We start from the raw sequence: 288358 nt of genomic DNA on the forward strand, positions 1-288358 counted from the left end.
GTGCAAGGGAGTTACACGCTGTAGATAACCTCTGCTCACCCGCTTGGTAGCTTGGCACAAGCAGACAGGCTTATCTCAGAGGCAGTGTGTTAAGCATTTGTGAACACATACAGTAATATAGATGAACCACAACTAACAGAAACCATACCAGGATGTATCAAAAATAAGTATGCTTTCTATAATTAACACAAGACCTTAATGGCACAAATCCACAGTACGAATATGCTTTACGGTTTACTCAAAAAAAAGGTTCTTAGTGTCAAGTGTCTCTGGCAACAGATAATCGCAACAGGAGTTATCGCTTCAACGCACAAAAGAGTTCTCAGGGTACAGTCTGCCTGCGAGGAGCACAGCGTCGGGCCCGGAGTCACAACTAGACTCTCACGGGACAGTACCTTCAAGAAAACAAACAAAAGCCGTTCTCTTCGTCAGGGAGCTGTGAGATCATGTGGCACGTTGGTTGCGTCGGTTCCTTGCTTGGGGGAAAGCGATATGGCGGGACCGTAGCTGGGGATGCAGGCAGGAGGTGGCTTCCGTCCTTATGGGAGAGGAGGTGGCAATATGGCAGCGCTGGCACAACAGGTCATTGCTGATGTCATTGAGCCAGTGAGTGCTTGGTCACTCTTGTCGATGATCGGCTCTGCCCAGATGGCGATCTCGGAGCCGGTTGCAGCTCAGCGGCAGGCGTTGGTCTACGGTGCGAGTCAGAGCAGCACTCACGGTCTCGTGGCAGATGGTGGAGAAGTTAGCTGGTTTGAGTTGCAGAGTTCCTCTGCAGCGGCTGAAACAGCAGTTCCAGCTTTGCTCAAACAGAAGAGATGAAGCTGTTTGTAGCCATGCGTCTTCAAACAGGAGACTAGCACAACTCTAGCCCTCGGGGAATATTCGGTAAGATGATGAAAGTTTCTTCCTTGGTCCTTTCTACCTCTCCTTGGCACGAGAGACACCACCACAGGCCAACCCACTACAGCGCTCTGGCAGAGGGGCAGTACAACTCCTGCAGTCTCCAGGTGCTCTTCCTCGGCATAGGCTCGTCTTGTTCGTTCCAGAGTGATTCCAAAGATCTGGGGTCTGGGCCCCAGTATTTATACCCATAAATCCGTTGTTCTCTGAAGGCAGAGGGTCCTTTGCCTGGTCAAACCCAGTTTTAGGTGCATTCTACCAGTGTGTGTCTTCTTCCTTTGTCAGGGTAGGCCAGTGTCTTCAGACTCACCACAGGGAGTGGAGCCGATGTTGTGGGAGATGGCCCAGCTCTATGCAGACCCAGGTGCCTACTCCTCCCATCACTCTCAGGACTATCAGCCTAGTGCTGTTGCACCCTACCTCCTGGAGTCCCCCCAGCTCTGTTACTCACAAACCCAGACACACAATACACACGCTAGCAGAAGCAGGCTGGATGGTCAGGCAAGAAAATACTGTCTTTCTAAAAGTGGTATTTTCAACATGCATCTTATCATTCTGAGTTCAGGCATACTAAATTCGACTCTCTACCTGGTTCCCTGAGTCAGGTAGGATTATAGGATGCTATAGCCAAACTGCTCATTCTGGCCTAGCGGGGAACAGGTTGCCTTACAATAGTGAAAAATGAGCTCTGGATTGATTCACTACCAGGTCATGACACATATTCCAAGGCATGATCAGCCTTCTACATACAACACACTCTGCCCGCATGCCTTCTGTAGGGGTGACCAACAGGCAGTAAAGGGAAGGTTCACAGACCGGCGGGTGGTTGCACTCGTCGAGTCACACAGCAGCCCCAGGCTGCGTACGACGCTCTGCGGTGGCAGGCCCGAGTCATACTTTACGAGCTGCTCCAGCGAGTGGCACAATTGGTGCTGCAAGCCCACCTGCGATTCAGAAAGGGGGTGGTGATGGACAGAGCATCTGAGTTAAACAGAACACTCATACCCAGTCAAAAGATCAGGGCTTGATCCATCACCGTTTTTTAGCTCACTGCACCATCCCAGCTCAGAACTTGGCTACATGCAAATTAGTCTGTCCCTGGCCCAGTGCATCATGGGAACAGGGCAGACCAAACTACCAAGCCAATTCTTTACTGGAAAGGAAACAAGCTTCCGGGGACCGGTTTCTGGCATTGCAGCCGTCTTCGGCCCGGCTTGCTTGAATCCTGATGGTGCAGTGAGCAAGGGACTCATGTCTGAGCATACCCTACCACTCCTATAGTGGCCAAAACGATTCACCTGCAGCATTTGATTTACAAGCCCTGGGCACCCCTGTGAACGATACTAAGGCCTGACAGTAAATCAAATACGCCAATCATGGAATCTCAAATTAAACATCATTTTAATCCAATGAGTACTTGCACTGTGGCACTAATTGGCAGTGGCGCGGTGCCCAAAGCGTCTAAACCAGCAAACATCAAAAACAAAATAAGCAATCCATCAAAAAGAGGAAGGGAGACGCACGCCAATGGTACTAGGTCCAACAAATGCAATAACTCAGGCCGTGTAATAGAAGAATCTGATGCAAACAATGCAATAACACAGGCCAAGCACTGGGAGAATTTCATGCGAACAATGCAAAAACAGAGACCAGTTACTAGGAGAATCTGACACAAACACTGCAATAACACAGGCCAGGCAGTAGGAGAATCTGATGCAAACAATGCAATAACACAGGCCAGGCAGTAGGAGAATCTGATGCAAACAATGCAATAACACAGGCCAGGCACTAGAAGATTCTGATGCAAACAATGCAATAACACAGGCGAGGAACTAGGAGAATCTGATGCAAACAATGCAATAACACAGGCCAGGCACTAGAAGATTCTGATGCAAACAATGCAATAACACAGGCCAGGCACTAGGAGAATCTGACACAAACACTGCAATAACACAGGCCAGGCAGTAGGAGAATCTGATGCAAACAATGCAATAACACAGGCCAGGCAGTAGGAGAATCTGATGCAAACAATGCAATAACACAGGCCAGGCACTAGAAGATTCTGATGCAAACAATGCAATAACACAGGCGAGGAACTAGGAGAATCTGATGCAAACAATACAATAACACAGGCCAGGCACTAGAAGATTCTGATGCAAACAATGCAATAACACAGGCCAGGCACTAGGAGAATCTGACACAAACACTGCAATAACACAGGCCAGGCAGTAGGAGAATCTGATGCAAACAATGCAATAACACAGGCCAGGCACTAGAAGATTCTGATGCAAACAATGCAATAACACAGGCGAGGAACTAGGAGAATCTGATGCAAACAATGCAATAACACAGGCCAGGCAGTAATAGAATGTGACGCAAACAATGCAATAACACAGACAAGGCACACGGAGAATCTGATGCAAACAATGCCATAACACAGACAAGGCACGAGGAGAATCTGACACAAACACTGCAATAACACAGGCCAGGCAGTAGGAGAATCTGATGCAAACAATGCAATAACACAGGCCAGGCACTAGAAGATTCTGATGCAAACAATGCAATAACACAGGCGAGGAACTAGGAGAATCTGATGCAAACAATGCAATAACACAGGCCAGGCGGTAATAGAATGTGACGCAAACAATGCAATAACACAGACAAGGCACACGGAGAATCTGATGCAAACAACGCAATAACACGGACCAGGCACTAGAGAATCTCACACAAACAATGCAATAACACAGACAAGGCACGAGGAGAATCTGATGCAAACAATGCAATAACACAGGCAGGCACCAGAAGAATCTGATGCAAACAATGCAATAACACATGCCAGGCACTAGGAGAATATGACTCAAACAATGCAATAACACAGGACAGGCACTAGGAGAAACTGTTACAAACAATGCAATACCGCAGGACAGGTACTAGGTCAAAAAGATGCAAACTCTGCAATACACAGGCCAGGCACTAGGAGAATCTGATGCAAAAAGTGCAATAACACAGGCCAGGCACCAAGAGAAACTGTTACAAACAATACAATAAAACAGGCCAGGCACCAGAAGAATCTGGTGCAAACAATGCAATAACACAGACAAGGCACGAGGAGATTCTGATGCAAACATGCAATAACACAGGCCAGGCACTAGGAGAATCTGACGCAAACAATGTAATTTCAGGTGCAGAGGCTAGTTCTGTATACTATAGGTACGGATTCACACCAAGTCATGGTATCTTTGCATAGTTTAAGCCAACATGTTTTCTGCTCCACTAGATTGGAGGTCTTACAGTCTCTATTGTGATGGGCATTAGGTGAGACATGGCTCTAGTTCCCTGGGTCACAAAGGATGTCTCTACTCAGGGCCCTAATGGGCATCTTTGGATACCAAGCACTGGAATTGCCGATCTGAGCTCTTCTGTGAAATTATGTCCATCACGCCCTCTTCCATCATCACAAGAGGTGCAACAGGCAGGATTTTACAATAAGCCAAACCAGAGGACCTTTCTTGAATTTGCCTTTCAACCACCAGTCTCCAATCAGCATGGGAGCTTTTTTGTAATTTGGAGCATTCGCCAACAAGAAAAGAGGATCTTTTGGTTTCACCCCTGCCGGCTTCCTGCTCTGACGTGGAGGCAAATGGGTTGGAACAGGCTCCAGGAGGCCAAGATGTGTATTCCACCCTATGCCAGACATCCAGTGAACAACAAGGGGGTTCCTCAGGGAAGCTACTAGGGGCTGCTTTCTGAAGCAGGCCACGTAAACAGAGACTGACCCTCACATAGGGACTAATCCAAGTCCCTCCCCCTCTTAGACACTCACAAGATAAACAAGGTTCTGGGTCACACAGATTGAAGCATGCAGCACTGGTGAGTTTGGAAACCTTTGGTGGAATTATAGTGAATCAGCCTAGTTTATAGAAGGGAATATGCAAAGTGAATCTCCAGAAACTATCAGTTGGTAATAGTCCGAGTAACAGAAAGACTGGATATCAGAATGAATCTAGATCTAACCGAGATTATTCATGTCCTTATGTCCCTTCCACTGTCAGTAAAAAGCAGCGCCAGTTGGAAATATTACTTCTGCAAACGCCTCCTCACAGTGAAGTAAAGTGAAAAGTAGTGCAGAGTAGCAATGTTGACCTCTGCAATCCTTACAATGACATTAAAATGCAGTGCAATGTGCACAGATTCCCTTGTTTAATTAAAACCCATGGGTGTCAGTAAAAGTGGTGCAGTTTATAAATGTTCCCACATTAAATGCCCCTCGAAGTGTGAGTAAAAAGCAGCACAGATATATTCTGTACTTTAAACACTTCTCGAAGTGTACGTAAACATCCATGCACTTTACAGATCGATAGGTACCCTTTATAATATAGTGAAAAGCAGTGCTTTGTACACAGATTTCCTCTTGTGTAAACACCCCTCATTGTGTTTTCATCTGTAAATGTCCCTGGTAGTGTAATACACAGCAGTGCACTGTACACAGCTTTCCTCCTGTTACTGCCCCTCTTAGTATAGGTAAAAGCAATGCAGTATTTACAGATTCTCTCTGTAAAGGCCCCTCAAAGTGTCAGTAAACAGCAGTACAGAGTGTGCAGATCTACTCTTTTGTAACCATCCCTCATTCTGCTGTAAAATAGATTTCCTCCTGTGGTCCTAACACTGCTTCTAGTGCAGTGCCCAGACTTCCTCTTCTGTAAATGCCCCTCGTGATGTAGTAAAGAACAAAGCAACGTGCACAGGTCATCTCTTCTGAAAATACCACACTTAGGGGCATATCAAAGAGTTGCGTCGGCCTTGAGCCACACAATGAAGCGCAAGAGCGACGCAACTCTTAAGTTAGATTTATCAGGACACGCAAGCCCGCCTAGCATGGCCATATGTGGCGTCCTATGCACTTAGGGGCATATCAAAGAGTTGCGTCGACCTTGAGCCACACAATGAAGCGCAAGAGAGACGCAACTCTTAAGTTAGATTTATCAAGACACGCAAGCCCGGCGTGCATGTCCATATGTGGCCTGATAAATCTAGAGTAACGCACCGCAGCACAAATCTCTGCTTTGTGTTACTCTGCCCCAGTGACGGGTTCCCTGGGCGGAGCGTGGCGTCATATGCAGCGCAAACCGCTGCTTTGCGTTACTCTGTCCCAGTGGCGGATTCCATCGGCGGTGCGTTGGCGTTCCCACGCATCGCCCCACAGATTTTGTCGCGTTCCCACATTTACCAACATTGGTAGACCTGGGAGTGCGTCAAAATGGTACGCATCCCCATGAACGGTGTAACGAGGAGAAGTATCTTTATTTTATTATTTTATTTTATTTTATTTTATTTCTTTTTATTTTTTTATTTTATTTTTATCTTTTATTTTTTGTATTTCTCCTTGTTCCTTCCTTTCTATGTGCACTGGATTCTGCAGCACACATGGAAAGAGGAAAAGGATTCAGGGGATTGTTTTTGTGCAAGAAGGTGCCCCTTCTTGCAGAAAAACAATCCGGTTTACAAGGCACGCGCGCTTGCACCATGGTGCAGGGGTGCCTGCTTTGGCACTGGGTAGAACATTGTGCACCAGCGCAGGGAAAAACAGGAATGTGATGCATGATTTTTGGAATAAATATGCCCCTAAGTGTAGTAAAAGAAAGTGCAGTATGGACAGTTTTTTCCCAGTGAAGAGTAAAGAGCGGTGCAGCGTGCCCAGATTTTCTCTTTTTAAACGCCCCTCGGACTGTTGTAAAAAGTGATTCTGTTTGCAGACCACAGATGGGCTCTAAACACCCTGCACAGAATAGTCAAAGGCAGAGGAGTCTGGACAGATTTCCTCTTTTATTTCAAACCCCCTCACAGTGTTATAAAAAGCAGTGCAGTGTGTGCACATCAGCTTTCCTGTCTACAGCCCTCATAGAGCAAGGAAAAGCAATGCAATATACAGATTTTATCGGTTCACAGAGATTAGTAATATAGCAGAGCACACAAGGTAACAAAAAGCCACTTTCACAGACATCCTCTTCTGTCAATCATCCACAAAGTGTAGTGAGTGGATGATCAATGTGTGCAGATTCCTCATCGTGAGGTACGATGCTTGGCAGCGTTCACAGATTACTCATTATGCAGTACGATGCAGGGGAGCGTGAACAGATTCTTCATAGTGCAGTAAAATGCAGTGCAGTGTGCACACATTCCACAGAGAGCAGTAAGATAAAGTGCAGTGTGCAGATTTTTTACAGTCTTAAACACAAATGATGACCACAAAGACCACCAGGGCCAGAACGAAAGCTCCCCCTCTCCCAGAGGTCCCAAGATAGAAGAGCCCAGCTCAGCCCCAGGGGCCATGGATAAAAGAGCCCAGCTGAGCCCCAGGGCCCTCGTATAGAAGAGCCCAGCTCAGCCCCAGGGGCCCCCGGATAGAAGAGCCCAGCTCAGCCCCAGGGCCCCCAGGATAGAAGAGCCCAGCTGAGCCCCAGGGGCCACCGGATAGAAGAGCCCAGCTCAGCCCCAGGGCCCCAGGATAGAAGAGCCCAGCTCAGCCTCAGGGGCCCCAACATTGAAGAGCCCAGCTCAGCCCCAGGGGCCATGGATAAAAGAGCCCAGCTGAGCCCCAGGGCCCTCGTATAGAAGAGCCCAGCTCAGCCCCAGGGGCCCCCGGATAGAAGAGCCCAGCTCAGCCCCAGGGGCCCCGGATAGAAGAGCCCAGCTCACCCCCAGGGTCCCTGGATAGTAGAGCCCAGCTCAGCCCCAGGGCCCCTGGATAGAAGGGCCCAGCTCAGCCCCAGGGGCCTGGATAGAAGAGCCCAGCTCAGCCCGGCTCCTGCAGAGATTCCCTCCAGGATTATTCAGTCTATTTCTACAAACACAGCAGAAGGTGCTGACAATCTCCTACCTGAGCAGAGACCTGTACAGACGTGTCCAGGCTCTCTCCTCCCCCTGGGGGGGTTTGGAGGGGCAGATCTGGGGTTTGAGGGGGTCTGAAGATGGAGGTAGCTGCCCCCAGACAGGGCTCCTTCCTCCTCTGCAGCACACGAGGAGAGACAGGAAATGATGTCACCGCCGCTGCTGGTGCTGTCTCTGCTGCCACTAACCCGGAAGAGGAAACTCTTCTCCCTTTCATCCAATGTGCCGCTCAGTGGGTTCATCAGCAGGTGAGGAGCGCCCTCTGGTGGCCTCTGACGGAACCGCCGCCTCCAGTCTGCAGGATTGAATTAGAAATGACAGCCTGAATTTCATTAAATAGATGAAAATGTGTATGCAACTCTAGAATAAATCTAGACAGCGTTTTTCTAATGTCCCTGTTTCTGTGGGTAATTCTTTATATTTGTTAGGGCTGTGTATACACAAACAGCATTTCAACGGTTTGCCCCATATTAAGTATTGCATTTGTTTGCATTGTTTACCACCTCACTCCCTTCAAAGTTTCGCTTATAAAATAAAGAAAGATTAAGTAGATTACAGTCTCAATGACTTCATAAGACAGAACCATCAGGTCTTACTCTCACAGATTTCTCCCTCAGTGGATGGTCCCATGGCAATGAGTGACCAGTGCAGGGTCTGAGGATGAGAGGGTATTCCATCACTAACTAATGTCAGACTCCTTCATACAGGCTCTTATTAGAGTTACCACCTCTTGGTCATGTGTTAAGATTTTGCAGAGGCCCGGATATTATTCTTCAATAGGACTTTGTGTAAAATTGTTTGTATTATTTATTAACATGGCTTTGCTGTCTTTCTTTACTTTAACTATCAGTCATGACTCATTAAGGCAGCTCTAGAACACATTGAACAAGTGATTTTTACTTATATTTGATATTTTAAGTTTGCACTGATTGAAAAAAACAATACCAGCGTTAGGTTATTTTCCTACTTTTTGTACTGGCCGGAACATTAAAATACTGGCCATGCCTATAATATACCAGCCAGGTGGTAACCCTCTCTGCTACCATAAGTCACTCCTCGACCATGCACCCTCAATGTTTGGTTGCAGGAGGGCTTCGTAGCATTGTCAGGCAAGTTGCATTTGTTGCCTCCGCAGTGACATCAGATCCGACAGGCACACATCACAGCATTCAAGTCTCACTCATCATGAGTGACACTCACACATTTAGAGGTCGTGCTGAAGTCTCACTCACACCTTGCTGAATCTTATCACTGGGAGACGGGAGAGGGTCCTAGTACTCCATATGTGACTTTGCTCGTACTTCCACTGTGTGCGGAGTAGACGCTTACAACTAAAGAGGGAGACACTATTCACTTCATAAAGTTCAGCAAACCCACTGTCCTACATTTTGACATCACTACATTTTCAACATATCACCGTGACGGCTGCACAGATTATACATTCCGTGTAATGTTAATTTAGATGTCTGTATTAATGATTTGGATTTTACCTGTGTACCCATCATTCCTATAATTTCACTAATATCTCTTCCTCTGACAGTATCATAGTCAAATGTTATGTGACATCACTTCATGTGAGGTCATCAGTAGGATAGTTTATTTTGGCTCCTAAGAATCTAAAAGATTCGAGCTCTGTGAAGCGCATACATTAGCGCTCATTTGGAGTAAGGACAGGCACACAACGCCCATAGGGCTCAAAGGGCTTCAGCCTCCTCCTCTCCCCCCCCCCCGTCTTGGGTGTCAGCCCAGGCTTGGACAGCTTCCCGTGCACACACACAGACAGTTTTTAAGCTGCTGTAGCCCCGCTGGTCTAGCGTCCGTCTCATTGCCGCTGCACATGAGTACTTCAGAGGTCTTTAAAAGGCCATTTACTTGTTAGCGAGGCTTTGTTGCTTTTTCACCCCTTCTTATAGCTCCTGCAACTCTGCTCCGCCTATTGCTGGAAGAATTAGCCCCCCCCCCCGGAAACGTTTTGTAGCCCCCCCTCGAAATTTGCCTCTAGTTGCGCCTCTGAGTAAGGGGGAGGAGCATGGTCTTTGCTGACAGATGAAAACATCTGGAAGCAGTATAGGCGCTCCCATGGCACGTTCCTGCCAAGCTATGCTACCGGCATTCAGACCAGAGGAGTGCTGCTCTCTGCAAAAAGATATGACATGTGTGTTTCAGTTTAATTACACTTCATGTCAGAGTTGTTGAACTTAACAATGGCCACAAAGTGGTTCCTCACTTGCGTTCCTACGAGTACCTTCAGTCTCTTAACTTTTACGTTGTGCTGTTTCTCCAACTAAATTGCCCTCGATAGAGCATACCGTCTTTTCTGAGAGAGAAGTCAAACTTATGTTTCCTGGAGAAAGTGGTTAAAGGCGCTGTCTATGTTTCTGCTGATTCTTGGATTTGACTAAAGTGAGTCAAATTCTGAGCCGAAGTGGGTTCACTAAGAGAAGCCCTTCAAAATGTACATTGACGCTGTATGAATCTGGCTTTGTATACGGTGTGCCCGTGGTCATTCCATGCACAGAGATCAGAGGTTCCCCAAAAGTGTACAGGGCTCAATGTAAAACCCAAGGTGCTCTATTAGTGGGAGTGCGGGCGAGCAGCCTCAGGCCTCACACAGAGGAGTGGAAGACATTTATTGCACAACATTGACCAATAATGGACACACAGCTCAATAAGGAGATCCACACCACTTTTGGAAAAATATACTTTGTTTGTATTTTATTTTAAGACCAAGATCTTCGCAAAAAGGTAAGTTCGTTTTTAAATAAAAATTCTTCTTGCTTTTAAAAGTTGGCATTTAGAATATGTTTGAAGCAGTTCAATGTTCCCATTGGTGAAAACAATAATGCAGTTTAACAGGTAAGTTCCACACTTACAAATCCAGTACCTGCAGCAGTTACAGTTTGGGAAGCATTCAAGGAAGTGACTAGAGGAAATAGCATGGCTCAGATTAGGCGTAACCCGAAAAGTGTCAGACCTGGGAGCCTTGGCATGGGTTTCCGCTGCATTTTTTGCCTTTGCCTCCTGTGTTTTACTGTGTGTTGGATTTTGTTTTTGCTGGTCTAGATGCTTTGGGTAACTGCTGTTCAGTGCCCAAGTGCAAGTATTCCCTCTGTAAATTGTTATCATGGATTAGTGTTTCCATATTTGGTTTACTGTTAAGTCTCTAGTACAGTGCACTGTGTGTGCCCAGGGCCTGTACACCAAATGCTGCTAGTGGGCTTGCAAACATAAACAAAAGGGGTATACCGATACCTCCGGGTCTAGCCAGCGCTATATAAAACTCTTTAAATAAATAAATAAAAATAAAAAAATACCCAAATTACCCTCATATACCCGGGTATGGGACATACTTTAATACAAGAAGAAATGGTATGAGGGAAAAGATTCAAAAAAGTTTATGAGTATGGCACATTTAATTACCCTCTCCGAAATGTTGTTATTCTTAATGTACGTATCACAATGTATTTACAACACACATAAACAATGGCACCTAATCAATGAAGAAAACAGAAAATAACATATACCACAACATTATATCATCAACATAAACACAGTTATACATTACACGGAAACCGTAGAATATTATTCTTACTAGTGTCCACCCATAAATTCTTGGTGAACCACTCAGAGGTAGTCCGGGTGAAACACTTAAGGTCTAGCGCTAGTGTGTCACTACACAACTCCAAGGAAAACTGTAGTTCCAAGGACTCCTCCTTAGAAGTGTCGACGTGACCACGTTTCAGTCTTTTGTTCTTTGGCCTCCTCGGGACAAGGGTAATAAGACATTAATAATTTTTAAGGGACCGGAACACTTGCCACAAATCATTTACACTGCCTTGAGTACACCGGTGAGACAGAGTTAGTACCATCTTTTATTGGCGGGGCTGTTCTTTGAATATAGACTTTATTATTGTATCTGCTCCCCTGCTACTTGACATATTATTAAAAGTAAACCCTATGTGGAGCTGCTATAGTGATCAAAATCCGCGGACTTTACAAATGATGGGAGAACTGGACTTCCATGTAGTGGAGAGAAAGAGTTTAAGATATTGGGACTTTAAACCAACAAATCAGGTCCACAAAATGAGGTGGGGGAGGCCTTTTTAGATAAGTTATATACGAAGGGTGCTGAAGATATTAAATTGTGTCTTGATTCCCAGGCTGAGGCTGGTGTGACAATAGGGGCTTTTGGAAATCTTGTCTAGCGGATTGCAGAAAGTTTAACGGGGAGAGGAAGGATAGAGACATTAAAGGAGGAAAAGTGGTTCAACGCAGACTGTTCTAAATCCCACAAAGCTCTTATGAGTGCTTTAAAATATAAACCCAAGGATAAGGAACAGATAAATGCATGTAGGAAAGCCTGTAAATTGGCCATAAATCAAAGGAAAGACAATACGGGAACAAGCATGGCACAATCTGAATCAGGTTATTGTTTTGTCGAATAGTTCAAAATTCTGAAAAATTATAAACAGTCGTTTTTTTTATAGAACAGCACTCTATGAGAACAGACCGTGTCATCCCTGCTGATGTATGGGTTAGTTATTTTGAGCAGATTTATAGAGGAATGGATTTGGACAGAAACGTCACCCCCCGTGTACCTTGCATAGAGATGCACTCGCTATGCTTTGGGGTAGCTGATGTCCAGAAAGCAATCATGGACACATCAGGACGAAAAGCCCCTGGGCCTGATGGGGTCCCTGCAGATCTGTATAAAGCTGACCCAGGGATGTGGGCGTAGATCCTAGCTAGGGTCTTTAATGCAGCAACGGAAGGCGGTTCACCCCACTCTTGGTCTACAGCGGTTATTTTACCCATTTTTCAAAAGGGAGCTCGGGATGACCCTGCTTGTTATCGCCCGATCTCAATATTAGTCTGTGCTGCAAAAATTATGAAGAAGGCGATTTTACAACGCGTAACAATATGCATAGATGCAAGTAATATAATATCTGACCTGCAATACGGTTTCAGGAAGGGAATGGAGACAGTGGATCAATGCATAAATCTACTTATGATTATCGGCAAATACTCACTCACTATAAAGGGACATATGCATATGGCATTCATGGACTTAATGTCCGCTTTTGACCGAGTAAATAGGTCAAAATGATGGCCTTTATTATTAGAGATTGGAGTGGATGCCAATCTAGTGGCTTTTCTGCATTGGTCCCACCTACATTTGAAAGCCTCTGTCAAATACAATGAAAATGGTTCCCTTACAGAATCCTGGCACGTTAAGCGAGGGGTGAGACAGGGATGTATTTTGGCCCCTGTTTTGTTTACCTTATATATTAACAATCTGGGTGCAGCCCTATCATCGGCTAGCAAAGACACTCCTAGAGCAGGTGCTAAACCCATCCCTGCTCTTTTATACGCAGATATTGCAGTTCTACTTGCAAGGACACCAATGGCGCTGCAAAAACTTGTAAATACGTCTATAGATTTTATGGTCCCACTCAACCTCTCTATCAATTTCTCGAAGTCCAACATAATGTCATCTGGTAAAATAAAGCGAGACAAGCGTACGCGTTTATGCACAGATGGAGAACTGACAAATGTTGCTTCATTTCCCTGTTTGGGTATCCTGGGGCAGATTTGCAAGCCCCCTGTGTCATTTTTGCACCGCTGTTGCTTGACTTTTTGTGACGCAACAGTCGCGTAAAAATGCGGCCATTTACAACGTGACGCATCTAGGGAGACGCGTCACATTGTAAAGCCCTGCATCACATTATACCTGCGTCAGGTATAATGTATGCAGGGTGGGCGTTCCAACGCAAAAAAGCCTCATAGAAGTGACGCAGTGAAATCTACAAGATTTCACTGCGCCACTTCTAGGACGCCACTCTGTCAAATTCTTATGCCTGCTTGAAGCAGGCGTAATAAGGGACACAGCACAAGGAGAATAGGCCTCCCCTGCATTGTTGGAGTTGCGTTGTGCTTGCGACACAACTCCAGCAATGCGCGACTTTTGCGTCAACAGCTGCGTCTGATTTTCTGACGCATCTGTCAATCCTTGCACCATGGTGCGCCTTATTGGAAATATGATGCATCCATAGTGGCGCAAGGGTTTCAAAGGTTGGCGCAGGGAAAGTGACGCATCTTGCGTCACTTTCTTGTAAATCTGCTGTCCTGTTTGACAAAGAAGGGTCTTGGGTAGCTCAGCGAACACAAAAAAAAACACCGTCTAGATCAGCCGGAGCGACATTGAGTTTGCTAGGAGACTGGAGAGCAAATCACTACGAGCATTACTGAAGGTCTGTAATGAGAAATGTATACCAATGGCCACAATGGCACCTGACTTCTTCATCCTCAATATAATGAACATGCCTGACCGGACGCGCAGTGGACGCGCGCACACGGCGCGTCGGCGGCGTGCCGAAGGGTCGCCAAAGGGAAGCCCGTCTGCGCCCGTCCGCACCAGGTCGGGCCCAGGGACCAGCACCCTTGCTCCTGTCACGTTAGCCCCTCTTAGATACTCGCGCACCGCCCTCCTGCAATTAAGAGATACGACCAACTCTCTATGTAGGCACTCGCTAAACCCAGCGAAAAACCAACACGGATGCCAACACTGTCCCTTCCAAATGATTGGGATAAAGGAGAATAGACGGAAACCTGAGTGTAAGCTTAAGATGGCACTATTGAATTGTCGATCCCTGCCTAAACACGACATAGATATTTCAATCCTTCTGCACGACATGGCACTTGATGTATTGTTTCTTACGGAAACATGGTTGGGATCAAGCTCGGGCCCAGACATTGTCCAGGCTTTGCCCCTGGGGTATCTGATTCAGCATATTGACAGATCAGGGAAGGTAGGAGGAGGGATTGCTATCATTTTCAAGGAACATCTAGTTTGTCATCTGCTAGGTAACCCACTCCCTGACTGTGAAAACGCCCACTTCTCTATCGCCCTGTCACCATTAGCTTCTTTCTCAGGGCTTCTGGTATACCACCCACCAGGATCTCTAGGACAATTCCATAAAGCACTACTGGAAACGATAGTGAACCTGGCCAGATCAGCCTCTAACTTTACCGTATTAGGGGACATGAATCTTCACTTTGATGATAAACAAGACACAATTGCTATGGATCTGACCCAAGACCTGGCGACATGTGAAATGCTTTTAAAAATCCAACAAGCCACTCATACATAGGGACACCTTCTTGACCCTATTTTCTCCAATATTACAGACTTATTTACCAAGGATCCAAGCCCGGTCCCATGGTCAGACCACTCCGTAATTCCATTTACTTGGAGTGCTCCCCACCCGATCCTGATAAAACCCTTCTGCAGAACGCAGGCAAGACATTGGCCCAAACTTCAGATGAATGAATGGTCGGAAGCATTAAGGGCTACCCAACCCCCCGCTAACCATGATATCATTACAGCAAGTTCAGAGTTTAATCATTGGATAGAACTTTCACTGGACACAGTGCTCCCCAGGAAATCTATAATTCAAAAGATGGGAGCAACCAATTATCCATGGATTAGTCCGGAGCTCTGGAAACTTAAACAATGCTGTAAACGAGAGGAGCGACAATGGAGGAAAGACTTTAATCTAGAGAAAAAAATTAAATATAGAACCTCCATCAAGGCCTACAAATCTGCTTTAAAGGCAGCCAAAACCGCTTTTTATGCAGAGAAAATTATTGCATCCTCTAACGCACCGAAAGAGATCTTCCGAATTGTTAAATCTCTTCTGAAAGCTCCCGACCCCCCTCCAATCTCTGATGCAACAGGATCCCGCTGTGAAGAACTCGCAACCTTCTTTCACACCAAAATCCAAAAGATTCTTCTGGGCCTTCCACCCATTCCCACTTCCGAACTACAATTGCAGGTTGAAATACTCTCTCGAGGGAATCTCCCCAAACTCTTTTCCTTTACCCCGCTCACTGAGGAACTGTTGCCTCCTTTCCTCAATGCAATAAAAAGTGGCTCGCCGCTCGATACTGCACCAATTAACATCTTGAAATCAATTCTACCCATTATCACTGCACCAATCAGTAATTTGGTCAATTCTTCGATTGAAGCTGGTATAGTCCCAGGGGACAGGAAACTGGCCATGGTCAAACCACTGATAAAAAAAAACAACTTTGACCCGGGAGACTTGTCTAATTATCGCCCCATTTTCCTTCTCCCAGGTATCAGTAAATTGGCGGAAAGGTTCATAAACCGCCAATTGTCCTCATTGTTGGAAACTTTCAATCTACTCCATTCATCTCAAACAGGCTTCCGCCCCGGGCGAGGGACGGAGACGGCTCTCGTAAAGGTGGTTGAGGAGTCTAGGAGGATTCTGGACGCAGGTGGTAATGTGGCCATTATCCTCCTGGACCTCAGCGCCGCCTTTGATACTGTGAATCACCGCATCCTTTTAGCCCGCCTAAACAAACTGGGAGTCTCAGGAAAGGCCCTCGCATGGTTGGAATCATTCCTTCAGGAGAGGTATTTCAAGGTATTTGAAGGGGATTGCCATTCCTCCCCTATACCTTTGCAGTGTGGGGTCCCGCAGGGCTCCTCCCTAAGCCCCACACTTTTTAATGTATATATGTCTCCCTTAGCTGAGAAAGTGGCTCCCTATGGGATCGAATTGGTCAGCTATGCCGACGACACGCAGCTCGTGGTCTCTCTGAACCAAGCAGAGCTGTCCCCACGAGTCTGAGTGTCTGTCTGGAGGAAGTAGCTAAGTGGATGGGTCAATCCCATCTCAAACTCAACGGTGAGAAGACCGAACTTATGTTATTAAGCAGGCAGGCATCATTCAATGCCCCCACATTATGGCCACCTTGTATGGGCCCTGGTCCTACCCCAAAAAGTGAGATCAAGAGCTTGGGACTGTGGTTAGACGAAGATCTCTCGTTTAAAGTACAAGCTAGGAAAACAGCAGCCACTTGTTTTGGCCTGCTAAAATCTATACGCAAAATCCTTCCCCAGTTACCTGACAAAGCTAAAAGAATTCTAGTTCAGGCCCTGATCTTATCCAGGCTTGACTATGGAAATGCGATCTACCTGGGAGCCCCGACCTCGGTGATCTGCAAGCTCCAGGTGGTCCAGAACTCAGTGGCGAGACTGCTGACGAGCACGAACCACCGCTCTTCAGCCAAACCAGCGCTAAGATCTCTCCACTGGCTACCGATAAAAGAACGGATACATTTCAAGGCCCTCTGTATCATCCATAAAAATCTTCAAGGTAAAGGTCCTCCAATTTTAGCCAACCTTATCAGACCCTATAAAACGCCCAGAAACCTGCGGTCCAATGACCTCAATCTGGCAGAAGTTCCCAGAATAAGTAAGTCTCGCACCGGAGGCCGCCTCTTTTCTTACAATGCTTCAAAACTGTGGAACTCTCTACCTCTCTTCCTTCGTCAGGAACCCAACCTCCTTACTTTCCGCAAGAAACTAAAAACTTGGCTTTTCCCAGAAGCTATATAACTAAGATCACTCAAGAGCAATCTCAGACTTTCTGCCTTTCTGCGATTCCAAGTGCCGGGATGCCCCCGGGTAGCCATGCGCTATAGAAGAACAATTTTTATTTCATTCCATTCATTTCACATATGACAGCGAGGTATGGGGCTATAAGGAGGTTGGTGATCAGCAGGTGGCAGAAGATAAATTCCTGCGGAAACTATTATTTGTACCCCCAAGCACCCATCTTTTATGGTGCATGAAGAATTAGGACGGGGTTATATCTCTGACCGCATAACAGTGGCCCCTTAAATATGGTGGCTTACAATATGGTCTAGCCCCACACCTACCCTGAACCAAACTGTTTTAGAAGATTGTATGAGCCTCGACAGGTGGCTGACATTCCTTGGCTGGGTTACATCTCACAGCAGCTGGCGTATTTAGGTCGCTCTGAGCTTTTTATACATCCTAGACAAATGCACCCTGGTGAGTTGAAGGTAATTAAAAGACAAGTTTTAGCTAAGCGGATGGTGGAAAGGGAAAATAATGAACTTACAAAACCTACGATAGGACAGTACTTAATCTTGAGTCCTGGGAATTTAGAACAACCCTTCTGGTCTTATATTAAAAATTCTACACCACCGGTTTAGGTTCAATCATATCCTCTGGTCCCTCACAGTTCCTAAGGGCTTTTCGAAGCCTGGGGCTGTAAAGCTCTGCCCTCGTGATGATTTCTTGGACCAAGATCTCATAAATGTTATGTTCTTCAGTGGATTTTATAATGATCTTCGGTCAAGATACATTTTACCACTTTTAAAACACTGTAATTTTGCACAAGTGAGGCCAGCACTGATATATCTGCAAATGTTGTCCTCACCTTTGATATGCTTTGGGGTTGGAAGTTTCTTAAAAGGAGCCCTACGCAGAAAGAAAAAATGTGATTGTGCATTGACTTGTCCCTAGAATTGATATATTTTAATGGGCATTGTTTTAAATAATTTCTTAGTACTGTACAGAATGCTCTTTATCCAGGTCAAAAAAGGGGTGGTAGTTTTGAAATGTAGTAGTTTTTATATTTTATTAAAATTAATATACACTAGGGCTTTATGACTCATACATGGAAATTTGTGCATGATTTATCGGTTTCGCCCTTTTATTAAGTATTGCACAAGTTTTGAAAATGTTACTCCAGGGCTGCGCTATTGGGGAGACATCCATTAAAACACGGTCTTTACACCGCGATATGTTTACAACGTGGCCATTACAACTCAAGTCGTTACAACAACTTGCGCTGAATCGCGCTATACACTAAGGAATAGTATGATTTTCTATTCCAACACCTTCCCTACTGTTACGTAGGCTGGAGTTGGAATAGTAAATCACACTATTCCCAAGTCCAGCGCCATCCAGCGCAAGTCATTGGAATGACTTGCGTTGTAATGGCTGTGTTGTAAACGTATCGCAGTTTGAAGACCGCGATGTAACGTCATACATTCGTGCAATTGTGCTTTTATGGTCATTATTGGCCAAATACATTTTTTTTTGATTTGCATTAGATTTTGTGAGTGGTCTTTTTGAAAAAAGTGAAAGAGAGTGATAAAGGAACCCCAAGTGAAGTAACCATAGCCAGACTTATAGACATAGGTGAAAATGAAGTGACTTGTAGTTAAAACAGGGTTATTGGTACATACAAGGATGTCTGAATGTTCATTTCTAAATGCAAAATAGATCAACCAGATTGTTCAGCACAACGCCATGGACAGACAGGGACCCTCACGACAGCGGGTCGGGAGTGGCTGAGGTATATTAGCTTAGTGGACTGTTGGACTTGGCCCTTTTCCCCCGAAATGTTTCGCCTTTCGCCCCTCTATTTTAGGATGTCTCCCCCATGGCAACGACATATATAGGCCATGTTGGACTTTGGCCCTTAGGGCAGGTTCACCCCTAGACTTTTTGCTTGAAATGGTGACCTGGAGATGGTGATTTTGGGATTCTGCGCACTTTCACTGTGTCCCAGTGGAAAGTGCGTGCGCACTCTGAGTGCATGTGCTGAGCTAGGCCTGCCCGCCCATAGGAATGCATGGGGAATGTATGTGTCCCTGGTAGTTCCTGATGCGTGGGGTGTACAGGCTTGAGTCTGGTATGTGTGAACTCGTGTGAGTGAATGCTGCGCAACGGTGTATGCAGCATGTATGTGTCTAGTAGCGAAGCGCCATTTCTAGACATGGCTGTACGTGTGCTGTGAGGGTGCTGGCGTGTGATTGGCTGGAGCTGGCTGGCATGCCAGGCTCCAGGAAGTCTGGATGGGTCTGCCCGGTGGTGAGTGGGAGATCTGCATGAGTAATGTGTGGGAGGAGTGTACCTGTGTCCTAGTTGGGCCTGTGTTTTTTTTAAGGATTTGTGTTTGCCTTGTACCTTAGTAGCGACTGGCTGCACCACAAAACTCTGCATTTTAGATGACCACATTTTAGGGGATTGTTTTTTTTGGAAGTTTCATATTTTCTTCTCCTGAAGGTATCATTGTGCAATTGTGTCCAGTGCATTTGTTCCCCTGCCCCGCGCCCAGAGTCTGGTACCTGTGTCACGTGTGGTCAGGTTGAGAAGTCAGGGGTGGTAGAAACTGCCTTACTAGTCCGAGGGGGGGGTTGTGTGTGGATGAATGGTGTGTGGCACTAGGCAAGTGAGTGTGAGTTCTCTGGGGTAGAGAGCTTGCTGAATACCTTGTGAATTGTGTACTCCTGTGTTAGCTCAGACCCCTAGGTTCCCTGTGTGATCTCTTCACTAGAACGTCCGCCAGAATGGTGCCTGCTTTTGATGTCTGTGATCTGTTTAGATACAGTATGGGAGAGTTGGTAAGGTTCTGTGAAGAGAGAGACATAGGGGTGGATGAGTCAGACACTCAGTCCGAACTTAGGAGCAGCCTGATCCTATGGCAAAAGGGTCAGTGGGATTTTAAGCGCAGTGAGGAAAGGGCCCGGGCTTCACACCAGGAGGGTGGTGGGTCTGTGGGGAGCCCTGAAGATTCAGAAGAGGAGGAAGAAGATGATAGCCCCTGGACGCCAGTAGAGAGTAGAGACCCCATAGATAGGGAGTCCCTTGCTGGGTCCAGCGTAGGAGGCAGCGCCTCATCCCTTTACCTGTCCCCAGAGGAGCTGGAAGATAGGAGGAGAGAAAGGGAGCACCAGCTGGCTTTAGAGAGGCTCAGGTTGGAGCATGCCCAGGCTATGGCACAGCTGGGCATTAGAAAGCAACAGCTGGAGGTTAAGAAGCAACAGCTGGAGGCCGAGAGGGTCTTAGCGCAGGACAGGATAGAGGAGGCTGAGAGGGCCGCCACCAGAGGCAAAGTAGCTCTGGAGGGTAGACTATCCCCTGCGCGCAGTGTTGAGTGTCTGGATCCCCCAGGGAGGGTTGGGTCCAGTGGTGGCAGCTATTTAAATCACAGTGTAGAAAGTCCCAGTTCCCAGAGTATGGTTCCTGTTTCCCCAGAGGAGGAGAATAGGTTGAGGTTTAGGAACCTTAGGAAACCGTCTCATCAGTCTTGGGAAGATTTTGTGGATGACTGTTGTGTAGCCCTGTGTGATTGGGTACGGGAGCCCACGAAATGTGATTGGGACATATTGTTCGACATGGTTCTCAGAGAGCAGTTCCTTGGTGTTTGTTGTCTAGAGTTGCGCCAGCACCTGTTGAGTTTGGAATGCACTGATCCTGATGAGCTGGCGGAGGAAGCAGACCGCTGGGAAAGGGCCAGAGGTTCTGCAGACTCATTGGTGAGGGATTCCAAAAGTAGTGGTTCAGGGATCTTCCAGCCCAGCGTGGTGGAAGAGGCTCAGTGTAGCCCAGTTAGGTCCCAGGATAGCGAGGAGGGTTTAGGGGCTCACTGCCTGGCTCAGTGGAGCAGGAGTGAGGGGGAGACCAAGGTGTGGAAAATTAGTGCGTTTTGGTGAACATTATCTGCGCCATCTTGCCTCTTCCCCTGATGCCACACTTTTGTCGTGCGCGCCCGCCATTTTAAGATACCCCGATCAGAACAAACCCTTTTGCATGCCGCTGGCCCCTGACATAGCCCTTTGCCTTCACTACGCCTGCACGCTGACCACCCCCTGCTTGCACCTGCCTTGAGTCATAAACCCCTCTTCGGCGCTGCTCTGCCCCCGGCCCTCATCCTGTTCCCAGCGCGACACCTCCCCGCCTTCCTTTCATGATCTCCGGCCCTTAGATGCAAACCCCCTTTTCCCCCGTGTGCCCGCTTTGTCCTCCCCGTTCCCAAGCCGACACCCAGCTCTGCCGATACCATCATTGCCCCTCCCCGTACAATAGAAAGCTTCCCCCATCAAAGAATCCCCGGGTTGATCAAAGCCCCCCCCCCACCCCATGAGATCCGATCAGACTCCCCACATTCCGTGAATCGGCGGATTATCCAGCTGCGCGATGCTCATCACCTGTTGTGACTAGGGTGGGGACTTTAACTGTAAATGTGTGTGGGAACGGGCCCAAAGGGGATTCTGAGGATGTCTTTCCGTACATCAAAGTATCGACGAGAATGTGTTACATGTAATAAAGAGATAAACTCGTGTATAAGAGGCCAGGCCTCCGGGATGCAGTTAGAGCACCTCAGAACGATACCTTCTGTCCGTTTCGTTGTGTTCTCCTCCGGAGAGAATAAAAAACCTTGTTTCCTGCTTTCCAGTCTCCAGCGCCTGCCTCTTCATTGATTTAAATAACTAGAGGGTCACAGAGGCAATACCGCCGGGCAAATATCGATTGTCCCCGACCCGATTGAAACTGTTTTTACAATTGGCGTCCCAAGCGTGGGGCCCATCAGCGACTCGTGGATCCAGTGGGAGAGGTCCCGACGACAGAGTGAACGACTGCAACGATCGGGAGAGCTCTTGCCCAATAGACCCTCGTCTGGCAACCGATCATCCGAACTTCACTAGTTCCGAACAGACCTCTCTCGAGTGATCTACGGTCCTGACTGGGAACCATCAGGAGTGCCGTGAGAAATACGAGAAAAAGAGGACGATCGGGCGCTGGATTCGGAAGACAAGAAACTGTCCACATGGTCCGGGTAAGGTCGTGTTGCCACGACAAATTGCGAAAGAATTTGTTTTGATTGCTTGATTGTCAAAAATACTAGTATTGCCTTGTTTATTTTTATTTAGAGATTCACTGTCTACAAACGGAGAAGCAACAGGCTCTCTCTCCCTTTGCAAGCAGTGGAGGATAAGTAGGGTAGCAGCCGTGCTTGTTCTTTTTCTCCCCCACTCAATAATTGCTTGAAACTGAACTGTTGTTCACAAACTATTGTTTCCTGGAGATTCTCTGTCTGCAAGCAGGGAAGAGACCATCCTTTTTGCAGATAGTGAAAAGGGTAGGTAACGCAGATCTTTGCGGTCCTACCCATTCTCCCCATTGTTATTTTGTTGGTCTTTTGGTTTTTTTTGGTTCCATGAGGTATTCACTGCCTGCAAACAACGTAGAATAGAAATATTCTGTCTAGTCTTTGCACCTAGTGATAAGATAGGCAGTGCTGACTTTTTAGTCCCTCGTTACGAGCCGTCATGTCTGTCTTCTCCCCATTGATAAATAGCCTGTTTAGCCCGGACCGGGTGTTAGAGGTGGACCATATGGCTCCACTAGAAGGCACCCCTAATAAGGACATGTTCATAAACTATGGGTTAGTCACCATAGCTTATAATAAATTATGGCACAGGTATAGCGAAGATAGCCAAGACAAACAGTGGCCACTGGCAGGATCCTTTGACCTTGATAAAATAGAAACGTTAGAAATAGCCCTTCGAAATAATAAGACGACGCCAATTATGCTCGACAGTCTCGGTATGTGGCGCAGAGAGGCTACGAAACGACAGAGAAAAGACGAGGATAAACCAAGTAGGGAAATATACCGACAGGACAACCCCAGGACACCGCTACCCACAACCTATCCCCCGACACTATACAAAGGACGACCAGACTTAGGGTCAGACCAATGCGCTTTTTGTAGGTATGTCGGACACTGGAAAGCCCAATGCCCGACTCTACTGAGCGTGAGTAAAGGCAAAGGGCCGACAAGAACGACAGACCGACAGTACGAGAAAAGGCGCGAGACAGAGGAGAACTCGACTTACATAGACAGACCAGACAGAACCACCACGTTTGATTATGCCCGATGGCACAGATTTCGCCAGGAAAATCTCAGCGGCATGATCAAGTTCTCCTAGGTCGGGCAATGTCAAGACGGGAACCCAGCCTCGTTTAAAATTCACAGACGGAAAGAGATAATTATGACCAACAACTGTTTTTATATTTGTCTTGGGTCTTTGTATGTCGTACTTGTACTGTCCCCCGTCTGAGTTCGTGTGTATGTAATGTACAAATCTGCGTCATCCCTCTACACGTGTTTCCGTGTTACTCGACCCCTGTTAGCAGAAACTTAGCATAAAAGCAACCTGGAAAGAAAGAAATGATAAAACAAAATCCGTAGACCATTAATAAACTTGAACTTTTAATTTAACACAACAAACAAGGAATAATAACGATAAACTGTAGAAAATGAAAGTCAAACAGAACATTCGCCCCCCCCCATTCTGGAACCTTCCAAAGTAGGGCAGGGTTACGGCTACGCCCAACCAACGACAACCCATATAAGGCGAGCCCCGCCGCCAACTCTTGGTCAGGAAATCTTAACGTATGGGGGAGCCGGAGGAGAGGCAGGAGCCCGCAGCCTGGGCATTTGCAGGTAGTCCCGCCACATGTCTCCTTGGCCGGCCGCAACGGGCCTGGAAAGACTAAGGTAGTCCCGCCACATGTCAAGAGGAGAGCGAGGCACCTCTTCCTTTTCTCTTCCGTCACAGCCGCAGCAGTCCTGGACGGCGGGATGTCCTGCACGTACCTCCACAACAATTTGTCCAAGTTGGGCTGGGAGGGAGAGGCGACGCGGACGAGCCTCCCCCACCTCCACCGGTAGGAGGTTTCCCGGCCCCCAGCCGGCGCCGAACACCCCCAGTCAGGCGATGGTGCCCATACTTCCACAGCACCGGACACACCATGGTGGCACCCCAGTACTTGCGCAGCACCGAACACACAATGGTGGCACCCCAGTATTTGCGCAGCACCGAACGTACAATGGTGGCACTCGGGGAACACCGGATGTGGAGAGGCCTTCATGCGGGGCGATGAAAAGGAGCGGCATGGAGTGCACCGGGAGAAGGAGACGATGTGAACGAGTCTCCCTCGCCCCCCCAGGTGGGGGCATCACAGCTGCACCCCAGCTGAACGTCCCGCTCTCACAAAACAGGGACCTCTTCCTTTCACTCCGAAGGGTCTCTTCCATTCTTGCAAACTCGACGAGAGTGGCCCCTGTAGGGCCTCAAAATGGCGTCTGGATCCGCTGGAAGGCGGGCCCCGGCCACTAGAGTAACTCTGGCCAGCCATACAACTCGAACATTTGTCCCATGGAGCACGAGCCCCCATCTCCGACAGCATCTTCGCAGCCTTGAAGATCATACAAAGGTCCCCGGCGGAGCCTTCGGCCTTTGCAGGTTTCCGGTAAGGGACGGCTGCTTCGATCGCCAACGAAACAAACATGACATTGCCACACCTTCTGTTAGCGTGAATTCTAGAACTGCCGAAAAGGACTCTGGTCCAAACTGCCAGTAATGGAAACATTTCCCCCTGATGCTGCTTCCGGACTGTGCCGGCCCCGCCCAAAATGGCGCTGGTATCAATCGGAACTTACGAACACCTCGTGGTGTTCCTTCGCACTAATATAAACTTGATGTTCTGAGATTTTTGTGATCCTTTGTACACTTGGCTAGAAAAGACAAGGAGAGCTCACTCGACGAACAGTATGAAAAGATCCCCGTTACAAATGTTGATTGCGAATATACAATGTATTATATTTTTATAACTGATGTAAACCTCATTTACGATGCACACGTACGGTATGCATATAGGAAATCTGATTACAACTGTTATGATTATGTTTCTGAATTACGAAAATATATGCCCCCGAACCCCCAGCCAATTAATAGACGTTTTAGTCTCTTACAAATGAATGAGTAAAACTCTCCGATGTTTTTACTGTTGCAAACGACACCCCCCCACTGTACGCACTTTAGCCATTGCCACGACCGACCAAATACGACCACACCCTCCTAATCCATATGCTGAAATGAATTTGCAAAATAAAGTCTTTGAAACTATGAACGGGTATTGCATGCTTTATTTTAAAACAATATGGGATGGGTAGGAAAGTTCTTTTTCTGTGCACCCTACTCTGCTCTCTCTTTAAGGTTAAAGGAAGATGGTTGCCCAGCCCTGGAGGACGGATCGGATCGACAACACGACACTCCGTCTTAAAAGTACGCGACTGACTCATGAACTCTCGCGTAGAGGAAGACCGTGACTTCCAAGGATGGGTAAAACGAATGGTGTAAATGAGGGAATGTAAAAGGAGGGTGAAATGAAATAATGTAAATATTGTAAAGTACAACGTTCCGAAGTAGCAGGGACCCAAGAACCGAAGAACTTTAGAACGCCACGGCGTTGAAAGAGGTTTAAGGATCCCGATAGTGAGATATATCCTTTGACTAGATACCTCGCACTAGGCACCTCTGGTTTCCTTCTTATGTTTCCCCGCACACGCCCTACATGAACACACTACCGCCCCCCGACTCCGAAAACTATATCCCCGGGGACCCTGCCCCAAGGAGGAAAGACGAGTAAGAGGTAAGTAAAAGACTTATGAATCCATGTATTTGAATGCGCGCGAATGCTGTCTCCCCCACCCCCCCCCTTTTTTCCCCCCTCTGCAGGTTACATCAGAGATTACGGCCAAGGTGTGGCGAAGATCTGAGACCTAGCCATGTCTAAATACACGAAACGGACTAGCGCCGCAGGGTGGTGCCCAAGCACGCCTGCAAACTACTCACGTATCGAACAAGCCCGAAAAATTAGCACAACCTGATAAAAAGTGACCACCCTTAAACCAGACCGGAAGAATGAACCCATGTCACGTATGATGCGAAACTGTGAGGGAATGTGTGTGTGTGTGTGACTGAGGCGTTGACCCAACTGATCAAAGGACCGAGAATGCGAGAAAGTGCGACAAAATGGTACCTCCTTTTTTCTCCTTTCCTTTTCTCAAAGCACGTCCCCTCTACCCTGCCTAATGCTCAAACTGCATGATTACAAGATTCTACCGTGGACTCGTGAATACCCTTTATTGTGTAATGCACTAAATAGCCTTTCTTGAATGCACTGCCGCCCTCTCCGTTGCACGTGCACTATTTAGCCTGCCGTTGCACTCTCTCTCTCTCCCTCTCTCTCTCTCTCTCTCTCCCCCTCTCTCTCTCTCTCTCTCTCTCTCCCTCCCTCTCTCTCTCTCTCTCTCTCTCTCTCTCTCTCTCTCTCTCTCTCTCTCTCTCTATTTTTGCACTACCACTCTCCCGAGTGGTTAGCCCCGAAATTGGCAGATTGCCACCCCTAGCACACCACCTAATTGGCTTCAAATACCGTCAGTATTTGCACAAACGCTTGTCTTTAATACAATCACCCTGAGGCCGCGTCATTACCTCTCCTTTTCCGATAGAAGTCAATGAACCCAGGTTGGGCCGTAAGGGAAAGGACAGGTAAGACGACAGAGGTTCCCTAATCTGGCCCGAAATGAGGGAACTACATGTCAACGGCTCCTATAGTATAAAACAAGGACCTCAGAATACGCGACCCCCCCCCTCCCCGAAACGCCGCAATACCCAAACCAGAAAAACGATCACCCCCGTTACCTCCCCTGTCTATGTCCCTGGTTGTTTCCCATAAAACCCCTGTCCTTCCTAGTTAAGTAACCGGGCTGTAAAAGGTTACGTAGGACCCAGAATGATGTTTTACAAGGTTAACAGACTAGACCAAGGTAAAGAAATCATCAAAATGAACCCCGCAGTAGTTGAAAAACAGGATGCACCGATAGAAAGGAAATGTTTAGCCATGTTCGTCTCTCAGCAAAATACCTGTGTAGTACCATGTTGACGACTCACTGTACCCTTTTGTAAATGTGAAACTCTAGAGAACGGCATATCTTTGCCAGATTTGTCTCCCGAAGGTGGGATACCATCAGATGAACTGTCATGCCTGTAATAAATGATTATGAAGGAAAGTCATAGTAAATCCAGCAGGTCCGCCACCGGTCATTCATATGCCAGTTGTGAACGTTAAAAATAACGGACATTTTCATTCTTTGCCTGGAGCTGGGAGAGAAATAGACTTTTTTGATTGTCTTCATCCGCAAATTTTTCTAAAAGACTGTCTTTTCAAACTTGTTTAAGGGTACTGCTGTTGGAGGAGAGAAGGACCGGATGTGGGAGCACGAGGCCCGACTGCAGACTAAGGGACACCTGCGACATTAGTCAAGGCGAGACCACGACTGAAAAGAGCTGCAGGACGAGGCACTGTTTTCGACAGCGTGAAAAGAAAGGGTCGACCTGATGCCCCTGCTCGACGTCCAGTGCCTGTCGACAAGTCCCTGCTCTCTGAATTCCGTCACACGCCCGCCTATTTGAAGTCTCTCGTTCCCCTAGTTTGTTCCTAATTTGGCCTTGCTCCATCCCCCTTTTTCCTCTGACCTACCCTATGGACTGTTTTGAACGCTCTTCTTCCATCGGAACTTTCTGACAATCACTTCAAAGGACACAGGGCGAAAAGGACCTTTCCGACCAGAAACGCGAGGAAAGGGTCGTGCCCTGCAACGCAGAACTTAGAACAGAGCTGGACTTGTAGCTCCACCGCCGGTGCTCAACAGCGCCAACGAAAGACCACAAAGAACAATGAGAACCCGTAAACTTCGAACATTTGACATCCTCAATCACCGTTTTTTGCCTCATTTCTCTCCCAGCCGCCATTGTATTGATCCTGCTCCAAACCGAATCTGAAATATGTATTAACCTGCCAGTTCACGTTATGATATGTACTTGTTGCTCGCCGTTTTTTTGTATTTCATTCCTATGACTTTCCTGCTGAACAAATTTATCAAAGTTTATCAAATAGGTGCACCTCCTAAAACTAGAAACCTCAAAATGTATTGTTTACAACTCTTTTTCTAGAGTTCCTACCAGTTTCTTTCTCATGCCCACCACAATAGACCCGAGTAGAAAATGAACCAGCAAGATGTCTTGAATATGTTAAAGGAGGGACTGTGGAAAATTAGTGCGTTTTGGTGAACATTATCTGCGCCATCTTGCCTCTTCCCCTGATGCCACACTTTTGTCGTGCGCGCCCGCCATTTTAAGATACCCCGATCAGAACAAACCCTTTTGCATGCCGCTGGCCCCTGACATAGCCCTTTGCCTTCACTACGCCTGCACGCTGACCACCCCCTGCTTGCACCTGCCTTGAGTCATAAACCCCTCTTCGGCGCTGCTCTGCCCCCGGCCCTCATCCTGTTCCCAGCGCGACACCTCCCCGCCTTCCTTTCATGATCTCCGGCCCTTAGATGCAAACCCCCTTTTCCCCCGTGTGCCCGCTTTGTCCTCCCCGTTCCCAAGCCGACACCCAGCTCTGCCGATACCATCATTGCCCCTCCCCGTACAATAGAAAGCTTCCCCCATCAAAGAATCCCCGGGTTGATCAAAGCCCCCCCCCCACCCCATGAGATCCGATCAGACTCCCCACATTCCGTGAATCGGCGGATTATCCAGCTGCGCGATGCTCATCACCTGTTGTGACTAGGGTGGGGACTTTAACTGTAAATGTGTGTGGGAACGGGCCCAAAGGGGATTCTGAGGATGTCTTTCCGTACATCAAAGTATCGACGAGAATGTGTTACATGTAATAAAGAGATAAACTCGTGTATAAGAGGCCAGGCCTCCGGGATGCAGTTAGAGCACCTCAGAACGATACCTTCTGTCCGTTTCGTTGTGTTCTCCTCCGGAGAGAATAAAAAACCTTGTTTCCTGCTTTCCAGTCTCCAGCGCCTGCCTCTTCATTGATTTAAATAACTAGAGGGTCACAGAGGCAATACCGCCGGGCAAATATCGATTGTCCCCGACCCGATTGAAACTGTTTTTACAAAGGTTCCCCAGACGCCCGAAGCCCTGCCTCAGGACTTGGATGGTTTCTGTAGGGAACACCAGGTTGGGGACCTAGGCTGTCCTGTTAGTCCACTTGAGGAAGATCTCCTAGTGAGTAGAGGACCTGGAGCGTCTGTAACCAGAGCTCCTATGGTTCTAGAGTCTGGCAGTACCGCTCCGGTAGGGAGGGTACAGGAGTCCAGAGTGAGGAGTGATTGGGGGAGTTCCCCAGTGGAAGGACCAGTGGGTCAGGGACTACCCAGTTGGGCTAGGTTCCCGTGTAGTGACCATGGTAACACCACTTCTGGTCTGGGGGATCGTCACGCACTGTCAGGTGGACAGAGGGCGGGAGATCTGCGCCAGACAGACAGTCACGCAACAGATGTGACATTTGTTAGCCTCAGGGGGATTGCGAGTGAATCCCCAGAAGTCCTGGAGTGCCAGGCAATTGTTCCACCGAAGGTTCTAGACCAGAGGTTGGGAGGCCAGGTTCAGGATCAGCCTGACCTGAAGGGTAGGACGACTGTAACCAGTGTCCTGACCGGTTCTTCTTCCAGAGGAACTTCTCCAGGTGGGAGAGGGCAGACCTCTGGAAGGGGGTGCAGAGGGTGGGAGAGCCCACCTCTGACCCCGGTGCAACCTGAATGGATAAGTCCTGGGTTGGAATGGCGTTCTAGGGGTACCCCTCGCAGAGGGAGGAGGAACCCTAGGAGAAGAGGTAGGGGGAGGAGAGCCTTCCCCGAGACTCCTGGTCCGCCTGAGGTTGTAGGCCCTAGGCTGGAGTACCAGTGGCAGTCTAGGCCTGTCTTGCGGACAGGAAGAGTGGAAAATGGCTCCTATTTGCCAGGGGTTACTACCCCCCGCTCTGCGAATTGGCATGGACCAGGGGCACCTGGGTGGCCCAGGGCCTGGTCCTGGCCGCGGACAACTTGGGAGTACCAGTGGGGTAGCCCAGTTGGTCCAGACAGTGTGTTTAGAAGGAATCCCCTGGGTTCACCATGGCGTAGAACAGGAGGGTGTCCCTGCAGTTGTGGGCCCGCGTCCGTGTTCTATCGCCCCAAGCAGGGAAGTCCATCACGGTGGTGATTGTTCTCCCCTGCGTTTTGGCTGGAAGGGGGTTATGTTGGACTTTGGCCCTTAGGGCAGGTTCACCCCTAGACTTTTTGCTTGAAATGGTGACCTGGAGATGGTGATTTTGGGATTCTGCGCACTTTCACTGTGTCCCAGTGGAAAGTGCGTGCGCACTCTGAGTGCATGTGCTGAGCTAGGCCTGCCCGCCCATAGGAATGCATGGGGAATGTATGTGTCCCTGGTAGTTCCTGATGCGTGGGGTGTACAGGCTTGAGTCTGGTATGTGTGAACTCGTGTGAGTGAATGCTGCGCAACGGTGTATGCAGCATGTATGTGTCTAGTAGCGAAGCGCCATTTCTAGACATGGCTGTACGTGTGCTGTGAGGGTGCTGGCGTGTGATTGGCTGGAGCTGGCTGGCATGCCAGGCTCCAGGAAGTCTGGATGGGTCTGCCCGGTGGTGAGTGGGAGATCTGCATGAGTAATGTGTGGGAGGAGTGTACCTGTGTCCTGGATGGGCTGGGTTTTCCCCACACAATGCTGGCTCCGCCCCCCTGTGGTGTGTCTAATGACCCAAGCCCTGCCAGTGAATAGAGAGGGTGGTTGAGGTAAACAGAGTACTCAAGAACCAGCTGCGACTGGTTCCGCCCCCACTCTACACCCTCAGACAAAGGAATGCACTGTATAAAAATGGGGCTGTGTCCCCACTGAGGTTGTTCTTTTCCAGGATCCAGAGGGGGCTGCTGCTGCTGCTGCTGGGCCAGAGGACCGCCACTTGGGGTGTCTCCCTGCCTGGAGACCCAGTGAGCTGGCTCTGGGCCCAGTCTTGCCCCCCTGCCTACCAAGGAGGACTTCTGCTGGGCTTATTAGCCCCTAGCGCCTGGGAGCGCATTTTATTGACTTTTGGCGCTTGAGGGCGCTTTGCTGTGACCCAGCGCTTAATAGCGCTTGAAATTGCCATTTTAGCGCAGGGAGCGCTTTAAATTTCATTTGGCGCTTGAGAGCGCTCTGGGTGCTTTTGCCTGCTCTATTTGCCAATTTGGAAGCCCCTGGCGAGTGCCCACCTCGCCGGGGACTGTACCGCTATTGTCGTGGCCATAGCGAGAGCCCACCTCGCCTGCTATCTAAATTTGAGGGCCCGCCTCCCGACCGAGGGCCGCGCTGCCATTGGCGGCCCCCAGTCACCGGAAGTCAGGCAGGCTGTAGCGGGACAACAGGAAGTCCCGTCCTGCCCCGGCCCCCAGGAGGAGAGAGACCCAGCGAGGAGCAGCGCGAGAAGAAGAAGCCGGCACCTGTCCCCCCCGAGGCTCCAGGAAAGTGAGGAGAGCCCCGGGGAGAGGGGAAGCGCCGGCGGAGCAGAGACGCCGCCGAGACCCAGCGCGACGGCGGGAACCCGGTGAGTGCATCCAAAGGAGAGGGGGGTGTCGGGGCACATTGCCGGTGCCCGCCCCGCCCCTCCCGTGCAGGCCTTAGTGCTGAGAGGCCCGTGGGGCCTCCCTTGATCCCGAGTCCCCCGGGAGCGACTCCAACGAGTGGGAGCCTTTTCTTGGAGCCACGAGGTGCCCCGGGGGCACCAGTTGCTTTGCAGAGCCCAGAGAGGCTCGTGAGCCCCACCATTGTGTTTCAGAGCCAGAGAGGCTCTTAGGGGGCATTTCTGGGCAATTCGAGTCCCCAAGAGGGGGACTCCAACTAGAGCCAGAGAGGCTCGAGGCGCTATTTGTTTACCGAGCCCAGAGAGGCTCTAGGGGGCCTGCTGGTTTTGTGAGAGCCCTGAGAAAGGCTCATTGCCCATTTTCGTTTTGAGAGCCCCGAGAGGCTCTGGGGCCCAGTGGTCCTGGAAAGAAGGGCTCAGCAGCCTCCTTACTTGTCCAGGAGCCCAGCGAGGCTCCGCAGTGCCACAGTGGTGGTTCTTGAGCCCAGAGAGGCTCCAACGTTGCCCTAACTTTCCCTGCACCAGTTGCCCAGCACTTTGTGGGCAACTGCGACGTTTAGGCCCTGACATTGGGACACAGGGACAGTCACAGGTGGTGACTGATCTAAGTTTTGCGCAATGTTATTGCTGCACCTCTGAATGTATTGTTTATGCGTCATGTGCCTTTACACCTCTGAATGAATGTTATGCATTGCATCATGTGTTTTCCTCTTACACCCCTACAGGTATTGTAATACATAGGTGGTTGTTTTCTCCCTAGTACAGGTGGTGCTAGTGAGGCCCTGGTTACCAGTGATTACTGGTTGTGCTATTTTGTGCTATATTCTATGTACTAAGTGCTATTTCTGAAAGTGCTACTTCTGATTCCTGACAGTGGTCCAGGTGGCCCTGTCTTGTAAATATCCCCTTGTAAATTCTGCCCGTGCCTAGGGCACATTGTAAAGTGTGTGTTTTATCTAATGTGTTTTGGTGTAATACAAAGGCTATTTTTATATAACCTTGTGTGGAGTTTCCTTTGTGGTGGGCCTTTGGTTGTTGTTGCTGGGGTGCGTGCGCAAATACTTAGCCTACATCGCCTCCAAGTTTAGCCTTGCTGCTCGCGCCACGTTACCTAGAGGGTGAGTAGGGGTTATCTTGGCGTGTAACTCTCTTGCCCTGACTTGGGGGTGGTGGTCTCTGACTGACTTTGGCGAAAGCCCTGGCCAGCCGGGGATCCCATTTCCAACAGGCCACGTGTGGTATGAGATGCCCTGTTCAATATGAAAATGTAATGCAATGGTGTGCGCGCCTGTGATAACCCCATGATAGAAATGTACCCTGGTGAACTGCTAATCTTTAAAATGGATGCCATGGCTGTGCGTTGTGCCACCTGACTGCAGTAGGTTAGCGGTCTAGATGTTAGGTACCCAGCCACCCCTGCTTTTGGAGGGAAAGCCTTGCACCCAGGGTGCTCTACTCCTCCCCCTGAGCCAGTTAGAACTAGTTCGCCTGAGAATTCTAGAAGGCTCTGGCACTGCCTGGAAGGTGGGGTGAGGGGGAATATAAATAAGAGGGATGTGCCACCATGTGCTGAGACAGAGCTGGGACAGGAACGTGAGGGGACCTGCTGCCAGAGGATACCGCCACTTGGACCTGTGTGCTGGACCCTGCACCTATCTAGAACCCCTCTGCTGTCCCCAGGGCTAGTGGAAGCCCCACTTCAGGCGTTCAGGCTGCTGTGTAGGAGGAGGGCCACGCTACAGTGGAGGTTGATGAAAGCCTACCGCCCTGATTTGATGAGTCCCCACTAGCTGCTGACCTGGCCCAGTAGTGCCTGCTGCTCTGTTCCCTGGCCCCTGGAGAAGGAGTGCCATCCTAGGTCCCTGAAGCTGCTGGACCTGGCGCCACACAAGCGCTGCGCCTAAAAGCGCCTGGAAAGGAAGGAGCACCTTGTACCGGACCCCCCCAGGAAGAGAGGAGCGTTACCCTGTGGCCCCTGGGGCTTGATGCTGGGGATGTCTGCCCCCTAAGTGCCACAATCCTAAAGCACTGTGCTAGAAGAAGCACTGTGTGCCTGGAAGCGCTATCCAGCCTAGAACTGTGCTCTTGAAAGCGCTGGCCTGCAGGAGACTGCCTTGTGTCTGCAGAGCGCCGTGACCAAGACTGGCCTGCTGTGTATGTTGAAGTGCTGTTGCCCCCTTCATAGCACTGTGTCTGCTGAGCGCTGTGGGGCCAGGAAGAACTGTGGGCTTAAAAGCGCCGCGAGTGCCTACCCCGCGTTTTGGCGCCCCCTCTTGCTCATTTAAATATAAGCGGTGCCTACCCCGCGTGTGTGCTGCCCAGGATAACCGCCGCCACCTGGGGGTCGCCAGAGGGGAAAGAGAAGGAGCTAGTGCCTACCTGGCATAGCGAAATCCCGATCGGAGGGAGCCTACCCCTCATTGTTGCCGCCGCCCGGGCACCCAGCCGAGAAGTTGCTGCCATCACCGCCGCGCCCCGGCGCCCGCCTGTAGAGGTCCCCGCTGGGAGGAGTATCGTTGCGGCAGCCCCCGGAGCCAGGAGAGGGCTGCTGGAAAGAAGTGCCCGGCCGCGCTAGGCCGCAGAAGCCGGGAAGGGCGGCATCACAAGGCTGGGGCGCCGGTGACATCACCGGCCGGGCCTCCCAGCCGCCGCACACAGATTGGTGGCTGACGCCGTACCCCCGCAGGCCACACTGTTATTGCCGGCTGCGGGCGCGCCCCAAGGTAGCCATGCACCGATTGGTGAGGGACCCGGGTGAAGCTGCCGAGGAGGAGAGTACGGAGGGCGGGAGCCGTTGAGGAAGTGCCAGGAAGAGCCTGCGGGCCCCCGTGAGGAGGGGAGAGCCCCACAGAACCAGATGCCATCCGGGAGGGAGACCGGAGCTCCTGAGGAGAGTCGAGGCCCCGCGGGACAGCCGGTGAGTGGGGCCCATTAAGGAGTTGGGGGTGTGTCGGGGCACAGGGTTGGTGCCCGCCCCGGGGACCAGTGTGTTGCTGCCACGTTCGGCCTGCCATTCCGGCATGGGTGCTCTAGAGAGCGTGCGGGCCCCCGCCTGCCCCCGTATCACCCTGCACCACGCCGCCCCTCCCCGGGGGAGGAACTGTACTTGGGCCCCGTTGGCCCCAGTTGAGTTAAGGAAGCCGAACGTGGCGTAAGGATGGGACTGAGGACCCCCCTGAATTGGCCAGCAGCCCTTTGGTGACTAGGTGGTAATGAAAGGTTACCCATAGGAGTGGTGTGGCTCACTGGATAGAGGCGGCAGACCCGGGAGCAGAGGACGGCCTGGGACCAGCGTTCAATTCCCGACACGGCAGGGTCTTGGACCAGGGTCAGCGGACTCGATAATTCTCGCCTCGGTGCCTACTCTAACTAGGGATCACACTCGGCAACTCTGGGCATTAGCTTGCCTCATCTCCACAACGGCCCCCCACAAACGCCGGGGATGCCTGGTTTCACCTTGGAGATACCCAGTAGGGACCATCTCACAGGGAAAGCCAGGATGGGTTCCCCAGTGGTCTAAAGCGCAGAGATACTCCTTCGGGAGTCGATTCTAGCGCGTTAGAAACCCGCAATTAATTAATAGCTGGGGAATTGTTCTTTACAGGCTGCCTTTCAACAGGAAACCAGGTTAGTGTTCATAGGGTGCCCTGCAGATGGTGGCTGAAACGTTAAATAAGTCTGGAATGCTGTTTTATTGAGCCTGCTTACGCCAGTGCTGATTCTAGGCCCCTCTAATGAAACATGGAATGATCTCTAGCAGAATAGGTTTGCATATGGTTGCCTAATTAAATGTTACCTGTTTCTGCTGCAATAGTGGTTCTACTTCTGCCCAAGGAAATGTTAATTGAATTCCCCCTGAATGACGATGCTTTTATGAGGAAATGTTGCCTGGGTTTGTAAGGGAATGTTGTTGTCTATACAAATGCCTTGTCCACAGCATGAAATGTTGATGGTTTGCTGAGTACCATTGCATATGTCTCTCTGGAGAAGTATTACCTGAGGGTTCTGCTAAGGAAGAGACCTTTGCGCCCTGTGTTCCCTGCCCCTATGATTTCGGTCCATGCCAGCAGAAGTTTTTATATCTAATGATCCAGAACCACTGTTTTATTGATCCTGTTGAGGCCCCACGTTGAAATGGATGTGCCCATAGTGAATGTCACGCCTTATGTTAATGCTTTGTTCCTACTTCAGCATTGCAAATAATGGACTCACCTTGCTTTCCCCATTTTACCTGTAAATAATCCCCCCTGGTATCCATTGCCCTGGCGCCAGTTGGCGCCCCATTGTGATTACTGTGCTTTACTGCTGCATCCTTAGCACAATACAAGAGTTATCCTTTTTCAACCAAAACTGGTGTTTTGTCTCTTTTTGTGGTGTGCCTGGTGTGTTGTCTGTGGGTACTGCGTGGATGCTTCACATGTCCTCAGGAGTTTGGCCTGCCCGCTGTGCTCCATTCTACCCCCCGTAGAATTGGTAACCCCATTTCTAACATAGACCTTTGGAGAACCTCACACCTCAAAACTCCCGATTACACATTTTACTCTCATGCCTATAAAACATATACCAGACTCAATAACCTACTCGGTACCCCAGAGGTATCCACAGCAGTCCAAGCAACAGAGATCGAGCCTTTCTCCCTTTCTGACCACGCCCCAGTGTCGGTGACCCTCTCAGTGCCGCACTCTAGAGCTTCCCCCTGAACGTGGAGACTCTGGGACTCCCTGCTCCACTGGCCGGAGGTCAAAGACCAGAAAACCAAGCCAATACAGGACTACCTGATGACTAACTGCACCCCTGAGATCTCGATCTCTATACTGCGGGATGCCCTGAAGGCGGTTGTGAGAGGGGAGTTTATAGCTATAGCTTCAGCTGACAAAAGAGAGAGCCTGTCTCGCCAAGTGACAGAATTAGAGCACATACCCAAAAGGACAGGGGCCCTTCAGGATTTGGAAGCAGCTTGAAGTGGTCAGAGCTCACAAGCAGGGCTAGACATTGATAGGGCTGAATACACTGCGCTCAGACTCTGGCATAGGTTCTACACAGGTGGCGACCGCTCAGGCCGCCTTTTGGCAAGTCAGCTATGGGGCCAGCACCAGGAGCCAGGAGTCCAGCAAGGGAGGGAAATGAGCGGACAGACGAAACACACATTGTAGATTCCTTCTGAAAATACTATCAGATCCTCTACACCGCACAAGATGTGTCGCTGGACGTGATCTCATCCTATCTAAAGGGCGCTTCCACTACTTCACTGACTCCCACGTAGGCTGTGGATCTAGAAGAACCGATCAGGATAGAAGATGTTATCTCTAGTATGTCCCACCTAAAGCCTTCCACATCCTCAGGGCCAGACGGTTTTCCAGCCTCCTTTTATAAAACTTTCTGTCAAAGCCTCGCACCAAAACTCATGAGGCTCTTTAACGTGATCAGGGGCACAACACCACTCCCCCTGTCGATCCTCCGAGCAGATATAGTAGTAATCCCCAAACCCGGGAAAGACAGGACTCATTGTGCTTCCTTTCGTCTCATCTTCCTCCTGAACATAGATCTCAAAATCTTTACTGGGATTCTTGCCGCTCGGCTTGGCCCTCTCCTTCCTGGCATCATAGACCCTGACATATGCAGACGAAAGAATGCTCTTAGGAATAGACACTGAGGAAGCATTTGATAGGGTCCACTAGCCCTATCTGGCAGCCACTCTGACCCACTGTGGCACAGGGGACCACTTTCAGAGATGGATCCTCAGCAGTTACTCCCACCCAACAGCCACTGTCAATGGACACCCATCCTCTCCCTTCCCTGTTGCCAGGGGGGCCAGACAGGGGTGTCCACTGTCACCCGTGCTGTTGGCCCTGTACATAGAACCCATTTCCCAGAAAGTGCGCACCAACCCACAGATAAAAGTAGTCTAATTTGTTGGAGAGCCCCATACTATAGGGGTATACATGGATGATGTCATAGCTTCTCTGGAGGAACCTTCTACTTCACTGCCCGCCTTCCGAGCTGAGTTGAAGGCTGTTGGCTTAGCATCAGACTTCAAGATAAATATCCAGAAATCACAAGCTCTCAACCTTACTCTCCGGCCACAGACTTTAAATGATTTAATATATGCTTTGCCTTTACAGTGGGTCCCTGTATCCATTCCTTATCTAGGTCTCCAGCTAACACCTACAATGGTTGGTTATTTATGGATTGGGCTCTGGTGGGACAAGCACAATGGAGCATCCCGTTCCTCCCAAAGCACACACGGCCCAAATCTATATATCTCTCTCCAAGCACCAAGGCACCACTGGCAGTTTGGAACAGTCTAGCGACACAAAGGAACCTCACGACTTTCTCCTCACCGCTCACTCCCATAACTAATAACCCGGATTTTCACCTGGACTCTCGGAACCCTTCATTCGAAGTCTGGGTGCAGACAGGCTGGAGATCAGTAGGCCACCTATTTGACCTGGAGTGCCCACTCCCCTTCGAAGCACTCCGTGCAGACTTTACACCTCCTGAAAGAGAGCACTGGAACTACACCCAAATTCGACAGTGGGTGCTGCAACCCTCTATGTGTCCCATGCAGAACAACAACTCACCCCCTTCGAAAACTGGCTCTTGTCGAGGTCTTCCAACAAGTGCCTGGTTTCAGACCTATACCGCTGGATTAACTCCTCAATGGAGACTCCATAATCCAAGGACCAACTCCGCTGGGTAGCAAAAATCGGCAGGGAACTCACAACTAAAGAATAGGGGGACGTCGATTACAGGGCATGATACACCACGCACAGCATGGCCAGTATCGAGATGGCCACAAAGATTGCAACCTACTGGTATCACCAGTCCAAATCTCGTGTGTGTTGGCGACAGTGTGGTACCCCTGGTACACTACTACACATATTATGGGATTGCACAAAGATTAGGCCCTAATGGGAGTAGGCGCTCACAGACATTCAATCAATCAGTCAATCAGAGTACTTGTAAAGTCCGCTACTTACCCCTAAGGGTCCCAAGGCACTGGAGGGAGGGGGGGAAAGGTGCTACTGCTCGAAGAGCCAGGTCTTGAGGGGCCTTCTGAAGGTGAGAAGGTGTTGGGTCTGTTGTATGTGGGTAGGGAGGGTGTTCCAGGTCTTGGCAGCAAGGTAGGAGAAGGATCTGCTGCCGGAGGTTGTTTGTTAGATGCGGGGGACAGCTGCGAGGGAAAGGCTGGTGGAGCGGAGCTGGTGGATGGGGGTGTGGAATCTGAGTCTGCTGTTCATGTAGGCTGGTCTGGCGTTGTGGAGTGCTTTGTGTGCATGGGTGAGGAGCTTGAAGGAGATCCGCTTGGTGACGGGGAGGCAGTGTAGGTCTCTCAGGTGGGGGTGATGTGGCTGCGGCAGGGGACGTTGACGATCAGTCAGGCGGAGGAGTTTTGGATGCGTTGTAGTCGTCTTAGGTGTTTGGCTGGGATTCCAGCGTAGAGTGCGTTGCCGTAGTCCAGTCTGTTGCTGACGAGGGCCTGTGTCACCGATCTTCTTTTTTCAGTGGGGATCCACTTGTAGATCCTGCAAAGCATGCGGAGGGTGTTGTAGCAGGAGGAGGAAACGGGGTTGACCTGCTTCGACATGGAGAGGGAGGAGTCGAGGATGAATCCTAGATTGCGTACATGGTCGGTGGGTTTTGGTGCTGTTCCCAGTGTGGTCGGCCACCAGGAGTTGTCCCAGGCTAAGGGGGTGGGTCCAAGGATGAGGATCTCCGTCTTGTCCGAGTTCAATTTCAGACGGCTGCTCCTCATCCAGTCAGAGACGGCCTTCATTCCCTTGAGGAGGTTGGTTTTGTGCGTGGGTCCTTGTTGAGGGAGAGGATGAGATGGGTGTTGTTGGCGTAGGAGATTATGTTGAGGTCGTGATGGCGGGCCACTTGTGTGAGGGGGACCATGTAGATGTTGAACAGTGTCGGGCTGAGCCCTGGGGGACGCCGCAGATGATGTCGGTGGCTTCGGATCGGAAGGGTGGGAGGTGGACGCTCTGGGTTCTACCGGAGGAAGGATGCGGTCCAGTCAAGTGCCTTCTCTCTGATTCAGGCTTCCAGGAGGCGTGTCTTTAGATTGCGATGGCAGACCATGTCGAAGGCGGCTGACTGGTCCAGGAGGATGAGGGCTTATGTTTCGCCATTGTCTAGTTGGCACCTGATGTCATCTGTGGCGGCGATGAGGGCTGTCTCGGTGCTGTGGTTTTGTCTGAATCTGGACTGGAATGGGTCCAAGATGTTGTTGACTTTCAGGAGGCGGGTCAGTTTTATGTTGAAGATTTTCTCGATGACCTTTGCCGGGAGCAGGGAGATGGGCCGGACGTTCTTGAGGTCCTTGGGGTCCGCTTTGGGCTTCTTGAGGAGTGCGTTGATTTCGGCATGCTTCCAGCTTTCCGGGAATGACGCTGTTTCGAAGGAGATGTTGATGACCTTCCGTAGTTGGGGTGCAATGGCAGCGTCTGCTTTGTTGAATACGTGGTGTGGGCACGGGTCAGACAGAGTTCCTGAGTGGATGGAGTTCATGACCTTGCGTGTCTCGTTGTCATTGACGTTGGACCAGGAGGTCAGGCGGTTGGAGCTGGTGGTGTTCACAGGGGGGCGGGAGTATGGCGTTGTTGGGCGGTCGTGGTGTTGAAGCTGTCGTGGATGTCAGTGATCTTGTGGTGGAAGAAAAAGGCTAGTGAGTCGCACAGTTCTTGTGAGTGCGGGATGTCGTTGGCGATGGCGCTGGGGTTGGAGAGTTCCTTTATGATGCTGAAGAGCTCTTTGCTGTCGTGTGCGTTGTTATCCAAGCGGTCTTTGAAGGAGGATCATTTGGCTAATCTGATGAGGTGGTGGTGTCTGAGGGTTGCGTCCATGTGGGCTGCGTGGTTGTCCGGTGTGCGTTCATGGAGCCATGTCTTCTCCAGTTTCCGGCATGCGCGTTTGGAGGCCTGGAGCTCGTTGGTGAACCAGCTGGCTCTTGGTGAGCGTGGCTGTTGGAGGGTTTCTTGAGCGGGGCGAGGGTGTTGGCGCAGTCGTCGATCCACTGTCTGAGGTTGCGGGCTGCGGCGTCTAGGTTGGTGGGGTCGGTGGGTGGGTTCTTGGCAAGGGAGGTGATCAGCAGGTCTTCGGTGACTGTGTTCCAGCAGCGGCGAGGCAACTGTTGGGTGCAATGGTGCGTGGTTGGTTTCTTGAAGGTGAAATGGATGCAGCGGTGGTCGGTCCAGTGGAGTTCGGTGGTGTGGTCGAAGGTGACGTGGGAGCCTGTGGAGAAGATGGGGTCAAGCGTGTTGCCGGCGGCGTGGGTGGGGTGACAAGTTGTCTGAGGCCGAGTTTGGTGAGGTTGTCGATCAGGGTGGTGGAGTTGGCATCGTTGATGTTCTCGAGGTGGAAGTTCAGGTCCCCGAGGAGGATGTAGTCAGTGGAGGCGAGTGCGTGGGTGCTGGCGAGGTCAGCGATGGAGTCGCTGAACTGAGCCCAGGGTCCGGGGGGTCTGTAGATAAGTATTACTCTGAGGGTGATGGTGGGGTCGGTGTGGATCCAGAAGTGCAGGTGCTCAGCGGTGTTGAGGATGTCATCAGCGTGGGTGGACTTATGGATGATGGCTATTCCTCTTCCGAATCCGTTGGCGCGGTCCCTGCAGGTGATCTTGTAGCTGTCCGGGATGGCTATGGCGCTGTCGGACGCCGAGGTGTCGTTCCACCAGTTCTCGGTCAGGAAACCCTCATCTGGGGTGGATGTGTCGAGCAGATCCCAGAGCTAGAAGGCGTGTTTGCGTGTGGAGCGGGTGTTGAGGAGTATGCAGCAGAGGTGGTTGGGTCCAGTCTTTGGAGGTTTGGTGGTTCTGTCACAGGTGAAGCTGCAGGTGTGGCAGGAGAAGGGTCCGTGGGTCCATTTCGGGGTAGCCTGGAAGCAGGTGTGGTTTCGGCCGGTGTTGAGTGCGTGGAGGGTACTGGTGTCGTAGTGGATTCTGGTTTTGTGGCGTTCGCGGGGTTCAGTGGTTCTGGCACTTGGCGCGGTCCAGGCACGGACAGGCGCAGACAGGCTTGCCTTTGCCTTCAATCATCTGGACACAGAACTCCGTAGATTCCCAGCATACCTTATCTAAAGCCTTCCAAATCCTCTCACTTTCCCCTTAAGTCCCGATTGGGTAAAAGATTGGCGTGGTATTATGCACGGTCCTGCAAAACATCCTCTCTCACTAGGGCACCACACATATACCGACACACCTGGGATGGTTACGCCATATGTGGTCGATATTAGGGATAGAACGCATCAACGTCTCATTATCCAACCAGGGATCAGCGTTTCCCATGCTTTGGGCACCATTCCTATCATTGTTAAAATCAGAATTTCAAGAGCTTACCAGCCCCCAAAATCTCCAGTTGTTGCACTTTCCTGAGGTCGAACGGCCAACACTAATGACACACTCTAAAAGAATTATCTTATGTTTTATCCTCGCTACTGGCCTGTCCTTTTAGTCATCAGGTCTGGGGGGGTGGGAGCTCAGGGGGAATAGGGGTTTCTGGGTTCTTTCAATTCAGAGTATGACCCCCTGTGTCGCTGGGTCCCGCAATGCTATCATGAATACGCCTTGTTTTTTTCTTCTGGTATGTTTGAAAACTAATAAAGAAATTTAAACCAAGTCAATCCGCATTTTGGTGGAAATCTTCAATTTACATCTCCACCTTGTTCAGGTCCAAGGTTTAGATACATCTATAATGTAGTAGACAATATTTTGTCATGAGCATTACATAGTGTTCTAATGGTACTTCTGCGTCAAAAGGCTGACATCAGTATGAGGCTGCTTACAACATGCATCCCTTGGGAAAGCCTTCCAGAGATGCCCAGGACTTTAGACCAAAGGGTGTCCTTAAACAGGAAGTAAGCAAGCTTGCTATGTAGGTAAAAATACCTTCAGACTGGCCAATGCGGAATTCAGCAACTCATCAGCATGTGTTTTTTTGGGTGCTGTTTCAGACCAGGCTCTGCACCCATATTTCAGGGGAAATATGAGTCTATGCACCCAGTGTGAAGGAAGGAGACACAGAGGTGTCATGCTCTGCACCTACTGCTAGAGAGGATAGTCCCCAGGCAGTGAGCCCAGTGTGGCGTAGAAGAGACACGCTCCGCACCCAAGGAAACAATCAGGCTCTACGCTGAGGGTGATGGTGGACAAGGCAGGCTCTGCTTCCAGTATCACCAACGCGAGGCCTCTTCTCCCAGAGTGATGTGATGTGCCAGGCTCTGTGCCAGTATGATGGAGGCGAGACCTAGAGGGGTCAGGCTAAGCTCCCAGTGTGACTGGGGGTGAGTGGTTGAAACGTTTCAGCACTCTGTCCATCATCTTGTTGTATTTGCTATGTTTGCCTTAAGTGGACATGGATCCCTTGCTCGCCGTGCCACTAGATTCAAGCTAGCCTGGCTGATATGGGGTTATACCCCGAAACTGGTCCCAAGATGCTTGTTTCCGGTCCAGTGAGGACCTGGCCTGACCATTTGGTCTGGACTGTGGCCATGAGGAGCAGGGTCAAGACTGATTTGCATATGGCTGTGTCCATACTAGGGTGATATAATGAGCACAATAACAATGGATTAAACCCAGATCTCTTGACTGGGGTTAAGTGGTTGAAAGGTTTCACCACTCCGTCCATCATCTTGTGTTTCCCAGTGTGATGGATCAGAGGCCTGGAGAGGTCAGGCTCTGCACCCAGTGTGATGGAGGAGAGGCCTGGAGAGGTCAGGCTCTACAGCCAGTGTGATGGAGGAGAGACCTGGAGAGGTCAGGCTCTGCAGCCAGTGTGATGGTGGAGAGACCTGGACAGGTCAGGCTCTACAGCCAGTGTGATGGAGGAGAGACCTGGAGAGGTCAGGCTCTACAGCCAGTGTGATGGGGGAGAGACCTGGAGAGGTCAGGCTCTGCACCCAATGTGATGGAGGAGAGATCTGGAGAGGTCAGGGACTCCTCTCAGTGTGAGGGAGGAGAGACCTGGAGAGGTCAGGGTTTGCTCTCAGTGTGAGGGAGGAGAGACCTGTAGAGGTCAGGCGTTGCTCCTAGTGGGATGGGAGATGACTTTGTTCCCAGTGTGACGAAAGAGAGACTGAAGAGGTCGGGCTCTACAGCCAGTGTGATGGTGGAGAGACCTGGAGAGGTCAGGCTCTACAGCCAGTGTGATGGAGGAGAGACCTGGAGAGGCCAGGCTCTTCACCCAGTGTGATGGAGGACAGACCTGGAGAGGTCAGGCTCTGCATCCAGTGTGATGGAGGAGAGACCTGGAGAGGTCAGGCTCTTCAGCCAGTGTGATGGTGGAGAGACCTGGAGAGGTCAGGCTCTTCAGCCAGTGTGATGGATGAGAGACCTGGAGAGACAGAATTTGGTACAACGTGCAATAGTAAAGTGACTCCAAAAGTGTGAACAATGTGCAGTGCTGCAAGCAAGGTGCACCCCAACAACAACTAATGGTTCCACCTGGTGTTCTAACCATCGAGAAATGTACACAAGAATCAGACTTCATATTAAGAGACGAGCACTAGTAAGATCTAAAGTCTCTGTATTAGGAGATCATCACAGACACATAGGTTGTGCATGGGGTAAAAAGTCTCTGTACCAATGTCCATGTGACAGCTTGTAATTTATCTCATCATTCTGGCAGACCTAGAAAGTTTTCTTCTGCATGTGATCAGAGTCACACATATCCTGACATGTGCCCAATATGATAATAGTGTGCTGTTCACCTGTAGCACCTTTAGACTCTGGAAGGTAGTTTGGGTCCACCCAAAGCAGAACTTTTGTTAAACATTAGTGACTAATAAACAACAGTGACTACTGTACCCATGACCAGGCCACAACACAGCTGATGTACTGTGACAGTCATTTATAGCTGTGGGTACAGACCTTTGTACTTGAGACTGACAGATGACTTGTAAATCTGTGTAGGATGTCATAAATAGTTGCTTGCTAAGGTAACACGAGACGGTTGGGTCTCCCACTTAGATGTGTGTAGCCCCTAAAGTTGTAGAGTGTTTTGAAGAGTTGGTGGTGATCAGAGTTGGTTGTCTCAGCTCTCCCTGAATGTCGTTCAGCACAGCTCGATACTGCTCCTTAGAATCCCTACTCCCTCTGTACTGCTCGAAGCTGCTCCGTGGATTCCCTACTCCTTCTGTACAGCTCGACGCAGCTCCTTGCATTCCCTAATCCTTCAACACTGCTCAATACTGCTCCTTGGATTCCCTACTCCAGCTGCTCTATTCAATGCCACTCCTTTAATTTCCTACTCCCTCTGTACTGCTCGATACTGCTCCTTAGATTCCCTACTCCCTCTGTACTGCTCGATACTGCTCCTTAGATTCCCTACTCCCTCTGTACTGCTCGATACTGCTCCTTAGATTTCCTACTCCCTCTGTACTGCTTGAAGCTGCTCCGTGGATTCCCTACTCCTTCTGTACTGCTCTGCGCAGCTCCTTGCATTCTCTAATCCCTCAACACTGCTCAATGCTGCTTCTTGGATTCCCTACTCCAGCTTCTCTATTCAATGCCACTCCTTTTATTTCCTTCTCCCTCTGCACTGCTCAATACCGCTCCTTGGATTCCCTAAACCCTCTGCACTGCTGGTTGCTGCTCCTCTGATGTTCTACTTGAGCAGCTCTTTGGATTCCCTACTCCCTCTGCATTACTCCATGCCCCTCCTTGGATACCCAACCCCTTGTTAGAATAGAAATGTTTTTGTTTATGTATTGTTATATGTAAGTTAGCATTTGGTGCACCATTTTCTATTTGGGCGCCATTTTGAATCATGACCGAAACTAATCCTTTGCTTTTTCCGTGAAATGGCCTTTTCTGAGTTGCGTTTCTCCAGGGTTGAGTTTTGCTTCACTGATGAATACGCTGTTCTTATTAACGCATACCTTTCCCACCAGATAGAGGCCTTCTCCCACTTGTCTAGTGGCAGGGACGGGCAGAACGACCTTGATTAGCAGATAATGTGTGCCCGCTCTCAGAATGGAAACGAACTCCTTGTATTTCACTGTTTAGCTACTTCTGCTAGGAAAATTCCATGATGGGCGGGCCTTCATTGGATCTGAAATGTACATAATGTATCTTTATGCTTGCTGATGTCAGTCCCTCTGCAACACTCCTAGCGACTGGGCAGACTGGGCTCCGCTCTGAGTGTACTTTGCATAAACAGTTATTGGTTTGTATTCTCTAATGTCTGAGCGACTCTTCATTTAGTGTGGTAGGCTGAGAGGTGGTCATTAGTGACCCGGGTGACCCTAAACGGGTTACTTCCTTCACCCCTCTACGCTGCCTGAGAACACTCCTTGGATTCCCCACTCCCTCTGCGCTGCTCAATGCTGCTCCTAGGATTCCATGCTCCCTCTGCGCTGCTCGATGCCTTTCTTGACATTCGCTGGTGGTTCATGGGAAATGTAGTTAAGGCTGTTTTTTATTAAGATGTTCTTTGAATGCTGCTGGATTAATAAAGTGATGAACGATATGCATAATCATCGCTTCTTTGTCCTTAATAGAATCTAAACTTTCCTTTTTCGTTAGCTAGGAAATGTTTACCTTACTGCAGTATCCTCAGTAGAAAGTGCTTTCAGTTTTCCACTTCAATTCCATCAAGATGAATTTCAGCTGTACCACATTATTGGAATCATTTCACAAAGTTAGTACTCTAGTTGCTCATTAGAACACTGAGGTACAGCTGCTGATCACCAGGGAGTTAACTGGCAGTCTGCTGCTGGCGTTGAATGTGCATGTTTCGGTCTGTGTGCCAAAACGTTTTCATGAAATAGAAGAAGATATTTGAGCACTCATTTAAAAGGTTTTCTAATTTTGCTTTCTACAGCACTAACCATAATATCTGTGACATAAATGAACTGCCTCTTTTTGTTACTTTTTAAATGAAATGTTTTTAGATTTATCAGTTTGATTCAATCAAGATGGCTTCAGGTTTGCCATAGTTTTATCATAAGTAACACTGTTAGCGCTCTAGTTGTTCTTTAGAACACTCTGGGAGGCTGCAGTAGAACACTGTATATCAGCTGACATTCACTGCTCCTGCTGGAAGTACACGATTTACTGAAAATGTCAGACTTTATTCTCACATGGCTAAGAAAGACAGTGTGGATTTACAGGAAACATGCTCTCATTTTAGCTTTTGGAGCACCTTCTATAACCCCAGCGAGAAAATCATGAAAAAACTGTTTTCTCTTAAACATGATTTATGAAATCTCATAAGAGGGTCAGCATTTTTCACAGGGTAAAATCAGCTTAGAACAGACAACAAATGATTTATATTGTAACAGTTAGCATCCTTTAATTTCACGGGGTAAAATCACCTTAAAACAGACCATTCCTAAAATGAGTGTGGTACCATCCACAAATAATTCATATTGTAACTGTTACCATCTTTTCATTTCAATTGGCTCCATGTCCAAGAGTCCTGTAACGGCTGCCACGGCATGTTGTCCATGTTGTGGCCAGCCTGTATAGGGGGGTTCCTTTCCGGTGTGCCCACTCTGCCCCGTTACATATTTTTTAGGTTGAGCATCAACGCATGCGCTGTCTGCAAGACCTGCTGTAATCATTACAAGGAGTCTGATCCCACCTGGCTGCTTGCCATTGGTTTACTCCTCCATCACTCTTCTTTCTTGGCTTCTGATTGGTTGCCACTCCTGTAACATCTCTTCCGGTTTTCTATCAAGAGCACCGGCCAACTACAGTTTTGTTACGCTGTAGTTGTGTATATGCTCAAAAGCTAAAGAAGGTAACCTATTTTTATGTTTTGCAGATTTGAGTTCTGCTTTTGATTTAGTTGAACATTCTTTTTTATGGCCAGTTTTATTAGATATGGGGGCACCAGCCGAGATCATCCACTTCTTGGCGAGACTCTACGAAAATTTGTCTAGTAAAGTCAGATTTGGTCCAGCCGGTGAATGTACCCCACTTTTTAAGATTAATAGAGGCATTCGGCAAGGATGTGTTTTGGCACCTCTTTTATTTTCTCTATTTATAAATCAAATTGACCAAACCCTCAGATTAATTCCAGCCGATGCCCCTACTATTAATGGCAACCCCATCCCAATATTGTTGTACGCGGATGATGCGGTCCTACTGTCCCGTACCCAAAATGGCCTGCATAAATAGCAGGAAATTGATAATAAATAAAAGGTAAAACATTCGTAATGTCATGCGGGAAGAAGACTAGGAAAAACAGGACTTTTTATTTAGATGGGGATAAGTTAGAAACTGTTAATACGTTCTGTTACCTCTGCATTACATTTTCCGGGGATGGAAGGTGGGCCAGCGAACAAGAAAGCATACGTTTTAAAATGGTTAGGAATACCAGTAGTGTTTTTAGATTTGCTGCTAAATTAGGGAGTCGGAGAATAAAGGAGATGGTGTCGATCTACAACTCAAGGTGTCTGTCATCAGCCTTATATGGGGCAGGAGTCTGGGGCTACAATGCTCAAAGTGGCAAGCTAATCCAGAATGAGGAGAACTCATTTCTGAAACGCTTGCTATGTGCCCCGGCCTCGGCTTCTACCATGATAATCCATAGGGAAGTGGGCTTAAGACATGCCAAGGATCTAACAGCTTTGCACCCATTGGCCCTATGGCGATCAATTTGGTCAAAGACCGAAACCAAATTTACCCAGGACGTGATAACTGACTGTTTAAGGCTCGATCATTGCTCACGTATACCATGGCTTGGCCATATTAAACACTGGTATAAAACACTCTATGAAATCTATGCCTTTCATGAACCTGAGTCGGTGGCCTGTGTATCCAAAAAAGAGCTTGCAGTATCCTTTTTAACCACTACAGCGCTAGCGGGTTTTCCCGCTGTGCGCTGAATACTCATAAATCACACTTTACATGACAAAGCCAGCTCGTCATGCGCGCAGCGTAGGTAACGCCCATGACAAGCTGGCTTTGTCATTAGCGTGGAAGGGGTTAAAACATATGGAAAATATTAGATCTATTGAATGCGTGAAACAAAAAAACTTTATCTTTTATCAGGAGTATAGCGTTAGCGAAGGCTTTCAACCATACCTAACATCAGTTACAAAAAGCTCACACCATTTTGTATTAGCTCGCTTCCGCCTGGGTATTGTACATCATCTAGTGGCATTCCCCCTGATTAACCAGCACAGCACCTCTCCCTGCCCTTGTGCGGGGTATCAAAACAGAGTAGCTGTCATTTTATGTTGTTCTGTAAATTTTATACTCCCATGAGGAAATATTATCTAAAACCCATCTTTTTATTCAATAAATTACGATGCACTAAGACAACTATGCAGGTACTGTTTAATCTGCAGAGCCCAGATATATGTTTTTGCATAGAAACATATATTTTAAAATGTATATCTGTACGGAAATTAATGGTTTTATGAATAAACTGAACTGAATGTCATATATTATTATAACAGGGAAAGATAATAACCCTCCCTGCTATATTATGTGTCTAGTGCACTAGCGACACTATGAATTTTAGAATTCTAGAGCTGTTTTTTAAGTTTACTTATTCTGGGCGCATTACTGTAACAGTGATTTTGTATTTTAATCTTTTAACCTGTGTTTTAATCCTTATGCATTTTTATCATTGCTAGTTTTGCACATAAACTATAAGATGGCTATTGCACCTTTTGAATGTTAATTTTGCACATATTTTTATTAACTGTTAGCATGTGACACTTTATTGCAAATTTTGCACATACTTTATAAAGATAAAAATTGCACTTTATTATGTACTTGCACTAGTGACACTATGAATCTTAGGTCTGTGCATTAAGTTTATTTCATTCTGGGCGCATTATTGCAACAGTGATTTTGCATTTTAATCTTTTTTTAACCTGTGTTTCAATTCCTATGCATTTTATCATTGCTAGTTTTAGCATATAAACTAAAAGATGACTATTGCACTTTCCGAATGCTAATTTTGCACATATTTCTATTAATTGTTAGCATGTGTCACTTTATTGCAAATTTTGCACATGCTTTATAAAGATAAAATTGCACTTTATCATGTACTTGCATTTGAAGATTTAGGAATCGCTGTTGATATTCATATTCATGGGCTGAATATATTTCGTATATGTACTATTTTATGTTTTGATGTTTTGTTGCTATATGGTCATATACTTATATATACCGAATAAAGCATTTTGAATCTGAATCTGAATCTATATATGCTCCTTTGGGGCCTACTTCTTTTATTTCAACACATGCATAATTTTTCTCCGCACTGGCGCCGCGCTTCATGTTTCGCAGGGCGCCCGTTTCTACTTATTTAGTTTATTGTTACGGTCCAGAAGTTGCCTCCGTGCAAGGCAGTCATTCCCGTTCCTAATCTCATCAAATGGTAACTTGATGTTTCCGCAATAAATAACAGTGTTATATAAGCCAAACAAAGCCATTTCCCACAAGAAAACAGTTTGTTTGGGTGCTGCCTGGCAACATGAAATTTGATTTTAGCGATAATAAAGCATTTATGAAAATGTGCTTATTTGTTTTGTACTATTCCTAGTCACCACCTCTTCACAGGTCATAGAGGCTGGTGGTGCCAGTGTAGGATGGGAGAGGTGAACAGGAGCCTGCTGCCGGTACTGAAGCATTCACGGCACAGGGCTGTACGAAGCAGACCGAGACAAAGGCCGCACAAAGCCAGCATTCTGTAATTTTCAGCTCCCTCTCTGCCTCCTTCCTTGCATGTGTGCAGAACATCAAAATCCAACGGCCCTTGCACTTCAGGCACAGTAACACACAGGCAATGTACCGTGCAAACGCTAGTAATCTGTACATGCGCTTTCTTGCACACAGTTGCCTATTGAGTGCCACACACAACCACGCAAAGTCATTCATGCCCAGGCCTCTCTCATACAAATCATCACGTGTATCCTTTTACACTCCCATCACCATAGCAGCTAAAATTGTAGCCACAAAACAACCCAAAAGAAACAGCGGAGGTGGTTGCGACTGCAATCGCATCCTGAATAACAACTGACCTCTCATCACCACCGTAGTGGCAGTGATGCTTTAATTATTTATTTATGTATTTATTTTATGCATTTTTATAGCACGGACTTTACCCGAAGGTGTCAAAGCGCTTCACAATAGGAACAGTAATGATACAAGAGGAGAAAAATACAAGTGAACAAATTACAAAAGCAAACGTTAAGTTACATGATGCAAAAGTGACAATTGTGAGCAAACAAGATACAAGAGGTAGCAAACGGTGCATTAGGAGGAAAAAGTGACATGTGTGCAAGTTATAACAGCATACAATTACAAGTAGAGGTATAATACTGCAATAAATGGCAGACACTCCAACACAAGAACAAACATTTCGTAAGCAATGGTGGCACTTGTGCAAGTATCTAAAGCAAACAAAATGTAAGAGGTAGCAAACAGTGTGTTACAAGAGAAAAGTGACGTGTGCATGTTACAAAAGAGTACCAAACACAGGTAGAAGTTTAATAACGCAATAAATGGCAGACACTCAAACCACAAGAACACACTGGGAAGGCACTTCCATAGTCATGGAGAGTGGAGTTTTCTATAATGGAAGGTCTTCCTTCAGATAATATAGAGGATGAGAATTAAATGTGGAAGTGTCTTTGAAGGAGGAGAACTTTAAGGTCAGTTTTGAAGGCCTGGGGGGAGGTGGTGGTCCGGAGTTGAGGCGGAAGTGAGTTCCAGATTCTCACCTCGTTGCCTGAAAAGGATTATGCCATCGATCTTTCCTTCTTGAAAGTGGGACGTTCAAGCTTTAAATTTTCCGCATTACATGATGGTCTAGAGCCTCCAGAGAGTTTCCTCCATCCCTCATTTCTCCACACAAATCCCATCAACATCCATGGTGACTAACCATCCCTACTTTTTATGGACTCTCCAAAAGAATGCCTTTATACGAAGCCACGTCTATAATTTTCATTATTTTGGGTGACAGCCAATAAGGCGGTGTGTTTCACCCTCTAATGGTTGCCCCAGACTTTTTGTAGCGAGCTACTATGATTGGCTTCAAAGCCAATCCCAGTGCTCGCTGCTCCACTGCAGGACTTATATGGGCCAAAGAAAACAGCTTTGGTTACCCAGCCTTGGGTTGCTTTAGCTCCCGCAAATCACACTTTCAGTGTTATTCTAAATTGTTTACAGTGTACTGCACTTTTGAAACTGCAACTCCGTTTGCAACCGGCCACCAAGTCAGCCCTGGGCTTCATTACCTCCTTCAATCAACTTCTCCAAGTTAAGTGGAATAATTATGCTTTTCATGTTTTGAAGTTTTACATTTGCGTTTAGTTTCAGTAGAATGAAATGTATCTATGGTCACAGTGTTTTCACTCTTCCTCTCTGTATCCACATGTGTAGTTGTTCCTTCGCTCTTTCCATCTTTCTCTTTCCCTATATCTCTCTGCTGGTTCCCATTCCCAGTGCACTAGGTCTCGCATTTACGAGAGTTTGTGTTATTGGCATTGTACATGATAATCCCTTTTATTTGAGTTTTGTTTCTTAAAACATAAATAAAAGGCATTGTCATTTACAATGCTTATAACTTAAACTTGTTTAATTAATTTATTATGTCACTGAGTCTGGTAAAGGATGCCAAAACATATTGTTCAGGTTGAAACCAACCAATCAGGATTGACTACTGCCTCCTAATTTGGTCAATCAGAGCACATCTGGACACCAACTGTCTAAATATAAAATTATTTTTGACACTTAATTTCTCAAAAACTACTGATTGGATTTACACCAAATAACAAAAAGCTAAATCTGAGGGCCAAGATCTAGCTTCATGCCAAATTTAGTGTAATGCTGTTCAGCAGATTTTGCTACAGCACTGTTTAAAGAAGTCTATGGAAAATACAAGGAGGAGACCCCTGTTTTTCTCGGCCCCCGCCTGATGGTTCACCTCAAAACTTTCCAGGAAGGAGCTGAAATGAGAGGCCTACTTGTTTTTTATAATGCCCCCGGGTGGGCCTGATCCTGGGGGATAATAAGCTTCAGATTTAGGAGAGAGGGGGCGCACTTGGCCCCACTTCCCCAGGCCAGGTATGACTCTGGAGACCACCACTCCCCAGCCATCCAAACTTAAGAGGAGGGGGCACGTGGCCCCTCCCTGGGCTGATTTCAGCCATGGGGACCACAACACCCCCGTGGCCTAGCTATCCAAACCAGACAGGAGGGGGCAGATGCCCCCATCCTGGGCCAATTTCGGACCTGGGAACCCCATTACCTGGGGCCCAGCCATAATTGCAATGAGGGGAGCCATGCAGTCCACCTCCCTGGGCCGATTTTGTATCAAAAGGGGGGCATCCCAGGCACGAAGCAAAAAACGCACCCCTCCCAGGGCCATTAATAAGCCTGGGGAACCCATACTCCATTGCCGGGTTTGCTATGCCCTGGGGTGCCCACACCCAGAGCATAACAGTTTCCCTGCCCGCACTGGTCCGAACACAGAAACCTGTGTTTGCTCTCGCTTCGTGGGAGCAATTTTAAAGCTCCTGCAAAGCGAAAACAAACACTACTTCTGCAGCCAGCAGGCAGGAGCATTGAAAAATGCACCTGGCTGCTGAGAGCAGACTTTATAATTGCTTCCCTACCCGCTGTGAAGTGGGCAGAGAAACAGATGAAAAGGATTATGCCATCGATCTTTCCTTCTTGAAAGTGGGAGGTTCAAGCATTAAATTTTCCGCATTACATGATGGTCTAGAGCCTCCAGAGAGTTTCCTCCATCCCTCATTTCTCCACACAAATCCCATCAACATCCATGGTGACTAACCATCCCTACTTTTTACAGACTCTCCAAAAGAATGCCTTTATACGAAGCCACGTCTATAATTTTCATTATTTTGGGTGACAGCCAATAAGGCGGTGTGTTTCACCCTCTAATGGTTGCCCCAGACTTTTTGTAGCGAGCTACTATGATTGGCTTCAAAGCCAATCCCAGTGCTCGCTGCTCCACTGCAGGATTTATATGGGCCAAAGAAAACAGCTTTGGTTACCCAGCCTTGGGTTGCTTTAGCTCCCGCAAATCACACTTTCAGTGTTATTCTAAATTGTTTACAGTGTACTGCACTTTTGAAACTGCAACTCCGTTTGCAACCGGCCACCAAGTCAGCCCTGGGCTTCATTACCTCCTTCAATCAACTTCTCCAAGGTAAGTGGAATAATTATGCTTTTCATGTTTTGAAGTTTTACATTTGCGTTTAGTTTCAGTAGAATGAAATGTATCTATGGTCACAGTGTTTTCACTCTTCCTCTCTGTATCCACATGTGTAGTTGTTCCTTCGCTCTTTCCATCTTTCTCTTTCCCTATATCTCTCTGCTGGTTCCCATTCCCAGTGCACTAGGTCTCGCATTTACGAGAGTTTGTGTTATTGGCATTGTACATGATAATCCCTTTTATTTGAGTTTTGTTTCTTAAAACATAAATAAAAGGCATTGTCATTTACAATGCTTATAACTTAAACTTGTTTAATTAATTTATTATGTCACTGAGTCTGGTAAAGGCTGCCAAAACATATTGTTCAGGTTGAAATCAACCAATCAGGATTGACTACTGCCTCCTAATTTGGTCAATCAGAGCACATCTGGACACCAACTGTCTAAATATAAAATTATTTTTGACACTTAATTTCTCAAAAACTACTGATTGGATTTACACCAAATAACAAAAAGCTAAATCTGTGGGCCAAGATCTAGCTTCATGCCAAAGTTAGTGTAATGCTGTTCAGCAGTTTTTGTTACAGCACTGTTTAAAGAAGTCTATGGAAAATACAAGGAGGAGACCCCTGTTTTTCTCGGCCCCCGCCTGATGGATCACCTCAAAACTTTCCAGGAAGGAGCTGAAATGAGAGGCCTACTTGTTTTTTATAATGCCCCCGGGTGGGCCAGATCCTGGGGGATAATAAGCTTCAGATTTAGGAGAGAGGGGGTGCACTTGGCCCCACTTCCCCAGGCCAGGTATGACTCTGGAGACCACCACTCCCCAGCCATCGAAACTTAAGAGGAGGGGGCACGTGGCCCCTCCCTGGGCTGATTTCAGCCCTGGGGACCACAACGCCCCCAGAGCCTAGCTATCCAACCCACAGAGGAGGGGGCAGATGCCCCCATCCTTGGCCAATTTCGGACCTGGCAACCCCATTACCCGGGGCCCAGCCGTAATTGTAATGAGGGAAGCCATGCAGTCCACCTCCCTGGGCCGATTTCGTATCAAAAGGGGGGCATCCCAGGCACGAAGCAAAAAACGCACCCCTCCCAGGGCCATTAATAAGCCTGGGGAACCCATACTCCATTGCCGGGTTTGCTATGCCCTGGGGTGCCCACACCCAGAGCATAACAGTTTCCCTGCCCGCACTGGTCCGAACACAGAAACCTGTGTTTGCTCTCGCTTCGTGGGAGCAATTTTAAAGCTCCTGCAAAGCGAAAACAAACACTACTTCTGCAGCCAGCAGGCAGGAGCATTGAAAAATGCACCTGGCTGCTGAGAGCAGACTTTATAATTGCTTCCTTACACGCTGTGAAGTGGGCAGAGAAACAGATGAACAAAATTGCTCTCGCATGCAGGGAGCAGCATTTTTAGCTTGTCCCTGCGAGCAGGAGCAATGCTGGTTCATGCCATAGGCTTGGAGCATCTGGGGCCATGCCCTAAGGTAACTATAACTCGCACCCTGGCCATGCAATGCTAATTACCCCACATATTACATCATTCATGATAACTTCTATGCCATCATTGATGATATAATTTGCAGCATCAGGGCTTGGGTGGTAAATGTTGTGTACTGCAAGCAATATACCCGAGAGTGACAGTTCACATTCTTCTCCTTTCACTTTGCTTTTGGACACTGTTCTCTGGCCGCTGTCACTGAATCATCACTGTTGTAGAAAACAACCAAACACCACAATCAGCTGTGAATATTCACCAGTGTGTGCTTGTTAAATTAGTTCTTTTTGCAGGGACTCAGTCCAAGTGTGTTGAGTTTATAGGTTTTATCACTAATCCCTAAAGTTAGCTGAAAATACCCTTCTTAGTCCAAGCCTTATTCCTAGAGCTGATTTTGTTGCGGGGATTCTGCTCATGCACACAACTATGCATAGGAAATGCCCATTCCAATTGGCAATCCAGGTAATGGAACACGGGCTGAGCGCAAGTAAAGTATGAAAAGCGAAATGATAATCCATATGCCAAACCCAATGTGCCCAAAGGCAGTACTCCATAGTGTTCAAGCTTTCGATCATGAAGCTTGGTGAGCCTGGGTCGGCTGTCTCTTGACACAGACAGTGCAGCCATTTTGGAGCAAGCAAATCAACAGCAGCACACCGGCAGCCAAGGCGAGAATTAGAGGGAAGCCGCCAAAGTTGCTGGAACAAAATAGAATGAAAAAATGCCGGTATTACACCAAATATAGTTTGGAATGAGGTCAAAAGGCCGGAGCTAACAGTTTTAAAAAAGTGGGCCAGGCCTGTAGTGGTCGAGGCATTAAATATAGTGTGGATTAAAGTGCCAAAATGAAGTGGGAGATCCGTATTTAAAAGTGTGTGTACTTCTGTACGCGTGTTAGTTACATGAAGGACAAATGTTTCATGAGAAGAAGTGAGAGCGACTTCTTTTTGAGACAATAAAGCTCTTATTCTGTTCAAATTGTTGAACTCTGCTTTCAGGGTCGGAATGGAAGGCTAAATAGAGATATCAAGCCTCCCATGCCAGGGCGGGAAAAGCACATTTTTACAGCAAACTACTCGCTGTGAAACAGTGACAATGTATGAAATTCAAGCCAACATCCCGCAGCAAACTTCATGATTGAAAAGCAAAAAGCTACCGTTAGCTAATAGTGTGAATGTTGGTATGATAGGTAGCACAGGAATTCCCTTCAAAATGCAAGCTAAATTCGTAGCCTCCACATAACACGTGCCGTGCAATTGAACATTCTTGCATACGAGTGAATGATCAGGTGTGGAAGTGCACTCCTCCCCTTTTAAGTAAACCTCTTAGCCATCCCTCAGACATCTGTATGAGAAGGGCAGAGACCAAACTTCATGGAGAAAAGCGGTACCAAGTGGTTCATATCTACCCAGGGCATAGTGTTTCATACATGAACTAAACTTAAACAGAGGAAAAGGCAATGTTATAAAACCATGGATGAGCCACACAGCTGAATTAGATTCGACGACAGAAAATGGTAATGGTTCTAATTTTTTTATATGCAATAGAGAATGTGACGCATCCTTCATTGACATGAACTGTTATTTTTCTGTTCAATTAAACTGTAAAAACACTGACGAAATATTAATGTAGTCCCAAGGCACTTTCCCAGATTTTAAAGTTTGTAAGGTCCATGCAAACTGCGTGATGGACCGCAATTGATTTTGACCATGGAACAAAACAGAAACATCATCTTACACAATATTCACAACAGATGAAACAATATTATCCAAGGTGTAAAGCCTGAAAGCGAGTGTGTTAATGCTATTATCAATGACAGCAAGCACTTTTTCCAAATTAGCTTGGTCTATTGCTCTTAAACGGGAAGCAGCCTCAACCTGCGACAGTTTCCAAACTTCACTGTAAATTGCACATATATATATATCTTTTAGATCTTCCACTCACAGGACCCTTAACAAAATCAGTTAAATCAACATTGTCAGTGAACAAAGATAAATAATGTTTAACAGACGAAAGAGTGGAATGTTTCAGCCAATTTTGACATCATTTCCCCACTGACTAGGTGGTAACTGAATGGGAAGTTTCAAAAATGGATCAGTTCTGTCCTGTGTAAGGCCAGGGGCTAAACCCAGAAAGCCATGTTGACAAGAATCAGAACTTGGTGGCCACAACAGCCAACCCTCAGGATCCAGGGACGAAATGTTAAAGGAGGAATTTGAAATGAAAGATTGTAATTCATCAAGGGACCTATCGGTATGATTGTTCCAATTAGGGTAAGCATGCAGATTAGGAATTTTAGGGGTATTCATGTGTTTTGAAGTGGCCAAACTAAGACAAGTTGTTTGTGAGATCGTACTATTTAAAAACAACATGTGGCCGAGAATAAGACATGCTTGGTGTAAAGCTTCAGTGCCCTGCACTTGCCAGGGTCCAGAACCCCAAACAGATTTAAGATCTATGGTATATTTCCATAGCTTGTAGCCATCCACTTCTAACTGATCCATAAAGGATTTGGAATACAACAATTTTGAGTGAGTAAGTCTCACTTTTGAATTAGATTTGTAATTTAATTTAAAATAAAATGAGCTCAGGTTAGACCAATCAAAGTCAGTAAAATATGTGAATTTATTCAAAAGGGTATTTGAGCTGCCTTCTATGGGAGTAGGACAATGTTCCCATTGGGTGTAATTAACCACCTTTCTAAATGTATTAGCCTTATGTTGAAAGTGATGGCCATAGTGTTGGTAACAGAACAAGTCGGCGTAGTTTGTGGAGTCTAAATATAAATCCTCAGCATCAAAGGCAGCATAATATTTCAAATCAGAAAAGACAGCTTCAATGGCTTGGACATCCCAATCATCAGAACGTATGTTTTGTTTCACAACATCCCCCATTGAAACATGAAGTACATTAGGAACACTAACCACCTCTGTGGGTCCATGAATTCGAAATTTTACAGTATCTCAAAATTTTACAACATCTAGCACGGGCTAGGCTGTGATGTTGACAAAAGTCTGGTCTCTTTTCATAATGTGTGATGAGGAGTGTGGGGCCAAAGTTCCATCAATTAATCAGATTTTTGATCGTTCAGTTATATAGTGTCCATTTACCAGACGGAAAAATACCATCACAAATCCAATCGACATGAACAAAAAAATGGAGATGAGAACCAACCAGATGTAATTCCAAGGTGGAACTAAAAAATTTCTTTTAAACCAAGTAACAAAAATAGAAAACCTCAATGGTACACTCGATGTTATAGAGTCAGAGTCAAAGGAAAAATGTGACTGGTCAGCTAGACTTGTTTACACACCAGGCAATGACAAATCCGTGGGATATGTATACTCAGTATCTTCATGTGGATCGCCAGCTGGCGAATTTAATAATGGATTAGTGACTGTGAACATATCTATAGCAAGGTCAGGGATGTTGGTGTCAGCAGAGGCCAAAACAGAATTTCTCATCAGTGCTGGACAAGAGACAGCAGGAGTCATACTAAGAAGAATCAGCCACTCGTTGTAGTTTGACATTGTCAATGGAGTCGTACCTGTTTCCCTTGCGACCAGGAAGTGGTGGTAAAATGACTGTTCTTGTGCCCTGTATGCCAAGCACTGGAACGGGTGCATGATACGAGGGGCTGAACTCCTTCTTGTTCTCCACCTTCTCACAGACCAGGTCACCGACTCGGGGTAGCCAGCTAACTACCGGAATCTACCGGAATCTGTAGAGCAGCTGCAGCTCCATATGTGGAGGGCAAGTGTTCCTTTGCAAGACTGCCTCGAGTCTCTTGTAGGTTCTGTAACACAGCAGAATGATTATCTACGTCAAAGGGTACGGCTGTCGCCGCCATGTCTAGACCAACAAGGTCCGTGACAAACATTTTTATGCCAAAGAGCATTTTGTACGGGGTCTGCCCACCCAGAGATCTTCTAGGAAGATTATTTAGTGCACGTAGTACCTAAAACCCTAGCTGTCAAAGATTGCTTTTAATCACGGTTCATTCGCTCCACAACAGAATTGCCCTCAGGCCGGTATGGAGACAAAAATTTCACCTGCACCCACAAAGACCCCATGGCTTCCTTGTACACCGCAGAGAAAACGTGTGCATGAATCCACTGCAACTAAGATATACTTATACGAAGTATCAGCAGAAAAAGGTCAGCAGTGATCTAAATAAACACAACCAAGTGGTCTGTTAGATATCTACAGCTGAGTTTGTGGCTGCCGTGCAGAAGTTGAAGGTTTAATCTGCTGACATACAAAACAAGAAAGGACATATTCACAAGTTTATTTATACAATCCACGCCACCAGTAACGCTGCTGTAAGATAGAGACATACACTGAAACATCGGCATGAACCGAGGCTATGCCTTCGTGAGCGGCTGTTATCAAGGTTAGCCTGTGGTCCGCGTCGGGAATCAGCCTGTCACCAACGTTGTTAATTCTCACATAGGGAACTTTATCAGGACTTAAATGATAAGAGTATTTAGAAGGAAAACCCTTAGGGTAATTATCACCGATCTCTGTAGCAGCTATAGCTGCCAAGATGTCATCATAATTCTTACTGTTGGACCTTGTAACTGCTGCTACTACATATGTTGCTACTGCGGTCTTTGCTGCTTCACCAGCAAGACTGTTACCAACAGCGTGTACTCCTACACGCTGGTGACCAAGAGTATGAATTACATTTACGAGAGGCAGACGTTCTTTATTTCTGCGACTCAAACCCATAGCATCTTGTGCTTAATTGAGCCACCTTTGGAATCACGATAGTCATTCTGAGTCCAAAATAATACATTTTTATTGAAGGACTGAACACAGTAATAAGAGTCACTCACAATTAAAGTAGTCACACGAGGGTCAGCAAACTTCAATGCAAACACTAGAGAACAGTTTGAGAAAGGTGTGTCAGGGCAAGCTTTGTTTTTTATAGTCTATTATGGAAAAATTCCAATCACCCAATGGTTCATTTTTTTGTTTAATAAAGGTGTTACCATAGTCGTGATAGTACGTAGGAGAACAGCCAACACTGGTTTCACCCCTTACATGGCCATCCGGCCTGGGGCTTCCTCAGGGCGTTACGAATCAGGTTGAAGAAGTATATCTGGTCGTTCTTTTCTGTGGATAAATGGGGATTCCCTGATTTTGGTGTAATGCCGGTACGAGTCGTCTCGTGCGATTGGAATTTTTCCATAATAGACTATAAAAAACAAAGCTTGCCCTGACACACCTTTCTCAATCTTTGCTATAATAGGGGGTTAGGGGTTTCCCCATGCCGAGGGCAAGCTTGACAAAAAAGAGGGACCATTGCTCAATAAACGGCTAGTAAGGGATTGGGACCTTTTACCCCTCATTCTCACTAACCCAAGCACTAGAGCATGTAGCTCTGCCAACTGGGCGGTACAGTCACCTAATGTCTGCGTGTGCACGACATCGGACTTGAATTCTCCATTCACCATGGTCCCAGCCACGATTGCGCAGGCCACTGAATAAGAATGCTTAGATCCTATCACCGGTTGCGCCGAACCGTTAGTGTTAATGATACAATGGTAATCCTCAAGCGTGCGCATGAACAGAGGAGCGGGATGAACAAACTCATACTGTAAGAACTCCTGAAGTTTGCAATGAGGGGTCAAAGATAAATGTGACATCTGGAGATGTCAACGAAGTTGCCCATTGTATCCAATTAGGATATAAAACTTTAGAATCTGGTACACTGGCTTTCATCACTGCTTCAAATGCAGTATAAGGTGTAACAACCAACATGTGTTTTCCTTGTGACTGAGCTCTCTCTTTTAGAATCGCCATCTGTACAGCTGTCAAGACTTTCTCGACAGAAGAAAATCGTTTTTCAGCCGAAGTGTACAAGTGTGACTTGTAAGCGATAGGCACTGTGTCTCCTTCATTAAACGTCAAGTACGTGAAACCCACGGCACCAGGCACAATTCTTATTACCAGGTTAGTGTGGTTATCTTGAGTCAATAAGTACTTAGATTCAAGAAGATCAGACTGCAAAAATTGAAGAATAGCTGAATGTTCAGGCAGCCAGCATGACTTGGTAAAAGTTGGTTGTATCAAACCATATAGAGGTTTGATACGCTGGGCATAATCGGGAATATAAGTATGCCCGAAATTCAAAAATCCTGGCAAGGATTGTAGTTTTTTCAGAGTTGTAGGAGACCATAAACTTGCGCATTTCTGTAGGAAGTGAGGTGCAAGACCTCTACCTTCATTGTTGAGCCCAGGAACAACACTGTGAACTCCGCAATGTCTGACTTTGCAAAGATAAATTTATAACCGAAGTCCGCAAACATAACTATGATGCGGTCAATGCGACACAGATGCGGCCATAATTCGTCGTCCATTAGATAAATATCATCAATGTACGAGTACGCATTAGGATCAATGCCATCTAAGAAAGAGACGACACGTGCGGCAAAGACACCTGGGCTGTTTTTATAGCCCATGGCCAATCTTTTAAATTGTTTTTATTTGCCGCCACAAGTGAACGCTGTCCATTGACTACTAACGGAGGACAGGTTATGACTAAAAAAGCCATTTGAAATGTCTCGTGTGATCTTAAATCTTTTTCGCATTAGACTGTTAACGAGAGCTGAACTGTGGGTGTTCTGTACCGCACATGTACGACAATGTGAATTTAAATGTCGATAATCCAAAACCAGAAAACACAAGAATATGTCTACACCCAATTAATTTCCAAAAACTTATTTCAGATCATAGGAGAAACACAAACTTATTGAGTTTGACCCGATATATTTATTTATACCTGTTTATTTCGGGAAAAAAATGTCATTCTTCTTTTGAAAGATTCACAAAAAAGAAAAAACTGTACATTCAATACATTTAAATTCCAACATCTGACTATTTAGAAACAAAATATTTACAATTCATATACACAATTATCATACATTCCACAAAAAATTCACTATACAAACACAAACAATTGAAATTTTTTTCAATAAAGTTAATCTGAATTCATAAAGAATGTAGAGGCAAAGTCAAAAGGAAGGAGCACGTCCTAAAATAAGGATGACTTTTACAACCAGCCAGAGCTAGTTCAAACGCTTAGTGATATTGATTGCTCCCTCAGATGTGCCGACCCGTTTCTCGTCCGAGGAAACCAGTTCCCAGACAGTCATCAGGGCTTTGTCACTTTTCTGTGTAAAATGCAGAAAAACAATAAAGTTTTAATTATCTAGCTTGAAGCCTCTATTCTTTCTGGTATTGCACTAAACGATCTAAAATAGTTTATTACGATCCAGTCTACCCCATACCCTACATGGACCTAACTCCTTTGATTCACAAAGATAATCCAAAACCAGGCAGTACGACCCATCAGGTTTGGTAACAGTGAGATGAGGATTATTCATAGGTGACACACATGTCTCAATCCCACCTTGGTATTCTAATTGTTCAAGGATTTCTGCAACAGGGGCTTTAAGCCAATCGCCGCATGGGATAGCAGGGTGGTGGCTGTGGCATAAACCGCAATGGAATCTCATGTCTGGGAGAAAATTTATCCTACCCGACTTGAGTATGGTACAATGCAGGTGCAAACACCAGAGCACACTCTTCTGCAAAGTTCTGCGGACTCCTCCTTGGGCACGGTGTGTGGAAAGCTGGGGAGGGTGACCTCCTCCCCTCTTGGAGCGTCCAAAATGAAAAGCGGGGGCCAGTGTGACTCAGCTAACAGAATGTCATATGTAGAGGTCAGATGTTCCCAAAAAATCCCTTTTATTACACGTTGGATATCACCTTCTATTAAAAGAACTATATCATATAGTCTGTCAGGGGGAGCCACCCTACTGTCAGCAGTTTCCATTGTGATAAAAGTGTCAGTTGCTGTCGCCTTCAGGTATGGACGCAGTGCTTGCCGCACTATTGTAACCTCCGCTGCGCTGTCGAGCAGCGTTAATGCCCATGTCAGGATCTGAAGCTGTGTTCTCACTATCTGTGGCATACCTTACGGTTAACGCAGCAACTTTCTTTTTCTGAAAATGAGGGCGTTAACGTGGCAAGTCTTCCTGCTTGCCTTTACCATCAGACGGGCGGGGCTGCTCACGTCCTTGTGGGCCACCCCGACCCCTGCCGTGTTCTCCTCCACCAGCTTGCGCGCGATGTTTCCTGTGAAGAACCTGAAATCTATTAGGAGACCTAATTCTTGCGTGGTCGCACAAATCATAAGTGCGATCAGCAGACGCTGGTATCGGCGACGCCGGACGCGAACCTGTTTCTATTGCTACTTCCCCTGATTTTTATTCTTCCAATTCTGTTTTGGAAAATTAGGATGGTCGTCTTTAGTAGACTTTGCCGTTTTAGCAAAAGGCTTAACACCCAAACCATTGCGGCCAATGGTCTTATAAGCCTCCGCAATAATTCATGGTAACGCTCGGGGTTTGGTGACGTCTTGGACAAGGCGCAAAGCATTCGACATCTGAAAGTTAACCGCACCTCCCTTTACATTACAAAAGAAGAGATCAGCAACTACGTCAAACACTCCAACGAGCCTCATTCTCAACTCGACAGCCGCCTCCGCACTGTGCTCATCCGGAACATGCTTGATCACTGAGGGCAAGACATTCGTAGACGGCGTGCAGAAACACTTCGCATATTCTGCTGCAAATACTTTACCCTAAATCTCACAATCTGTTACCTCTGGCAATAAGTCTTTCTGCAAACTAATTGTGAGAATCCTGTGTTTTTCCACAGGAGTGGTATTAGGAAACACTGCTTCCAGTTGGTCAAATTTCTCAGCAAGCCAATAAGGCATATCGTACTTAGTTTGAGGGTGCTTGCCCATTACCGAATTAACCGAATTAACCATGACTGGACTAATCTACATCCCGGCCGGTACAACTTGTTCCGCTGCAAGAAACATATTGAACTAAAGCCCTATTTACCCCAACAAAAGAGGTATAAAGTTGACACAAGTCGTCAATCGGGGCATTGAGATAACGTGGATATGGTGTGAACCCGACTAAGACTGGTCAAGTGGCCCCAGGAATTGACAAGGGACCTAACCGAACCGGAGTTACGGTGTGGGGGAGGGTGCCATACAACCAAACACAATGCTGCCATGCCTAAATTGGAATCTCTTGTGTCCTATATGGAGTATAGTTCACAGGAATCGCAGTGTGAGTGTATGTATGAAACGTATCTTCATCCGCATTTATTGCAGGAAACGTGACCCAAGAGTAGAAAAGCTCAAAGGGGAACGCCGAATCAGCACTCACCACAAAGATAACAGACATACCATCGTCTGGTACTCCAAACTGCGTCAGATGACGCCAGAGCGCTGCCCAACTATGCTGAGCTATGTCAATAACATCCATGAGGACATAGAGAAGAAAAACAATTTATATAAATTGCAGTACAAGAAAGGGTAGTAATTCAAAATGTGAACCTTTTCATAAATCTCATGCTTGAATTAACCTATAACACATTTATATAGGTAGGTTAATCCGTCACGCCTGTTAACCGTAAAAGGTGTTGAGGGTATTGTGGACAGATACGAGCACTAATCAAGACTTTGGGCGCCATGTTGCAGGAATTCTGCTCATGTACAGAACTATGCGCAGGAAACCAGGACATCAGTGTTTTGTGGTGTACCAAAAATCCACCTCAGTGCCCAAAACCCCTATCCGAGTAGCAACAGTGTCTCATTCATTCTCCGTACTACAGCGAAGCTACCAATGAACAAGCGACTTTGGGACCTCTCAGGAATAGTGGGAATCAAGAACACTCTTTTGTTTTTATTCTCATAAATGTCCACATCGTGAGCAATCAGAGACACTGTAGATGCAGTATGTTTATTAACATAAGTATAAAGATGCATAAAATCAATACAATCAACATTGTTAAAATTCCATAAAATACAAAGGGAGAAATCATATTATAATGATAGTGGAACCAGGTCTATAGCACCGTGTGTACCACCCTCCCCTTGCTAGGAGCTAGGTATTATGATAATAGAAGATCTCTAGGTTAAAACCGGGAACCCCATACCTCCAAAGTCAGGTGAAGTGAATCACATCCTAGATCAGCACAGCTCTTTGTCGATTGAAAGGTTTTTCCCAAGTGCTACACTCATGCATGCAGTGCAATATTTAAAGCACATGAGTTTCAGAAATGAGCAGCTGTGTTTGTGTTGTGTCTAGAGCGTGGGCCGATCAACCTGCATCAACAGCATACATTGTTATTTTAACCTTGAACACTTTTTGCAGACTTGAGGTCGCAGTGTGAGTCTAGAGATATGAAAAACAGACCGTTCTCATGTGAAGGAAAAGCAAGCAGTTTGTCTTTATAAAAACAGAGATGTTGTGTCATGTGCAAAAGCAGCAAAATGGCGTTTTCACAACTAACTCACTTATGCTAATATAGCAATATGTGCAGGCAGAATCATATTCATCCCTACACTTTTATAGGTGGCAAAACCCGGAACACTTGGATGTTTTTCTTTGTAACTCTTTCTTGCCAAATAAAAACTACCAGTGTTTCTTTTCTTTTATTCCACATTGAGCTAGTCTCCCAGTGGATTTCCTGTTATATCACGTTGTTTTTTCTAAGTGTACCGAAGTGAACAATCACTGGGAACAGACACTTTCAATATTCTACAAATCTTTGGTTTTCTTCATTTCTTCTAGTCGAGTCTTCATTCATCTGGTATTTGAATAACTAACATAATTATATACTTGTTCCTGTAATTCCTTCATCTCACAATAACTGCACTGTTCTGCCCCTGTCTATGTCCTCAGATGAGTCAATATTATTGTTAATGTTCTTAAGTTCTTTTTGAATTCACTGCATCTTATTTCTAAGTGAGTTAAATGAAGGTGTGTGTTCGCTGAGGCTATGTAAGATCAGAAATTGACAAAAGCTTGTCACACTTTTAGAGCAATTGTAAGGTTTACCCCAGGTGTGTTTGCAATTGACAAAATCACTTCTGACATTCATTGCAATGCTCTTTTTTACTCTGTGTACGTTAGTTGATGTATCCGTAGGTTTAATAACTGACAGAAGATATTCACACATTCACTGCACCTGAAAGGTTTTTTCTCTGTGTGCATTAACTGATGAATCCTTAATGCGGAAGATTTCCTTAAGGTACTTCTACACTCACTACAGTTGTACGGTATTTACAGAGTGAGTGCAAGCTGATGTCTACATAGGCTTGATAATTGAATAAATTTCTTCACACATTCATTGCACTTGAAGGCTTTTCTTCTGTGTGTGTTCGCTGATGCCTGTTTAGGATTGATAATAAACTACAGCTTTTCAAGCATTCATGGCATTTAAAAGATTTGTTTCCCCTTTGTGAGCTCGCTGATGATTTCTTAATGCTGAAAAGTAAGTAAAACTACTGCCATATTCATTGCAATGGTAGGGTTTTTCCCCTGTGTGTGTTCTCTGATGTGCGTGGAGCTGTGAAATTTGACTGAAGCTCTTCACACATTCACTGCACTGGTATGGTTTTTCCCCTGTGTGTGTTCTCTGATGTGCGTGGAGCTGTGAAATTTGACTGAAGCTCTTTACACATTCCTTGCAATGGTATGGTTTTTCCCCTGTGTGTATTCTCTGATGTTTGTGGAGGTTTGAAATGTGACTGAAACTCTTCACACATTCACTGCAATGGTATGGTTTTTCCCCTGTGTGTGTTCGCTGATGTGTTTGGAGGTGTGATAACCGACTGAAGCTCTGCACACATTCCTTGCAATGGTATTGTTTTTCCCCTGTGTGTATTCTCTGATGCCTTTGGAGGTCTGATAACTGACTGAAGCTCTTCACACATTCACTGCAATGGTATTGTTTTTCACCTGTGTGTGTTCGCTGATGTCTTTGGAGGTTTGTTAACATACTGAAGCTCTTCACACATTCAGTGCAATGGTATGGTTTTTCCCCTGTGTGTGTTCGCTGATGTGTTTGGAGATGTGATAACCGACTGAAGCTCTTCACACATTCACTGCACTGGTATGGTTTTTCCCCTGTGTGGGTTCGCTGATGTGTTTGGAGTTCTTGTAACAGGCAGAAGCTCTTTACACATTCCTTGCAATGGTATGGTTTTTCCCCTGTGTGTATTTTCTGATGTCTGTGGAGGTTTGAAATTCGACTGAAACTCTTCACACATTCACTGCAATGGTATGGTTTTTCCCCTGTGTGTGTTCCCTGATGTGTTTGGAGGTGTGATAACCGACTGAAGCTCTGCACACATTCCTTGCAATGGTATGGTTTTTCCCCTGTGTGTATTCTCTGATGTGTGTGGAGGTTTGATAACTGACTGAAGCTCTTCACACATTCACTGCACTGGTATGGTTTTTCCCCTGTGTGTATTCTCTGATGTGTTTGGAGGTGTGATAACTGACTGAAGCTCTTCACACATTCATTGCAATGGTATGGTTTTTCCCCCATGTGTGTTTGCTGATGTCTTCGGAGGTCTGTTAACCGACTGAAGCTCTTCACACATTCAGTGCAATGGTATGGTTTTTCCCCTGTGTGTGTTCGCTGATGTGTTTGGAGATGTGATAATCGACTGAAGCTCTTCACACATTCAGTGCAATGGTATGGTTTTTCCCCTGCTTGTATTCGCTGATTCTCTTTTATGGTTTCTAACTGGCTAAAGTTCTTGACATATTCAGTGCAATTGCCAGATTTTTCTCCTAACCGTGTTTCCTGAAGGGTCAGGATAGTTAATAAACCACTTGCGTTATTTTTACATTCCCTGTATGTGTGTGATATTTTGGACGCTTGATTTCCGATTTAACAATAAAATACAAGATTCACTAAATACCTGCCACATTCATAATATCAGTCAGGCTTCCTTGAGGGTGATTGCATCTTTAGATTGGATAATGGCTTCGCCTGCTTGCGGGTAAAGCTTAATCTTCCTTCCAGTAGGTGCAAATGGGACAATACTCTGTACTTCAGAGAGCAGATCTCCGCTTTCCTTTAGCCTTCAGTTGTTTGGCTCCACTTCGTTGTGCTTTTCCCTGGTGCCTGTGGTTTGGCTAGAAAGAGTTAACAATACACTGAGAGCACTGAATGGTGGTCTGTTGCCAGTTTAGATAGCGAAGCACTGCTCTAGCCATATCATGATGGTGAATCGACTCGTAATATGTACAGCTACTCCAAAGAGTGTCCCGGGGCAAAGCACAGGTCAGAAAAGAAAGTAAATCAGTTTGTTTCAAACATGGACAAAAAGCCAAGTTTTCAACCTTTTTTAAACATTATCATGTTGCTAACAGCTCAAAGCTGAAGAGGGAGTTTGCTCCAAGCTATGGATCCCAAATAGACACGAGACCTTCCTCCAACTCTCATACCGGCCTCATGATCAAAGCTGGTGTTGGACGCTTGTTTATACAGCAGGTGGTTTGTCAGTTTTGTTGTCTTGGTTTTGTAGAGGTAATTTCTTCGTCTTGGGGTGTCGAGGTGCAGATCTCAGACTCGTACACTCACTGAATTGCCTTTGACTGCTTCTTACTGGATCTGTCCTCTGCCTCTGATTGCACTGATGTTTTTGGAGCTCCTTATTTTTGATAATTTTTGCTGGTTTGATGTGGTATCTTCATTATTCATAATCAATCCGTGCATTTAAGGCTTATTTTCTGTTGGATGTAAAGAAATGTAATATTACTAAATGCAAATGTAATACAATGTGAATACACAATATTTAACCAGCTGTAGAAGACATCTCTTCGCTACCATATTTGAAATTTAGTAAGGAACATTTTACCATACATGGATATTTCATTAAAACTGCGGTTGAACATGTCACATCTTATTTACTTCTGAAAAGGGAGGATTTACCATTGTTCAGAGTAAATTACTAAGGAAAGGGCAGCCACAGAGCACACATGTGCTACAGGTACAGTTTTGGGTAGATACACATGGACAAGATTTCATTTAAACAGAACAGATTGTGGAAAAAGAGAGGAATCAGGAAGCGCTGCCGTTAATTCAGTTTCAGGAAGTATCTACCAAAGGTAGCTCTTCAGAAAGTGTATAACAAAGGTATCTCTTCAGGAAGTGTATAGCAAAGGTAACTCTTTATGAACTGTATAACAAAGGTAACTCTTCAGGAAGTATATATGACAAAGGTAACTCCGGACATCTTTTTCCACAATGCTTTCCTGTTCACACTGGATCAGCTCAAATGACAACTGCCGCCTTTACCTTGCTTGTTACTAAAGACAGGGGTCCCTGTTTACACAGGGTGGTCACTCCTTGACCACAAGGGAGATGTCTTCAGTCTTCTAGTCGGTATAGAATGTCGAAGGTCCAAGAGTTTCATTTCAGAGTTTCGTTCCAGGATAATCTAAAGTCCTGGGGACACAGCACCTATCTTTATACTAAGAAAATGGGCTGGATTACCCACTAGGTCCCTCCTATGGGTACACCTGGGAAGGGGGTGGTTACACCCCTTACCCTTTGTCCAGTATCGCGCCAGAGTGGGGCTGGAGTGCCCCAGCAACTGGTTTGAACCGGGCTATGCATGGAGCATCTTGTGTGCCCCAGGCAGTGTCTGGAAAAGCATTGTTCCATTCAACCCACCCTGCCCCAATACACTACAGGCTGTATGGGGAGGTCCTAGCACCTCCCTCAACAGGAATCCCATTGTCCAGGCCTCCCTTGCTTGAGTTTCTTCCAGCAGCAGGAGGTCAGACTTGTGTCTGTGGCAGCAGCATCCATTTTGTGATGCTGAAGCTCTGCTTAACCCTAACCGGGTAAAGCAGTACCATACATGTCTTTTCCCTCTTGAAGGGTGGAATGCTACCCCCGCCGCCGGAATTGGCGGGAGGGGGTAGTATTCCAAAGTGTTTAACACCTTACACCACATGTTTTGATAAAGCCACACCAAAGTTAGCATTTAACCGCGAGGATTATAATGCACTTAAGAGTATATGGTATGGCTATATCATAGAACAGCTATAAGGACATGGTTCTGAAAGCTGCAGAGGGGCTCAGCTCATGCTAGGGCACCCTCTCACATAAAACCAAGCACTCTGCCTCGAGGATTGTCGAGGCCTACCATGGGAGTTACTTATCGGTGAATATGTGTCTATATATAAAGGTAGATATAGGTATACTATATCTAAGTAAGGGGTGATTACACCACCTTACTCAAGCTGAGTGATAAACCTGTGGTGTCAGTTTGGATGGCCAGCCAGGGGTGGCATAATACATGCTTCAGCCCATGATAGGTTGACTTTACGATCTCTGTTGTTGCCGAAGGTGTGTTTGCGCATGCGTGCCCTGTGAACCCAACGGACGCCGAACGCTGGAGGTGGAAAACCGGAGCAGGAGCAGAACTCCGTAAAAAGTGAAAAGCGGGAAGCGGAAAGCAAACGGGCTAACTAAGGAAGCGGAGTGCGGAACGTTAACACTAAGGATAATTGAGGCGCTTGGCTGGGCGCGAGTAAATGAGCGAGACGAGCACCGAGGTAAAAAGGAGCTCGGAGCCCGGGTACTTGCTGAAGTGTGACGATCTATAGAATCGGCGCCAGACACTCTCCACCAGTCACGCAGCTGTTTCACTAATGATTTGCTGAGGCTTGCTAGTGTCTCGGGAATTCACAGACACGTGCAGGCAGAATCTTGTTTAAAAATTAAGAATCAAGCAAGAACTCCCACGCCTCTGCCTGAGCCCATTTGAACTACGGGAAGGTAGAGGGGGGGCAAGGAAGCAAGGAACTAGGGGCAAGGGAGCAGGAGCTTGCTTGGGTGTCCCTTTTGAGGGACTTTTTAGCCTCAAACATAACCTTAAATAAGTAAAGCCTTGATTGGAGAGAAAAGTGAGAACCCTACAAAAGAAAAACGGTAAAGGGCACGGGCAAGAGCGCAAGCACAAGAAGTAGGCACAACAGAGGTAAGTGAAGTGAAATATTAGTTATTTTAATTTAATAATTTAAGAAATTCGACTCTGTTTGAAGTGCTGAGAGAAAAAACAGAGGGAATAAAATGACGCCACGGAAAAATAAAAGCACATTAGGGAATACAAAGAAGGCAGAACTGAATGGGGATAATCAACAGGTTACCCAGGAGAGTCCTTCTCCCCGGAGGGTAAATGAAAAATCAAAACGCTCCCAAAAATTAAAAGGAAAAACTCCCAAGGCTCCCAAGGAAGTACTACACGGAGGAAGTAAGGGGAGCATAGCATCTAGTACAATTAAGGAGTTTGTGGGAAAGCATTTTAAACTGGTTTTTTCTCCTGCAAAAACTATAGAAACGGAAGAAATGGAAGAAACATGGAAAGAAGGATCCTCCCTAATATTCGATGGGCATTTGGTAGACTCCATAGATTTGGTGAACCGATCAGTCCTATCCTTGACAGGGCAGAAGGGGATAATAATGTCACCGAGACTTTCTTCCTCCCCAAGATTAACCAACCTGGTGGCAGAAGAGAAAGAGGAAGATAGTCAGGCCCTTAACCATAGTGATGATTCTGCCCATAACACAGACGGTTGTCCAGTTGGATTTGTAAAGAATGTCTTGGGGGAAGTCAATGACCAGGAAGATCTGGACAAAAGCAGTGTCACAAATGGGGAAAACCGGTCACTGGATATAAACTTGGAAGTATCAGAATCCCCGGCAGTTTCAATGTTAGAAATGATGTTAATGGTGCAAAAATCGCTACAAGGATTGTTAGAAATAACAATGCTAAACCACAATGTCCTGAAAAGTCAAAAAACTTACCTCTCTAAAATTGAGGGAGAATTACAGGGCATTAGAGGTCAAATGCCTTCAATGTTGAGACCTGTCATAGACCCGGTGGCTACGGGTCAAGGGAGGGAGGGGGATGGTAGATTAGCCGATATCCCACTTGTAAGCCAAGTTGATGAAGCTCACGTTGATGGCCATGAAGTTTATGTGTCAAAATGGCCAATGTTGGTAAAAAGGAGAGGTGAATATAGGCATTATGGTCACTCTAAACGAATAAGAGATTCAGGTAGGGAGGCACAAAGAAAGTTCAATTTAAGAGCGACGAAAAAAGGAAAGGGGAGGAAGGAGTCATTAGAAGAGGTAACACATAAGCTTAAGTCTCAATCAAAGAAAACAATGAGGGTTCAGAAAGGTATTGATTTTGAGAAAGAGGCTATCTTATCAGTAAAAAAAGAGAAGTATAATAGGAAGCAAACCCAACAGGATAAGGAGATTCATGTAACCTCAAAATTAGCAAAGACACAGGCTCGGTTGCCCCCCATCAAAAATAAAAGTAATGCAAACCGGGAAAGTAGCCCTAAAGTGATACCTAGATTAAATACACTATATTATCAAGGTGTTACAAAGCCAGAAGAAGTGGTTGACAGAGGGAATAAGTGGCTTTATTTTGAACATGTAAAATTGGAAAGGGGTGGCAAAAAATCTAAAAAGAGTGGGTATTTAAATAGAGCACACCTACTCAAGGTTTTTGCCCATTGCCCAAATTTAAGTGGCATAAATACTCGAGATCTAAGAATAGTGGGATTCGAAACAATTGGGGATGGCAAGGAAGTCACTAAATTACAGCTTTATTCGGGCTTGGTGACGTCCGCAATAGAAAACGCAGAGCAAGAAATCCGTAAAGAGGGGATTCGTCTAGTGCCCAAAGAAGAGTTAGTGCCAGTGTTTAAGGTGCCCCAGCAGAAACCCTTCTTAAGATATCATGCGGGGCTAAGCAAGAGGCAGGTGAGGCTCCCCGAGGAGGAAATAGAGGAAGGGAGAGAAAACTTTAATATAGTAATAAACAATACAGATATGTTGGAGGCATGGAAGAATTGGAGTAACACCTCCAGCTTAGCAGGACCTTCATATAGTTACAGGGAAGATTCAGTAGTGAATGGGCCTTTAAGTGATGTAGAATAGGCAATGGGGCAGCCACAGAGAATACAATTGGTCTCTTGGAACATAAATGGATTGGGAACACTTTTAAAACGGGAAATTGTGAAAGAACTTGCAAAAAAGAACGGAATTATTTGTATACAAGAGACCTGGCTCTGTGGTGTCCCCCAAATAGTTGAAGGGTTTCGACAAGTCCACCGTGCAGCTGTAAAATCGAACTTTGGACACCCAGCAGGTGGCTTGTTGACAATGATATCAACAACTCTAACAACTAAAACCATTTTGATATCTGTAAAGTGTAAGTGGCTTCTTGCCTGCAGAATCCAAACCACATTTGCGGATAAGAAATATAAATTTATACTGATCCTAAATGTGTATATGCAATGGAACTCGACGAGAGAATATGGGGTCGAATTGTTAAATTTTAAGAATGATATGGATGCACTTTGTGATAAGTATGGAAATGACCTGATTGTGTTAACGGGAGATTTTAACCATAAACTAAATCCAAAATTGTCAGACCAATGGCACTCAGAAATTCGAGAGGCATATGATATAAAAAATGCAGAGTTTATGGAAACAAACACCTCTACAGATGCGGTGGAATTGGGCAACTATTTATCAAATAAAAGTTTCTTTTGTTTAAACGGAAGGATAGTCCAGGACCGCCCGGCAAAGAAAACTTTTAAATATGGGGCACATAATTGCCCAATAGACTATGTGTTTTTGCCGGCATGGAATTTCGAGTTAGTGAAAGATTTTAGCATCAACCCCATGGAATGTAGTGATCACAATCTAATAAAGTTAGAATTGGAAATAGCACAATACATGGTTTGCGACAGAGTTATCTGGCAAGAGACAGAGTACCCTAAGCGGATGACCACTAGGTTATCTGAAAAATCAATAGAGAAGTTAGTAAGCCTGCAACATAAGATTCAGCTAGGTTGCCGGAAGGGCCAAGACCTATCTTGGTTTGTGGAAAAAATAAAACAAGTAGTAGAAAGTATAAGTATAGAACTAAGGCCCCCTGCAAAAGAACAGAACAAGAAAGGAAATACTCAAAGTAAGAAAGGAACATGGTTTAATCAGGATTGTTTAATGAAAAAAAGAGAAATTAGGAGAGAAGAGCGTAGCCTACGTAAAAAAATTACACGGAAAACTTATTAAAAATAAAGAGAGAATATAATATGTTAATCCGCAATGTAAAAAGGATTCATAAAGAATCTTGCTGGGGCAAATTATTGGAAACCATTGAAAATAAGAACCTACGGCAATTCTGGAAGCTAATACAGTCAGCCAGGGAACCCTTGATTACACCAATGACCTGTGTAGTAGAGGAAGATGCTTGGGCTGAGCATATTCAGAAATTGTATGCCCCGGGAAGGTTGTCGGATAATTTGGTACCTAAGCAGTGGAGAGATCTAGTAGAGGATCTCAAACATGATTGCTCAGTAATAAACGTCCTCAGGATAATTAGGACTTTAAATTTAACTAGAGCGGCAGGCCCGGATGATATGCCGGCCCTGATCTTAAACTCAAACCAGCCCTGGCGGGCGGAATTTTTCTCAAAAATGTTTACTTTAATACTTGAGCAAGGGGTAGTACCTGCAAACTGGAAGGGTGCAATAATAAGGCCTCTGCATAAGAAAGGAGATGTACATGCCCCTAAAAACTACAGACTAATTAACCTATTAGATATAGGAGAAAATATTTTTGCTAAGATGATACTCGGTAAGCTAAAAGAGTGGGCGGATCTTCGGTCAATCGTACCAGTGGAACAGGGTGGGTTTAAAAAAGGCCACTCCACGATTGATCATTGTTTTGCCCTGTGGGCCTTAGCTAGGAAATCGATTGAACAAAACGGCAAACTATGCTGCTGTTTCGTCGATTTCCGAGCGGCCTTTGATTCAGTAGATAGAAGCAGCCTTTGGGAAGTGCTAAAAGATTATGCATTGCCGGAGGGCATATTAAATATTCTAAAAGAATTTCATAGTGGCAACTGGGCCCAGGTCATTAGAGATTCAACGGGCTCATTAACGCAGAAAATCCCTGTAAAGAATGGCTTGAGAAAATGGGGCGTTTTGGCACCCTTGCTCTTTTCAATCTTCCTAGCAGATCTTCCCGTGGTTTTGGAAGTTGAAAAGAGTGCGAGCCCACGCATGAATAATAATAAAGTTGCATGCCTTTTATATGCTGATGATTTAGTGATCGTGGACCAAACTGAAATGGGCCTCCAAAGGAAATTAAATGCCTTTAAAATATATTGTGAGAAAAAGTTTCTATCGGTGAATATGGAGAAAACAAAGATCCTATGTTTCGGGAAGAGGGTAAATTTTTTTAAATGGTTTCTAGGTTTAGACAAATTAGAGGTAGTAAATGAATATAAATATCTAGGCCTTTGGTTTGACAGTGCATTAAAGTGGAATACCCACGTGGTGGCACAAACTTCAAAGGCGTCCTCATCGGTCTGTGGATTGAAAAAATTCAATAAGGACTATGGTGACATGTCTCACAGACCGCTAATAAAGGCATTTGAAGCTATGATACCCCCACAAGTTCTCTACGGTGCTGAAGTGCTCTATCTGAGTGGTAAAAGGGCGTGGGACCGGGAGGAAGGAAAGATAATTAAAATGCTGTTATCTCTACCTAACGGTTCCATGTTGCAAGCTATTAGATTGGAGGTAGGCTTAACGGCATGGGAGGTAAAGGCACAAATGTCATTGCTAAGATTTTGGAACCGTCAGACGCCCGGTGGTGAACAGAAGGTGTCAATTTGGTGCAGAAAGGAAATACAAGCAAGCAGTTTACATTGGGCACGGGAAAACCCTTCAGCAAGTAACTGCGCAATTAAAGTTGACCCTCGAGCAACCCTTATTGGACTTAGTTTTTACTAAGAAAATGCTCAGGGACCGAGGGCATGAATATTCTAGATCACAAGATCTAGAGCACCTGAAGTTGAAAAAATCAGTGAACTGGGGAAAGGAATGAATGGGAAAAGGAGGTCCGGTTTCCTTATTTGGATGTGTTACCCAGTAAATGGTTAAGGTACGAAATCATGAAGGTTCGGGTAGGCTTAAATCCATGGAAGATCGATAGTAAATTAAAAGTAGCCCTGATCCAACCTGATGGTATTTGTAAATGTGGCCTAGGTGTGAAGAATGATATTTTACATATACTACTGGACTGTACATGGATTTTAACAGTGCGTAAAATGTTTCTACGTCCAATATTTTTAAAGTATAAGGTGAATACACGATCAGAGGCTGTTGTTCTCCTTACTGAAATGTCGTTTTTAGATATCACAATTGCGCTGGGGAATTTTTTGAAAGCGATAAGGGAAGCTGTAATGGAGACAGCCAAGGAAGTTGGGAAATTTTAAGATTTTAAGATTTAAAAAAAATGGAAAATGTCAGTTTAGTGCTTTTATGGTTTTAAATGTGTATTGAGTGTTAAAATGAAATATGATGTAAAATGTCTATTGCTAAGTGGATCCATGGTCTTGTGTATGGTTTATAGACTATTGTCTAAATAAACTTTGATTTTACTACTACTACTACTACCATGATAGGCCTTGGATGCACCTATGCCCTGGGTACCTATGGTACACTACACAGGGGCTCACAGAGGTGACCCAATACCCAATCTGGTATGTACCTAAAGTACATGGAGTCCATTTTATAGGGAGATCAGATAGCCCGTGGCCCTGAAAAGCAGGATCCCAGGCCAACTAAGTCGAAAACCAGCAAAACACACGGCAAAAAGTTGGGGTAACCATATAGTCAGATATCCACCTTCCTACACCCAGTGTCTTCTCAGTGTTGGAAATGATCAATTTTATTAAACGCACAATATTAACTTACCACTGCTGTGGCTTGCAGTCATAAGGCCATTATGAATGGACTAAGTTGTGTGCCAGAATGCCTGTGAATAGCTTAGCAAGAATGTTTGGGAGGGAGATTGGTCTCATGATGAGCAGGCCTAGGGGGTTTGCCAGGGCCTGTGAATAACTGTTATTACTGTTTCTCTCTTGGTGTCAGTGGGCTTGTCTGTGTCCTCAGCTCTTTCAACAATGTTTGAAAACAAAACTAGTCAGATGATAGCTGCCAGGTGTACATGTTTTGCATGTGCAGAATCACACACTAGTAGCTGTAGTGCATGCATGATTCACCTTGCCAGTTTGTGAGCAAGTGAGCATTCACAGACCCCAATCTGACTATTTCTGACACTGGTAACAGTTAGAGTTTCACTTCAACAAAATGCCGGATGTATCTATTTTTCCAGGGTAGGAGGAGAAATGGATCACCCTCTAAACGTGGTGGCGAGTAGTGCTATACGGGTCATAGCACTATTTATCTGGGGAAAACTGGGGAAATGGTACAATGCACTGGGGAATTGTCATGTGATGACAATGTGACATGACATTCCCACTAAACCTGCTTTTACACTTTTTTTGAGCTGTCTGTGTTCAGTTTATCAAGGCCCAGGGTTTAGTTTCAAGTCAAGAGATAGTGCAGGATTAGACTAATTATAATGTCATAGATACCAACAAATGCCTTTAACACGTATGCCTTTACCACGTATGCCTTTACCACGTAACCCCTTTACCATTCATATGCCTTGACCAATGCATAATGAAAGATTTACAAAAATGGCCCTGCCAGTAAAGGGTGGGTGCCCTTGAGCCCATCCAGGGCACCCATATGATGAATGTTGAGGGCCCCCAGAGACCCCGTGATGCCAGCGGGAGCCAGTATTGTTCCTACCCGTAGAGAGCAGCTTAAAATCCTGTGCTCTACGGGCAGGAACATTGTGGGGAGTGTAAGTTATAGTTAGCCCAGGTAACTATAACTGCTCAGTTTCTACGGTTTTGAGTATGTAAAATCTGAACCTAAGTAAACGTCTCTGTAACCTTTGTTTTTGTCTGTGTATTTCTAAGGTTTTTGATGCTATTTCCAACCTATAACGACTATGTAAACTATGTTTTTTTTCAGTGAAAATATCTCTCTCTTTCTCTCTGTCTCTCTGTCTCTCTCTCTCTCTCTATATATATATATACATTTTCCACCAAGAAAGCGGCACTCAGGGTTTATAAAGTTAAACAATTTTACTTTATTTCTCCAGCTCGGACCAACGCGTTTCAGCCATCACAGGCTTTGTTCACGGTAAGTGAGCTTTTTTCTATGTCCACTATTTATCCCTAACAAATCCAATAAATACAATGACGCTGCAACTAAATGGATTATTAGAGAACTGGCAAAGAGAAGGTCTGCTGGATGAAGAAGAAAGGAAATTCTTAATGAACGATCACCCAGTAACCCCCACAATATATTTTCTGCCGAAAATCCATAAGACACTCGTGGACCCACCTGGCAGGCCAATTGTGTCATCATGTCAAAGCCTATATGAGAACATCTCCCAGTACGTAGATCTATTTATGGCACCCATCGCAAAGAGCATGAGCTCCTACATCAAAGACACAGGAGACTTCTTACGAATACTTAATGATATCGCATGGAGTGAGAACTACCTACTGGTTACAATTGATGCAGTTTCACTGTACATGTCCATCAAACATGAAATTGGCTTAGAGGCATGTAAATACTTTCTAAGACAGCGAAACATCGGAGAACGTAAACATACTGAAATGTTAATGAATATGATCGAGCAATGCTTAACCAATAATGTATTCCTCTTTGACAACCAACTATACAAGCAAGAATGTGGAACGGCCATGGGAATTTCATTCTCACCCAACTATGCCAATATCACCATGGGGTGGTGGGAGAAGTTGATTGCATGGGATCCCATAAACCAATCAGATCTGGATAAAATAATACTGTGGGTTCGTTACATCGACGATCTGTTTTTAATCTAGAGTGGTACAGAAAGTGACTTTAACACATACTTTACTAAACTTTGTGATAATGACCTTGGACTACAATTCACCCATACCACCAGTAAACAAGAAATTGATTTCCTGGACATTAAAGTGTACGTTGAAAATGGACAACTACAAACAACACTGTTCAGGAAATTAACGGCCACAAACAGTATTCTCCATGGGACCAGTTTTCACCCGCAGCCCCTACTGGCAAGTATCCCATATGGCGAATTTATTCGCATGAAAAGAAACTGCTCCAAAGAACAAGATGCAGAAAACAAAATGATGGAAACCACAGAAAGACTGAGATCAAGAGGATACAGTGAAAGAATATTGGAAAAAAGTAAGAAAAAAGCTGAACTCAGAACAAGATCTGTGATATTAACTACGAAAACAGTGAAGGATAAATTAGATGGACCACCAACATTTGTGACAACCTTCAGTAAGGAAAGTGGCATCATCAAAAGTAAAATCAAGAAATACTGGCATTTGATATCGAGGGATCCTGATTTGAGAAAAATAGTTGGCGATGGCCCAATGATAAGCTACAAAAAACCATCATCACTAAAAGACCATCTTGTAAATAGCCATTTCAAATCCAAGAAGTTAAGAAATGAAAACAACTGGTTGACTGAACAACGAAATGGATTTCGAAAATGCAATGCATGCAAAGCATGCAAAATTGGCCTGAATAAAAACACCTATGATGAACCAGATGGAAAGAAAACGCCCATTGAAGGAAAAATTACCTGTTCCTCCTCACATGTAGTGTATGTGATACAATGCAAATGTGGGTCATGCTACATTGGAAGCACAACCTGTGCTCTAAAAAAACGGATATTAGAACACATCCGGGCTGCGAAGAATAAGGACATGTCGTATGCAACAGCCAAACACATGCTATCATGTCAGAAAGGTGATTGGAGAGCCATGTCTTATTTTGGGATACACATGGTCAATTTGGACGAACGAGGTGGCAATAGACTACGCAAACTGTGACAAATCGAATCCAAACTCATAATCAGACTCAAAACAAAGATGCCCCTTGGGATGAACTTTGATGAGGAACTTTACGTACATTTAGATTAAAAACGCGAAGACTGCAATATGTGTAAAATGAGCAGAGACAATATGGTTGGGTACTATACCCATACAAGACACATATGTGGAAATACATGAGTAAATTGAATTGGGTACTAGACCACTGACACTAATTCATTTTCTATATGATGTAAATATAAGAGATGACTTGCTCAATGCGCGTAAAGCAGCGCGATCAGAAATACAGCCATGCTCTACTTTTCATATGAAAAATACGTTAAGTAAATAGAAAATGATGAGGTACTTTACCCACAAAGCAAACAACACAAAAAAGCTTTTTTTGTTAAGTAAATGGGTACTATACAATTAAAATATGTATATAAATGGAAAACACACTCTGCATATGACATAAATATGAGATGTAAATGACTGTGCGCACAGAGCAGCGCGAACACCAAAGAATGTACTTATATGTAAATATTGTGGACACGAATTGCATTGATTCTTTATCAAGTAATTGTAACAAACTACTAGTCCCATAATGCCCCCTTACAGCCAATTGGGATAAATAGTGGACATAGAAAAAAGCTCACTTACCGTGAACAAAGCCTGTGATGGCTGAAACGCGTTGGTCCGAGCTGGAGAAATAAAGTAAAAATTTTAACTTTATAAACCCTGAGTGCCGCTTTCTTGGTGGAAAAATTAATTGGGCCACGATCCGGCCCCGTAGCTGAGCACCCACAGTAGAGCGCGCAGAGTCTGATGATCGCTTTGGTGGAGGATATATATATACACATATATATATATATATTCACTGAAAAAACCATAGGTTATAGACCATATATAGTTAGGAATTAGCATTTACAAAACCTTGAAAATTCACTGAAAAAACCATAGGTTATAGACCATATATAGTTAGGAATTAGCATTTAAAAAACCTTATTTTACTCACACAAAACCATTGAAATTCCATATATAGTTAGTTGCACTAACTATATATCGCGCACCCGCAATCCACTGCTGATGATGTCACATATTACATCATTCATGACATGGTCAGTGACATTACTGATGACATCACTGATGACAACATCCAGTGATTATGTGTTTCTGTAAAGTTTAAATATGTTTTACATATTGAAGAATGAGTGGATGTATAAGTGTCTGAATGAAGGTTTTAGTAGGTGCGTGATTGACTGTATGAGTGAGTGATTAAATGCGTCTTACTGAATGCACGGGTTAGTGACTAAACTGTCTAAAAGTGTGCATCAGTATGTCTGTTGTTGTGCAAGCTGCTGCATGTGTTGATCAGTAGCTATATAAGTAGCTATATGGGTTATTGATTGGTTGCACAAGTATTTGTATGGGAGACTGAGTGTGTGTATGGCTGGCTGGGAGGTGTGTGACTCTGTGCAGATCAATGTGTACTTGTATCAGTGATTCTATAAGAGAGTAACTATGTGTTAGTATATGTTTCAAAAATGTAAGGTGTTCTGTGTTTAACTGTATAGATGAGAAAATGGAAGTGTGATTGATTCTTTTCAGGACTGACTAGGTGTGTGAGTAACTCCATGGATGAGTGGCAGAGTGTGAGTGTCTGTATAGGTGTATGAGTGCATATGATAGTGTTGTAAAGATGAGTGATTGTATGTATGAATGATTGTATGAGTGAATGTGTGTGTAGACATAGGAATCAGTGAGTGCGTATGTAGTAACTAGTATTGGTGTGTCAATGGTTTCAAAAATGATACTCTCTATTTAACACTGGGTGTAACGGAGGTTATATTAGAGTGTGAGGAGATGCATTGTATTATCACATGAATGATATCATCAGTGATGTGATCATTGATGTCAAGTAAGATGTCATCAGTGATGTCATTTGAGATGTCATCAGTGATGTCATCAGTGATGTCACTGACCATGACATGAATGATGTAATATGTGACATCATCAGCAGTGGATTGCGGGTGCGCGATATATAGTTAGTGCAACTAACTATATATGGAATTTCAATGGTTTTGTGTGAGTAAAATAAGGTTTTTTAAATGCTAATTCCTAACTATATATGGTCTATAACCTATGGTTTTTTCAGTGAATTTTCAAGGTTTTGTAAATGCTAATTCCTAACTATATATGGTCTATAACCTATGGTTTTTTCAGTGAATTTCATTGGTTTTTTAACAGCTAATATCTGTAGCTGTAAAATTTATTCTTCTTTAAATCCAAAAATATATTTTATATGTTTATTAATAACTTTTTTTTAAATATTTTTTTTTCTTCGTTCCCGCTTCGCGAATCGGGAAGCTTCCCGTTAGCTGACCTTGATGCCGCGAAATAGACCGCGAGCCGGTAAACGTTTCTTTACCGCAACTGCCGCGTTAGAAAACAACATCGTGACGCGTCCCGTCCGCATGACGTTTCGCGTTGTCGCGTGATACATCATATGACGTGCTACGTTAGCGAACTCGTACGCTTACCGAGTCGCAAAGCACAGGTTTCTGGAAGCAAACCGGGAGGCCCTGCAAAGCGCGTAACGTAAACACAGCAGGTCATGTGACTTGGTAATAACACTTTTCATTGGTTCATTTCACTTTCGGTTTCCTAATGATGTAAGACTAGGTCATATGATCTAAAATGAACACTTTTCATTGGTTGAGAACTATTTTTTTTCCCAAATGGTGAAAATCCCTCCTTCTTTCCTCACTCTGACTTTCATCATTGTGAGAGAAAGACCCTTTGTTACCAGTGAGCAATGGCTTCTTTACTAGCTTCAGCTGGTGCTTCCCCACCACCTCCACCACATCCAAGGAAGAGTGGACCACCTGCTAAAGTTATAATTCAGCAAGAAGAGGAAGAAGAGGAACAGGACGACCTAGATAATCTCCCTATTATGGCCAGAAGATCTGTTGTACCGGAAGTAACGGGACCAGAGGGCAGGGAGATGGTGCCAAATATACAAACGAGATTTCGTGAAGTAAAACAAGTCTGCGTACATTGCAGTGGATTCATTTGCTACGGAGAAAGTAGCATCACTCTGATCAACAGAGCTATTGACAATCATGCTCATGTTTGTCCGAAACTCCCCAAACAATAAATTCTTTTTTTTTGTTTTCTTGCTCCTGTTGAGCCCTTTACAATGAATCGTTTTCGTTGCCCCCTCCGAAAAAAAAACAAAAAAAATATAAAACTGTTCAGAAAAATTCAAAAAAAGTAACAAAATGTTCAGAAAAATAATAAAAAAAATATAAAACAACAAAAACAATTTAAAAAAAAGTTCTTTTCAGAACTACCTCCCCGTTATTAAAAAATTGGTACAATATTTGCAACTGTGCCAACCTCTATTTCTCTTAGTTCGCTTCCCAGTTCGCTCCCCGGTACGCGAACCGGAAGCGAACCAAAATTTTTTTTTTTAAAAAAAGAACAGTAAGTATAAGGGAAGGAAACAGACAGTTATGTTAAAAGAAAGACAGCTATAGGGGAGTAAACTAGAGATACTATTACCCGTAATCCACTGCTGATGATGTCACATATTACATCATTCATGACATGCTCAGTGACATCATCAGCAGAGGATTGCGGGTAACAGTATCCCTAGTTTATTCCCTATAGCTGTGTTTCTTTTAACATAACTGTCTGTTTCCTTCCCTTATACTTACTGTTCTTTTAAAAAAAAATTTTTTAGATCAGTCAGAAACAGTGAAAGTAATGAAATATAAAAGACTACGTAGAATATGAGCACTGTATGCAACAACTTTGACACTTACAGAAGCCTCACCTTCTCCATGCCTCCTACACAGTTCTACATGTACATCATAAATGCAAACAGAACAGAATTAATTATACATGTTAAATGGTTTATTTTTGCTGTTCTCAGAATGTATCAAATTTCACTAAAACAGTGACTTGAAGGTATTCATCATATAACAGCGGGGAAAAAAAACACAATCAAAATGATTGTGTTTAAAAAACCCATACAACATTACAAATCAGAATTCAGAACTCCTTAAAGTTAACTTACTTTCCATGACGGCCAAGGATGTCCTATGAACAGCTTACACTCTGTTGTGCTGTTATTACTTTCAACCCGCCACTTTCTGAAAGAAAACCTCCATCGTTTTCAAAAACATGTTACATACAATAAATGACTTCTTGCTCTCTACCACAAGATTCCACAAGGCCAAATCTTGTCAGAGCCATGTATAACTCTTGGAATTCTTGTTAGCCAATCCCGTCTTTTCGCATTTCCGCAACTTTCAGAATTAAAATGTTGAAGATCATTTACACAATCCTGGAGTAGTAATATCTTCCCCTTCTTGCTCAATCATGTTCTACATTTCCTATCACACTGATACTGCTTACTATGAAGCAGACTTACACTACCTTTATGACTAGTACAATTATTTAATTCTCTACATCACTTTTAATCACAAAGCAATGTAAAACAGTAGACAGCATTGCAGACTTACATTCCCTCTACTCCATGTTTTGATTCGCTGCTTCAATTAGCTTATAAAAAGAAATAGTTTTTCTGAACTCATTCAAAGTGCACGTATTTCTCAATAACGTCCAGTGTTATGGTAAAAAGTTATGTCTCTGTACTACACTTATCTTCAAGGCCAAATAGTGTAGGAGCCATGAGAACTTCTTGAAATTCCTCAGAGCACATCCCGAGATTCTTTCCCTAAAATTTTGGTTTTAAAAACACCAGGTAACAGTTTTTAAGGTCATATGGCAATTTTTTTTTGAAAATTAAAACAGAATCATTGCAGAATGACCAGCCATTTCTACACTTTAAATAAGCTGTATAATGTCCTGATGTTATTGAAGAACCATCATGATATATAATTGCTACAGTTACAAAAGTCCTTCCTGATATTGACAACTGTGAAGCCACAAAATTTTTAATTAAAGTTGTCAATTTTGTTCCATCAGGCCTACATCGTTGGAACATTAAAATGACATACTGGCCATATGTTCGTATAAATAATGTGGACATCATTTCAGATTTACATTGCCTACACTCCATATTGTGATCAGCTGCTTTTACTAGCTTATTAAAAGAGACTGATTTACTGTCTGGCAAAGTTAAATATATAAATCTTTCTGAGTCTACACTAGTACTACTTGATACCCTACAGTTCTCGCAGTCATGCTGCCATTGATAAGAAAGCCCAAACAGATGATCTACATCTACACCTTCAGCATACAATACATCAAGCATATACATTAAAAACTCCTGACAATCTTGCTGACTATTTTGAAAGAATTGTGTTTGGCCTGAACATCTGTCTAACAGATTTCGAATTTCAGACACACTTTCTATGTTTGTTCTATCAGTGCTACATTTCTCTAACACAGAATTTAACAAACTGCAAAATCTTTGATCAGAATTGACCACAATCTCTTCTTTTACATTTTGTAGAGAAAACAAAACATTAACCACTACATTAGCATAGCAGTTGACACCAGAACTGTTTTCAAATTGAAAACCAACAACATCTTCAACAGAATCCTTTTTGTTTCTGCTTATAATTTCAGGTTCATCGACTTTTCGTCTTTTTGCTACAACCTCCCCAGTATTGGTCACATTTCTTCGTTTCCGGCCTACCACACGTTTCTCAAACAAAGGATACTGAGGCAAATGTGGCGCATACTCTCTTCTCAACCTATTGTATTCCTTAACACAATCTAGATCCGCACAAATGTTTGTGACATCACACTCAATCAAGTACAATCCCGATAAAGTCCTAACTCGTGACAATGCCACATATGCCATACCCTCCTTGAACACAGAACTGCCAATATTCACCAATGCACAGTCTACACTTAAACCTTGCGATTTATGGATTGTCACCGCATATGCCAAGCAAACAGGAAACTGCTTACGACGAACATATAAGTCTTTTACAAGCAAAAATCTAGCAGAACAACGAGCAATTAGCTGTACTTCCTCAATGCCATCAAATTTAATTTTTAAAAATTCAATTCCATCTCTATTTCTGTATTTCACAAAATCAACAACATTACCCATTAATCCATTTACCAGACCTCTTTCAACATGTAAATTCCTTCTTAAAATTATACGGCAGTTCAAGCACACATTCAGAGTCTTTTCAAAACCCGCAGTTTTAGATATACTCTTCTCTAATGAATCCAATTTTGTTTTCAGATTCTCAGACAAAATAATTGTTGATCCCATATGCTCTACTCTGTCAATAGCTTCCAATTTCACAATCTCTTGCTATTCTAAATGCAACATTTTGTTGTTGAATTTGGCACATTCTGCAAGAGTTGGCATCAAACATATTCCAGATTTTTTCTCAGTAACTTTCTGAAAAATATTCTCAGGCACAACATCTTCGTCTGGATATAAATTTGTCAGTAATCGTGCATGTAAAGCTTCTTTCCCATGCTCGGTCACTTTTCCAATTCTAACATCTTGTAGAATAGTCTTGTAAACTTCATCCTTTGCCTGACGCATATTTTCATGCAGTTCAGCATAATTGAAGTTTAACCATATATTGACGTTGCCAATACTCCCTAAGCACTTCCTGGTATCTTCATGCGTGAGCATTTTGAACACAGGTTGCCCTTTCACTGGTGTCAGCTGCAGAAGATCTCCGAAAACAATGATGTGTTTGCCACCAAATAACACATCATACTCTGTTTTGAGAACTTCTTGCATTCTCAAATGCACAAAGGCAAGCATGACATTGGAAACCATGCTTACTTCGTCAATGATAAGAAGTTTCATTTTCCTCAAGACTCTTGAAACTTCAAAACAAGCATCTCCAGATAGCTTGTGATATTCTAATTTGTTGTCATGCTCCACTGGCAGCATCAGTAAACGATGTAAAGTAATCCCTTTAATGTTATGTGCTGCCAGTCCAGTTGGAGCGGTGACAACACAAGACAGCGATGACTCTGTCCTTTCCTGCAAATAACATGAAATTGCTTTAATAAGGAAACTTTTTCCAGTTCCCGCTTCTCCACTCACGTACAGTCGGACAGGCTTCAACGACGTACATGAGCACTCTTTCTTGTCATGACTTAATCCATGATCAATTTGCATGGTAAGTTCGTCATATATTTTCCTCTGCTCAACGTTGAGTTGTCTTTCCAACTCTTCTAAGTTAACCACATCCTCCTGAGCATGTGCCATGGCTCTTTCCACTTCATTCATAGCAGTGGCAGCTTCATTTTCGATAAGAGGTCCTCCTAGTGGATCCTGACTCAATGAAGCAGAACTCTGACTGTCCTGAGAACTGTCTCTGGCAATCTCGGCTGCAATCGTTGCTTCCTGCTCAATTTCCACATTCAACATTTCTACATATTTGGGAAAAGCAGGACATTCTATGGTCTCCTTGGCAGCATTGAATGAGTCTTCGTAACAAAGGAAATCTCCAAGCAGTTCCTCTTCTGCACGCCAAGGCTTAAAAAGTTGCAAAAGTGCTAAATAGAAAAACTCCTTTTTTTCAGGAGATTCGCCACTCAATTTTCGATGGTTTATCAAGTGGCATTTTCTTTGCTTGACCAGACATCCCTCACTTCCTATTACAGCATACACTCCTTTCTCAGTATCTTCTTTGATGTTCCTCTTGAATATGTAATTTTGCAGAACCTCATACAGACAAACATTCTCGAGGTGACTGCTTCGATTTGGATAATATGTATCCAACATGTTGCTCTTCAAAATGTCGGTACTGTTTGGCTCCTTTTCCGCCAAATACTCAATTTCCCGCACAGGTTTCAGAACTCGATTACGCGTTGCAGCAAGACCAACACTCGCCCAAACGATACTCCTGGACTTGGCATAGAGACTTGCTGAAGACAACCGGTCAGAACATTCGTAAGCTCCGATTTCTCGATGCGACAACATCTTCAGACTGAAACTGTACAACTTCTTGCTGAGGCTCTTTTCATGGGAAATGTCCTCCCACATATCCTTCAATTCTGTCTTCTCTTTTTTGGTGATGTAAGATGTCACATACCGAGCCACAGCCATACAGTTATCAGCCACAAACTGTATATCCATGTTAGCATTCCACATGGACAAAATCACCGGGTTGTAGTCGTTGATGTACTTAGACTCTTCGTTCCTCTTCAAATTGTATGTGTTTTTAGGTGATTTCTTCATCACATTATGTCGCAGCGAAGACATCAAACTGTTCACTCTTCCTTTAGAAATCACCGATCGTGGAAAGCCGAAACGACATTTGGTGTAGAACTTGTCTTTGTTCCGGAATTTACGACGACAGTACTTTCCACATCGATGGCTTTGGAAACGTAGAACTTTTTCTCTTAGGCTTTTTTTCTCCTTTGCGTTTGGAACAGCACACGTACAATACTGTTCTATGAAACTCATCACTGAGTCGTCTGCATCCGTTCCAAATTTAGGTGCATCCTTGATCCACAGCAACATATGTATATGAGGAGCACCTCTTGCTTGGTACTCCTTCCTCCAGAAGAAATCCAACACCTCTCCAAGAGGTGGATTCTTCTTATTCATGATGAAAGACATCATACCTTCAAATCTATGATTGAAGTACCTACATACATTGACTGGATCCAAAGAGCACAGTTCTCCGGGTGTCTTGAATTCGATGTTTTCTACGTTAGCATTTGCCTCTCGTAGAAATTCAAGTAAGTCTTCCCAGCCATACTCAGCACAGCTCAAAGTGAGGAACCATGTGGGAGTTCCTAAGTTCCTCAGCATACATTTTAAATCACCATGACGACGGTACCAGTACTCATTAGTACCACGCTGACACGCCATGAGATTAATCAGGTGAGAATCCAAAATACTGTCTTGGACATTGACTTTATGCATAAAGTCACTTGCCGAGATGTTTTGCATGTGTATACCACTTTTCAAGATGTGGTTCACTGCATATGACAGTCCAGACAGATCGCTTTCAAACAGGAGATGAAACAAATAAGGAATGCATTGTCGAAACCTAGGATCTCCTGCATACAATCGCAAAGTCCGGTATTCAGAAGCAGGAATTTGATGAGGTCGCTCATCATATCTTCCTCCCTGACCTGTTGGAAAAAGCTGTGGGAAACACCGAGCTTCCAAACTTTCCTCCCAAACACTAATGGGACTCCCTTTCGCTTGTTTCATTTGAAACAACTCAATAGCATTCCCCATGACTTCCTTGGAATGCAAAGGATGAACACTATAATGTTCATATATTTCTTCACTAGTACAGGGTTCTACTTTCTCAATTTGACCAGCACACAAATCGCTATCCTCTTCCTCACTTACTTCCTCTTCTGCAACATATACATTTTTATAGTATTTATTATATTTTTTCAAATACAATGTTGCCCTTTTGACTTTCCTAACATCTACTAAATCTTGCCATATTTTCTTATTCTTTGTCGGAACCCCATTAACTAAGATAACAAGAGGTTCCTCTTCCACTTTTTCTACTCCAATTGTGTTAATGTTTTTCTTCAAATCTAGAGGCAAATAAACAACTCTTCCCTTTAATCCTCTCTGTAAATCTGATGGAGGCAATTTCCCTGTCTTTGGCTCCATTCTTACAATAGCCTGAAAGGGATGGATACTTTGAATCAAAATAGATTCATAAGTATTTAAATCCTTCAATTCAGAAGGAATCTCAACCAATTCCAGATTATTATGAACTGCTCTAGCAGGCATCTGGTTTTGATTTAATTTGTTACAACAATAAGTACACACACGTTGATCCAATCCCAAATCAAAACAATTTTCTACCATCAAGTATGTTGTAAAATCCTTCCATTCACTATTATTTTCCCTTTCACTTTTTCCATATAAATCCACTAACTTAGTCTGATTCTTATAATAAGTGCGTCGACAACACACACAAGTGAAATTTGGCCTCTCACTTGATTTCACCTCAAACGTCGCAATTTCCCTCTGGAAATTATCTGTACTGGAAACCTGTACACTATCTTCCACATTACTCTCTTCTTCTTGGTCAATTTCAACATTCTCCTCTTTACTTCCAAAGTAACAAAACTCAATTTCTTCACATATATTCTTCACATCTATTTCAGAACCATGCAAAAGAGCAGCGCATAATTGTTTAAGCATAATTGCTGGACTCTTAGCATAATACAACATTCTAACTAATTTCCTCACTTTATTATGATGCACTGCTAGCATCCTGAAATGATGAAAAACACTCTGGCATACTCTCCTGGAAAGACAAGCCAGTGAATGACCATGCAAACCTATCACTTCTCTCACTCTGCAAGGATCTAATTCTTGCAACAACTTCATTTTCTGCTTCAAACTTTTCTTACTAAATGACCGTATAAAATCACAAAGCAAATTGATGGAATCCTGTCGTACACTGCAAATACTACTACACTTCCAGGTGTACACAGGACCCTTAGGACGTCTCCCTAAAACCTCATTACCTAACACCTCTTCTATCTCTGTTCTCACAAGTTTTTCTTTTTCAACTGGACAACCATCTTTCACTTCATAAGCTCGACCACTGGTGTCAACTGCATGCACCAAATCATTATCCTGGAAATAACTCTCCTCATTAAAAAATGCCTCAGAGCTTGAACTATGCATCCATTCTCCAGAAAAAACTTCACAAAAATTACTACGATTAACTATTCTCTTCCATCTACTATTTCTTTTGAAATCATAAATTACCTTGTTTAGCTTCCTAATTCTATTGATTGTCAAAATAAATAACTTACGTTTAATTTCAAATGCCTGATCAATAACTTTCTCAACTATTTTTTTTCTCTTATAAAAAACCACTTTCTGCTGACCTTTCTTAATATTTTTTAACAAATTCCCAATTATCCTGTTGCGGAACATTCGTTTACGAATATCCCTAAACTGTTGTTTCCTTCTACTTTCATGCATAGAGTTATCTCTTACTCTAGCAGTAACATTTCTCATTGGCCTTTCCTTACCATTTGAATTCTTTCTCCTTTTCTGGACTGAAACATTTTCTGTAGTAATATTTTTTTTACTACACATATTTCTTATGACTGTTTTTCGACTCTTACCAGTGCTTTCTTGGTGACTTGACAAATCTTTTTGTTAGAGGACTGCTGCATTATTCCATGGTCCTGCTGTCTTTGACGTTTTGCAGCCTTTCTTACTCTTTCTTTGCTAGGCATCCTAAAATCTTGAAATAATCTGCAGTTGAATCTGTGGTAAAATATAATAAAAAATGTTATTAACCACTATTACCCAACAGTAAATAATAACAGTCATCAAAAACTTAACACACTACTTAAGTATATAATATACTGAAGCCTATCTCCAATTTTTCACTGAACAGGACTCATCTCTTCTTAACCTTGGATAAATCTCACCTACTCTGTGTCCCCTGCACATAATTAAATGTAAAGGGGCAGATTTATATTAACTAGCACATCCCCAGGGATGCACCAGTTAACGTGCACCGCTGCTCTGCCACCCACGGTGTGCCGCATTTACAATCAGATAGGACAAAGCTACATCAAAACCCTGCGCCTGCTTGAAGCAGGCATAGATCTTGACGCAGTTAGGCTGAAAGCTAAAGCAACAACTAAGTGTCGTGTGCAGAAGTTACAAAAAAGGAAAAATGGCGTTTAAACCAGTAATGAGACCATGCTAACGTAATACAGAGTAAAAATATCCAGGATCTACATCAGTTTGGGGTTCACGAACCTGGCAGGTACAAGGCACTGAGGCTTTCCACCGTGCATGTCTCATCCCAAAACATATGTGGTTTGTGAATGAAACAATTTCCCAGACCAAATGCTTTGGATTGGCTACTTCTAAAAAATTAAATACCCCTACTATCCCGGAGTTAGAGGAATATGATGGTTGGAGTAATTTTACTCGTTGTCTATTAAAGATTTACAGGCCCTACTCCGTAATTCTTCCTTTAACATTTCCAGTATAAATCCAAAAGGTTGACTGCTTTGGCAACGTGCCTTATCCACGGTTTAATAACGCTGCCTTTTGCTTTATATAAGTTTTCAAATTGTATGAAATATATACCAATAGGTCGTTATTAACCTTTAGGTAGTGGTTTTCTTCATGAAGTCTGGTCGCTTCCATACACATACAGATTTTCAAAGATGATCAAGAACTTTATCTGAATGGAGAGGAATGCACTGAGACGCCAGATCATTCACTAATGTGTAGGCACATACAGTTACACGGTTCATGCAACAAACACCGACCAAATATGGCTTGCGTGTTGCAAGGCACACCAGTTCCTGCTATCATCCCCACGTTCAAGTTCTTGGAAAATGGTAGTTATTTGATGCTCAATAATGAAGATTGTTCTGGGTTAATTAAAAGTATTCATTTTATCGTAACAGTAAATGAACGGGTTATTTGCTGCAGAAATGTTCTATTTCCTCCCACACATGAACATAGGGAGTTTTCAATCTGGCCACAAATACCAACCTTGGCAGCACATTTCAACGGCATGGCAAGAATAAGAGCTATTTTGTCTCAGAGAGAGGTGGCCTTGAGTTCGGCCCGTGAAACTTTCGTGCTTCACACAGCGAACACCCGTACAGAGGTGCAGACCCTTTTAAATACAGATTCGCCTTTCCATTTCAGCAAGATGGTTCGGACTATCTCTAACGCGTCCTCCACAAAGGGCCTGGCGCACTTTTTTAAAATTGTTACCAGTGGTCTCGTGACCTCATTTGAGAAAATCTTTGGAGTCATCCCTGCTTTCTTACATTCTATTTTTTTCCACTCTGCTTCGTGGATTCCCATTTTTACTTGCATTACCAGCGGACGCTCTTGTGCTTTTTTACATTTTTAAATATGGATGTCCCTCCTGTGCAAGCTCCCGCCCTGCAGCTGCTGACACTGTTCCGCAATCGCATGCTAGAATATTATGGCACAATGCCGTTGGCGATATTAAGCACGGCATATGGATTATCTTTTCTATGCTGATGTGATTCCTTCAAATCTAAGACACTAAAGTATCGGCACGCCCTAAACCAACACAAAGAGACCTTCTTAGCAAATAATATATTATGTGTATTAGGGAGGGTGAGATATAAGCAGCCGCGGGCCGTGGAGGGAGTTACGGTGGGGCAGGGATGCGGGGAGGGGGAGGGGCAGGGTGGAGCCCTCTCCACCCTGCCCCTCCCCCTCCCCGCCTCCCTGCCCACCATAACTCCCTCCACGGCCCGCGGCTGCTTATAAGTGTTGCTAACTCTTATTCATTTACAGCATGTTAACATACTGTCACCATTCGCTTTTTATGTACTATTGACTATGCTGGTAATTTTGCTACTGATAATATGTGTACTTGTATAATCTAAGATACTACGCCTGAGAAGACGGCATTAGTAAATAAACATTTCAAATACACATGTGTTCTTCTTAACTCCATGTTCTGGTTTCTAAGAAATATATAACGACCGACTGTTCATGAGTTCCACGTATCCTGAGGTACTATAAGTTCATATTCTGGATTGTCTAAACATTGAGAGTTTGTTATATCCAATGTGACACTGTACCTAGCTTGCTAAGGAGTTTTTGATTACTAACGTGAGTTTTGGGACACCCTAATTCGCCGAGGTTCCAATCCTCTGTCCACAGTTCTGTGTCAGAACAGAAACCCTGCGACAGGGGCACTCCTCAACCTTACTGGAGCTTCATCACACTTGCGATACAACTCCAGCAATGCGCCAACTTTACGGCACAAATACGTCACGCATCTGTGCTGTTTTTGCCCCATGATGCGCCGCATTGTAAATGCAGCACACCATAGGTGACGGAACAGCGGCACAGAATGACTAACACATCCCTGGTGATGCGCCAGTCATCATAAATCTATCCCTATGCTTCTTATCTTGTTAGAGATAAACCGCCATATGTATCATCAAAGTTTTTTGCATTTCCTAAATAGCGAACTTTAAGGAATAAATAGCGATTCTTTACCATTCCTAGTTTGCGATGACCTATTTGCTAATTACAAATTACCCATTCATTTCCATGCAGCAGGAGGCCCATAGGAATGAAGGTGCAATTTGCGATTAGCAATTACCTCATCGCAAATTACGAATTTTTCTGACGGTGCAGGGGTGTCTCAAGAACACCCTGCCTCACCCCTGAAAAAGAAATTTGGGGTCATATGGCGCACATAAATTTTGAAAACATTCCTTTACCTCAAAAACGATTTTCAACTCATAATTTGAAAACACTGCACATGGGGAAATGACTTAAAATGTCCTTAAGACACATAAAAGCATTTTTTTTGATTGCCTTTGCAGCATGTTTCAGTCACCTTTAACATGCCTATGTAACGGAAACATTCAAAATCTAAATTTGCCATGCACAGGTGGGAGCATATTTACAAGCAATTTGCTCCACAGACAAACTTCTTACATTGAAATGGGAAAAATAACATCAGAGACTCTCAATTACCTTATAAAGAAGCAGACACCATTATGTCCTTCTCATCAATATTAAAACCATTGCTTTTTCTCAAAAACGATTTACAAGTCATAATTTGAAAACACTCCACAGCTCCTATGCACATAAAAGCCCTGTCAGTACTAATACTTCACATTTTCTCCAATTACAATTTCTCAAAGAAACAAAATCTATTTGTGAAACACTTGAGACAAAGCAACTTTGAAAAACACAACTTTCTTCATAATTTTCTCCTTAAAGCACACTATTTTCTATCTAAATTAAAGAAATCTTTTCTCACCTTAGCAAATACTTTGAGTTTCAAAACATTCTCAGAAACACACCAATTTGTCTTCAGCAGAGCAAAAGGTATGCACTCCAGAGTCTGCAGCTATCAAAAGCACAGAAATGCTGTAATTCCTCACACATATCTCTCATGTCACCCAATCAAAACTCTTCCCTCACTTTTTTTCAAAGCAAAACCCTTCCCCCCTCTGCCCCCTCTCTGCTTTTTCTGCATAGCAACCACCTCTTGCAAGACCTCTCACACAACAATGTTGCAATTGAACTCTGAACTCTCAGTGCACCTGCATATCCAGAGCATTCTTTCATTTAATGATTTTTTCTTCGCCACTCAAAATACATCTTTCAACGAACTCATCCATGCACACTAACTTTCTGTTTTCAGCAATCAAAATCCACCAATCACTCTTACTGCTTCATTAACACAGAAACTCCTCAGTTTTTTTCATTTTACACTCTCATTTTTTCAACTGCCATTTCATTGCCACACTTCATCTGACTGCAGCAGAACCTTCTCTCACCATGTTTTCTGTCTGGATTGTTGGACATAGTTACATCTATTGGGCTCAAACGTACGCTGAAAACAGGAATTTACCTAACCTCAATTTACAAGATGTGGAAATTAAGTGGTTTGGCCACAGAGGATTAAAATGTCACCAATTGATACCATTGGTGAAAACCTTTATGCATTTGCCAAAACCTGACCTGTTAATTGTGCACTGTGGAGGTAATGATTTGGGCACTTTGACTGGGGTAGGTCTGGAAATGCTTTTAAAGGACACCTTTGAGCAATTGATGGCACTTTTTCCTCAGACTGCCTTGGTATATTCAAATATATGCCAAAGACAGAAATGGAGGTGGTCGAACCAATTTTGTCCACAAATTGAAAAGTCGAGGAAGCATGTAAACAAATCTGTTTCAGCTTACATGAGAGACCATGGAATGGGCTTCCTGTACAACAATAACTTGCGTTACTACATGCAAGATATCTACAGAGGAGATGAAGTTCACTTCTCAGATGAGGGCAACAGAGTTTTCACTCTGAATTTAAGAATGTGCATTGGTACCTACTTATAAGTACCTAAATGTACCATAAACCCAAAAGCTCTTCTCAGAGCTACCCTACATCTGATCACTCACAATTATTATTTTACTCTAACTTTTTTCACAAATTTTCAAGAAAGTACGCTCCCCAGAACGCTCCCGGTTCGCGAACCGGGCGCACTCCACGCAAAAAAACTAAAAAAACTGTATATTTTTTTTTGCCCTGCGAGACCCCTTCAAAGCCTCCACATCAAACCTAGGGGGTCAGGGACGATCTACTATGCCCCCTTATGGTCATTTGCCCCTTCGCTTTGGCCTCCTCTTGTCTCTCGATCCTACCGAGAGACAAGATGGCGGCCGCTACGGACTGTTTGGAATGTTTACAGACGCCGAAAAACCAATCAGCTTCGCAAACCTCCGTAACGCGAAAAGTACGCGAAGCGGAGCGCTGTTACAGATATATATCTTTTTTTGAACGTTAATTTCTCAAAATCCACTGGAGCACATATATTGAGACCTAGCAAAGGCACATCGGGCTACCAGTCCCTACAATTTTGCCAAGTTTCGTGCAAATTCATTCAGCCGTTCGATTATTATTATTTTATTTTTTTTTGCCCCGCGGGGCCCTTTTAAAACCTCCACATCAAACCTAGGGGGTCAGCAAGGATCTACTATTCCCCCTTATGGTCATTTGCCCCTTCGCTTTCGCCTCCTCTTGTCTCTCGATCCTACCGAGAGACAAGATGGCGGCCGCTACGGACTGTTTGGAATGTTGACAGACGCCGGAGAACCAATCAGCTTCGCTTCACAAAGCTCCGTTGCGCGAAAAGTACGCGTCCTGGGACGCTGCCAGGTCCGCTGTTACAGATATATATCTGTTTTTAAACGTTAATTTCTCAAAATCCACTGGAGCACATATATTGAGACCTACAAAAGGCACATCGGGCTACCAGTCCCTACAATTTTGCCAAGTTTCGTGCAAATCCATTCAGCCGTTCGGGCTAAAAGTGAGGCCAACCGCCCTATGGAAATTAACATGGGAAAAACGCGTTTTGGGACCCCCCTTTTTTCTCGGCCCCCCCTTGACGAACCCCCCCAAAATTTTCAGGGGCTGCTCAGAAACAAAATGTGCCATTTTCCTGAAATTTCAGCCAATTCCGTCCACAAACGCCAAAGTTATTAGACATAGAATTTTCAAAAATCCCATAGAGAAAAAATCCTAACTATATTCACTGAAAAAACCATAGGTTATAGACCATATATAGTTAGGAATTAGCATTTAAAAAACCTTATTTTACTCACACAAAACCAATGAAATTCCATATATAGTTAGTTGTACTAACTATATATCACGCACCCGCAATCCACTGCTGATGATGTCACATATTACATCATTCATGACATGGTCAGTGACATCACTGATGACATCACTGATGACATCTCAAATGACATCACTGATGACATCACTGATGACATCTCAAATGACATCACTGATGACATCACTGATGACATCTCAAATGACATCACTGATGACATCACTGATGACATCTCAAATGACATCACTGATGACATCACTGATGACATCTCATTTGACATTACTGATCACATCACTGATGACATCACTCATGTGATAATACGATGAACCTCTTCAGACTCTAATATAACCTTAGATACACTCAGTGTAAACAGACACTCACAGACTGTCACTCATCCATGGAGTTACTTACACACCTAGTCAGTCATGCAAAGAATCAATCACACCTCCATTTTCACAACTATACAGTTATACACATCTTACTTATTCAAACATATACTAAAACATATTTACTCACTTATACAATCCTGGATACAAGAGCACAATGATCCATACAGCCACTCACACATTCACTGGCTCTTATGCACAGTTATTTATATATGTCAACTCTCACATGTACTGTATTTTACATATGTACTTACTTTGACATGTAGCACTGAGATATCCATTCACTCACCAATACAGTCATGCACACAGTCAACCGCCCATACAGCTGTTTCCACATGCACTTTTGAACCCATACATCTATGCACAGAGTCATACACCTCCCAGCCACCCACACACACACTCAGTCTCCCATACAAATGCTTGGGCAACCAATCAATAACCCATATAGTTACTCATATAGCTACTGATCAACACATGCAGCAGTTTACAGAACAACAGACATAATGATGCACAAATTAAGACAGTTTAGTCACTAACCCATGCACTCAGTGAGACACATTTAACCACTCACTCATACAGTCAGTCATGCACCTACTAAATCCTTCATCCAGACACTTATACATCCACTCATTCTTAAATATGTAAGACATATTTTAACTTTACAGAAAAATACAGTCACTGTATGATGTCATCAATGATGTCATCAGTGATGTCATTTGAGATGTCATCAGTGATGTCATCAGTGATGTCATTTGAGATGTCATCAGTGATGTCATCAGTGATGTCACTGACCATGTCATGAATGATGTATTATGTGACATCATCAGCAGTGGATTGCGGGTGCGTGATATATAGTTAGTACAACTAACTATATATGGAATTTCATTGGTTTTGTGTGAGTAAAATAAGGTTTTTTAAATGCTAATTCCTAACTATATATGGTCTATAACCTATGGTTTTTTCAGTGAATTTTCAAGGTTTTTTAAATGCTAATTCCTAACTATATATGGTTTATAACCTATGGTTTTTTCAGTGAATTTCAATGGTTTTTTAATAGCAAATATCTATAGCTATAAAATGTATTCTTATTTAAATCCAAAAATATATTTTATATGTTTATTAATAATTTTTTTTAAATATTTTTTTTGTTTCGCTCCCGGTCCGCGAACCGGGAAGCTTCCCGTTAGCTCAATTTGATGCCGCGACCCGGTCCGCGAACCGGTAAAAAATCAACCTAGTGACGGTATCGCGTTGCCGCGTAATGCGTCTTATGACGTACTGCGTTAGCGCACCCGGAAGTGCCCCGGGGCGCGGACCGAGGCGGGAAGCTCAGCGACCCGGAAGCTAACCGGGGCGTGTCGCGAAAGCGCGACGTATCGCGTTGCCGCGTAATGCGTCTTGTGACGTACCGCGTTAGCGCACCCGGAAGTGTCCCGGGGCGCGGACCGGGGCGCGAAGCTTAGCGACCCGGAAGCTAACCGGGGCGCGTTCCGCAGCGCGTAACATGAGCGTGAGAGGTCATGTGACTTGTTAATAAAACTTTTCATTGGTTCATTTCACTTTTGGTTTCATAATGATGGAAGGCTAGGTCAGGTGACTTAAAAATAACACTTTTCATTGGTTGAGAAGTATTGTTTTTTCCCAAATGATGAAAACCCCTCCTTCTTTCCTCACTCTGACTTTCATCATTGTGAGAGGAAGACCTATTTTGCTTGTTGGAAAATGGCTTCATTGGTAGCTTCAGCTGGTGGACCCCCACCACCACCACCACCTCCTCATGGGAAGAGAGGACCACCTCCCCAGGTCCTTACCAACACTGAGGAGGAAGAGGAAGAAATGGATGAGGAGGGAGAAGAACCACAATTTTTAGAAGAGTTGCCCCGGGTTTCCAGAAAGAAAGCCAGTTTCATCTGGCAGTTTTTTTCAATACCTCGTGGCCAAAAAAAAGTCAACGCGAGGTATGTCACCTGCCTGATATGCAAGGAACAATTGTCCAGAGGGACGGACAAAAAATATAGCTTTGGAAATCACACAATGCACAGGCACATGACAAGGAAACATCCCCTAAATTACAGCCGGGCGGAATTAAGGGATATGCACGACAATCCAAGACCAACTCCTGTGGCCAGACCAACAATACCGGTTTCTCTAACACCAGAAGAGGCACGGGAAACTGTGCCAAATATTCAAGAAAATTTTGGGCACATGATTCACTTATGCATGCACTGTCGTGCATTATTAGCTTGTGGCAACATGAGCATCAATGCACTCAACCTGGCGTATGAACACCATGATTGCCCTAACCGCCCCCAGTAATTTTTTTTTGCTCCTGTTGAGCCCTTTTCAACACCTGTTTTTTGTTGTTTCCCCCCCCCCAAAAAAAACAAAAAAAATATAAAATCGTTCAAAAAATACAAAAAAAACAAAAAATGTTCAAAAAATAAAAAAAAATATAAAACAACAAAAATATAAAAAAAAAGTTCTTTTCAGAACTACCTTCCCTTTCCCAAAAAATTGCTAGAATGTTTAGCACTCTGGCAAGCTCTATTTCTTTTGGTTCGCTTCCGGGTTAGCTTCCCGGTACGCGGACCGGGAGCTAACCAAAAAAATTTAAAAAAAAAAAAAGTGTAAGTATAAGGAAAGGAAACAGAGAGTGATGTTAAAAGAAAGACAGCTATAGGGAGTAAAGAAGAGATACTGTTTAATAGATCTATTTACCGAAGAAAAGACAGAAGAGGGTATAATTGTGAAAAACAAAATAGATAACGAAGTGAAAGAAAAAAAAAGAGAGTATAACATTAACAAAGAAGAGTTTCTTGGAGAATGTGAGTGAATGTTCAAAATAAGATTAAAACATGAGGAATAACAGAGAGAAAAAATAGAAAACAGAAAACAAAAAATAACAGAAAAAGATTAATTGAAACAGCAAAGAAATGTAATTAACATAGAGCCATATCATCAACATAGGCAATAAAAGTTTTGCAGCTTTTATTGGCAGAAATGTGTCGCTAAAGCTGCTTTTGTGGCAGAAAACTGCCACTAAAACCACTTTTGCACCAGTTTTCTGCCAATAAAAAGAGCAATAATTTTATTGGCTGTGTTCATAATATTCCCCTTAGTGTGCTTCAACTACACAGAGAAAGCATTATGAACAAGTAGTGATAGAGTGATCAGTCAAAGACACTAAGAGTAATAGAGACGCAGTGAGTGAACAAGAGTGAGGAACTATGAGAAGAGAGGGACTGAGAAAAAGAGTGGAAGGAGTTGAGTAAGTAGGTAATAGAGAAAGGAATGAGGGAAGTAGCAAAGGCAGGAAACTGAGGGTTAAAGAAATGAAGCAGTGGAACTAATAGTAGTTAAATGTGAAAGAAATGTAACGAAAACAGTACAAAATATTTACCTTATAATTGTCGTTAAATTACTCACTTTTTGTTTTTATACTTTCAATCTGTGAAAGAGAGAACAAACATTTGAAAAATATTAAAAAATGTATTTAAAAATTAGAAAAGACAAGGGAAAAGATTGAAGGACAAACAGTTTTTCAACAACTTTGACACTTACAGAAGCTTCTGCTTCTCCAGGCCCCCTACACAGTCCTAAAGATATACATTTTAAACTAACAGTATCTTGATGCAGATGAAGTGAGGCCTATCTTAAAACATGGTGCATCTTTTGCATTGCTGTTGTTTCAGAAAAGTGTCGCAAGACACTAAAATTTTAAGTAATTGCTTCAGGATGCCAATAAGATGTCTACTATCCAGAGGTTTGTTTCAGGTGAGGCCTACTCAGGGTTGCAGATGAGATTTACACTTGTTGAAGAGTACAGAGGAGATAATACATGTGAAGGTCTACCAATGAAGTGAGTCATGTCCACTGCACTCTTCAACAAAGTCCAAATCTCCTATGTTTCCCTGGACAGACCTAAACTTGATCTGCACAATGTGATTCGTAATGATAGGAAACACAGGTGATGTAATTGAAATACGTGCAATTTATTTTGCTCATTTCACAATCACATCACTTGTGTTTCCTTTGCTTAGGTATCTCATTGTGCAGATGTAGTCTAGCATATGAAAGAATACGCAGAAGTGCAGCACTGCATGCAACAACTTTGACACTTACAGAAGCCTCACCTTCTCCATGCCTCCTACACAGTTGTACATATACATCATAAATGCAAACAGTACAGAATTAATTATACATGTTAAATGGTTTATTTTTGCTGTTCTCAGAATGTATCAAATTTCACTAAAAACAGTGACTTGAAGGTATTCATCATGTAACAGCGGGGAAAAAAAACACAATCAAAATGATTGTGTTTAAAAAACCCATACAACATCAGAAATCAAAATTCAGAACTCCTTAAAGTTAACTTACTTTCCATGACGTCCAAGGATGTCCTATGAACAGCTTACACTCTTTTGTGCTGTTATTACTTTCAGCCCGCCACTTTCTGAAAGAAAATCTCCATCGTTTTTAAAAACACGTTACATGCAATAAATGACTTCTTGCTCTCTACCACAATTTTCCACAAGGCCAAATCTGGTCAGAGCCATTTATAACTCTTGGATTTCTTGTAAGCCAATCCCGTCATTTGGCATTTCCGCAACTTTCAGAATTAAAATGTTGAAGATCATTTTCACAATCCTGGAATAGTAATATCTTCTCCTTCTTGCTCAGTCATGTTCTACATCTCCTATGACACTGATACTGCTTACTATGAAGCAGACTTACACTACCTCTATGACTACTACAATTATTTAATTCTCTACATCACTTTTAATCACAAAGCAATGTAAAACAGTAGACAGCATTGCAGACTTACATTCCCTCTACTCTATGTTTTGATTGGCTGCTTCAATTAGCTTATAAAAAGAAACAGTTTTTCTGAACTCATTGAAAGTGCACGTATTTCTCCATGACGTCCAGTCCTATGGTTAGAAGTTATGTCTCTGAACTACACTTATCCTCAAGGCCAAATTGTGTAGGAGCCATTAGAACTTCTTGAAATTCCACAGAGCACATCCCGAGATTATTTCCCTAAAATTTTGGTTTTAAAAACACCAGGTAAGAGTTTTTAAGGTCATACGGCAATTTTTTTTTGAAAATTAAAACAGAATCATTGCAGAATGACCAGCCATTTCTAAATAAGCTGTGTAATGTCCTGATGTTATTGAAGGGCCGTCATGATATATAATTGCTGCAGTTACAAAAGTCCTTCCTGATATTGACAACTGCGAAGCTACAAAATTTTTAATTAAAGTTGTCAATTTTGTTCCATCAGGCCTACATCGTTGGAACATTAAAATGACATACTGGCCATATGTTCGTATAAATAATGTGGACATCATTTCAGATTTACATTGGCTACACTCCATGTTGTGATCAGCTGCTTTTACTAGCTTATTAAAGGAGACTGATTTACTGTCTGGCAAAGTTAAATATATAAATCTTTCTGAGTCTACACTAGTAGTACTTGATACCATACAGTTCTCGCAGTCATGCTGCCATTGATAAGAAAGCCCAAACAGCTGATCTACATCTACACCTTCAGCATGTAATACATCAAGCATATACATTAAAAACTCCTGACAATCTTGCTGAATATTTTGAGAGAATTGTGTTTGGCCTGAACATCTGTCTAACAGATTTCGAATTTCAGACACACTTTCTATGTTTCTTCTATCAGTGCTACATTTCTCTAACACAGAATTTAACAAACTGCAAAATCTTTGATCAGAATTGACCACAATCTCTTCTTTTACATTTTTTAGAGAAAACAAAACATTAACCACTACATTAGCATAGCAGTTGACACCAGAACTGTTTTCAAACTGAAAACCAACAACATCTTCAACAGAATCCTTTTTGTTTCTGCTTGTAATTTTAGGTTCATTGACTTTTTGTCTTTTTGCTACAACCTCCCCAGTATTGTTCTCATTTCTTCGTTTCCGGCCTACCACACGTTTCTCAAACAAAGGATACTGAGGCAAATGTGGCGCATACTCTCTTCTTAACCTATTGTATTCCTTAACACAATCTAGATCCGCACAAATGTTTGTGACATCACACTCAATCAAGTACAATCCCGATAAAGTTCTAACTCGTGACAATGCCACATATGCCATACCCTCCTTGAACACAGAACTGCCAATATTCACCAATGCACTGTCTACACTTAAACCTTGCGATTTATGAATTGTCACCGCATATGCCAAGCAAACAGGAAACTGCTTACGGCGAACATATAAGTCTTTTACAAGCAAAAATCTAGCAGAACAACGAGCAATTAGCTGTACTTCCTCAATGCCATCAAATTTAATTTTTAAAAATTCAATTCCATCTCTATTTCTGTATTTCTCAAAATCAACAACATTACCCATTGATCCATTTACCAGACCTCTTTCAACATGTAAATTCCTTCTTAAAATTATACGGCAGTTCAAGCACACATTCAGAGTCTTTTCAAAACCTGCAGTTTTAGATATACTCTTCTCTAATGAATCCAATTTTGTTTTCAGATTCTCAGACAAAATAATTGTTGATCCCATATGCTCTACTCTATCAATAGCTTCCAGTTTCACAATCTCTTGCTTTTCTAAATGCAACATTTTGTTGTTAAATTTGGCACATTCTGCAAGAGTTGGCATCAAACATATTCCAGATTTCTTCTCAGTAATTTTCTGAAAAATATTCTCAGGCACAACATCTTGTTCTGGATATAAATTTGACAGTAATCGTGCATGTAAAGCTTCTTTCCCATGCTCGGTCACTTTTCCAATTCTAACATCTTGTAGAATAGTCTTGTAAACTTCATCCTTCGCCTGACGCATATTTTCATGCAGTTCAGCATAATTGAAGTTTAACCATATATTGACGTTGCCAATGCTGCCTAGGCACTTCCTGGTATCTTCATGCGTGAGCATTTTGAACACAGGTTGCCCTTTCACTGGTGTCAGCTGCAGAAGATCTCCGAAAACAATGACGTGTTTGCCACCAAATAACACATCATACTCTGTTTTGAGAACTTCTTGCATCCTCAAATGCACAAAGGCAAGCATGACATTGGAAACCATGCTTACTTCGTCAATGATAAGAAGTTTCATTTTCCTCAAGATTCTTGAAACTTCAAAACAAGCATCTCCAGATAGCTTGTGATATTGTAATTTGTTGTCATGCTCCACTGGCAGCATCAGTAAACGATGTAAAGTAATCCCTTTAATATTATGTGCTGCCAGTCCAGTTGGAGCAGTGACAACACAAGACAGCGATGACTCTGTCCTTTCCTGCAAATAGCATGAAATTGCTTTAATGAGGAAACTTTTTCCAGTTCCCGCTTCTCCACTCACGTACAGTCGGACAGGCTTCAACGACGTACATGAGCACTCTTTCTTATCATGACTTAATCCATGATCAATTTGCATGGTAACTTCGTCATATATTTTCCTCTGCTCAACGTTGAGTTGTCTTTCCAACTCTTCTAAGTTAACCGCATCCTCTTGAGCATGTGCCATGGCTCTTTCCACTTCATTCATAGCAGTGGCAGCTTCATTTTCAATAACAGGTCCTCCTAGTGGATCCTGACTCAATGAAGCAGAACTCTGACTGTCCTGAGAACTGTCTCTGGCAATCTCGGCTGCAATCGTTGCTTCCTGCTCAATTTCCGCATTCAACATTTCTACATATTTGGGAAAAGCAGGACATTCTATGGTCTCCTTGGCGGCATTGAAAGAGTCTTCGTAACAGAGGAAATCTCCAAGCAGTTCCTCTTCTGCACGCCAAGGCTTGAAAAGTTGCAAAAGTGCTAAATAGAAAAACTCCTTTTTTTCAGGAGATTCGCCACTCAATTTTCGATGGTTTACCAAGTGGCATTTTCTTTGCTTGACCAGACATCCCTCACTTCCTATTACAGCATACACTCCTTTCTCAGTATCTTCTTTGATGTTCCTCTTGAATATGTAATTTTGCAGAACCTCATACAGACAAACATTCTCGAGGTGACTGCTTCGATTTGGATAATATGTATCCAACATGTTTGTCTTCAAAATGTCGGTACTGTTTGGCTCCTTTTCCGCCAAATACTCAATTTCCCGCACAGGTTTGAGAACTCGATTACGCGTTGCTGCAAGACCAAGACTCGCCCAAACGATACTCCTGGACTTGGCATAGAGACTTGCTGAAGACAACCGGTCAGAACATTCGTACGCTCCGATTTCTCGATGCGACAACATCTTCAGACTGAAACTGTACAACTTCTTGCTGAGGCTCTTTTCATGGGAAATGTCCTCCCACATATCCTTCAATTCTGTCTTCTCTTTTTTGGTGATGTAAGACGTCACATACCGAGCCACAGCCATACAGTTATCAGCCACAAACTGTATATCCATGTTAGCATTCCACATGGACAAAATCACCGGGTTGTAGTCGTTGATGTACTTGGACTCTTCGTTCCTCTTCAAATTGTAAGTGTTTTTAGGTGATTTCTTCATGACATTGTGTCGCAGCGAAGACATCAAACTGTTTACTCTTCCTTTAGAAATCACCGGTCGTGGAAAGCCGAAACGACATTTAGTGTAGAACTTGTCCTTGTTTCGGAATTTACGACGGCAGTACTTTCCACATCGATGGCTTTGGAAACGCAGAACTTTTTCTCTTAGGCTTTTCTTCTCCTTTGCGTTTGGAACAGCACACGTAGAATACTGTTGGATGAAACTCATCACTGAGTCTTCTGGATCCGTTCCAAATTTAGGTGCATCCTTGATCCACAGCAACATATGTATATGAGGAGCACCTCTTGCTTGGTACTCCTTTCTCCAGAAGAAATCCAACACCTCTCCAAGAGGTGGATTCTTCTTATTCATGATGAAAGACATCATAGCTTCAAATCTATGATTGAAGTACCTACATACATTGACTGGATCCAAAGAGCACAGTTCTCCGGGTGTCTTGAATTCGATGTTATCTACGTTAGCATTTGCCTCTCGTAGAAATTCAAGTAAGTCTTCCCAGCCATACTCGGCACAGTTCAGAGTGAGGAACCATGTGGGAGTACCTAAGTTCCTCAACATACATTTTAAATCACCATGACGACGGTACCAGTACTCATTAGTACCACGCTGACACGCCATGAGATTAATCAGGTGAGAATCCAAAATACTGTCTTGGACATTGACTTTATCCATAAAGTCACTTGCCGAGATGTTTTGCATGTGTATACCACTTTTCAAGATGTGGTTCACTGCATATGACAGTCCAGACAGATCGCTTTCAAACAGGAGATGAAACAAATAAGGAATGCATTGTCGAAACCTAGCATCTCCTGCATACAATCGCAAAGTCCGGTATTCAGAAGCAGGAATTTGATGAGGTCGCTCATCATATCTTCCTCCCTGACCTGTTGGAAAAAGCTGTGGGAAACACCGAGCTTCCAAACTTTCCTCCCAAACACTAATGGGACTCCCTTTGGCTTGTTTCATTTGAAACAACTCAATAGCATTCCCCATGACTTCCTTGGAATGCAAAGGATGAACACTATAATGTTCATATATTTCTTCACTAGTAGAGGGTTCTACTTTCTCAATTTGACCAGCACACAAATCGCTATCCTCTTCCTCACTTACTTCCTCTTCTGCAACATATACATTCTTATAGTATTTATTATTTTTTTTCAAATACAATGTTGCCTTTTTAACTTTCCTAACATCTACTAAATCTTGCCATATTTTCTTATTCTTTGTCGGAACCCCATTAACTAAGATAACCAGAGGTTCCTCTTCCACTTTTTCTACTCCAATTGTGTTAATGTTTTTCTTCAAATCTAGAGGCAAATAAACAACTCTTCCCTTTAATCCTCTCTGTAAATCTGATGGAGGCAATTTCCCTGTCTTTGGCTCCATTCTTACAATAGCCTGAAAGGGATGGGTACTTTGAATCAAAATAGATTCATAAGTATTTAAATCCTTCAATTCAGAAGGAATCTCAACCAATTCCAGATTATTATGAACTGCTCTAGCAGGCATCTGGTTTTGATTTAATTTGCAACAACAATAACTACACACACGTTGATCCAATCCCAAATCAAAACAATTTTCTACCATCAAGTATGTTGCGAAATCCTTCCATTCACTATTATTTTCCCTTTCACTTTTTGCATATAAATCCACTAACTTAGTCTGATTCTTATAATAAGTGCGTCGACAACACACACAAGTGAAATTAGGCCTCTCACTTGATTTCACCTCAAACGTCGCAATTTCCCTCTGGAAATTATCTGTACTGGAAACCTGTACACTATCTTCCACATGACCCTCTTCTTCTTGCTCAATTTCAACATTCTCCTCTTTACTTCCAAAGTAACAAAACTCAATTTCTTCACATATATTCTTCACATCTATTTCAGAACCATGCAAAAGAGCAGCGCATAATTGTTTAAGCATAATTGCTGGACTCTTAGCATAATACAACATTCTAACTAATTTCCTCACTTTATTATGATGCACTGCTAGCATCCTGAAATGATGAAAAACACTCTGGCATACTCTCCTGGAAAGACAAGCCAGTGAATGACCATGCAAACCTGTCACTTCTCTTACTCTGCAAGGATCTAATTCTTGCAACAACCTTATTTTCTGCTTCAAACTTTTCTTATTAAATGACCGTACAAAATCACAAAGCAAATTGATGGAATCCTGTCGCACACTGCAAATACTACTACACTTCCAGGTGTACACAGGACCCTTAGCACGTATTCCTAAAACCTCATTACCTAACACCTCTTCTGCCTCTGTTGTCACAAGTTTTTCTTTTTCAACTGGACAACCATCTTTCACTTCATAAGCACGACCACTGGTGTCAACTGCATGCACCAAATCATTATCCTGGAAATAACTCTCCTCATTAAAAAATGCCTCACAGCTTGAACTATGCATCCATTCTCCAGAAAAAACTTCACAAAAATTACTACGATTAACTATTCTCTTCCATCTACTATTTCTTTTGAAATCATAAATTGCCTTGTTTAGCTTCCTAATTCTATTGATTATCAAAATAAATAACTTACGTTTAATTTCAAATGCCTGATCAATAACTTTCTCAACTTTTTTTTTTCTCTTATAAAAAACCAGTTTCTGTTGACCTTTCTTAATATTTTTTAACAAATTGCCAATTATCCTGTTGCGGAACATTCGTTTACGAATCTCCCTAAACTGTTGTTTCCTTCTACTATCATGCACAGAGTTATCTCTTGCTCTAGCAGTAACATTTTTCATTGGCCTTTCCTTTCCATTTGAATTCCTTCTCGTTTTATGGACTGAAACATTTTCTGTAGTAATATTTTTTTTACTACACATATTTCTTATGAAATATTTTGTGCTCTTACCCGGTGCTTTCTTCGTGACTTGACAAATCTTTTTGTTAGAGGACTGCTGCTTATTTTCTTTCACCTGCTGTCTTTGACGTTTTGCAGCCTTTCTCTGTCTTTCTATTGTTGGCATGGTGAAATCTTGAAATGATCTGCAGTTGAATCTGTGGTAAAATATAATAAAAAATGTTATTAACCATTATTACCAAACAGTAAAACAATAACAGTGATCAAAAACTTAACACACTACTTGACATTTTAAATAGAAGATTTTTTAGTCCTTGCAAATTTACAATACAGAAATAGCAGAAAAGAAATGACATTTATATTTATGTTACCTGTGCTATTTTATATGTGAATCTGATCTAATTTTATGAGCATATTTTAATATTTTATTGAAGACACTACACATAACCTGCTTTTGAAGGTGTCTTTATTTTTAAATTAAACGGTTTACCTTTTTACTTTTTATGAATTATAAATTTTAAAAATAAATGTTTATATTTCCATAGGCTCAAGCAGGTCAGCTTCCCATCCTATGTCATATAATTCGGACAAATCTGCATCCTCATCACGCTCTTCTTCATCCTCAGGATTTAAATCATCCAAGGGATCAACATCCACTGATGTTTCAATTACAAGTTCAATGATGAGGTCAAAATCAACTGATTGCAGATTGTCGCTCATGTTGAGGTTGTCTTTATCTTTAAAGAAAGATAACAACAATGAGATGTTGCAGAGTAAGAGACAAATCTCAGAGATTATAATAGTAAAATTGTTTAACAAGAGTAATATTTTGCAGCTATTATTTAGCCATGTCCATCAATGCTGAGCAGGTGAAGACTATGTCTAAATTTTCAGTGAACAGGACTCATCTCTTCTTAACCTTGGATAAGCCTCACCGACTCTGTGTGTCCTGCACATACTTAAATGTAAAGGGGCAGATTTATGTTAAATGGCACATCCCCAGGCATGCACCAGTTAACGTGCACCACTACTCTGCCACCCATGGTGTGCCGTATTTACAATCAGATAGGAGAAAGCTTCGTCAAAACCCTGCGCCTGCTTTAAGCAGGCATAGGTCTTGACGCAACATTGTGGAGATGGGGCACCCCTGAGCCTTGCTTGAGCTGCATCTGAGGTTCCGTGACGATTTGACTCGTGTTTTTTAACATTGTCGTAAATACATAATTTTGGTATCAGTGAACCGCAAATGATCCATTTAGTATATCCTGGTGTTTTCGCTATGCTACAAGCAAGAGCACTCCTGTTACCAACACATTTGTGATTTACCCATGGCATCCATCTTAGAACACGGAAGCCATTTTGTATTCCTTGCCCTCACATAGTCAATGGACACGCAATGACTTCTTTTTATTTAAGGACACGTAGGCCTTAACCGGCGATTCACCTTGCGAGTGACACGTGCACCTTAGGCCAGCAACGCTGTGGCAGCATGACTCGGCAAGAACTGCCTCCCCAGCCTGAGGCCAGTCCTGCTATACTGGTTCTTGTGTTCGTTGGCCTGATCATGATTAGGCGGCCGAAGCCGGTAACCGTGCCCATTTACGACCCACAAACATTTCTTATCCTGTCTTTCTATCTTCTGCACCTGGCTCTGCTCCTTTCCTTCTGGGCCTTTATTAGGGGGAGGCAACTAAATTTACGATGAGGCGGTCCGGGTCTTGAATGAAGAATCGACATGGGATTATGATGGACTAGTGGGAACCCCTCATTTGTAATGTTTTGACATCAGATACTGTTGACGATTCCTGTACAACGCCAAATATTTATTGTTCAAGACACGATTGTTTAGAACTGTGGTAACATGTAAAGAATTTGCCTGAAGCCCAATATTTAGTATATAAGGAGCAACCCTCTTTGTACAAATCGAACAGGCTCCTAGATACTGCCCATGTGTAGTTTCTGTGACTTCTGTGTCCCTGCAGTAATAAACCTTTGGTCTTTGACGCCGCCATCGAGAAGCCCGTGTTTCTGTTTGTTTGTGCACCAAGACAGGTGGAACTCCGGGGTCTTCGGGTGTTATCCCTGACACCTCTGGACGGAACCAAAAAGTCCAGAACTCCAATTGGCGCCCAACGTGGGGCGACGTCATTCGGTACCGGTCCAAAAGCCTGAAGAGTTCGAGGAGCTTCGTGTGAAGATTTCAGAGGGAGGCGCCCCACTTCATCGATCCCGGCATATCGCAAAAGTGGCCCCGACGTTCTCTTCCACGAGGGTTCCCGTTCAGACGGCTGCAGTGGTCCGTTGCCTTGACCGTCGCCCTGTCTTGGACCCGAGGTGCAGTCCTCAGTACGGCGAAACGTGACGGGTTTCTCCTTGGTGACGTCTTCAGTGCCTCAGTTAAGTATTCAGTGGTTGCTAGTTGGTTATTTTGTAAGGGTTGCTCCTATTTGGATAATCCTTTTAGTTCTCAGTTCAGTTCAGTTCTGTAAGATTATCACTGGTTATTCTGGTTACGATAATCATTCTGTTCAGTTCAGGTATCGATACATTTGTCAGTTCTGGTAGGCCTAAGTTCTTGATTCGAGTGCGCATCTTTTCTGTTTGTGTCTTGTTTGTTTTGTGTTCCGGATTATAAAATGGTAAGTCGGAAAAATTGTATGTTGTCTTGTTTTAGTTGCAACAGTGATTCCCAGTTGGAGGACTCGTGTTTGGTTCCTCCGATTGGAACTCCCCTTTATGATCTTTATTGCAAGTTTGGTGTGGGCCCTATCTCTTATAACGAGATATGGATCCACTACACAGAGAAAGATGGTGTCCTTAGTTGGCCACTACATGGTAGTTTTGAACCTGAAGTTCTCGATAATCTAGAAAGAAGGTTGTTTAAGAAGAAAGCCCGGCCGGCAATGTTTGATTCTTTCCGTTATTGGCAAAAAGAATCTAAACAGAGAGAAATTAAAAAGTTGAAGAAAGAACAGAAAGAGCAAGAGTTGACTTTAGAACAGTCTGCTAGGCAGCTGCAACTCAACGAGTCTGAGAAAGCGATGGAGGTGGCCGATAGAGAGCGTAATTTAGCGATAGACAAGTGCTATCCTGTTTTGCCATCGAGTACAGCTAAGATAGTAGAGGACCCTGAAAAGGATCCCATGTTGTCTTACTTGTTACGATCACCCCCACCGTATGCACAGGGTGCTACGGCTCCACCTATACCAAATGTTCAATTACCGGTTGCTGGACAACCTGGTGTCCCTGTTCCCGCTCCCCTGAATCAATTTCCTGTACCTCCTGTGGTCAATATTAATGTTCCTTCGACAACCCCTCTTCTAGGGTTGCCGGCTTCTTTACCTATGCCTGTGTCGCTCACACCTGCTACTTCACGAGCTATTTTTCCTGCTACTCCTACTGTTCCTGATCTATCTGTTCCAACTGCTACTCTATTCACTGCCTCTGCCAATATTATGACTCCGCTTTCTGTTCGTCGAAGAATCACTGATTCTGTCTCTAATATTCTATCTCCCTTCTATAAAACTCTGATTAAGACTCCTACCTCTGACTCTGTGCAGAGACGTAGTCAGCTTCCCAGTACTGAAGAAAGAGGAATACTAGATTCCACTGCTCTTAGATGGGTTTCGAAAGTTGGAAGATATAACGTACAAAATGTATTAGATACATTTATGCAATGGAACGAACCGACACAACGATATGTGTTCGATGAAATGTGTTTCCTTCTACGTGAGGAATTGGAAGAGGATGGCCCTGAATCAAATCTAGGAGAATTAATTAATGTTCAGAAAGAGTTTGCTGCAGGTATGATAGTTGGACAAAATATAAAAGAAGCGATGGAACTGATTTTAAGTTATAGGAATGACCCATCCCTTCGTTCACCGAGGGAATTAGAGAAACGTAGTACGAAACGAAATCGTCAATATCCAATGAGAGAGGTTCCACCAATTTGGCGTGAAGCTGTGCAAGCTAATGCAAACCTTGGTATTGCAGCCGCTCCGGCCCAATTCCAGAGAGTCTGGATACATATTCCATGGAAGCGAGCTGAAGTATTAGCAGTGAAACAGGCCTTGCCAGATCCGCGTAAAAATCCTGCAGGATACTACAAAGAGTTGGCTCAAACAGTTGACGCTTGTGTATTGAATCTTGCTGACATAGATCTGCTATTTGGTAATGTAGTACCGCAACCAATTTGGGCTAAAATTCGTAAAGAGAATCATCCAGTTGCCCTAGGTGGTGACTGGGCAGCTATAATTGCAGCGGATGGTCAACAAATAGGTGGTTCCAAACCTGAACCTTTAATTGCTAATTTGCCTGGTAGAATAATCGATTTAATGAAAACCTTGATGCCAGCATTGCGCGTTAACTGGGACAAATTGTCCGCGTGCAAACAAAAGAAAGACGAAAGCGTCTCCGACTTTTTCACAAGATTCGAAGAGACTTTCGTGGATCATAGTGGTCAGGATATGAGCACAGAAGGAGGCCAGAGATTATTTGTTGATAAATTTGTGCACAATCTGTTGCCAGAACTTAGTGGTAAATTAAAGAATTCTGAAAGTGCGTGGGCTGTCTCTACGACTGCGCAAATACTTGCGACTGCTCAGTACTATGAAAATAGGGATACAGAAGAGAAGGACAAATCAGATAAAAAGACGAAAGATTTAAAAACTAAAGTACTTTTACAGCAAGCTTACCCGCCTCGCATGAATCAAACTAATATGCAGCAAGGGTCATATCAAAGAACGGACTATAATTTTCAAAGGCCACAATACCAATGGAATCAATGTGCTTACTGCAAAAAGGAAGGTCATTACAAAAGTGAATGTCCAGTTCGAATACAGAATAATGCTGCGGCAGCTCAGAGAGGTCGTGGTAGTTCTATGCAAAACTCTAGAGGTCGAGGACGAGGTGCTATGCCTCCACAGACAAGTGATCGCCCCTCTAATTATTTCGACCAGCGACATGGACAACCTGCCCAACAGAATAGGTCTCCACAGTATCATGTCGAAGACTATTATGAAGCTAGTGAGGAAGTTCAGCAAAGTGAATACTAGGACAGCCATGGACAAAGAGAGGGAGTAGTATCAGTACCAGTAGATCAGAGTGGGCCTTATGTCGCAGTAGCAACATCAGGTATAGTCGAACCGTTTCTGTTGGATACTGGTGCAGCAAAAAGTTCTATCATACATGCGAAACTCCCTGGCGCACCTTTGTCTGGCTCAACAAACGTTTCAGTAGGTTTTTCGGGCGCCCCTGTTCACAACCCTGTATCTGGTCCTTTGTTTATTTCAGTTGGACCACGTCAATTGAAAGCACCCCTAATTTTGACGACAGGTTGTAACGAAAATCTGCTTGGTTTAGACTTGTTAAAACGCCTGTACGCGACATTGTACTGTTCTCCAGCAGGAGTACAGCTTACGTTGGGTAAAAGAATAATCTCTCCGATGTACTTGTCGATGGATGCGCTCCCACCAGAGCTGCGTTCACTCCCTGATACTCTTTGGGCGACTGGTCCTAATGATGTAGGTCTATTGGAAATTCCACCCTATGTAGTAACTTTGAAAGCAAATGTTAAACTTCCACGAATTCCACAATACAGAATCTCTAGTGAAGGTGAGCGTGCGCTCCTACTGATAGTACAAGACCTGATCAAGAAAGATGTTGTAGAAGAGACTAGAGGTAATGTCTGTAATAGTCCTGTACTGCCTATTTTGAAACGAACTGACCCTACAAAGCCTCCAGTATATAGGTTTGTAATTGATCTTAGAGAGGTTAATAAAATTGTGATCCCACAGTTTCCTGTGGTTCCAGACATTACTGCATTGTTAACGTTGATTCCTGCTACAGCAGCATGGTTTTCAGTTGTCGACTTGAAAAATGCCTTTTTCAGCATTCCGATAGCCAAGGAAAGCAGAGATATCTTCGGTTTCTCTCTAGGAGGACGAAGTTTTAGATTTAAACGCGCTCCACAAGGTTATTGTGAAAGCCCATCCATTTACAGTCAAGCATTAAAAAGCCAGTTAGATTCCTTCGTACTTCCTAGTGGTTCTGCTTTAGTACAGTATGTCGATGATCTTCTAGTGGCTGCCGATGACAAGGAAACTTGCAAAACAGCTACGATTTCTTTATTGCATCACTTGTCAGATTTGAATCACAAGGTGTCACCTTCAAAAATGCAATACTGCTGCCAAGAAGTGACCTACCTAGGTCATCTCTTGTCAAAGGAGGGAAGGAAGTTGACCCCAGAGAGAATAAAAGCAATTACACAGATGAACGTTCCTAGCACGCAGAGAGAAGTACGTGCCTTTTTGGGTATTACCTCATATTGTAGGCAATGGATCCCAAATTTTTCTCTTCTAGCAAAACCATTGGTAGCCTTGACTGGGAAAGGTGTTCCGAGTCCGGTACCATGGTCTGCTGAATGTCAGCAGAGTTTTTCTGAGTTACGGAATGCACTGTGTTCAGCACCTGTATTGGGTACACCCGACTACAGTAAGCCATTCACGCTCTATGTCCACGAGAGAGAAGGTTGTGCATTGAGTGTGTTGACGCAGAAATTTGGTGATAAACAACGCCCTTGTGCGTATTTTTCATCAACATTAGATCCAGTAGCTAGAGCGTTGCCTAGTTGCTTGAGAGCTACAGCCGCAGCTGCAGCTTCCATTCGACAATCTGCTGGTTTAGTAATGAACAACATGCTAGTAGTTATGGTTCCTCATGCTGTGGATACACTCATGAACCGAACCAAGACGCAACACCTTACCAGTGCTAGATTATCAGGTTATGAACTGACACTGTTAGCTAGTCATATTCAGATCAAAAGATGCAATGTATTGAATCCAGCAACATTGTTGCCGACTAGCCAAGAGTCGAGTGATTCCGAACCACACGACTGTTGTTTCAAAACCGAGGAAGAAACAAAAGGACGAATCGATCTAAAAGATACTCCGTTGTCAGATCCAGATGGCACGTTGTATGTTGATGGGTCTTGCTTCAAATTGGAGAATGGTGATGTGACTGCTGCTTATGCAGTAACGACTTTGAGTACGATTGTGGAGACTGCAAGAGTGAGTCAGAATTCTGCCCAGGCTGCAGAATTGATCGCGCTAACAAGAGCGTGCGTTTTAGCTAAGGGAAAGAGAGTGAATGTGTTCACAGATAGTCAGTACGCGTTCGGCGTGGCCCATAGTTTTGGCCGTTTATGGAAAGAAAGAGGTTTCATTACGTCCCATGGGACTAAGATTCAACATGGTCAGCTAGTTAATGACTTGTTGGAATCTCTAACCTTGCCGACTGAAGTTGCGATTGTGAAATGCAGTGCTCATAAAGCAATCACGGATGATGTTGGTCGTGGGAATGCTTTTGCTGATGAGATTGCAAAACAGACAGCTAGAAATATGATGAGTAGAATGTATGTTGCAACGTCTGCAAGATGGATTTCTGAGTCTGGAATGTGTGAGAACACAGTGGAAAGCATGAAGGAAATTCAGAAAGAGGCGACTGAGGAGGAAAAACTTGCATGGAGAGAGAGCACGGGTAAATTGGACTCGAGTGGGTGTTGGATTGACTTGTCGGAACAACAGCGTTGGATGTTGCCTGATGCGTATGTGCTTGCAGTAGTAACGATGGCACATGGAACAGCGCACATCAGTTCAAAAGGGATTTGTAAGATGTTGGCTCCGGTCTGGAAGAATGACGGGATTAGTAAGTGTGCAGAGAGAGTGGTGAGAAATTGTATGGTATGCTTGATGCATAATCCTGGCAAGGGAATCCCCACACCTGCAGGTCACTTCGCTCCTCCTTCCTGCCCCTTTGAGGTGATCCAACTAGACTTCATTCACATGGATCGTTGCAATAATCTGAAATACGTCCTAGTGGTAGTCTGTGCTTTCTCCAGATGGATCGAAGCATACCCACTGAAGGACAATACTGCCTTATCCACTGCCAAAATTCTTCTTAAAGAATACTTCCCCAGATACGGAATGCCACGGATTGTATGGTCAGACAACGGAAGTGAGTTCGTAGGGAAAGTTATGCAGAGTGTGTGTGCCGGCCTAGGGATTAGACAGAAATTTCATAGTGCGAATCATCCCCAGTCCGCGGGTTTAGTCGAGGGTTACAATGGCACCCTTAAACTGAAACTCGCTAAGATACAAGCATCCACGGGTTTGTCCTGGCCAGACGCATTGCCTTTGGCTTTGCTATCAACAAGAACAACTGTACATTCTAGAGTAGGACTTAGTCCTTACGAAATAGTTTTTGGCCGTCCTGCAAATGTTTGGGAAGTACCTAGACCGAAAGAATTTAAGCAGCTGGAATACCCAATGTTAATTGATTACCTTTTCGACTTGACTGCTAAATTGAGTCTTATTCACCAACAGGTTTTCGATGCATTGCCAAAGCCACCGGAGAGTCCAGGCCATCAGCTGAAACCAGGTGATCAGGTGGTCATCAGAAATTTTGCAAGAACGAAAAATCTTCAGCCCAGATTTATTGGCCCTTTCCAAGTCCTGTTAGCAACGAGAACCGCTATTCGTGTGGCCGGAAGGAAACATTGGATCCATACGACACATGCTAAACGTGTGCCTCTGCCACTTCCTTACGACAACTGGGTAAAGAAAGGAATCGGTGCCTCTGAAACGGAACAAGTCCCCAGGTTCATACCTTTCAGCGATGCAGAACTGATCACGGATTCACCAAATTCTGACTCTCCTCCTGAAACTGCTCTTTTGAACCCTGAACATTTGTCATCCACACCCAAAGAACATTTGCCATCTGCGAACGTGAACATTGCAACGTCAGCTGAAAATACATTGTTTCCAGATCAGACAGCTCCTGCAAAACTGAGATACAACTTACGTTCTCGCAATATGGACAAATAAAGCAGGAAACTGCCTATTTTCAGATTTGAATTTGCTATACATTGCCTCCAGCCAGGAAGTTTGCTAATACTTTGTATTGTTTTTTTGTTTTAAAAATTGCCTTGCCGTCTGGGTAGCCGTAGGGTCGTGGCTGTGTGCCTAGTTGAATCTGCGGGGGTCAGACACAAGGTCGATCTTTCTGTTAGTTCTGGGAACTCCCAGGGCTGATAGAGGCATTTTCATCTACGTACACATCATCAGTGGTCGCGAACGGTCGTAGAAGATGGAGCTTCCTGAGCTACAACGAGAAAATGTAATTTATGTTCGCAGAAATAGACTGTACAGAATACTACACAGCAAATGCTTTCTAATGCAATGTGCAGTTACATTTTTAATTGTTTTGATAACGTTGGTGGGTGGAATCGTCTTTGGTGTACATTTGATTTTTATGCCAGTAACTACAGTACCTCCCCTTGATCCTACTACTTCTACGGTTTCTTCTATGCATTCTTTTCACTCATTTCCTGAACACGAGCAAGCTCGACGCTCAGAATTTATTAACAATACATTTGTACAGCTCTTGCATCAACACCAACTGATAGTTAATACTACAGACTGCTGGGTGTGTGGCTTGATACCTCACACTATGGATAAAGGCATTCCCTATCTAGTCTTGCCTTTCAGCTATAATGGATCGTTTCATGCCTTTCAGACAATTTTTTCATATGCCCTTGAGACCTATCCTCCGCGTCCACCACGGTCCACTAAATACAACTCAGCCAACAAAGCTTTAGTCCAGGGAATTATTCATATGATTAAAGACGTCAATAATACTCCATCTTATCCTAGAGATGAATTACTGGTGTATTTGAGTTGGAACTCTACAGAGTATCGCCTTAGTTTGGGAGAAAGCAAGCGTAAAAGCTCCACTTCAGTTTGGGTCGTGCCTCACCGAGGTCAGGTCTGTTTGCAAGGAAATGGGAGAAATCCGAGAGCTCAGCTAGGGAGGAGTGAGTGCGTTGAGACTTACGTATTTCCATCTAACTCCTCCCCTGCCTTTCTGACTGCTAGGGGTACCTACTTCATTTGTCAGGACAGAGCATATACATGGCTGCCTGCTGACTTTTCAGGTTCATGTTATATTGCTCGATTGTTACCCCCGACATACACTGCTTCTTCAGATTATCACAAAACCAGAGTAGCAAGAGGTGTCTTCAGCAAGGAAGATACCGCTGGTCAAGAAGCTGGAGACTTTTTCAAAGGTTTCCTTCCGTTTTGGGGGCCTATGGCCAATAGTAGAAATCTTCGTCAACTAACACGGGTAGTTGAATCTACTATTACAGAAACTGCTGGTGCCCTTAGTAACTTAACAGCTGAGCTTCAGGCGGATCGTCTCATGACGTTGCAGAACCGTATGGTTCTAGACGTAATACTTGCAGATCGAGGTGGGGTATGCAGAATGATCCAATCGAGCTGCTGTGTCTTTATTCCAAATAATGCTCCAACAGTCTATGAAGCAATCTCTAAGCTACATAAGATCTCCGACTCTATACACGTAGATAAGGGAAACTGGTCCTTCATGGAGTGGTTTTGGACTCTGGTATCAGCGTGGGGATGGAAGGTTCTGATGGTCATTGGTGTCATCCTAGTATCTCTGTTCTCGTGCTGCCTTATTATCCAATGCGGTCCCGCTCTGTGTAGCCTCTGTGCTGCAACCTGCTTCAGAAAACCACCTGCATTAGGAGAAAAGGCACGAGACAGGATGATGACGCAACAACATGTTGCTGACCTAATGACCATAGAATTAGACTCTGACTCTGATATAGACTGAGTAATTGCCTATGTAAGGGCAAAAGGAGGGTCTGAGGTTCCGTGACGATTTGACTCGTGTTTTTTAACATTGTCGTAAATACATAATTTTGGTATCAGTGAACCGCAAATGATCCATTTAGTATATCCTGGTGTTTTCGCTATGCTACAAGCAAGAGCACTCCTGTTACCAACACATTTGTGATTTACCCATGGCATCCATCTTAGAACACGGAAGCCATTTTGTATTCCTTGCCCTCACATAGTCAATGGACACGCAATGACTTCTTTTTATTTAAGGACACGTAGGCCTTAACCGGCGATTCACCTTGCGAGTGACACGTGCACCTTAGGCCAGCAACGCTGTGGCAGCATGACTCGGCAAGAACTGCCTCCCCAGCCTGAGGCCAGTCCTGCTATACTGGTTCTTGTGTTCGTTGGCCTGATCATGATTAGGCGGCCGAAGCCGGTAACCGTGCCCATTTACGACCCACAAACATTTCTTATCCTGTCTTTCTATCTTCTGCACCTGGCTCTGCTCCTTTCCTTCTGGGCCTTTATTAGGGGGAGGCAACGAAATTTACGATGAGGCGGTCCGGGTCTTGAATGAAGAATCGACATGGGATTATGATGGACTAGTGGGAACCCCTCATTTGTAATGTTTTGACATCAGATACTGTTGACGATTCCTGTACAACGCCAAATATTTATTGTTCAAGACACGATTGTTTAGAACTGTGGTAACATGTAAAGAATTGGCCTGAAGCCCAATATTTAGTATATAAGGAGCAACCCTCTTTGTACAAATCGAACAGGCTCCTAGATACTGCCCATGTGTAGTTTCTGTGACTTCTGTGTCCCTGCAGTAATAAACCTTTGGTCTTTGACGCCGCCATCGAGAAGCCCGTGTTTCTGTTTGTTTGTGCACCAAGACAGGTGGAACTCCGGGGTCTTCGGGTGTTATCCCTGACACCTCTGGACGGAACCAAAAAGTCCAGAACTCCACATCGCACTTGCGATACAACTCCAGCAATCACTACCTTTACAGCACAGATACGTCACGCATCTGTGCCATTTTTGCCCCATGATGCCCCGCATTCTAAATGCAGCACACCATGGGTGGCGGAACAGCGGCGCAGGATGACTGACACATCCCTGGTGATGCACCAGTCATCATAAATCTATCCCTAAGCTTCTTATCTTGTTACAGATGAACCGCCATATGTAGCATGAAACTATTTTGCATTTCCTAAATAGCGAATTTTAAGGAATACATAGCAATTCTTTACCATTCCTAATTTGCAATGAGCAAATTGCTAATTGCAAGTTACCCATTCATTTCCATGGGCTAGGAGGCTCATAGGAATGAAGGTTTAATTTGCGATTAGCAATTTGCTCATCACAAATTAGGAATTTTTCCAAGGGTGCAGGGGTGTCTCAAGAACACCCTGCTGCACCCCTGAAAAAGAAATTTGGGGGCATATGGCACACATACATGCCCTAAGGGCATGTGTTGGCGTCATATGGCACCTTTTGTTTTTTTGAAAAAAAGCTTTTTGAAAAGAATTCACAAATTACCACCAATTTACCACAATAGTTTCCAAATCCTTAATGTCATTTTTTACATATTTTTTGTTTGATACATTGCATTTAAGTAGTCACAAAATTTGCAAATCCTTCAGTGCAATTGCAAAATAAGGAATAGCAAATTTTGCTACTCCTTATTTTGCATCAAACTTGTTTGATACATACCATTTGTCTAATTAACATTCGCAAAGGCCGAAATTCGTAGAATTTTGATCTTTGCGAATGCTAATTAGCTTGATACATATGGCCCCAAGTGAGGCCTGTCTTGCGACATGGTGCATCTTTTGCATCACTGCTGCATCGGTTTCATGTGGTACGTTTTTTTTACACCATGACATATCTGCCTAAATGCATCAATTTGTAATGTTGTCGCCTCATAGCAAATCTTTTGCACCGCCTCTGCATCATAAAAGTGACGCACAGTGGCGCAAAAGAGGCATACACCTATCATAAATCTGTCTCTACCATTTTAAATGATTAATTCAGGATGACGATAAGGTGTGGCCTATCCAGAGGTTTGTTTAAGGTGAGGCCTACTCAGGATTGCAGATTAAAGTTACGCTTGATGAAGAATACAGAGGACATAATACATGTAAAGCTCTACCAATGAAGTAAGTGATGTCCACTTCATTGCGCCAGTCATCATAAATGTATCCCTAAGCTTCTTATCTTGTTACAGATGAACCACCATATGTACCATCAAACTATTTTGCATTTCCTAAATAGCAAATTTTAAGGAATAAATAGCAATTCTTTACCATTCCTAATTTGCAATGAGCAAATTGCTAATTGCAAATTAGCACCGCCGCTGCATCATAAAAGTGACGCACAGTGGCACAAAAGAGGCATACACCTATCATAAATCTGTCCCTAGCATTTTAAATGATTAATCCAGGATGACGATAAGGTGTGGCCTATCCAGAGGTTTGTTTAAGGTGAGGCCTACTCAGGATTGCAGATTAAAGTTACGCTTGATGAAGAATACAGAGGAGATAATACATGTAAAGGCCTACCAATGAAGTAACTGATGTCCACTTCATTGCGCCAGTCATCATAAATGTATCCCTAAGCTTCTTATCTTGTTAGACATTAACCGCCATATGTATCATATAACTATTTTGCATTTCCAAAATAGCGAATTTTAAGGAATAAATAGCGATTCTTTACCATTCCTAATTTGCGATGAGCAAATTGCTAATTGCAAATTACCCATTCATTTCCATGGAGCAGGAGGCCCATAGGAATGAAGGTGCAATTTGCGATTAGCAATTAGCTCATCGCAAATTAGGAATTTTTCCAAAGGTGCAGGGGTGTCTCAAGAACACCCTGCTGCACCCCTGAAAACGAAATTTGTGGGCATATGGCGCACATAAATTTTAACAACATTCCTTTACCTCAAAAACGATTTTCAATTCATAATTTGAAAACACTGCCCACAGGGAAATTACTTAAAATGTCCTTAAGACACATGAAAGTGTTTTTTTATTGCCTTTCCAGCATGGTTGGGTCACTTTTAACATGGCTATGTAACACAAACATTTAAAATCTAAATTTCCCATGCACAGGTCGGAGCATATTTACAAGCAACTTGCGCCACAGAGAAAGGTCTTACATTAAAATGGGAAAAATAACATCAGGGACAGTCAATTGCCGTATAAAGAAGCATACACCATTATGTCCTTGTCATAAGTTTAAAAACAATTCCTTTTCCCCAAAAACGATTTTCAAATCATAATTTCAAAACACTGCACATGGGAAAATTACTTAAAATGTCCTTAAGACACATAAAAGCGTTTTTTGATTGCCTTTGCAGCATGTTTGTATCACTTTTAACATGGCTATGTAACACAAACATTCAAAATCTAAATTTTCCATGCACATGTGGGATCATATTTACAAGCAATTTGCGCCACATAATTCATAATTTTCTCCTTAAAGCACACTATTCTCTATCTAAATTAAAGAAATATTTTCTCACCTTAGCAAATACTTTGAGTTTGAAAACAGTCTCAGAAACACACCAATTTGTCTTCAGCAGAGCAAAAGGTATGCACTCCAGAGTCTGCAGCTATCAAAAGCACAGAAATGCTGTAAATCTTCACACATATCTCTCATGTCACCCAATCAAAACTCTTCCCTCACTTTTTTTCAAATGAAAACCCTTCCCCCCTCTGCCATTTCATGCCTTTTCTGCATGGCAACCACCTCATTGGAAGACTTCTGGTGTTTGCAAGTTCACACAACTTTGTTGCAATTGAACTCTGAACTCTCAGTGCACCTGCATATCCAGTGCATTCTTTCATTTAATGATTTTTTATTGACCATTCAAAATACATCTTTCAAAGAACACATCCGTGCACCCTAACTTTCTGTTTTCAGCAATCAAAATCCACCAATCACTGTTACTGCTTCATGAACACAGAAACTCCACAGTTTTTTTCATTTTAAACTCTCATTTTTTCAACTGCCATTTCATTGCCACACTTCATCTGACTGCAGGAGAACCTTCTCTCACCATGTTTTCTGTCTGGATTGTTGGACATAGTTATATTCACTGGGCTCAAAGGTACGTTGAAAACAGGAATTTACCTAACCTCAATATACAAGATGTGGAAATTAAGTGGTTTGGCCACAGAGGATTAAAATGTCACCAATTGATACCATTGGTGAAAACCTTTATGCATTTGCCCAAACCTGACCTGTTAATTGTGCACTGTGGAGGTAATGACTTGGGCACTTTGACTGGGGTAGGTCTGGAAATGCTTTTCAAGGACACCTTTGAGTAATTGATGGCACTTTTTCCTCAGACTGCCTTGGTATATTCAAATATATGCCAAAGACAGAAATGGAGGTGGTCAAACCAATTTTGTCCACAAATTGAGAAGTCGAGGAAGCATGTAAACAAATCTGTTTCAGCTTACATGAGAGACCATGGAATGGGCTCCCTGTACAACAATAACTTGCGTTACTACATGCAAGATATCTACAGAGGAGATGGAGTTCACTTCTCAGATGAGGGCAACAGAGTTTTCACTCTGAATTTAAGAATGTGCATTGGTACCTACTTATAAGTACCTAAATGTACCATAAACCCAAAAGCTCTTCTCAGAGCTACCCTACATCTAATCACTCACAATTATTATTTTACTCTAACATTTTTCACTAATTTTCAACAAAGTACGCTCCCCGGGGCGCTACCCGGTACGCGAACCGGGAGCTAACCTCGCGAAATTTTTAAAAAAAATGTTTTTTTTCCGCACATATAAGCCTCCTCAGCCACCCTCACAAAACCTAGGGTGTCAAGATAAGTCTACCGTGCCCCCTTCTACCCATTCTGAACATTATTTGCCCTCCATTTTGTATCTTAATTCGACCGAAACACAAAATGGTGGACTCCCGTAACGCTTAAGGTTCGCGTACCGGGGCGCTCACCGGTTCGCGTACTTGGTCGCTCCCTGGGAAGCGCACCATCAAAAAAGGTGGGAAAGTAGTTCACAGAAATGCCACTGGAGACAATTTCACCAAATATAGATTAGCTCATACTACATACCAATCCCTACCATTTTCACAAATTTGATTGGAATTCCATTTAGTCATTTAGCCTGTAGACCTCTCTAAATACCCTGAGGTAAATTACTTCACAAAACACATCTGAAGTGTTGGAATTGACAACCAATGAAAATGTTACTTTCATTTTCTACTTTTTTTACCTGACATTTCATTGGTTATATACCTGAATATATATAAAGGAAGAGAAGAAAACACAGCCATTTTGACTACTACTTCTTGCTGTACATTTCAATAGTATTTTCACTAATTCCTTCAACTTCTTTCTAAAGGTAAGTTTTTATTTTTAAAACTGAAGTATATTGTGCACTATAAGTTAATATGGTAAACTTTTTCTGATAGATATATACTATCCCTCTGTAGTAGTTATAGATTTAGAGAGACTTCTCTGTTATAGTTATGGATGGAGTTAGGCTTCTCTTGTATAATTATGAATTTACTTACGTTAAATCACATACACTTTTTTAAATTCCTACTTCCACTCTGATACTATACACTGCCCAAAGATAAATTCACTGATAAAAAATGCCTATCTAAAATTATTCCCAACATTGCCCTATCTCTACTAATATATATTTTTTTAATCCAAATTTCAGGCAAAATGGAAGGCGAAAACCAAGTTTCTTTTGAAATGGACCTGCAAGAGAGCAGCCAAGAATTGATTGATACAATTGATCAAATTGACATTGAATTTTTCGATGAAACTTGGGACAATGAACTACTGCAATGTGTACAAGCAGTAGATAACCTCCTTGCAAATGAGGACATTTTACACCCTCAGAGACTACAATGTATATTCCATGATAATTATGAAATTTCTGACAATGAAATGTTAGAAAGTTTAATAAATTATGAAACACAATCACAATAAAAAAATGCTTAAAAAATAAAGAAAATAAAAAATAATCAACAAAACCAACAATCAATTAACATACTGCATTTGAAAAGTCTCTCATTCTTTTTTCATTGTAGTACGCTGCCCAGAACGCTTCCCGGTTCGCGTACCGGGCGCTACCCACGCAAAAAAAACAAAAAAAAAATTATTTTTTTTTGCCCCGCGGGGCCCTTTTAAAGCCTCCACATTAAACCTAGGGGGTCAGGGAGGATCTACTATGCCCCCTTATGGTCATTTCCCCCTTTGTTTTGGCCTCCTCTTGTCTCTCAATCCTACCGAGAGACAAGATGGCGGCCGCTACGGACTGTTTAGAATGTTGACAGACATCGGAGAGCCAATCAGCTTCACTACCCGAAGTTCCGGTACGCGCCCCGGTCCGCGAACCGGGGCGCGGACCGGAGCGCGCTTACAGATATATATCTTTTTTTAAACGTTAATTTCTCAAAATCCACTGGAGCACATATATTGAGACCTACAAAAGGCACATCGGGCTACCAGTCCCTACAATTTTGCCAAGTTTCGTGCAAATCCATTCAGCCGTTCGGGCTAAAAGTGAGGCCAACCGCCCTATGGAAAACTCAATGTTAAAAAACACGTTTTGGGACCCCCCTTTTTTCTCGGCCCCCCCTTGACGAACCCCCCCCAAATTTTCAAGGGCTGCTCAGAAACAAAATGTTCCATTTTCCAGAAAATTTCAGCCAATTCCGTCCACAAACACCAAAGTTATTAGACATAGAATTTTCAAAAATCCCATAGGGAAAAAATCCTAACTATATATACCTACTGGCGACCGCCAGTAGGTAATATACCTACTGGCGACCGCCAGTAGGTAATATATAGAGAGAGAGAGAGAGAGAGAGAGAGAGACATATATATATATATATATATATATATATATATATATATAATATATATTACCTACTGGCGGTCGCCAGTAGGTATATATAGTTAGGATTTTTTCTCTATGGGATTTCTGAAAATTCTATGTCTAATAACTTTGGCGTTTGTGGACGGAATTGGCTGAAATTTTCAGGAAAATGGCACATTTTGTTTCTGAGCAGCCCCTGAAAATTTGGGGGGGGTCGTCAAGGGGGGGCCGAGAAAAAAAGGGGGTCCCAAAACGCGTTTTTCCAATGTTAATTTCCATAGGGCGGTTGGCCTCACTTTTAGCCCGAACGGCTGAATGGATTTGCACGAAACTTGGCAAAATTGTAGGGACTGGTAGCCCGATGTGCCTTTGCTAGGTCTCAATATATGAGTTCCAGTGGATTTTGAGAAATTAACGTTCAAAAAAAGATATATATCTGTAACAGCGGACCGGGCAGCGCTCCAGTTCGTGTACTTTTCGCGTTACGGAGCTTTGTGAAGCGAAGCTGATTGGTTCTCCGGCGTCTGTAAACATTCCAAACAGTCCGTAGCGGCCGCCATCTTGTCACTCGGTAGGATCGAGAGACAAGAGGAGGCCAAAGCGAAGGGGCAAATGACCATAAGGGGGCATAGTAGATCCTCCCTGACCCCCTAGGTTTGATGTGGAAGTTTTAAAAGGGCCCCGCGGGGCAAAAAAAATAAATAATAATAATCGAACGGCTGAATGGATTTGCACGAAACTTGGCAAAATTGTAGGGACTGGTAGCCCGATGTGCCTTTGCTAGGTCTCAATATATGTGCTCCAGTGGATTTTGAGAAATTAACGTTCAAAAAAAGAGATATATCTGTAACAGCGCTCCGGGCAGCGCTCCACTTCGCGTACTTTTTGCGTTACGGAGCTTTGTGAAGCGAAGCTGATTGGTTCTCCGGCGTCTGTAAACATTCCAAACAGTCCGTAGCGGCCGCCATCTTGTCTCTCGGTAGGATCGAGAGACAAGAGGAGGCCAAAGCGAAGGGGCAAATGACCATAAGGGGGCATAGTAGATCCTCCCTGACCCCTTAGGTTTGATGTACCATTTTGCCAAGTTTGGTGTAATTCCGTTCAGCCATTCAGGCTGTAGACGTATCTAAATGTCCTATGGAAAATTGCATGGGGAAAACACATTTGAAAGTGTTGAAATTTAGAACCAATTCAAATGTTGCTTTGGTTTTGTATTTGTGTGTGATGAAAGTTAATTGGTTATGTATATATCTAAAATGAGAGGAAACCACAGCCATTTTGTGATACTACTGTCTGAGGTACATTTGTGAGGAATTTTTGGTGCTCAATTTCTGGTGTTTGATTTACACAGTACTAACGCTTCTCCTACTTTCAAAAAGGTGAGTTGTTAATTTGTAATGGGAACTATGTTGTACACTTTAATATAATTTGAAAAATGTTTTCTGTTATTTATTTACAGTCCTTCTGTTATACTAAATACTTGATAAAGTTAGTTTTATATTATGTATTACTAAAAACGATAAATGAAAGTGATTATTTTTTTCTGCAATTTACAGCAAGAAATTTCAAAATAAAATGGATCACAATGAAGAGACCGTGGCAATTTCTTTTGAATTATCCACTACATTTATTGAAATTGACAGCACCAATAATGAAATATTCTCACAAGGAGGAGATGACTTGAATGATTTTTTTGATCAATCTCTTGACGGCGAATTTATCGAATGTTTGGAGACCATAGAGTTACAAGAATCATCATTGCAGACTTTTCATGAGGAGATTCCTGATGAGATGATTGAAGAGGAAATTCCTGATGAGGACATGTTACTAGTTCTTTCAAATTATGAAAATTCAGAAGAATAAATTTATATTTAGAAATCAAAAATTGTTTGAGACATTATTCATTTTTATTTTTAATTTATGAGGTTGTAGCGAAGTGATTGTAGTATAAAATTAGACTTATAGTATAGAGTGCAAAATTTTTATGTTACATAGTAAGTTTACTCATATTTACTTCCCTTCTCCCACTATATTATCTCCAATGTGTATTTGACATCTCTTCTTCATCTCCGGCCTCCTTTCTCTCACTGTCTGTCTCTGATGCATCCTATCGCTGCCATTTTGTGTAATTACAGAAGAGAGTAAAATAAAATAGTTCAGATCGTGAAAAGGGGGCAAAGTAGAGTACCCCTCACCCCCTAGGCCTTCTCATGCGGTCCCAAAAGGATCAGTTCCTGCTTTCCTGAGAGATTATGGTATGAGTTCCATATACCACAATAACTTGCATTACAACATGCAAGATATCTATCTCCTATTACCAACCTTTGGAGATATTCGCGCTAAGCGCGAATATCTCCAAAAACTAACACCTGCCCTGAGCAGTTCTTAGCCATGTTATCCAATGGGAGGTGGATAACATGGCTAAGAGCATTAGCTCGGTAATGCATGAATATCGCTGACTTTTCAGCGATATTCATGGATTGCGGCCGTTTTTTATCGCATTTGCGATAAACCTTGATAATAGCAAGGTTTATCTGCGATAATTTCTGACGATGCTTAGCGGTAAAAAATTCGTTGCTAAGCATCGTTCGCTTAACTTTGGTAATATGCCCCAACGTCTGTTAACGTTCGATTCGAAGGAAATCAGGAAGTGTTGAAGAACATTGTCTGCGCCATCTTGCCTTGCCACACTTTTGTCGTGCACGGCAGCCATTTTAGATGCCTTGACCAGACCCACTCTCTGCACGCTGTCGATCCTTAGCATGGCTCCCCACCCTCGCAAGCATCTCCCCCAGGCACTGGTCACCCCCGCTCTCTGTCTTATACATGGGCAATAAACCTCCCCCCATCTGCGCTGCTCTTCCCTGAGAATCACACCCTGTGCCCGCCCGACACCTCCCTTTCGCCCTATTCACTACCGCACCCTCTGACACTCCTCTTCCTCTGTGTCCGATTGTCCAGGCCGGTCCCAGGCTATCAGCTAGCCCTGCAGATGTAGTTTATGGCCCCAGCTGTAAAGAATCACCCCTCTTCAAAGGAGTTATAGTAGATCAAGGCCCACACCCGATGAGATCCGTCACACCACACGCGTTCCTACTATCTGAAAACCATCCTGTATTGTGATTGGGGAGGGGACCGAGCCTGAAGCGGAAGATTGCAGGGATGACTCTTTGTACATCAAAGTTTTTACAATTATGTGTCACATTAAAAATATATAGCACTCCAACAAAGTAGTAGGAATATAAAACTTTAATAACTTATAAATATATACAACAAAACAAAAACAGTAAAAACATTTAAACATTTTTAGGGAAAAAGAAGGAACAATGGTCAGTAGCGGTCGGTTGTGCGAATAGTCCCAAGGCAGCACAACGTCCAGATTTCTGGACGGCACCCAGGTGATGTTGCCTGGGTGCCGCACTGATTTGGGTATCCGGCGTGGGGCGTCCCGGGGGGTGGGTCGTCAGTAGCGGTCTGTTGTGCGAATAGTTCCAAGGCAGCAGAACGATGGCACCAAGGTGATGTCCAGTAAGTTGCCGCCCTCCGAATAACGGCGTGGGGCGCCCCGGGGGGGGGGGGGGAGGCAGTCCAAAGTTCCGTTAAAAGGGCAAAGGAAAGGATCGGTGGTTTGAACCATCAGTCAAAAAGGGGAGGGGGTGCAACAATTTTTCCTACCGGGCCACACTGTGCTTTCACCGGAACTGATCCGAACTGTGGTCTGCAGGATTCTAGTCATTCAAACTGAGGCTGGCGCCAGCATGGGAGCGCCGACGTCCCGCGGCTACAGTTTCGTCACTCCACGGGCGATCATGGCAGTCATTCCCAATCGGGGGTGTCTGCGGGGGTCGGGGACTCCCGCGGCTCCTCTAGAATCTTCAAGGTCGTGCAGGACTATGGTGGTGGAGTCAACCAGTGACCGGGCCATTTCTTTATGTTGGGCCCGCTCTTGCCAGGTCGACCGCCATTTTGAGAGTTCGGTAGCTACCGGCGATCGCGGGGTCAAATGAGCGGACGGGCTCCACCCTGCCGGGCGAGACGTTGCAGCATCGCCACAGTGGAAGAACCTTTTTCCGGGCGCCTGGAGCGCTGAGGGTGCATCTGGGAAGCTTCCACCTGGGGAGGCGGGAGAGGCCTGTTCGCACCGTCTCTCCCATCCAGTGCACCCCACGGCGTCTCGCTTGACATTTGTTATGGCCGGACCAGGCGATGAGGACGAGGGGGGGGGGTCGGAGGCATGTGCAAGACATCCCCCCCAGTGTTGTCGCAGCCATTATAAAAGAAAGAAGAAATGTCCCGTCCGTCTTTGGGCCGGACCTCCGGTGGATGGCGGCCGGACGCCCTTTGCTCTGGCCCCATGAACGGGTTCCTTGGCTCATCCGGTGGGGCAGGCCTTGGCGTGTGGTGCCTCTCCTGGGCCTTTCGTGCAGTGGCCTCTCCACTCCCAGGCCCTCCATGGATGCTGGCCCAGACTGGGAGAGAGAGGGTCTAACCTGCAATTCTCCAGGGTTACCGCCACCGCGGCCGGATCCCGTCGGCCTCGGCCTCTGGTTGATGGTGGCCGGACTGGGAGAGAGAGGGGAGGGTCGAGGACACAGACATTCCCCCCTTGCAACTCTCCAGGGTTGTCGTAGCAATCCCCTTGGCCGGGTCCCATTGGCCTCGGCCTTTCCTCCGGCTACACCCTACGTGATGATCTTCTGCCGACGGTTGGCAGCAGGACCCGCCTTATATGTGTTGCTTCCGGCTGGGCGTAGCCGCAAACCTGTTGCACTTTGGAAGTTTCCAGAATGGGGCGGATGTCTGCTGACTTGTATCTTTCCCAGTTTGCCGTTATTTGGCCGTGGCCGGCGGTGGGACAGACACGTTTTGGGGCAGTGAGGGGCGATGAAGCCTCGTTGCCTTGTGGCCGTTGTAATGTCACACTTGGTTTCTCTTACTGTTTTCAGGTTTCTTATTACGGGCTTACTTCTAACGTTTCTTGTTTCTAGGACAATAATAGGTTTTATCATTACGTATTGTTATCGTTTCTTTGTTTGTTATTTAATAAAAAGTTCATCAGTGGCCTACTGATTTTCGTTTTCCTATTCCTTTCTTTCCAGGTTGTTTCATGCTAAAGTTTCTGTTAACAGGATACAGTGATCACTTCGTTATTATTGCATATGTCCTTTTCACTAGGGGTGCTCTCTGGTCGGGCCAGATGACCTATCTCTAGTAAATGGTCCGGGTGAAACAGGTGCATCAATCAGTGGGGAGTAGATAGGCATGACAGATTACAACGGGGGAGAAAGGTCCGCATTACCTACCCTTTCACTACTTGCAAAGATTTTCCTACGTTTATTTGCAAACAGGGAATACCTCCAAAAAGAACCAATTCCCAAACAGTCAATGTTCGGGCAAACAATCAATCAATGAGGAACGAAATAGGCACGACGTGTTAAAGGTTTGCGTTACCTACCCTTCACTATCTGCAAAGGGAGAGAGAATATTCCTATTCTTCCCCGTTTGCAGGCAGAGAAGATCCTTAAGAGAACCAACTTCGAACAATTCAATGCTCGATTCAAACAATCAACAAGGGGTACTGTGAACACAAATGAACGCCGCTTATGTACATACACATTGCTATTTTCAACAGGTTGTTCCTAATGTTTCTATTTTAGCGAGGTCAAAAAGAGATCCCATTAGTGGCCTACTGATTTTGCTCGATTCCTTTTGTTTTTTTACACGATTTTTCGCTATCTGCAAAGACTAAACAGAGTATTGCGACTCTGTGGTTGTTTGTAAATAGAGAATGAACCAAAGAGAACCAATTCTAAAACAGTAAATGCTTGGATAACAATCAATCAAATGGAGAGAGAAGCAGGCACGACGGATTACAACGGGGGCAAAGGCCTGCGTTAACTACCCTTCACTATCTGCAAAGAGAGAGTACTCCTAATAGAAATGAGGGGGGGGGGCAGCATTGAAAGCAGATCAGTGTGCATAAACACGAAAATGTTTTTTCTTACCACGTACTTGACAATCGACAGCTTATGATATTTGCTATTAAAAAACCATTGAAATTCACTGAAAAAAACATAGGTTATAGACCATATATAGTTAGGAATTAGCATTTACAAAACCTTGAAAATTCACTGAAAAAACCATAGGTTATAGACCATATATAGTTAGGAATTAGCATTTAAAAAACCTTATTTTACTCACACAAAACCATTGAAATTCCATATATAGTTAGTTGTACTAACTATATATCGCGCACCCGCAATCCACTGCTGATGATGTCACATATTACATCATTCATGACATGGTCAGTGACATCACTGATGACATCACTGATGACATCTCAAATGACATCACTGATGACATCACTGATGACATCTCATTTGACATCATTCTTGTGCTAATACGATAAACCTCTTCAGACTCTAATATAACCTTAGATACACTCAGTGTATACAGACACTCACACACTGACATCTCAAATGACATCACTGATGACATCACTGATGACATCTCAAATGACATCACTGATAACATCTCAAATGACATCACTGATGACATCACTGATGACATCTCAAATGACATCACTGATGACATCACGGATGACATCATCCAGTGACTGTGTGTTTCTGTAAAGTTTAAATATGTTTGATTTATTGAAGAATGAGTGGATGTATAAGTGTCTGGATGAAGGATTTAGTAGGTGCGTGACTGACTGTATGAGTGAGTGAATAAATGTGTCGTACTAAATGCATGGGTTAGTGACTAAACTGTCTGAATATGTGCATCAGTATGTCTGTTGTGATGTAAACTGCTGCATGTGTTGATCATTAGCTATACGAGAGGTTATATGTGTTATTGATTGGTTGCCCAAGTATTTGTATGGGAGATTGAGTTTGTGTGGGGGTGGCTGGGAGGTGTGTGACTCTGTGCATAGATGTGTGAGCAGTTGATTCACTAGGTGTATGAGTTCAAGAGTGCATGTGGAAACAGCTACATGGGCGGTTGACTGTGTGCATGAGTGTATTGATGAGTGAATGGATATCTCAATGCTACATGTCATAGTAAGTACATATGTAATACACAGTACATGTGAGAGTTGGCATATATAAATAACTGTGCATGAGAGCCACTGAATGTGTGAGTGGCTGTATGGATCATTGTGAACTTGTATCAGGGATTGTATAAGAGAGTAAATATGTGTTAGTATATGTTTGAATAAGTAAGGTGTGTATAACTGTATAGTTGAGGAAATGGGGGTGAGATTGTTTCTTTGCATGACTGACTAGGTGTGTGAGTAACTCCATGGATGAGTGACAGTGTGTGAGTGTCTGTATACACTGAGTGTATCTAAGGTTATATTAGAGTCTGAAGAGGTTTATCGTATTAGCACAAGAATGATGTCAAATGAGATGTCATCAGTGATGTCATCAGTGATGTCATTTGAGATGTCATCAGTGATGTCATCAGTGATGTCACTGACCATGTCATGAATGATGTAATATGTGACATCATCAGCAGTGGATTGCGGGTGCGCGATAAATAGTTAGTACAACTAACTATATATGGAATTTCAATGGTTTTGTGTGAGTAAAATAAGGTTTTTTAAATGCTAATTCCTAACTATATATGGTCTATAACCTATGGTATTTTCAGTGAATATATATATATATATATATTCACTGAAAAAACCATAGGTTTTACACACGTTATAGTTAGGAAGTAGCATTTACAAAACCTATGAAATTCAATGAAAAAACCATAGGTTTGACACCAGTTATAGTTAGCTGGAAATTTTACTGATATAAAACCAATGAAATTCCACGTTATAGTTAGTTGGACTCACTATAACTTGCGCGTGTAATGCACTGCTGATGACATCACATATTACATCACTCATGACATGGTCAGTGACATCACTCATGACACCATCTTTTGTGAACCTTTACAGTAAAAATTTGTAACATGTTTTATACCATCAAACATTAACTAAATTTGTACCTGATTGTTATCACTATGCCAAACACAAATTTCATTTATAGATTTGTAGACCCTCAGTCACATGATATTTGTAAACAAGAAAGTTTCATATCTTTACAGTATTAATCTTCCTACAGCAAGTGATTCTACTGAAATTTGGGTTCCAAAAATAGCAGATAGGAGTTAGTTAAGGCAAAAGGCAAACGTTTCTTAAAAGTCAATTGGCTATCATTGCAAAGCGTCCAGCCACTTGCACACTTCAAATAAGCTGTATAATGTCCTGATGATGTGGAAGGCCCTTCATGAAAAATAATGGCTACAGTTACAAATGTTTTTCTAGAAATAGATACTTGAGTAGCCACAACATTTTAAATTAAAGTTGACAATTTACTCCCATCAGCTCTGCATCGTTGAAACATTAATATTACATATTGTCCATATCTATGGATAAATAAAGTTGATAACATTTCAGACTTACATTGAGAACAGACCATGTTCTGATGCGCATCTTTAACTAGTTTATTAAAAGACACTTCTTTACAGTCTGGTATTGTTAAATATATAAATCTTTCACTGTGTATATCAGTACTACTTGAAAATGAGCAATTATCACACTTATGTTCCCATTTATAAGAAAGGCCAAAAAGATTATCAATATCTACACCTTCATCTTCCAAAACTGTAAACATATACATAATAAATTCCTGACAATCTTGCTGAATATTCTGTGAAAATTGATTTACTCCTGCACATATGTCTAAAACATTCCTTAGTTCTGAAACACTTCCTACTTCACTATCACCACTACTACATTTTTGAAATATAGAATTTAAGGAATAGCAAAATGTTTGCTCCTGATTTTCTACAATCTGTTCCTTAACATTTTTTAGAAAAAAAACAACATTAACTACTACATTTGCATAACAGTTGACACCAGACCTGTTTTCAAACTTAAATCCAACAATCTCTTCAATACTAACCGTTTTCTTATGCCTACCAACAACAGCTACATCTTTTTTTCGTCGTTTCTCGACTACTTCAGCACATTTCTCCTCATTTTTCCTTTTCTGACCAACCATACGCCTTTCAATTAAAGGATATTGAGGTAAACTTGGAGCATATTCTCTTCTTAACCTATTATACTCCTTCACACAATTTAAATCTGCACTAATCTTTGTCTCATCATAATCAATTAAATAAAGTCCACATAAAGTTCTAACTCGCGATAAAGCAACATATGCCATACCCTCTTTGAATACAGTGCTTCCAATATTTACCAAAGCACAATCTACACTTAAACCTTGAGATTTGTGAATAGTCACTGCATATGCCAAACAAATTGGAAATTGCTTCCGACGGACATATAAGTCTTTCACAAGCAAAAAACGATTTGAACAGCGACTAATTTGCTGAACTTCCTCAATTCCATCAAATTTTATTCTTAAAAATTCAATCTCATCTCTATTTGTATAATTGACAAAACCAACAACAATCCTCTTTCTACATGTAAATTTCTCCTTAAAATTATCCGACAATTTAAACATACATACAGATTTTTCTCTACACCAGCAGTTTTAGATATACTTTTTTGAAGAGAATCCAATTTTAACTTCAACTTTTCAGACAAAACAATAGTACTACCTTCATGCTCTATTGTATCTTTAGCTTCCAGTTTCTTAATTTCTTGATTTTCTAAATTCAACATTTTCTCATTAAAAACTGAACATTCTTTCAGAGTTGGCATCAAGCATATCACTGATTTATCTGCTACCTCTTTACTATATATTTTCTCAGGTACATTATCTTCATTAGGAAACAGCTTGGAAAGTAATCGTGTTCGTAGAGTGTGTTTCGCATCTTCAGTTAGTTTTCCAATCCTTATATCTTGAAGAATATTTCCATATTTAGTATCCTTTGCCTGTCGCATATTTTGAATCAGTTCAGTATATTTGAAATGTGACCATATATTAACATTTCCAATACTGCCTAGGCACTTTCTGGTCTCCTCATGCGTAACAGTTTCAAATACAGGTTGTCCTTTCACAGGAGTTAGTTGCAGTAGATCTCCAAAAACTATGACATGTTTACCTCCAAATAACACATCATACTCTGTCTTAAGTATCTGTTGCATTCTTAAATGCACAAAAGCAAGCATTAAATTGGATACCATGCTTACTTCATCAATAATAAGAAGTTTCATTTTTTTAAGCACTCTAGAAACTTCAAAACAAGTTTCTCCAGATAGCTTGTGATGTTGTAATTTATTTTCATGTTCAACTGGCAGCATCAGTAAACGATGTAAAGTAATACCTTTAATATTATGTGCTGCCAATCCAGTTGGAGCAGTAACAACACACGACAGTGTTGACTGAGTTCTTTGCTGTAAATATGTAGTAATTCCTTTAATTAGGAAACTTTTACCAGTTCCAGCATCTCCACTTACATATAGTCGAATAGGTTCAAATGACATACATGAGCAATCTTTTCTCTCATAACGAAAGCCATGCTCAATGTGCTCTGTCACTTCATCATATATCTGTCTTTGCTCAACATTAAATTGCTTCTTTAATTCTTCTAAGTTGATTACTTCCTCTTGACCTTGCTGCATTGCTCTTTCCACCTCATCCATGGCGGTGGCTGCTTCATTTTGGATAATTGGTTGTCCCAGTGGATCTTGACTTAATGAAGCCGAACTTTGACTATCTTGTGAACTATCTCTAGAAATCTCCGCTGCAATTGTCGCTTCTTGCTCTATTTCATCATTCAACATTTGGAGATAATTACTAAAAACAGGACATTCAATACTACTTTTAGATGCGTTGAATGAATCTTCATAACTATCAAAGTCCCCAAGAAGTTCCTCTTCTCTACGCCATGGTTTAAAGAGTTGGAAAAGAGCAAAATAGTAAAATTCTCTTTTGTCAGGTGTTTCGCAACTCAGTTTCTGATGATTAATCAAGTGTCCTTTTCTTTGTTTCACCAGACATCCTTCTTGTCCAATTACAGCGTGTACACCTTTATCAATGTTCTCTGTAACATTCCTTTTAAAAGTGTAGTTTTGAAGTATTTCATACAGACAAATGTTTTCTAGAAGAGTACTTCTATTTGGATAGTATGCATCCAACATATTTGTTTTCAGAATGTCTGTACTGTTTGGTTCTTTCTGGGCTAAATATTCAATTTCTTGCACAGGTTTTAGAACACGGTTTCGTGTTTCTGCAAGACCCAAACTCACCCAGAGAATAGTCCTTGATTTAGCATAAAGACTTACTGATGATAATCGGTCACAATATTCATATGCTCCAATTTCTCGATGAGACAACATCTTCAAACTGTACGTATACAATTTCGTGCTTAGGCTCTTTTCATGAGAAATGTCTTCCCACATCTCCTTCAGTTCTGTCTTTTCAGATTTTGTGATGTAAGACGTTACATATCGAGCCACAGCAATAGAGTTGTCTGCAACATATTGTATGTCCATGTTAGCATTCCACATGGACAAAATGACTGGGTTATATTCATTTATATATTTGGATTCTTCACCTCTTCTTAAATTGTACGTATTTTTAGGTGACCTTCTTCTGATGTTATGGCGCAAAGATGACATCAAATTGTTGACTCTTCCTTTTGAAAGTACCGGTCGTGCAAATCCAAAACGACATTTGGTGTAGAATTTACTCTTTGATTTGAATTTTCGCCGACAATATTTTCCACAACGATGACTTTGAAAGCGTAACACTTTTCCTCTTAAGTCCTTATCAGTTGTACTATTAGGTATGTCACAAGTGGCATACTGTTCAATAAAAGACAGTACAGTCTCATCCGAGTCTCTTCCAAATTTAGGAGCATCCTTGATCCATAACAGCATATGAATATGAGGAGCACCTCTTGCTTGATATTCTTTTCTCCAAAAGAAATCCAGTACTTCACCAAGAGGCGGATTTTTCTTGTTTGTAATAAAAGACATCATAGCTTCAAATCTATGATTAAAATATCTGCAAACATTAACCGTATCTAAAGAACACAGTTCTCCAGGTGTCTTGTAGTTTATATTTTCTATGTTTGCATTCGCCTCCTGAAGAAATTCAAGTAAATCTTCCCAAGCATACTCTGCACAGCTTAGAGTTAAAAACCATGTTGGTGCTCCTAAGTTTCTAAGCATGCACTTCAAATCTCCATGACGACGGTACCAATACTCATTAGTACCACGCTGACAAGCCATCAAATTAATTAGGTGTGAATCCAAAACACTATCTTTCTGTTGCACTTTATCCATAAATTCCTTTGCTGAAATATTATGCAGATGAACTCCACTTTTTAAGATATGGTTTACTGCATAAGACAGACCAGATAAGTCACTCTCAAACAGAAGATGAAACAAATATGGAATGCATTGGCGAAACCTCGGATCTTCTGCATATAATCTTGTTGTCCGGTATTCAGATGCAGGAATCTGCATAGGTCGATCATCATATCGTGTACCTTCACCTGTAGGGAATAACTGTGGGAAACAACGACCTTCCAAACTTTCTTCCCACACACTAATAGGATTTCCTTTCGCCTTTTTCATCTGAAATAATTCAATAGCATTCCCTATTGCTTCTTTGGAATGCAGTGGATGAACACTGTAATGTTCATAAATTTCTTCACTTCTGGATAGGTCAACTTTTTCAATTTGTCCAATAGACAAATCACTCTCCTCTTCTTCACTTACATCTTCTTCTTCTACGTATACATCTTTATAGTACTTATTGTTTTGAACTAAATACAACGTTGCCTTTTTGACTTTTCTAACATCCACTAAATCTTGCCAGATTTTCTTACTCTTTGTAGGTACACCATTAACTAAAATAACTAGAGGTTCCTCTTCTACATTTTCAACACCAATTGTTTCCAATTTTTTTTTAAATCAAGTGGCAAATATACAACTCTACCCTTTAATCCTCTTTGTAAACCTGAAGGATTTAATTTACCAGTCTTAGGCTCCATACGAACAATAGCCTGAAAAGGATGTACACATTGAATCAGAATAGTCTCATAAGTATTTAAATCCATCAATTCTGATGGAATATTTATCAACTCTAGATTATTATGAACAGCTCTAGCAGGCATTTTATTTTCATTTAATTTATTATAACAATATTTTCAAATACGTTGCTCAAAATCAAAATCAAAATAGTTTTCCACCAACAAATAAGTTGCAAAATCTTTCCATTGACCATTACTTTCATCTTCACTTTTTAAATATAAATCAACTAACCTAGTTTGACTTTTGTAATGAATGCGTTGACAACAGACACAAGAAAAATTTGGTTTCTCACCTGCAATTACCTTAAACTTTATTATTTCCTGTTCAAAATTTTCAATATTAACATGTCCAACATTTTCTAACACATTTCCTTCTATAATTATATCAGTTTCTGCATTATCTTCCTCTGGACCAAAATAACTTACCTCAATTACTGCACAAATCTTCTTAACATCTAATTCACATCCATGCAAAAGAGCACTATTTAACTGTTTAAGTTTAAGTGCTGGACTTTTTGCATAATATAACTTTCTCACTAATTTTCTCATTTTAGTATGATGCACTGCTAACATCCTGAAGTGATGAAACACACTCTGGCATATTTTTTTAGAAAGACAAGCCAGAGAATGACCTTGCAGACCTATTTTTTCTCGCACTCTGCGATGATCTAATTCTTGCAACATAACAATTTTTTTCTAAGACTTTCTTTAGTGTACTTACGTAAGAAATTGCGAAAGAAATCAATTGAATCCTGTCGTACACTACAAATGCTACTACAATTCCAACTGTAAACAGGAACATTAGGACGTCCCCCTGAAGCTTCTCCAGCCATCACCTCTTCTGCATTTCTAACCACAATTTTCTCTTTCTCAATTACACAACCCTCCTTCACCTCATACCCTCGACCACTGGTGTCAACTGCATGCAACAAATCGTTACTTTGAAAGTAACTCTCTTCATTAAAAAATGGTTCAGAAGTTGAAGTATGCATCCACTTCCCAGAAAACACTTTACAAAAATTACTCCTATTTATGTGTCTCTTCCATTTACTTTTAGCTTTTAAACTCGTATTGCCTTATTTAGCGTATTTATTCTATTAAGTACTAAAATAAATAATTTTCTTTTTGTCTCAAACGCGCGCTCAACAATACCCTCTATATATTGTTTCTTCTTAAGAAAAGCAGATCTTCTTTTAGAAACTTTCTCCTTTTGTAATAAATTCGAAACTATTCTGTTGTAAAACATACACTTCCTGATTTGGCTAAATTGATTCATCTGAGTTTTACTGTACAGATTTTCCTGTCTGCTGATTCCAGAAACATTTTTATCTTTGGTTCCATGTCTCCTTCTCGATACTGGTATACTTTTTTCCTTGTGGACTTCAATACTAAAATTTTTCCTTCCACATATTGCTCTCAAAAACTTTTTGGTTTGCTTACCAGAGGCACTCTTCTTTTTATCCGTCCTATGTTCTTTTGATACTTCTTCAATTCCTTTCTTCTTCAAATTGTAAGTCCGTTTATAGAGCTTTCTTTTTTCAGTTCTGGTCGGCATCTTAATTTAAGATTTTGATGAAATTCTCAATCTGTAAAACACAAACATAACAAATATTATAGTTGACTACTAGCATATAACGTACAAATTCAAACCACAGATTCCTTTTCTAAGTAGAATAAAGAAAATAAAAGAAAGTCTCTGAACAGAGTAGGAAATCCTGTAGTAAATCTTGGTTCTTAATTTTATCACACTCCATATCTGTTTTAACATTATAGACAGTTTTTAATTCTAATTTTTAAAGCATACAAACAGTACACTTTTCTCAAGAACTATGGGTCATCGTAGATGTTTTAATCTTTTTTACTACAATCTCTTTTACACTTCATGAGAACATGTCTTATCACTCTCATAAAGCACATCATCGACGAATAGGACAAGAAAACTGTCTTCAAGAATGCTTTACTATCCAAAATTTTTTTATTTATTGAAAAGTTCATAATCTAGTAGAACTTCCAGCATTATATCATCAGGAACTTCTTCAAGTCCAAAGTCCTCATCTCCTTCTACCATCTCTAAGTAAGCTGAGTCTAAAGACATGTCCATAAAATCATTATTTTCATCTATTTCCTCTTGAAAGACTGCGTCTAAAATTTCCTCCATCACTTCGTTAATGATTTCAAAATGAATTTGTTTCTCTTCTGAGGAATTCTCCATAACTAGACTCAGTTTATTCTTCTGTATCCTTTTAAAAAAATATAGAGACTAAATTATATCTTTTTTCATAAATGTATAACTTAAAAGTACCTTTACTAATTTTTAAACTACATATATTTTTATAATTTCTAACTTATTAACTCTATATATTTTAAGATACCACGTTCCTCTTGTTTTGAAAAGAAATTGGCAATATAACCCTAAACATTAACACTGATCTTTTTTTTCCATTAAATAATTACTGTTGTTAAAAGACATTTTACGGTAACATTTCTTTTTAGATTTTCTAGATATCACAAATATTGATTAACTGTAGAATTAATTTTTAGAGACCCATTTTTTCAGTTCACCAGTACAAAGAGCTATGTAAACTATATGCACTCTGAAGAGAAGGCTCACACTATACAAACCATAGCATTCACTTAACAGATTACTACTTTCCACAGAGACAGTTCCTTTTATGTTTCAACAGCATACTCACCATGTAAATGTCATAGCATATACAAAATGTCATACTAAGCATGAAGAACAACCTCATAATAAACCTCTGCATGAATATGTAAAACAATGCCTATACATAGTATAATCACAGATATGCAGGAAAGATACCCATCACACCTAGAACCATATCATAATACCTCTCTGTAAATAAAGGAGAAAGACTGCCAAACATAATGCAACAAGATTTCAAAAATCATGAGCACTTCACAAGATTTAAGTAATGGAAACATGAAAGAATTATACTCCAATGATCCGTAAATCTGAACTCCATCATAAAGAACACATGCACCAAGCCCATTAAAAGATAATTTCAACTGTCAGTGGAGAATATCTCAAAATACATATCTAGTATAAGCAGATACAACCCATGTGAATAATTCAAGATAAAATCATATTCCAAAATGAAATTTTACAAACATTAAAAAAAATCTTCTTCATTATTTTCATGTGCACCCAAAAAAATGGCCTATGCAAAAATACCAACTCACCTGAAAAAAAGAATATAATTCCTCAAATTGTGTAATTCAGAAGGCAGGTTGTTGCTTTTCAGCACCAAACACTATAAAAAAGAAAATAATAAAATTTAATTAACTTATTACAGACTTATTTCTTACACAACATAGAGCCATTATAGCAAAGAACACGCATAACAGATAAATTCCCCAAGATTCTCTATCATTACAATAAGATACAAAATGTCTCATTTATGAAAGGGTTGCGCAACAGATATGTCACTTTTTCCCATGTTAAAACTGATGCACCAGCGACACAAGGCCTTCACAACTAAAAGCCCATGTGACGGAGAACAAGTGCATAGACAGAAAATACAGGGCCAACCTTGGGCATATGCAAGCAGTACACCTGCACAGGACCACCAAACCCCAGGAGCCACCATATTAATATATATCCTTAATATAATAATCCTCTAAGGATGCATACATATTTGCGTAGCGGCCCATGGCAGGAATTTGGCGTGCTCTGACTCTGTTCCACTTCCAAACACCTTGATCCACCCCCCCTCTTCAGTGGGCTGCACGCTCCGCCCCGCCCGAACCCCCTGTTACAGAGCCCCCTAACTACGCTCCCTGCCCAGGGCTGCCATGAGCCTATAGCCGCCCCTGGAAAATGTATAAGACACAGCAACAGTAAAAATCAAAGAATAGGCAACATGCAGAAAAACTGCACAGTAGATAAATAAACATATTTTTAAGATAACCCCATTGAAAAACATGTAGTAATTTTTTTAATCTGCCATGCATCTGGCCCTCCAGGACCGCTTTGGAAACTCCTGCTTTAAACCTTTACATTTCATTTTTAAACCATACACACGTTTTTTTTCAAAGCTGCATATTAAACGCCTTAACATGTATTTAGTCGTCCACATGCAGGCACTTTCAATTACATGACTTACTTAAGTAGAATCCCTGTAATGTTGCATATCTTTCCAAAAATACACCAGTGCCTATTATTATAACGATTTTTTTTCATTCTTCATCAGTGATATTATTTTTTACATATAATGAAAATCACTATGACTTTTTAAACGACAAAGCTTACGCGGTAAAAATCACTCTGCATTTGCTTCCCTTTAAGAATGTAGTTTATCTACCCCACGCATGTGAACCTTGATGTTTCCATCTGGCAGCGAATTCCGGCCTTGAATCACAAGACATGAACAACAGCCTTATTGTCACAAAAAGAAGTTAGCGTAGCATCTGTTCGCGAACATATCTTTCACTTAGCTAATATTCACAGACAACAGTATTCGTTATAAAAGAGTGACCTTCCTTTACAATTTGCTGAAGTGACTCCCTTAATTTTAAACGCATCCTCCACTTCAAGACAGGCTATTTTTTTAATAACTACTAAGCAATGGTTTAGTGACCGGACTGCCAAAAATTATATCAAGTCATTCTGCTACTCTTCACTCCATGCTCTGCGACCTATTTCTGTGGACTTCCTGTTGAACTGCCAGTGCTGCGACGTTTGTGTTCCCATCTCGTTTATTTCAAAATGGATGTCCCTCCTGTCTTCGCAAACAAGCCGGAACACTTAGAACTATTTCGCCAGAGGATGCTTGACTACTACGGCATCTTAGCACTCTCGACTTTGAATACTTCATATCGATTATCATTTCGATATTCCTATTTCACCTGTGTACAGCCTGTATTTCATTGCCTGAGCTGTGATTTCATGTGGGCCCTGGACTTATGTCTCTGCAACTTGGTACCTCCTGAAGTGAATTACAATCATCTCATGAATCCGTTAATTGATCATGAACAGCTTTGTTGCAACGGAGGGATTATGGCCTTTGCAGCGATACAAGGAGTTCTGGGTCATTGGAATATATTCGCAGCGGCGCAAGATTTCCTGACAGACAGCTACATTGAAAACCCACCGAGCTGTCCTCTGATGGTACTAGAGGCTCCGATAATAACAGATCATGAATGCTGCTTTCCTCTTTTCAATTGGATGGCTGACATGTTTTCGGATCATAACAGTGACTTCCTGTTTGAAGCAGTTGCTGCCTACTTTGCCTATACAATGCTAGGATGACTGTTATGCAAGCCATTGACGTCCACATTTCGTTTTGCCTCCCTATCTTTTTCACGTTTTCTTGGATATTTTCTTAACATGAACAGACCTATTGGCTTTACTAACAGTGGACATTATGATTTCCTGCTGGTTAAATTTTGATCTTTTATGTGGACAAAATTTTTTTTCTTCAGCTACTCGATTTTGAACTTTATTTTTTATTAAAGTCTAATCTCAACAATTCTATTGTATGTCTCATCTTATGTTATTTCAAACGTACTCGAAGCAAAAGTCACTTATAAATGCTACATGTGCCCTAATTAATGTGTAAATATAGAATACGTTTTTTATAACTGTAAACGCCATTTCGCATTTGAACTGCTTATTTCCGCCTCACACACCTCTGCTCCTTTAATTTTCCATAAACTAAAATATTTTTTAATACATAAGAGAAAAATATGTTCTTTCAATAATATTTCCATTGTTTTTCGTACTGTACGTCAAATGCAATACTGCAACCTTCAAAATATATCTCAATACAGTAGTTCTTCTCAACACTGATTTGCGAACGATCCAACACATTACATACATGCACCTCTCGCCATTTTGTCGGTTTTGGCGCGTTTTTTTTTCCCTTACACAATAGCATAACAGAAACGTGATAGTGCTTCACATGCAGAGAGCTGATTGATAAAGACATATTGTCTAACCACTAGCATTTTCATGTATCGTTCCTAAACTGAAAGGCCAGAGACCTTCTTCCATTTATTAAAATATAATGGGCCTTATTTATGAAGGCCTTGCGCCGCCGTTGCGTCACTTTTTCCCATGTTAAAAGTGACGCACCAGCGGCGCAAGGCCTTCATAAATCTGCCCCAATATACTTCCTCATAAGAGTGTATAATTAATGTTGCTAAACCATATTCATTTTTCATCAACTATACCGTTTGTATTTTATGTACTAGTGACTATACCGATTACTTTGTTTTTTGCAATGCCTGTACTCGTATTAGATAAGAAACTTGCCTTGAAAACAGTGCATTTCTGAATAAACATTTCAAATATACACGTTCTCTCTTTTAATCCATAATCTCAACTAAAATGATTGTATACTGAAACAGTATTCATGTGTTCCACGTAACTTCAGCTGTACTAACTTAATATTTTCTTTTGTCGACCTGATTTACTCATACTAGAACCCGCAGGCCTATAACAGCCCGTGAACCCTGTCTTAGTAGGTCGCGCACCATGCAGACAGTTGTACCTCTGTAAAAAAATAATTTATTACTCTTACCAAGCACCGTCGCAGTTCCGCTTCACTCAGTGTTAATCACTGCTCCCACGCTTCTACAGACCAGACGCTATGTCGTATTTCACTCCTTATCACGCTTTAATCTCCACAATAACAAACACTTCTCCGCCAGCCACCAGAGAACAGAGTGCAGATGCAGAGGCACTAAGTAGTGAAATACAACATACCCTCTGCTCTATGGAAGCAACCGAGCGGTAATTGTGAAAGAAAACATTCACTAGCGCTTCAAAAAAGCATTTCAATTATATAAATAGTTTTTTGAAAACGTTCCAACTACTTTGATGAGACTATCTGTGTGTGCCTCCACAGCAAAGTTCCTCAGCCCGGACTGAAGGCAGACACAGACAGACACACACACAATAAGATAACACAGGGGAACGAAGACGGAAAACAGAAGGGAGATGAAGATGCAGTCAAACAGCAGGAGTGAGAGAGATATTTTTATACTCCGTTTGGTACCTCAATTTACAAACACATTTACTGCACAAATCTGTGTACAACCTCATGGTCAGAACTTTTCATTTTATTTTACTCGACCACCTCCCCCTCTCACCCCACCAGTGCAAGCCGCGGCCACAAACTACAATGTAATTTTGTCATCTGTCAGAAAGTTTAAGAATTCATTAAGCATTACCACTTTTTCAAGACGGTATCACATGTAATGTACCAACTTTTCATTTTATTTTACTCGACCACCTGCCCTTCTCACCCTACGCCCACCATCGCAGGCCGCGGCCACAAACCGCACTATAATTTTGTCGTCTGACAGAAAGTTTAAGAATTCATTAAACATTACCACTTTTTCAAGACGGTATCACATGTAATATACCAACTTTTCATTTTATTTCACTCAACCACCTGCCCCTCTCACCCTACACCCACCAATACAGGCCGCGTCCAGAAACCGCACTCTAATTTTGTCGTGTGACAGAAAGTTTACGAATTCATTAACCATTAGCATTTTTTAACGACGGTATCACATGTAATTTACCAGTTCTCTCTCTATCTGCATTATCAGTCTCTCTGCTAATATCATTTTTTCACTTCATAAACAACTTCTCTCATTATATATAAAGGCTTCAAAATCACACAAATAATTACTCTTTAAATTAAACATATTTTATACTTCATATTTCACATTTAAATCAAAAATAGTTTTAGAAATACAACTCATTATGACAGCCAAAAATGAGTTTAGTTTCAGACTATGAGGAAAATCAAACAATGTTTGTGAGTAAACCATATTTTACGGTACATGACAAAACAAACAGTTACAGACTTACCTTTACCAATGCTTTGTACGATGTACAACAGTGACAGTCACAAAATAGATATTCGTTTGACGGAAGTCTCAATTATGCTGCTATCACTGCAACCAAAATTCAATGGCACAGATATCCAGTCAATACAGACTCATATATGTCTCTTCAGCCAATCATATTTCCTCCCGCCAAATTTTGTATTCAAATTTACATTTCAGTTGGTTGTCCCTCACAATATTTTCAATGTCACATAAAAGTCACCCATCACCCACTGCCTTCTCTGGCTGTTTCCATGGTAACACCTCATTCTGCACCTGGCTGAAGGCACAGGTCAAAAGTTCATATCTCAACGTTCTACAGCAAACTAACAACACTGTTTTCCCTCCAGAAACACCTGCCTATCCACAGCTCTGTTACATGTCATTTTTTTCACGACCAATACTACTTTTACTTTTACATAACATTAACATGCAACGTAGTCTTCAATCTTCACGTATTAGAATCAACCAATAATTTTTTGTTTTTCAACCACACCAAGCCTCATCCATTTTTTTATCCTGACTTTCAGCTTCTAACTGCCATTCCACATCCAGAACCCATCGGAGTACGAGTGCATCTGCCTTGAAAATGAAGGTTTGGCTTTTAGGACACAGCTATATTCACTGGAGTGGAAAATATGCAGCAAGCAGACGAATTTCCAACCTTGATTTACCAAATGTGCAGATAACGTGGATTGGGCAAAGAGGATTAAGATGTCACCAATTAATACTATTGGTGAAAACTTTTATGCATCTCCCAGAACCAGACCTTATAAGTGTGCACTGTGGTGGGAACGATCTAGGCACATTGACTGGGGTTGGTCTGGAAATGCTTCTAAAAGACACCTTTCGACAATTGATGACACTTTTTCCTCTAACTGCCTTGGTATATTCCAATATATGCCAAAGACAGAAATGGAATTGGTCCAATCAACATTGTGCACAAATTGAGAAAGCAAGGAGACATGTAAATAAATCTGTTTCTGCTTTCCTCAGAGATTATAGCATGGGTTCTATTTACCACAACAACTTGCGTTACCACATGCAAGACATCTATAGGACAGATGGTGTTCATTTCACGGATGAGGGAAACAGAATCTTCCTCTGCAACATCAGACTCTGCATCGGTACTTACTTATAAATGCAGAAAAAACTCAATTAACACAAGGGCTCTTTTCAGAGCCACCTTATATCAAAGCACTCAAACTTCTGATTTATCTCCATTTTCACACTCTTGTAAATAGGTGTGCGCGCCCGAGTGCGCGCACCCCGCAACTTTAGAAAAAAAAAATATATATATATATATTTTCGCGTTTAAGGGCCTTACTGCACACCCTGAGAAAACCTACGCAGCAAAACAATCTCTACCTTCTCCCCTTTCCATGTTCCAACGCTTTGAAATGAACAATATATTTACTCGCAGTGACAAAATGGCGGTCAACGCTTCCTGATTTCCTTCGAATCGAACGTTAACAGACGTCACGCAGCAAAAAAATTATATATATTACCAGTAGGTAATATAATAATATATATATTACCTACTGGCGGTCGCCAGTAGGTAGTTATAGTTAGGACCTAGTTTCCATAGGAAATCGTCAACATTCTATTTGGATTAACTTTGGCCCTGGTGGATGAATCTTTGCGAATTTCTCAAAGAAGATGGCTCGGTCCGCTGCGCTCCTTCCCTGAAAATTTGGGGGGGATTGGTGAAGTGGGGGCTGAGATAAAAGGGGGGTCCCAAAACGTGTTTTCTCCATGTTATTTTCCAGGACGTTTAGACACGGCTACAGGTCGAACGGCTGAATAGATTTATAAGAAATTTGGCAAAACTGTAGAGTCCGGCTCGCAGATTACGCTTTTTGTGGAATGGTGTAAATCCGTTCAGTAGTTGTTGAGAAAATTAAAGTTAAAGTCAATTATATATCTATAAGCGCGGACGGGTGCCCGCACTCAAGCGGCTGCGCGCGAGCGGAATTTTTTTTTGCTGCGTGACGTCTGTTAACGTTCGATTTGAAGGAAATCAGGAAGTGTTGACCGCCATTTTGTCACTGCGAGTAAATATATTGTCATTTCAAAGCGTTGGAACATGGAAAGGGGAGAAGGTAGAGATTGTTTTGCTGTGTAGGTTTTCTCAGGGTGTGCAGTAAGGTCCTTAAAGGCGAAAATATATATTTTTTTTTTCCGAAAAAGTTGCGGGGTGCGCGAACTCGGGCGCGCACACCTATTTACAAAAGTGTGAAAATGGAGATAAATCAGAAGTTTGAGTGCTTTGATATAAGGTGGCTCTGAAAATAGCTCTTGTGTTAATTGAGTTGTTTCTGCATTTATAAGTAAGTACCGATGCAGAGTCTGATATAATATTGTTGGCAGCATTTTGAAAGGAAAGACAGGGGCCCATTTTCTTGTTAACAGGCGACCAGGCCAACTTTTCACGCCAGGCCCATTCCTGCAAAGTCGACCGCCATTTTTAGGAGATCTGCAACCACCGGCAGTCACTGGGTTGCAGGAGCAGATGGACTCAAGCCTGTCGGGCGAAGCATCGTTGCACCGCCACAGTGGACGAGACCCTGCTGGGTGAGTGGAGCGTCGCTGTACCGCAACAGTGGGCGAGTCCTTTGCTGGGCTTGTGGAGCGTCCCTATACCGCCACAGTATGCGAACCCTTTGCTGGGCTCGTGGAGCGTCCCTATATCGCCACAGTGGACGAACCCTTTGCCGGGTGCGTGGATCGTTGGGGGTGCAGCTGAGGGGCCTCCACCTGGGGAGGCGGGAGAGGCTCGTCCGCGGTGCGCGCACTCGAGCGGCTGCGTGCGAGCGGAATTCTTTTTTTGCTGCGTGACGTCTGTTAACGTTCGATTCGAAGGAAATCAGGAAGTGTTGACCGCCATTTTGTCACTGCGAGTAAATATATTGTCATTTCAAAGCGTTGGAACATGGAAAGGGGAGAAGGTAGAGATTGTTTTGCTGCGTAGGTTTTCTCAGGGTGTGCAGTAAGGTCCTTAAAGGCGAAAATATATATCTTTTTTTTTCGAAAAAGTTGCGGGGTGCGCACACTCGGGCGCGCACACCTATTTACAAAAGTGTGAAAATGGAGATAAATCAGAAGTTTGAGTGCTTTGATATAAGGTGGCTCTGAAACGAGCCATTGTGTTAATTGAGTTGTTTCTGCATTTATAAGTAAGTATCGATGCAGAGTCTGATATAATATTGTTGGCAGCATTTTGAAAGGAAAGACAGGGGCCCATTTTCTGGTTAACAGGCGACCAGGCCAACTTTTCACGCCAGGCCCATTCCTGCAAACGTCGACCGCCGTTTTGAGGAGATCTGCAACCACCGGCAGTCACTGGGTTGGAGGAGCAGGTGGACTCAAGCCTGTCGGGCGAAGCATCGTTGCACCGCCACAGTGGACGAGACCCTCCTGGGTGAGTGGAGCGTCGCTGTACCGCAACAGTGGGCGAGTCCTTTGCTGGGCTCGTGGAGCGTCCCTATACCGCCACAGTATGCGAACCCTTTGCTGGGCTCGTGGAGCATCCCTATATCGCCACAGTGGACGAACCCTTTGCCGGGTGCGTGGATCGTTGGGGGTGCAGCTGAGGGGCCTCCACCTGGGGAGGCGGGAGAGGCTCGTCCGCGCCGCCTCTCCCTCCCAGTGCACCCCACGGCGTCTTGCTGACATTTGTTATGGCCGGACCAGGCGATGAAGAGAGGGGGGGGTCGGAGGCATATGCAAGACATTCCCCCCTTGTGGCATGCAAGGCGCCGAAAAAAGAAGAGGATGGGAAGACAACTACATCTCGGGTAGGGCCCATGCCTTCTCTGGCCGATGGCGACCGGCCGCTCTTTGCCACGGCCCCAGGAACGGATCCCTTGGTTCATCCTGGGGACAGGCCTTGGCGCGTGGTATCGCCTCCGGACTATTCACGTAATGGTTCTCCACCCCAGGCCGTTGCCGACGGCTTTTGTAGACTTTCTGACGCTCAAAAACCCTACTAGAAAGCAGCCCAAAAGTAGCCCAACATTGCTACTTTGGGGAAGGAGGGACAGGGACGGCGTCAAGTAGACGGCGAAATGCATTGTGGGTTTGTTGCGGTTTGTTGCGGCCGTTTGTCATGTAAATAGTTGTTTTAATATATTTTTGTTCAAGAATAAAAACGTTTTAACCTGTTATTTTGCTGTCGTGTGGTATATTTCTAATATTTGTCGCTCTGATGTCGTTTCCCCTCCCAAATGTAACATGTGATTGTAATTTACAGCCGGACATTCCGACAGGACATTAGAGCAAAAGGGGGGGGGGGCAGATCTGAAGTTGGGCAGGCGATAAGATCACGTTTTGCTATGTGGGGCTATCTATGTTCGTGATGGGGCCTAAAAGGGGGCAAGATGGCGGGGCCACTTTGCCGTGACTTTCGCTTTAACTCCAACAGTGGTGAGGGTGAACACAAATGAACGCCGCTTATGTACATATACATTTTCATTTTCTACACCACATGAAACCTGCGTCAGGTTTCATATAGGCGTTTTGTTGTTATGTTATGTTATGTTAAATAGTTTTTTGTAGAGCGCACGGCTACTCAAAAAGAGTGTCCCGGCGCTTTTAATTGAGGCAGGTGGGCATTCATTTGCATGAAAGCCCTGTAAAACTAACACAGTGAAATTTAGAAGATTTCACTGAGTCAGCTTTATAGCATTCCTGAATCAAATCCTTACGCCTGTTTGAAACAGGCATAAGGAGTGATGCACCATGCAATGTGTGGCTTGCTCCTGTGCATTGGAGTAGACATGTCGTGCTTACGACGTGATTCCTGCAATGTGCTGCTTTTGCGGCACAGGTGCGTGACGCATCTGTGTTGTTTTTGCTCAATGGTGCTCCACATTGTAAATGCGGCACACCATGGGTGGCAGAGCAGCGGTGCACATTAACTGGTGCATCTCTGGGGATGCGCCAGTTAACATAAATCTGCCCCTTTACATTTAAGTATGAGCAGGGGACACAGAGTTGGTGAGGCTTATCCAAGGTTAAAAAGAGATGAGTCCTGTTCACTGAAAACTTGGCCATAGGACTCACCTCCTCAGCATCGCTGGACATGGCTAAATAATAGCTGCAAAATGTTACTCTTGTTAAAAAAAATTACTATTATAGTCTCTGAGATTTGTCTCTTACTCTGCAACATCTCATTGTTGTTCTCTTTCTTTAAAGATAACGACAACATTAACCATGAGTGATAATAAGCAATCCGTTGATCTCGATCTTATCGTTGAACTTGTCATTGAAACGTCAGTGGAAGTGGATCCCTTAGATGAATTAAATCCTGAGGATGATGAAGAACATGATGAGGATGCCGATTTGTCAGAATTGTATGACATAGGGTGGGAAGCTGACGTGCTTCAGCATATGGAACTATAAACATTTATTTTTAAAATGTACTGGAAATAAAAAGTGAAAATGTAAACCGTTTCATTTAAAATTAAACATAACTTGAAAAACAGGTTATGTGTAGTGTTTTTAATAAAATAGTCAAATATGCTCATAAAAATATTTCTAAACCAATGAAAAGCTTTATTAACAAGTCATATGACCTGTTATGCTTACGTTACGCGCTCCGCGCCACGCCCCGGATTGTTGGTCATTCAAACTGAGGCTGGCGTCAGCATGAGAGCGCCAACGTCTCGTGGCTACGCCATTCAGAAAATATTGTTGGCAGCATTTTGAAAGGAAAGATCTGCAACCACCGGCAGTCACTGGGTTGCAGGAGCTGATGGACTCAAGCCTGTCGGGCGAAGCATCGTTGCACCGCCACAGTGGACGAGTCCTTTGCCGGGTGCATGGAGCGTCGCTGCACCGCAAGAGTGGACGAGTCCTTTGACGGGTGCGTGGAGCATCGCTGCACCGCAAGAGTGGACGAGTCCTTTGACGGGTGCGTGGAGCGTTGGGGGTGCAGCTGAGGGGCCTCCACGTGGGGAGGTGGGAGAGGCTCGTCCGCGCCGCCTCTCCCTCCCAGTGCACCCCACGGCGTCTTGCTGACATTTGTTATGGCCGGACCAGGCGATGAAGAGAGGGGGGGGGTCGGAGGCATATGCAAGACATCTCCCCCTCGTGGCCTGCAAGGGGCCGAAAGAGGAAGAGAATGGGACCACAACTACATCTCGGGTCGGGCCCATGCCTTCTCCGGCCGATGACGGCCGGCTGCTCTTTGCCACGGCCCCAGGAACGGATCCCTGGTTCATCCTGGGGACAGGCCGTGGCGCGTGGTGTCGCCTCCGGACTATTCGCGTAATGGTTCTCCATAGTTGTTTTAATATATTTTTGTTCAAGAATAAAAACGTTTTAACCTGTTATTTTGCTGTCGTGTGGTATATTTCTAATATTTGTCGCTCTGATGTCGTTTCCCCTCCCAAATGTAACATGTGATTGTAATCTACAGCCGGACATTCCGACAGGACATGAGAGCAAAAGGGGGGGGTCAGATCTGAAGTTGGGCAGGCGATAAGATCACGTTTTGCTATGTGGGGCTATCTATGTTCGTGATGGGGCCTAAAAGGGGGCAAGATGGCGTCGAGCTCGGTTTCTCTCACTAGTTTCATATTTCTCATGAGGGGTTGTTCCTAATGTTTCTATTTTAGCAAGGTCAAAAAGAGATCCTATCAGTGGCCTACTGATTTTGTTCGATTCCTTTTGTTTTCTCTAACGATTTTTAAGTTAAAGTTTGCTAGTACGATTCAGCGGCTAGTCCGCATTTTATATATATGTCTTTTTTATTAGGGGTGTCCTCCGGTGGAGTCGGACGATCTACCTGTAATAAACGGTAAGTGTTCCTCTGAAGGAATGGGTCTTGATTGTGACTGACTGTAATGTATGATATTTCACTCAGTGACTTTCAGGCCCATGCTGTTTCAAAACTGTGCATGTGTTTGAAGCAGGCGTAGGTATTGACGCAGCATAGAAACTACTAGGAACCAATTGGAAGTGTTGTTTTCAAGTCACATGACTTCACATGCGCGTCTCAGGACGTGTACGCGGTGATAGTATCTGGTCACGTACGCCATTTGGAAGTAGCGGTCTAATTCAGGGAAGTTTCAAAACGTGAAAAGGAGTAAATCTAAACACATCCGGATTGAATATATCTTCTGAGTAGTATAAGTTCTATGATGGGTCTATGAAGAAATGTAATAAGTTACAATCGCGAAGTTTTCCCGAAATATATAGGCGGGTGCGCGCACACGGTCGCGCACGATCGAAAGCCAAAAAAGGGGAGATAAACGCCCTTTATAATATGTTCCTGGAGCTGTTTTTGGTACAATGAGTTAGTTCTGAAAATAACTTTTTTTTTTTTTTTAAACAACTGTTATGTTGTTTTTTAAATGAAATGAAGAAATTTATCTTTTCTCGGGGCATTTATGACTCTCAATTTTTAGTTTAGTAAGAATGAGGCTCTGCTCTCCGTACAGAAGAATTTCTCCACACTCGTTGCATTTCATGTGCACCTTTGCAAGATATAGTCTCAAGTCCATCACAGCACTCGATGGAGATACAGGTCGTCCACCAGAAGATGTGCTGGCCACCTCTGATGGTAATAGCGTGGCCAGGGCTCTTGTCGAAGCCTTTGCAAATTCAACAGGGTGCACTTGTTTGACATGCCGCACCATGGTATGTATGGAAAAGGAATATTTTTTTCTTGGATTTCCTCTTGAGAGAACCTTATTGCATAACGTGCAGGTAACTTTTGGCGCATTAACTTTCTTTTGTTCTTCAGGATAAGTGAAAAATTGCCAAATAAAAGATTCCTTTTTTCTTTTTAAAGGTAGGCGCTCATTTTCTTCAGATTCGAAAGATGAATGCGGGGCGGCAGCCATTTCAGCAAAGTCTTCCGAAGGGTGTTGAACGTTGTTCTCTTTTGAGAGTAGAAAAGATAGTGAGAGAAGTGGGTGGAGTACTCCGTGTAAATTGCAGAATAGAAACTACTAAGAACCAATTGGAAGTGCTGTTTTCAAGTCACATGACTTCACATGCGCGTCTCAGGACGTGTACGCGGTGATAGTATCTAGTCACGTACGCCATTTGGAAGTAGCGGTCTAATTCAACGAAGTTTCAAAACGTGAAAAGGAGTAAATTTAAACATATCCAGATTTAATATATCTTTTGAGCTCGATTCAAGCATACAATTGTTAAAGTATAAAACCTTTTATATATTTTTTTGAAAATAGCAAGGTGTGTACATTCGGTCACACACGAAAGTTTAAAAAGACATTCGGCTCCATTTAATTAAAATTTTCATAATATTAAAAAAGAAGCCTAGGTTTAGTCTCTTTGACGTATTATAAATTCTTTGATGGGTCTATGAAGAAATTCAATAAGTTCAGATTGCAAAGTTTTCACGAAATATATAGGCGGGTGCGCGCAGTCGGTCGCGCACGAAAGCTTGGAAATGCGCTATCCATTTTATTGAGAACTGTTGCCGAGAGTGCGCACACCGGGTCGTGCACGAAAGTTTAGAAAGGCTATTTTTATTTATATGTATAATCATAAGGGTGGGGGAGGCAGAGTGAGAATCCTTTCAGTCTCCGTTGTATATACTCATGATCAGGGAGGGGAAAGGATCACTTGTCCTGCTTAAACCCTGGTTTTGCAGGTCGAAGGGGTGGTATCTCCCAAAATATGACCCTCATACAAGTGTATGTTGGAAACTTTCTTTTAGCGGTATATACTGTGTCCCCGCTTAGATACACGTGCGTGCGTAATCATTGGATCATTTTTTGTGTGTGCACCCTCCACCAGGAGGTTTTGCCTTAGGTTTAAGGCAGTAGTGATCGTGGAATAGTGGGGGATTTGTGGTGGTTTCGTTTTTTTAAAAAAGTCCGGACAGCCAGAAGAGGAGAAGTTTAATAAATCTGGATTCGGACTGTAAGTAAAATCTTAGGTGCACCTTCGAATTAATGAGGAATTCAAGTGCATATTTTGTAAGGTTTTAAAAAGAGGTCAACATGTTTCAGCCTTGGGTAGTCAGTAGATCTATAGGCTTTCGTCAGGACCAATAGGGGTGAAAATGGTGAAAAAATATTGTGAGAAGAATAAAGGGTTATTAACCTGATTCTTCGTGAATTTAAGGCTTCATTGAACCTGTAAAAGAGAATAGACAAACATACATACACACACCAACAAACAGGGAGATAGGGTGGGGGAGACATATAATTATGTACAATAGTACCCCTGTAAATTCAAGGAACTAGAAAATGGCAATGCTTTTCATAGAATCATACTCATTTCAGGCGTCAACTCTCCCGTTCTCATGCTTCGGCGGGCAAAAGTGATTCAATAAATACTGTAGTGGGGTGCCCATAGTTCTAAAGTATTACTTCATCTTGTGCGTGGTCTATGGTGTAATTATGGCCGCCTCGTGATAGCGTATAAATACGCTGCATACATTCAGTGGATATTTGTAGGTGTATCGTATTTATACAGTACAGCTGAATTTAGCATGCTTGTAGTAACTCTAAGGGTTCTGAATACGTTCGTGAATCATTATTTTGTAATGCTGAAAATTGTGACTCAGTGCGTGATGAGTACGCTATTATTGCTTACGGTAATGTGAATTGTTCAATTTGTTTTCGTACCTTCATTCGATTAAGAAATTGCTTCCTCGGGAAGTAAGGGCTGGACGAGTGAGGCCTTACTGTGGGTTTGTTAAGAAAAAGAAGTTAAGGTACGGGGTCTCTTACTTGCGGTTGGTGTGGCTTGCACGGGCGCAGTACCTCCGATTACCTTAGTGCCTTCTGCTCTGTCCTGGCAGCATGTGCTGACTCTGCCTCTGCTCACCCGGAACAGTGACCACTGCGTTTTCGGGTGAATATGTACTCTGTGACGGCCGTCATAGAAAAAATACTACGAGAATTACAACCGCCTAGTTTGATTTACACAGGGGTTGCGACTGCATGTAAAAGAAGTGTATTTACAAAAAACGAAATATACGCTAAGTAAAAGGATTAAATTAGGAGCTGCAATTATTTGTTATTTTTGCAGATAGTAATTAGAGGGGTTGGTTGAAACTACCCATAGTAACATTGTTTCTTTTAAGGAGCTTTGTATAAAAAGTTTTTTTTAAATTGAAAGTATGGGAGGAAGTGTGGAAAAATTGTGATTCACTACTAGATGTAGATGGGGGGTTGTTTTGTGTGCATTGTCAGTCTGGCGGACCATTTGCGCGGAAATGATGGTGGTTATAGATCTCAGACCACTGGGGCGAGGGCACATTTAGCCTATTATTGAAGGCGGACTGAAGTAAATCATTTGTTGAGAGACAACCAAGGGATGGAATCGTTAAGACCAAGGGTATCTGTATGGAGTCTATGGACCCAACGTTGTTCCTTCTCAAACAGGATTCTGGCTGCATTCCTGTCTACTGTCTCTGTCTCTAGAGTCTCTAAAATTACCCAACGTAGGTCGTCTACTGTGTGTTTCAGTTCTTTGTAATGAGACGACATTTTGGTTGTGCTTTTCTTGCAATTTTTTAAAAAAACGAAACCACCACAAATCCCCCACTATTCCACGATCACTACTGCCTTAAACCTAAGGCAAAACCTCCTGGTGGAGTGTGCACACACAAAAAATGATCCAATGATTACGCACGCACGTGTATCTAAGCGGGGACACAGTATGTACCGCTAAAAGAAAGTTTCCAACATACACTTGTATGAGGGTCATATTTTGGGAGATACCACCCCTTCGACCTGCAAAACCAGGGTTTAAGCAGGACAAGTGATCCTTTCCCCTCCCTGATCATGAGTATTTTTATTTATAGACAAATTTTAATGCGTTGAAAAAAAGGCAAGGTACAGACTTTCTAATTCTGTATCGCTTTACAAGGAGTCTCTATGCAACTTGAACAGTGAAGAAAACGTTTTTTTCAGAAAAAAATATTGCCAGAACTTTATTGACAAAAGTATAGGTTGCATACACGAGATATTTCTGAATTAGCATTTTAAAAACCAATGAAATTCACTGAAAAAAACATAGGTTTTACACACGTTATAGTTAGGAACTAGCATTTACAAAACCTATGAAATTCACTGAAAAAACCATAGGTTTGACACCAGTTATAGTTAGCTGGAAATTTTACTGATATAAAACCAATGAAATTCCACGTTATAGTTAGTTGGACTCACTATAACTTGCGCGTGTAATGCACTGCTGATGACGTCACATATTACATCACTCATGACATCACTGATGACACCATCCAGTGAATGTGTGTCTTTCTGAAAAATAAATATGTGTTATATATGTATATATTATTGAATATCTTAGTGAATACATATATTAGTGAGTAATGCTTAAATATTTAAATATATGTATTAGTGTTTCACTTTGTGTATAAGTGGCTGCATGGGTTGATGAGTAAATACATGTGTATGTATATAGGTTATTAGATGTTTTTCTTAGTATCAGTATGAGTGTTTGCATGGTTTGGTGGGGGTATTACTTACTACATAGATGCAAGAATGACTGAGTCTCTGTTTGTATGTGTTTTGAAGACAGCATATGTGCAGGACTGTATGGGTGGATTAGTGTGTATATGTCTGTGTTAGTGAGTGAATGACTGTCTTATTAGTGTCTTTATCAGTAACTACATATGTTTTAATCTAGTATATGTGAATATTGATGTATATAAGTGAGTATATGTGAGAGTGAGGGATTGTAAGAGTTCCTGTTTAAATTAGTATGTGTTTCTATAAGTGATTTTTTAAGAGAGTAAGTATGTGTAAGTTTCCTTAGAAGTAAAGTGGTATTGTGTGTATAGCTGTTTATGCAAATAAATGGATGTTCAATAGTTTATTTGCATGTGTGAGTATGTGTGTGAATAATTTTTGGATGACTTTCGGTGTGTAACAGGATGTGTAGGTGTATCACTACATATGATTACTGAATATATGTATGAGTGAATATATAGAACTGTTGGTGAATTAGTGCATGTGTATATAGATGGTGGAATTATTGAATTGTTTGTTGTAACTGGTATGGGTATCTCCATTTTTTTTAACATTTTAGTTTCTATTTTTGAATATGCGTTTCAAGGGTTAGATTACAGTGAAAGGAGGTCTGTCACTGTGTCACAAGGATGGTGTCATCAGTGATGTCATGAGTGATGTAATATGTGACGTCATCAGCAGTGCATTACACGCGCAAGTTATAGTGAGTCCAACTAACTATAACGTGGAATTTCATTGGTTTTATATCAGTAAAATTTCCAGCTAACTATAACTGGTGTCAAACCTATGGTTTTTTCAGTTTATATATATATATATATATATATATATATATATATATATATATATATATATATATATATATATATATATATATATATATATATATATATATATATATATTCACTGAAAAAACCATAGGTTATAGACCATATATAGTTAGGAATTAGCATTTAAAAAACCTTTTTTTACTCACACAAAACCATTGAAATTCCATATATAGTTAGTAGTACTAACTATATATCGCGCACCCGCAATCCACTGCTGATCATGTCACATATTACATCATTCATGACATGGTCAGTGACATCACTGATGACATCACTGATGACATCTCAAATGACATCACTGATGACATCACTGATGACATCTCAAATGACATCACTGATGACAACATCCAGTGACTGTGTATTTCTGTAAAGTTAAAATATGTCTTACATATTGAAGAATGAGTGGATGTAGAAGTGTCTGGATGAAGGATTTAGTAGGTGCATGACTGACTGTATGAGTGAGTGGTTAAATGTGTCTCACTGAGTGCATGGGTTAGTGACTGAACTGTGTTAATTTGTGCATCATTATGTTTGTTGTTCTGTAAACTGCTGCATGTGTTGATCAGTAGCTATATGAGTAAGTATATGGGTTATTGATTGGTTGCTCAAGTATTTGTATGGGAGACTGAGTGTGTGTGTGGGTGGCTGGGAGGTGTATGACTCTGTGCATTGGTGAGTGAATGGATATCTCAGTGCTACATGTCAAAGTAAGTACATATGTAAAACACAGTACATGTGAGAGTTGGCATATATAAATAACTGTGCATAAGAGCCAGTGAATGTGTGAGTGGCTGTATGGATGATTGTGAACTTGTATCAGGGATTGTAAAAGAGAGTAAATATGTGTTAGTATATGTTTGAATAAGTAAGGTGTGTATAACTGTATAGTTGAGGAAATGGAGGTGTGATTGATTCTTTGCATGACTGACTAGGTGTGTAAGTAACTCCATGGATGAGTGACAGTCTGTGAGTGTCTGTTTACACTGAGTGTATCTAAGGTTATATTAGAGTCTGAAGAGGTTCATCGTATTATCACATGAATGATGTCATCAGTGATGTGATCAGTAATGTCAAATGAGATGTCATCAGTGATGTCATCAGTGATGTCATTTGAGATGTCATCAGTGATGTCATCAGTGATGTCATTTGAGATGTCATCAGTGATGTCATCAGTGATGTCATTTGAGATGTCATCAGTGATGTCATCAGTGATGTCACTGACCATGTCATGAATGATGTAATATGTGACATGATCAGCAGTGGATTGCGGGTGCGCGATATATAGTTAGTACTACTAACTATATATGGAATTTCAATGGTTTTGTGTGAGTAAAAAAAGGTTTTTTAAATGCTAATTCCTAACTATATATGGTCTATAACCTATGGTTTTTTCAGTGAATTTTCAAGGTTTTGTAAATGCTAATTCCTAACTATATAGGGTCTATAACCTATGGTTTTTTCAGTGAATTTCAATGTTTTTTTAATAGCAAATATCATAAGCTGTCGAATGTCAAGTACGTGGTAAGAAAAAACATTTTCGTGTTCATGCACACTGATCTGCTTAGAATGCTGCCCCCCCCCCTCATTTCTATTAGCAGTACTCTCTCTTTGCACATAGTGAAGGGTAGTTAACGCAGGCCTTTGCCCCCGTTGTAATCCGTCGTGCCTGCTTCTCTCTCCATTTGATTGATTGTTATCCAAGCATTTACTGTTTTAGAATTGGTTCTCTTTGGTTCATTCTCTATTTACAAACAAGCACAGAGTCGCAATACTCTGTTTAGTCTTTGCAGATAGCGAAAAATCGTGTAAAAAAACAAAAGGAATCGGGCAAAATCAGTAGGCCACTAATGGGATCTCTTTTTGACCTCGCTAAAATAGAAACATTAGGAACAACCCCTCATGACAAATACGAAACTAGTGAGATGAACTGAACTCCACACCATGATGGCTGCAAGACAGCTCGGCTCCGCCACCCACCCCGCCCAAAATAACGATAAACTCTATGCAAATATATACAACACACCAGCAAAGTAACAGGGTAAAACATTTTATTAAACAACTATTTACATAACTATTTTAAACTTTTTGTTGCCCGATCCGGCTAGCTCAATCGATCGAGCATGAAACTCATGCACTCTGATGATTCAAAGTTTTGAAGAGTGCTTGTAACACTGTCTGAAGCCTATTTGCACTTGCTTCATCTTCACTATTCTAAAAGTAAGTGGGGGCTGTTTGAGTACGTTACTGCATTTGTAAACAATGTGATGCGGTGCCACCCTGAACCGCTTAACGGAGGCCCCCGAGGGACGGTGTGATGGCGCGGACTCGGAGGGGGCGCTTGGCTCCGGCCCCCTCCCCAAGTCGTGTTCTCCTGGTGTGGCCTGAGATCGCCCCCGACATAGGTGGCCGGCTCCCGGGATCAAGCGGAACTTTTTGCCTTTTGGTAACTCTTCCATTCTTGACCTTGTCCCACAATCCGTTTCACCTAAAGACACGCTGTAGTGGGGCGCCCCTTTACCATTTCAGTTGCCATTCCGCCCGCTTTTGCTACACTGTGCCTCTTCCGCTATTCAGCTGTTTACCGCCCGCTCTTTCGACTACAACGTCTCGCTCACCATGTAGTTGAGTTGCTCCCGCTCTTGCGGTGCAGCGATAGGCGGCTGCCACAGGACTCTCAAAATGGCGGCCGGCTCTTCAGATTTGGGCGTGGTCCACTAAAATGGCCCTGCGACACCTTGGAACTCGGACGCTTGTCTGCTAGAGCTTGGGCTCCATTCTCGAAAGCGTCCCCTCAGCCTTGAAGATTCTACAAAAGTCTTGGGGGCCCCCGACTCCCGCAGGCTTCTGGTGGGGAGCGGCTAGCATGATTGCTCGTGGAATGGCCACGACGGAGCTACGAAATGGTGGTGCTCTCATGCTAACGCCAGCTTCAGTGTGAAACATCCAGAAACTCTGTAGACTACCAATTCGATCAGTTCCGGTAGCGCCCCAACGTGACCCGGTAGAGAAGAACTTGCCCTCCCCTCTTTGACTGATGGTTCTTGTTGCCTGTCCCTTCTGTTGTCATTTAACAGAACTATTTAGCCTGCTGAAAGGGGTTGTGTTCCGACCGCTGGTTGGTGGAGACATTTTGACTATATTCTGGACCTGCGTTGTCGCGTAATGCGTCATATGACGCGCCGCGTTAGCGCATCCGGAAGTGATCCGGGGCGTGGCGCGCAGCGCGTAACGTAAGCATAACAGATCATGTAACTTGTTAATAAAACTTTTCATTGGTTCATTTTACTTTTCTTATTCTAATGATGAAAGGCTTGGTCATATGACCTAAAAATTACGCTTTTTATTACTTTCGAACATTATTTTTTCTTAAACATATGTTATAATGTTCCAGGCTAATGTACTTTCCCGGAAAATTTACAACTGTCCTGCAAGTAAAATATATTCCTTTTTCGAGAAAAAGGGCGTTTCTTCGTCCCATGACGGAGCCGTTGAGCAAAAGAGGGTCGGCCTGCTGTCTTAGTCGCCGATACGCCAGAATATCAGATTCTTATCGATCACTTTATGTTGCAGGAGTAGAAAACACAACAACCCTTGACCATTTATCTTTACTGCGTTCCTGCTTATTATACCTTTTACCCTTCATGTAATTCGAATGCTTTATTTCACTTGCCTTTTACTGATTCTAAAACAGTGACTATTATTAAAAACTTTACCAATGTAAATACTACTACCATGTTTTCTTTTAAAAACCTTTATTGTGAAAATGTCAGTATACAAATACGGGCCTATAACCACGTGGGCCGGCCACGGAGCAAACTGTAATCGTATATGATGAGTAGACATTTACACTGTAGAGGAACGTAACGGGCGGGCCATTAGGTTTCAAGAACTAAGGTGTCTAACAGTTGCGGAATCGGTGGACGCACATTTTATAATTAAAATACGACAGGGCCAGTTACAATAAAATTATCTAGATATACATTTGCGGGCAAGTACCATGGGTGACGTTAATTCGAACTTTCAATAGTACAGTAATCAGTAACACTTCAGAACTTAATATCAATAGGGATGTCGAAATATTCAATCAATTCTCGTCCCCGCCCGCCATGTGCTTCAAAACTGCATACGTATCTCGTGATTTCCATGTTCTGCAACCAGTACACAACAAGGAGTTACGACTCCCATTTATTCTGGCGCCATTTTGGGCGAGGACGGGCAGGTCCAGGATATAGTCAAAATGTCTCTACCAACCATCGACTATGATGATGTTCATATGCTGTATTTATTAGAGTAACACTCATCTGTCCACATGAAATTAATTTGCCACAATCTAAACATGTCATTTTAATCTTTCCAAAGTTCTTCTAAATATTTGGGACCGTTTCCCTTGCCTCTGATGCTGTCAGTGCCAGTTCTTTGATGAATGTACTGGCAGGTCGGGGGTTCTCCTCCAAATCTCTCTTTTATGCAGCACTATAATTAATCGGTGCCACCTCTCCATATGACGATGCATGGTATAGTTACCATAACTATATATTTTTTCGGTTCCTCTGGAGAGTACATCGTGGCAGATGAAGCGTGTAACATACCGGGAATTTACCTTTTTTGCATGTAGAGGAAAGGAAAAAAAATTTGAGCGTCCGAGTTCTAAGGTGTCCCAGGGCCATTTTAGTGGACCAGGCCCAAATCCAAAGGACAGGCCGCCATTTTGAGAGTCCTGTTGCAGCCGCCTGTCGCTGTAGCATCAAGAGCGGCCGAAACTCAGCTGAATGGCAACTGAAACGGTAAAGGGGCGCCCCACTACAGCAGACGAGCCTCCACCTGGGAAGGCCCGTTCACGCCGCCTCCCCCCCCCCTTCGGGCACCCCACGCCGTTATTCGAAGCAGGATTGTAGGATGGCCACACCAATGCGGCAACTTGCTAGACACCACCTCGGTGCCAACCGAATCTCAGCGCCTTGTGGTGTCTTCTATTCAGAAAATATTGTTGTGCTGCCTTCGACCATCTAATCGCCGCAAGTGCGCACGCAACTCAGCTGCATAGCTTGCTAGACACCACCTCGGTGCCATCCGGATCTTGGCGCGTTGCGCTGCCTTTGGCCCCATTCGCACATCGGTCCGCTACTAACGCCACCTCACAGGCCAACGGGGCGCCCCACGCCCACTTTCAGCATTGTAGGATGGCCACACCAGTGCGGCAACTTGCTAGACACCACCTTGGTGCCATCCGGATCTTGGCGCATTGTGCTGCCTTCGGCCTATTCGTACATCAGTCCGCTACTGACGCGAACTCACAGGCCAACGAGGCGCCCCACGCCGACTTAATTAACAACAAGGGGTGGTGATGGACAGAGTCTCTGAATTAAGCAGAAAACTCTCACCCAGTCAAGAGATCAGGGCTAGATCCAAAACCGTTTTTTAGCTCACTGCATCATCCCAGTTTCAGAACCTGGCTGTATGCAAATTAGTCTGTTCCTGTCCCAGTGCATGATGGGAACAGGGCAAACCAAACTACAAAGCCAATTCTTACACTGGAAAGGAAACAAGCTACCGGGGACCGGTTTCTGGCATTTCAGCCTCTTCGGCCCGGCTTGCTTGAATCCTGATGGGGCAGTGAGCAAGGGACTCATGTCTGAGCATACCCTTCCACGCTTAGGGTGGACAAAATAATTAACAACAAGGGGTGGTGATGGACAGAGTCTCTGAATTAAGCCGACTTTCAGCATTATAGGATGGCCACACCAGTGCGGCAACTTGCTAGACACCACCTCGGTGCCATCCGGATCTTGGCGCGTAGTGAAGCTGCAGCAGCCGCAAATAAGCTTCAGACAGTGTTACAACCGCTGCTCAGAACTCTCAACTATGACACCACCTCGGTGCCATCCGGATCTTGGCGCGTTGCGCTGCCTTTGGCCCCATTCGCACATCGGTCCGCTACTGACGCCACCTCACAGGCCAACGGGGCGCCCCACGCCCACTTTCAGCATTGTACGATGGCCACACCAGTGCGGCAACTTGCTAGACACCACCTCGGTGCCATCCGGATCTTGGCGCGTTGTGCTGCCTTCGGCCTATTCACACAGCGGTCCGCTACTGATGCTGCCTCACGTGCCAACGGATTTCCTACGCTTTTTATACCCTATGCCGCATAACAGGTCATGTGACTTGTTTATAAAACTTTTCATTGGTTCATTTTACTTTTGGTTTCCTAATGATGGAAGGCTTGATCATATGACCTAAAAATAACACTTTTCATTGGATGAAAACTTTTTTTTTTCCCAAACGATGAAAGCCCCACCTTGTTTCTGGATGTTTCAGACTGAAGCTGGCGTCAGCATGAAAGCACCACCATCTCGTGGCTCCGTCGTGGTCATTCCGCGAGCAATCATGGCAGCCGCTCCCCACCGGAAGCCTGCAGGAGTCGGGGGCCCCCAAGACTTTTGTACAATCCTCAAGGCTGAGGGAACGCTTTCGAGAATGGGGTCCAAGACCTAGCAGACTAGCGTCCGATTTCCAAGGTGTCCCAGGGCCATTTCAGTGGACCAGGCCCAAAAAGGAAAGAGCCTGCCGCCATTTTGAGAGTCCTGTGGCAGCCGCCTATCGCTGCACCGCAAGAGTGGGCGCAACTCAGCTGAATGGCGGATTTTGACACAGTGGACCAAAAGCGGACGGAATGGCAACTGAAACGGTAAAGGGGCGCCCCACTACAGCAGACGAGCCTCCACCTGGGGAGGCCCGTTCACGCCGCCTCAATCCCCCCCCCCCCCCCGGGGCGCCCCACGCCGTTATTCGGAGGGCGGCAACTTACTGGACATCACCTTGGTGCCATCGTTCTGCTGCCTTGGAACTATTCGCACAACAGACCGCTACTGATGACCCACCCCCCGCGACGCCCCACGCCGGATACCGAAATCAGTGCGGCACCCAGGCAACATCACCTGGGTGCCGTCCAGAAATCTGGACGTTGTGCTGCGTTGGGACTATTCGCACAACCGACCGCTACTTCCTTCTTTTTCCCTAAAAATGTTTAAATGTTTTTACTGTTTTTGTTTTGTTGTATATATTTATAAGTTATTAAAGTTTTATAATCCTACTACTTTGTTGGAGTGCTATATATTTTTAATGTGACACATAATTGTAAAAACTTTGATGTACAAAGAGGCATCCCTGGAATCTTCCGCTTCAGGCTCGGTCCCCTCCCCAATCACAATACAGAATGGTTTTCAGATAGTAGGAACGCGTGTGGTGTGACGGATCTCATCGGGTGTGGGCCTTGATCTACTATAACTCCTTTGAAGAGGGGTGATTCTTTACAGCTGGGGCCATAAACTACATCTGCAGGGCTAGCTGATAGCCTGGGACCGGCCTGGACAATCGGACACAGAGGAAGAGGAGTGTCAGAGGGTGCGGTAGTGAATAGGGCGAAAGGGAGGTGTCGGACAGGCACAGGGTGTGATTCTCAGGGAAGAGCAGCGCAGATGGGGGGAGGTTTATTGCCCATGCGTAAGACAGAGAGCGGGGGTGACCAGTGCCTGGGGGAGATGCTTGCGAGGGTGGGGAGCCATGCTAAGGATCGACAGCGTGCAGAGAGTGGGTCTGGTCAAGGCATCTAAAATGGCTGCCGTGCACGACAAAAGTGTGGCATTTGAAAAAAGGCAAGATGGCGCAGACAATGTTTATCAACACTTCCTGATTTCCTTCGAATCGAACGTTAACAGACGTTATCTCTACCACACTACCGGTCCCCCTGGGCTTAAACGCAGAGATGGTAGGGACTGCATCCCGTGGAGATAGGCCGAGACGTCACTCAGCAGAAAAAAAAGAAAAAAAAAAGTCTATAAACATACAATAAGTTAAAAGTCAATCATTCTTGTTTCCTTGTAGTACGCTCCCCAGGCCCGCGGGGCCCTTTTAAAACCTCCACATCAAACCTAGGTGGTCAGGGAGGATCTACTATGCCCCCTTATGGTCATTTGCCCCTTCGCTTTGGCCTCCTCTTGTCTCTCGATCCTACCGAGAGACAAGATGGCGGCCGCTACGGACTGTTTGGAATGTTTACAGACTCCGGAGAACAAATCAGCTTCGCTTCACAAAGCTCCGTAACGCGAAAAGTACGCGAAGCGGAGCGCTGCCCGGTCCGCTGTCACAGATATATATCTTTTTTTGAACGTTAATTTCTCAAAATCCACTGGAGCACATATATTGAGACATAGCAAAGGCACATCGGGCTACCAGTACCTACAATTTTGCCAAGTTTCGTGCAAATCCATTCAGCCGTTCGATTATTATTATTTATTTTTCTTTGCCCTGCGGGGCCCTTTTAAAACCTCCACATCAAACCTAGGGGGTCAGGGAGGATCTACTATGCCCCCTTATGGTAATTTGCCCCGTCGCTTTGGCCTCCTCTTGTCTCTCGATCCTACCGAGAGACAAGATGGCGGCCGCTACGCACTGTTTGGAATGTTTACAGACGCCGGAGAACCACCCGGTCCGCTGTTACAGATATATATCTTTTTTTGAACGTTAATTTCTCAAAATCCACTGGAGCACATATATTGAGACCTAGCAAAGGCTCATCGGGCTACCAGTCCCTACAATTTTGCCAAGTTTCGTGCAAATCCATTCAGCTGTTCGGGCTAAAAGTGAGGCCAACCGCCCTATGGAAATTAACATTGGAAAAACGTGTTTTGGGACCCCCCTTTTTTCTCGGCCCCCCCTTGACGAACCCCCCCCAAATTTCCGGGGGCTGTTCAGAAACAAAATGTTCCATTTTTCTGAAAATTTCTGCCAATTCCGTCCACAAACGCCAAAGTTATTAGACATAGAATTTTCAAAAATCCCATAGAGAAAAAATCCTAACTATATATACCTACTGGCGACCGCCAGTAGGTAACTACTGGCGACCGCCAGTAGGTAATTACCTACTGGCGGTCGCCAGTAGGTAGTTATAGTTAGGATTGTTTTCCATAGGAAATCCGCAACATTCTATTGGGAATAACTTTGGTGCAGATTGAGGGATCTGCCTGTAACTTTCCAAAATTAAGGTCAGCTCCGCTCTGCTCCTTCCCTGAAAGGTTCGGGGGGATACGTGAAGCGGGGGCAGAGAAAAAAGGGGGGTCCCAAAACATGTTTCCCCCATGTTAATTTCCTTAGGACGAATAGACAAGGCTACAGCCCGAACCGCTGAACGGAATTAGACCAAACTTTGCAAAATTGTAGGGACTGGTACGCAGAAGTGCCTTTTCTATATTTGGTGAAAATTGCTCCAGTGTTTTTTTTTTTAAATTAACTTCAAAAACACATATATATCTATATGCGCGCTTCTAGCGCTTACCGGTACGCGTACCGGGGAGTGCACCCTGCTCGCCACGGAAGTGCGCGAGGGGAAAGCTGATGGGCTCTTGGGTGTCTGTCAACATTCTAAACAGTCCGGAGAGTCCGCTATCTTGTGTCTCGGTAGAATCGAGACACAAGAGGTGAAAATAAATGGGGGGAAATGATTAAAACGGGGCAGGGTAGACCCCCCTGCCCCCCTAGATTTTCTGAGGGGGGCCTAGAAGGACCCTGAAGGGCAAAAAAACTATTTTTTATTTTTTTTATTTTCGCGGGGTAAGCACTGGGTGCGTTCCCATGTACGCTTCCAGGTACGCGTACCCTGAGCGTAGCACAGGGAAAAACAGTGAAAGAAAATAGTGTAAAATAAGAATTTGGAGTGCTTAGAGGTAGGGTAGCTCTAAAAAGAGCTGTTGTGTTATGTGGGTGATTTAAGTACCTACAAGTAGGTACCGATGCAGAGTCTAAAATTCAAGAGAAAGACTCTGTTCCCCTCATCTGAGAAATGTACACCGTGTCCTCTGTAGATATCTTGCATGTTGTAATGCAAGTTATTGTGGTATATGGAACTCATACCATAATCTCTCAGGAAAGCAGGAACTGATCCTTTTGGGACCGCCTGAGAAGGCCTAGGGGGTGAGGGGTACTCTACTTTGCCCCCTTTTCACGTTCTGAACTATTTTATTTTACTCTCTTCTGTAATTACACAAAATGGCAGCGATAGGATGCATCAGAGACAGACAGTGAGAGAAAGGAGGCCGGAGATGAAGAAGAGATGTCAAATACACATTGGAGATAATATAGTGGGAGAAGGGAAGTAAATATGAGTAAATATATACAGTTATGCTCTCGCTACTACAGTATTTTATCACACACACAGTACAATGACTGATATTTATTCGTAGAGACAGAAGCAGATTCTTTGGTGTTTTCTTGGTTGCAGCAAGAAGATGTTTATTTTCTCCAGACTCTTGAAATTTCATACAAAGCCAGCCGACACGTGTTTCGTCGTGTGCAGTTGAGTCAACACGACTCTTCAGGGCTGATGATACAAGAATGACATATGCAGATTTACTTATGCAGCTAGTCTAGGTCACATACTGCAAATGGTGACAAAGTGCAGCCAACATGCAGTAGTGCTGTGCGTCTGGGTTGGCGCATGGTGGTCGTTTATAGTGATGAGGCCACATACTTAGGAAGTGTGACTCTCCAGGGCTGTGGGTGGTTGCCCTTGAGTGGCGGTCTATTGCCGTGCGATCTCGTGGCAAAGTGCTACAGTGTGTGGTTACATATCACTCAAACACGGTGATCTTGCACTTAAAAGGATCGAGCGGGGGTGGGTCGGTTAAGAAGTGAAAATGGTGGTCTATTGTGCGGGGGTGTAGGTGAGGGACTCTAGCGGTAGCCGGACGTGGTTAAAAACAAGCTACTTCTGAGTGATTTGTGGAAGCAAGTGGAGAGTTCCGTTACCGCGCGAGTGAAGTTGTAGTTTATGAAAAAGGGTGAAGCATAGTCTCTCGACATGACGGTTTATTTACCTTAAAGCTCAGTATAATCTTGGCGATTAGGTCTGGACTGGTATTCCAGTTTTAGATCATTATGTCATAGAGAGACTGAAGGGAAGAGAAACATAAAAAAGAGAAATATAATGATTTTAAATGGAGAGGAGGAAAAAAATATTATAAATAAAGAGGACGAAAAAATCAGGGAACACAATCTAAAAGGGGCCATGACATCCATTTGGTAAAATGGATTGCTGCAAAACAAACGGTTTCCTTACCGATGTTTAGAGTATCAGTGACTAAAAATAGCAACTGTGCGTTCTTTACGGGTAGTCACGAAGAAGGTACTAGTTATTAGGCAGTCTGCCTAGTAGGTTGTCAGGAATCTTCCTTTCTGTTTAAGCAATGGGCAGTGAAAAGAAGAGAAGGGAGAAAAACGAAAGTTATAGTAGTTCCTGACACTTCTAAGCGCGTAGTAACGCGGTGCTCAAAAAATGCACACTATTGCACACATGTTGTAAGCGGGAGTATAAATAGGTAAAGTACCTGATTATTGTTGTGCGTTAGGCGGAAACCGGGAGGGGATCCTTCTGTTCGCGAGTGCACTATAAACGGGTGCGTTTCTAGTTAGGCGGTGCGCTATAAATGAAAGGCAAGAGCATGAGTTAGCTCTCAGAGAGTCCGGTTCTGTGCGTTTACAGAACAAACAATTGTGAAGGGTAGCAGATGGCTTAAGATCTATGACACTGCTTACCCGTGTTACGGTCTCCCTCCTCCTTAGGTTCCCGGTCGCAGTCTCTCGGTACGGACACGTGACCGGGTGGGAGGGGTCATTTTATAAAGTAAACTAGACATCAAAGATGTCTAGTTGGCAGTCATTTTTAGAGAAAAAGAATCCGCCATCTTGGATTGGTTAGGTAGTGCGGAGACAGAATGTATTTGCGCCGAGACACCCACAGTTTTGTGGCTGGTTATGGAGCGCGAATGTAAAAGATCTTTGAATGTTTGAAAATAAAATTAAAAATTGACATTGAAAAGGAATTCGTATCTCTGCCACACGGAATTAATAAATGGAATTTATACCGGCAGAGACGTGTATCATTTCACCAAACTTAAGAAGGTGAAGGTGAAGAGATACGAGAGTATCCGTTTTATCGTTAGTCCCTATGTCTGTTAGTTTAAAGATACTAAGAAATATAGAAGAAAAGGGGGCGCATCATGAGATTCGTCGTAGGTGTACAAGTTGCGAGCACTGAGAAGCGGGTGCGGTATAGATAGTGAACCTTAGTGATCTAAGTGGTTAGATCGACGCATGCTCCGTGGCCTGTTGTGTTACATTTAGTGTTCTCAAAGAGTTGAGATGGCTCTTAGAGTGACGGTGCCCCCCTGTCACCATATGTTCGTGAGCAACTAATACTATCACTTAGTACCAAAAACAGTTACAGTCTCATTTGTTACATGGTGTGGAAACTTAACAAACACAAAGAAGATAAAAGGAATTAAACATCGGTGTCAGTCAAAAATCTTTTTTGCATGGTATAACAAGTGTCAGGATCATACATTGCAAACAGTTAGTGTTAATATTCCTCATTCTGGTGTATAGTAAGCATGTCTAACAGTGTCTGTGTGTGACACTGTGAGTGCCTAGCCGCGCATACATCATATGGGTTCAGTCGGTTTCCCTGGAAGAAGGCTCCCCCGGACGGCTAGCTAGTCGCCCAGGAAGAATTGAAGCTCAGGGTCATAGTTGAGCCCCCGTTCCACGCATTGTAAACGCATGATCCAGGTAGCCTCCCTACGTCTGAGCTTCAATTCGCGGTTACCCCCTCTGATGTCGAGGGGAATCACATCTATTCCGAAGACACGAACTTTGATATCGTCCCCCAGTGGTTGGCATTCCGCTACATGTAAAGCTACCGGGTATTTGGGGTCTCTCCTTTGTATAGCTCTTATGTGTTCAGAAACTCTTTCTTTGAACGCCCTGATGGTGCTGCCCACATAGATCTTGCCACACTGGCATTCAATAATATATACCACAAATTTGGTCAAACAATTGATGTTGTGTTTGATTTTGTAGGTGGTACCATCCGGGCCTCTGAAGGTTTTTGTGCCGTGTTTGCCCCAGATACACATGGTGCAAAAACCACATTTGTGGAAGCCAAGACCACGTGTTGATAACCAGTCCTGGCCTGCTGTTTTGTGGGGGACTGTAGGGCTCAATTTGTTTCTCAGGGTGAAGCCCTTTCTGTATGTGATGGATGGTCTGTTTGGAAGAAATTCTTTTAGAACAGGATCATCTGTTAAGATTTTCCAATGTTTATTAAAACTCTTTTTGACGTGATAGTTTAATGCATTAAATTCTGTGATGAGTCTAATCTGTTGTCCAGAGGACTCAACCTCCGTGCGTGTCTTCAGACAATCTGGTCTAGGGATGACTCTGGTTTTTTTCTCTGCTTTTAGCAGGGATGAGCTCGAATACCCTCTCTTCTGAAATCTGTCTTTCATGCTCTTAATGCAGTTGTTGAATTCCAAAGTCTCACTGCAATTACGTTTAGCCCTTAGAAATTCTCCATAGGGGATGGAGCGTAGCTGGTGCTCTGGGTGAAAGCTAGAGGCATGGAGAATAGAGTTGCAGGCAGTAGGTTTCCTGAAAAGTCTAGAATACAATTGGTTGTCCTTCACGTAGAATTCGAGATCTAAGAATTCAATATTAGTGAGGCTGTGGCGCATGGTAAAGCTAATCTCCCACAGGTTGTTGTTCAGATACTCAAAGAAGGAATGAAGAAGTTCCTCAGAACCTGACCACAGGAGAAAGCAATCGTCGATGTATCTCCCCCAGTAGATTATGGAGTCGATATAAGGTCTGCCTTTGGTGCCCCAGATAAGGTCAGTCTCCAATGCTCCCATAAAGAGATTGGCGAAGGAGGGTGAAAATTTCGAGCCCATAGCTACTCCCTTCTTTTGTCTATACCAGTTCCGGTCAAATATGAAGAAGTTGTTCTCTAAGATAATTTTCATCATGTGTATCAACATGTTGGTGTGTGCCCATAGTGAGGCCGGTCTGTTGGAGAGTAGTTTGGTAATGGCATCGATGCCTATTTCAGGATTGATGCTGGTGTACAGGGACACCACGTCTAAGGTTACCAATCTGGTATCTTGTCGCCACTCCAGGTCAGACATGATGTTCAAAATGTGTTTCGAGTCTTGTATGAAAGACGGGAGATTCTTAACTAGAGGTCCCAAAAAGATGTCTACATATTCTGCAATTCGTTCAGTGGGACCCCCAATCCCCGAAACTATCGGTCTGCCGGGTGGAAAAGGTAGGTTCTTATGCACTTTCGGTAGGGTATAGAGCCACGGATATGTGGGTCTAAAGACTTTCAGATACATGTACTCATTGTCATCCAGTAGACCAGATTGTTTCCAGTTCAATAAGAGTCCATTTAACAGTATTGTAAGTGGACCCATTGGGTTATGGTCAATTGGCTCATAACAAGAGGAGTCACTGAGTTGGCCAAGGACCTCACTGTTGTAGTCAGTCCGGTCCATGACCACCACATTACCCCCTTTGTCAGCTTCCCTGATGATAATGTTTTGGTTGTCGGTAAGGGTGGAGAGTGCTAGCCGTTCCCCCTTTGTCAGGTTGTCTCTATACTTGAATTTGGTGTTCAAATTTCTGATATTGGTGCTATTTAGATCCTCAAGGACGTGTCTATGGAATTTGTCAATGTTATTGCCACCCGCCAGTGTAGGAGTCCATTTGGATCTGCTCTTGAGGCCACTCGTAATGCTGTAGTCGGTCTCGACATCAAGCTCCTCAAGGAGCCTTTCCATTTCGAGTGGACTATCTTCCCTGTCAGTCAAAGACAGAAGCAGGTGTGTAATTTGCACATCTTTAATGGTCAAAGGTACATTGTCAAAAACATTAGGAATTTGTCTGGGTTCTTTCTGCAGCTCTTGTGATCCAGCAAAATGTTTCTTAAGTTTAAGATTGCGTATGAACTTAAAAACATCTATTTTGGTTTGACATATGTCACCAGTGGCATAGGGATTAAAGTTCAAACCTCTGCTGAGTAAGGAAGTCATATCTGGTGTCAGAGGAAGTGAGGAAAGGTTAATGACTTGTACTGTGTCAACTACTGCATCTACTTTCTCTGTGTTCCTGACCTCAGTTTCCTGCGATATTCCTCGCTTGTTCCTGCGTTTCCCCCTGTGGGGTTTGGGTCTGTAGCGGCCCTTGGTGGTTGAGCCCTGTTGCCTCTCCTTACTCTCTGCATCTCTAAAAAAAAGGTTGAGTTATTAGGTAACCGCGAATTGAAGCTCAGACGTAGGGAGGCTACCTGGATCATGCGTTTACAATGCGTGGAACGGGGGCTCAACTATGACCCTGAGCTTCAATTCTTCCTGGGCGACTAGCTAGCCGTCCGGGGGAGCCTTCTTCCAGGGAAACCGACTGAACCCATATGATGTATGCGCGGCTAGGCACTCACAGTGTCACACACAGACACTGTTAGACATGCTTACTATACACCAGAATGAGGAATATTAACACTAACTGTTTGCAATGTATGATCCTGACACTTGTTATACCATGCAAAAAAGATTTTTGACTGACACCGATGTTTAATTCCTTTTATCTTCTTTGTGTTTGTTAAGTTTCCACACCATGTAACAAATGAGACTGTAACTGTTTTTGGTACTAAGTGATAGTATTAGTTGCTCACGAACATATGGTGACAGGGGGGCACCGTCACTCTAAGAGCCATCTCAACTCTTTGAGAACACTAAATGTAACACAACAGGCCACGGAGCATGCGTCGATCTAACCACTTAGATCACTAAGGTTCACTATCTATACCGCACCCGCTTCTCAGTGCTCGCAACTTGTACACCTACGACGAATCTCATGATGCGCCCCCTTTTCTTCTATATTTCTTAGTATCTTTAAACTAACAGACATAGGGACTAACGATAAAACGGATACTCTCGTATCTCTTCACCTTCACCTTCTTAAGTTTGGTGAAATGATACACGTCTCTGCCGGTATAAATTCCATTTATTAATTCCGTGTGGCAGAGATACGAATTCCTTTTCAATGTCAATTTTTAATTTTATTTTCAAACATTCAAAGATCTTTTACATTCGCGCTCCATAACCAGCCACAAAACTGTGGGTGTCTCGGCGCAAATACATTCTGTCTCCGCACTACCTAACCAATCCAAGATGGCGGATTCTTTTTCTCTAAAAATGACTGCCAACTAGACATCTTTGATGTCTAGTTTACTTTATAAAATGACCCCTCCCACCCGGTCACGTGTCCGTACCGAGAGACGGCGACCGGGAACCTAAGGAGGAGGGAGACCGTAACACGGGTAAGCAGTGTCATAGATCTTAAGCCATCTGCTACCCTTCACAATTGTTTGTTCTGTAAACGCACAGAACCGGACTCTCTGAGAGCTAACTCATGCTCTTGCCTTTCATTTATAGCGCACCGCCTAACTAGAAACGCACCCGTTTATAGTGCACTCGCGAACAGAAGGATCCCCTCCCGGTTTCCGCCTAACGCACAACAATAATCAGGTACTTTACCTATTTATACTCCCGCTTACAACATGTGTGCAATAGTGTGCATTTTTTGAGCACCGCGCTACTACGCGCTTAGAAGTGTCAGGAACTACTATAACTTTCGTTTTTCTCCCTTCTCTTCTTTTCACTGCCCATTGCTTAAACAGAAAGGAAGATTCCTGACAACCTACTAGGCAGACTGCCTAATAACTAGTACCTTCTTCGTGACTACCCGTAAAGAACGCACAGTTGCTATTTTTAGTCACTGATACTCTAAACATCGGTAAGGAAACCGTTTGTTTTGCAGCAATCCATTTTACCAAATGGATGTCATGGCCCCTTTTAGATTGTGTTCCCTGATTTTTTCGTCCTCTTTATTTATAATATTTTTTTCCTCCTCTCCATTTAAAATCATTATATTTCTCTTTTTTATGTTTCTCTTCCCTTCAGTCTCTCTATGACATAATGATCTAAAACTGGAATACCAGTCCAGACCTAATCGCCAAGATTATACTGAGCTTTAAGGTAAATAAACCGTCATGTCGAGAGACTATGCTTCACCCTTTTTCATAAACTACAACTTCACTCGCGCGGTAACGGAACTCTCCACTTGCTTCCACAAATCACTCAGAAGTAGCTTGTTTTTAACCACGTCCGGCTACCGCTAGAGTCCCTCACCTACACCCCCGCACAATAGACCACCATTTTCACTTCTTAACCGACCCACCCCCGCTCGATCCTTTTAAGTGCAAGATCACCGTGTTTGAGTGATATGTAACCACACACTGTAGCACTTTGCCACGAGATCGCACGGCAATAGACCGCCACTCAAGGGCAACCACCCACAGCCCTGGAGAGTCACACTTCCTAAGTATGTGGCCTCATCACTATAAACGACCACCATGCGCCAACCCAGACGCACAGCACTACTGCATGTTGGCTGCACTTTGTCACCATTTGCAGTATGTGACCTAGACTAGCTGCATAAGTAAATCTGCATATGTCATTCTTGTATCATCAGCCCTGAAGAGTCGTGTTGACTCAACTGCACACGACGAAACACGTGTCGGCTGGCTTTGTATGAAATTTCAAGAGTCTGGAGAAAATAAACATCTTCTTGCTGCAACCAAGAAAACACCAAAGAATCTGCTTCTGTCTCTACGAATAAATATCAGTCATTGTACTGTGTGTGTGATAAAATACTGTAGTAGCGAGAGCATAACTGTATATATTTGCTTAGTCCCTTGACTTTTTAGACGGTTAAGGGTGTTTTTCCGCCTGCTCTTCACGCACTACATACCTACATGTCAATCCAAACCCTGTAACGTATAACTGAGGTAGCGCGCCTCGATAATCTTAATCTCCAAAAACCCCCTCAATTGTTTCTCTAAAGTAAATATGAGTAAACTTACTATGTAACATAAAAATGTTGCACTCTATACTATAAGTCTCATTTTATACTACAATCACTTCGCTACAACCTCATTAATTAAAAATAAAAATGAATAATGTCTCAAACAATTTTTGATTTCTAAATATAAATGTATTCTTCTGAATTTTCATAATTTGAAAGAACTAGTAACATGTCCTCATCAGGAATTTCCTCTTCAATCATCTCATCAGGAATCTCCTCATGAAAAGTCTGCAATGATGATTCTTGTAACTCTATGGTCTCCAAACATTCGATAAATTCGCCGTCAAGAGATTGATCAAAAAAATCATTCAAGTCATCTCCTCCTTGTGAGAATATTTCATTATTGGTGCTGTCAATTTCAATAAATGTAGTGGATAATTCAAAAGAAATTGCCACGGTCTCTTCATTGTGATCCATTTTATTTTGAAATTTCTTGCTGTAAATTGCAGAAAAAAATAATCACTTTCATTTATCGTTTTTAGTAATACATAATATAAAACTAACTTTATCAAGTATTTAGTATAACAGAAGGACTGTAAATAAATAACAGAAAACATTTTTCAAATTATCTTAAAGTGTACAACATAGTTCCCCTTACAAATTAACAACTCACCTTTTTGAAAGTAGGAGAAGCGTTAGTACTGTGTAAATCAAACACCAGAAATTGAGCACCAAAAATTCCTCACAAATGTACCTCAGACAGTAGTATCACAAAATGGCTGTGGTTTCCTCTCATTTTAGATATATACATAACCAATTAACTTTCATCACACACAAATACAAAACCAAAGTAACATTTTAATTGGTTCTAAATTTCAACACTTTCAAATGTGTTTTCCCCATGCAATTTTCCATAGGACATTTAGATACGTCTACAGCCTGAATGGCTGAACGGAATTACACCAAACTTGGCAAAATGGTACATCAAACCTAGGGGGTCAGGGAGGATCTACTATGCCCCCTTCGCTTTGGCCTCCTCTTGTCTCTCGATCCTACCGAGAGACAAGATGGCGGCCGCTACGGACTGTTTGGAATGTTTACAGACGCCGGAGAACAAATCAGCTTCGCTTCACAAAGCTCCGTAACGCGAAAAGTACGCGAAGCGGAGCGCTGCCCGGTCCGCTGTCACAGATATATATCTTTTTTTGAACGTTAATTTCTCAAAATCCACTGGAGCACATATATTGAGACATAGCAAAGGCACATCGGGCTACCAGTACCTACAATTTTGCCAAGTTTCGTGCAAATCCATTCAGCCGTTCGATTATTATTATTTTTATTTTTTTTTTGCCCCGCGGGCCCTTTTAAAACCTCCACATCAAACCTAGGGGGTCAGGGAGGATCTACTATGCCCCCTTATGGTCATTTGCCCCTTCGCTTTGGCCTCCTCTTGTCTCTCGATCCTACCGAGAGACAAGATGGCGGCCGCTACGGACTGTTTGGAATGTTTACAGACGCCGGAGAACCAATCAGCTTCGCTTCACAAAGCTCCGTAACGCGAAAAGTACGCGAACCGGAGCGCTGCCCGGTCCGCTGTTACAGATATATATCTTTTTTTGAACGTTAATTTCTCAAAATACACTGGAGCACATATATTGAGACCTAGCAAAGGCACATCGGGCTACCAGTCCCTACAATTTTGCCAAGTTTCGTGCAAATCCATTCAGCCGTTCGGGCTAAAAGTGAGGCCAACCGCCCTATGGAAATTAACATTGGAAAAACGCGTTTTGGGACCCCCCTTTTTTCTCGGCCCCCCCTTGACGAACCCCCCCAAATTTCCAGGGGCTGCTCAGAAACAAAATTTTCCATTTTCCTGAAAATTTCTGCCAATTCCGTCCACAAACGCCAAAGTTATTAGACATAGAATTTTCAAAAATCCCATAGAGAAAAAATCCTAACTATATATAACTACTGGCGACCGCCAGTAGGTAATATATATATATGTGTATATATATATATAATTTATGACTTATTATTATTAGAGACAACTCTATAAGGCCTAGTAGAATGCCTTATTTATAGATTGTAAATAATTGTTGTGACAGAATAACTTACTGCCATGAATGAGGAAATTATATCATCATCTTGCACGCAGTACTTTAAGAGTACTTCACAGGAATGGTAGAAAAACAAAATGGCGATTATATTGAGCCATAGTTTGTAAATGTAATGTAAACGTCTAGTGTTTAATGAACACAAAGAAGGGTACTACCACTGATCACTTTTTATAAATTTACTAGACGCCTGGGACTCTATGGTCCAGTTGAAGGCTAATTGTAGCCGAAACGCATAGGCCGTCCTATTCTTGCACGCTTTTGCACATGGTGCTTTAAAAATAAAATGATTTAGATAACCTACCTGCTGTCGTGCCGTGACTTCTGCTGGGAAAAGAAAAGTGGCGAGAGGTATCAAAGGAATCTATGGTGCGTGGACTGGGACGGACATCAAAGGCACTCACGGTGGAGGCGAGGCGATCTGGGAACAATTCCAGTCATTTGAAGAATCGGAACAAGATGATCGACGCCTCTATCATCTGCCGTGTTTAAACGCATCCAAACAAACTAGAGAAAACGGATGCCTGGAGTCTGAGCGGAAAAGACCCGGCGGTGAGTGAGCGAGGCGGGTGGTGAGTGGTGTCTGTGCAACTCAGTAGCGTGGCGGAAGCGGCGTATGAGGAGCAGTGGCCCGCGACTGCCTACTCGATCACAAACCGCCAGGAAGAGTAGCCGAGCATTGTGTCATCGCGAAAGGGGCAAAGAAAATAAGACGCTTTACAAAAGACGAATGATACGAGACAACACATTGCGTTCTCGACTCCTAAATTACAGGCAAAAGCTGTCTCTGCAAGAAACCCGGTAGAAGCTAAATGAGAGGGATTGAGCATTAAAGAAACAGTATGGTATATTGTGATTCCTCGAACGTGGGGAGTAAGAGGAGCAGCAGGTCAATGGGATTCTGAACTAATCTGAGAGCAGACGACAGAATCCTGAAATAAAACAAATAAAACACCAAAGCAATTACAGACAAGAAACTGTGAAAATTATAACCTCATTTACATAGATGGCAGATAAAACCAGGAATCGCCAACTAAGGGCGAGTGAACTACTCAATGATGATGAAACAACTCCCTCAACTAGCACAAATACAAGAGGAACAGCAGGAGGAAAAGGAAAAGAAAAAGATAACAGAACAATAGTAAATGTCCTAAGAGATTTACAACAAAACGGGATCTTGGAAATTAACAAATGGTGGGAAAAAACGACATTAGAAAAATATATAGAGCTAAAAGAGTCCCTAGAGTGCTACGGATACTCATCATGCCCACATTGAATGATCTAGACCCGGATTTGATAAGATTATGGCAACAGAATACCAATGATCATTTAAACTCAAGAGGACATTAATCATACACGCTCAGAGGAAATTGGAGAAAATTACGACCATAATCCAATCACTGGAATAAGAGTTAGCAAAAATCCCGGTATCTGAAGAAAACAAGGAATTAATTGAAAATATGGAGAAAAAATTGAACAAACATGAGACGGAGGTAGAGAAACGAAAAGCAAACAAATTCACGATGGACCGGATGGATTATGCAAACTGGTGCATATACACGTTTGCCCGCAAGTACGACACTCTTAGAAGTAGAGTTGTGATGGACAAGTGCGCTGGAACAGTAAATTCCGATACAATAGACAGTTCAGAAATCAGCTCAGCTGATGAGGACACAGTAACAACTCCAATGGATTTTCGCGGGGAGATACAATTGGCGCAAATGATAACGCGACAAAGAGCAGGAGGCAGAATCAACACGTGGGGGAGAGGACAACCAAAACCAGAAGAAGGAGCAAAACCAAAGAGAGGAAAAGGAAAGCAAAAATAATCCTAAAAAAAGCGGAATAAATCAAGATAAAAATTTGGTCCTGAACATATCCGACAAACAACTAACGGGCGTTCAAATCAAACGATGGAATCAAGGACTTTCCTACTGCCCCAACAAGGATATGGATATCCCCAATGTACGGATTGATCTCTACAACTTTTGTAGGAAAATTAAACTTAAAAAATACTTTGCGGAGAAGAAACCTCAACCTAATGCCTGTCAATCAGAAGAAACAAATCCATCCTTAATTGCCCAAAAAGATCTACCAGCACTCAGAGCATTAACATCTTTGAGAGAGGATGAATCATCAAACATGGAGATAAGTCAAGATTCGTTCACATCAGATATTGACTTCTGTAACACTATTGGACTGACAACAAACATAGGAGGTGAAAGTGGACTAAGAAAACAGTCCAGATTCTGTCCACAGATGCCACCCGGGAATAAAATTGACCTATTCCATGAAATAATGGTAGAAGAAGTTACCAAGATGTCAAGCAGATCCATCGCTAATAAGAACATGGATTGGAATAATAACAACAATAAAAAAACGTAGAAACTCTCGCCAAAAGAATATCAGGCAATCACAGAACTCAAAAATGATCCTACAATTATAATCAAATCCTCGGATAAAGGAGGAAACATTGTGGTCCAAAATGTTACCGATTATATAAATGAGGCAAGTGCGACAGTTGGAGAATCAAGATCATTATGAGCACTTGGCCAACAACCCGATGGAAGAATGAACGAATGAATACCATACACACTTGCTGGGATGGAAAGAAAGAGTCCTAATTGATTTTGATGAATATTGCTACTTGAAAACAGACAATCCGATCATAGCTACTATCTACTTTCTGCCGAAAGTTCATTAATCAATTGAGAGACCACCTGCTAGACCGATAGTGAGTTCCATAGGATCGCTTTTGGAAACAACCTCAAGATTCATTGACATCTTCCTCATGAATTACGTAACAGTGCTCCGTTCGTATCTGAGAGATACCATGGACTTTCGAAACAAAATATCTAAAATTGAGTGGAACCCGGGATACTTGATGACCACAATAGACGTAACATCACTCTACACCTCGATACGTCATGAAGACAGAATAAGAGCCATCAAGAAATTTCTGGAAAAAGATCGATCAGTCACCTTGAACACTCAGCCATGCTAATCGACATTTTGACCTACTGTCTTGAACATAATATTTTCCCCTTCCTTGGTAGCCTGTATTTACAAAAACAAGGCAAGGCGATGGGGACATCTTTCGTCCTAACGTATGCAAACTTAATGATGGCGCTCTGGGAAACCAAAGTCATGGAGGAAGAAAACAAAAATCACTCGAAAATAAAAACATGGTGTCGATTCATCGACAATTTATTCGTCATATGGGACGGAAGTCGCGAAGACTTACATAATTTCATCGACTCTCTGGAAGAAAATGATTATAACCTCCATTTCACATCATCTATAAGCGAGACCAGTATAATTTTTCTAGATGTGGAGGTCTTCATTAAAAACAAGAGACTGTGCACTAAAATGCATAGGAAACCGAAATCCTGTAATAGGATTCTTCATGCTAACAGTGGCCATCCAGTGAAACTAAAATGGAGTATACCTTACGGTCAGATGCTTAGAGCTAAAAGAAATTGTTCAGAGATGGAGGACTTGAAACTGGAAATCGAGGGGATGAGTAGTCGATTTCTGGAAAGAGGATATCCTTTGGAAGTAATCCTAATGGCAAAATCTAGGATGAACCTGAAACAACGATCGAATCTCTTAATCCCTGCGGCGGATGCAGCCAGGACGACACATGAGAACACAACAGAAACAGGCAATTAACCGCTTGTTCAAGCAATAAGGGAAAATACATTTTTCACATAGTATTGCAGTGTACAAAATAAAGATTCCGCCGACCCTGAATTACGCATATGAAACAATTGACGAATGTGAGTGGGCTAAGTTTGAGAAAGTGGAAGGTAAAATTTGGCGTCAAATATGTAACCTGAGTAATGCTGCATTAATTGCGGCTCTTAGGCTCGAATTTGGCCTTCTCTCAACGTATGTTTTGTCATTGGTAGGGACTTTAAGGTGGTGATAAATGGTCAAGAAAACCTGTTAAGGATAGCATTGCACAAGGAAATTTTTAATAATTTATTGTGTAAAAGTGTAATTTTTAGAAACTACTTAAAAGCGTTAAGCATTTTTGTTTTGGACTTAGTAGGGGCAGCAGTTTTAAACAAAATAGCGTTAAAGCAATTAATTAAAAAATCCATATATGTGATCTCACGAGAAAGAGATTTGAAAATATGCAGAGGGAATGGCAGACTGGACTGCATAGCGGAGAGCTCAATTATTAAAAATCCTCAGCCGTATGTTCTTTGGAACCTGAATCATGGTGTACGCAGAGTGATTCTACTCTCCAGAATGAATTTGTTGCCGTTGAGGATAGTAACAGGAGCTTGGGAAGGTATCCCCAAAAATGAAAGACTTTGTGATTTATGCAATGGTGGTATCCAAGATTTTAATCATGTTTTGATTGTGTGCCCAGCACTTAGTTCAATACGACGCAAATTTCTAAGGCGTGGTTTTTTACAATATAATATTTCAACAGCAGAACAGGCACGCAAATTTCTTCTGCACCCTCCGTCAGAACAGATATGTTTTAAGATTTTCAGTTCTTTCAAAGAATTTTAAAATGTATATTAGAAGCCAATAAATAGGGTGATCAGTGGATTATGTAGTACCTTGTATAATCTCCCTTGTTTTAGTATTTTTGAGTACTTTAAGCTTTTTTAACTCGTGAAACATACCATAAGTAACAATTATTTATTAGTGTGTTTAATAATCCTGTTTGCTTTCTTGTGCAGCTTTTGAGTTATTTTGGTTATATTGATGCAAGATAATCACTCTGGGCTCTGTCCAGGATTAGGGCATCTATGCACTAGCACTTTATCTTGATATATTTGCACTCTCAGTAGCACTTTACAAAATCATCTGTTGTTAACACTGTTCTCTGTCCTTGACTTAAGAAATGTTTTAATTGCTCTTGCCTTTTTTAATCTGCTGCCTGTATATTTGATAACATTTGTATAAATGTAGCTGAGTTTATTAATCTTGGGCTAAAGCCAAAAGGGTCGAATCAGGTATAAGCCCTGGATAAAGATTAAGGTTTTATTGCATCAGCACAATGTAAAATGCATGGGCACTTTACATGGTATTTTATAAAAACCGGCCGATATCTTCATTTAAAATTCATCTCCCAAAAATATGATTTTAAAAACAAGATTTTAATTACTATTTTTCGAATATCGTTAAACGTACATTGGATGAACTATACATAATTTCTTATCCATGCGTTGTCCAAATGTAATTGTAGATTAGATTAGATAGCTTCATCAAATTAGGGAGTCAGCCAATAATGTTCCTCACTAGATAATGATTAGAAGATTTTTGTCCCTCAAAGTGACGTATTTAATGATCCTCAGAGATTAGTCCCTTTAGGGAGGAGGTAATTTTAGGAAAATTGTTTATTTTAGTATTTATTCGTAACTAAAGTTAGGGGTCTAATGAAAAATTTATTATGTACTGTGTGTAATGTAGGATTATTACAGGGTGTAACCTCATGGGTTTTTAATACTTTTTTTATGAATTAATGTTTTATTGTAATGTTATGTGGAATTCTTTGGAATTCCAAATCATAATAAAATGAATTGAATTGAGAATTGAATTGAGAGAACACAACAGAAACAGAGGGTACAACACGTTTGATCGTGGATTTCAACAACCAAAGTAAGGAGCTGAAGAAGGTGATAAGGAAGAACTGGGAGATTCTGTTACTGGATGAAACTCTGAAGGAAAACCTAATATCTTTTCCAAGTATAACACATAGAAAAACAGCATCTCTACGCGATATCCTAACTCAGAGTCACCTGGAAATCCAACCACCAAAAAAGACAACATGGCTGACGAACACCAGGTTTTTGGAAATGCTCCAAGTGTAAAGCTTGCGAACAGGGTTCTAACATCACAGAATACAAATTACAGAATGGGAGAACTAAGAAAATTAAGGATCACATCACGTGTGAATCAAAATGTGTGATCTACAGGTTGACATGTCCTTGTGGAAAGTACTATATAGGGAGTACCATTAACAAATTAAAATGACGGATTCTGCAACATCTCCGTGCAATAAAAAACAAAGACCCAAACTACCCAATGGCCAAACATTTTCATGAATTCCATCAAAACGATTGCAGTAAATTGAAATATTCTGGGATTAGAATCATAAAACCATTAGAAAGAGGAGGCGATCGTACATTGAAACTTCGGAAAATGGAGTCTAGGATGATTTTGGGGATGGGTACAGAATACCAACATGGACATAACCTGGATGCTGAACTGTATGTACATTTGTAAATAAGATCAGGATATCAAGACTGTGTAAATAAACCTGAATAGTCTCAGCTCAAAAATCTGAAATAGAATGACCTTTCGTATATAGCTGTGTATAGGGTATAAATAGAATTCCTTTCCTCCCTGGAAATCTGTAGACAAGTGCATATGTGCAGGAGATATCCTCCTGAAAAGACCAGACATGGGAAACCCGAAAAGTGGATATAAACTCTGGGTACATAACTTGTATATTAGAATCTAATGGAAAGAATCTGAATTAACTGTATATAGAATTAACCATAAGAAGAGGAATGTGGGACCTGGTACTTTTATGAACTGGATAACCCGCACACTCCTCTTTTTCTTTTATATTCACTGTCTTTTACCAATTGCTCTATTTCGTTTTGGTGCTGTCTTTAAAAACTGACTGGCTTCTGTCAGTTGTAACGTAATATGCAAGACAAACAAAACCTGTTTGTTAAAGACGCACTGTTCACTTGCCCCTCAGGTGCTTAACTGATATCTCATTTCAACGTAACATTACTTGTTATGTGTCTACATGATCATTATTAACATATAAGAGACTAATATGACAACAACAAACAGTAAAAAACAATCTCTTGTACGTTTCTTCTTGTTTTCTTCTTTATTCTTTTTTCAATTCTTGTTGCAGAATATTTTTGGTTCATTACTTCATGAATCCTTCATATTTACACTTCTTTCCCAATGCATTTCGGTAAAATTACCCTCATCAGGGGAATGCTGTAATAATATACTATAAACACTGTATGTCTATCTTCCTCTGCCTGTATAGGGATATCCCCATACCAGAAACACCAATCTCGTGAATTTAACCATATTATCGTGGTTGTTAAAAGTGAATCAACAATTCTGAACCATCTCCCTTATCGTGCTCACTAAATATCAATTTGTCTGATACCGTTGTGTACCAAAAAACCACACCTAGTATGTCAATAACCATGCCTCACTAACCTGTGTAAAAATATGTCAAGGTTGCCTGTAACAAAAAGCGTCATAATCAAAACCAATTTAAGATTCCTCTCTCTGTTTGAATTACCACATGTTAAATATATCATAAAGGCTCTCTCTATCTTAGTTGTTGTCCGGAGCATATATTCTTTCTCTATTCCGTAGCACCACTCTTGCCTCAAGAGACGTCGTAAATGGCATCCGCTGTAAAAGACCCCACACTACCGTTACTTCACTCGTTCTTTCTGAATTTTAACCTTATGCATTTAACTAATTCCAACTCTGCCTCCATACCTTGGGACTTTAATATTAACGTTCCAAACGCTGGCCCGCTACACTGCTCCTGCCGGTAGTCGCACTCGGCTCGCCATCTCGCCTTGCTCTAGCGTGTGACGCGTGTTGTGATAGATATAGAAAATGGACTTCCCGTTTCCTAATATGCTGCCGCCATCTTAACCTAGTGCTTCTCTCTGGTTTATTATAAGTCCTCACTGGTATGCTCGTTCCTGCAGTGCTACTCCACTGGTAATAATAAACAAACTAATGACTGTACCTTCGAAAAATGACCAACGAAAACCCATCGAATCAAAAACATATGTGTTTGGTGTTTTCTAATGTGGTATGTAGTAAAAGCATTCTATCTCAGTGTGTGCCCTATCAGTACTCAGATCTGTGATATTGTATTGGGTGTTCCCCAATGCAATTGTTTATTCACTTTTGTAATGTAATAACCACCATAATTATAATCATTAACATACTATATACACATTACTAATGAATTTTTCCTTTCCATACAGATGTTATGTGTGAAATCATTTACAACAGGCACTTTACTATTTACAATTTACTAAAAGCAAATCATTTCAATTTTGTCATTCAGCCCACAAGGTTCCAACGTATTAAGATACCGTATCCAAAACGTTTCTCTTTGTGATAAATGTTTGTTGACATCGACGTGATCTTTTTCTTCAATTTTTACTAACACTGTGTAACGTAATTGCGGAATGGTATGTTGTCTGTCCTTCCAATGTAGAGCTAAATTGGATTTTAAATTCTGTGTCCTAATCATACTCTTGTGCTCTGTCACTCGTGTCTTGACTTTTCTAGTGGTTTCCCCACATACACCAGCCCACATGGGCATTTAATTGCATACACCACCATATTGGAGTTGCAATCCGCAACTGGGACCTGGTACTTGACCATGAGGGCCACAATATAGCAGCATCTCAGATAAACCAAACATTGGAGGATTAAGGACATGTATATGAGAATATATCTAACATAGAATTCAATACAACCGAATGGTCTTGGCAAGAATGGGTTTCCGCAATGAGACATATTACAACAACATAATGACTAGAAATTATAAATAATTGTAAATAACAGGGTTGTAAATATGTAGAAAATGAGTAGTAAGTCACGTTATGTCCATCTCAAGAAAAAGTACTTTACAATGAAATGTATACATAATTTATGACTTATTATTATTAGAGACAACTCTATAAGGCCTTGTAGAATAAATTATTTATAGATTGTAAATAATTGTTGTGACAGAATAACTTACTGCCATGAATGAGGAAATGATATCATCATCTCGCACGCTGCACTTTAAGAGTACTTCACAGGAATGGAAGAAAAACAAAATGGCGATTGTATTGAGCCATAGTTTGTAAATGAGGTTAACAGTCTAGGTGTTTAATGAACACAAAGAAGGGTACTACCACTAAGCACTTTTTATAAATTTACTAGACGCCTGGGACTCTATGGTCCAGTTGAAGGTTAATTGTAGCCGAAACGCGTAGGCCGTCCTATTCTTGCAAGTTTTTGCACATGGTGTTTTAAAAATAAAATAATTTAGATAACCTATCTGCTGTCGTGCCGTGGCTTCCACTGGGAAAAGAAAGGTGGTGAGAGGTATCGAAGGAATATATATATATCTTGTGATCCTGGGTTGAGGGTGACCTGATCCATTAAAAAGAAGCCTTAATCCTACACTCCTGCGTCAGTGCCTTCTTCATTGGATTTGTGTCTGAGGAAGCTGGATTGTCGTGTCTATATATATATATATATATATATATACACATATATATATATATATATTCACTGAAAGAAACCATAGGTTTCAGGCCTGATATAGTTAGGAATTAGCATTTAAAAAACCTTAGATATTCACTGAAAAAACCATAGCTTTTAGGAGTGTTATAGTGAGCTGGACATTTCACTCATACAAAACCATTGAGATTCCTCCGATATAGTTAGTTGTACTCACTATATCTCGTGCGCCCCCAATCCACTGCTGATGATGTCACATATTACATCATTCATGACATGGTCAGTGACATCACTGATGACATCTCAAATGACATCACTGATGACATCACTGATGACATCATCCGTGAATGTGGTTTGATTCGTTATTTAAATATGTATTATATGCATTGAAGAATGAGTGGATATATAAATATAAATATCTGGATCGAGGATTTAGTAGCAGTGTGATTGACTGTTTACTTGATTAATTTAAAGTGTTTCACTACATATATTTGATAGTGACTAAACTGTGTGAACATCTGTATCACTTTGTCAGTTGTTGTGTAAACTGCTTCTCCAGTTGGTAACTAGCTATTTGAAACTCTAAATTAGTTATTGATTAGTTTACTGTGTATTTGTATGGGAGAGTGAATGTGTATGTGGTTCAGTGGAGGGTGTCTGACTGCCCAAAGATGTGTGAATAGTTGATTCAGTAGGTATATGAAGTTAAAACTACATGTTATAACAGTTGTTTGGGTGAGTGAATATCTTTATGGGTGTGGTGATGAGCAAATATATCTTTCAATGGGGGGCGGAGCTAGCAGCCGACGAAGATGGCCGCGTAGTCCCTGAGCTCCGTCAGCGCCACTTAAAAATCCTAAACTATCCTGCACCAACCCTGCTCTGGTGACACCCCCGACCCCGCCGCGACTATCGGAACCGAAGGGGCACAAGCGGGCCCGTCCTGGTGGGTGCTGCACCGATAATTACGGCGGTTGCTGGCTGGTCCCGCTGAGCTCCGGGGGGGCCTACGGACCGCGGCTTTGCATGCCAACGGATCCGCACTGCGTGAGGAGGCGTGCGGCAGCATCTGGCGATCACTCCCCCGGCCGAACAATCTCCAGCGCTTGGAGGTCTCGCACTTGCAGAGGAGTGGCGGACAACGCAACGCACCGGAGGAGTCCCCCGACTACCCCTGCTGCAAGGCTGCAGGACAAACGGTGAGCCCATTCGGTGGGGGAGGTAGAGACCCAGCGGCGCCATTACAACGCGACCACGCGGGAGGCTGATACCACACCACATGGGAAGAGGCTTCAGGATAGCGGCGTGGCCGGACCTGGCGCTTGCCCTCCCCCCTTATTAGTGGGGCACCTGGCAGGGGCCACTCATCATCGGGGGACCCGGACACTAAGAGTGCGCTCGAAACTGCGTAGAACTGCTGGGCAGCCATTCATTCACATTGGAGGTGCCACAGAGAACTCGGCTCTTGTAGCTCAGGCAATATAAGGGGGACAGTGTTCACGTTCAGCCCAGGTTGGGGTAGACGGGCCCCTTCTCATCACAACGGAGGCATCGGGGGGAGTTGTGGCGAATCCTTGACCCCCGAATTCCCAGACCGAACGGCCGGTGAGGCCTGCTAGCGAGAGGACGGCTGAGTGCGCGCCCACAGAATAATTGGCGCCAGAGGCCTACTGCCGGCAGAGTGGGGCTACGACAAGACATTGGCAAGCATGGGGAAGGGAGACCGCACCCAGAGTAAGCTCCCCTTCTCACAACGGCGTTTGACAGCTCCGAGCCCTCAGCCACAGCGAGATGAAGAGGTGCATACGGGAGAGCCACAAGAAGAACACTCAGACCTAAAATCGATGCTCAGGTCAATGGAGCAAAACATCCAGACCAACATAGCGGCTCTGGGGACCAAGATGGACGCCATGTCCTACAGAATGGACCGCATGGCGGAGCACCTCGACAAACACTCGGAAAGACATGACATGGCCGAACGGCGAATTACGGAGGTGGAGGAGGCCCAAACAGACCTTGATACGGCTAGGCGTCGGGCGGAGACACTTATCAGAACACTACAGGATAAGACGGAAGATTTGGAGGCGCGGTCCAGGCGCTGCAATCTCCGCATTACCGGCCTTCCGGAGAACACACAGACCGGGAAAATGGAATTGTTCATTGAAAGACTGCTCACCACGCTACTGGGAGAAGGTGTGTTCTCGGCGATGTTTGTGGTGGAACGCGCTCACCGCACTCTTGGCCCGCAGCCTAACCAAGGCCTCCCTCCCCGTCCGATAATAGCGAAGTTGCTAAACTACAGGGACAGAGATAAGGCACACAGGTTGGCTCGCACTAAGGGAGAACTACGCTTCGAGGGATCGGTGATTTCCATTTTTCCAGACTTCACGGCTCGAGTGCAGGAGGCGCGCAAGCATTTCGCCCCCCACAAGAAACGCCTCAGGGACATGGGCCTAGATTATGCAATGTTATACCCAGCCAAATTGAGAGTAAATAGACAGGGCCGCTCACATATCTTCACGGACCCAACAGAGTTGCAAAAAGCCATGAAAAAGTGGGCCAAAGATAAGACTGACGGTCATGCTGATACTCAGGAAGAAACTGGCCACAACGACCAAGATGACCAGGAATGACTTGGCGGCTTGCTACTTGATGAACGTTCTCCTATCCTAGAGGCTGAAGGAACATTCACCCGAAGCAGAATCCTGCAGCTGTGATGTAACAGATAAGCGGGACTGGGGTTCTGGCATAGTAATTGACTCCCATAGTAATTGATCTCAGTATACTGAGATTCGACATGCCATTGATAAATTGATGATGGGTGGAGGGCGGGGATAGCCTATGGGGTGGCGGGGATGGGGGAGGGTGTGATAGGTGGATTGATGAGAACAACTATTCTGTTATGCAGGTTGGTGCATTGATGCATTGCTGGTGGTGCTAGACGGGGGGAGGGGGGCTGGGCACCAGAGTTGGGAAGTTACTTCCGTGATAGTGTTGGCTAACTACCTCTGCCCACGAGCAGTATGCACATGGGGCAGTTGGAATTGTGGTTGTGGGGGAGGGGCGGGTGGGATGGGGTCATGCAAGGCCGAATTGGGGAGGGTTTGCTGTGGGCGGTGGGTGGAATGTTGGGGACTGTTTTACAAATTGTGTTGTTCTTTAGTCTGACTGCTGATGTGCTGAAATTGGACTTTTTTGAGGGCTCCACTGTGTTCGCTTCTGTCGGAGACACGCCATACTGCCTGCTCGATTCCGCCCCTTGCTGGCGCCTGAGTCTCATGACTGATTGCCTAAGACCTTCTGATGACAGACTGGGCTACGGCTGACACTTCTAATTCCCAGAAGAGCTCTACGCCGCCTCACCTAAAGGTGCTGACTTGGAATGTTAGGGGCCTAAACGATTTCAGAAAGCTGCGTAAGGTCCTTAGTTACTTGCGTAGATACCACATAGACCTCGCTCTCTTGCAGGAGACCCATTTACCACTTCACAGCAAAAGGCTGATACACAAAGGCATAGCGGGCTGTAGTGTAGCAGCGGGTTTCACCACACACTCGAGGGGGACACTCACATGGGTCAATCCTAACTCCAAACTCACGTTAACTCCCCTAGAGACGGATACTGAGGGACGTTATGTACTCTGTAGATGCAGGGGCAGGGGGCTGGATTTGTTGGTTGTGAACGTGTATGGCCCTAACTTCGACTCCCCGGAATTTTACACGGAGTTGGCCCAGAAATGCAGAACACACGACAATTCCGGTGTGCTCTGGGGAGGGGACTTTAATTTAATACTCGACCCGAACCTGGATAGGTCTGCGGGGCCTCCTAGGTGTCCGTCGGCAGCTGCCACGGTTCTTCAGACCGAAATGGTGCGCCTGGATCTATTGGATGTGTGGCGCAGCCGGCATCACTCCAGAGGGGGGTACACACACTACTCCGCCTATCATGCACTCCACACCAGAATAGATTATTGGCTTGCATCACAACAGCTGTCCAATAGTATACGGGATTGCCAAATACTACCACGCACTTTATCCGATCACTCCCCTCTCCTCCTGGTACTGGACACGCCGGCTCATAGGATTCCCCCGTTTACATGGCGTTTCCCCCGTACTCTCTGCTTGATGAGGTTTTTAGAGGTGAACTAGCGAATGAAATAGATGACTTTTTTTACACCAATCTGGGGACCTTGGAGAGCTTCCAAACTCTATGGGAGACGTTTAAGGTCTATATGCGCGGGGTAGCGATGGCCAAACATTCCAGTGTATTAAAATCCATTAGACAGAGACTTCAGTACCTTGAACAACAACTTACAGAGCTTGAGGAGTCACAGCGGGCGGACCCCGGGGGGGACGCCCTAGAACAGATCAAACGACTGGTGATGGAATATAATGCAGAGGCTGACAGAGAGGTCCAGCATATGGGTAAATATGCCACGGCACGTACTTATGGTGAAGGTGAGAGACCTGGCTCCCTCCTGGCTAAAATAGTCCGGAGCGAAAGACGACAGCTTACGGTGGGTGAACTAGTGTCGACTACGGGGGAGGTCCTCACAGATGAGGAGCAGATACTAGGGGAATTCCGGCAGTACTATTCCACCCTCTACGGAGCTAAGACAACGGGGATGGAGGGGGCGATTGATGATTACTTGAGCTATATCAAAATGCCGCTGCTGTCCGATGCGCAGAGGGAATTCCTCATGATGCCTATTCAGCAGGAGGAAATAGTGGAGGCGCTGGATGGCATGCGAACCGGTAGTGCCCCGGGAGCCGACGGGTTAACGGTGGGTTTCTACAAGGCCTTTAAAGACCAGTTGATACCCTACCTCTCAACACTGTTCGACGACATCTGCTTGGAAGGCAGCATGCCTCCATCCATGCGTGAGGCACTCATTATCACCCTCCTTAAACCAGGGAAGCCTCCTGCTGAGTGCGGGTCGTACAGACCCCTCTCCCTGATAAACGTTGACGCGAAACTGTATGGCAAGGTTCTAGCGACGCGTCTCGCACTACTAGCCCTGGAACTGGTAGCCCCAGAGCAGGCCGGCTTTATTCCTGCCAGGAATCTTATGTATAACATACGCACGGTGCTAGGGACGATACAACATGTGAGGCCGGAGAATAAGGCTCTGGCTGTATTCCTAGATATGGAGAAGGCCTTCGACTCCGTGGAGTGGCCCTTCATGTCGAGAGTGCTTAGGAAGCTCGGACTGGGTGAACCCTTTCTACAAATGATCGGCGCACTGTACTATAAACCGTCCGCCAGAATAAGACTGGGTAACAGAGTCTCAGGAGCGTTTGCAATCTGCAGAGGCACTAGACAGGGCTGCCCCCTCTCACCGTTGCTGTACGCCCTGGTAGCGGAACCTCTAGCATGTGCCCTTCGTGAATACCATAGTCACGAGGGTATTAGTTTCCCTACTTATAAGATATGCATCTCTACGTACGCGGACGATACGCTTTTGTACATCAGGGACCCGGAACTTAATCTCTCGCCCGTACTGCGGGAAGTGGTGCAGTTTGGTGCATTGTCTGGACTAAAGGTGAACTGGGAAAAATCAGTAGCGTTCCCGCTGACCCCAGTGACAGGAAATGGATTACCCACTACAGTGGTCGGAAGACCCGGTTCGATACTTGGGCATACAGCTGCATCCAGACCCGGACGTCTTGGTCAGGGAAAATTATGGAGTCGCGTATACTAGGCTAACTGAGGATGTTGAGAGATGGTGCAAATTACCATTGTCCTTGTCGGGCCGAATCGCGTTAATGAAGATGATAGTGCTCCCGAGGTTTTTGTTCCTTTTCAATAATATTCCGGTGACACTCTCGAAGGCTTTCTTCAAGACAATGACTCAGACCCTCACTAGGTTAGCGTGGGGGGGCAAACAACCTAGGGTACAGTGGCAAGTTCTAATGCTTCCGTATGCACTGGGCGGTTTAGGGACCCCGGACCTAGAGAGGTACTATAGGGTTGCTCAAGCGACACATTTGCATACATGGATACACGGGGATCGCAATGTCCTGCACGTGATCCTAGAGACACTGTTCACGGACCCCTTCCCTCCCCCGGCCACGATATTTGAGCCAGCTACGCGCCGGATAGGATTTTTGGACTCCATTGTATCGACGAACCACGCTTGGCACTCTCTGGCCAAGAGTCATGACTGCACACTCCTGTACTCCCCTCTTGTGCCGATAGAGTGGGCGGTGTGGATAGCGCCGTTGCGGGAGAAGGGGGTCTCACGTGCCCTTCAACAATTAGGTATTTCCAAGCTGGGTGACTTGTTCAAAGATGGGACGGTAATCACCTGGGCCCAGATTGTCCCTTCACAGACACCGGTAACGTTACTGCACAGGTTCCACTTCCATAGGGTCCGTGCAGCGCTTCAAGCTTTGCTGGGTCCGACCATGGCGGAACCTTCTGAAATTCCGGAGCTGACTTACGTTATAAAGACCCCGTCACCCAGCAACCTGATTTCGCGGCTATACAAGGCAGGGCAGCTTCACGGGGAGCAAACGTCCCCTAAGGCCCGGGTGGCATGGCAGCGGGACCTACAGACGGAGATAAGCGACTCGATGTGGAAATACTGCTGTCGCAACACTAAAAAAGTATCACTTAATGCACGGCACAGACTCGTTCACTTTAAATTTCTACAAAGAGTATATTATACTCCAGAACGCCTGCATAGATACGGCCTTCGGCAGACTCCGGTTGCGGACTTGCTGCATCTGGCATGGTCTTGTCAAGGCATTAACAAATTCTGGGCGGACGTTTTTCTTGATCTGGGTCAAATACTATAGATTGAGCTCCCAATTGACCCTGCGTTGACACTGCTGGGTCATACCAGGACCCTCCCCCCAGCGACACGACGCCTGGCTGATATGGGTTTACTTATGGCTCAAAGAGTGGTGGCACAGTGTTGGATGCGGGGCCCGCTCCCGACGAAATGCAGATGGAGCAGAGACTGTATGGCTGCACGCAGTCACAGCTCTATAGTGAACTTCTACCCCCAGTTAGTAGACCAAAAAATTTTTGGGACCTGTATTTAACTTACAAATACAACCAAGACGCCACGGTTCCAGATCAGGAGGACTCGGAGGAGCGGCATGAAAGGGAGGAGGGCCCTGAGGACTAGATACACAGTAACGGGGGCTCACGGGGGTTAGTAGGCAGGACACCTGGGATTCTGAAAAGGCTGGTGGGACACGAACGACCTGGGAACACTCACTTTGGGACACATGTGGAGCGGGGGAGCCTGGCGGGAAACGATACTTGATTAATGGGGAGGGTGCAGGAAAGGGCACGGACACGAGAGGGGGGAGCGGGGCACAGTGGGGGCGGGTTTGCAGTGGAGTCAGACTTAGGGGCAGTCAGGGGGGTCGGGGGGGGTCGGGCGGGATCGTTGTGTTAGTAATGTTAGACCCGGTGGGCGCTAGCAGACAAGCACACTTCAAGGTATACTCTCACTACATAGTAGCCATAACATCCACACCTACCATGGTTGAAGGGGACAGGGCGGGAGACGTCGACACGATCAGAATACACATTAAGTTGTGCTATATCAGGCCTGCATCTCTGGACTCTTGGGATGTCGGTGTGTTAATTCTGTGAACTGTTTTTGTGCTATGTATTTATGTAACACTACATTGCAGCCAGCCCCAGGGTTGTAGGCGGAATGCTGTGTGTATGCTCTACCGACGAATAAAAGTTTCTAACCCAAAAAAAAAAAAATATATATATATATATTTTTCAATGGTACATGTCCAACAAAGTAAAAAAAGTAAAAGTCAGTGTATGTGTCAGTTGTTGTTCATAAATAAGTATACATAAGACTCAGTGATTGTATGCGTGACTGTATGGATAACTGTATACTTCTAATAGTGATTTTATAACAAACTAAGTATGAGTTACTATCTATATGAATAGATAAAGTGGTATTTGTATTAGTGTGTAGCTGAGTAAATGTAAGTATGATCCATTGTTTGCATAAGTGAGTAGGATGACTTCATAAGTGTCTAGGGTGTGTGCTGGTGTGTAATGTCGAGATAGGTGTATAAGTATATTTGATAGTGTTCTATTGATCATTGACTGCATGTATGAGTGTATCTATAGGTAAATGGTTAAATGTGTGTATAGATCTAGGAATCAGTGAGTGGGTTTTTAGAAACTTGTATTGGTGTGTCAATGGATTCAAATATGGTACTCTGTATTTTACAGTGTGTGATGAAAGGTTATACTAGTGTATGATGTAGTGTATCTGATTGTCACGTGGATGATGTCATCAGTGATGTCATTTGAGATGTCATCAGTGATGTCACTGACCATGTAATCAATGATGTAATATGTGACATCATCAGCAGTGGATAGCGGGCGCGCAAGATATAGTGAGTACAACTAACTATGTCGGAGGAATTTCAATGGTTTTGTACGAGTGAAATATTCAGCTAACTACAACACCCCTAAAACCTATGGTTTTTTCAGTGAATTTTTAAGGTTTTTTAAATGCTAATTCCTGACTATATCAGGCCTGAAACCTATAGCTTTTTCAGTGAATTTCGAAGGTTTTGTAAATGACAATTTTTAAATTTATTAATTGTTATATTTATTTTTTTATACTGATTTACTACATTTTTTAAACAATTTATTTTTAGATATTTTATTTTTTTAAAGCATTACAATTACATTTTACATTACATTACAAAATATACTTTCTTAGAATGAATTACTTTAGTTTAAATACTTTGCAAATAGGCAATAGACTTTTAAGTACAGTAGTTACAGTTGTTGCAATGGGCAACACAATTTCATACACAATGCAACATTGACCTCAATGTGAATTTCTAGTTAATTGCAATTAGTTACTTTATGGATTACTTTTCTAACCACTGGACTGGATCCTAGATTCAGTCCTTGGACATCTCCTGTAAACGGGTGAGTAAAAGTGTTTTAGTTACATTAGTGATTTTTAAGGAATATTAATGTATTTTAAAAGTTGACACAAATATTTTGACATAGAATCACCAATGTTATCCTATAGCAGGAAATTCCTTTAGCAGGTAAGTAGTGCTATAGTCACTTTTTCTTACTCGGTGGTGGATCCTGGATCCAGCACTGGTGCATCTCCTGTAAACAGTTGAAAGAATGTGTTTAAGTCATGCAGGCGATATTTAAAGAATATTTTTAGTTTGTGAAAATAGACATTAGAAACTTTTCTGGTGAAAACCAGACAATGGATTCTTATGGAAGGAAATACAAGTTACTGGTAAGTACGGTTAGAATTACTTTTCAGGGCCAGTGCTGGGCTAAAAGATGCAGCACTGGGTTCTCTCCTGATAACAGATGAGTAAATCGGAATTCATAGTTCTGCTGATTTTAGAAGAATATTTTAAAGTTCCAAAACTCCACACTTAGAAAATTTTCCAAATAAAACCCCTCAATGTTACCCTTTGGAAGGAAATTCACTTAGCAGGTAAGTAGTGTTATCATTACTTTTTCTTACTCAGTGGTGGATCCTGGATCCAGCACTGGTGCATCTCATGTAAACAGTTGAAAGAATGCTTTTGACATACAGGCGATTTTTAAGGAATATTTTTAGTTTGTGAAAATAGACACTTTGAAACTTTTCTGGTGAAAACCAGACAATGGATTCCTATGGAAGGAAATACAAGTTACTGGTATGTATGGTTAGAATTACTTTTCAGGGTCAGTGCTGGGCTAAAAGATGCAGCATTGTGTTCTCACCTGATAACAGGTGAGTAAATCGGAATTTGTTGTTCGGATGAATTTAGGTGAAGATTTTAAAGTTGCAAAACTCCACACTTAGAAGAATTTCCAAGTGAAACCAGTCAATGTTAGCCTATCGAAGGAAATTCAAGTTAATGGTAAGTGTGGTTAGTATTACTTTTGAGGTTTAGTACTTGGATCAAAGATGCAGCACTGAGGTCTCTCCTGACAACAGGTGAGTAAATCGGAACTCGTAGTACATCCAGTAAGCGCCACAGAGCTGCGTAGCAGAGAGATGTAAAAAGGGGCACGGCATGCACCACCTCTCTGCAACGCAGAGCAGTAGCGCTTCCTGGAAGCACCTGGTGGACTACTTGGCCCCCATGGTCCCTCAGGTTTGAAGTTGAATTTTTCCCCCAACTTAAAACGCGCCTCAGGGCACACATCACGTCAGGCCCCGTCCCCTCCCTTCACCACTGTGTAAACGCACCCTGTCACTGTTCTACGTTGAGAGATTAAGTCCCCTTCAATCCTAAGGATCCCTAGGGTCAAACTAGCGCACTAGGTACCTCCAGTAAGCACCACAGAGATGCGTTGCAGAGAGGTGTAAAAAGGGGCGTGGCCTCTGAACACCTGTCTGCAACACAGCTCCCTGGCGCATACTGGAGATACCCGTTGGGCTATTTGGAGACTGCCATTAGGGAATATATATATATATATATATATATATATATATATATTTGAGTATTACACGTTTTGTGATATAGTGCCTCAATTCACCTGGTAATTCCTAATTTCTCCCAAATGTACTCATAGAAAAGTTGGCAGTTTTCAGCATTAAAGTAAATAGATTCTCTGTATTTCTCAAATTCATATTTCCCATAGAAACCAAAGAAGTAATGAGGGCATAATAGGGTACACCGTGGCTGACCTCCGGACTGCCCTGGGGCTTGTCTTTATGGCTGCTCCCCCTTCGAGTCGCTATGGCTCGCAAGTAAACTTCCTCAAGGAACTGGGCTCTTAACGCCTTAATATTATGTACTTGCAGCACATACAGGAGATCACCATATCTAGTTAAGTTGTCCAAACGTCATGACAAGACCTAGAATGCAGGCACCTGTAATGCACCGAGCAGCCTCCCGTACTTAGTTGTGTTCACATTCAGTCCTGTTAGGCACTGCCATGCTCCCCGATGGAACTTCCTGCCACTGACGGGCTGATAATCATTTCCAACTCTAAAGCAGGTTTATTTCACGAGTAGAACAATATCCAACAAGTCTTTACTCTTCCATACAGCATCCCTCTCGCAAATAACGTTCTCCAGCAAGGCGAGCTGACAACAGGAGCCAGTGTGTCAGGGGCTCTAGTCCAAGAAAGAAATTCCCTCTTTGGCCCGTGTTAAACTGTTAAATACAGCAATAATTAGAGTTCAGTGGGCCTTGGTGCCACTGCACCTGCTGCACTAATTAAAGCTACGCCTGTAGTTTACGCATTGTGTTTGAAAGTAGAAGTGGAGGATAAACAATCTGTGTTTGTGCGAAAAATAATGATTTACAAGTACAGTTTTTACACTGAAAATCTTATCCTAATAATTGACTGTGAATACATAGAAAATTGGGTGTGCTAATGTAATTTAATGTGTGTTTTAATGTATAGGGCAGGCATAGGGAATACCTCATTAAAAGAGGATTTCTATCTTCTAAGGAAGAGGTTAAGCACATTGATAGCCCTCCACGACACCGGCCCAGTGTACCTCAACAGACGACTCAGCTTCTACACCCCCACCCGCAAGCTCCGATCTGCCGACCTCGCCCTCGCCGCTGTCCCCCGCATTCGAAGAACAACAGCCGGAGACAGATCCTTCTCCCACCTCGCGGCCAAGACCTGCAACATCCTCCCCACCAACCTACGGCAGACCCAAGGCCTACTGGCCTTCAGAAGACTACTCAAGACCTGGCTCTTGGATCAGTAGCAGTGTCCCCCTCCATCCCCCGAGCGCCTTGAGACCCTCACGGGTATGTAGGACGCTTTACAAGTGTCTTGATTGATTGCTTTATAAAGACAGAAAAGAGTGCTCCCACAAAGAAATACACATACAAAGAGATGCACAGACCCACAAACACACACCACACATGAACATACAGACACCTAACTACCCACAATGGTGCACACAAACACATAAATACAAATAGAAACAAACTAACACCCACAAACTGATATTTAAATAGACGCACACAAACATGCACACATAAGCAAACACACAGGCTAAAAGACACTGACATGTAAACCAGCAGACACCTCATTGACACTGAAGTAAATAGGTAATAATGAGACACTGGCAGGCAGGAGCGTGGCTTGGGCAGTAAGATTGGAGGGGGTGAGCTGCAGATTTTTTATGAATGGAGCTGAGTTATAATGTTAAAATGCATTATATGACAAGCAGGGTGCATGAGAGGGCCTAACGGTGCAATGGAAAGGAGACACATGCGGAGTGAGAGAAAACACGTTTTTTTGTAATACAACCAACATTCTTAAAGACTTTCAAAACAGAAAGGGAAAAGTGTGTGTCGATAAAAATTCCTGTTGAAATATGACAGACATCTCACCATACCCGACTAAAAGCACCTATGCCCAACTATTTAGCTGAAAATACATTTACATTTACTGCTGGCATTGCAGAGTATAACACCGAATACGTAATGAAGTAGAATTTTAAGTACTAGGGTCTCTACAACAGCACAGAGGATGGGTGCCTAACTTGGCCTGGTGCTCTAGGGGGGCCGTTCCCACTAAATCTGCAGCCTGATCTTGCTTGGCCAGGGATGAGGGATGGCAACGCGATAACTTAAGACACCCAGTGGGTCGGTAACAGGCAGGAAGCTCTGATAACAGCTATTTTTAGCCCACTGAGCAGACAAGACCATATTCCAAAGGGGGCTACTTCCCACTAAATTAGTATTCAAGGATCACAGACATGATCACATCCGTCCACAACAGCCCCTCAGAGATCACTGAACAGTGCAGGGGGTGAAACTTTTAAATGTGTATTTAAAGGAAATTGGCTGAAACTCCGTGGAGATCGCAATAATCTGTCACAATGACTAGAACTCCCAAATCTCCATTTTAAACAAAAATTTTAATAATTGATGTATGGAAGTATGTTGTAGCCCAACCGTGTAAAAATGCTACTAATGATTTTACGTGTTTATATAAGTATGCAGTAGTACTATTATAAATGTCATTGGTTTAATGGTTTTTGTTTTTAAAAGACTGATCACTTAAATAAATAAGTCTATACACAAGGACAGAGCACAGAGGTCGCCGTCACCAGCCATGGTTCCTCCTGAAGCCCTCGTGATCCGTATTCAATGGGCGGGAAGCGCAGTTGGGGTAACAAGATGGAAACGAGGAACAGCAGTACAGATACGAGAGAGAGGGAAAGCCAAGGAAGAAAAAGTGCGAGGGAAGGAAGAAAAAGGGCACCTGGAGAAGGAGAGATCCTTACATTTCCCTCCCGGCACGTAAGCAAGTGGCCGGGGCACTGATCTCATCCTGGTTAGACTACTGCAATGCGCTCCACCTGGCTATCAACAAGACTGTAAGAGCCAAACTGCAGCTGGTCCAAAATGCGGCGGCAAGATAGATTTTTGATATTCCTAAATCTCAATCAGTTTTGGCAGAGATTCTGAAGCTCAATTGGCTACCTGTGACAAACCTGTTACCTTCAAACTTTATGCACCGTTCACAAGGCACTGCAGAACATGGGCATGGAGATATTAAAGACATGTTTCAATGATATATTCCCTCCAGACAGCTTCAATCCTCAAGTCAAAATCTTGTAATTGTTCCTAAATACCAAAAGCAATTTGGGGAGTCCATAGCCTTTTCCGTGGCCGTATTCAAGCTATGGAACTCCCTTCTCCGTTCCATCTCCAGTCTTCAGGCTCACACCCTATTTCGTAAGGCCTTGACCCGTTCGTTGTGTGAGTCGGCCAACGGCCGTCGCGAGCACTACCTCCGTAGTGCTGCGCACGTCCGTTGGCCGACACAGGCCAGCCCGCACACGGAAACATCCGTACCGCGGCGGATTCTACGGCGCGCTAAGGGGGTTAAAAACCTGACTTTTTATTCTGTCGTGGATGCTTTCGGGGCTTGAGACCATGGAATTTCTATTTCCGTCTTCTTTTCCTTCTTTAGGGATAATTGCTGTTGGCGCCTTGACACCTTTGGGCATTTGTTTGCACTCTATAAATCCTTTTCATTTCCTATAACGTTAGAGAGACGTCAAGACGAACAAGAAAAGGTAGAAGTGAAGGGGGTGAATGAGGAACACCAGGAGAACGCTGGGCATAAACAATAGCTTGTTTTCTGGTCCCATCATCTTTTCTTCCTGCCCTTCAATAGAAGGGCAAAAGGAAAAGATAATGGGACCTGAAATGGGGGCAGTGACAAAAATGCCAGTCTTATTAGCTGCAATAAAGAACTTAAAAAGCATTGTGTGTTCAGAATGGGAGGATATATAAACTGAGCTCTCTTTGTGTTGTTGTTGCAGGTATTAAAATAATTGCAGTAGTTGTTATTATTGTTAATGTATAATTATTATTGCGTACACTAGGTCTCGAAGGAAGAATCAAAGCACTAAGTTGTTCTCTCCTCCTGGAAACCACTGAAGGCTTCCAGGAGCACACAACAAACCATGCTCAGTCTCATGCCCCGTTGTGAGCAGCACTCTTGGATAAACGGCAACAAAAGCAATGCAAGCACCATCCAACATAAGAGGCGATTGTAGCACCGTTGTGAGTGGATAAATGTCTTTGTCAAATCAGTACACGCGCCGCCGCCACCCTTGGCCTGGATTGCACCCGTTGTGTGAAAGCACTGGATAATGCTTGCGCGATACAGTATCTTGCAGGGACTGAAGAATGCATGGCTCAGCAGCCTGTCTGCAAAAATCCTTAAGAGGCATGCATGACCCTGCAATCAGAGCACAAACATATCTGAAGGGTGCATGGCACAGCAGTCTGTCTGCAAAAACCCTTAAGAGGCATGCATGACTCAGCAATCAGAGCACAAATGGATCTGAAGAATGCATGGGTCAGCAGTATGTCTGCAAAAACCCTAAAGAGGCATGCATGACTGCAATCAGAGCACAGAAACATCTGAGGAATGCATGGCTCAGCAGCCTGTCTGCAAAAATCCTTAAGAGGCATGCATGATTCAGCAATCAGAGCACAAATGTATCTGAAGGATGCTTGGCTCAGCAGTCTGTCTGCAAAAACCCTAAACAGGCATGCATGACTCAGCAATCAAAGCACAAATATATCTGAAGGATGAATGGCTCAGCAGTCTGTCTGCAAAAACCCTTAAGAGGCATGCATGACTCAGCAATCAGAGGACAAATATATCTGAAGGATGGATGGCTCAGCAGACTGTCTGCAAAAACCCTTAAGAGGCATGCATGACTCAGCAATCAGAGCAAAAATATATCTGAGCAATGCATGGCTCAGCAGTCTGTCTGAAAAAACCCTTAAGAGGCATGCAAGACTCAGCAATCAGAGCAGAAATAAATCTGAAGAATGTATGGCTCAGCAGTGTCCACTATCAGACTGTTGCGACACATGCAGGCAGGAGGACTCTAGCATCACAAATATACTCTATGTAGGAAGAATGGGAGGCAATTTCTGTCCGTGCATGCACACACGTATGCTGGGCAAAGGACGTGCACGGCTCGTCTGTGTGCACACAACTGCGCTGTAGAGGATACAAACATAGCAAGCATAGCTCAACAGTCTTGTGCACAACTGCGCTGTACTGGAACCATACAAGATGTATGTGGGGGTGTGGTGTGTGTGTGTGTGACTAGCACACGGGTTGAATGCAGGATGGTGCAACAGTGTGCACAATTATACTGTATTGTAGTGCACAACTGCACTGTACAGCAAACCAAGTAGGAGTTAATAGTGTGCAGAACTGCACCATACAGGAAGCATGCAAGGCGTAACTGTTTATACTCCGCAGCACAGCACACTACATAAAGTATGTATGGTACTAAAGTGTGTGTACAATTGTACTGTGTAAAAAGAAAGCATGGCTCAGCAGTATGCAAACATTATTTTCACACTAAGCATTTAAGACCTAACACTATGCACAACTGCACCTTAAACGAAGCTTGCAAGGCAAGAGAGAGGATTGCACAGTTGGTTATAGGAGGCATTGAGGACACAGCTCAGCAATGTGCACATCTGCACAGTATCATAAGAATACCTGGTTAAGAAAGGCGCAGCAGAGGGTGTGCACAATTGTGCGATATAGACATTATTTGTGGCTCATCAGTGTGGGCACAACTGAAATGAAGATGAAGCACGCGTGGTTCAGCAGTGTGCACAACTACCCAATATACGAAGCATGTTTGGCTCAGCAGTGATTGCCCCATTACAGTGCGTAGAAGTATGCAAGTTCAGCCGTGAGCGTCTGACTGGAAGTATGCAATGCTCAGCAGAGGGGTTACAATAGTGGTGTTTAGGGATGCATGGCTCGCCACTGCGCTAAATTGCACTCAAGGAACCATGTATTGCTCAGCATTGTGTACTACAGCAAAGTACAGTGAGCATGCAAGGTACTGCAGTGTGCACAAGGGTACAGTAAATGAAATGAGCTTGACTTTTATAACAAATAAACAAATATGGAGAGAACACACAGTTAGTAATGCATGCATGATTATTTAGCTACTGCTGGTTATAGCAGAAATGTCACAGCCAACCGTGTGTTTGATGACCCAGATCCTTCTTCCTGGTAGAGTGGGCTCGTGCCCCCTCTGCTAGTTCTTGGCCTGCCTGTTTGTGGCAGAATTGTATAGTTTCTGCGATCCATCGTGCGATGGTTCTCTTTGTTACTGGTCTAACCAGGAAACTGCTTGCGAAGGACACAAATAACTGGTTTGTTTTCCTGTGCTCCTTAGTTCTTTCCATGTAATGCATTACTGCTCTTCTAGCATCCAGAGTGTGCAGTGCCCTCTCTGCGCTTGTGGACGGTTTCTGAAAGAAGCTTGGTATTTGTACTGTCTGGTTCATGTGGAACCTAGACACCACCTTTGGCATAAAGTGTGGGTCAGTTCTTATTACCACCCTATGATTGTGTATTTGAATGTAGGATTCCTGCAGTGTCAACGCTTGCAGTTCGCTTACTCTGCGAAGCGAGGTGATAGCCACCAGAAAGGCTGTCTTCATTGCCAGCATTTGTAGGGAGGCCTTATGGATGGGTTCAAAGGGCACTTTCATAAGCTCTGTTAGGACTAAATTAAGGTTCCAATGCTGGTGGCGGCATCCTCTTAAGTGGTGCAATCCTTTTTGCCCTTTCCAGGAATCTCTTTACTACTTGTGATGTAAAGATGTTCTTTCTTGTCTCTCCTCTTGTGTAGCCTACGATCGCTGCTAGGTGTTCTCTTAGCGAGGATGAACTTAGTTTTGCTTTCAGCAGGTGCGTGAGGTATCTTAGCACTGTTGATTCCCTTATCTTCTTGTGTAGTTTCTTCTTGCTGCACCATTGTGTGAATCTCTTCCATTTTGCCACATAGCACCTTCGTGTGCTAGGTCTCCTTGCCTCTCGTAGCACCGGCAGGGTGCGCTCAGGTAACCTTAGGTGTGCAAACTCTATGTCTTCAGGAGCCATGCCGCTAGGCTGAGGCTCTCTGGTTCTGGGTGTAGTACTTCTCCGTTTTGCATGGAGAGTAAGTCTTTTCTTTTCCCGAACTTTTGGGGTGGTCCCTGTGCCATTTCCATTATTTGTGAGTACCAGGTCTGCCTTGGCCACTGTGGTGCCACCAGGATCAGTGTCATGCTGCTGGTCCTGCACTTGTTGAGTACCCTGTTTATCAGTGGTATCGGGGTAAAAGCGTAGGCAAATGTTTTCGACCAGCTTATCCATAGGGCAGTCCCCTGGGATCGTTCCCCTGGTTACCTGGATGCGAAGTGTCGGTATTTTGCATTCTGGTGTGTTGCAAATAGGTCTATCTTCTGTGTTCCCCATCTCCTGAATAGCCTTTGCGTTTCCTGTGCATTGAGCTTCCACTCGTGGGATGCTGAAGTCTGTCTGCTGAGCCAGTCTGCTTCCACGTTGTCCTTCCCTGGTAGGTGTATGGCTAGCAGGGCTATTTTGAGTGGGATGGCCCATCTCCATACTTCCTGCGCTAGGTTGGATAGTGCGACTGATTGTGTTCCTCCCTGTTTGTTGATGTAGAACATCGTTGTTGTGTTGTCTGTTTGTATCAACACTCTCTAGTTGTACTGTTGTTTCTGGAATGCCTTCAGGGCGAGGAACACGGTCTACAGTTCCAGATAGTTGATGTGTCTGACCGCATCTGCTGGAGTCCACAGACCCCTCACTTTGAGTTTGTTCATGTGTGCTCCCCATCCCATCTGGGATGCGTCTGTGGTGATGGTCACCGTTGGGGTTGGTGGTGTTAAAGGCTTCCCTTTTGTTATGGTCTCCCTGTTCCACCACATAATCTCCTCCTGCACTGCGTGCGTTACAACCACTAGATCTTCCCAACTTCCTGTAGCTTGTCACCATTGTTGTTGCAGCCATTCCTGGAAAGGTCTCATGTGGAGCCGTATATTGGGGACCAGGTGTTTGCAGGACGCCATTATCCCCATGATCTTGCTCGCTGTCCTCACTGTCAGAGCTCGCCCCTTCTGGTAGTGGCGTGTCTCCTTCAGCAGAGCCAGTGTTCTCTTGTCGCTGGGGAACACCTTGCGCTGTATGGCGTTGATCTGTGCCCCCAGGAAGATCTTCACTTGCTCTGGTTCCATTGAGGATTTCCCCCAGTGTATGGAGAAACCCAGGTCTGTCAGTGTTTCTGTGACCCGCTGTGCGTGTTCCTTGCATGTCCTGTGTGAACTTGCTTTTATTAGCCAGTCGTCGAGGTAAGGGTATACATGAACCCCTGCCCTGCGCAGGTACGCTGCCACGGCTGCGAGACATTTGGTGAACACCCTTGGTGCGGACCTTAGTCCGAAGGCTAGGGCTGTGAACTGGTAGTGTTCTTTGTTGATGGTAAATCTTAGTAGATGTTTGTGCTGCCTGTTCATGGGAATGTGCAGGTAGGCATCTTTGAGGTCTATGGTGGACATGAATTCTCCGTCCCTTATCTGAGGAATGACCTCTTGTAGGGATGCCATTTTGAATTTTTGTGTCTTTATGTATTTGTTTAGGAACCTTAGGTGAAGGATGGGTCCTAGCGTTTCGTCCACCTTTGGAACTAGGAAATAGTTTGAGTACACTCCCTTGTTCCTTTCTCTGAATGGAACTGGTTCGTTAGCCTCCTTTCGGAGGAGTTCTTGTGATTCCTCTAGGAGTAACGCTAGTTCTTTTCCTGAATGTGCCTTCCTTTTTGGTTTTCTGTTTGGTGGTTTCTTTTCCAGTTCAATACAGTATCCAAACTGTATGATGTTGAGTATCCATTTGTCTGTAGTTATCTTCTTCCACTCCTGGAAGAAGTGTCTTAGCCCACCTCCTACTGGTATCACATGTTCATCGATGTTTGGTCCATGTAACCCCCTCTTGTTGACCTTGTTGTGCCTCACCCTCGGAGGGGTTGTGTGGGTGGGCACGCTTTGCGTGGCTGAGTCACTTTGAGGTGGGTTGTAGGCCCACTCTTCTTGTTTGCCCTCATCAATTCACCCTCCCACCAAAGGACTGGCCCTGAGACAGTAAAATAACGCCGCCACCGCCGAGAGTCACTCACCTGCAGAGAAGGCTTCCGTTGCTTCAGCCGCCACCGCCAAGAGTCACGAAGGCATTTGACTCCGGGCCACCGCTCCGGGGGACTACAGCACCCGGCAGGCCACGCGGCGGCGCGTGCAGGGTGACGTAGACGCGCCAGAGAGCGCCAACGGGGCCAATAAAGGACTGAGAAGCCCGGCAGAGCGGGGGAGACAGTAAAATAACGCCGCCACCGCCGGGAGTCACTCACCTGCAGAGAAGGCTTCCGTTGCTGCAGCCGCCACCGCCAAGAGTCACGAGCCAAGAGTCACAAAGGCATTTGACTCCGCGCCGCCGCTCCGGGGGACTACAGCACCCGGCAGGCCACGCGGCGGCGCGTGCAGGGTGACGTAGACGCGCCAGAGAGCGCCAACGGGGCCAATAAAGGACTGAGAAGCCCCGCGTCGCGGGACGCGTGCGGGACGCCCGGGGCTAAGCCCGGGCAAAGGGCGGGCCCTCTACGGCCCTCATCGGCAGGAGGAGGCAGGGGCAGGGTTAGAAACGCTGAATGAAAAATCATCTTGCCTCATCTCTCAAGTAAGACTTGTCTTTGCAAGACTTTATTAACTGTACTTTTTTCCCTCACTATATAAAGACTGTTTTAAAATTTCCTATCATGCCTAAAAAACTGGATGAAGTCCCGCTAAACACCATTGATAATTACCTTGTTCAGACTGTTAAGAAGATAAATACGCAAAGGAGGAAGTCTTTGGGGTTGAGCCAATCCCCTGACTTACGTTGTTTGTCCCCTCCTACATCTGTATCTATCCTGATTGATGACACTCAGCAGCAAGAGGCACATGGTGCGGTCATTAGTTTTGATGCCACTCCTCAAGGAACACCTGGCATACTGGATAATGTTGTCCTGGCCTCTGAGGGAACTATTGTTGAGGCTGAGGGCGACACAGACATTGATACTGAATTAGAACAAGAGAAACAGATTCATGTCTCTGCGGATGAGCAGTCCCCTACAGGGCATGCCGCTAGGCCTAAACGTCTATGCACTAAGAACCCACCAAAGCGGGGAGGGCTACGCTCAGGGACAAAACGGAAGAGGGCCACTACCCCAAAATCTAAACAAGCGATTAGTGTTGAGGACCATCCAACTTGTTCTCTTGAGGAGGCTCTTTTTGATAAAATTGCAGATCTCATTGAGATAAAATTCAACACTATCGTTAAACCTCTAATATCTAAAATCGATAAACTGCAAGCAGAGGTTAAGAAGTTGAGTGGTCTTCAAAATTCAGTTGCAGGCGGTATTGAAAATATAACTACAATAGTGACACATTTGAGCAATAACTCTGGGGGTGATGTCGCTGGAGGCAATGTGGGTGTTGGAGATGGAATTCATCTACTCGGGGAGAACTCATTGCCACCAATTTTGACTGCTATTAATGAGGGCCCCATATTAGTTAATATTCCAACAGACCCAACCCCTTCGGTTAACATTCCTCCAGCACAAATACAAGCTCAAGCTCACTCAACGGATCCCCTGCAATTCATAGTCGAAGCCACACCTGTGGTTTTAGTCCTCGCTAACGTCCCCCCGCTGGAAGGGGGTACAGCGGAAAGCTCCACTTCTCTTTGCAGCAAAGCCCTACATTGGCTATCCAGTAATATGCGGGTAGCTCCAGGGGGAAAGCATTACTTGGCAAGTGTAATTAAATCAGCAACCAGAGTTCCCTGGCTGGGAAATCGGCCGAAAAATTTCAAAGGGGACTGTGTGGCAGTGAGCTTTTCAAACCAAGATGTTCTTCCAAACATCTTTGCGAATATCCTTCCTCCCTAGCGAAGACGAGGTACTGTGGTCCCCCTAACTTTAAAATTCTTTTATGGGGAACAGCAGAACGTCTCTTACCCAAGGACTCCTGCCCCAGGGTGGGACAACAACTGGGACTCTAACTTCAGATGGGGACAGGATTCATGGTATAACGCAGCAGCTCATCGTCACCAACCTTCAATGCTTAACCCAGTTACACAGCCACTAGAACTGCTTAACCGCTATGCGCCGCTATCTTTCATGGACCAAAATGATTGACTTTTGCCAAGACAAGACAGTGATGCAGAAGGACTCCAGCCTGCTCTTGGTCCGTCAGTTCAGTTTTCTGCAGGTGTTAGGGTCTGCAGAATTATGAGCTGGAATATCGCTGGACTAAGACCTAAATTTAATGATAAAAACTGGATGGACATAATCAGAACTTATGACATTCTTGCATTTCAGGAAACATGGGAAACGTCAGATGGTCTGGCCCTGGATGGCTATTCTTACTTTAATGTACCCGCAGAACCCAGTAAAGCAGGAAGAGCAAGGGGGGGTTTGGCTGTATATATTTCATTAGATGTCCAAGGAAAACCTAGACATATTAAGTCTAAATCCAAAAACTGTTTAGCGGTGGAATTAACTTCATCAAATTCCCATCCTATTCTATTAGTTAATTTTTATAACTCTCCTGTCAGTCAATCCCCAATCGAGCATTTGGTAATCTTAGAGGAATTCCTGTCGATTCATAGCGACAACAGTGCCCACGGGTACGAGGTGATCCTGATGGGAGACTTTAATATTCACCCGTGCCAGGTGGATTGGTATAGGGAACTTGAGGAATTTTCCTCCTATTCCCCCCACCGCATTTTGAACACACGCTACGCGGTGAGGCTTTGGAATTGCTCTTGGCTACCTTCAACCTTTATGAATCATGTAGTTGTCCTACTGGTTGGAGGTTACCGACATATGTGGGAAATGATTCAGGCACAATTATAGATTATATTTTTTTATCCTTTAGTATTCTGCCCAAAGTAATCAACTACAAGGCAGAAACTTCAGTTTTTAGTGATCACAATCCTGTGATTTTAGAGATTTTAGCCCAGGGAGTCTTGGAAAAAAGGAAGATTGACGCCTTATGCGCGACAGAACTTGTTCTGAGAGACCAGAATCGGAGGCTCAAATGGGATCAAGTCACCCCAATAACCTTTCTACAGGAAACTTTGGCTAAAGTTGAAGGGGAGGTTGCAATCTGTTTAGATAATAAGAACTCTAGCACCACTATGGTTGAGGCCTTTAATGTTATTTGCCATCAGGTTAACCTAGATCTGACTGTAAAGGCAAAGCCAAACATGTCTAAGGGCCCCAGATGGTTTGACACAAACTGTTCCAAGGCCCACTCAATCCTCCTCAAGGCTCCAAAAAATAAACCTAGAGACAGACAGCTGATAGCGTCATTAAGGAAACAATACAATCTAGCTATCAGGAAGAGGAAATCTGAGATAAAAAACGAGGCCTGGAGTGATTTGTTATTGCCTGAAACACAGAAAGATAGTGCTAAATTTTGGGCAGTCATAAATCACCCTTACTTTGTGGGATTAGATAGTCAAAGAGCTGACTGTATTATCCCAGATGAACAGTGGGTGACACATTTTAGCAACATATATAGCTGTCCTCACACAACTTTAGAATGTGAAACACCTCTCACACAACCGATAACTTACATTTCTCCTTTTAGCCAGGATGAGGTGAAAAAAGCAATTAACGATACACTCTGTAAAAAGGCACCGGGGCCCGACGGGGTTCCCGCAGATTTTTTCAAGAGTGCTCCCGAATTAAGTTCAAAGATTCTCACTAATATTTTTAATGCTACAAGGGAGTTTATTTTTCCTTCTAGCTGGGCCAAGTCGACCATAGTACCAATTTTTAAAAAAGGACAGAGGACAGATCCGGCCTGTTATAGGCCAATTTCTCTTATCGACTCAAGTGTTAAAATCTTGGGAAGAGTCCTCTTAGGAAGACTGACCCTGATCTTAGAAAGCAAGGGTACATTATCTAATGCACAATATGGCTTTAGAGCCAAAAGAGGAACCCTAGATCAGTGCCTAAATTTAGAACTAATCTTAAATAAATATGTAACCGCCAAGGGGGGCTCGTTGTACATGGCCTTTATGGACCTCTCATCAGCTTTTGACCTGGTAAACAGGTCAAAGCTGTGGAGGATCCTTTTGGCCGTGGGCCTTGACCCCCCTTTGGTTGGATACCTAGCTGAGCTACATAAGGATCTTGTGACCTCGGTCAGAGTAACTAGGGAAGGGAGATGCACTTGTCACTTTAAGTCAGAGAGGGGGGTTAGGCAAGGGTGTATACTTGCCCCCCTCCTCTTTACTCTTTACATTAATGATCTGGAGGCAGTAATGGCAACATCCCACAGCGACATCCCGCACGCAGGTGAGACAAAGATACCTGTCCTCCTGTACGCGGATGATGCCGTTCTCTTGGCACGCTCTGGAGTTGCACTAAATAAACTTCTTTTATCTTTTTGGAGTTTTTATGTCCTCTCTGGACATGAAAATCAATACAGAAAAATCTCATATAATGATTGCTGGAGCCGCAGGCAGGAAAAGAAAGTCGATAACATTTTACTGTGATGGTAAGGCGGTCAAGAGAGTCCCTTCTTTTCCATACTTAGGAGTGACCTTTGATGAAAAGGGCACCTGGGGTCCTCAGCTTTTGGTTAAAAGCAGCGCTGTTGCTAGAGCGGCAGCAGGGCTGCTAGGATTTGCCAAAACACTAGGTGCCCGTCCCATGGAGAGCATCATCAAAGTCTACAAAGCAAAATGTTTGTCTGTTGCCCAGTATGGCTCTGCTATTTGGGGATACACTAGTTCCGTTAAAATACAGAAAGTAGAAAATAAATTTTTGAGATCTCTGCTTTCTGTCCCCCAATCGACCCCGACCTTTGCATTGCACACAGAGTTAGGTCTGGGCTACATTTCTGATATTCTAAAACTAGCCCCAGTGATTGGTTGGATAAAAACTTGGCTTAACCAGGATCTTACTTTAAATCACACTATTTTAAAAGATTGCTTAGCCCCGGATAGAGCCCTTAATATCCCATGGGTAAGATACGTCAAAACGCAGCTAATTTTAGCCGGACGTCCGGAACTCTTTTCATCTCCTGACGCGATAACCCATGAAGACCTTAAATCAGTCAAAAATACTCTGATGAACGTATACGCCCTGGAGAGGGAAGCTATAGAGCTAAAAAAAACCATGGTAAGGAAACACTGTATGTTGTCTTCTGTTCCAGGAATGGAACCATATCTATTCCTGGTAACCAATCCTTATCATCGTTTTCTCTTAACAAGATTTCGTTTTGATTTAATTCATTTTATACTGGGCAACTTTAGAACCTGGAATAGACCCGATGATGCTGAACCATGTGATTGTGACCACTTTTCCACACAGGACACTATGCACTTTATCATGTTTTGCGGACATTATATTGAAATTAGAAAAAGATACCTGCTTCCGATCTTACGTAACCAGGGTTTTATTCAGGTAAAACCAGCCCTGTTGTTCTTGCAACTCCTCCCTAATGTAAAAGTAGCTTTTTCTGTTGCTAGCTTCTTAGTTGCAGGTGCACGTTTAAATAAGCCCGGCACAAGATATAGGCACCTTACCTCTGAATAATGAATTCTCTTCCTATTTTATCTATTTGAATGTTTCGCGCTTAAATAAGCCCCTTTCTCTTATCTTTTAACATTTTTTAAATATTTTTGTACGATTCATCGTGATTTTAGTGCTTTTAAAACAATGATTGTCTGTTCTAACTTTGTAACAATTTGTGCTCTGATGAAATGGTGATATGTTATTTTGCTCGTTCTTTTATGATTTTTAATAATCGAATAAAGATATTTGACTGACTGACTGGCCCTGAGGTTGGTACTGCCAGGCTTGCTTTTGCTGTCCCTGCTGTGATTGATTGCCGCCTTGGTGTGCCTGCTGGAATGTCTGGTGAGATGTTCCTGGCTGGTTTCCTCTCCTTCCGTTTGGTGTCCGTGTCGGGGTACCCCATCTCATCCCTTTGAATTGTAAGGCCCCCATGGACCTTGGAGTTTCATTTTCTTTGTTGAGATAGGTGAATTTCTCACCCACCGGTGCCCCGAACAGTGTCTCTCCATTGAACGGGGTGCTCAGAATGTTGTTTTGTACTTCTGGCGTCGGGTCCTTCGCCTTCGAAGTCGAGCGGTCCCTTTCGGGGACGTGCTTCGATGACCTTGGCTTTTCGCCGGTCTTCGCTGCCTGGGAGTCCTTTTCGAAGCATCCGCTGGGCTGTTTGTCCTTGGATGCAGCTGCGGCCGTCGAGATTTTCAGCGCCAGTGCTCCCTTCGAGGACTTAGACTCTGTTTTTCGAGAGTCTGACTCGGGCTTTCGAGAGCCTGTCCGGGGTTTAGGGGTCGACGTCTCTCCTACCTCTTTAGATGCCTTCTTAACCGTCTCTACGACCGTGTAATCATCTGGTCCCTCGGCAATGTTGTCCTCTTCATCGCTGGAGAGGACCAGGCCCCGAAGCGACAGAGGTTGGCCTTTGCCTTGCATATTGTAGTTGGCTTTCCTCTGTCTCTCTCTAACCCTGAGTGTCTTCGGGGTGAAGGCGGAGCAGGCGTTTGCAATCCTTGCTCTTGTGGTCAACTGGTAAGCAAAGGTTGCAGACCGGGTGCTGTCCTTCTGCGCGTATTTGTGGTGGCAGTTACGGCAGAATATAAAAGGTGTTTTGTCCATTCCTGAGCTCAGGGGGCCCCCTGTGTGCCCATTCTCTGTTGGACGTCGAAGATCTCAAAATTCTCCTCCTTCTTCATCGTCCCGGCTTGGTGATCTCGTTCCTCTGTATCTTCTCCAATCTTTTCTGTGTAAAATTCGTCTTTTTCCTCTTCTTTTCTCCAAAAACTCTGGTGCCTCTCAGTGACGATCCAGACCCAAAGACGGAAAAATTAATCTGAAGATGGCTCCCAAAGGTGGGAGCTTCCGCAGGAAGCGCGCAGACGTCACAGGAAGTACACCAACAGGTGGGACGTCGACGCCCACCTGGGCTACGAAAAATAAAAAGAAAGAAACGACTACGATTCCGGACCCAACCACTAGACCGCGGAATAATGCACAGCATAGTGAATCCAGAAAGATTCACGCTGCAAAACTATAGGAATCAGGCACGGACCAGAGCTCTGAACTCGGATCGTTGAAAGACCTGAGAAACAAGATGGCACCAAAGATTTTTTTTCCGAGGAACTTTGGATGCTCCAAAAAGAACACGAACACTCATTTCAGTCAAAACAAAGAGGCAGAGGAAGGGGCACAAAAGTGAAAGCCAGAGAAGAAGGCAACGAAGGAAAACAAGCAAACAGCGGAATGGGAATACGGGGCCAGCAAGGAAAGAACAAGTAATGGCAGTACAATCTAAGGAAGTAACGGTAATAAACCTCTCTAAAACACAAACCCCACATGAGGACATTGAGACTCTTAAACTTGGACTATGCTTTTGTCCTACATCACAAGTAAATTATGCACAATTAAGGATTGATTTATTTAAGTTTGTTAGGAACGTGAAATTGTACAAAATACATGCATTATGTCCAAACAGGGAAACAATTGATGTGACAACAACTACCAATTCTCCTCAGACTGCCCTTACAATACGAGACCTTGAGATATTACAAACACTACACAGTTTAGAAGGAATAGAAGAGACCACAATCATATCTAGTAATTCCAATGACTCTCTAGATCCCACTAATATTGACTATATTAACAACATCCTTGATATCGACACAGGGGGTACTGAGGAGACAAATTTTAGAATGCCATCTAGATCCATACCCCAACTACCCGAAGACAATATTGACGTATTCTCAGACACAGTTGCAGAGGACATTTTGAAACTAAGAAGAGAACACTTGAAACAGAGTAACTTGAACAAGAGACAATGGAACACATTAAAAGAGTTACAGAAAGATCAGACAATAGTCATCAAACCCTCCGGCAAGGGGGGAAACATAGTGATAATGTGTGAGAAGTTGGCCTGATAGGTGATGTTTCCAATTCTGGAACCACCTGTTATCAGACCAAACAATCCCTTATGGTGTCTGGTTGTAAGTCAACCTTATTAGACAAGCTATCCTAGGGGTAGCATGGACTAAGCAGCCTAAAGGCTTAACTTAAGAGGTCGTGTTAAGCGAGCTGTTTTACCACATACAATCCTGTAGTACCAAATGAAAGGACACCACACAAGTATATATTATAAAAATATATGTATTTATTACTAAAAACAATCCCCAGTATTCTTTATGAATAAAGGGGCACAAGCGTTAAATCAAAAGCACTGTTTAAACATACAAAGTTGCACAATTATGGATGAGGGCAGGGGGCCACTCAAACCATATACTAAACAAGTGGTATAAGAGATGCCACTCGAGCAGTGGTTAGGCCTAGGGCCTAGGGAATCGCTGGGAGCAGTCAGGACAAGCAATGCTGAAGTCGGGAATGGCCCTCGGGATTCGGGAGATGTGCGGAAAGCGCACGCATGCACCAATGTTAACCAATGGTGCGTAAAAGTTGTAAAGTTAAAGTTTAAGGACACTTCCGCTGAACCTAGAGGAACAAAACTTAACACACAGACCCTAGAGATGTGCACCAGTGTGGGAACACCGGCGGAGCAAAGTTACCTCACCCACAGGAAGTGGGTGCACAGGGTCGAAGAGGCGTCGGGTTTTGACACGCAGGCTCTTGGTGCTTGAAGCTGAAAGGGCTGCAGGCGGGTTAAAGATGAAGTGTCCGGTGGAGTCCAAGGGTGGACTCAAGTCGAAGGGTACCTGAAAGCAGAGGGGACAGAGTCTGGGTCACTCAGCAGTGACCAGGGTGGAACCAGGACGGAACCAGGCAATGTCGGGCGCAATCAGGTGGTCGTCGAGGAGCTTCTCTCCGCTGTCACGTGGGCTCTGGGGCATCTGCGACGTCCAGGAGCAGGTCACGATCTGTCCCACGCAGGCTCTCACCGTCGGCGCTGTCGGCTTCAAGTTTGGAGCAAACAACACTTGGCAAGAGCAATCCACGTGGAACTGGGAGATTGCTTCTCACTCGAACCAGGAAGGTCACAGTGGGGGCTCCTTTTCAGGGGAGCTGGTGTGGATCTGGAGCAACCAGATTCACGAGTCTTCTTTGTAGTTTCGTCGGCACAGGGACCACTAGCCGGCTGGCAAGTGACCGGGCCAACGCGTTGAGCCAAATGGAGCAGAAGGGCCCCACGCAGCACTCGTCGAGTGTGGAGGGCTGAACTTCAGCTCAAGAGTAGCTCAGGGTGGGGGCTTCTCAAACCCCGGTGCACAGCTTCGAGGGTCACTCGTGGGCTGCACGGTCAGCGTCTCGTGGTCAATTCAAGATGGCGTGCCCCACGCTTCCGGTCGCCTCCACGGGTCTCAGCTCTGCAGGGACTGTGGATCGGGCTGTTGGAAGGCAGGCAAGCTTGATCTCGTTGATCTCAGTCGCTCGAGTTCCGGCGGGAACTGCAACTAAGTAGATGTCGAGGGCTGGATGGTGCCTGCTGCTGCAGGGTGGTCACTCCTTGACCACAAGGGAGATTCTTCGGGCTTCCACGTTGAGATGGAGGTCCAAGGGTCCAGAGTTTCGTTTCTAATGTTTCTTCCAGGAAATCTGATGTGCATTGGCACTGCTCCCACTCTTATTCGAATCTGGGGGGCGTGATTACCTGCTAGGTCCCCCCCTATGGGTGGGACCCAGGAAGTGGGTGGATACACCCCCTTCCTTTGATCCAGGCCGCCCTGGCACGAGGGCTGGAGTGCCCCAGAACCGGTTTGGCCGGATTATGCAAGGGGCAGCCTTGTGCGCCCCAAGCAGTGTCTGGTTTCTTTCAAACCTCCCTGCTACAATCCACTATCTCCTGTCTGGAGGGCGGTGACACCCTCCTGTGACAGGAAACCCTTTGTCCAGGACCCATTTGGCCGAGTTTCGGTCAGCTGCAGGGGTCCAGACATTTGTCTGTGGCAGAGGCATCCATTTTGTGGATCTAAGGTCTTTGGAGAAATTAACCGCATTTAAGTAAAGCAACATGTCCTACCCCTCTAGAGGGGTGGAATGCTATCTCCGTCGCCAGAACTGGCGAGGGGATAGTATTCCAAATCGTATGACACCTTACACGACATGTTTTGATAAAGCCAAACCAAAGTTGCTATTTAACCGCGAGGATTATAAGGCACTTAAGAGTATATGGTATGGCATTATCCTGAAACAGCTTAGGGAGTTGTTCCCGACAGCTGCAGACAGGCTCAGCTCATGCTAGAGCTCCATCTCACATAAAACCATGCACTCTGCCTCCAGGATTGATGAGGCCTTCCATAGGAGTGGCTCACAGGTTTACATGTGTCCAGATATAGGTTTAGATATAGGTATACTATATCTAAGCAAGGGGTGTTTACACCACCTTACCCCAGCTGAGTGATCAGCCAGTTGTGTCAATTTAAGAACCAGCCAGGGGTGGCAAAAGATATGCTGCAGCCCCTGGTAGGCCTTGGTGGCCCCTATTCCCTGGGCACCTATAGTGCATTATACAGGGGCTGACAAGGAGTCCATTTCCAATTGTGGTATGTACCTAGGGTACATGGAATCCATTTTACAGAGAGAGCAGATGGCCTGGGGCCCTGATTAGCAGGGAACCAGGTCAACTAAGTCAAAAAACCAGCTAAACACAGGCAAAAAATCCGGGGTAACCATAGTCAGGTAGCCACCTTCCTACATAATGTGTAGAGAGAACTATGTAAAAGAGGGACTCAGACAGGTGAGGAATAGCACCTGTTACGGTAGAACTGACAGGGAATATTTACAAAATGTAATTACACACTATAAAGAAAGACTACTGGAGTGGCATGAACACCAACTACTCAGTTGGGATGAACTACAGTTCCTATAAAATGAAACACCTACCAACCCCACACACTACCTGTTACCAAAGGTACTTAAGGATGCACTAAACCCACCAGGTCGTCCCATTGTTTCCTCAAAAAATTGTATTTTTGAAAATACCTCAATCTATGTAGATCATTTTCTGGTGCCAGATGTACAGAATTTGGATTCCTACATTAGAGATACGCAAGACTTCATCCAAAAATCCAATAATCTGTGTTGGGACAAGGAATGTTGGCTAGTGTGCTTAGACGTGGAAAGTCTGTACACTAGTATTAGGCATCAAGATGGAATGAATGCCTGTAAATACTTTCTCAGAATGAGAGATGCTAAGGTGCTACAACACACACAGATGATCATGGAAATGATCGAAACTTGTCTAAAGGAGAACATTTTCCTCTTTGAAAATACATTCTATAAGCAAATACAAGGAACAGCCATGGGGACATGCTTCGCCCCCAACTATTCCAATCTTTTGGTGGGCTGGTGGGAGTAGCATGTCCTATGGAATCAAGATCAGAATAGATTCATTGGTCAAATCAGTGTGGGTTCAGGTATATTGATGACGTCTTCCTCATTTGGGAGGGGAGTGAGGAAGACCTTAAAATCTTTTCATCTGTCATCAATAACAACATCAATCTGAGATTCTACATGAATTACAGCCAGGAAACAGTGGATTTCATTGATATCAAAGTTTCACTCAAAATGGCACACTCAGGACTGATCTCTATAGGGAGTACACTGCTGGCAACTCGATCCTCCTTGCGAATCTATCATCCACCAAGCTACTGCTGGAGTATCCCCTATAGCAAGTTTCTCAGAGCCAAAAGAAACAGTAGCACCAATGAAGGCTGTAGGAGAACCAAACAGGACATGCTAGATCGCTTTAGTGCCAGAAAGTATCCCATGAAAAGCCTTATAAAAGCTAGCATAAGTGCTGATGAAAAATCGAGAGATGAACTTTTACAAGGAAAACCAGACATTACAAGTGAACCTGACAAAGAACCGATATGATTTATCACCAACTTTACATGTCAAATAAACAACTTATGCAAGATCTTAAAGAGTAGATGGGCAATACTAACACATGATACCACCTTGAGTCCAAAGAGAGGCTACATGTTAGTACACAGCCATCTCACAAGTAGCAGACAAACTTGGTTGCAACAGAGTTGAGGTTTCAGAAAATGTAGTCACTGCAAGGCGTGCAAATTCAGCACTAACGTCTATGAGATTACCCTAGACAGGATTAGGAAGAAACCCTGTATCACAAAACCAATCAGATGCGAAACAAACTATGTACTATATGTAATCATCTGCCCATGTGTCAGATGAAATATAGGGTTGCTTACCTTTCACATACAAAAGTGTATACTAGAACATTGGCATGCCATCACGAATGCAAACATGAGCTACAGCACAACACGACACTTCAGGGAACACCGTGATGGAGACTGGACCAAAGCCAGATTGTTTGGCATTGATACTGTTGAGAAACATCCTAGGGGTGGCAACAGAACTACTGCATTTCACAGAATGGAATCTAGGTACATACTAGAAGCAGGAAGTCCTGCTCCACATGGTATGAACCAGGGCGAAGAGCTTTACACACACTTGTAAATTAGAAGCTCCTATGTGTAACTCATTTTTCTTTTCTTTTGATGATATTTCTAATGGTCACAAATGTATATATTTCTTTCTGTAGACATATCACATTCATCATCGATAATATTTTCTCCTCTTATAATGGCTTTCCAAGATGCAACACAAAGAAGTCTGTACTAAGGTTGTGCTTACGTTACGCTGGTATACTAAATCATTCTTTTTCTCCCTTATAGATATTTGGAAGCTTCCATGCACATCTGCTGGTAGCGTTAAGGAAACTATAGAAGGCGACCCCCATGTGACAACACCTTTTTTTATTCACTGAGGTGGAAGTACAAATTAGTTTCATTTGGGTAATATACCCTTAAGCACAGCAGCATTTGTTTGTCAGTTTTGAGTTAGGGCACTAGACGCTAACAAGAAATTGTTTATCAAAATAAAAATATAATTCAGAAATAAGCCAAACATAGCTGAACAACTGTACTAGAAACTGTACTATACGTAATATATGGTGGCTAAAGTCAATAATATTGGTAAAACTTAGTTTACTAAATAACAGCTTTTGTCCGTCATTGATAAAGTTTTTGTTGACAAAGAGTTGAGGAGGAATCACAGAATGTGAAGTATTTTGTTTATGTCTACTTGAACGTGTTTTTGCACGTTGTATAAATGCAATGAACATAGAGAAAAATAGGCTATGTGAAAAAGTTCGTCAGATCGAAACGCGCCAGTTTCGTTTGCCAAATAAATACCAGTGATAAAATACTACTGCGTTGGTGTGGCTGTTTTCTCCGGAGTGTCAGGCAAGGCAGAATACATGTGGAGTATACATATATATATATTCGCTGAAAAAACTACAGGTTACAGGGACGTTAGAGTTAGGTTCAGATTTCACTGGGTCAAAACATAGAAATTCAGCTGGTACAGTTACCTGAGCTAACTATAACTTATGCCTCTGCAATGCACAGCTTATGACCTCACATATTGCATCACTCATGACATGGTCAGTGACATCGCTAATGACAACATCCACAGAACCCCTCACACACCCACTACTACCCCATGGAACCTATTATAGACCCAAACCCAACCCCACATAACCCCTCACATACCCATTCACAGACCCTTACCAGTACACACACAACCAGTGACTCATCCAAAGAGCCACTCACAAATCCACTCACTCAGATAGATACAGCGCATTCCTGCCCTTTCACTATCACAGAGTGCAGCTAGGTGGCTTGCTGAGCTGTGCTGTGTGCACCTAAGTGTAGTTAAGGAAGTGCAGTATGGACAGATTTATCACACTGAAGAGTAAAGAGCAGTGCAGCGCGCCCAGATTTCCTCTTTTTTAATCGCCCCTCGGACTGTAGTAAAAAGTAATTCTATTTGCAGACCACAGATGGGCTCTAAACACCCTGCACAGAATAGTCAGAGGCAGAGCAGTCCACACAGATGTCCTCTTTTATTTTAAATCCCCCTCACAGTGTAATAAAAAGCAGTGCAGTGTGTGCACATTAGCTTTCCTGTCAACAGCCCTCATAGAGCAAGGAAAAGCAATGCAATATACAGATGTTCTCGGTTCTCAGAGATTATTAGTAAGCTGAGCACAAATTTCTCACAAATTAGCAAAAAGCAGTGCCGTTTTCACAGACATCCTCTTCAAAGTGTAGTAAAAAGCAGAGCAATGTGCACTGATTTCTCAGAGTGCAGGGGGCACAGACTACTCATAGTGCAGTACAATGCATGGCAGCAAGCACAGATCGCTCATAGTGCAAATAGCCGTGCAGTATGCACTGATTCCACACAGTGCAGTACGATACAGGGCAGTGTGCACAGATTACTCATAGTGCAGTAAAAAGTAGTACAGTGTGACAGGTTTCTCATAGAGCAGTAAGATGCAGGGCAGTGTGCACAGATTTCTCATAGTGCAGTAAGATGCAGTGCAGTGTGACAGGTTTCTCATAGTGCAGTAAGATGCAGTGCAGTGTGCACAGATTTCTCATAGTGCAGTAAGATGCAGTGCAGTGTGACAGGTTTCTCATAGTGCAGTAAGATGCAGGGCAGTGTGCACAGATTTCTCATAGTGCAGTAAGATGCAGTGCAGTGTGACAGGTTTCTCATAGTGCAGTAAGATGCATGCAGTGTGCACAGATTTCTCATAGTGCAGTAAGATACAGTTCAGTGTGACAGGTTTCTCATAGTGCAGTAAGATGCAGTGCAGTGTGACAGGTTTCTTATAGTGCAGTAAGATGCAGTGCAGTGTGTACAGATTTCTCATAGTGCAGTAAGATGCTGTGCAGTGTGACAGGTTTCTCATAGTGCAGTAAGATGCAGTGCAGTGTGCATAAATTCACCCTTAAACACACATAATGACCACAAAAGTCCCAAGTGCCTGAAGGAAAGCCCCTTCACCCTCCCAGAGGTCCCCAGGTAGAAGAACGCAGCTCCGTCCACCCCATTCAGTGATTTCTCGTAGTGGGGTAAGACGAAGCGCAGTGACATCGATTCCTTATAGTGCAGCAAGGTGCAGTGCAGTGTGCACAGATTTCACACAGTGCAGTTAGATACAGTGCAGTGCACTCACAAAGACTTGTCATGGTGCAATAAGATGCAGTGCACTGCACAGACTCCTCATAATGCAGTCAGATGCAGTGCAGTGTGCATAATTTCACACAGTGCAGTTAGATACAGTACAGTGCACTGACATAGACTTGTCATAGTGCAATAAGATGCAGTGCACTGCACAGACTCCTCATAATGCAATCAGATGCAGTGCAGTGTGCACAGATTTCTCACAGTGCAGTAAATAGCATTGCAGTTCTCCAAATTCCTCATTGTGCTTTAAGGTGCACTGTGGTGTGCACAGATTCCTCAAAGTGCAGTAAGAGGCGGTGAAGCGTTCACAGGTTTCTCAGAGTGTACTACGTTACAGTGCAGTGTGAACAGATTTCTCATAGAGGAATAAGACGCAGCACAGTGCGCACAGATTTCTCATAGAACACTAAACTGCAGTGCAGTGTGCATAGATTACTCATTGCAGTACAATGCAGTGCAGTGTGCACAGATGTCTCACAGTGCAGTGGCACAGACTTCTCGTAGTGCTGTAAGATGCAGTGACGTGTGCACAGATTTCTTGTAGTAGTAAGATGCAGTGTGCACATATTTCTCACAGTGTAGTAAGATGCAGTGCAGTGCGCATATAATCCTCACAGTACAGTAAGAAACAATACAGTGTGCATAGATTATTCATAGTGCAGTAAGATGCAATGCAGCATGTACAGACTGCTCATAGTGCAGTATATACAGTGCAGCGTGCAGAGATTTCTTACAGTGGTGTATGATGCAGGGCTGCATGGACAGATTTCTCACATTACAGTAAGATGCAGTGTAGAGTGCAAAGATTCTTCACAGTGTTGTAAAGATGCCGTGCAGTAGCACATTTTCCTCATGCAGTAAAATGCAGTGCAGCATGCAGTGATTTCCATTGTGCAGAGGGAGGTTGTGCAGAGATTACTCATAGTGCAGTCAGTTGCAGTGCATTGCGTACAAATTCCTCACAGCGTAGTAAGATGCAGTGCACAGACCTCTCATAGTGCAGTAGTATGCAGAGCAGCGTGCACAGATTCCTCACAGTGAAGTAAGATTCAGTGCAGTGACAGATTCCTCACAGTGCAGTATGATGCAGTGCACAGATTCCCTCTTCAACAAAAAATGATGCCCACAAACACCCCCAGGGCAGGAATGAAAGCCCCCCTGGGCCCCCGGATAGAAGAGCCCAGCTCAGCCCCAGGGGCCCCAGATAGAAGGGCCCAGATCAGCCCCAGGGGCCCTGGATAGAAGAGCCCAGTTCAGCCCCAGAGGCCCCCGGATAGAAGAGCCCAGCTCAGCCCCTGCGGCCCCAGATAGAAGAGCCCAGCTCAGTCCCAGGGGCCCCGGATAGAAGAGCCCAGCTCAGCCTCAAGGCCCCCAAATAGAAGAGCCCAGCTCAGCCCCAGGGGCCCCGAATAGAAGAGCCCAGCTCAGCCCCAGGGGCCCACGGATAGTAGAGCCCAGCTCAGCCCAGGGGCCCCGGATAGAAGAGCCCATCTCAACCCCAGGGGCCCCGGAAAGAAGAGCCCAGCTCAGCCCCAGGACCCCCGGATAGAAGAGCTCAGCTCAGCCCCACGGCCCCCGGATAGAAGAGCCCAGCTCAGCCCCAGAGGCCCCCGGATAGAAGAGCCCAGCTCAGCCCCTGCGGCCCCAGATAGAAGAGCCCACATCTGTCCCGGGGGCCCCGGATAGAAGAGCCCAGCTCAGCCTCAGGGCCCCCAAATAGAAGAGCCCAGCTCAGCCCCAGGGGCCCCTTAAAGAAGAGCCCAGCTCAGCCCCAGGGGCCCACGGATAGAGGAGCCCAGCTCAGCCCAAGGGGCCCCAGATAAAAGAGAGAGCCCCGATCAACCCCAGAGTCCCCGGATAGAAGAGCCCAGCTCAGCCCCAGGGGCCCCTGGATAGAAGAACCCAGCTCAACCCCTGGGGCCCCGGATAGAAGAGCCCAGCTCAACCCCAGGGCCCCCGGATAGAAGAGCCCAGCTCCGCCCCAGGGGCTCCGGATAGAAGAGCCCATCTCAGCCCCAGGGGCCCCCAGATAGAAGACCCCAGCTCAGCCACAGGACCCCCTGATAGAAGAGCCCAGCTTAGCCGCAGGGCCCCCCAGATAGAAGAGCCCAGCTCAGCCTCAGGGCCCCCAGATAGAAGAGCCCAACTCAGCCCAGGGCCCCCGGATTGAAAAGCCCAGCTCAGCCCCAGGGGCCCCGGATAAAAGAGCCCCGGTCAGCACCAGGGGCCCCAGATTGAAAAACCCAGCTCAGCCCCAGGGGCCACAGGATAGAAGAGCCCAGTTCAGCCCCAAGGGCCCCCGGATAGAAGAGCCCAGCTCAGCCCCTGGGCCCCCGATAGAAAAGCCCAGCTCAGCCCCAGGGGCCCCAGAAATAAGAGCCCAGCTCAGCCCCAGGGGCCCCCGAATAGAAGAGCCCAGCTCAGCCCTAGAGGCCCCCGGATAGAAGACCCCAGCTCAGCACCAGGGCCCCCAGATATAAGAGCCCAGCTCAGCCCCAGGGGCCCGTGGATAGAAGAGCCCAGCTCAGCCCCAATGGCCCCCGGATAAAAGAGCTCGCTCAGCCCCAGGGGTCCCAGATAGAAAAGCCCTACTCAGCCTCTGAGGCCCCTGGATAGAAGGGCCCAGCTCAGCTCCAGGGCCCCCAGATAGAATAGACTAGCTCAGCACAAGGGGCCCCGGATAGAAGAGCGCAGCTCTCCCCAGGGGCCCCCGGATAGAATAGACAAGCTCAGCCCCAGGGGCCCCCGGATAGAAGAGCGCAGCTCAGCCCCAGAGGCCCCTAGATAGAAGAGCCCAGCTCAGCAACAGGGCCCCCAGATAGAAGAGCCCAGCTCAGCCCCTAGGGCCCCTGGATAGAAGAGCCCAGCTCAGCCCCAGGGGCCCCGGATAGAAGAGTATAGCTCAGCCAAAGGGGCCCCGGATAGAAGAGCCCAGCTCAGCTCCGGATAGAAGAGCCCTGCCCTCCCCAGGAGCCACCGGATAGAATAGACCAGCTCAGTCCCAGGGGCCCGGATAGAAGAGCACATCTCAGCCCCAGGGGCCCCCAGATAGAAGAGCCCAGCTCAGCCCTAGGGGCCCCCGGATAGAAGAGCCCAGCTCAGCCCCAAGGGCCCCCGGATAGAAGAGTATAGCTTAGCCCCAGGGGCCCCGGATAGGAGAGCCCAGACCCCCCAGAGGCCCCCAGATAGAAGAGCCCAGCTCAGACCCCAGGGCCCCCTGATAGAAGAGCCCAGCTCAGCCCCAGGGGCCCCTGATCAAAGAGCCCAGCACATCCCCAGGGGACCCCAGATAGAAGAGCCCAGCTCAGCCCCAGGGGCACAGGATAGAAGAGCCCAGCTCAGCCCCAAGGGCCCCCGGATAGAAGAGCCCAGGTCAGCCCCAAGGGCCCTCGGATAGAAGAGTATAGCTCAGCCCCAGGGGCCCCGGATAGAAGAGCCCAGCTCAGCCCCAAGGGCCCCCGAATAGAAGAGTCTAGCTCAGCCCCAGGGGCCCCCGGATAGAAGAGCCCAGCTCAGCACCAGATAGCAGAGTCCAGCCCTCCCTAGGGGCCCCCGGGGCGAATAGACCAGCTCAGCCACAGGGGCCCTGGATAGAAGAGCCCAACTCAGCCCCTCGGGGCCCCCAGATAGAAGAGCCCAGCTCAGCCCCCCCCCCCCTGGAGCCTGAGGATAGAAGAGTCCAGCTCAGCCTCAGGGGCCCCTGGATAGAAGAGGCCAGCTCAGCCCAAGGGACCCCGGATAGAAGAGCCCAGCTCAGCCCCAGGATAGAAGAGCCCAGCTCAGCCCCCAAAGGGCCCCCGGATAGAAGATCCCACCTCAGCCCCAGGGACCCGGGATAGAAGAGCCCAGCTCAGCCCCAGGGGCCGCCGAATAGAAGAGCCCAGCTCAGCCCAAGGAGCCCCGGATAGAAGCACCCAGCTCAGGCCCAGGGCCCCCAGATAGAAGAACCCAGCTCAGCCCCAGGGCCCCCGGATAGAAGAGCCCAGCTCAGCCCCAGGGGCCCCCGGATAGAAGAGCCCAGCTCAGCACCAGGGCCCCCAGATATATGAGCCCAGCTCAGCCCCAGGGGCCCGTGGATAGAAGAGCCCAGCTCAGCCCCAATGGCCCCCGGATAAACGAGCCCCGCTCAGCCCCAGGGGCCCCAGATAGAAAAGTCCTACTCAGCCCCTGAGGCCCCCGGATAGAAGGGCCCAGCTCAGCTCCAGGGCCCCCAGATAGAATAGACTAGCTCAGTACAAGGGGCCCCGGATATAAGAGTGCAGCTCTCCCCAGGGGCCCCCGGATAGAATAGACAAGCTCAGCCCCAGGGGCCCCCGGATAGAAGAGCGCGGCTCAGCCCCAGAGGCCCCTAGATAGAAGAGCCCAGCTCAGCAACAGGGCCCCCAGATAGAAGAGCCCAGCTCAGCCCCTAGGGCGCCTGGATAGAAGAGCCCAGCTCAGCCCCAGGGGCCCCGGATAGAAGAGTATAGCTCAGCCAAAGGGGCCCCGGATAGAAGAGCCCAGGGGCCCTGGATAGAAGAGCCCAGCTCAGCTCCGGATAGAAGAGCCCAGCCCTCCCCAGGAGCCACTGGATAGAATAGACCAGCTCAGTCCCAGGGGCCCCGGATAGAAGAGCACATCTCAGCCCCCGGGGCTCCCAGATAGAAGAGCCCAGCTCAGCCCCAAGGGCCCCCGGATAGAAGAGTATAGCTTAGCCCCAGGGGCCCAGGATAAAAGAGCCCAGACCCCCCCAGAGGCCCCCAGATAGAAGAGCCAAGCTCAGCCCCCAGGGCCCCCGGATAGAAGAGCCCAGCTCAGCCCCAGGGGCCCCCGATCAAAGAGCCCAGCACATCCCCAGGGGACCCCAGATAGAAGAGCCCAGCTCAGCCACCTTTTCTGAATCGTTTTTGGCCACTATAGGTGTGGCAGGGTATACTCAGACATGAGTCCCTTTCTCACTGCTCCATCAGGATTCAAGCAAGCCGGGCCGAAGAGGCTGAAATGCCAGAAACCGGTCCCCGGTAGCTTGTCTCCTTTCTGGTGAAGAATTGGCTTGGTAGTTTGGTCTGCCCTGTTCCCATGATGCACTGGGCCAGGGACAGACTAATTTGCATATAGCCAGGTTCTGAGCTGGGATGGGGCAGTGAGATAAATAACGGTGATGGATCAAGCCCTGATCTTTGGACTGGGTAAGAGTGGTCTGCTTAATTCAGACACTCTGTTCATCACCACCCCCTTTTCTGAATCGTTTTTGGCCACTATAGGTGTGGCAGGGTATACTCAGACATGAGTCCCTTTCTCACTGCTCCATCAGGATTCAAGCAAGCCGGGCCGAAGAGGCTGAAATGCCAGAAACCGGTCCCCGGTAGCTTGTCTCCTTTCTGGTGAAGAATTGGCTTGGTAGTTTGGTCTGCCCTGTTCCCATGATGCACTGGGCCAGGGACAGACTAATTTGCATATAGCCAGGTTCTGAGCTGGGATGGGGCAGTGAGATAAATAACGGTGATGGATCAAGCCCTGATCTTTGGACTGGGTAAGAGTGGTCTGCTTAATTCAGACACTCTGTTCATCACCACCCCCTTTTCTGAATCAGCTCAGCCCCAGGGGCACAGGATAGAAGAGCCCAGCTCAGCCCCAAGGGCCCCCGGATAGAAGAGCCCAGGTCAGCCCCAAGGGCCACCGGATAGAAGAGTATAGCTCAGCCCCAGGGGCCCCGGATAGAAGAGCCCAGCTCAGCCCCAAGGGCCCCCGGATAGAAGAGCCCAGCTCAGCCCCAGGGGCCCTGGATAGAAGAGCCCAGCTCAGCCCCTCGGGGCCCCCAGATAGAAGAGCCCAGCTCAGCCCCCCGTCTGGAGCCTGAGGATAGAAGAGTCCAGCTCAGCCTCAGGGGCCCCTGGATAGAAGAGCCCAGCTCAGCCCAAGGGGCCCCGGATAGAAGAGCCCAGCTCAGCCCCAGGATAGAAGAGCCCAGCTCAGCCCCCAAAGGGCCCCCGGATCGAAGAGCCCAGCTCAGCCCCAGGGGCCGACGAATAGAAGAGCCCAGCTCAGCCCAAGGAGCCCCGGATAGAAGCACCCAGCTCAGCCCCAGGGTCCCCAGATAGAAGAACCCAGCTCAGCCCCAGGGCCCCCGGATAGAAGAGCCCAGCTCAGTCCCAGGGGCCCCCGGATAGAAGAGCCCAGCTCAGCCACAGGGGCTCCCCTATAAGGGCCCAGCTCAGCCCCAGGGGCCCCCGGATAGAAGAGCCCAGCTCAGCCCCAGGGGCCCCCAGGATAGAAGGGCCCAGCTCAGCCCCCGGGGCCCCGGATAGAAGAGCCCAGCTCAGCCCTGCTCCTGCAGAGAGTCCCTCCAGGATTATTCAGTCTATTTCTACAAACACAGCAGAAGGTGCCGACAATCTCCTACCTGAGCAGAGACCTGTGCAGACATGTCCAGGCTCTCTCCTCCTCCTGGAGCTGGGGGGGGGGGGCGGATCTGGGGTCTGAGGGTAGTAAATCTGGGGTTTGAGGGGGTCTGCAGATGAAGGTCGCTGCACAGACAGACAGGGCTCCTTCCTCCTCTGCTGCAGGCTGCAACCACCAGGAGAGGCCGGAAGTGATGTCACCGCAGCTGCTGGTGCTGTCTCTGCCGCCGCTGACCCGGAAGAGGAAACCCTTATCCCTTTCATCCAATGTGCAGCTCAGTGGGTTTCATCAGCAGGCGAGGAGCCCCCTCTGGTGGCCGCTGACGGTACCGCCGCCTCCAGTCTTTAGGAGTGAATTGGAAATAGCCGGAATTTCATTAATTATATATAAGAAACTGCTAGAATTAAACTGGACAATGTTTTCTATTTTTTCTGTTTCTGTGGGTAATTTGTGATATTTGGTAGGAGTGTGTGTATTCAAACAACTTTCCGACTCTGCACCAAATTCAGTTTTACATTTGTCTGCTTTGTTTACCCGCTCACTCCCTTCAAAGGTTCACTTATAAAATAAACAAACAAGTAGATTACAGTCTCAATAACTTCATAAGACAGAACAATCAGATTTGACTGTCACAGATTTCTCCCTTAGTGGATGGTGTCATGACAATGAGTGAACAGTCCACAGATCCCTCACAGTGCAGCACGATGCACCACAGTGCACAGATTCCTCACAGTGCAGCAAGATGCAGCACAGTGCACACATCCCTCACAGTGCAGTAAGATGCACCACAGTGCACAGATCCCTCACAGTGCAGCAAGATGCAGCACAGTGCACACATCCCTCCCAGTGCAGTTAGATGCACCACAGTGCACAGATCCCTCACAGTGCAGTAAGATGCACCACAGTGCACAGATCCCTCACAGTGCAAGATGCACCACAGTGCACAGATCCCCCACAGGGCAGCAAGATGTACCAGAGTGCACAGATCCCTCACAGTGCAGCAAGATGCACCACAGTGCACATATCCTTCACAGTGCAGCAAGATGCACCACAGTGCACAAACCCCTCACAGTTCAGCAAGATGCACCACAGTGCACAGGTCCCTCACAGTGCAGCAAGAATGCACCGCAGTGCACATATTCCTAACAGTGCATTAAGATGCAGCGCACATATCCCCTCTTTAACATACATGATGCCCACAAACACCCCCAGGGCCCGAAGGAAATCCCCCCAGGGCCCGGGGATAGACGAGCCCAGCTCAGCCCCAGGTGCCCCCAGAGAGAAGAGCCAAGCTCAGCCCCAGGGCCCCCCGGATAGAAGAGCCTTGCTCAGCCCCAGGGGCCCCGGTTAGAAGAGCTCAGCTCAGCCCCAGGGCCCCGGATAGAAGAGCCCAGCTCATCCCCAGGGGCCCCTGGATAGAGGAGCCCAGCTCAGCCCCAGGGGCCCTGGATAGAAGAGCCCAGATCAGCCACAGGGCCCCCCAGATAGAAAGGCCCAGATCAGCCCCAGAGGCCCACGAATAGAAGAGCCCAGCTCAGCCCCAGGGGCCCCCAGATAGAAGAGCCCAGCTCAGCCCAGGGGCCCCTGGGTAGAGGAGCCCAGCTCAGCCCCAAGGCCCCCCGGATAGAAGAGTATAGCTCAGCCCCAGGGGCCCCCAGATAGAAGAGCCCAGCTCAGCCCCAAGGGCCCCCGGATAGAAGAGTATAGCTCAGCCCCAGGGGCCCCCGGTTAGAAGAGCCCAAGGGTCCTGGATAGAAGAGCCCAGCTCAGCACCGGATAGAAGAGTCCAGCCCTCCCCTGGGGCCCCCGGAGAGAATAGACAAGCTCAGCCCCAGGGGCCCTGGATAGAAGAGCCCAGCACAGCCCCCCCCTGGGGCCCGCGGATAGAGAAGTCCAGCTCAGCCCCAGGGGCCCCCGGATAGAAGAGCCCAGCTCGGCCCCGGAGGACCCCGGATAGAGGAGCCCAGCTCAGCCTTGGGACCCCCGGATAGAAGAGCCCAGCTCAGCCCCAGAGGACCCCGGATAGAAGAGCCCAGCTCGGCCCCAGAGGACCCGGATAGAGGAGCCCATCTCAGCCCCAGGTGCCCCGGATAGAAGAGCCCAGCTCAGCCCCAGGGCCACAGATGGAAGAGCCCAGCTCAGTCCCAGGGGCCCTGGATAGAAGCACCCAGCTCAGCCCCAGGGCATCGGATAGAAGAGCCCAGCTCAGCCCCAAAGGCCCCCGGATAGAAGAGCCCAGTTCAGTCCCCGGGGCCCTGGATAGAAGAGCCCAGCTCAGCCCCAGGGGCCCCCGGATAGAAGAGCCCAGCTTGGCCCCGGAGGACCCCGGATGGAGGAGCCCAGCTCAGCCTTGGGACCCCCGGATAGAAGAGCCCAGCACAGCCCCGAGGCCCCCGGATAGAAGAGCCCAGCTCAGCCCCAGAGGACCCCGGATAGAAGAGCCCAGCTCAGCCCCAGAGGACCCCGGATAGAAGAGCCCAGCTCAGCCCCAGGGCCACAGATGGAAGAGCCCAGCTCAGTCCCAGGGGCCCTGGATAGAAGCACCCAGCTCAGCCCCAGGGCCTCGGATAGAAGAGCCCAGCTCAGCCCCAGAGGCCCCCGGATAGAAGAGCCAAGTTCAGTCCCCGGGGCCCTGGATAGAAGAGCCCAGCTCAGCCCCAGGGCCCCCCAGACATAAGAGCCCAGCTCAGCCCCAGGGGCTCCCGGATAGAAGAGCCCAGCTCAGCCCCAGGGCCTCGGAAGGAAGAGCCCAGCTCAGCCCCAGGGGCCCCGGATAGAAAAGCCTAGTTCAGTCCCCGGGGCCCTGGATAGAAGAGCCCAGCTCAGCCCCAGGGCCCCCCAGACATAAGAGCCCAGCTCAGCCCCAGGGGCCCCCGGATAGAAGAGCCCAGCTCAGCCCCAGGGCCCCGGATGGAAGAGCCCAGCTCAGCCCCAGGGGCCCCGGATAGAAGCGCCCACCTCAGCCCCAGGTCCCCAGATAGAAGAGCCCAGCGCAGCCCCAGGGGGCCCGGATAGAAATCCCAGCTCAGCCCCAGGGCCCCGGAAAGAAGAGCCCAGCTCAGCCCCAGGGCCCCCAGATAGAAGAGCCCAGCTCAGTCCCATGGGCCCCCGGATAGAAGAGCCCAGGATGGAAGAGCCCAACTCAGCCCCAGGGGCCCCAGATAGAAGAGCCAAGCTCTGCCCCAGGGGCCCTGGATAGAAGAGCTCAGCTCAGCCCAAGGGGCCCCCGGATAGAAGAGCCAAGCTCAGCCCCAGGGGCCCATGGATAGAAGAGACCAGCTCAGCCCCAGGGGCCCCCGGATAGAAGAGACCATCTCAGCCCCAGGGGCCCCCAGATAGAAGGTCCCCAGCTCAGCCCAGGGGCCCCGGATAGATGAGCCCAGCTCAGCCCCAGGGGCCCCAGTTAGAAGAGCCCAGCTCAGCCCGAGAGGCCCCCGGATAGAAGAACCCAGCTCAGCCCCAGGGGCCCCGGATAGAAGAGGCCAGCTCAACCCAAGGGCCACGGATGGAAGAGCCCAGCTCAGTCCCAGGGGCCCCAAATAGAAGCGCCCAGCTCAGCCCAAGGGCCACGGATGGAAGAGCCCAGCTCAGTCCCAGGAGCCCCGGATAGAAGCGCCCACCTCAACCCAAGGGCCCCGGATAGAAGAGCCCAGCTCTGCCCCAGAGGCCCCCGGATAGAAGAGCCCAGCTCAGCCCCAGGGGCCCCCAGATATAAGAGCCCAGCTCAGCCCCAGGGGCCCCAGGATAGAAGAGTCCAGCTCAGACCCAGGGCCCCGAATGGAAGAGCCCAGCTCAGACCCAGGGGCCCCGGATAGAAGCGCCCAGCTCAGCCCCAGGGGCCCCAGATAGAAGAGCCCAGCTTAGCCCCAGGGGCCCCCAGATAGAAGATCCCAGCTCAGCCCCGGGGGCCCCCGGATAGAAGATCCCAGCTCAGCCCCAGTGCCCCGGAAAGAAGAGCCCAGCTCAGCCCCAGGGCCCCCAGATAGAAGAGCCCAGCTCAGCCCCAGGGGCCCCAGGATAGAAGAGCCCAGCTCAGCCCCAGGGGTCCCCAGATAGAAGAGCCCAGCTCAGCCCTAGGGGCCCATAGTGAAGAGCCCAGCTCAGCCCCCCAGGGGCCCCTAGATAGAAGAGCCCAGCTCAGCCCCAGGGGCCCCAGATAGAAGCACCCAGCTCAGCCCCAGGGGCCCCCGAGTAGATGAGCCCAGCTCAGCCCCATGGGCCCCAGATAGAAGAGCCCAGCTCAGCCGCAGGGGCCCTGGATTGAAGAGCCCAGCTCAGCCCCAGAGGCCCCCAGATAGAAGAGCCCAGCTCAGCCCCAGGGGCCCCCGGACAGGAGAGCCCAGCTCAGCCCCAGAGGCCCCCGGATAGAAGAGCCCAGCTCAGCCCCAGAGGCCCCCGATTTGAAGAGCCCATCTCAGCCCCAGGGGCCTCCGAATAGAAGAGCCCAGCTCAGCCCTGTGGCCCTGGATAGAAGAGCCCAGCTCAGCCCCAGGGGCCCCAGATAGAAGAGCCCAGCTCAGCCCCAGGGGCCCCCGAGTAGATGAGCCCAGCTCAGCCCCAGGGGCCCCGGATAGAAGAGCCCAACTCAGCCCCAGGGGCCCCCGGATAGAAGAGCCCAGCTCAGCCCCAGGGGCACCCGGATAGAAGAGCCCAGCTCAGCACCAGGAGCCCCCGGGTAGAAGAGCCCAGCTCAGCCCCAGGGGCCCCTGGATAGAAGAGCCCAGCTCAGCCCCAGAGGCCCCCAGATAGAAGAGCCCAGCTCAGCCCCAGGGGCCCCAGATGGAAGAGCCAAGCTCAGCCCCAGGGGCCCATAGTGAAGAGCCCAGCTCAGCCCCAGGGGCCCCCCGGATAGAAGAGCCCAGCTCAGCCCCAGGGCCCCCCGGATAGAAGAGCCCAGCTCAGCCACAGGGGCTCCCCTAGAAGGGCCCAGCTCAGGCCCCCAGGAGTCCCGGGATAGAAGAGCCCAGCTCAGCCCCAGGGGCCTCGGATAGAAGAGCCCAGCTCAGCCCGGCTCCTGCAGAGATTCCCTCCAGGATTATTCAGTCTATTTCTACAAACACAGCAGAAGGTGCTGACAATCTCCTACCTGAGCAGAGACTTGTGTAGACATGTCCAGGCTCTCTCCTCCCCTGGGGTCTGGGGGTGGGAGGTGCAGATCTGGGGTCTGGGAGGGTCTGTAGATGGAGGTAACTGCCCACCAGACAGGGCTCCTTCCTCCTCTGAAGCAGGCTGCAAACACAAGGAGAGGCCGGAAGGGATTTCGCCGCAGCTGCTGGTGCTGTCTCTGCCGCCGCTGACCCGGAAGAGGAAACCCTTATCCCTTTTATCCAATGTGCAGCTCAGTGGGTTTCATCAGCAGGCGAGGAGCGCCCTCTGTTGGCCGCTGACGGAACCGCCGCCTCCAGTCTTTAGGAGTGAATTGGAAATAGCCGGAATTTCATTAATTATATGTAAGAAACTGCTAGAATTAAACTGGACAATGTTTTCTATTTTTCCTGTTTCTGTGGGTAATTTTTTATATTTGGTAGGACTGTGTGTATTCAAACAACGACTCCGCACCAAATTCAGTTTTACATTTGTCTCTTTTGTTTACCCGCTCACTCCCTTCAAAGGTTCACTTATAAAATAAACAAACAAGTAGATTACAGTCTCAATAACTTCATAAGACAGAACAATCAGATTTGACTGTCACAGATTTCTCCCTCAGTGGATGGTGTCATGACAATGAGTGAACAGTCCACAGATCCCTCACAGTGCAGCACGATGCACCACAGTGCACAGATTCCTCACAGTGCAGCAAGATGCAGCACAGTGCACACATCCCTCACAGTGCAGTAAGATGCACCACAGTGCACAGATCCCTCACAGTGCAGCAAGATGCAGCACAGTGCACACATCCCTCCCAGTGCAGTTAGATGCACCACAGTGCACAGATTCCTCACAGTGCAGCAAGATGCACCACAGTGCACAGATCCCTCACAGTGCAGCAAGATGCACCACAGAGCACAGATCCCTCACAGTGCAGCAAGATGCACCCCAGTGCACAGATCCCTCACAGTGCAGCAAGATGCACCACAGTGCACAGATCCCTCACAGTGCAGCAAGATACACCACAGTGCAGAGATCCCTCGCAGTGCAGCAAGATGCACCACAGTGCACAGATCCCTCACAGTGCAGCAAGATGCACCACAGTGCACAGATCCCTCGCAGTGCAGCAAGATGCGCCACAGTGCACAGATCCCTCACAGTGCAGCAAGATGCACAACAGTGCACACATCCTTCACAGTGCAGCAAGATGCACCACAGTGCACAGACCCCTTACAGTGCAGCAAGATGCACCACAGTGCACAGATTTCCCACAGTGCAGCAAGATGCACCACAGTGCACAGACCCCTCACAGTGCAGCAAGATGCACCACAGAGCACAGATCCCTCACAGTGCAGCAAGATGCAGTGCAGTGCACAGATTTCCCACAGTGCAGCAAGATGCACCACAGTGCACAGACCCCTCACAGTGCAGCAAGATGCACCACAGTGCACAGATCCCTCACAGAGCAGTAAGAATGCACCGCAGTGCACATATTCCTAACAGTGCATTAAGATGCAGCGCACAGATCCCCTCTTTAACACACATGATTCCCACAAACACCCCAGGGCCAGAAGGAAAGCCCCCCAGGGCCCCCAGATATAAGAGCCGAGCTCAGCCCCAGGGGCCCCAGATAGAAGAGCCCAGCTCAGCCCCAGGGGCCCCGGATAGAAGAGCCTAGCTCAGCCCCCAGAGGCCCCCGGTTAGAAGAGCCCAGCTCAGCCCCAGGGGCCCCGGATAGAAGAGCCTAGCTTAGCCCCCCAGAGGCCCCCGGAAAGATGAGCCCAGTTCAGCCCCAGGGGCCCCGGATAGAAGAGCCCAGCTCAGCCCCAGGGGCCCCAGATAGAAGAGCCCAGCTCAGCACCAGGGGCCCCAGATAGAAGAGCCCATCTCAGCCCCCCCTGGGGCCCCCGGATGGAAGAGCCCAGCTCAGCCCCAGGGACCGGGATAGAAGAGTCCAGCTCAGCCCTAGGGGCCCCCGGATAAAAGGGCCAAGCTCAGTCCCAGGGGTCCCCGGATAGAAGAGCCCAGCTCAGCACCAGGGGCCCCAGATAGAAGAGCCCAGCTCAGCCCCCCCCTGGTTCCGGTAGATAGAAGAGCCCAGCTCAGCCCCAGGGCCCCCCGGATAGAAGAGCCCTGCTCAGCCCCAGGACCCCGGGATAGAAGAGCCCAGCTCAGCCCCAGGGCCCCTGGATAGAAGAGCCCAGCTCAGCCCCAGGGGCCCTGGATAGAAGAGCCCAGCTGCGCCCCAGGGGTCCCCGGATAGAAGAGCCCAGCTCAGCACCAGGTGCCCCAGATAGAAGAACCCAGCTCAGCACCAGGGGCCCCAGATAGAAGAGCCCATCTCAGCCCCCCCTGGGGCCCGTGGATAGAAGAGCCCAGCTCCGCCCCAGGGGCCCCAAGATAGAAGAGCTCAGCTCTAGGGGCCCCCGGATAGAAGAGCCCAGCTCAGCCCCATGGGCCCCTGGATAGAGGAGCCCAGCTCCGCCCCAGGGGCCCCAGATAGAAGAGCCCAGCTCAGGCCCAGAGGCCCCCGGATAGAAGAGCCCAGCTCAGCCCCTAGAGCCCCCGGATAGAAGAGCCCAGCTCAGCCCCAAAGGGCCCCCGGATAGAAGAGCCCAGCTCAGCCCCAGGTGCCCCTGTATAGAGGAGCCCATCTCAGCCCCAGGGGCCCCAGATAGAAGAGCACAGCTCAGCCTCAGGGTCCCCTGGATAGAGGAGCCCAGCTCAGCTCCAGGGGCCCCTGGATAGTAGAGCCCAGCTCAGCCCCAGGGGCCCCCAGATAGATGAGCCCAGCTCAGCTCCAGGGGCCCCTGGATAGAGGAGCCCCGCTTAGCCCCTGTGGCCCCGGATAGAAGAGCACAGCTCAGCCCCAGGGGACCCTGGATAGAGGAGCCCAGCTCAGCTCCAGGGGCCCCTGGATAGAAGAGCCCAGCTCAGCCCCAGGGGCCCCTGGAAGAGGAGCCCAGCTCAGCCCCAGGGGCTCCGGATAGAAGAGCCCAGCTCAGCCCCAGGTGCGCCGGATAGAAGAGCCTAGCTCAGCCCCCCCAGAAGCCCCCGGATAGAAGAGCCCAGCTCAGCCCCTAGGGCCTCAGGATAGAAGAGCCCAGCTCAGCCCCAGGGGCTCCCGATAGGAGAGCCCAGCTCTGCCCCAGGGGACGCAGATAGAAGGGCCCAGCTCAGCCCCAGGGGCCCCCAGATAGAATAGCCCAGCTCAGTCCCAAGGGACCCCGGATAGAAGAGTATAGCTCAGCCCCAGGGGCCCCCGGATAGAAGAGCCCAGTTCAGCCCCAAGGGCCCCCGGATAAAAGAGTATAGCTCAGCCCCATGGGCCCCCGGATAGAAGAGCCCAGGGGTCCTGGATAGAAAAGCCCAGCTCAGCCCCAGGGGCCCCCGGAGAGAATAGACCAGCTCAGCCCCAGGGGCCCTGGATAGAAGAGCCCAGCTCAGCCCCACGGTTCCCTGGATAGAAGAGCCCAGCTCAGCCCAAGGGGCCCCGGAAAGAAGAGCCCAGCTCAGCCCCAGGATAAAAGAGCCCAGCTCAGCCCCCAAGGGACCTCCGGATAGCAGCGCCCAGCTCAGCCCCAGGGGCCCCGGATAGAGGAGCCCAGCTCTGCCACAGGGGCCGCTGTATAAAAGAGCCCAGCTCAGCCCAAGGGCCCACGGATAGAAGAGCCCAGCTCAGCCTCAGGCCCCCGGATAGAAGAGCCCAGCACAGCCCCCAGGGCCCCCGGATAGAAGAGCCCAGCTCAGCCCCAGGGCCCCCGGATAGAAGAGCCCAGCTCAGCCCCAGGGGCCCCGGATAGAAGAGCCCTGCTCAGCCCCAGGACCCCCGGATAGAAGAGTCCAGCTCAGCCCAGGGCCCCCGGATAGAAGAGCCCAGCTCAGCCCAAGGGCCCGCGGATAGAAGAGCCCAGCTCAGCCCCAGGGCCCCCGGATAGAAGAGCCCAACTCAGCCCCAGGGGCCCCGGATAAAAGAGCCCAGCTCAGCCCCAGGACCCACGGATAGAAGAGCCCAGCTCAGTCCCAGGGCCCCCGGATAGAAGAGCCCAGCTCAGCCACAGGGCCCATGGATGGAAGAGCCCAGCTTAGCCACAGGGGCCCCGGATAGAAGAGCCCAGCCCCCCTGAGGCCCCCGATAGAAGAGTCCAGCTTAGCCCCAAGGGCCCCGGATAGAAGAGCCCAGCTCAGCCCCAGGGGCCCCGGATAGAAGAGCCCAGCTCAGCCCCAGGGGCCCCGGATAGAAGAGCCCAGCTCAGCCCCAGGGGCCCCCGGTTAGAAGAGCCCAGCTCAGCCCCAGGGCCCCCGGATAGTAGAGCCCAGCTCAGCCCCAGGGGCCCCAGATAGAAGAGCCCAGCTCAGCCCCAAGGGCCCCCAGATAGAAGGGCCCAGCTCAGCCCAGCTCCTGCAGAGATTCCCTCCAGGATTATTCAGTCTATTTCTACAAACACAGCAGAAGGTGCTGACAATCTCCTACCTGAGCAGAGACCTGTGCAGACATGTCCAGGCTCTCTCCTCCCCCTAGGGCTGGGGGGGGGGGGCAGGTCTGGGGTCTGGTGGTGATAAATCTGGGCTTTGAGGGCGATCTGCAGTTGAAGGTAACTGCACAGACAGACAGGGCTCCTTCCTCCTCTGCTGCAGGCTGCAAACACCAGGAGAGGCCAGAAGTGTTGTCACCGCAGCTGCTGGTGCTGTCTCTGCCGCCGCTGACCCGGAAGAGGAAACCCTTCTCCCTTTCAGCCAATGTGCAGCTCAGTGGGTCTCATCAGCAGGCGAGGAGTGCCCTTAGGTGGCCGCTGACGCAACTGCTGCCTCCAGTCTTTAAGAGTGAATTGGAAATAGCCTGAATTTCATTAAATACATAAAAATGTAAGAAAACTGCTAGAATTAAACTAGTCAACGTGTTTCTGTTTTTCAATTTTTCCTGTTTCTGTGGGAAATTATTTATATTTGATAGGGCTGTGTGTATTCAAACAACTTTCCAACGATTTGCCTCAAACTAAGTTTTGCATTTCTCTGCATTTTTTACCCACTCACTCCCCCCAAAGTTTCACGTATAAAAGAAAATAAAGTAAATTGCAGTCTCAATACATTCATGAAACAGAACAATCGGGTTTGACTCTCACAGATTTCTCCCTCAGTGGATGGTGTCATGGCAATGAGTGACCGGTGCCGGCTCTGAGGATGAGAGGGTATTCCAGCAATAACAAATGCCAGACTCCTTCATACAGGCTCTGATTAGAGTTACCACCTGCCTTTTGGTCATGTTTTAAGAATTTGCATTGGCCCGGATATTATTCTTCAATAAGACTTTGAATACAAGTGTTTGATTCATTTTTAACATGGCTTTGTTGTCTTTATTTACTTTAACTCTCAGTCAGGATTCATTAAGGCAGCTCTAGAACACATTTTAAAGTGATTTCTGCTTATATTTGATAATATAAGTTTGCACTGATTAGAGGAAAAATGCCAGCTTTAAGTAATCTTCCTACTTTTGTACTGGCCGGGACAAGAAAATACAGGCCATGCCATACCTATAAAAGACTGGTCAGGTGGTAACCCTCCCTCCTAGCATGAGTCACTCCTCGTCCACGCACCATCAATGTGCGGTTGAACGAGGACTTCGTAGCACCGTCAGGCAAGTTGCATTTGTTTTTGCAAAAGACTAGGGGACGACGTAGGGTATATTAGGGTGCACCCAAAGGGTTATTGTCAGTAAATATTTTAAGGTGCACTTCTACCAGCTACTAGGGCACCGTCCAACCCCAAACTAACCATGGAAGTACTTAAAGAATGAGCTGGGAGTGCTAAGTTTTATCAAGAAAGTACAATCATTTAATCACAATTAACACATGAATAAATCAATGGTCAAACAATAATACATTAAGGAAACAATATGGTTCTTGTATTGCCAATAAACACATTTCTTTGTATTGCCAGCAGACGACGCTTTTCGTCCTAAAGGTAGGACGTCATCAGGGCTGCCAATATAAACACATAATACATATACGTAAGTCGAATGACAAGTATTGTTATTATTTCTGTAAAAAAAAACACAATTATATTACATTTTCATTCGTACATCCCATTTTAACCTGGTGCCAATGGGGTAACATTATTTGGACACAAAACGTTCCTGTAGTATTTATTTATACTGCTCAGAGAATACGCGGGAGCTATATACACATACTTCTATTCATTTATTACATTGCATGAGATTGAACATGCTGGGATAGTAAGGGCAACCTGTTCACATTTAAACTTTAATTAAAAATTAGATATCAACTGATAACAGGGGCCCCGGATAGAAGGGCCCAGCTCAGCTCCAGGGCCCCCAGATAGAATAGACTAGCTCAGTACAAGGGGCCCCGGATATAAGAGTGCAGCTCTCCCCAGGGGCCCCCGGATAGAATAGACAAGCTCAGCCCCAGGGGCCCCCGGATAGAAGAGCGCGGCTCAGCCCCAGAGGCCCCTAGATAGAAGAGCCCAGCTCAGCAACAGGGCCCCCAGATAGAAGAGCCCAGCTCAGCCCCTAGGGCGCCTGGATAGAAGAGCCCAGCTCAGCCCCAGGGGCCCCGGATAGAAGAGTATAGCTCAGCCAAAGGGGCCCCGGATAGAAGAGCCCAGGGGCCCTGGATAGAAGAGCCCAGCTCAGCTCCGGATAGAAGAGCCCAGCCCTCCCCAGGAGCCACTGGATAGAATAGACCAGCTCAGTCCCAGGGGCCCCGGATAGAAGAGCACATCTCAGCCCCCGGGGCTCCCAGATAGAAGAGCCCAGCTCAGCCCCAAGGGCCCCCGGATAGAAGAGTATAGCTTAGCCCCAGGGGCCCAGGATAAAAGAGCCCAGACCCCCCCAGAGGCCCCCAGATAGAAGAGCCAAGCTCAGCCCCCAGGGCCCCCGGATAGAAGAGCCCAGCTCAGCCCCAGGGGCCCCCGATCAAAGAGCCCAGCACATCCCCAGGGGACCCCAGATAGAAGAGCCCAGCTCAGCCACCTTTTCTGAATCGTTTTTGGCCACTATAGGTGTGGCAGGGTATACTCAGACATGAGTCCCTTTCTCACTGCTCCATCAGGATTCAAGCAAGCCGGGCCGAAGAGGCTGAAATGCCAGAAACCGGTCCCCGGTAGCTTGTCTCCTTTCTGGTGAAGAATTGGCTTGGTAGTTTGGTCTGCCCTGTTCCCATGATGCACTGGGCCAGGGACAGACTAATTTGCATATAGCCAGGTTCTGAGCTGGGATGGGGCAGTGAGATAAATAACGGTGATGGATCAAGCCCTGATCTTTGGACTGGGTAAGAGTGGTCTGCTTAATTCAGACACTCTGTTCATCACCACCCCCTTTTCTGAATCGTTTTTGGCCACTATAGGTGTGGCAGGGTATACTCAGACATGATTCCTTTTCTCACTGCTCCATCAGGATTCAAGCAAGCCGGGCCGAAGAGGCTGAAATGCCAGAAACCGGTCCCCGGTAGCTTGTCTCCTTTCTGGTGAAGAATTGGCTTGGTAGTTTGGTCTGCCCTGTTCCCATGATGCACTGGGCCAGGGACAGACTAATTTGCATATAGCCAGGTTCTGAGCTGGGATGGGGCAGTGAGATAAATAACGGTGATGGATCAAGCCCTGATCTTTGGACTGGGTAAGAGTGGTCTGCTTAATTCAGACACTCTGTTCATCACCACCCCCTTTTCTGAATCAGCTCAGCCCCAGGGGCACAGGATAGAAGAGCCCAGCTCAGCCCCAAGGGCCCCCGGATAGAAGAGCCCAGGTCAGCCCCAAGGGCCACCGGATAGAAGAGTATAGCTCAGCCCCAGGGGCCCCGGATAGAAGAGCCCAGCTCAGCCCCAAGGGCCCCCGGATAGAAGAGCCCAGCTCAGCCCCAGGGGCCCTGGATAGAAGAGCCCAGCTCAGCCCCTCGGGGCCCCCAGATAGAAGAGCCCAGCTCAGCCCCCCGTCTGGAGCCTGAGGATAGAAGAGTCCAGCTCAGCCTCAGGGGCCCCTGGATAGAAGAGCCCAGCTCAGCCCAAGGGGCCCCGGATAGAAGAGCCCAGCTCAGCCCCAGGATAGAAGAGCCCAGCTCAGCCCCCAAAGGGCCCCCGGATCGAAGAGCCCAGCTCAGCCCCAGGGGCCCGGGATAGAAGAGCCCAGCTCAGCCCCAGGGGCCGACGAATAGAAGAGCCCAGCTCAGCCCAAGGAGCCCCGGATAGAAGCACCCAGCTCAGCCCCAGGGTCCCCAGATAGAAGAACCCAGCTCAGCCCCAGGGCCCCCGGATAGAAGAGCCCAGCTCAGTCCCAGGGGCCCCCGGATAGAAGAGCCCAGCTCAGCCACAGGGGCTCCCCTATAAGGGCCCAGCTCAGCCCCAGGGGCCCCCGGATAGAAGAGCCCAGCTCAGCCCCAGGGGCCCCCAGGATAGAAGGGCCCAGCTCAGCCCCCGGGGCCCCGGATAGAAGAGCCCAGCTCAGCCCTGCTCCTGCAGAGAGTCCCTCCAGGATTATTCAGTCTATTTCTACAAACACAGCAGAAGGTGCCGACAATCTCCTACCTGAGCAGAGACCTGTGCAGACATGTCCAGGCTCTCTCCTCCTCCTGGAGCTGGGGGGGGGGGGGCGGATCTGGGGTCTGAGGGTAGTAAATCTGGGGTTTGAGGGGGTCTGCAGATGAAGGTCGCTGCACAGACAGACAGGGCTCCTTCCTCCTCTGCTGCAGGCTGCAACCACCAGGAGAGGCCGGAAGTGATGTCACCGCAGCTGCTGGTGCTGTCTCTGCCGCCGCTGACCCGGAAGAGGAAACCCTTATCCCTTTCATCCAATGTGCAGCTCAGTGGGTTTCATCAGCAGGCGAGGAGCCCCCTCTGGTGGCCGCTGACGGTACCGCCGCCTCCAGTCTTTAGGAGTGAATTGGAAATAGCCGGAATTTCATTAATTATATATAAGAAACTGCTAGAATTAAACTGGACAATGTTTTCTATTTTTTCTGTTTCTGTGGGTAATTTGTGATATTTGGTAGGAGTGTGTGTATTCAAACAACTTTCCGACTCTGCACCAAATTCAGTTTTACATTTGTCTGCTTTGTTTACCCGCTCACTCCCTTCAAAGGTTCACTTATAAAATAAACAAACAAGTAGATTACAGTCTCAATAACTTCATAAGACAGAACAATCAGATTTGACTGTCACAGATTTCTCCCTTAGTGGATGGTGTCATGACAATGAGTGAACAGTCCACAGATCCCTCACAGTGCAGCACGATGCACCACAGTGCACAGATTCCTCACAGTGCAGCAAGATGCAGCACAGTGCACACATCCCTCACAGTGCAGTAAGATGCACCACAGTGCACAGATCCCTCACAGTGCAGCAAGATGCAGCACAGTGCACACATCCCTCCCAGTGCAGTTAGATGCACCACAGTGCACAGATCCCTCACAGTGCAGTAAGATGCACCACAGTGCACAGATCCCTCACAGTGCAAGATGCACCACAGTGCACAGATCCCCCACAGTGCAGCAAGATGTACCAGAGTGCACAGATCCCTCACAGTGCAGCAAGATGCACCACAGTGCACATATCCTTCACAGTGCAGCAAGATGCACCACAGTGCACAAACCCCTCACAGTTCAGCAAGATGCACCACAGTGCACAGGTCCCTCACAGTGCAGCAAGAATGCACCGCAGTGCACATATTCCTAACAGTGCATTAAGATGCAGCGCACATATCCCCTCTTTAACATACATGATGCCCACAAACACCCCCAGGGCCCGAAGGAAATCCCCCCAGGGCCCGGGGATAGACGAGCCCAGCTCAGCCCCAGGTGCCCCCAGAGAGAAGAGCCAAGCTCAGCCCCAGGGCCCCCCGGATAGAAGAGCCTTGCTCAGCCCCAGGGGCCCCGGTTAGAAGAGCTCAGCTCAGCCCCAGGGCCCCGGATAGAAGAGCCCAGCTCATCCCCAGGGGCCCCTGGATAGAGGAGCCCAGCTCAGCCCCAGGGGCCCTGGATAGAAGAGCCCAGATCAGCCACAGGGCCCCCCAGATAGAAAGGCCCAGATCAGCCCCAGAGGCCCACGAATAGAAGAGCCCAGCTCAGCCCCAGGGGCCCCCAGATAGAAGAGCCCAGCTCAGCCCAGGGGCCCCTGGGTAGAGGAGCCCAGCTCAGCCCCAAGGCCCCCCGGATAGAAGAGTATAGCTCAGCCCCAGGGGCCCCCAGATAGAAGAGCCCAGCTCAGCCCCAAGGGCCCCCGGATAGAAGAGTATAGCTCAGCCCCAGGGGCCCCCGGTTAGAAGAGCCCAAGGGTCCTGGATAGAAGAGCCCAGCTCAGCACCGGATAGAAGAGTCCAGCCCTCCCCTGGGGCCCCCGGAGAGAATAGACAAGCTCAGCCCCAGGGGCCCTGGATAGAAGAGCCCAGCACAGCCCCCCCCTGGGGCCCGCGGATAGAGAAGTCCAGCTCAGCCCCAGGGGCCCCCGGATAGAAGAGCCCAGCTCGGCCCCGGAGGACCCCGGATAGAGGAGCCCAGCTCAGCCTTGGGACCCCCGGATAGAAGAGCCCAGCTCAGCCCCAGAGGACCCCGGATAGAAGAGCCCAGCTCGGCCCCAGAGGACCCGGATAGAGGAGCCCATCTCAGCCCCAGGTGCCCCGGATAGAAGAGCCCAGCTCAGCCCCAGGGCCACAGATGGAAGAGCCCAGCTCAGTCCCAGGGGCCCTGGATAGAAGCACCCAGCTCAGCCCCAGGGCATCGGATAGAAGAGCCCAGCTCAGCCCCAAAGGCCCCCGGATAGAAGAGCCCAGTTCAGTCCCCGGGGCCCTGGATAGAAGAGCCCAGCTCAGCCCCAGGGGCCCCCGGATAGAAGAGCCCAGCTTGGCCCCGGAGGACCCCGGATGGAGGAGCCCAGCTCAGCCTTGGGACCCCCGGATAGAAGAGCCCAGCACAGCCCCGAGGCCCCCGGATAGAAGAGCCCAGCTCAGCCCCAGAGGACCCCGGATAGAAGAGCCCAGCTCAGCCCCAGAGGACCCCGGATAGAAGAGCCCAGCTCAGCCCCAGGGCCACAGATGGAAGAGCCCAGCTCAGTCCCAGGGGCCCTGGATAGAAGCACCCAGCTCAGCCCCAGGGCCTCGGATAGAAGAGCCCAGCTCAGCCCCAGAGGCCCCCGGATAGAAGAGCCAAGTTCAGTCCCCGGGGCCCTGGATAGAAGAGCCCAGCTCAGCCCCAGGGCCCCCCAGACATAAGAGCCCAGCTCAGCCCCAGGGGCTCCCGGATAGAAGAGCCCAGCTCAGCCCCAGGGCCCCGGAAGGAAGAGCCCAGCTCAGCCCCAGGGGCCCCGGATAGAAAAGCCTAGTTCAGTCCCCGGGGCCCTGGATAGAAGAGCCCAGCTCAGCCCCAGGGCCCCCCAGACATAAGAGCCCAGCTCAGCCCCAGGGGCCCCCGGATAGAAGAGCCCAGCTCAGCCCCAGGGCCCCGGATGGAAGAGCCCAGCTCAGCCCCAGGGGCCCCGGATAGAAGCGCCCACCTCAGCCCCAGGGCCCCCAGATAGAAGAGCCCAGCGCAGCCCCAGGGGGCCCGGATAGAAATCCCAGCTCAGCCCCAGGGCCCCGGAAAGAAGAGCCCAGCTCAGCCCCAGGGCCCCCAGATAGAAGAGCCCAGCTCAGTCCCATGGGCCCCCGGATAGAAGAGCCCAGGATGGAAGAGCCCAACTCAGCCCCAGGGGCCCCAGATAGAAGAGCCAAGCTCTGCCCCAGGGGCCCTGGATAGAAGAGCTCAGCTCAGCCCAAGGGGCCCCCGGATAGAAGAGCCAAGCTCAGCCCCAGGGGCCCATGGATAGAAGAGACCAGCTCAGCCCCAGGGGCCCCCGGATAGAAGAGACCATCTCAGCCCCAGGGGCCCCCAGATAGAAGGTCCCCAGCTCAGCCCAGGGGCCCCGGATAGATGAGCCCAGCTCAGCCCCAGGGGCCCCAGTTAGAAGAGCCCCGCTCAGCCCGAGAGGCCCCCGGATAGAAGAACCCAGCTCAGCCCCAGGGGCCCCGGATAGAAGAGGCCAGCTCAACCCAAGGGCCACGGATGGAAGAGCCCAGCTCAGTCCCAGGGGCCCCAAATAGAAGCGCCCAGCTCAGCCCCAGGGCCACGGATGGAAGAGCCCAGCTCAGTCCCAGGAGCCCCGGATAGAAGCGCCCACCTCAACCCAAGGGCCCCGGATAGAAGAGCCCAGCTCTGCCCCAGAGGCCCCCGGATAGAAGAGCCCAGCTCAGCCCCAGGGGCCCCCAGATATAAGAGCCCAGCTCAGCCCCAGGGGCCCCAGGATAGAAGAGTCCAGCTCAGACCCAGGGCCCCGAATGGAAGAGCCCAGCTCAGACCCAGGGGCCCCGGATAGAAGCGCCCAGCTCAGCCCCAGGGGCCCCAGATAGAAGAGCCCAGCTTAGCCCCAGGGGCCCCCAGATAGAAGATCCCAGCTCAGCCCCGGGGGCCCCCGGATAGAAGATCCCAGCTCAGCCCCAGTGCCCCGGAAAGAAGAGCCCAGCTCAGCCCCAGGGCCCCCAGATAGAAGAGCCCAGCTCAGCCCCAGGGGCCCCAGGATAGAAGAGCCCAGCTCAGCCCCAGGGGTCCCCAGATAGAAGAGCCCAGCTCAGCCCTAGGGGCCCATAGTGAAGAGCCCAGCTCAGCCCCCCAGGGGCCCCTAGATAGAAGAGCCCAGCTCAGCCCCAGGGGCCCCAGATAGAAGCACCCAGCTCAGCCCCAGGGGCCCCCGAGTAGATGAGCCCAGCTCAGCCCCAGGGGCCCCAGATAGAAGAGCCCAGCTCAGCCGCAGGGGCCCTGGATTGAAGAGCCCAGCTCAGCCCCAGAGGCCCCCAGATAGAAGAGCCCAGCTCAGCCCCAGGGGCCCCCGGACAGGAGAGCCCAGCTCAGCCCCAGAGGCCCCCGGATAGAAGAGCCCAGCTCAGCCCCAGAGGCCCCCGATTTGAAGAGCCCATCTCAGCCCCAGGGGCCTCCGAATAGAAGAGCCCAGCTCAGCCCTGTGGCCCTGGATAGAAGAGCCCAGCTCAGCCCCAGGGGCCCCAGATAGAAGAGCCCAGCTCAGCCCCAGGGGCCCCCGAGTAGATGAGCCCAGCTCAGCCCCAGGGGCCCCGGATAGAAGAGCCCAACTCAGCCCCAGGGGCCCCCGGATAGAAGAGCCCAGCTCAGCCCCAGGGGCACCCGGATAGAAGAGCCCAGCTCAGCACCAGGAGCCCCCGGGTAGAAGAGCCCAGCTCAGCCCCAGGGGCCCCTGGATAGAAGAGCCCAGCTCAGCCCCAGAGGCCCCCAGATAGAAGAGCCCAGCTCAGCCCCAGGGGCCCCAGATGGAAGAGCCAAGCTCAGCCCCAGGGGCCCATAGTGAAGAGCCCAGCTCAGCCCCAGGGGCCCCCCGGATAGAAGAGCCCAGCTCAGCCCCAGGGCCCCCCGGATAGAAGAGCCCAGCTCAGCCACAGGGGCTCCCCTAGAAGGGCCCAGCTCAGGCCCCCAGGAGTCCCGGGATAGAAGAGCCCAGCTCAGCCCCAGGGGCCTCGGATAGAAGAGCCCAGCTCAGCCCGGCTCCTGCAGAGATTCCCTCCAGGATTATTCAGTCTATTTCTACAAACACAGCAGAAGGTGCTGACAATCTCCTACCTGAGCAGAGACTTGTGTAGACATGTCCAGGCTCTCTCCTCCCCTGGGGTCTGGGGGTGGGAGGTGCAGATCTGGGGTCTGGGAGGGTCTGTAGATGGAGGTAACTGCCCACCAGACAGGGCTCCTTCCTCCTCTGAAGCAGGCTGCAAACACAAGGAGAGGCCGGAAGGGATTTCGCCGCAGCTGCTGGTGCTGTCTCTGCCGCCGCTGACCCGGAAGAGGAAACCCTTATCCCTTTTATCCAATGTGCAGCTCAGTGGGTTTCATCAGCAGGCGAGGAGCGCCCTCTGTTGGCCGCTGACGGAACCGCCGCCTCCAGTCTTTAGGAGTGAATTGGAAATAGCCGGAATTTCATTAATTATATGTAAGAAACTGCTAGAATTAAACTGGACAATGTTTTCTATTTTTCCTGTTTCTGTGGGTAATTTTTTATATTTGGTAGGACTGTGTGTATTCAAACAACGACTCCGCACCAAATTCAGTTTTACATTTGTCTCTTTTGTTTACCCGCTCACTCCCTTCAAAGGTTCACTTATAAAATAAACAAACAAGTAGATTACAGTCTCAATAACTTCATAAGACAGAACAATCAGATTTGACTGTCACAGATTTCTCCCTCAGTGGATGGTGTCATGACAATGAGTGAACAGTCCACAGATCCCTCACAGTGCAGCACGATGCACCACAGTGCACAGATTCCTCACAGTGCAGCAAGATGCAGCACAGTGCACACATCCCTCACAGTGCAGTAAGATGCACCACAGTGCACAGATCCCTCACAGTGCAGCAAGATGCAGCACAGTGCACACATCCCTCCCAGTGCAGTTAGATGCACCACAGTGCACAGATTCCTCACAGTGCAGCAAGATGCACCACAGTGCACAGATCCCTCACAGTGCAGCAAGATGCACCACAGAGCACAGATCCCTCACAGTGCAGCAAGATGCACCCCAGTGCACAGATCCCTCACAGTGCAGCAAGATGCACCACAGTGCACAGATCCCTCACAGTGCAGCAAGATACACCACAGTGCAGAGATCCCTCGCAGTGCAGCAAGATGCACCACAGTGCACAGATCCCTCACAGTGCAGCAAGATGCACCACAGTGCACAGATCCCTCGCAGTGCAGCAAGATGCGCCACAGTGCACAGATCCCTCACAGTGCAGCAAGATGCACAACAGTGCACACATCCTTCACAGTGCAGCAAGATGCACCACAGTGCACAGACCCCTTACAGTGCAGCAAGATGCACCACAGTGCACAGATTTCCCACAGTGCAGCAAGATGCACCACAGTGCACAGACCCCTCACAGTGCAGCAAGATGCACCACAGAGCACAGATCCCTCACAGTGCAGCAAGATGCAGTGCAGTGCACAGATTTCCCACAGTGCAGCAAGATGCACCACAGTGCACAGACCCCTCACAGTGCAGCAAGATGCACCACAGTGCACAGATCCCTCACAGAGCAGTAAGAATGCACCGCAGTGCACATATTCCTAACAGTGCATTAAGATGCAGCGCACAGATCCCCTCTTTAACACACATGATTCCCACAAACACCCCAGGGCCAGAAGGAAAGCCCCCCAGGGCCCCCAGATATAAGAGCCGAGCTCAGCCCCAGGGGCCCCAGATAGAAGAGCCCAGCTCAGCCCCAGGGGCCCCGGATAGAAGAGCCTAGCTCAGCCCCCAGAGGCCCCCGGTTAGAAGAGCCCAGCTCAGCCCCAGGGGCCCCGGATAGAAGAGCCTAGCTTAGCCCCCCAGAGGCCCCCGGAAAGATGAGCCCAGTTCAGCCCCAGGGGCCCCGGATAGAAGAGCCCAGCTCAGCCCCAGGGGCCCCAGATAGAAGAGCCCAGCTCAGCACCAGGGGCCCCAGATAGAAGAGCCCATCTCAGCCCCCCCTGGGGCCCCCGGATGGAAGAGCCCAGCTCAGCCCCAGGGACCGGGATAGAAGAGTCCAGCTCAGCCCTAGGGGCCCCCGGATAAAAGGGCCCAACTCAGTCCCAGGGGTCCCCGGATAGAAGAGCCCAGCTCAGCACCAGGGGCCCCAGATAGAAGAGCCCAGCTCAGCCCCCCCCTGGTTCCGGTAGATAGAAGAGCCCAGCTCAGCCCCAGGGCCCCCCGGATAGAAGAGCCCTGCTCAGCCCCAGGACCCCGGGATAGAAGAGCCCAGCTCAGCCCCAGGGCCCCTGGATAGAAGAGCCCAGCTCAGCCCCAGGGGCCCTGGATAGAAGAGCCCAGCTGCGCCCCAGGGGTCCCCGGATAGAAGAGCCCAGCTCAGCACCAGGTGCCCCAGATAGAAGAACCCAGCTCAGCACCAGGGGCCCCAGATAGAAGAGCCCATCTCAGCCCCCCCTGGGGCCCGTGGATAGAAGAGCCCAGCTCCGCCCCAGGGGCCCCAAGATAGAAGAGCTCAGCTCTAGGGGCCCCCGGATAGAAGAGCCCAGCTCAGCCCCATGGGCCCCTGGATAGAGGAGCCCAGCTCCGCCCCAGGGGCCCCAGATAGAAGAGCCCAGCTCAGGCCCAGAGGCCCCCGGATAGAAGAGCCCAGCTCAGCCCCTAGAGCCCCCGGATAGAAGAGCCCAGCTCAGCCCCAAAGGGCCCCCGGATAGAAGAGCCCAGCTCAGCCCCAGGTGCCCCTGTATAGAGGAGCCCATCTCAGCCCCAGGGGCCCCAGATAGAAGAGCACAGCTCAGCCTCAGGGTCCCCTGGATAGAGGAGCCCAGCTCAGCTCCAGGGGCCCCTGGATAGTAGAGCCCAGCTCAGCCCCAGGGGCCCCCAGATAGATGAGCCCAGCTCAGCTCCAGGGGCCCCTGGATAGAGGAGCCCCGCTTAGCCCCTGTGGCCCCGGATAGAAGAGCACAGCTCAGCCCCAGGGGACCCTGGATAGAGGAGCCCAGCTCAGCTCCAGGGGCCCCTGGATAGAAGAGCCCAGCTCAGCCCCAGGGGCCCCTGGATAGAGGAGCCCAGCTCAGCCCCAGGGGCTCCGGATAGAAGAGCCCAGCTCAGCCCCAGGTGCGCCGGATAGAAGAGCCTAGCTCAGCCCCCCCAGAAGCCCCCGGATAGAAGAGCCCAGCTCAGCCCCTAGGGCCTCAGGATAGAAGAGCCCAGCTCAGCCCCAGGGGCTCCCGATAGGAGAGCCCAGCTCTGCCCCAGGGGACGCAGATAGAAGGGCCCAGCTCAGCCCCAGGGGCCCCCAGATAGAATAGCCCAGCTCAGTCCCAAGGGACCCCGGATAGAAGAGTATAGCTCAGCCCCAGGGGCCCCCGGATAGAAGAGCCCAGTTCAGCCCCAAGGGCCCCCGGATAAAAGAGTATAGCTCAGCCCCATGGGCCCCCGGATAGAAGAGCCCAGGGGTCCTGGATAGAAAAGCCCAGCTCAGCCCCAGGGGCCCCCGGAGAGAATAGACCAGCTCAGCCCCAGGGGCCCTGGATAGAAGAGCCCAGCTTAGCCCCACGGTTCCCTGGATAGAAGAGCCCAGCTCAGCCCAAGGGGCCCCGGAAAGAAGAGCCCAGCTCAGCCCCAGGATAAAAGAGCCCAGCTCAGCCCCCAAGGGACCTCCGGATAGCAGCGCCCAGCTCAGCCCCAGGGGCCCCGGATAGAGGAGCCCAGCTCTGCCACAGGGGCCGCTGTATAAAAGAGCCCAGCTCAGCCCAAGGGCCCACGGATAGAAGAGCCCAGCTCAGCCTCAGGCCCCCGGATAGAAGAGCCCAGCACAGCCCCCAGGGCCCCCGGATAGAAGAGCCCAGCTCAGCCCCAGGGCCCCCGGATAGAAGAGCCCAGCTCAGCCCCAGGGGCCCCGGATAGAAGAGCCCTGCTCAGCCCCAGGACCCCCGGATAGAAGAGTCCAGCTCAGCCCAGGGCCCCCGGATAGAAGAGCCCAGCTCAGCCCAAGGGCCCGCGGATAGAAGAGCCCAGCTCAGCCCCAGGGCCCCCGGATAGAAGAGCCCAACTCAGCCCCAGGGGCCCCGGATAAAAGAGCCCAGCTCAGCCCCAGGACCCACGGATAGAAGAGCCCAGCTCAGTCCCAGGGCCCCCGGATAGAAGAGCCCAGCTCAGCCACAGGGCCCATGGATGGAAGAGCCCAGCTTAGCCACAGGGGCCCCGGATAGAAGAGCCCAGCCCCCCTGAGGCCCCCGATAGAAGAGTCCAGCTTAGCCCCAAGGGCCCCGGATAGAAGAGCCCAGCTCAGCCCCAGGGGCCCCGGATAGAAGAGCCCAGCTCAGCCCCAGGGGCCCCGGATAGAAGAGCCCAGCTCAGCCCCAGGGTCCCCCGGTTAGAAGAGCCCAGCTCAGCTCCAGGGCCCCCGGATAGAAGAGCCCAGCTCAGCCCCAGGGGCCCCCGGTTAGAAGAGCCCAGCTCAGCCCCAGGGCCCCCGGATAGTAGAGCCCAGCTCAGCCCCAGGGGCCCCAGATAGAAGAGCCCAGCTCAGCCCCAAGGGCCCCCAGATAGAAGGGCCCAGCTCAGCCCAGCTCCTGCAGAGATTCCCTCCAGGATTATTCAGTCTATTTCTACAAACACAGCAGAAGGTGCTGACAATCTCCTACCTGAGCAGAGACCTGTGCAGACATGTCCAGGCTCTCTCCTCCCCCTAGGGCTGGGGGGGGGGCAGGTCTGGGGTCTGGTGGTGATAAATCTGGGCTTTGAGGGCGATCTGCAGTTGAAGGTAACTGCACAGACAGACAGGGCTCCTTCCTCCTCTGCTGCAGGCTGCAAACACCAGGAGAGGCCAGAAGTGTTGTCACCGCAGCTGCTGGTGCTGTCTCTGCCGCCGCTGACCCGGAAGAGGAAACCCTTCTCCCTTTCAGCCAATGTGCAGCTCAGTGGGTCTCATCAGCAGGCGAGGAGTGCCCTTAGGTGGCCGCTGACGCAACTGCTGCCTCCAGTCTTTAAGAGTGAATTGGAAATAGCCTGAATTTCATTAAATACATAAAAATGTAAGAAAACTGCTAGAATTAAACTAGTCAACGTGTTTCTGTTTTTCAATTTTTCCTGTTTCTGTGGGAAATTATTTATATTTGATAGGGCTGTGTGTATTCAAACAACTTTCCAACGATTTGCCTCAAACTAAGTTTTGCATTTCTCTGCATTTTTTACCCACTCACTCCCCCCAAAGTTTCACGTATAAAAGAAAATAAAGTAAATTGCAGTCTCAATACATTCATGAAACAGAACAATCGGGTTTGACTCTCACAGATTTCTCCCTCAGTGGATGGTGTCATGGCAATGAGTGACCGGTGCCGGCTCTGAGGATGAGAGGGTATTCCAGCAATAACAAATGCCAGACTCCTTCATACAGGCTCTGATTAGAGTTACCACCTGCCTTTTGGTCATGTTTTAAGAATTTGCATTGGCCCGGATATTATTCTTCAATAAGACTTTGAATACAAGTGTTTGATTCATTTTTAACATGGCTTTGTTGTCTTTATTTACTTTAACTCTCAGTCAGGATTCATTAAGGCAGCTCTAGAACACATTTTAAAGTGATTTCTGCTTATATTTGATAATATAAGTTTGCACTGATTAGAGGAAAAATGCCAGCTTTAAGTAATCTTCCTACTTTTGTACTGGCCGGGACAAGAAAATACAGGCCATGCCATACCTATAAAAGACTGGTCAGGTGGTAACCCTCCCTCCTAGCATGAGTCACTCCTCGTCCACGCACCATCAATGTGCGGTTGAACGAGGACTTCGTAGCACCGTCAGGCAAGTTGCATTTGTTTTTGCAAAAGACTAGGGGACGACGTAGGGTATATTAGGGTGCACCCAAAGGGTTATTGTCAGTAAATATTTTAAGGTGCACTTCTACCAGCTACTAGGGCACCGTCCAACCCCAAACTAACCATGGAAGTACTTAAAGAATGAGCTGGGAGTGCTAAGTTTTATCAAGAAAGTACAATCATTTAATCACAATTAACACATGAATAAATCAATGGTCAAACAATAATACATTAAGGAAACAATATGGTTCTTGTATTGCCAATAAACACATTTCTTTGTATTGCCAGCAGACGACGCTTTTCGTCCTAAAGGTAGGACGTCATCAGGGCTGCCAATATAAACACATAATACATATACGTAAGTCGAATGACAAGTATTGTTATTATTTCTGTAAAAAAAAACACAATTATATTACATTTTCATTCGTACATCCCATTTTAACCTGGTGCCAATGGGGTAACATTATTTGGACACAAAACGTTCCTGTAGTATTTATTTATACTGCTCAGAGAATACGCGGGAGCTATATACACATACTTCTATTCATTTATTACATTGCATGAGATTGAACATGCTGGGATAGTAAGGGCAACCTGTTCACATTTAAACTTTAATTAAAAATTAGATATCAACTGATAACAGGGGCCCTGGATAGAAGAGCCCAGCTCCGCCCCAGGGCCCCCCAGATAGAAGAGCCCAGCTCAGCCCCAGGGCTCCTGGATAGAAGATCCCAGCTCAGCCCCAGGGGCCCAGCATAGAAAAGCCCAGCTCCGCCCCAGGTGGCCCCCAGATAGAAGAGCCCAGCTAAGCCCCAGGGGTCCCCGGATAGAAGAGCCCAGCTCAGCACCAGGGACCCCAGATACAAGAGCCCAGCTCAGCACCAGGGGCCCCAGATAGAAGAGCCCATCTCAGCCCTACTGGGGCCCGTGGATTGAAGAGCCCAGCTCCGCCCCAGGGGCCCCAAGATAGAAGAGCCCAGCTCAGCTCTAGGGGCCCCCGAAGAGAAGAGCCCAGCTCAGCCCCAGGGGCGCCTGGATAGAGGAGCCCAGCTCCGCCCCAGGGGCCCCCAGATAGAAGAGCCTAGCTCAGGCCCAGAGGCCCCTGGATAGAAGAGCCCAGCTCAGCCCCTAGGGCCCCCGGATAGAAGAGCCCAGCTCAGCCCCAAAGGGGCCCCCAGATAGAAGAGCCCAGCTCAGTCCCAGGGGCCCCTGGATAGAGGAGCCCAGCTCAACCCCAGGGGCCCTGGATAGAAGAGCACAGCTCAGGGGCCCCTTGATAGAGGAGCCCAGCTCAGCTCCAGGGGCCCCTGGATAGAAGAACCCAGCTCAGCCCCAGGGGCCCCCAGATAGATGAGCCCAGCTCAGCCCCAGGGGCCCCTGGTTAGAGGAGCCCCGCTTAGCCCCAGGGGCCCGGGATAGTAGAGCACAGCTCAGCCCCAGGGGCCCCTGGATAGAGGAGCCCAGCTCAGCTCCAGGGGCCCCCAGATAGAAGAGCCCAGCTCAGCCCTAGGGGCCCCTGGATAGAGGAGCCCAGCTCAGCCCCAGGGGCCCCGGATAGAAGAGCCCAGCTCAGCCCCAGGGCCCCCCGGATAGAAGAGCATAGCACAGCCCTGGGGGCCCCAGATAGAAGAGCCCAGCCCCCCAGAAGCCCCCGGATAGAAGAGCCCAGCTCAGCCCCTACGGCTCCTGGATAGAAGAGCCCAGCTCAGCCCCAGGGGCCCTGCATAGAAGAGCCCAGCTCAGCCCCAGGTGGCCCCCAGATAGAAGAGCCCAGCTAAGCCCCAGGGGTCCCCGGATAGAAGAGCCCAGCTCAGCACCAGGGACCCCAGATACAAGAGCCCAGCTCAGCACCAGGGGCCCCAGATAGAAGAGCCCATCTCAGCCCCACTGGGGCCCGTGGATTGAAGAGCCCATCTCCGCCCCAGGGGCCCCAAGATAGAAGAGCCCAGCTCAGCTCTAGGGGCCCCCGAAGAGAAGAGCCCAGCTCAGCCCCAGGGGCGCCTGGATAGAGGAGCCCAGCTCCGCCCCAGGGGCCCCCAGATAGAAGAGCCTAGCTCAGGCCCAGAGGCCCCTGGATAGAAGAGCCCAGCTCAGCCCCTAGGGCCCCCGGATAGAAGAGCCCAGCTCAGCCCCAAAGGGGCCCCCAGATAGAAGAGCCCAGCTCAGTCCCAGGGACCCCTGGATAGAGGAGCCCAGCTCAACCCCAGTGTCCCTGGATAGAAGAGCACAGCTCAGGGGCCCCTTGATAGAGGAGCCCAGCTCAGCTCCAGGGGCCCCTGGATAGAAGAACCCAGCTCAGCCCCAGGGGCCCCCAGATAGATGAGCCCAGCTCAGCCCCAGGGGCCCCTGGTTAGAGGAGCCCCGCTTAGCCCCAGGGGCCCGGGATAGTAGAGCACAGCTCAGCCCCAGGGGCCCCTGGATAGAGTAGCCCAGCTCAGCTCCAGGGGCCCCCAGATAGAAGAGCCCAGCTCAGCCCTAGGGACCCCTGGATAGAGGAGCCCAGCTCAGCCCCAGGGGCCCCGGATAGAAGAGCCCAGCTCAGCCCCAGGGGCCCCAGATAGAAGAGCCCAGCCCCCCAGAAGCCCCCGGATAGAAGAGCCCAGCTCAGCCCCTAGGGCCTCAGGATAGAAGAGCCCAGCTCAGCCACAGGGGCCCCCGATAGAAGAGCCCAGCTCAGCCCCAGGGGACGCAGATAGAAGGGCCCAGCTCAGCCCCAGGGGCCCCCAGATAGTAGAGCCCAGCTCAGTCCCAAGGGCCGCCGGATAGAAGAGTATAACTCAGCCCCAGGGTCCCCCGGATAGAAGAGCCCAGTTCAGCCCCAAGGGCCCCCGGATAGAAGAGTATAGCTCAGCCCCACGGGCCCCTGGATAGAAGAGCCCAGGGGTCCTGGATAGAAGAGACCAGCTCAGCACCGGATAGAAGAGTCCAGCCCTCCCCAGGGGCCCCCGGAGAGCATAGACCAGCTCAGCCCCAGGGGCCCTGGATCGAAGAGCCCAGCACAGCCCCCCTGGGACCCACAGATAGAAGAGCCCAGCTCAGCCCCACGGGCCCCTGGATAGCAGAGCTCAGCTCAGCCCAAGGGGCCCCGGATAGAAGAGCCCAGCTCAGCTCCAGGATAAAAGAGCCCAGCTCAGCCCCCAAGTGGCCCCCGGATAGCAGAGCCTAGCTGAGCCCCAGGGGCCCCGGATAAAGGAGCCCAGCTCTGCCACAGGGGCCGCTGTATAGAAGAGCCCAGCTCAGCCCAAGGGCCCACGGATAGAAGAGCCCAGCTCAGCCTCAGGGCCCCGAATAGAAGAGCCCAGCACAGCCCCCAGGTCCCCCGGATAGAAGAGCCCAGCTCAGCCCCAGGGCCCCCGGATAGAAGAGTCCAGCTCAGCCCAAGGCCCCCGGATAGAAGAGCCCAGCTCAGCCCAAGGACCCGCGGATAGAAGAGCCCAGCTCAGCCCCAGGGGCCCCGGATATAAGAGCCCTGCTGAGCCCCAGGACCCCCGGATAGAAGAGCCCAGCTCAGTTCCAGGGCCCCCGGATAGAAGAGCCCAGCTCAGCCTCAGGGCCCATGGATGGAAGATCCCAGCTTAGCCCCAGGAGCCCCTGGATAGAAGAGCCCAGCTCAGCCCTAGGGGCCCCCGGATAGAAGAGCCCAGCTCAGCCCCAGGGGCCCAGTATAGAAGGGTCCAGCTTAGCCAGGGGGCCCCCAGATAGAAGAGTCCAGCTCAGCCTCAGGGGCCTCCGAATAGAAGGGCCCAGATCAGCCCCAGGGGCCCTCTGATAAAAGAGCCCAGCTCAGCCCCAGGGGCCCCCGGATAGAAGAGCCCAGCTCAGCCCCAGAGGCCCTCGGATAGAAGAGCCCAGCTCTGCCCAGGGGCCCCGGATAGAAGAGCCCAGCTCAGCCGCAGAGGCCCTCGGATAGAAGAGCCCAGCTCTGCCCAGGGGCCCCAGATAGAAGAGCCCAGCCCAGCCCCAGGGCCCTGGATAGAAGAGCCCAGCTCAGCCCCAGGGGCCCCAGGATAAAAGAGCCCAGCTGAGCCCCAGGGCCCTGGATAGAAGAGTCCAGCTCAGCCCAAGGCCCCCGGATAGAAGAGCCCAGCTCAGCCCAAGGACCCGCGGATAGAAGAGCCCAGCTCAGCCCCAGGGGCCCCGGATAGAAGAGCCCAGCTCAGCCCCAAGGGCCCCTGGATAGAGAAGCCCAGCTCAGCCGTAGGGGCCCCAGGATAAAAGAGCCCAGCTCAGCCCCAGGGCCCTGGATAGAAGAGTCCAGCTCAGCCCAAGGCCCCCGGATAGAAGAGCCCAGCTCAGCCCAAGGACCCGCGGATAGAAGAGCCCAGCTCAGTCCCAGGGCCCCCGGATAGAAGAGCCCAGCTCAGTCCCAGGGCCCCCGGATAGAAGAGCCCAGCTTAGCCCCAGGGGACCCCGGATAGAAGTGCCCAGCTCAGTCCCAGAGGCCCTCAGATAGAAGAGCCCAGCCCAGGGGCCCCAGGATAAAAGAGCCCAGCCCAGCCCCAGGGCCCCCGGATAGAAGAGCTCAGCTCAGCCCCAGGGGCCCCGGATAGAAGAGCCCAGCCCAGCCCCAGGGCCCTGGATAGAAGAGCCCAGCTCAGCCCCAGGGGCCCCAAGATAAAAGAGCCCAGCTCAGCCCCAGAGTCCCCCGGAAAGAAGAGTCCAGCTCAGCCCGAGAGACCCCGGATAGAAGAGCCCAGCTCAGCCCCAGGGGTCCCTGATAGAAGGGCCCAGCTCAGCCCCAGGGGCCCCTGGATAGAAGAGCCCAGCTCAGCCCCAGGGGCCCTGGATAGAAGAGCCCAGCTCAGCCCCAGGGGCCCCCGGATAGAAGAGCCCAGCTCAGCCCCAGGGGCCCTGGATAGAAGATCCCTGCTCAGCCCCCCAGGGCCCCCGGCATAGAAGAGCCCAGCTCAGGCCCAGGGGCCCCGGATAGAAGAGCCCGACTCAGCCCGGCTCCTGCAGAGATTCCCTCCAGGATCATTCAGTCTATTTCCAAAAACACAGCAGAAGGTGCTGACAATCTCCTACCTGAGCAGAGACCTGCGCAGACATGTCCAGGCTCTCTCCTCCCCCTAGGGATGGGGGGGGGCAGGTCTGGGGTCTGGGGGGGGGGGTCTGCAGATGGAGGTAACTGCACAGACAGACAATGGTTCCTTCCTCCTCTGCTGCAGGCAGCAAGCACCAGGAGAGGCCAGAAGTGTTGTCACTCACCGCAGCTGCTGGTGCTGTCTCTGCCGCCGCTGACCCGGAAGAGGAAACCTTTCTCCCTTTCACCCCATGTGCAGCTCAGTGGGTCTCGTCAGCAGGCGAGGAGCGCCCTCAGGTGGCCGCTGACGGAACCGCCGCCTCCAATCTTTAAGAGTGAATTGGAAATAGCCTGAATTTCATTAATGATATGCAAATGTAGGAAACTGCTAGAATTAAACTGGACAATGTTTTCTATTTTTCCTGTTTCTGTGGGTAATTTTTTATATTTGGTAGGACTGTCTGTATTCAAACAACTTTCTGACTCTGCACCAAATTAAGTTTTAAGCTCAGCCCCAGGGCTCCCGGACAGAAGAGCACAGCTCAGCTTCCAAGGGCCCCCGGATAGAAGAGCCCAGCTTAGCCCCAGGGGCCCATGGATAGAGGAGCCCTTCTCCACCGCAAGGGCCCCTAGATAGAAGAGCCGAGCTCAGCCACAGAGGCCACCGGATAGAAGACCCCAGCTCAGCCCCTAGGGCCCCCGGATAGAAGAGCCCAGCTCAGCCCCAAAGGACCCCCGGATAGAAGAGCCCAGTTCATCCCCAGGGGCTCCTGGATAGAGGAGCCCAGCTCAGCCCCCGGGGGCCCCGGATAGAAGAGCCCAGCTCAGCCCCAGGGGACCCTGGATAAAGGAGCCCAGCTCAGCCCTAGGGCCCCGGATAGAAGAGCCAAGCTCAGCCCCAGGGGCCCCCGGATAGAAGAGCCCAGCTCAGCCCCAGGGCCCCCGGATAGAAGAGCCCAGCTCAGCCCCAGGGGCCCCAGATAGAAGATCCCAGCTGAGCCCCAGGGGCCCCTGGATAGAAGAGCTCAGCTCAGCCCCAGGGGCCCCGGATAGTAGAGCCCAGCTCAGCCCCAGGGGCCCCCAGATAGAAGAGCCCAGCTCAGCCCCAGGGGCCCCTGGATAGAAGAGCTCAGCTCAGCCCCAGGGGCCCCGGATAGTAGAGCCCAGCTCAGCCCCAGGGGCCCCGGATAGAAGAGCCCAGCCCAGCCCCAGGGCCTTGGATAGAAGGGTCCAGCTCAGCCCCAAGGAGGACCCCGGATAGAAGAGCCCAGCTCAGCCCCAGGGGCCCCTGGATAGAAGAGCCCAGCTCAGCCCCAGGGGCCCCCGGATAGAAGAGCCCAGCTCAGCCCCAGGGGCACAGGATAGAAGAGCTCAGCTCAGCCCCAGGGGCCCCGGATAGAAGAGCCCAGCCCAGCCCCAGGGCCTTGGATAGAAGAGCCCATCTCAGCCCCAGGGGCCCCGGATAGTAGAGCCCAGCTCAGCCCCAGGGGCCCCTGGATAGAAGAGCCCAGATCAGCCCCAGGGGCCCAAGGATAAAAGAGCCCAGCTCAGCCCGGCTCCTGCAGAGATTCCCTCCAGGATTATTCAGTCTATTTCTACAAACACAGCAGAAGGTGCTGACAATCTCCTACCTGAGCAGAGACCTGTGCAGACGTGTCCAGGCTCTCTCCTCCCCCTGGGGCTGGGGGGGGCAGGTCTGGGGTCTGAGGGGGGGTCTGCAGATGAAGGTAACTGCACAGACAGACAGGGCTCCTTCTTCCTCTGCTGCAGGCTGCAAACACCAGGAGAGGCCGGAAGTGATGTTACCGCAGCTGCTGGTGCTGCCTCTGCCGCCGCTGACCCGGAAGAGGAAACCCTTCTCCCTTTCATCCAATGTGCAGCTCAGTGGGTCTCATCAGCAGGCGAGGAGCGCCCTCTGGTGGCCGGTGACGGAACCGCCGCCTCCTGTCTTCAAAAGTGAATTGGAAATGACAGCCTGAATTTCATTAAATATATGAAAATGTAAGAAAACTGCTAGAATTAAACTAGTCAACGTTTTTCTGTTTTTCTGTTTTTCCTGTTTCTGTGGGTAATTCTTTATATTTGATAGGGCTGTGTGTATTCAAACAACTTTCCAACGATTTGCCCCAAATTAAGTTTTGCATTTCTCTGCATTTTTTACCCACTCACCCATCCCAATGTTTCACTTATAAAACAAAATAAAGTAAATTGCAGTCTCAATACATTCATGAGACAGAACAATCGGGTTTGACTCTCACAGATTTCTCCCTCAGTGGATGGTGTCATGGCAGTGAGTGACCGGTGCCGGCTCTGAGGATGAGATGGTATTCCATCACTAACTAATGTCAGACTCCAACCCCAACGCCGGAAACAACGACATCACCCCTTCGCAAGACCTCTGCAACTCCCTCGCCTCCTACTTCCACAACAAGATCGCGGACATACACAACAGCTTCAGCACTCAACCGACGCACGCCACGACCGAACCCCCGCCCCCCACCACCACCCTCCGCGCCTGGACCCCGATCAACACCGAAGACAACATCCGCACGATGGACTCCATCCACTCCGGATCTCCAACCGACCCCTGCCCTCACCACGTCTTCAACAAGGCCGACGCTGTCATCGCACCCCACCTGCGGGACATCATCAACACCTCCTTCGACACCGCTACCTTCCCGGAGAGCTGGAAGCACGCCGAACTCAGCGCCCTACTCAAGAAGCCTTCAGCCGACCCCACCGACCTCAAGAACTACCGCCCCATCTCGCTGCTCCCATTTCCTGCAAAAGTCATCGAGAAGACCGTCAACAAGCAGCTGGCCGCCTTCCTCGAGACGAACGGATCCCTCGACCCCTCGCAGTCTGGCTTCCGGGCAAACCACAGCACCGAGACCGCCCTGATCGCAGCCACCGATGACATCCGTGCCCTGCTCGACAATGGAGAAACAGCGGCCCTCATCCTCCTAGACCTCTCCGCGGCCTTCGACACTATCTGCCACCGTACCCTAGTACAGCGCCTCAGCAACGTCGGAGTCCAGGAGAAGGCACTGGAGTGGATCATCTCCTTCCTCGCCGGGAGAACACAGAGAGTCCGCCTCCCTCCGTTCAGATCGGAAGCCACCGAAGTCATCTGCGGCGTCCCTCAAGGCTCCTCGCTCAGTCCAACCCTCTTCAACGTCTACATGGGCCCCCTCGCTGACATCGCACGCCAGCACAACCTCAACATCATCTCCTATGCCGACGACACCCAGCTGATCCTCTCCCTCACCAACGACCCCGCCACCGCCAGAGACAACCTACACGAAGGGATGAAAGAGGTAGCCGAATGGATGAAGAACAGCCGACTGAAACTGAACTGGGACAAGACGGAAGTCCTCATCCTGGGATCCAAACCCTTCGCCTGGGACGACTCCTGGTGGCCCCCCGCCCTGGGCAACGCACCCCAACCTACAGACCACGCACGCAACCTGGGCTTCATCCTGGACTCCTCCCTCTCCATGACCAGACAAGTCAACGCCGTCTCCTCGTCGTGCTTCAACATCCTGCGCATGCTACGTAAGATCTTCCGGTGGATCCCCACCGAGACCAGGAAGACGGTCACCCAGGCCCTCGTCACCAGCCGTCTGGACTACGGCAACTCCCTTTACGCCGGAACCACCGCCAAACTCCAGAAGAGACTCCAGCGGATCCAGAACGCCTCAGCACGTCTCATCCTGGACATCCCCCGTCGCAGCCACATCTCCGGACACCTGAGAGACCTGCTCTGGCTCCCGGTCAACAAGAGAATCACCTTCCGACTCCTCACCCACGCACACAAAGCCCTACACAACCAAGGCCCTGGATACCTCAACAGCCGCCTCAACTTCTACGCTCCCAAACGCCAGCTTCGATCGACCGGCCACGCCCTCGCCGCCGTCCCCCGCATCCGAAGAGCCACCACAGGAGGACGGTCCTTCTCCTACCTCGCCGCCAAGACATGGAACTCCCTCCCGACCCACCTCCGCCGGACCCAGGACCACCTCGCCCTCAGGAAGCAACTCAAGACCTGGCTGTTCGAGCAGTAGCGGACCCCCCCTCCCTAGCGCCTTGAGACCCTTTGGGTGAGTAGTGCGCTTTATAAATGCTGTGATTGATTGACTCCTTCATACAGGCTCCTATTAGAGGTACCACCTGCCTTTTGGTCATGTTTTAAGAATTTGCAAAGGCCCGGATATTATTCTTCAATAAGACTTTGAATAAAAGTGTTTGTATTCATTTTTAACATGGCTTTGCTGTCTTTATTTACTTTAACTCTCAGTTGGGATTCATTAAGGCAGCTCTAGAACACATTTTAAAGTGATTTCTGCTTATATTTGATATAAGTTTGCACTGATTAGAGGAAAAATGCCAGATTTAAGTAATCTTCCTACTTTTGTACTGGCCGGGACAAGAAAATACTGGCCATGCCATTCCTATAAAAGACTGGTCAGGTGATAACCCTCTCTCATAGCATGAGTCACTCCTCGTCCACACACGATCAATGTGCGGTTGAACGAGGACTTCGTAGCACCGTCAGGCAAGTTGCATTTGTTGCCTGGGCAGTGACATCAGATGCGACATGCACACATCAGAGCCTTCAAGTCTCACTCATCATGAGTGACACTCACACATTCAGAGGTTGTGCTGAAGTCTCACTCACACCTTGCTGAATCTTATCACTGCGAGACGGGAGAGGGTCCTAGTACTCCATATGTTACTTTGCTCGCACTTCCACTGTGTGCGGGGAACTCAGGTTGAGACATTTAGAAGCCACATGGATTCTGCGTCTTCGTACAGTAGAACACGGTCTCAATTTTGATCAGGAGTTACAATACTATCTAGGAGACTAGATCGTATTCAATAGAATATTCTGATACCCATTCACTTGTAATAAGCCATCCATCTGAATATGTGAATTGTTTTGGTTTTGCAATGTTCTGGCAGTGCCTTAACCTTCATCTAGTATCGTTGTCAACTACCAGGCACATGTGTTGCCCCATTTCCCTTTTATCTTTTCATGCTGACAATGTTTACATATATGACACATATGTTTTTGTAATCGTTGTATCCGACCTACGTTTTAAACTAGAACTAACTGACTGCATTGACACAACAGTCACACCAATGGTCAATAATATCTCTACTTACGTAATTAAGATAAGGTAAAGAGGTATGTCGTCAGCTCTGTCCAATACCATAATCATTAAGCAGAGCATATCTCATGATCCATGCATGACACACAAACACTAATTAGTGTTTATCCATTAAGTTTGCCATTCCGTATTCTGAATGGTCACTTATTTCATTTTCATTATTCTTCAATGTTGTGTTATACTTCGCTGTTTAATCTGTAGATACATTGAATTAGGCATGTATATCTCTTTGATGCATTTTATTCAATTATTGTTAATGTTGCTATACTTTGTGGCTAGCTTCAATTACAGAAGCGATTTCTTTTTACCTACTATGTAAAAGGCACTAAATAATATGTACCAGTCATATGAGTATATTTAACAATTTCGATTGCATGGGTTTCTCGGCATGCCACTACACAATTATACCATTGGATATGGTACACAGCAAGCACCTCGTCTTCTTATCTCACGTTCTGTTTCTTATTTGGCAATACCCATATCACTCACCTCTCTTCTCCCTTTATTTCCCTCTCTCTTAGCCCACTTTTATTACTCATATATACTTTCACTTTCTTTTCACATAATTAGATTCCTTTTATGAGCATCCACTCACAATGCCGCTTACGGGCTTTCCAATTATGCACATGGGTTATTTTGAACTCTCTAGCTGTTCTTTGCTTTGACGACACAGTAGGCGGGCTCTTGCAACCATGGGTTCTGCCCTGGAACGCAGCCGCGCTAGAGGGTTTCACGTTCTAGCCCTTTACATACAGGTCCCCGGTCACATACTCCTGAAATATGTTTCCGGGTTGAGATCAGGTGTCCTTCCAGGAACACGGGATCTCGCCTTACTCGGAAGCGGTCCTACTCCTACGCTTCTCTACGCTAAACGGCTGGTAAGAGCTCGTACAGGCATTAGATCCATTACGCCCCGATCTTTATGGTGATTGTTGTATTTGACGACACCTGCTTAGCATGTACAGAAATGCTCTTTTTAAATCCTTTTCAGGAACAAATCTCTGATGAGAGCATACCCGCTATAGCCACCCTCACACTGACCTCCGGCGGATCCCTCTGGCTTTACATTCTTAACACGAGGTAAACCCTTTTCTTACACTGTGTCAGGCACACCGGGTAACTGGTGCCTGACATTTTGTTTTCACACAGCTCTCTGGATTTCCTCCAAGCCTACCTCTCTCTGATGCCTTTGTTTCCTTGTCTTCCCTTTATACCCTCAGCTTTATCTGAGCTCCTTCCCAAGCCAGCTTTTAACAACATTATCCGGTCATACCCACAGTCCGGATCAGATCTGCAACTACCTACCCAGGCTTTTTGCTACGTGGTGAGCTGGCTTTTTAGTAGGTTTCGACACTCCACTCTATTCTCACAGCTCTTTTTTCAGATGCTAACTACCCCTCTTACCCCTCCCCTTGTATCATTTAGCTTCACACCAGAATCAAAGTTTATCTACACTTCCTTGGTCCTGAGCCCGGCCGGGTTGGAAATATCACCGGCTAAGCGGTGAGCCTCTCTCTCTTTATATATATTTTTTATAGCCCGCTGTCTTTCACCTAGACATACAATGCTCGTTTACTCACCTTACCGTAGTTATAGCACATTACATCTTGTTTTCCTGTTCTTTGTCCTTTTCTTTTCTATTTCTATTTTAGACCTTCCTTTCACTCACTCGAAGGTTACAGGTATGATTGAAATATTTTTTTTTTAAATCACGCACTAGCTATCACTCGAAATTAGCAGCATGGAGTGAAGAGTCACTTACATAAATATTCGTCACAAAGATACAGTTGCTATTAACCAGACTGGTTTCTCAAGACCACTTCATACTATCACATCTGTTCATCTTAGAACAAACAGTCTCGACACCATCACTATCATTCTCTTTTTAATTTCCACATTGCAATACGTCCCTCATTCACTCGAATTCTTGAAATCACGATACTCACACTCTCACTTGTAGGACGACATACGTTGGTTTCCACGGTTCTCAATCATCTCAGCGGAATAATACTGATAGAAATAGACACTTGTGTCACGTCTTAAATCGAACTAACAACAGATTTTGCTGTCCAAAAGGAAGGATTTCGGTTTTGCCCAAATTGAACTTGAGAAGGTTATTCCTCATCCAGTTAAAGGTGGCTGCGAGACAGTTTCTAAGATTTTCTTCTGCTCCCGACACCTCGCCATCCAGTACTAGGATGAGCGGAGTATCATCAGCGTACGATATAGTGCTGATCTGAAAGGATGAGATCAGCTCGATCAGGGGGACCATGTACAGGTTGAAACGTATGGGGCTCAAGCTGGAGCCCTGCGGCACCCCTGTTGTTATCTCTTTCTCCTCCGAACAAAACTCTCCCAATACCGTGACTTGCCGCAAATGACTGAGGAAGTTTTTCAGCCACTCAAGTACAACTCCTGCTTTCCCTGATGTTACTAGGCAGCCAATCAATATGGAGTGTGAGACCGTATCGAAGGCCGCCGATAGATCTAGTAAAATCAGTACAGCCTTCTTCCCCTGGTCCATGGCGGTCCTCAAGGTCTCCACAGTAAACAACAAGGCAGACTCCGTGGAGTGCATAGCCCTAAACCCGGACTGGTTAGGGTGCAGGATATCATTATCCTCCAGGAACCTTGTAAGTTGTTTATTTACAACTGCTTCCGTCAGTTTGAATAATACTGGAAGCAGTGAGATGGGGCGGAGATTGGAGAGTGTAGTAGGATCTGCCAAAGGTTTTTTCTGTAGAGGCTTTACAGCAGCAAGTTTCCAATCCAGCGGGATCTCAGCAGTGGAAAGTGAAGAGTTAATGATGTCATTGATAATCGTCTTCACCGTGTCTACTAGGGCATGTAGCAACATCGGGGGACAAGGGTCAAAGGGTGAGCCAGATTTACTAGCTAATATGGCCCGACGGGACTCTTCTAGACTAATGGGGCTAAAGCTTTTAGGCTTAACTGTCCCAATGCCCTCTTCATTCGCCCCAGATGGACGAACACATTTCTCCAGCGGAAAACTACTGACGTATTCCCCGGCAGGGCAAAATCTAACAGACGCAGTAAGGTCAAAGTGCAAGGCCTGCAAGAATTGGACAACCCCTTGGATCCACCCCAATACCCTCCAACAAAGCCCACAGTTTAGATCTTACCACACTTCCAAAGGCGCGCAACAGGTTCATAAAGGCAGGCAAAGGGAGCCCTGCTTTTTGATGGTATATTTCTTAAAAAGCAAATGCAAATTTCGGTATTGCTTTACGGTGCCCTGCCCCTCCTGGAGCCCATATTGCACATCCGACAGTAGGTTATTCTCCCTGATCCAAGACAACAAATGCTACAACACCTCCTTCCCTGGATTATTAACAGCAGAATCCAACAGGGAGATTGGGCAATAACAACTCGGAGACTACAAATCACCCTTTTTGAAGATAGGCTTAATAGTGGCAGTGTACCACGAGTCGGGTAGGCCAGTGAATCTGTGATTGCTGTATAAATGTCCATCGGGACCCCATCTGGCCCTGGAACCTTATTCAATAGAAACTTCATAATGGCGTGCCAAATATCATCGAATTCACCGCTACCTCCAGGCCCATTTGAGACAAGTCCGAGCGGTATAAGGCACCCAAGCCTCTGGGCTGATGGTGGTAATAACAGCATCATCAATACTTGCACCCACCAGGAAGCCAATATCCTTAAACATCCTCCAGAAAGTTGTAGCGTCCTTCATCCGACAGGACTGACCCAGTCCCCAATACTCCATTTTAATCTCTTTTTTCCTTTTACTCAGAGAACTTTTATACTCGGCTCTAAGCTCTTGGATCTTCGGACCATCTCTAGGAGTCTGTCTCAAAACCCGATGTAGGTTGAGGGAGGCCATCATAAAGGAAGAATCAAACCACCTGACACCTGGGATATTGGGACCTACTGGTTTCATGAGTAGATTTCTAATGGCAGCTCTACACGGGCAAAACAATTATCTCCGCTCTGCAGATCAACCGTGGGGTTCAAACAGTCTAAAATTGGAACCAGATGGTTAGCAGACAGTTTTGCTGATTTAGAGGAAACCTTGGTTGAAGTAGGGGCATTTACAAGAGGCAAGTCTATAAGCAGTGAGGCCTGCACGTGAGGAGTACTCAATCAATCAGAATATTTGTAAAGCGCACTACTCACCCAGGAGGGTCTCAAGGCGATGGGGAGGGGAGGGGTGCTGCTACTGATCGAACAGCCAGGTCTTGAGTAGCCTCCTGAAGGTTAGTAGGTCCTGGGTCTGCCTTAGGAGGATGGGGAGGGAGTTCCAGGGCTTGGCGGCAAGGTACGAGAACGATCTTTTGCCGGTGGTCGCTCTTCGGATGCAGGGGACTATGGTGGGGCGAGGTCGGCGGAGCGGAGCAGAGCTGGGCGGTTCAGGGTGTGGAGGGTGAGTCGGCTGTTGAGGTATGTCGGTAGGCGTTGTGTGAGGAGCTTGAAAGTGATCCTCTTGTTGACGGGGAGCCAGTGCAGGTCTCTCAGGTGGGGTGAGATGTGGCTGTGACGAGGGATGTCGAGGATCAAGCGTGCAGAGGCGATCTGTATGCGTTGCAGTTGTTTCAGGAGTTTGGCCAAGGCTCCCGTGTAGAGGGCATTTCCGTAGTCCAGCCTGCTGCTGACGAGGGCCTGGGTGACCATTCTTCTTGTTTCGGTGGGGATCCACCTGTAGATCTTGTAGAGCATGAGTAGGGTATTGAAGCAGGAGGACGAAACTGCGTTGACCTGCTTGATAATGGAGAGTGTCAAATTGAGGATGCGTGCGTGGCTGGTGGGTGTTGGTGCTGCTCCCAGTGTGGTCGGCCGCCAGGAGTCATCCCAGGCTGAGGAGGTGGAGCAGAGGATGAGAACCTCCGTCTTTTCTGAGTTCAGCTTCAGTCGGCTGTTCGTCATCCACTTGGCGACAGCCTTCATTCCTTCGTGGAGGTTGGCTTTGGCGGTGATGGGGTCCTTGGTGAGGGAGAGGTTCAGCTGGGTGTCATCGGCGTAGGAGATGATGTTGAGGTCATCCAGTCGGGTGATGTGGGCGAGCGGTGCCATGTAGATGTTGAACAATGTTGGGCTGATGGATGATCCTTGTGGTACGCCGCAGATGATCTTGGAGGCTTCGGAATGGTAAAGGGGAAGACGGACGCTCTGGGTTCTGCCGGTGAGGAAGGAGGTAGTCCAATTCAGGGCCTTGTCTCAGATCCCTGCAGTGTGGAGGTGTGTGCGTAGGGTGCGGTGGCAGAAAGTGTCGAAGGTGGCTGAGAGATCCAGGAGGATGAGGGCCGCTCTTTCGCCATTGTGCAACATGGTACTGATGTCATCTGTGGCGGCGATGAGGGCAGTTTCGGTCCTGTGGTTGCTGCGGAACCCAGATTGGGACGGGTCCAGATGTTGTTCTCCTCGAGGTAGCGGGTCAGTTGTCTGTTGACAATCTTCTCGATGACCTTCTCCCGGAACGGGAGCAGGGAGATGGGCCGGAAGTTCTTGAGGTCTCTCGGCTCCGCCTTGGGTTTCTTGAGTAAGGCGTTGATCTCAGCTTGCTTCCAGCTCTCCTGGAAGGTCGCAGTCTCGAAGGAGATGTTGATGTTGATGACCTTGCGGAGATGGGGTGTGATGGTGGCACTGGCTTTGTTGGAGATGTGGTGCGGGCATGGGTCTGACGGAGATCCGGAGTGGATGTTGTTCATGACTTTGATGGTGTCGTCGTCGTTCACGTTGGTCCAGGTGAGCAGGGGGTCGATGTTGATGGTGGGCGGGGGTCCGAGGTGTCGGTTGATGTCAAGGCGGTCTCATTGTTGAAGCTGTCGTGGATGTCTTCAATCTTGAGGTGGAAGAAAGTGTCTAGGGAGGCACACAGGTCTTGTGATGGTGGGATGTCGTTGGTGTTGGCGCTGGGGTTGGAGAGTTCCTTCACGATGTTGAAGCGCTCTTTGCTGTTCTGTGCTTGTTTGTCAAGGCGGTCCGTGAAGGAGGTCCTTTTGGCGGTTCTGATGAGGTGATGGTGTCTGCGGATAGCGTTCTTGTGGGCCACATGGCTGTCTGGTGTCAGTTCGCGCTGCCATTTCTTCTCTAGTTTCCGGCAGGTTTGATTGGAGGCCTAGAGCTCCGTGGTGAACCAGCCGGCTTTCTTGTCAGTGTGCCTGTTGGAGGGTTTCTTGATCGGGGCCAGAGTGTTGGCACAGTATTTGATCCATCGCCTGAGGTTGCGGGCGGCGGTGTAGAAGTCGGTAGGGTCGGCGGGCGGGCTCCGGGCGAGGGTGGTGTTGAGCTAGTCTTCGGTAATTTTGCCCCAGCTGCGGCGGTGGATCTGTTGGGTGCAGTGGTGCGTGGCGGTTTTCTGGAAAGTGAAGTGGATGTAGCGATGGTCGGTCCAGTGAAGTTCGGTTGTGTGGCTGAAGGTGACCTGGGAGCTTGCGTAGAAGATGGGGTCGAGTGTGTGGCTGGCGGAGTGGGTGGGCGTTGTGACGAGCTGTCTTTAGTCAGAGGTTGGCGAGGTTGGTGAGCAGGGTGAGCAGGGTGGTGGAGTTGTGTCGTTGTTGTTCTCGAGGGGGAAGTTCAAGTCTCCGAGGAGGCTGTAGTCTGTGGAGGCCATGGTGTGCGTGCTGACGAAGTCGATGATGGAATCGCTGAACTGAGGCCAGGGTCCGGGGGGTCTGTAGATGAGTGTTCCCCTGAGGGTGGTGTTGGGGTCCGTGTGGATCTGGAAGTGCAGGTGTTCAGCGGTGCTAAGGGTGTTGTTCGGTGATGGTCGAGACCCGGAGGATGTTCTTGTGGACGATGGCAATTCCACTTCCTACTCCGTTGGTGCGGTCCTTACGGGTGATCTTGTAGCCATCTGGGATGGCTATGGCGATGTCGGGCGCAGAGGATGCGTTCATCCAGGTCTCCGTCAGGAAGGCGACGTCCAGGGAAGATGAGTCGATCAGGTCCCAGAGTTTGATGGCGTGTTTGCATGCAGATCGGGTGTTGAGTAGGATGCATCTGAGATGGTTGAGTCTTTTCTCTGCGGGTGGCCCGGAGGCTGGTGAAGCTGCAGTTCAGGCAGGAGAAGGGTCCTTGGGTGCGCTTCGGGGCGGCCAGGAAGCAGGTGTGTGATCATCCGGTGTTGAATGCATGGAGAGTGCTGGCGTTGTAGTGGCGTCGGTCGTTGAGGCGTTCGTGGGGACCAGGGGGTATGGCGCTGGGCACAGTCCAGGCGCGAACTGGTGCAGACGGGTTTGCCTTAGGCGTGCCTCTGGCACGCCAGCGGTGCGCCCGCTGCGTGCGGCTGCTCAGCGGCTGCCATAAGAAGGGGAGGTGGGAGGGAGGAGCAGCCGGGAGGCAGCAGGAGACGAATGGGCGAGCAGGGGGGGCGGGGATGCAGGGAATGCAGCGGCAGGAAAATGGGCGAGAATACTGGAGGCAAGGGGCACAGAAGGCAAAAGGGCACAGAAGGAGAAAGGGTACAGAAGGCAACAAGGGCACAGTAAAAGGGGAACAATTACAAAATGAATCAGCAGACTACAAGACTACAGGGAGCAACAAGCAATAAACACAATAGAGGCAGAGGAGCCTTGAACCTCTGGTGAAGCTCGCACGCGCGCTACGCTGCTGCTGTGTTTCTGCATAGCGCTGCTTTATTTTAAAAACCCCGTTTTGTATCTTTGTTATTTACTTTTGTATTCTCCCCTGATTTTACTATTGCGCCGTGCCCACACACTTGCACTCTAATTGTGCCCCCCACCTCGCACTGTAACTGACCTGTCGTGTTGTCCTGAGAGCAGGCAACCCGGTCGCCATCTTGGGAGTGGCGAGCACAGGACGTGCCACTGGTCAGAGCGCTCTAGCGCTCCTCACGAGCCAGGTGAGCCAAGATTTAAGGCGAGCAGATTACTTGCTCAGCCTTGGAGTGGTGAAGCTCGCACGCGCGCTACGCTGCTGCTGTGTTTCTGCATAGCGCTGCTTTATTTTAAAAACCCCGTTTTGTATCTTTGTTATTTACTTTTGTATTCTCCCCTGATTTTACTATTGCACCGTGCCCACACACTTGCACTCTAATTGTGCCCCCCACCTCGCACTGTAACTGACCTGTCGTGTTGTCCTGAGAGCAGGCAACCCGGTCGCCATCTTGGGAGTGGCGAGCACAGGACGTGCCCCTGGTCAGAGCGCTCTAGCGCTCCTCACGAGCCAGGTGAGCCAAGATTTAAAGCTCACTACAGTCGCGCAGCGGTGACGCGCAGCGGTGGCGCCCGACTCGCGCCTGAGTCAAGCCAGAGTCCTGCCCGTCTGCGCCCGTCAGCGCTAAGGCAGGGCTATGACAGGGGACTCTGGCGCTCGCAGGATGATATCAGCTGCGACATTGCGCTCATTGTGCACTAAGGTAAGAGACTGTCTTCATGGCTCTTTGGACCCTTTATGTGGGCCCTTTCAGTGTCCCACCTGTTGTTTTAGTATCCAAAAACCGCAGCCTATTTTTAGTCTTCTACCTAGCTCCCCCAGTGTTCGTAAGTCTGACTTGGCGGCAGACGCCGCCAGACAAACAAGTCTTAAAATATTTCATCTGAATGTCAGATCCTTGACTTGTGATTACCAAGATGTACTTACTCTGGTTACAGACGACAAGCCGGACATATTTTTCTTTTCCGAAACTTGGTTGCATGACCAATCTATGGCTGTTATAAATCTAGCCCTCCCCCCGGGATACATCATGCATTCCCTACACCGTACTGCTAGAGGTGGAGGTATCGCACTTGCGGTAAAATCCTGCTATCCATGTGTTTGGAAGCCCATCACCATAGCTGGGTGTGAGAGCGCGCATTTCAATATCTCAGTTAATCCCCACTTTACTTTATCGGGATTATTAATCTATAGGCCACCCGGCCCTGAGGGCGCTTTTCGCCATAGTCTTTTAGAGGTTGTCTCCTCTTTGATCTTGAAAACAGCCAATTTCACGATTATCGGCGACCTTAATTTACATATGGATGCTCCCCTCTCCAATTCGGTGTTCAGTTTGCTGGCTGACCTTGAAGCATTCCAAATAAATCAATTGGTGCAATTACCGACCCATATCGGCGGACATTTGTTAGATCCTGTTCTGACGAATTTTGCTACCAACATTCTTGTGCTTCAGCCTAGGCCTATGGCCTGGACAGACCATTATCTGATCGAAGCCCATGTCACCATCCCTACTCCTCCCCATAGTAACAATACTCCGGGTCTTTTCAAACGCCCTTGGAGAAAACTTAATCTTGAACACTTCCATCAGCTGTTGATGGAACATCATCCTCAACCTCCCTCTGAGGTCTCTCTTGGTTACGATAACTTCTGTGAGTGGCTCAATCACTCCCTAGATGTGTTAATACCAGCTAGGTGGAGCAAGACTAGATCTAGCCCTTCCAGCCCATGGTATGATGAATCTCTTAGACTGCTCAAGTCTACCTGTAAAAAAGCTGAACGCGCATGGCGCAAAACCTATGACGTGGACCTCAAGTCGGCCTATAGGGCCTGTACTAGAGTGTACCACCGGGCCATCTGTTCCGCTAGGGCGGCCTTTTACTCTCGGGAGATAAAAAACAGTTCGAACCCCACAAAAGTTATCTTTAGGGTCTGTAAGGACCTTACAAGTAAACAAAATCAATCCACTACTCTGGCAGCCTCCCTAGAGCATTGTGAGGACTTGGCGTCATTTTTTATTGAAAAAGTCGAGGCCATTTATAGGTCATTCTCCCAACTTTCCATCGAGGAGAATAACATCGTACCTAAGGCCTCTATACCACTGCTGACTATTCCCAGTCCTACTCTAGAGGAGTTTAAAACCTTGACAACGAAGGTTAAATCCGGCTCACCTGATGACCCCATGAGACCCATCCAATTCCAGGAACTTGCTGAGTGCTGCTATCCGGTCATGCACAGTCTTATTGAGCTGTCCTTTAACACCGGCTGTGTGCCTAGTGCTTGGAAGCAGGCTACCATCATTCCCATTCTTAAAAAACCGGCCCTTGATCCCACTAAATCGGAACATTACCGGCCTATTTCCCTGCTTCCTTGGCTAGCGAAATTAGCAGAATCTCATGCCAATCGCATCCTGTCACTCCATCTGCAGGAAGCGAAGATACTGGATAACTCGCAGAATGGGTTCCGTGCGGGTCATAGTACCGAAACGGCTCTTCTAGCGGTGGTGGAAAACATCAGGAAGATGTTGGACCAAGGTCAAACGGCGGCACTGATCCTATTGGATCTCAGTGCCGCATTTGACACGGTGTCCCATCAGATCCTCCTACACCGCCTTGAGGAGGCCGGTGTTGGAGAGAGAGCGCTCGAGTGGTTTCGATCTTTCCTCACTGATCGAACTTTTAAAGTGTCCACTCCCCCTTTTGTTTCTGCTCCTCGCCCGATCTCGCAGGGTGTCCCGCAGGGATCGGCCCTAAGCCCTACCTTATTTAATTTATATGTTCAACCGTTGGCAGAAGTTGCCCATAGCTTTGGTCTCTCCATGGTGTCATACGCCGATGACACGCAGCTGGCGGTGGCACTTAATGGGGAGTCCAACATGGATGCTGCCACTTTTCAGTCCGCGTTAAAAGCTGTGGCGGGCTGGATGGCGAACAATCGCCTCCAACTGAATGCCTCTAAAACCGAGGTTATTATTTTTGGTAGGGAAAGCGAGCTTTGGGGCGATCAGTGGTGGCCATCTGAATTGGGCCCTGTTCCCACTCCAGTGGCTGAAGTCAGGAACCTTGGGGTGTGGTTGGATGATAAACTCTCATTCACCACCCACACTAAACGGGTTGCCGGTACTTGTTTTGGCGCCCTGCGGTGTCTGCGACCTATTTTTAAGTTTTTCGATGCTGACACGAGACAGATTATTGTCCAGGCTACGGTCCTGGCTAGACTAGACTACGCCAGCTCCCTGTTCCTGGGCGCTAATCAAGCAGAATTAGTTCGCCTGCAGCGGGTGCAAAATGCGGCCGCCAGGATGTTGGTTGGCCTTCCGAAGTTTGTTTCTGTACGCCGTACTATCCAGGATCTTCACTGGCTGCCCATTGGGCAAAGAATTAAATTTAAAACTCTTTGTTTAACTTTTAAAATCCTGAAGCTAGCCTCTCCCCCTATTCTTTCACAAACAATCTGTCACTATGTGCCTCTAGAGCCCTTCGATCTTCAGGGACAAACCTTGCTGTAGTGCCACATTTAAAAAAAGCAAGGATAGGCGGACGTTCTTTCTCTGTGATGGCGGCAGCTCTCTGGAACTCCCTGCCTGCCCCTCTTCGCTCCATCCCTGATCTGTTTCCCTTCAGAAAGGCCTTGAAGACCTTCTTATTTTCCACTGTTTAGTCCTTTTTTCTGGTTTCATTAATTTCCATGTTGTGTTTTTTTACCATTTCCTAAGCGCCGGGACGCCTCTTGGCTGCGGCATCTGTGCGCTTTATAAAATAAAATAACATAACATAACATAACATAACATAACCTACATCAGCAGAGGTAGGAGCGAGCTTCGGGAGACGGGCACAACAGGTGGTAATGTGCGGTGTGGGGAGCGACCTCCCTGCAACAGGGTCAAGGGTCGACAATTAGTCTCCAAACAGCCCACATCTGGCTAGCTGGATAGGATAGGCTGAGAGGCATGAACATTGTCAGGGTCAACAACAAGGGAGATCCTTCTTTCAACATTCAAAATTTCTTTATCAAGTTCACCCACGAACTTTTCAATACTACCATCAAGGATGTTGGTCTTTCTCCTGGTTGCTTTGGCCATCAAGCTCCCCTCTTTCGAATCAAGCTTCCGTTTGGACATCCTCCTTAAGAATTTGACACCCCTCATGGGACAGGAAATACTATAAAGACTCACTCCATCTTAGTCTATATTGGGCTAATTAAAATACGGTAGAAACTGAGTTTTAAATATACCAAAGGAAGAAAAATAAACTAAAAGAAGAATGCTTACCCCCCGAGTGGTCAGTATTAGAGGGATGGCCAAGCCTCACCCGGCCGCAGATGCGGAAGCCCGGGCACGCTCGCTCGTGGTCCGCGCTGCGACAGTCTCCTTGCGCTTTAGTAAGTCGAGAGGCAAACTTCTCCTCCTTGTCCTCCTATTGTAACATGAGAGCTGGGGGCCGAGTCCCACCACATCCAGGCACCAACAGCAGATAACCAAGGCGTTGTGGTTAGAAAGCGCCCGGTAAGTCTGTCAATAATGTAATATGGGCCTCCTTAGCTTCTCAGCAGTAGTAAAGTTTCCAGTAGTCACAGCTTATAGTGTAGGCAAATGTTGTCAAGTTTGGTTGCAACATTGCAGTCTGCAGGCTTTGAAACAACATGTTCAAACACCAGGTGGTGATCTAATGCTCAGTGTGAGACTCTGCATAGAAGTTTTCAGTAAGTTTTTTCGCGTTGAAGTACTTCGAAAGTAGTTTTCGAACTGGAGCGGAAAAGTTACATCCGAACCCAGTGGTGAAAAAAAACAATCTAAGGATGGAGTCAATGCCCATGCGCACTATCGTCCAAGGGACGAGTCACCTATCTCGTGACTACAAAGACTTCTTCCAAGACGACAACAACATGCAATCATCCACCAGGTGGCGATGTAATGCTCAGTGTGAGACTCTGCAGCTCTACATGCCAAGAATAGATGCATACTGGTAAGTAGCATTTTCCTTATCACAGATCAGGGAGAACCTAGATATCCCTGGCTTTATTTTGGGACGGCCTGCTCCTAAAATACAAAGCAGTAATTATATTGTTTATAATCAGTTATGGAAAGTTTCACAGCAGGAAGCAGTTGAAAGAATTAGGCAGATTGATCAAGAACATTTAGAAAATGCTTTCCACGTGGTTGACAGCAATATTAATACTTTATTTAGAAGCCAATATTCCCTGAATAAAATGTCATCTGTATATGATTTAATACTAAAGGAGTTGGGTTTGTTACAACAGGGCCTAGTTCAGGTAAGAGCTGTAATCCGCTTGGTCACTGCGTGCTGGACGCGTTCCTTAGCAATATGTGAGTATTTTAGACATTTTTCAGCCATTCAGTCTAACTCTAACAAAGAGAGCGATGGCAAAAAAGAGTCGGTGTACACTTTATTGAAGATTGAGCATCCATAACGTGGCTGTTGCACTCCCTGTGTCCTTGAGTGTCAGAAATACCAGTCCTTGCGATGGTGAAAATATGAATGATCAATTCCTGCCCCAGAAATGGAACCTTCTTGTTGAATACAGGTGTCTCAATGTAGATATGAGGTGTTCATAGATGTGAATAGGCTACAAAAATCCACTTGGCCAATCGCTATTGTGTGATTCTTTATCATCACTTCACTGTCTGTGTTATGACTCCCTGCCGGCTTTAGCATCATTTCTATCACAAACTCTTACATGGACCATTCAAACACAACATGCGTTGTTAGAGCTGAGGTACTTTTGATTCCGTGAGTAGATTTGCACATATGCCCTCATTTCCTCCAGCGTCTTATTGCGGCTCCTTCTGTTTGTGCTCTGTTAGTGCAGAGGTGGTGTTGGTAGCTGGTTGTGCCCATGCTCTGGTTTGCTTTGTGAGTACTTTTGTACATATGGTATTTCTGGCCTGCAGCCATTATTGTGGATTCTTTCAACGTTTCCTGGATGTTCCAGCTCAGCAGACATCTTTCTTTGACGATTTTTCTAGTTTGGGTTACATTTGAAGACTGTCCCCCTGATTCAGAGTTGGCGGATAGGCCTCCATCTGCCAGTGGAGCAGAGGTAAAAACCACCCACCACGATTACAGATCTCCATAACCCGGCAATATCTCTGCCTTCAGATGAGCCACAGCAGCTGCTCTGAAAGTACTGAAACTGATAACTACTCCCAGATTTCACAAAGCTACCTGGGTTGGCAGGAGTTTCACAGTCGCAGCCATTAAACTCTGGAACAGTTTCCCCATAGCCATTAGAACACTTCCCTCTCTGTCTGCCTTTAGGAAGGCCCTGAAAATCTGGTTGTTCAATAAATAGAGGTCCTTGCTCACTGTGGACTACCTTTTGTTATTCATGTGCTTAGCAAATTCATTAAAATACAAGTTTAGTCGGTGGCTGTCATGTTTCACACGGCCACTCAGCAAACTTTTTTGTGTTTTGGTAAAACAAAATCAATAGTGAACTTCACACCCTGGAAGTTCTTTACCATGGAGTGGAAGGGGAGGTTGTTTTTCTTTTTTATTCTTTGTTGTGTATACTTGGCCCACCAAGATTTTCCTTGTGGTTACAAATAGAGGGAGGTGTATGTTTATAATCATTGCTCTGACTTATGCTTTTTTTTAAGTTGACTTTCCTAGATAATAATGAACAGTGCTTGAAGCTTAGATAACATTGTGAATAAATCACGATGTGATGATTTATTCCTCATAGGGTCCCTGAATAGAACTGACCACATAGTGTTTCTTTGATGGAATCAATCAACGCCTATCATTTGTCTTTGCATCAGGCTCATTTATTTATTAATTTATTGTTCTTGCACTAAAACAAGTAGAGATATAGAAAGTCGATTGGTGTTTGAGACCAATGGGAACCGTGCCTGATGTTTCTGAGGTGTGGCGCCGCGGCCAGGGTGACTGATGCTGGACGCTTGGACTCACGGTTTGATCCCCAGCTCAGGCGGCAGGTCAGCCCATCACCATGCGACTCTGGGCAATAGCTCGTCTAATCTTCCCGACGGCCCCCAGTTCCGGGATGCCTTCGAGTAGCTGTGCGCTTTACAAATACTGGATTTATATAACTACGTAAGACTATCCGTAGCTGCCTGTATTTAAAGCCTGTTACAATTTATTTATTTTGAAAGTTTTCTGTAGTGCAAACATGACCAACTCGGGTATCAGAGCGCTTTACAGTTTATACAACAAGAGGGAAACAAGCAATCAGATACACAACAAACAAAGAAAAAAATACACAATAACATAGAGCCGAGGGATTCTCGCGACCATAGAAGCTGGGCCACAGATCAGCAACTGTGACCTCAGTGTCCACTGGAATAGCCAGTCAGAAGTAGAGATTTCTTCATCAAGAGCACCTTGACTTCCTCTTTGAAGAGGACAATGGAAGGATTCACCCTGACTTCAGGGGGGAGGGAGTTCCAAATCCTCAGTGCTATACCTGAGAACTCTTGAATTTTTTATGTTTGTGCAATAGTGTGCTGAAGCTTCTGGATGCTCTCGCACCGCATGTGAGCTCCAGTTTCTGACTGAGGTACAGAGGGGTGTTGAAGTGAAGGCTTTGTGTGCCATGCATGCAATTTTTAATTGTATCCGAGCTTCATATGGCAGCCAGTTCAAAGAAAAAAGGTCAGGGGTGATGTGGTTGTATTTCTTAACGCCTGTTACGAGCCTAGCAGCAGAATTGAGTGTGGCCCTAAGAGGAGCTGTCTTCACTCTACGTAGGCAGCAGAGGGTTGCACTGCCATAGTCCAGCTTAGATATCACTAAGGCTTGCCCTGCCACCTTTATGTCATTAGCAGGGAGGTATGGTTTGAGTTTCCTTAGAATACTGAGTTGGAAGTTCGCTCCTTTGGTGAGGGCGCTGATGTGCTTCTGCATGTTCAGACTTTTCTCTAAGATAATTTCCAGAGAGGTTGCAGAATCAACAAGGTGCAGCCTACAATTCAGAGCAGTGATCTGCTTCAACCATTGTTCAATGACCTGGGATTGCTTGTGTGGTGTGATTAAGAGGAATTCTGTTTTGAGAGAGTTTAACTTCAGGGTGGTTGCGTGTCAGCCAGCTTTGAGTTTCCAGTAGGACTGTATTGAGGGACAGGATGTCCTCAAGGGAGGCAATCCTCAGGTATAGCTGGGTGTCATCCACATACATGTGATAGTGAATGCTGGATGATTTCAGAATTTCTGTCAAAGGTTCCATGAACAGGTTGAAGAGTGTGGGTGAAAGCGCTGAACCCTGTGGGACCCCAAGAGTGACCGGCGAAGTATGAGAGAGGGACTGGTTGACCTTGAAGTTTTGGGATCTGTTATGAAGGAATGAGGAGAACCATTTTAGTACAGGCCCAGACAGACCCATTCTGTGTTCCAGGAGGTCAATTAGGTTATCGTGTTTCACGGTGTCAAATGCTGATGGAAGGTCTAGAAGGATCAGTAGGTAGGATTCATTTTGATCCAACATTCTTACAGCATCATCGACAATGTGAGTTAAAGCAGATTCTGTATTATGGCCCGGGCAAAAACCAGATCGACACTGGTCCAGGAGTTGGCAGTGATGGATGTGGGTACATAGTTGGGCGAGAACACATTTCTCCAGGAGCTTTGCCAACGTGGGGATGTTAGAGATTAGGCAAAAGTTATGAAGGTCGGTGTGATCTGCAGATGGTGTCTTTAGAATTTGGGGTAACTTGACTTGATTTTAGGCAATCTGGGATACATTACGAAGTCCAAAGTGTCCAAAGTGGGAGCAGGAGGTTTTAACTTCGGAGAAGAGGTTGGATGGGAGGGGGTCATTGTAGTGATTAGACTGTTTCAGAGTAGTCAGCATATTGCGTATAGTGGTTTCATCCAAGGTTTGGAAAAGACTCCAAGATGCATTGTTTTTGAGGAGGTAAGGCTGCATGGGGACATTGACAACCAACCCCAGTGGGTGGGAGGGTGTTCAGAGGACTGATCGACCGTTGTTCAAGGGCAGAGAGTAGTTCAGCTTCGATCTTAGTGGTCTTAACTATGAAGAAGTCAGCAAATTCATTGCAGTTCGGCAATGGCCCTCGAACTAGGATTGAAATCTCTCAAGAAAATCTGAGTGCCCTGGAAATCTGCATAAGCCGAGATAATATCCATGATCTGTTCAGCAAAGGGAAGGTTGTCTCGAGGCGGGTGGTAGAACGTATGCAGTTTGCATGGGTGATTGTTGCTACCAGCCAATTCGATGCATAGGTATTCACAGGACGGCATGAGGTCAGATTGTAGTGCTTTCACTATCTGAAAGAAACACGTTAGTGATAGATTCCTTACCTTAGAATTACCCCCAGGCCTCACATAAAAAAGCACAGAGAGGCAACATAAACATTTCAAAATGCACAAATGCACAGTAGATGAATCAATCCGGACTCTTCAAATGACGGGCGGGTCAGTCCACCTCCTCCTCGGCAGCATCTGCCTTAAAGTCTTCCTAATCCGAGCTTTCAGGCCCATTAAACAGCAGTGGGCGGCAGGATTCGCCATCACCTCCCCCACTGGTGCAATATCACTTCGGACAGGTGGGTGCCACAAATTGTCTGAAGGGGTTCCTCCCTCCCCTTCAAGACTACCCCTCCAGCCATGCCACCCCAGTACCAATGCATGTCGAGGGATCATCTGGCGCTTCTCCAGCAGGAAGTCACAGCCCTCTTGGCCAAGGGGGCCATCAAGCGCCTTCCTGCGCCAGAAGTAGCTTGTGGTTGCTACTCCCACTAATTTCTGGTGTCCCTGGTGGTGGTTGCTACTCCCACTAATTTCTGGTGTCCCTGATGGTTCAACACCAGGCAGGTTCTTTGAACGCCAGGGCGGATGAACTCAGCCACAGATGCATGTTGGATCACGAATGGCTTCTGAACTCAGAAGTGGTGCAAAAGTCTCTTTCAGCAGTGGGGAGAGCCTTGGTTAGATCTATTCGCCACCTAAGATAACATGCAATGTCTTCATTTCTGCGCATTGGAATTTCCAAGGCGGAACTCGCTAGACGAGGATTTTCGTTGCGAGTGGAGTTGCGGTCTGTTGTTTTAATTTCCACCTATACCACTTCTGCACATGTTCCCTCCTGTTCCATTCGTATTGCCTCAGTGGGACTTGAATCTTGTCTTAGCCTATCTTATGTATGCTCCCTTTGAGCCACTTCACAATTGTCCTTTACGTCTCCTTACTTTAAAGACTGCTTTCCTAGTAGCCATCACCTCTGCCAGAAGAGTGAGTGAGCTCCAGGCTCTTTCTTCTACACCTCCTTTTCTCTCTGTCCATCCAGACAAAGTTGTTCTAAAGACTCATCCATCTTTTCTGCCAAATGTTGTCACTGCCTTTCACGTCGGGCAGACCATCACTTTGCCCACCTTCTTTCCACCTCCGCATCCCTTGAAAGAGGAAGAGAGGCTCCACCATCTGCACCCAAAACGTGCACTCTCATTCTATCTGAACCGAACACAACTGTTCCGGGAGGATGACCAGCTCTTTGTTGGCTACGTGGGTGCCAAGAAAGGTCGGGCTGTGCACAAATAGACCATCTCTCGGTGGGTCGTTCTGTGCATAAGCATGCTATTCTTTGGCTAAAAAAGAGCCTCCTCTGGTGCTGCGCGCCCATTCTACCAGGGCGACGGCAGCCACTACTACTTTGGGACGGGGAGTCCCTTTGCATGACATCTGTCAGGCAGCTACATGGGCCTCACTGCACACATTTACCAATCACTACTGCCTGGACAGCCAAGTCCGGAGAGACAGCTTCTTTGGCCGTTGTGTTCTCTGGGACTTTCTGCTGTGCTCTTGGTTCTCAGACCCACTACCTGGGTTGGTATTGCTGGGGTATCTATTCTAAGTGGAGAAGCGTGGCTCAGTGGTTAGAGGCGGCAGACGCGGAAGCTGAGATCGACCGTGGACCAGGGTTCGATTCCCCGCCTCGGCGGGTCTCGGGCTCTAAATTCCACGGACTCGACAATTCTCGCTCTGGTGCCTACTCAACTCACGGGGTCACACTCTGCGACTCTGGGCAATAGCTTGCTTAATCTCCACTACGGCCCCTCGCGGCGGGATGCCTGGCTTTCACCTTGTGGACACCCTGCCGGGGTTTCTCACAGGGGAATACCAGGACGGGTTCCCTAAGCAAGCGCCGGGACGCTTACGGGCAGCTGTGCGCTTTACAAGTCCAACACATTTACATTTACATTACATTACATTTACATTCAAGGTAAGGAATCTATCACTAACGTTTTTCTTTCAGATGAACAAGTTACTTACCTTCAGTAATGATATAGCTGCAAGAAACATTAGTTAGTGATAGATTCCTTTCCGCCCCACCCTTCCTCCCCGTTCTGTAAACTGATTTCTAGGGTCAAGGTCATCCCTTTCAGATCCCTAGTTTCATTGCATCAGTGGTCAGTTTCTTTCATGGCTCTGAGTTCCTGGCGCGGCATATAAGTATCCGCCGCAACGTCATCCCGGGGATCACGACGACAGACGCGGAGCAGACCGACGCCATCTTCCGACGCGCAGGGGTACTGCTGACGAAAGCTTTCCAGATCCAATCTGACTCCTAGGGGGGAATTATAAGGTAAGGAATCTATCACTAACTAATGTTTCTTACTGATATATCGTTACCGAAGGTAAGTAACTTGTTCATTAAGTTGCTGCGATGTAAGCAGGCGATGCCTCCACCATCACCGCTTGCTCTATCCAACCGAATTATATCATAGTTAGTAGGTACTACAATGTTTAGAATGGGAGCAGCTGAGTCATTCAGCAATGTTTCAGTCCTCATTACAAGGTCCAAGTCTTGTGCAGGGATGAGTTATGCAATGTCAGCAGCATGTTTCACTGCCGATCTACAGTTTCAGGAGCATGCATTTGAGCTTTGTGTTTGTGTCAATTGGTGCAGATAGTGTGGTGGTGACTTACGTGAGGTTGTTCTCATTTAATGCTCTAGAGTCTAGAGTTTAGCCTCGGTTCCCGGAAGGGATCAGTGGGGATTGATTCAAGTTGGATATGTTGGGGGAGTGTTCCGGATCATAGAATGGTTGGAGAGAATGGATGTCCATATCGGACAAGGAGGATCTACATCTGGATGGCCGTGAAGGGTCGTTAGGATGAGGAGCGGAAGCCCAGCTATGGGGTGAGTGGGTGATGTGGGCCAGATGTAAAAAGCAGCGAGACTCCCAAGACTGTCGATGTCGCTTGGTGCAAACCTCCTCTTATTTACCAATATTCAGCAATCAAAATAACGAGGCAGGCGCTAGTTCAGGATAGCGGGGAACACATTTATTACTCCGGAGGAGAGCACGTCGCATCAAACAACGGGGCTATCGTCAGGAGGTGCTCTAACTGCATCTCTGTGGCCTGGCCTTATATATACATTGGTAACGTTTTATTGCAGTGTAAAACATTCCTGACATTACATTGATGTATGTTACACATTCCTGGAATCCCCGCTTTAGGCTTGTTCCCACACATAGTCAAAACAGTAAATGTCCCCCACCCCAATCTCAACAGGTGATGGCTATCGCGCAGCTGGGCATTCCGGCAGGAGCTGAAATATGCGCAATCAGTCGGATCTCATAGGGTTGAGGCATTGATTGATCCTACTGTACGGGGCAATAAACTGTGTCCGCAGGGGTTGGTTATGGCCTGGGATCGGGTCAAACAACCAGGTGCAGGGGAAGAAGTTATCAAAGGGGCCTGTTTGTGCGCGGGGGATGAAAGGGCATATGGGTTTGGCAAGGGAAGTGACTCCGCAGCAGGGTCGCGCTGAAGATACTATATGACTCTAGCATGTGTGCTTGGGGGCTGCCCATGAGCGGGGGATGATAGCGAGGTCAGGGAGACGTGCAGCGATCGACAACGTACGAAGTGACCAATGGTGTCTAAAATGGCTGTCGTTTATGCGCACGCAAAGGCCTATGTTAAGCAAGATGGCGTGGTCAATGTTTCATGATTTTCACTTTTCTTTCAACAGCGGCTGAGGTGAACATAAATGAACGCTGCTTATGTACACTTAATTTAGTCATTTTCCGGAGTCCCCTGTTTTTATCTTAAGTTAGTTCATTTCTGTTTGTGTCTGAGGTGATGATGTACAAGCTGACATTATTTATCCTAATAAGGGAAGTGTGTGGTTGGGCTGTCCATTGCGGTCTCTGGTGGCCTATATGTATTACAGGCAGATGAAAACAATCCTGCTATCAGTATCATCAAAAGCCTATGCAGTCAATGTAACAGGCGGGGAGACAGCGTATGCAAAATGACATTTGTCGTACCATATGTTTTAGACCTGGAGATGAGCATAATTCCTAGGTAATGCAGTAAATTCATTCAATTACAAAAAATGTTATCATACAGATTGTTCTGGTAGGATGAAGACCATCAAGTGCATTATTTGAAGTCTAGACTCCATGGGGGTCCAAACTAAAAAGGCATATTCATGAGGACAGCTGGCATTCTACAATCATCATTATACATAGTAAAGAGTGACCGATGTAAGGTTTCAAAAGGAAATCACTTTCTTGTCCAGTTGGGGCATAATCTATACAAGGCGATTGGGAGAGAAATTCAACCTAACATTAGTGATGATCAAATGGAGTGGTAATGTCCCAGTGTCTTTTTACAGCGAGCCATCACTGGTAGGCTCCCATCGTTTTCTTCTTTCGTTGGCGCTGTTGAGCACCGGCGGTGGAGCTATGCGTCCAGCTCTGATTCAAATTCTGAGTTGCAGGGCGTAGTCGTTCGTGCTCTTGGATCACAGTTCTTTTTGCCCTATTCCCTAACTAATCTATCATAGGTACTTTAGACGAGGTACCCGCACCCCATTCTTTATCCATGAAGTCCATCCCTACTAACCCTATCCTATCTTTGTCCATTTTTCCTGTAGCAAGTTGATATAAGCCCCATGTGAACAAGGGGGGGGAGGGGGGTTTGGGGGAGCCAAAGGAAAAGAGGGTGGAGTGGGGGTTCAGACTGGAGATGGACCAAAGGGGGCAGAGACTTCGCATAAGTGAGCCTGTCAGTGGAGCCCAATGGATTAAGGCTTCAGGCACAAGTAAACCAACAAGCTGGGGGCTTATGAATAGCCCTTCTTTCTTTCTTTCTTTCTTTCTTTCTTTCTTGTCGGTGTTAGTGCCTCGTCCAGAATCTTGGCTCTGCGACTCCGCCTTGGTCATAGTCATGGATGTTCCACTCCTTACAGTCAGGTTGTGCATCGCGTTCAACCTCTCTCTTCCAATGACTGGAGGGCATTTTTGAATCTAGCAGTGAGTATAAAATGAATTTTTAGAGATTCGGCAGGGTAAGGCGTTTATGAAATTCAATTTCTCTCCCAACCCAGAGTAGCTGGGGAAACATTTATTGTTTACTCAGAAATGATGATAGTTCAATTCTTACATTTGTGCATATTATTTACTCATGAACCTTTACTGTTGTGCTGGTCTGCAAGCATTTCTATGAATTTCCACCATAGTTCTTATCTTTGGTGTCCATACCTTTTACATTCGTAATTTGTAGCAAGAAATCTAATATCTATCTATTACATGGTCTATCAAATTCAAACCGGCTCCTCGGCAGAGACTTGTCGTTATACACTAAATCCTGTTGAGCTATATTTTTCTTCAAGGTCTGCTAACTACGAAAAGTGTGATGTGCTATTATCATGGGCTTTTAGGTACCCTTCCTAGCTATTGTTTACCATAAGGTACACAGGCTAAGCATTGTTCCATCCTGTCATTGTTTCTTACTTTTAGCTAAACATTTTGGTTTCAGTACTTGTTCAGCAGGGGTTACTACAACATTACTTTCACTTTGGTTCGAATGAATTTTTATAAACATTATTCTAATTTCTGCATTATCCTTTACAACCTAGCTACTTCATTAGTTAATGAGGGACTTGCGATGTCCATACAACTTATCTCTAGGGTGACCGGAATCTTAAAGTAAAAACAACTAGGGACATGTCACAAAAATTGGGAGAAGGACTTCGATCTTACTACAAGCTACAAGTGCGTTCCTTAGCAGAGGGCTACAGAACGGTCTGTAAGAACTTACATAAATTGCGAACTTTGAACTTGGTGGCTTGTTTGTCAATTAAATCTTTTTCTGGAGACAACGCCTAACTTCTATCAGTTTTAGACAATTTATCTTTAAAAACTGGGTCATGAGCTACATTTCCTAACATTTTCTGGGACAGCTGGTACAAAACTGGGCCCATTCTGGAAAAACGGGGACGTTTTGGTCACTCTACTTATGTACAATGGGCAAGGTAATATGAACGATGAAGGTTGTGTCACTAATGCACTAAAACAAAAGCCACTGACATACATATCCCCTTTTAAGGGCCAGATTAGGGGACATCAGTCGTCTCACCTGTCCTTTCTTTCTCAGCCAATTAAGTTCCATCATTTTACAGAAAGGAGAGGTAGTAATATGGCAATATTTGATATTTTGTTTCTGTCAATTTGTTCAAATACTGTCGTTTTTAAAGCCAATTAGACATGTACCGGTGAGGTACAGTGTCGTCATTTATTCAAAAGTGAGCTCTCAGAGAGAGAGAGCGTCGTGCATAACAATAGACTATTTAGTGCACGTATTTCTTCATCTTTGCTGCTGCTGTTCCCCGCAGGGTTTGGTGTGCTTCTAAAGTATTTTCTGCATTCCTTGGACACTGCTCGCGGAACCCGCTGCGCGGGTCCCGCTTCGCTTGAGGCCACCCTTTCACATCGTTACTGTTGGAACATTGCCTCTGGGTGCCTGGACGTGCAGGGCTGCGAGCGTGTTGTGGGCGCAGGACTACAAGTCCCAGGAGCGCCCACAACTCCCAATTGTTAACAGCTGGGACGCTCTCTCTGCAGGCTCCTCCCTGGTTGACCATTGCGGTAAAAGCCGCCTCTTCTGATACTCCGGTGGATTTCTTCATCTTTGCTGCTGCTGTTCCCCGCAGGGTTTGGTGTGCTTCTAAAGTATTTTCTGCATTCCTTGGACACTGCTCACAGAACCCGCTGCGCGGGTCCCGCTTCGCTTGAGGCCACCCTTTCACATCGTTACTGTTGGAACATTGCCTCTGGGTGCCTGGACGTGCAGGGCTGCGAGCGTGTTGTGGGTGCAGGACTACAAGTCCCAGGAGCGCCCACAACTCCCAATTGTTAACAGCTGGGACGCTCTCCCTGCAGGCTCCTCCATGGTTGACCATTGCGGTAAAAGCCGCCTCTTCTGATACTCCGGTGGATTTCTTCATCTTTGCTGCTGCTGTTCCCCGCAGGGTTTGGTGTGCTTCTAAAGTATTTTCTGCATTCCTTGGACACTGCTCGCGGAACCCGCTGCGCGGGTCCCGCTTCGCTTGAGGCCACCCTTTCACATCGTTACTGTTGGAACATTGCCTCTGGGTGCCTGGACGTGCAGGGCTGCGAGCGTGTTGTGGGCGCAGGACTACAAGTCCCAGGAGCGCCCACAACTC

At 46.2% G+C, this 288358-nt stretch overlaps 1 protein-coding gene across 2 annotated transcripts; it reads right to left on the bottom strand.

The window, feature by feature from the left end:
* Positions 1-65210: 65210 nt before the first annotated feature.
* On the bottom strand, positions 65211-229723 carry LOC144805755 (uncharacterized). 2 transcript variants are annotated; one of them, XM_078672237.1, is made up of 2 exons: positions 229621-229723; positions 65211-69018 (listed from the first exon to the last, which is right to left on the bottom strand). In XM_078672237.1, exon 2 carries the CDS (start codon positions 67823-67825, stop codon positions 66695-66697), a length of 1131 nt encoding a protein of 376 aa, XP_078528363.1. In that variant the 5' UTR covers positions 67826-69018; positions 229621-229723; the 3' UTR covers positions 65211-66694. The 2 variants fall into 2 exon arrangements, with proteins under 2 accessions (XP_078528363.1, XP_078528362.1); XM_078672236.1 differs by lacking the exon at positions 229621-229723 and adding an exon at positions 140959-141066.
* Positions 229724-288358: the final 58635 nt, after the last annotated feature.

This window comes from Lissotriton helveticus (assembly GCF_964261635.1).
Source record: "Lissotriton helveticus chromosome 1_1 unlocalized genomic scaffold, aLisHel1.1 SUPER_1_unloc_22, whole genome shotgun sequence".
Lineage (NCBI taxonomy): Eukaryota > Metazoa > Chordata > Amphibia > Caudata > Salamandridae > Lissotriton > Lissotriton helveticus.

Coding starts and splice junctions, on each gene's coding strand:
- LOC144805755 (XM_078672237.1), bottom strand. CDS start 67,825: ATGGGGGAAAAACCATACCATTGCAATGAATGTGTGAAGAGCTTCAGT.